General features: G+C 45.0%; 1 protein-coding gene and 1 long non-coding RNA gene across 4 annotated transcripts; one reads left to right on the top strand and one right to left on the bottom strand.

The window, feature by feature from the left end:
* Nucleotides 1-45,915: 45,915 nt before the first annotated feature.
* LOC140913931 (uncharacterized) lies at nucleotides 45,916-56,715 on the bottom strand. Its single transcript, XR_012159699.2, has 3 exons — nucleotides 56,557-56,715; nucleotides 54,791-54,880; nucleotides 45,916-47,408 (listed from the first exon to the last, which is right to left on the bottom strand). It is a non-coding gene; the product is annotated as an uncharacterized LOC140913931 (long non-coding RNA).
* An 8,140-nt stretch (nucleotides 56,716-64,855) lies between these two features.
* DAAM1 (dishevelled associated activator of morphogenesis 1) lies at nucleotides 64,856-250,364 on the top strand. 3 transcript variants are annotated; one of them, XM_073349967.2, is made up of 26 exons: nucleotides 64,856-64,976; nucleotides 132,296-132,519; nucleotides 158,252-158,341; nucleotides 185,739-185,810; nucleotides 194,477-194,571; nucleotides 196,568-196,901; nucleotides 197,677-197,787; nucleotides 197,882-197,985; nucleotides 198,685-198,751; nucleotides 199,420-199,537; nucleotides 200,493-200,631; nucleotides 201,368-201,426; nucleotides 202,845-203,032; nucleotides 203,896-204,198; nucleotides 204,481-204,588; nucleotides 211,864-211,893; nucleotides 213,795-213,898; nucleotides 225,585-225,669; nucleotides 228,121-228,227; nucleotides 229,388-229,476; nucleotides 231,838-232,006; nucleotides 234,121-234,228; nucleotides 238,883-238,943; nucleotides 240,636-240,767; nucleotides 243,560-243,730; nucleotides 247,288-250,364. In XM_073349967.2, exons 2-26 carry the CDS (start codon nucleotides 132,337-132,339, stop codon nucleotides 247,495-247,497), a joined length of 3,237 nt encoding a protein of 1,078 aa, XP_073206068.2. In that variant the 5' UTR covers nucleotides 64,856-64,976; nucleotides 132,296-132,336; the 3' UTR covers nucleotides 247,498-250,364. The 3 variants fall into 3 exon arrangements, with proteins under 3 accessions (XP_073206068.2, XP_073206067.2, XP_073206069.2); XM_073349966.2 differs by having other exon boundaries at nucleotides 64,856-65,024; XM_073349968.2 differs by lacking the exon at nucleotides 211,864-211,893 and having other exon boundaries at nucleotides 64,856-65,024.
* Nucleotides 250,365-258,530: the final 8,166 nt, after the last annotated feature.

Raw genomic sequence — 258,530 nt, 5'->3', positions numbered from 1 at the left:
CCAAGAACTCTGTTACAGCTACACTGAGTTGCTCAGACTCATGCATAGGGGATCGGTATAGGACGTACCGCACGTCCAAAGTTACATGGCAAACCTTTTCCTTTATACACACTTACCCATGACATTGCATTTACTATACACTACATCACACGCTCTGTGATTGGCTTGGTCACTTTGTAGGAACCAATTGCTGTGCAGCACGCACAACTTCCTCTTTACCTCATCTTATATTGTGGGCTTATCTTATCCATTGTTATCTTGTCCACTGTAAATGGTTCCCTGGGTGTCCCCCCTTGTCTTTGCTAGTCCAGACATTCTGTTTCCAGTCTGCTGATTCCCTTTACTCCCTAATCCTGTCTCCCAAGAAGTGAGGCCTCATCCATGTCCAGTCACCCATGTCAAGCCGGGCCTACAGCAATCTGTGGAGAGAGTTTTCCTTGGTGAGCAGGTGGTCGCAACTGACCTGGGTTAACCCTGAAAAGTGTCACCAGTGGGTACGTACAATGGGTACATTTCTGCAAAGGGACCTGCGGCGTTCCATCGGTGTGCATTAATAGGTAACTGTGTTTGCAGTGCCTATACCATATACAGCTCACCACTGCTCAGCACAAAGGGATGTGTTTTGCACATGCTGATGCATGGAGTGCAGGTGTAGCGGGGTAGACACCCGCTCCTGCCCTGAAGGGCTCAAAAGCCAGCCCTTGGAGTGGGCTGGGTCTGTGGGCTAGAAGCTGGGCTGATTGGGGGAGTAGCCGCAGCTGGGCCATGCCCCAATCGGGCCGCAGCTGCCCTGTATAAGAAGGCCAGGGCAGCCAGGAGTAGTAACACACACACTCACACTCTCTCTGCCTTTAGAGGAGATAGGGCCTGGCTGCTGTGGTGCTTGAGAGAGTACTTGAGGTGGAGCTGGGCTGGGGGAAGGCCAGAGGGGCTGGGGAGCTCTGGCCTGGAAACCCTGCAGGCCAGATAGGCCCTGGGATTGCAGGGGGCAGCCCACGGGTAGGCAGAGGCAGCAGGTCCAAACCCCTTCGTCTGTGATGAGTGGCTGATACACTGCAGTCTGCCCAGGGAGCGGGGCTAAGTAAGGACTGGCAGTAGCCAAGACTGAGGTGAAGTGGAGATAGTGGGTGGGGGGTTCCTGTGGGTGGGGAGACCCCAAGACTGAGGGGTTACTGCCAGAGGGGCAGCACCCCAGACAAAAGGGCACCAGGTCTTGGAGGGACACGGTGGGCCAGTGACAGGCGGATCACCAGACGGCAGAGGGGGCTCTGGAGGCTGGAACTCTAATTCTCCGAGACGACCAGCAGGAGGCGCTGCCGGGTGAGTCTGAGCCTGGTTATAGCGCCCAAGGGAGCACATCTGCACCTCAAGCTATTCAACATGTTTTAATGATGATGTGTGTGTGGGTGTATGTATGTGAGTTTTTAGGCTGGGCTTTTCAAAGGTATTTGGGTGCTGAACTGCCTTAGCTCTTTGCAAATCCCAGCCCTAATGCTTTAAGCACAGGCTGCAGGACTGCCAGTCCCCAGAGTTCAAAATATCCTGAGTCAGTCTTCACAATTCAGGAGAGCAGCTTAAAATCATGAGATTACAAAAAATAATTCTGTTCTTTCTAAGTGTTTCCTGGTTTCTGAGTGCTCATGGCTCACGCTTTCAGGCTTTTCTCTGTAACCAGGCTGGCTAGAAATGTACCCGTTTAAAAATGAAAGCTGAGCCTCTCCCCTCCTGACAGGAGGCCAGGCGCTGGGCCTTCAAGAAAACCACTAAATATTGTGAGATTTGTGATGAAATCATGAGTAGTGGCAGCCTTGAGTCTAGCTGTCCACTGAAGGCACATTCCTGAGTAAGTGTGCTGCAGCCCCACGGCGGCTCGAGTGATGCCTGGGGAAGGCATGCTCTCCTCCTGGAGTACATGGAGGCTTTGTGGGGCGACGTGGAGTAGATGCAGTCCATTGGGATGACGAGTTCTCCTCAGGATGGCTGGAAGAAGCAGTGGGAATGTGGAGGCTGTGACTACCTCATGGTAGGTCATTTGCAATGTGGCTCTTGGATTTCTGCAAAAGGTGTCATACTGCAGCGCTAGAGACTGGAGTCTTCTATTTGTCCATTGCTAAGGTACATTCCCCATCCTTCCCCTCCAACATCCCTCATCCCTGACCTGCAAGGGACATTTACTATACACTACATCACACGCTCTGTGATTGGGGAAGAGGGTGGCTTTCAAATTTTAACAATTACATTGTTTTTCTGTGTTAGACTGAAATGAAAATAACAATTAGTCTCAGGGGCACCAAGTCTTTGCAGCTGTTCAGGGTTATCCATAGAGCCCCAGTCACCATAGTAACTGGGGCATCAAAAACATAATTACTTTTTTGGCTGTTTTAAAGGAAATAGGACTTCACAAATATGCATCTGCTCCTCACCCGGAATTCACATAGTCCCAGTAAAGACTGAAAGAAAAGGAGTACTGGTGGCACCTTAGAGACTAACCAATTTATTTCAGCATAAGCTTTTGTGAGCTACAGCTCACTGCATAGGATGCATAAAGTGGAAAATACAGTGAGGAGTAGACTGAGTAGAGAGAAGGATTTAGAAAGCAGCTTTTCATTAAAACAGGTTTATTCAACGTGATCTTTGAATGCTGAGAATACCAAACCCATTCTTAATTCTTCACTTGCCTTTTTAAATTGTCTTTGGTGTTGCACATGTAAACATTGTGCTGTCCCTGCACTTGATTTGACACTGGCATCGTTGGAGGAATAATTTCCTTCCATGCCCCCTGCTGGACATTTGCTATTTTACATCCTACAGATTAAAAAAAAAAATGATACTGGTGCATTAAACATATGCCATCCTGTGCCAGCAATGCCCTTCTGCCATGTACGTTGGCCAGACCGGACCGTCTCTGCGCAAAGGAATAAACGGACTCAAATCTGACATCAGGAATCATCACCTTCAACAACCGGTAGGAGAACACTTCAACCTCCCTGGCCACTCAGTGAAAGATTTAAGGGTGGCAATTCTGCAACAGAAAAGCTTCAAAAACAGACTCCAATGAGAAAATGCTGATCTTGAATTAATATGCAAACTAAATACCATTAATTTGGGTTTGACTAGAGACTGGGAGTGGCTGGGTCATTACAGAGTTCAGAGTAGCAGCCGTGTTAGTCGGCATTCGCAAAAAGAAAAGGAGGACTTGTGGCACCTTAGTCTAACAAATTTATTTGAGCATAAGCTTTCATGAGCTCCAGCTCACTACATGTATTGAATCTATTTCCCCATGTTAAGTATCCTCACGCCTTCTTGTCAACTGTCTAAAAGGGCCATCTTCATTATCACTAAAGTTTTTTTTTTTTCTCCTGCTGATAATAGCTCATCTTAATTAATAAGCCTCTTACAGTTGGTATGGCAAATTCCACCTTCTGTGTGTGTGTAATATATATCTTCTATTCAATGTATCCAATGAAGTGGGCTGTAACGCACGAAATCTTATGCTCTAATAAATGTTAGTCTCTAAGGTGCCACAAGTACTCCCGTAGGTTTTTTTTGTGTGTGTGGTGTGTTTTTTGTTTTTTGTTTGCGGATACAGACTAATACGGTACCCTTAAACCTGCTTTATTATTATCACATTAAAAATCCTATATTAAAGGAAACTTCAGGTTGCAAAGCCAAGCATTCAAAAGCTAGGAAATGCCAGAACTAAGGCTGCCTGTGAGGTGATAATGGTAATCTTACTGAGAGAGGGCACATCTCATACCATTTTAGGTTATTTCTGGTGAGAAAGCCTTCGGAGGCTCCCCTGTTTTGCATTCTGCAATGTGAGTGCACGGGCAGTTGAGCATCTTGGGCGGGAAGAGAAAAGACTTGCATTGAAGGACTGGCTGAACGACCCAGGCAGAACTTGGTGACTACTAGTAGAAGGGGGGAGATTCTTTTGGCATGCACCCATGGGGGAAGGGAAGCTCAAATGTGGATCACACCAAGTGTCACCTGTCATGCACATGAAAGTTCCAAAACTTCTCTCCTCTGGTACCACAGCACAACTGGTATCACTAATGATGCAGCCCCCAGTTGCCAAGACTGCGCTGTGCTGAATCAGGATGGTTTTTAACCCATGCTTAAAGTTCAGCTTGTGCTCAAATTCTTCGCTGGCTCGGGGCCTCTCTCTTGTAGTAGCACGGGATGCAATACCTAGGAATTCTCAATCCTTCTGGAGCAAATTACATTAGTGGGGAGGACCAAAAAAAAAAACCCTAAAAGAGGGACCCTCATTAAAAATCAACAATCCCCTCTTGCTCTCTTTTACAGTAACGATCTGTGATGGTGTGTATAAACCCCACAGGAGGGGGTTAAAGAGCAGGCATTGCCTCAATTAGCCCCACCCTGCTACACCTGGCCTGAGAGGTGGCCCTAAAAGGAGAGAAGCCCAGCAGCTGAGCCCTGACAGGGAAGGAGAACAGACCGGTTGCTCCTGTGTTGGGACCAGAAGTTCTGCTGGAGATTGGTCTGCAGCCTGCCCAAGCCCCTGGCAGGGTCATAATCACAGATAGGCCTATTGGCCCCAGTCCCAGAGGCCCTCAGAAGACTAAGGGCCTCTTAAGATCTTACATATTTCATCTTCCATTGTTTTATGTACAGGGCCCTAAGATTCACATGGATCCTGAGAGCAGGAAATTCTGTGAACAATTGTACATTTTTCTTTAATAACACTGGACCCCCTCTCCCCCCCAACATACCTCTTGAAACCGTTTTGTATTTCTGACACGTGACTTGACTGGTTTTAGACGAACGCCAACGTGCTTGAGCTGTGACGTTAATATGCACATTGACGCGTGTACCACTGTGTGCTTGCCCAGGCCATGCATGCTGATGTTAAAGACGCATTCTAGCTGTTCCTGCTATGTTACTTTTGCAAATCGTGGCTTTGTGTGCCAACCGCTACTACTTGAGTGGAGGGTGCTAACTGGAAACAGAAAGAAAAAAGAAAAATCTTTAAAAGAAGCAGTTTTACTAGAAAAAATTCCAAAGCTCAAGCTTGGCGTGTTTTAAAAAACGTATGAAGAAGCTGAAAAGATGACAGGGAAGGGAACAACATGGTCCATCTGGAGCTGATAATGGTTGAAAATTTGCAGCAGAAGGAAAGACTCGAGAAATACAGCAGCCTATTCAAAGCTGTGCAAGAAGAAAAGGGAACTGTCTTCCAGTGACCAAGTGTCTACAGATCCTGCACTGTGGAGAAAAGCCTGATGAAACTGACAGGCAGTTTTGTGATGCTGAAGGTTCAGCTGTGTGTATACACATGGATGTAGAAAACTTCCTGACTTCTGCATGGGTAATTACAGAGAACAGAAGAATGTTTTCTAAAGAAATTTTTTCATTTCATCTGCACAACCGGGAAGTGGTTGCACATGATTGGCTTATTTACTCTCCATCTACTGGAACCATGTACTGCTTTGCACTCTGTTCTCTGGCACGTGGCCTGTTTTTACAGACGTATTTAACAGAATCATAGAAATGTAGAGCTAAAAGGGACCTTGCAAGCTCATCCTGTGCTGAGGCAGGACCAAGTATGCCTAGACCATCCTTGCCGGGTGTTTGTCCAAACTGTTCTTAAAAACCTCCAATGACTGATTGCCAGGCCAGAACGATCTTGTGATTGTCCGGTCTGACCTCCTGTACAGCACCAGCCCAAGAATGTACCCAAAATAATTCCTAGAGCAGCTCTTCTAGAAAATATCCAATCTTGATTTTAAAATCATCAGTGATGGAGACTCCACCATGAGCTTTGGTAAATTGTTCCAATGGTTAATGATTTTCACAATTAAAAATGTATGCCTTCTTTCCAGGCTTAATTTGTCTAGCTTCAGCTTGCATCCATTGGATCATGTTACACCTTTTCCTGTTAGATTGAGGAGCCCATTATTAAATATTAATTTACCATGTAGATACTTATAGACTACAATCAAGTCACCCCTTAATCTTCTCTTTGTTTAAAATAAATTGAGCTCCTTGAGCATCACTTTAAGGCATGTTTTCTAATCCTTTAATCGTTCTCATGACTCTTCTCTGAACCCTCTCCAATTTATTAACATTCTTCTTGAACTATGGGCGCCAGAGCTGGACATAGTTGTCACATTTTGGGATGCAATTCAGACCAGGGAGAGGTTGTGTCACCTCTTGATGGCCTATATTAGCCCCCTACCGTATCATCCCTATTTCCCCCCTTTTATCTTTACCCAGACACTTTCAACTGGACTGCCTCCCCACCTCCTTCTGGACCTCAGAACAAGTGTATATTTTCTGATGCATAACGCAACATCTTGTCGTTTTTTTTTTTTTTCCCCTGCCTGTCCTTCCTGAACAACCAATTAAGTAATAATTTAGCTTATGGACTAACACTTCCAGTTCCTCTTGTTTATACACAAATTCAAGGAGTATGGGAAATAAACATCTAAGATGTTGAACAGATTCCCTCACTGATTTCCCTCTTGTTTCTTTGATCCTATTGTAATTTTCCACGTCCCCCTCCCCAACAACTAGCCCTCTGTTAAGGTTGCCTTTTATATACTTACCTGTGGGTTTTTGTCACCTGCCCCCTTTGAACGTAGCTTAGAACATAAGAATGGCTATACTAGGTCAAGGAAGTCGGAGCTTTCCAAATGATACCGTCTGCACAGCTGTGCATTTATCTCCAGGATGCACATGTCCCTGCCTGGGCCCTTACCCTCAACTGGGAGGATAGTCAGGAACACAACCTGTACCCCAACTAGTAATGGGAAACATCCTGAATGACTCTCTGAGACAAGGCAGGTACTGAACACTGAAATTGCAAGCTGGCTTGGATAACACGTACAAAATCACCATCTGGTAGGCCTGACTGATTTGGCATGCCAACTTAATTCAAAGCAGCAACACTGGAGAGTCGTTCTTCAGTGTGCAATGGCAGTTATAGGGTTTTTTAAGTTCCCATGGGCTTGGCTTCTGGGGCCAGGGTGAAGTAGTAGGATCCAAAAGCAACAGAAGCTACTTGGGGATTTTGGACCTAATATCACAGGGTTGATCAATTTCTGTCTGACCACCTGGCTAAATTGGGACCAAAGGGGAAGGAAGCCCTCTGACTTGTCCTCAACTATATGTGATAAATTAATTGAATTTATTTGAATTAAATTGAATTAAAAATACCATCACAGGAGAATTGGAGCAAGCTAACTATTTCTCAGTATTGTCGATTCAGGGCCAGGTGTAGTGTTTGTAGAACATCTCTCATTCATCTTCCAATTTCTCAATTCAGATGGGCAAATAATTGAGCAATTCATCAGGTTGTAGATACCAGAGAGGTGCAAACCGGGGTGAAATCAGTTTTGGAAGCATAAGTTTTGGGAACTTATGCAATCATTATAGTCTTTCTGTCCAGGGAAAGCTATTTTCCACAATGTAAACCCTGACGCTAGACAGAGATTGTTGACTCTCACAAATCTGTCAGATATGCGATGCTGTAGTCATGCTGATTCTACCTAGGCCTTGTGTCTAAACTAGAGCAGTATTCTACAAGCCTTGGAAGACGTGTCAGAAGATACAAATTGGGCACCTGACACTCATTTAAATGCAGCTTCTCTTCCGAAGAAAACGGGCCACCTGGAGACCCATTTCATGGCATACTTTTGGATCACTGGGCTTCAGCAGCTCAAACTGACCAGCATCCAGCTACAGAAAATGGACATAGATGTGAGTTTCAGAGTAGCAGCCGTGTTAGTCTGTATTCACAAAAAGAAAAGGAGTACTAGTGATGCAGTGAGCTGTAGCTCACGAAAACTTATGCTCAAATAAATTGGTTAGTCTCTAAGGTGCCTATAGATCTAAGAACTGCTGTTAATTTACTGTGCTCCCTGGAAACATTTGTCACAATGTTGCGTGACCAGTTTGAGGATTTTGAATTCAGTGCAAAATGTGCAGTGCTACTTCTCGGTACTATCAACACAAATTGCATCCTCCTTGTAAAAGAAAACAGTTTGAGGATGAGTCTTAAGAGGTCAAGCCAGTACTGGAAGGAAGCCATCAATTTTGCATTGAAACATTTTCGGTCATAACTGACAAACTAACAGCTTGTCTACATCACTGACTGGATGCTTACAATGCGTGGTATGAACGCTTTGGTGCAAAGGCGCCAATTAGATAGGGTGGAGGCCTGCCTCCCCTCTCCGCCCCCCTGAGTGATTAAGATAAGAAAAGACTGGTAATTAAATTAAGGATCTGGAAGTCCTTAGATTAACCAGTAAAACAAGAATCCCTCTGCAGGTGGTGTGGGGAGGGGGAGTTTGAAGAGAGAACACGGGGTGGTGGGGGGGACAACTCAGAAGAAATACAGCCAAGCCCTCTGAGCCAAGGTTACATTCAGAAAAGAGGAAGATGTGAGGGGTATAAGTGAAAAGAAGGGGCCAAAACCCAGGGAAGGGATAGCAGTGGCATAGAGAAATTCCCATTCTGCCTCTGGTACTTATGTGGCCCCATCACCATAGTATCTGAGCGCCTCACATCACAGCCCCTCGGTGAGGTCGAGCAGTGCTGTTATCCCCATTGTACAGATGGGGCACTGAGGCACAGCGAGACTAACAAGCAGGTTTTCAAAGGTATTTAGGTGCCAATTTGGATTTTCAAAAGTGTATAGGAGGTGAGGTGCTTTGTAAACCCCACTAGATGCTTAGCTGCATCTCTGGGTGCCTAAAAACCTTTGAAACTCTGTCCCTAAGGCACTGACCTGAGGTCATATAGGAAGTCCATGAGGGGGCAGGGGAGAGAACCCAGGTCTGTCAGGGCTAGCTCCTATCTACTAGACCAGCCTTTCTCTCTGCTGAATGGTGCAAAAGGAGGCCTCTGATGGATGGGAGAAAAACCAAGAAGGCCAGTTCTCTGAGACTCCAGCAATTGGTCCCAGGTGATTGAGAAGGATGTCATGGTTGACAGTATGAAAAGCAACACAAAAATCAGGAAGGATGAAGAAAGAAAGAGAATGAGAGTCAGATGAGAGGAGAGCACTTAACCGCCAAGGGGTGGCAGGTTCTGCCTGAGGCTGGGTTGTACAGCAGTGCCTGCTGTGCAATTTTAGATTTAACTGAAAACCATTTTGTTTTGTCATTTTTTGTTCTGAGTTTGAGAAAAGGAAGGAATGAGAAAGTGTTATATAATCACATCTGATACTCATACATCAATTCCATAGCGTTTCAGCTGTATTCAGACCAATTCCAGAACGAAGAAGAGAAATTGTATCCACAGAGTCCATAAAGTCAATGATTATTGTCATGATTTGTGTTATTCACTGGGCACTATCTGTGTGCTCAGCACTGTTCAGAATATTCCAGAAAATGTAATCCCTGAGCCAATGCGTATAAGATGTGTCACTCTGGATAAGATGGCTCAGATATTTAAGTATGAAGTGTATAGTTATTGAAAACACATGTTATTGGTGATGTTTATATCTATGAGTGGAGGCACTGATGGCAAAAGAAGTTTTACTTGATTAAGGACGAGAAGATTTGACCCTCTAACTTTCTTTCAAAAGGAAGAGCTGCCCAGAGCTCCTGTGTCTGTTTGTTTTCCTTTCCTGCCTGCAGTAGCCCTGAGATACCTCAGAAGTCTCAATTTTTCCCCCCCCAACTTTAAAACATGGAATTTTCTTGGTGTTTGATTTCAAATATTCTCCTGTGAAAACAGCAACTCGATCACTGTAGTGTTGTTTTTAAGAACCTTCTGCAAAGTAACTAGCCTTTAAACCAGAGGTGGGCAAACGACGGCTCACGGGCCACATCTGGCCCGCAGGACCCTCCTGCCCGGCCCCTGAACACCTGGCTGGGGAGGCTAGCCCCTGGCCCCTCACCCACAGCCTCACCTCGCCACCGGCGCAATGCTCTGGGCAGCTGGGCTGTGAGCTCCTGGGGCAACACAGCTGCAGAGCCTGGCCTGACCCGATGCTCTGTGCTGCGCACTGGCAGCATGGCCCGGCTCCAGCCCGGTGGCATGGCTGTAGCGCCGACTGCTACTAGCGCTCCAGGCAGCGCAGTAAGGGGGCAGGGAGCGGGGGGGAGGGGGGTTGGATAGAGAACAGGGGTTGGGTGGTGGTTAGAGGGTGGGGGTGTGGATAGGGGTTGGGGTGGGAACAGGGGTTGGATGGGTGAGGGGTCCCGGGGGGGGCAGTCAGGAATGAGAGGAGGGGTTGGATGGGGCGGCGGGGGGCAGTTAGGGGCAGGGGTCCTGGGGAGGCCATCAGGGAATGAGGGGGGTGGATAGGGCACGAGTCCTGGGGCGGGGGTGGATAGGAGGTGGGGGCTGGGCCACGACCCCCTCCCCTAACCGGTCCTCCATACAATTTACTAAATCCGATGTGGCCTTCAGGCCAAAAAGTTTGCCCTCCCCCTGCTTTAAATGTAAGTAAAAACAGTGTTGCCAACTCTCATGATTTTGTCATGAGTCTCATGATAATTATTGTTTTCCTTAAAGCCCCAGCTCCTGGAGTCAAGTGATATGTGATGATTTCAGCCTTCATTCTTAAAGAAAAATTAAGTTTCTAGCTCTTGTGGCTGTGGAGAAGGCTTCAAAATGTGACGCCAGTGCATCTTAAAGGCTCAAAAAGCAGAATGTAAATAAAAAACCCACCAAATCTATAATTTTTACATAATCTCATTATTTTAAAGCCAATCTCATGATTTTTGGTCAGCCTGATTCTTGATTTTTGAACACTTGGGGTTGGCAATACTATGAAAGTGACTTGAAAGTGTCAGTTTCACTCCTGTTTAAAGTCATTTTCCAGTCTCTTATTTGCAGTGGGGTAACAGCCCTAGAGCCCCAGGCAGGTGCAGTATCAACTCACAGGGCCTTGCTCTAACAGGATGCTTTCAAAAGTTAAATGATCTATTCCAAGCTTGATGAACTGCAAAAAAAGTGATAGAAAGTAAATCTAGATTTTTCTACAGTTGTTTCAATTGTTGTAGTCAAGCGTTAGTAACAAATTAAGAATATACATTAAAATTTTAAACCTAACCAGTGCCCCTTAAGTGACTTGACACAAGATGTCAAAAAAAGTTAGTATTAGAGCTGAGTGGGTCTAATATTTATTTAATTTTCTTTATATAGGAATTAGAAATTATTATCTGACAGGAGCACTGAATCTAAGTTATTATCTGCGAAAAACCAAGAGTTTTCAGGTGCCCAAGTAGCCTCTGGAATCACGGGTTAAAGTTGTCCTCTCCCCACCAAAATCTGATATGGTGCCCTATTTAAACCTGGGTGCCCTGGATGTCAGTAAGGTTTGCAGCTGTGCAAGACTTGCTGCAGTTTACCCACAAATACTTTCCTGACAGATTCTTTCAGTTCTTTGCACAAAACGAGAGCGATAAGCCTACACGTGCGCTCGATGGGATGCTACAGCACAGTCGTCTTCAGTCTCCGTTTCCTCATGTTGACTTTGCCCTACAAATTTTTCTTACCATATCCGGGACTAACTGTGAAGTACAGCAGTCATTTTCGAGGATAAAAAAATGAACTGAGATCCATAATGCAGCAAAGCCTCTTGAATGCTTTGTCCTTCTTGGCAGTAGAATCAGAGTTGGCCCCAGAAATGAATTTTGACAACCTAATCCCTGACTTTAGTTTGCTTAAAATTAGGAAGAAAACAGTTGCATAAAAAGATATTAATGGTGTTGTATTGGTTTTAAATTCAGAAAAATGCCCATAGCAAAAAGCATTTGTTTTAGGCACCTATCAGACACGCCATTCGCTACATTATGCTAACTATTGTGTAGGTTTGTTACTGTATTTCACAGTTATTTGTGTTTAAAACTAGTTGCTTTTTCTCTACAACTATTGTTTGCTGTTATGTCTTTATCATTTAACATAATCTTAATATGTGTTAAAAGCTTGAAGGATAAGCTAAATTACAATTTGTGTGTTGCACACAGAGTGTTAATATGAAATATTACATTTATATCCAATATCAGCCAATAGAATAGTGCTTATCTGGGTTCCAGAGTTGTTTTGATATCAAGGCCTATTTTTGGTCTTCTGTTTTGGAGAAGAACTGGGAAGGTGAAAAAGTTGGGTAGTAAATTTTCAGTGATCATAAATTTCACTTTAGTGAACAGTCTTGTATCTATTTTCCACTATATTTGGCTTCAGCAGAAGTCTGTACATGAAACCAAAGCGCTCTCTTTCTGCCCCTCTATCTTTTTTTTCTCTCTTGGTGCTTGCATGGAATTGCTAAATGTAGCCAGTGTCTAAGATGACATGTGGTATTGAGTCGGCAGTACTTCTGTGGAAACCTATTAGCTGGAAATGCTATTTGCGAGCTAAAATGAATTTTTAATGTTTTAATGTGTGTGGTGTTCCCTTATTCTGTTCATTCTCTAAATAACACGTTTTTAATCATATTGGGAAAATTTATTTTATTTTATTTTTTTTTTAAACCAGGATGTGTGGCTGTGTGTGGGGTTGCCTCAGAATATTCTGTGTCCAGGACCTCGAGAGTTCTTAATCTAGCCCAGGCCCCTGGGTAGGAGAGTGAGCCTGGCTGGATCATAGGTTTGATTGAGGCTCAGGATCGTTGTGCTGGAAGAGGTCACTCTGCCTGCAAGGAAGGGGGCTGAAAGCTGAGCCATTTGGGCTGAAGATTATTTCATTTGGTATGTCTGTTGGATTTTGACTGATGGACTCTGTTACCCTGGAAGAGGTTGAACTCTCTCAAGTGATTTGACCAGAGGCTAAGCCCCATCTACGGTGGAAGTAGGTTGAAGACCATGTGGGGAAACTGAGGCATCACCATTGTACTCCATGAGGGGGGCACATTGGGATGGCAACTCTGTCACATGGTCTCAAACCTCCCGTGTGCATTACGGTAGGTTGAAAACTCTAGGCTAGGGAACTGTTGCACTTTTATTAAAACAAGAGGAGCCTAGGACAGTTCAATTTCTGTACCATATTTCAATGGCTGTACCATAGAAGGTGCTGGCGGAGTGGAAGGGAGGGATGCTAAGCAGTGCCAGTATCATTGCTGAGTGCATAGGTCTGGCTGGTAGAACTGAGATGGCTGACGCGGTATGGGCCAGATTTTCAAAAGTGTGCAGAGCACTGGGTGTGGAGAGTTTAAGAAAATCTGGCTCCAACTCTGGGTACAGAGCACTTGATAATCTGGCCCTGAGCTAGAGCTGGTTGGGACCTTTTCATAGAAATGTATTTTTGTCAAAATATGCCATTTCATGGAAGCTGAGACATGCCACGGGCATTTTGGCAGAGAGAGAGGAGGAAACCTGAGCTTTTCGAGCCAACCACGGCTATTTTGACATCATTCCATCTCTCAGGGGTTTGGGTTTCATTCCAGTGTGGAACAGAAACAAATTTTGAAACCTCATAAATTGCCATGAAATCTAATGGTCATCCCTGGGGTTGGGCCATCTCTGGCCTGAGCTCTTCTGAAAGGCTAGGCCTATGGACCAAAGTAATCCGTTTAGAAACTGTGCAGGAAACCATCAAATGCTTCTACCAACCAGTAGGTGTCAGTGTTGCTGCTCGTTAGATAAATATCATTCCTATTGGAAATAGCTCTGTATCTGAAGAGGCTCTAGATATGAAGTGATGCTAGACATCTTTGTTTTTAATATTGTTCTTTGAACAAATGACCAAAGTTCATCAGTTACTGATCTCTGAGTTGTTATTGCTCTTGATTGCTGCAGCTCTGCAGGGGACAAAGATTCTCTGTTTCATCCATTTAGAATTCTCAAAAATGTAAACAGGAAGAAAAAGGCCATGCAAGGCTGCAAATGTATCACAACTGGTATTCCAATTCCTCACTGCCATCTAACATTCGGCCATCTCCTCCCCGTGATTTCCTCCTTCCTACCCATTTAGGATCTTAAGCTGTTTTTACTGTGTTTTATTTTTAAAGTATCACGATGGATCATTTTTAAAAACAAATCTGTACCTGTTCACATGTACAGATAAGGGTTTGGGGAGGGCGTCTCTGTGTATCTCTAGCTGTATATTTTATCACACCTCTCCAGTGCAGTTATTTTTAGATACGTTTTGTATTTATTTGGTGTTTCATTTCCCCTCTTTTTACGATAGATGCCCCATGCATTACAGCCTGGGATTTCCCTTGCTCTGCCCAAGGCATGTGCCAAGAGACCTTTGATACTCCCTTTATTTTAACCAACTCTCTAATTACATTTGTCCCCAAAGAGGAAAACTGCCTTGTTAATTACTCTGGATGGGGGGTTGGTTTTTTTTCTTTAACTCTGGGGTTTTAAAAGTCCATATGTGCTCATGGAGCGAGTGAAGCCCTGCGTTGTAAAGCAGCCATATGTTAGATACAATAGGCTTCCCCAAGAAAGTAAAACTCAAATTTAAACTACCAAAAGCTCTGCTTATATAGGTTAAAATCTTCCATTGATCCTAATGCAGAGGGACAGTTCCCACTTGTTGTAGCAAAATTCCTTATCATGTTTCCAATCTGTTCTACCAATAAGCTTTGCTTCTCTGATGCATTATAGCCCCTGGTTTTTCCCCCACTTCTTGTCCTTATGGCTTTCCAGCAGTGGCATTGGCACTGATGTTGTATCTATGTCTAAAGCCCCAGAAAGAGGCACGGGTCACTTGCTGGTTTAACCTAGTATGAATGGTGGATTCTCTGTAACTTGAAGTCTTTAAACCATGATTTGAGGATTTCAGTAACTCAGCCAGAGGTTAGGGGTCTATTACAGGAGTGGGTGGGTGAGGTTCTGTGGTCTGCGATGTGCAGGAGGTCAGACTACATGATTGTGATGGTCCCTTCTGACCTTAAAGTCTATGAGAGATCCTGCAGGAGGTGTAAAAAGTGGAGTGTGATTTTTTAGGTATAATATAAAAGGGCTGTGTCCATGGCCCTTCCCTCTTCTCGCTGTACGCCCTGTCTCTGAGCGATCTCATCCACTCACACAGCTTTGGCTCCCACAGAATCAAAATGTAGGACAGGAAAGGACCTTGATGGCTCATCTAGTCCAGACCCCTGCATTGAGGCAGGACTAAGTATTATCTAGACCATTCCTGACAGGCGTTTGTCTAACCTGTTTTTAAAAACCTCCAGTGACGGAGATCTCGCAACCTGCCTAGGTAATTTTGTTCCAGTGGTTAACTACCCTTATAGGGCAAAGTTTTTCCTAACGTCTAACCTAAATTTCCCTTCCTTCAATTTAAGCCCATTGCCTCTTGTCCTGTTCTCAGTGGATAAGGAGAACACTTTATCATCCTCCTCTTTATAACAACACTTTATAGCAACCATCTCCACTGATCTCTCCCTCTGCTGCTTCCATCCAATCCCACCTCTCCACCTATCTCTCTTGGAAGTCTTATCTTACACTATACATGGCCAAACCAGAACTCCTTATGTTCCATTCCAAACCTGAGCACATCCAGGCCGTATGCAAATTCTGCCACCACGTCCTCCTCAGCAGCAAGAGATGTCCTTTTCTTCCCATCTCCACAAGCAAATCATTCCTTTAGCCCTCCTTATATTCTGCCTTGACTGGTCCTTCTCTCTGGCCCTCCAAACACACACTCCATCCCCCTTGAATCTACCCAAAATGTAGATACTGAACTGATCTCCCTTGCTTGCTTTGAGCACATTAGTCCCCTCAGTTGAAGGAACTGCACTGTCTCCGTGTTTCCAAAAATGTCAAATAAAGCTTCTTGCCACGGCCTTCAAAGCTCTACGCCATTCTGCCAGGGCTACAGCACCCACAGAAAAGAATTAGCAGGTGCTTAGCACCCACCAGCAGACAGCTTCCCCTCTCCTCCCCCCACCCCCCCCAGCGCCTCCCACCCGCCGGCGACCCCACTGATCCACTTCTCTCCTTCCTTCCCAGCACCTCCCACCTGCCGCAATCAGCTGTTCTGCGGCGTGCAGGAGGCACTGGGGGGGAGGAGCAGGGATGGGCATGCTCAGGGGAGGGGTGGAACTGACAGGAAGAGGCAGGTGGGGCGGGAAGAGGCGAGGTGAGGTCTTGGGGGAAGGGGTGGAGTGGGGGTGGGGCCGGGGCCTGGGGCTGAGTGAGGGTTGAGCACCCCTAAGGAAAGTAGGAAGCTGGCGCCTGTGGCCTCTCCAGCAGTTGATTCCTTTCATCTGGTTCTTTAGGCCTGGTGCGACCACCCCAAGCACATCTTCTAGGCTGCCGCGAGCGGGACAGCTAAATCGTTCCCGCCAAGTTGTTTACGGTGAATTGAGCTGACACATTCATTGCCTGTTTGTTGTTCCTCGTCCTCTAAAATCTGTCCTTAACCGGCAAGCTCTCAGGGCCAGACACCATATTTTCTTCAATGTCTGGAACCTGCCTAGCATGCCGTAGACAGTACCATACAGGTGCTGAAGAATAACAACAATAATAATGTACCATGAGTGTGAGATTGACAGTAACTGAGCTACCAGTGGGATTTCCAGGCACGGCATTGTGTACATTAAAAAGGCTCATTCTTCCCTCAGTACACATATTAATGAGCAGACTGTGTGTGCAATGAGGGGCTACACAGACCCCTCCTCCCCCATCCCCTAGTGATTGCTATGGCCAACCATCCGCCCTCCCTGTACAATGCAGATAACCATCCTGTCCCAAGATGCTCGGCTTCCCTGCAGAGGAGACCCACACAATACAGCAAATCCTGCTGGGACAGGTTATACAAACCCCGCACCAGTAAAGAAGGGGTTAAGGAGCTGCTCTGGGTTCATGTTGCCCCACTCTGCCACACCTGCAAAGCATGGAGGAGGAGCTCCAGAGACGAGCAGGCCACTCACTAGAGCAGCAGACAGTGGAGGTGAACTGACCTCCACTCTCAGCTGCTGGGAAGGAGCACAGCAGGAGGGCCAGTCGCCTGGGCCCTCTAGCTGTGGGGACTTCTCCAAACAACTTGCTACAGAAGGGACTCATTACACTCAAAAGGTCTGAGACTTTACCTTTGATTTCAGTTGTTTAATGTGTCTACCCCCTTGGGAAAGGGTAGGAAGTGACCCAAGGAAGCAGCAGAACTTAGTTGCCCATCACTGGGACCCAGATTGGAACCTGGTGGAGTGGGTGGGCCTGAGGTCCCCTACCAACCCCTGGGTGGTGCAGAAGGTGGAAAGCCTACCCCTGATATGAGAGAATCCGGACAAGAGAAGGCCCTGACACCAGAAGGGTCAAGATCCCAGGACTTGCACCGAGGGGAGGCCTGGGGCCCCTCACCTGAACGTAGGGCTCTCCCTGTGTTGGACTCTTGATATACTCGAAAAGGGATGGACATAAATATGTGACCTGGATGGTGGGCTGAGTGATTAGGGGAAAGGCAGACCATCATAGTGCTGGAAAAGCTGTCAGCAGGGTACACCAGGAAAGAGAGGAACCTGCTATGCCCATGCCTGGCCACAAAGATACCTGCAGTGAGTGAACGCCTTCATATCTGCTTCATAACCAAGTTATCCCCATGGCACATTCTCCAGACTGTGTTCTTGGGACCTAGTGTTCAACTGAGCAACCCAGGATAGTGGAGCTGCCAAGCTTCACGTTTACCTAATGGTTCAATAGTTCAGTCAAACAGAGATTTAATGGCACATCAAGTTAGGTTAGAACATTACAAGGCTCACTTGCATGACAAACAGGCATCGAGATGGGGTCAGCATCCCTCTTGCAGCTCCATAGAGAAGGAGAAAAATATCTCTGGCTCTGAAAATGCATAAGAAAGTCTCCAGGGACTTTGCTCTTTTGAGTTCTGTTGCCTTTTGTTATTTCTAGTTTTTTATTCCTATTAGGGCTGTCAATTAATCGTGGTTAACTCACACGATTAACTCAAAAAAATTAATCGCGATTAATCTCACTTATAACAATAGAATACCAATTGAAATGTATTAAATATTTTTGGATATTTTTTCTACATTTTCAATATTGATTTCAATTACAACACAGAACACAAAGTGCACAGTGCTCACTTTATTATTATTTTTGATTACAAATATATGCACTGTAAAAATGATAAACAAAAGAAATAGTATTTTTCATTTCACCTCATACAAGTAGTGAAGTGCAGTCTCTTTATCATGAAAGTTGAACTTACAAATGCAGATTTTTTTTGTTACATAACTGCACTCAAAAACAAAACAGTGTAAAACTTTAGAGCCTACAAATCCACTCAGTCCTACTTCTTATTCTGCCAATTGCTAAACAAACAAGTTTGTTTACATTGACAGGAGATACTGCTGCCTGCTTCTTATTTTATGTCACCTGAAAGCGAGAACAAGCATTTGCATGGTACTTCTGTAGCTGATGTTGCAAGGTATTCACATGCCAGATTTGCTAAACATTTGTATGCCCCTTCATGCTTCAGCCACCATTCCAGAGGACATGCTTCCATGCTGATTATGCTCATTAAAAAATAATGCGTCAATTAAATTTGTGACTGTACTCCTTGGGGGGAGAATTGTATGTCTGCTGTTCTATTTTACCCGCATTCTGCCATATATTTCATGTTATAGCAGTCTCGGATGATGACCCAGCACATGTTCGTTTTTAGAACACTTTCACAGCAGATTTGACAAAAAGCAAAGAAGGGTACCGAGGTGAAATTTCTAAAAATAGCTCCAGCACTCGACCCAAGGTTTAAGAATCTGAAGTGCCATCCAAAATCTGAGAGGTATGAGGTGTGGAGCATGCTTTTAAAAGTCTTAAAAGAGCAACACTCTGATGAGAGAACTACAGAACCCAAACCACCAAAAATGAAAATCAACCTTCCCCTGGTGGCATCTGACTCAGATGATGAAAATGAACATGTGTTGGTCTGCGCTGTTCTGGATTGTTGTCCAACAGAACCCATCATCAGCATGGAAGCATGTCCTCTGGAATGGTGGTTGAAGCATGAAGGGACATATGAATCTTTAGCACATCTGGTATGTAAATATCTTGCAATGCCAGCTAAAACAGTGCCATGCGAATGCCTGTTCTCACTTTCAGGTGACATTGTAAACAAGAAGTGGGCAGCATTAACTCCTGCAAATTGTAACCTACCTTGTTTGTCTGTGTGATTGGCTGACCAAGAGGTAGGACTGAGTGGACTTGTAGGCGCTAAAGTTTTACATTGTTTTATTTTTGAATGCAGTTATTTTTTGTACATAATTCTACATTGTAAGTTCAACTTTCATGATAAAGAGATTGCACTACAGTACTCGTATGAGGTGAATTGAAAAAAAAATTGTTTCTTTACAGTGCAAATATTTGTAATAAAAAATAAATTGAGCGCTGTTCACTTTGTATTCTGTGTTGTAATTGATATTAATATATTTGAAAATGTAGTACACATCCAAAAATAATGGTATTCTATTGTTTAACAGCATGATTAATCGTGATTAACTTTTTAAATTGCTTGACAGCCCTAATTCCTATGGAAGATCCAAAAGTAGGCTAAGCCCTTTTAGACCTCAATCATTCATTTCATGTGTTTGTCACAAGCCATATTAAAATGACATGCGCAGAAAAAGCTGATGGTGAATGATGGAAACTCTGCTATTTCTAATCATTAATATTCCCCAAATCAGACCAGTCCAACGAGCAATTAATGGATGTTGCCTCTGAATAATGTAGCCATTTCTTTACTCCGTTGCTGTTTCTCTTGCAACTTTGCCTCTTTTCCTGTGTTACAGGTCACAAGGAAACAAGTGAAAGCATCAATCACGCTTCAGATTAGGTCACTGCGAAGATCAGAAGCTAATCCATTAATATTTGGCAAAGAACACTGCCAAGTGAAATATATATCAAAGTTGAGTGTGCTGTACTGAAACATGCCTCCACAGCAATGGCATAAGAGACTTCACAGCCAAAACAAAGGGAATAGGATGAAATAAAGAGCAGAAAGACAGAGTGGGCTAGTGCACTTGGAGGTTGTACAACCTATCCACCCAGATATGCAGACTACAGACATGTAAAGTAGCACTCAATTCACAGACACAGAGCTAGAGAATGGCCAAATCCCTCTAGCAGAGAAAGGTCTAACACAATCCAATGGCTGGAAATTGAAGCTAGACAAATTCAGACTGGAAATAAGGTATACATTTTTTATGGTGAATTTAATTAACCACTGAAACAATTTACCACAATTTACCAAGGTGGATCCTCCATCACTAACAATTTTAAAATCAAGATGCGATGTTTTTTCTAAAATGTCTGCTCTAGGAATTATTTTGGGGAAGTTCTCTGGCATGTGTTATACAGAAGGTCAGACTAGATTATCACAATGGTCCCCTCTGGCCTAGGAATCTATGAATCTGTGAAAAACCCCGACTCCAAACACTGCCAGAATTTAGGGAGATCTCAAATTTGAACCCAGATCTGGATTCAAATATTATGGATTGAGACTCTCTATTGCAGGTGATACAAATAAGGATGCACTGTAATAATGTAATGTTTATTAGGATGGAGCAGGTCCTCAAGGAATCCATTTTGAAGCACTTGGAGAGGAAGGTGATCAGGAACAGTCAACAGGGATTCACCAAGGGCAAGTCATGCCTGACCAACCTGATTGCCTTCTATGATGAGATATGGGGAAAGTGGTGGATGTGCTATATCTTGACTTTAGCAAAGCTTTTGATACAGTCTCCCACAGTATTCTTGCCAGCAAATTAAAAAAGTATGGATTGGATGAATGGACTATAAGGTGGATAGAAAGCTGGCTAGATCGTCGGGCTCAACAGGTAGTGGTCAACGGCACAATGTTGAGTTGGCAGCCGGTATCAAGCGGAGTGTCCCAGGGGTCAGTCCTGGGGCTGGTTTTGTTCAACATCTTATTATTGATCTGGATGATGGGATGGATTGCACTCTCAGCAAGTTTGCAGATGACACTAAGCTTAGGGGGAGAGGTAGATATGCTGGAGGGTAGGGATAGGGTCCAGAGTGACCTAGACAAATTGGGGGATTGGGCCAAAAGAAATCTGATGAGGTTCAACAAGAACAAGTGCAGAGTCCTGCACTTAGGACAGAAGAATCCCATGCACCGCTACAGGCTGGGGACCGACTGGCTAAGCAGCAGTTGTGCAGAAAGGACCTGGGGATTACAGTGGACGAGAAGCTGGATAAAAGTCAGGAGTGTGCCCTCATTGCCAAGAAGGCCAACGGCATATTGGGCTGTATTAGTAGGAGCATTGCCAGCAGATCAAGGGAAGTGATTATTCCCCTCTATTCGGCCACACCTGGAGCGTTGTGTCCAGTTTTGGTCCCCCCACTACAGAAGAGATGTGGACAAATTGGAGAGAGTCCAGTGGAGAGCAACAAAAATTATTAGAGGGTTGGAGCACATGACTTACAAGGAGAGGCTGAGGGAACTGGGGTTATTTAGTCTGTAGAAGAGAAGATTGAGGGGGGGATTTGATAGCAGCCTTCAACTACCTGAAATGGGGTTCCAAAGAGGATGGAGCTTGGCTGTTCTCAGTGGTGGCAGATGACAGAACAAGAAGCAATGGTCTCATGTTGCAGTGGGGGAGGTCTAGGTTGGATATTAGGAAACACTATTTTACTAGGAGGGTGGTGAAGTACTGGAATGGGTTACCTAGAGAGGTGGTAGAATCTCCATCCTTAGAGGTTTTTAAGGCCCAGCTTGACAAAGCCTTGGCTGGGATGATTTAGTTGGTGTTGGTCCTGCTTTGAGCAAGTGATTGGACTAGAGGACCTCCTGAGGTCTCTTCCAACCGTAATATTCTGATTCTATGTCTGCGGTGAATCTAAAACTGTTGTCCAATCTTTGAATGCCACCATAGTGTAAGCATTAGAGCTAGTTGGGAATTTTTCATTGGGAACAAAAAAAAAGTTTAGAGAAAATGCAGTTTCCACAAAATCTCAAGTATCTTTGTGGGAAAATTTTGATTTTTCCTCATGGAAAATTTCCTCACATTCAAATTAAAACATTTCAATTTGTAGAACATTTCCTTTCAGATTAGTTTGACACTGAACTCCATCCTCCTGGTCTGCCACTGTACCTCATGGGAGCTGTATTTTGGGTGCCTCATGTGTCCATTCTCTTCTCCTGGCTGGGCTCACTGGCTCTTCTACATCTCCCATGATACACCACAGTTTCCCCTGTGGTCAACTGCTATGGTGCTTTATGGAAGAGCCACAACCATGGTGCATCATGGGAGATGTAGTCTGACTGGAAAACTCAACCCTAGAGAAGAATAGGGACATGAAGAACCTGAACTGCAACTCCCATGAGGCACTGCAGCAGCTCAGGCAGACACAGTTAAATGTTGAACCAACTCAAAATGAAACATTGACAAACCAAACTGAAATGTTTTGACATTTCTGAGTTGAAATAGTTTCAAACTTTGTTCCACAAAAAAATGTGTTAATTAAAATGTTTTCCCCCATTCATGACAAAAACAGGTGTCAAAATATCAGAATTATTAGACTTCCCCTTGAGATGTCAATTCCAATTTTTGACCAGCTCTGGTCAGAACACAGTACTTTAAAATACATTAATTTTTAAATGTATCTATTCAGAAGGATGTTGTATCAGCAAAAAACAAAGACAAGACTTCCACGTAGTCACATCATGATGGGCTAGATTAGGCCCCAGTTCTGCACTGCAGCACAAGGCAGTACGATTTTATAGCCCACTCATCTGCACAGATACTGGGTCTAGACACTGTGGTGGGGGGAACAGGGGCTCCATGCCCAATGCTCTGCTCATGAAGGGAGTTCAGAATGATAGGAAAAGGAGCAGAGCAATGGCTTGGTTCCCCAGAATGTGGGGAAACATGCCGTGCTTTGTAAATGGCTGATGAAGCATACTTAGGCGAGCAAAGCAAAGAACATGCATTGCTGGGGGCTAGCACATGACACAGAACAAGGCTTCAGGAAGACACCAGATGGGCATTTAACAGTGCAGGACTTTACAATAGAACTGCGAAGAGAAAGGAAGGGCAGGGCTGCAAGATTAGAGGAGCCTAGGCATGACGTGGGGCCATCTGATCATATGCTCTCCTGACTGACAGCCCTGCAACCCCACTGAACTCAATAGCATTGCCTGGGGTATGAGTTGAGGCAGAGTACAGCTCAGATGTTTGCAGCTGTGTATTGACCCAAGCCATATAGATAAACTTCCTGAACAATGGAAATGGATTTCAGAGCAGGGTTTTTGGTTATCCCATGGGGAGAATGTCCCAGAGCAGTTATCCTATCACACAATCATAACTGGGCATTAAGGCTAAAGTCAATGGAAAATGACTGCTCTTTTAGGGCCCAAATGAGAACTTATAAGCAAGGGACAGTGCGGAGGAAGGGCATTATTATCATTTAAAATGTAAAGAAACTCGGGGGGGAAATATATACAACAGTATCTTTAGTGAGAATTGAGAGAATACAAAGTCAAAGCTGTGTCTTGAAAATTAAAATACTGCAGATCTAATCAGTGGTAAAATGATCATAATTATTTGCAATTACTTAGTTTTATGGCTGCAAGGAATTGACATACATCATTGGTTGCATCTTCAATGCCTGTTCGGTCACACTGCGCAGTTCAGGGGCCTGCACAGGAAGAAGAGAGATCAGGCCTCATCTCTACTGTCTGCTAGAATGGCAAAAACCATCTGGGGAAATCACTTATTTTCTGGAGTTTTAATGATTCAGGTAAAAATTTGGTTTCACCCTAAACAGGCGCTGTATGTTTGTGGAGTCAGGTTATCATATAATGAGGACTTTTCACACCATAGGATACGTTTTGTAAAGCTGCTTCAGCGTATCCTTAGCAACTGCTTCCCTTCTCATGTTGGAACATATCCAACTCTCAGCCTTACAGCCTGTTTTTACTGAGTTTAACCCTAATAAATAGTCTCTATTAATAAGTAAGCATCCTGTCCAACCTGCTGAGCTACAGGTCTGAGCATGTCCCTCCATAGAAATTACTCAAATTATTTCAGGATGAATGTGTCCAAATAATTGCAATTAATTAGTGAATATGTATATGAATAACTGCTGTCTGTGGGATGGAATCAGAGCTATTCAGCTGTGTGTGACACAGACCCTATATAGCTCCTACTTGTTAGAGACTTTATGTTAGGTCAGGTGTAGGGGCCTGTGCTCTTTGGATGATGAGGATCTGGGGTCAATCCCTGCTATCACCTTGCAGCTTCAAGTGACACAGCCTGCTCATAGGCAGCTGAAACAGGTTTGTTTGTATCTCTGCAGGGACTATGTGGCTGTGACCCTTGGCTCTTTGATCAGCCCTGCTTTTGAAAGCTGTGAATGGTTAATTGTTCCCTATTGGTGACAGGCGGAGCTGAACACAGAGGTCTAGTTTTGCTTGGCAAACTTGTGAGCTGCAAACAGATTTATTTTTTGGAGGACCTGGGTCAACCGACCCAATACAAAATATTTCATTTAGATTTTCCCATGAGAAAAATCAAAAACGTTCACCTCTACCTTACCCCTGCCTGCCTCCTGTGCCAGCTGCAGGGCTGGCATGAGAGTGGCTCTGCAGAGTCCCTGTGACTGGAGGATTCTCCTGTGCTGGAGCGATCGCTCCGTGATCTCTCTTTTAAGCCCACTTTGCACTGCTGGTGTGACGCAAAGCAGCTGCACTCTAGCCTACTGCTTAGTTTTTACTATTTTTTACTATCTCCTTTATTAAAAAAAGCTAAGCTAAAAGATCCTGAGCCTAGTTCCCAGGTGTAACAGGCACTGCTCCATTGACTTCAGTGCCACCAGCAGAGAGTTTAGCCCTCCTGACTTACACTTATAGAAGTGCTAATCGGAATGCATCTATGTTTCTAGACACAGCATTAATTCTGCTGTGGGCCAGACACAGAACATACAGTACATCCCATGAAATACTCAGTGCCGGCATTTAGCTCTCAGTTGCATATAAAATATCTTTATTAAATCTGGGCTGTATAAACACTAGTGGCTTTCTAGCTAAATGTAACATTCATTCTCCAAGCCCCACCCTCTAAAATCATCAACTCTGTGCACTCACGTCTGCGTTCCTACTCCATGAGAGACGCCCATTGACTCAGTTATGGGCATTTTTGCCAGTTGTTTTCCATCTCAAAGCTGTTTTCTTCCCTCAGGCTATTGGACAAAGGGCCCAAACCACCACTGCTGACTTAGGCAAAGTGCCCAAGGGGAGCAAGGAACACAAACCTGGGTCCAAAGCGTCTATATTTTGTGGTTTCTAAGAATGAGATAACAAATGTGATTTTATTAATAGTCAATAGGCACTTCAAAGCAAAAATGTAGCTCAGAAATTAATCGTTCTGTACCTGCTGCCTGAGATTTATGTTGACTCCAAAAATGACACAGGAATGAACTGAAAGCTAAATGTATAAACCAGTTTCTACAAATACAACTGAAAGAACTTTAATTGCTACAGAACCTGTTCCAGCCAAATAAGTTAGGGAAGTGTCTAATTTTTTGACTCCACGAATTAGAATAATTTGTTGGTACTTTAGATATTGAATTAGCATCTAGATAGAGCTGGGTGAAATAATTCTCAGCACTGACAAGACTCATGTCAAATAATGGTTTCCCAGATTTCTCAAAAGTTTGGTACAGTTCTGTTGATGTTGTTTGTGGTTTCCAATATGTATGTTACCCCCAAAAAGGCTCAGAATGATCTTCCCAGGAGGAAATGCCTAATATCTATATTTAGATATAGACAGGCTCTGGCTGTGGAAATTTGCATACAACATATTTATTTGCCTCAGTTGTATTACAAATGATGTTGGAGATCAATGCAAAATTTCACAGTTTGTAAATATTTATAAACTTTTTTTTGGGAAGGGGGCGGAATTTTCAACATTCATAGTGATTGTTTTGTGGAGTAAAACTTTTCACAACTCTAGACAAAGAGTCAATCCAGCCTGAAAAATAACTGTAGGTGAAGAGTATCTGTATCTAACACACCATCGTACTAGGCATGATGGGCGGACACAAGGTGTACATCTACACTACAAAACACAAAGAAACCCACAGCTGCGGGTCTATAGACTTGGGCCTGTGCTCCAGTGCTAAAAATATCAGCGTAGACATTCCTGCTCAGGCTGGAGCCTCGGTTATGAAGCCTGGTGTCTGGGGTGGGTCTAAGAGCCTGAGCTCCAACCTGAGCAGGGACATCTACTCAGGTATTTTTAGCACTGGAGTGCAAGCCCTGTGAGCCCAAGCCTTTTGACCCATGCTCTGAGACTCACTGCAGTGGGGATGTTTTTGCAATGTGTTTGTACCCAAGGTGCAGTCTTCCTTTCTGGCTCCCTTCCTTGGAATGCGGGACTCCATAGTCCAACGGTCCAAGGGACTGAAACCAGGGTCGAGACCTCCCAAGCCTCCCCAGTTAATTATTCATGCTCTCGCAGAATTCCATTTTCTTGGGCACCCTAGTTTATCATTTAACTCTTCGGGGCTGGTGGCAAGTAAAGTAAGGAACATAGGCTGTGCACAGGAACTTCTTAGCCATGCTCACTTTATTCATAGCCTGCACAAGTGCATTACAGATCTTTGCAAACAATAAATGCCTGAACACAGCTATCCCCCTTCAGAGCCCTCACTGCTCCTGAGAGTCCTTGGATTTGGTCAGTAACTTTAGGTAAAGGCAAAGCCTTTCCTCCATCAGTGTCTTTTGGTTCTGGCATTGGTATGGCTTGCTCAGAGCATATTCTGACACCTTTTCTGTTTCTCTTCTTTCTATGCTCCAACCCCCCTGTCAGTTGCTGGGCAAAGAGTCATTAAAAGCCAATGGCTATGCTGGTACAACCCCATTGTCCCACCAGAACAGAATCATCCAGTGTTGATGGCACTGTTTCGTCTTCCCAGACACAGTCTGTTTCAGCTTCAAAACAAGTTCTAATCTACACTGAAGGTCGCAATCATAAATGCTGTTCATAAAGCAAAAAGGGATGTATAAACTGACCCAGACTTATTCCTCAAAGTGTCATGGAGGGCACATAAGTGGGCGTGTTAAAATACACATTAGCTGGCCTGAGGCAGTTCATTGGGCAGGGGAGGAGGGAGCATACAGGGGGCTTTAGTGGAGCTGACAGACTAAGTAGCGAAGGTAAGGCTTGACGCACATGGAGACTGAACTACCCTCTGAACCTTATGACATGGGCTCTGCCCTCAACATATTGGCTAGGCTACTGCCAAAAGCTTCTTTTGCTACAGCCCTTACTGAAACTGTTGGGTAGTTAAATAAGACTCCAGGAAAATTATAGACCTCCAGGGAGGAAGATGGCCTGGTGGCTAAGGCACAAGCTGGAGACTCAGGAGATGTGGGTTCAATGTCTAGATCAACCATATCTTTATGGCGTGATCTTGGGTCACTTAATGTCCTCTGTAAAATGGGGATGAGAAAGTTGGGCACCTTAGCAGGGTGTTGTATGGATAAAACCCCAATACTGGCAACTCTCATGAATCTAGTGAATTTAGAGTCTTTTTTTAACTGTCTCATGAAAACATGAAAAACAGTAATTTTCCCTTATACAAAATGGCCACCATCACCCACTACTATCAATGGGGCTGAAGGCAGCAAAATGCCACCATTCCCTACAGTCGCTTTGCATGTGGAAGTGAGCCTACCCCTAACAAAGATGGCTGCAAATTCCTATTGTTTTCAGTGAGACTGAAGCCATACCCACAGGCAAAATGGCTGCCATACAATGGTTTGCGCAGCTGGACAGAACACAGGGACTATGAGAGACAGCAGAGGCATGGTCAAAGGTGCATGGGGAGACTGAGGAGGGAGCTGGAGGCAGATTTAAGGGTTACAGGGGAATGAAGGCAAGAAGGGGATGCAGGCTCAGGAGGAGATGAAGAGAAATGGGGTCATATGAGGAGCAAGAGGTAACCTAAGATTGTGCAGGAGGAGTCTTGGAGTGCGGTGGAAGATGGAGGGGGTCAGATGGCAGCTTCCCCACTCTGGGGGTAGTGAAGGGAAAGGAGAGTCCCCTCTGAGCAGCCGGCTGAAAGATCACCTTTCTGCATGTGTATTTAAGACTGGATTTTGACCCTTAAAAGCTCATATGAATTGGCGGGGGTGGGGGCTGATTCATGATTTTTGAATGGGTAGGTCTGGCGATACTGAAATCCATGAGTGGCTGTGAGGGGCTCAGATACCATGGTGATTGGGGCCATAAGTGGAACTAAAGGGAGAACTATTCCAATAGGTTTCCAGAGGACAAAGTTCAGTTTGAAGAGAGAAGAAAACAAGAGACAGCAGAGCAAACATAAGAGCTTAATGGGGGAATAGCTTTTAATGGGAATAAAACATGAAATCTCTACATATAAAAGAAGCTGGGACTTATCCTTACCTAAACTCATTAGGGTTAATGGCTACCCTTACATGCTGCACTGTGTAAGTCTTGCTTGTCTATGGCTTTATAGTTAGTGCCAGAATCACCTCCAGGACACTTTGCTTCCTCCTGCTAGAAACAGCCGCATTGATTTTATTTCAGAGTGCTAGCCTGTTAGTCTGTATCAGCAAAAAGAACGAGGAGGACTTGTGGCACCTTAGAGACTAACAAATTTATTGGAGCATAAGCTTTCATGGGCTACAGCTCACTTCATCGGATGCATGCAATGGAAAATACAGTAGGAAGATAGATATATAGATAGATAGATACACACAGAGAACATGAAAAAATGGGTGTTGCCATACACACTATAACAAGAGTGATCAGTAAAGGTGAGCTATTATCAGCAGGAGAAAAAAAAACCTTTTGTAGTGATAATCAGGATGGCCCATTTCCAACAGTTGACAAGAAGGTGTGAGTAACAGTAGGGGGAAAAATAAGCATGGGGAAATAGTTTTACTTTGTGTAATGACCCATCCACTCCCAGTGTTTATTCAAGTCTACTTTAATGGTGTCCAGTTTGCAAATTAATTCCAATTCAACAGTTTCTCGTTGGAGTCTGTTTTTGAAGTTTTTTGTTGTTGTAGTATTGTGACTTTTAGGTCTGGAATCGAGTGATCAGGGAGATTGAAGTGTTCTCCAACTGGTTTTTGAATGTTCTACTTCTTGATGTCTGATTTGTGTCCATATATTCTTTTACGTAGAGAGGCATTGCTGGCACATGATGGCATATGTCACATTGGTAGAGTGCAGGTGAATGAGCCTCTGATAGTGTGGCTGATGTGATTAGGTCCTATGATGGTGTCCTCTGAATAGATATGTGGACACAGTTGGCAGTGGGCTTTGTTGCAAGGATAGGTTCCTGGGTTAGTGGTTCTGTTGTGTAGCGTGTGGTCGTTGGTAAGTATTTGCTTCAGGTTGTGGGGCTGTCTGTCAGCAAGGACTAGCCTGTCTCCCAAGATCTGTGAAAGTGATGGCTCGTCCTTCAGGATAGGTTGTAGATCCTTGATGATGCACTGGAGAGGCCCAGCTAAGAGGTCTTCCAGAAGTCTTCCAGGGATTCATCAATTCATCTAGATATTTGCCTCGTTTTACAACAGCTACATAAAAAGCACTAGCGAAGTCAGGACAAACTAAAATTTCGTACAGACACTGACTTGTTTATAAGCTCTATATGCTATACACTGAAATGTAAGTACAAGATTTGTATTCCAATTGATGTATTTTATAATTGTATGGTAAAAATGAGAAATTAAGCAGTTTTTCAGTGATAGTGTGCTGTGACACTTTTGTATTTTTATGTCTGGTTTTGTAAGCAAGTCGTTTTTAAGTCAGGTGTAACTTGGGGGTCCACATGACAAATCAGACTCTTGAAAGGGGTTCAGTAGTCTGGAAAGGTTGAGAGCCGCTGACTTAGAATATCCCTAAGGCTTCTCTAACTTACATTAGGGGCTGGAATGGTCCTGGGTCAGGGAACTGCAATGGTGGACTAGAGCCAACTTTCCCCTCCCTGCACTGCAGCTGGGCCATAGCTGAGGATCTAGGCCAGAGTCTCTGATTCATGTGAAACTTTAAGCACCTTTAAATCTGTAAATGGTAAAAGCCTCCCCCTCCATTCACTTGCACTGTCCCCTGCCTCTGCGTCCCATCCAGGTAAAACTCTAATACACACGCACAACTCCCTTTGGCTTGCCTGGCTCCCTTATCAGTTCATTTCCAGGTGTTCTAATGGCTGGAGTTTGCAAGGGTGCGGGAGGTGGTTTCTAAAGAAAAGGCATTGCTGGCTGTGGAGGTTAGCTGGACTTTCATCCCTAACTCTGCCTTAACTAAATATTTGTGTGGGAATGATTCCACGCTGAAAATGCTTTTTACTGCTCAGTTTGGGAGTACACAAGGTTGTCATAGGCCAAATCCTGCCCATTTTGCAGACAAGGGAGAAAATGCCTTTCATATGTCTGGGCCTGTCCTCTGGAGAAACTCCTACAGTCACGTTGATGCAATTTATCAGACAGGCAGCTTCTTCCTTTACTGATGTATCCTCAGAGTGCAAATGCGTCTTCCTTTTCCTGCTTTGTGAGGAAATGATTTATCCTGAGTTCCGGCTAGAATGATTCTCTGGTATTCGGATGGTGAAATTTACCAAAGTGCACGAGTTCCCCGTACCCATCTTAATTCCCATCAAAGTACTGTGGTGGTACATGTGCTGCAAAGAATAACATTATTTCATCCCCAGGGGACACAATTTCTTATTTATTAGACCCTTAATAGGTTAGATCCGTTGGAGTCATTTGTCTCTCCCAGAGTTCCTTACAGGCAGCGGGTGCCATGTTATAACCCAGTTTGTCTTCACAGTACATTCTGTTTGTCTTACACTGTACGTTGCTGAAATATTTACTGGGAGATGTAGCTTTGTCTCTTTCTACACTATTTGTATACAACGCATGCTTTCACCAGAGGGGTGAAAACAATCAATCAATCTCTCCTAATATATACTTGCCTAGTGTACTAAAGTGTCTTATAACCATTCTATTTTCCACACTCTCTTTCACTTTTGTTTATTTATTTTCAAATGCATGAAATCTTTGACTAGAAATATATGCCAGCTTGCGTGGCTGGCATAAACTGCTTAGAGAAAAATGTGACAGTGATATGAAAGGGAAATTCAAACATCAACATCAAATCCTTAGACATATTTCAAAGAGTTTCCTGTCTTTCAAATCATTCAGGGCCAGGCTGTGCGCCTCTTACTTGCATTTGGTGAGCAGCTACTCTCACACGTAGTCCAGCTAACTTCAGTGGGATTCCTCATGTGCTTAAAATAGGGCACAGTCCTAAACATCTTGCTGACTTAGGGCCAGATTGTGCCTCCCCAACTCCAGTGATGGTCTCAGCTCTTTGCAGAATATGGTACTGCTCAGTGACCTCACTTCAACAAAGCACTTAACTTTGTGCTTAAATTTAAGCACATGCTTAAGGTCCTCCTGATTCAGCAAGTCATTTAAGAACATGCTCAAGTATTTGGCTGAATCAGAGCATCGTGAATGATGGCACAGTTTAGCCCAAGGAGAGTTTAAATGGTCATCCAGGAATTCCTTTATTGCCATTCTGTGTAAATACAGATTAGACTCACTACATTGTTTGTACATCTGCAAATTCCTTCTACAAACCAGAGAGAATATAGCTTACATAGTCAGCTTTGAGAAAGTGTTCATTTAAAAATAAAAGGAAATAGAATAATAGAATCGTAGGACTGCAAGAGACCTCGAGAGGTCATCTAGTCAGTCCCCTGCACTCACGGCAGGACTAAGTATTATCTAGATATGCAACCATAATATCAGCCAATCCAAATGAAACCCATGAACTCAATCATGCCCTGTGCTAACTCCCATCTGAGCTGCCCCAGAGGACAGTTTTTAGACAAAAAGCCAGCATAGCTCTATGCCAGTCCCTACTGGGAGCCACCCTGATAATTTTATATTTACTTGCAATATATTATTCAGCCACTAGCTGTCTTTGTATATTGTATAGAGTTCCAGGCACATAGGCATGGTCCCTTGTAAACAAGGGAGATAGAGCAGGAACTCAAGCTGTGTTGGAAGCTTGATTGTTTGAAGATCTGGTCATAGTTGTTTTCTGTAATAAATGCCTTCTGTTTTAGAAGATCAGTGAGTCCATATATCATGACATGAGGTGTGCCAGGGGTCAGAAGGGATGGGTTGGGTACAGTGCACTCTGGTGACCCTGTGCCAACAAAATATCACATAGGGAGATGTAGGGAAATGTTCCTGCTGCTGTAAATATGAACAGGACAGGCTGCTTTAATTTATGCTGAGGGCTGAATAAACCTCACCCAGACCCACGATTACTGTGGGTGGAAAATTAACATAATACTACCTCTGTCCCGCATTCTTCCAGGTGCATTAAGTTCAGCTCAGGCTCAGGATTGAGCTCCATGAGTTTTACATCAATACTGAATGAATCCATTCTAGATTTTCATGTTGAGTTGAATTCCAACCCCTTCAGCAGCAGCCTTCTTGGTTGTAAGCAGACCCTTGGTAATGCACAAATGAGAGGACAAAAAGGTGTGCATAGGTTTTTAATGATAAATTTCTCTCTCTCAGGACTAGTGCACAGTTTTCCACACCTTGAAAACTGTGTGGTTTTACCCAACCCATCCCTTCTGACCCCTGGCACACCTCATGTCATGATATATGGAATCATTGATCTTCTAGAACAGAAGGCATTGATTACAGAAAACAACCAGGACTAGATCTTTCACACCTTGAGGTATACTAACATGTTACCCAAGACTATGTCCCATCAATGTTTACCACATAAATCCTGGTTTCCCAATGGGAACAACTGGCTCACAGTACAGCCAGGGTTAAAGAAACCCTCTGAAAACCACACACATGCTTCTCTTCTGCAACATTCCTGGCAGAGGCTTGTACTTCTATCATTTGCAAAACCAGCTACATGTGCTGTGTTGAACTATAACTGGAATTCTGACTCCATTATTATGACCTCCGTTAGACAAGCTAGCCAGCTGCTGGAGTGTAAAATTTAAGTTCTCGGGCTTTCCCAAGAAAACGGTAACACCACAGTGAATGAAGCTGAATAGAGAGTCAAGACAGCTCCAATACATCTGCTGCAAGCGAAACCAATTGAGTGTGTAAACAAATCTTTCTTAAAAGTCATATAGGGCCATGTGCTCCCATTTCTTTCACACCTCAACATGTAGCAACTTACTGCAAACCTGCTTCTGGCTTGTGCCCCAGTGCTACCCACTTCTCTTGGCTGCACCCATTAGTTTCCACTTGCTGAGTGTCCTGATCATTTTGCCATGGGCTTTTGTTTGCTCTCCTCTTGAAACCAGCGGGGAGGTTTGGCCACCAGAATCAGCAAATCTTGGGCCATCCGCTGGGGATGGCACTATCTGCATAAGAGTCTCGGGGCCGCTGCACAGTTCCCATGACTCAGCTTCTGAGTGGATTCTCATGTCGAAAGCCTGCCTGAACCAGAGGTAATCATGTGGCATGGAGTCACTGCTTCCAGGTTCCTTCCCATCCTTTTTGCTGGCACCACCCCGAAGCCACAGACCTCCAGCCCTGTGGAGGGGCTGTCACAGTGTCTTTAGGCCAGCGTTTGACCCCCTTATCTTGTCCCAGTTGTCTGCTTGCTTCACTGCACAGCAATGGGCAGCACTTGAAGAAGCTAAAGCTCCCTACTGGCTTGACTGCCATACCAATTTACAGCACAAACATTGGTCCCAAGAGCTGCAGACTTCGGAGTGTGATCTGAAGAAATGTGGGAAAAGTCAGAATTAAGATACAGTCACTTCCGTGCATAAAAGCCAAGTCAATTATTACTACACACAATTGAGCTGCATTAACTTGCTTTAGGCAGAAATCCACATCCCAGCATGGCAAGCTTTCCTTTTCACTGCTGTCCAAAGCATATGGGAGGCATCTGCAAATGCTGCGAATTTGCGACCTTCATCCCAGATTGCAAGGGTCTTGGGAACGCTTGCTGCATACATCCTGGTCCCATCTTTGCGTGTCTGCTGCATGTGTGAGAGTCCAGTGCTCTGCCTTGCTCACACAGTGTGTCTACAGATTTTGAATCACTAGACTGGGTGCTTCCAGCCATGCTCTCTGTGTTATTTCTATGATGCTGGCAGACCAGGTGCCAGGTCATGCCAAGGCCCCAGGACTCACTAAACATTGACAAATGCATAGCTGGAAACCAATCTGGTTCACCTGTATGTTGGCCTTGTTAAAATAGATGTTAAGTTGATAAGAATGTGTTTAGATGGTAGGATGCTGCATGTATTAATCTCACTTATCTGTACCCAGTGTTATAAAGCAATAGTAAATGTTTGCGTTGTAAACCTCTGTAACTGTGTAACTCACCAGACAGGAAAGGAGCATTAGTTAATGTAAAGTGCTCCTGTTGCACAAACGAAGGCACATTCATGAAGCATCAAAGGACAGAGACCTTGTTGACCGCACTCCTCACATCCTCCAGGAAGGGGAGACCTGCGCATGGACTCATCCCATCATCTTGGATTCTGGGGTGAAGGAGTTAAAAATCCCTGACAAGGGGAAACTTGTTTCTTTTTGCTGCTCGGACTCTAAAGGCGCAAGAATCACTAAGCATCAGCAAAAGACACCCCTACCCCCACCCCACAGCTGCTTTGCCTGGGTTAGCCCCAAAGGACATAGAGAGTCTGCTTGTGATAGAAGTTTCTATAATCTTTTGAAACTCCAGGCTGATCCCCATCTGTGTGTGTATGTGTTACCTGCTTTCACCTGATAAATAACTCTCTTTTTTTTTTTCTTAGTTAATAAATCTTTAGTTACTGTGTTACAGGATTGGCTACCAGCATTGTCTTTGGTTTGATCTGAGATACAACTGACCTGGGGTAAGTGACTGGTCCTTTGGGACTGGAAATAACCTGAGGATTCTTGTGTTTTTTTAGTGTAAGGCACCATGTATCACATAGTCCAGCTTGCCTGGATAGCAAGATAGACTAGAATGCCCAAGGGACCATAATAGTGCTTTTAGGAGTTCACACTTATTATTGGGTTGGTTAAATCTAATTCTAGAACATGCAATCAGTTTGGGGTTTGTGCCCTGCTCTTGACAGTCTGCCCTGAGACTGGCACTCACAGTCGTGATCCACTCCAGACAGAGTGACCACTTCAAAGGACATTTTTTCTCATGGCATGATACTTAATATATTAAATGGCCCATTTGGTAGTTTGTTTATATTTTGGCACCTTTTTACTACAAAGGGGAACATACGGCCCTGATTTCTTACCTTCATTTTTGGGATGGCTGGTACAAAACATGCAGCATTGAAAATAATTTAGAAAATGGGGGAATATAACAACTCTGGGCTTCATTTTTCAGAAACTGGTCAATGACAATAGAAATGTTTATCTGTTTCATTTTGTCTGTTAACAGGGTCCAATTACGCGCCTTTAGACATTATAAGCATTTAAAGGGACATCACCCCATCACTCCTCACTTCCAAACAAAGTCTTTATAAATATCTCAGGAGTCATAAATCATTATGACTGTATACACAGAGTGTTCTGTGCTGTAACTCATCACCAGAGTACAATTGTAACTCCTTCGCTGTATTACTTGTATTTGCTTGCCTAAAGTAACCATCACGTATCTTCAGTGAGCAGTAAAGAGGGGGCATTTCAGCTCACGCGTGCTGTGCTCCCAAACAAAAGCTGTCTTTGAATCAGAGCTAAGGTTGAAAGTAGGCTGTCAATTAATCACAGTTAACACAAGTGATTAACACAAAACAAATTAACTAGATTTTTTTAAATAGCCATGATTAATCACAGTTTTAATTGCACAGATAAACAAAAATAGAATACCAATTTAAATTTATTGTACATATTTTGAATGTTTTTTTACATTTTCAAATATATTGATTTCAGTTACAACACAGAGTACAAAGTGTACAGTGCTCACTTTATTACACTTTATTACTTTATTTATTTTTATTACAAATATTTGCACTATAAAAAACCCCAAAAGAAATAGTATTTTTCAGTTCACCGCATACAAGTACTGTGGTGCAATCTCTTTGTCATGAAATTGCAACTTACAAATGTAGACTTTTTTTTATATAACTGCACAGAACAAAACAATGTAAAACTTTAGAGCCTACAAGTCCACTCAGTCCTACTTCTTGTTCACCCAATCGCTAAGACAAACAAGTGTCTTTACTTTTACAGGAGACAATGCTGCCCACTTCTCATTTACAATGTCACTTGAAAGTGAGAACAGGCGTTCGCATGACACTGTTGCAGCCGGCAGTGCAAGGTATTTATGTGCCAGCTATGCTAAATGTTTGTATACCTCTTCATGCTTCGACTTGTAGGTGCTAACATTTTACATTGTTTTGTTTTTGAGTGCAGTTATGTAAAAATAAATTATACATTTGTAACTTGCACTTTCACAATAAAGAGATTGCACTACATTGGTGGCCACTGTACTTGTGGTATGTGGTGTTTTTCTTAAAGCCCTCAACTCCTGGAGTCATGTGATTACATTGGAATCTGTATTCACTTTTTTTTTTAAGGGAGTTTCTGGCTTTCATGGTTGCCGAAAAAAAACATGAAAATGTGTACTCTGAAAGAAAATAAAAAGACCCAACTTCTACTATTTTTAAAAATCTCATGGTTTGGAGGGGCCCAACTCCTATTCCTTGAATACTTGGAGTTGGCAATACTGAACAGACAGGAGTCTCTTTGCTGCAGTAAATAATTTTGAAAGAAAGAAAGCTTACAGCTTGGATCTCAATTTAAAGAATAGCACCAAGCCAGAACGATCTGAAAGTCCAAGAACGCATTGAGGCAGTGAGCCTGAAGTTTACAACTTGGCTTCAATGGAGCTCTGCACAGCAGTCCGCCTCTGCATAGTAAGCTGCAGGATCAGGGGCTTGCGTCGTCTCTCGCACCTACATGGAGCCCCACATACTTCACCGGTGCAGCTTTGTAGGTTGCAGGATTGGGGCCTTAGTGTGAAATCGTTGTTATGTTTTGCACATGGACCTCATGCTTTCCGTTTGAAAAGCACAGCCTGTGTGGGCAAGTTTAATACCCAGAAATCATTCACAATGTAAACACGGGCACAGTCTTAATTAAGGAGAATGCCTGTAATCTGTGTCCACTGAATGCATCCGATGAAGTGAGCTGTAGCTCACGAAAGCTTATGCTCAAATAAATTGGTTAGTCTCTAAGGGGCCACCAGTCCTCCTGTTCTTTTTGCAAATACAGACTAACACGGCTGTTACTCTGAAACCTGTAATCTGTGTGTTTGTGTACAAGCAAGCTCTGTGTTTTCCTTCACTTACTACCAGCAGTGATGTATCATGCTTCAGGGTCTAAGCAATACTCTGTTTTGCTATTTTGTAACTGGAAATAAAAATAATTTGCTTGAAATTAGCCCACAGATTAACACCCTCTAACTGTTGCTTTGATAACATACATCCTAACCAAAATCATTAGTCCTGTAGTTCATAATTCTTTTCTTGTACATCTTCCTACAAATTCTCAGCAAGTAGGATTAGTTTGGGATGGTTTTTCACATGCAGTTCGGTTTGTTTGATAAGATTTTTTAGACTGTTTAATCCAGTGGTGCCCAACCTTATTACAACCATATAAACCTAAGCACAACCTTGTGTGGGCCAAACAGATTCTACATATTTTAATAAGATTTAAAGACACCCGTATTGATTTATATTTTAAGTTCAGCTTGTTTCATATGTATTTAGATAGGTTGTTTCTATATACAGTATTGTCTAATTACACACGTGTGTAAATTAAAATAATGTAACCATGATGACAAAACGCTAATGAATCGGCTGTTAACATATTGTGTTGAAGCAGGTCGTAGGCCTTATGAATTGCTCTGGTAGGCTACAGGTTGGGCACCCCTCGCTTAATCAATAGAATATATAGATTCTGCAGGTAGTTTTAGGGCAAAAATCTGCACACCTGCCTGAAAACAGATATGCAAAGTATCTGAACTATAAAAGTTCTAACGTGGCACTGCAAGACTTTTCTGCAAAGCAGGCGGCTTAGTTTCAATAAGCACTGAATTCAGTTCAACTCTCTTTTCACTCTCTTTATCTCTCTAGGTTGGCTAGTTTATTTTCAATGTGAAATTATTAAAGCGTTGTGTTAGGACAGAAAATGTAAAATGCTGAGAAATGTTTTCTTCATGTAATAATTGTAAAAAGTTTTGCAAGCTACTAAATTGTTATCTGATGTCCTTCAGCTCCCTTGTTTCTCTTCCAAATTCAGTACTCTATTGTACTGAATTTACTAAAAGAAAACAGGCCAGCTCTTTAGCTGGTATAATTTGACACACCTCTGACACTGCCTCACTCTTTCATCTTGGGCCAGTCACTTAGGGCTAGGCTGCACCTGAGGCTGCATGGCTGCAAAATGGCACTAGAGGGCATAAGACCCCCTCCATGTTGCCATATAGCCTCCCTGGACATTGGTTGTAGGTCCATAGAGGTAGGTGGAAGTTATGTGTCTGCTCCTCCAAAGCGGGAGCAGGAAATGGACAGGAGTCGGTGAAACCTTGTCTCTGACTTCTCAGTGCACTGGCCAGCACTGCTGAACCAGCACAGAGGGCTGGTAATCTACTATGGGGATGGGCCAATAGCAGAAAAGGAATCGTATCTCTGAGTCACAATTTACTTTTTGAAGTGTTTTTGGTGGGGCACAGCTAACGCAGGGGAGACCATAATTGTACAGGTTTCAGAGTAGCAGCCGTGTTAGTCTGTATTCACAAAAAGAAAAGGAGGACTTGTGGCACCTTAGAGACTAACCAATTTATTTGAGCATAAGCTTTCGTGAGCTACAGCTCACTTCATCGGATCATAATTGTACAGTCTAGCCTTTAGTCTCTCACCGTCTATAAAGATGGGCTAATAACATTTATACCTACTTCATAGGATCAGTCAGTGTTTGTAAATGAATTGAAAGATAGAACATGTTAAGTGTCACTATAGAAAGATAACATCTCATTATTTCAGGTTTATTGGACACCAGGATCACTTTATGACACTTTAAAGGAACTTCTTTCCCTGCATCTGTGCCAACATATGGGAGATGGGGAAAACCCTGCTTTAAACAGATGGACAGTAGTCCAATAGAAACAATGACAACTTTTATAGGCAGCTACAAAGTTGATTTAATCCAGGAGCAATGAGTGTTGAATGGCCAAAAAAAAAAAAGACATATAGAAGATGGACCTGAATGTTCACTGCTGTGTTTGTTTAGTAGGTCCTTGCTGTTATGCATTGAGGCATGTTTTGTAATAGGTCTCTCCCTTTGTTTGATTTGGATTCTTCTTGCAGTGTTAAAAACTAATAAAAACAAGGCTATTTAGTTTCTTTTTTTTTTAAAAAAATAAGTCTATAAAAACTCCTATTGCAAGCCCTAGGTGCCTGTTACCAAATCCAATCCGCTAGTGTAAAATTACTGGAAAGTCTTTTGAGGAGCACATTGTATGTTATGTTGGAACTGCACACATCTCCAGAGCTCATGGGTGGCAAGATCAAACTGAACATGCACATGCTGGGTGGATTTCAGGATACTGTGTGAACAGAAATGTTATAAACCTGATTTTGAGACATGATCTGGAATTTTGCAAAGAGAAATGTTGTGCCTGTGATTAATTCTGTGCATCTAACTACCAGATTTGTGGATATGTTAATAACATGAGGTGTACCTACAATTAATCACAAGTAGGTGCAAAATTGGAAGCTGGATTGTGGCCTTTTGGGGGGGGAAAAAAGAGAGGCTATCCGGGTATGTTATATCGTGTCAGAAAAGGGTCCTTTATCATGGTGGAAGACTGATTTTCAGAAGGTCGGTTATTCCATCTGTGATCCTCAGGGTTTATTCAGTTGAGATATTCCTGCCTCTTTGTGCAGTCCTCCAAATCTTTTAATCACTGACTTCAACTCTCAATTTTTACAGTTAGTCTGTCTAATTCTGTGATACATAGTAAAGGAAAAGGGGAGCTCATAATCAGTCATTATCCACAATTAAGTCAAGTGTGAGAAAAATCAGACCTTGGATATTTTTGTGAGTGAATATAGAATTACCCCCAACAAAGGTTTTATGATAGGCAGTTGCAGACTATCCCCTCACAATTAATCAGTTACATGGAGCAACTCAAGAGTTTTAAATTATCTTTGTCTCACAGTAAAGACTGGGATGTTTGATGACTTTGTCTTTCTTGTTTCTGAATGACTACTGTTAGGTGCTCAAGTACTTGACTTCTTTATAATTTCCAACTAAGTTATTAATTAACTGACACTAGCAACCCCCCAACCTCTCCAAACTCAGCATCAGAAGTGAGCTCCCCGCAGACCAGAATGCACCAATTCAGAATGGCACTAGACCCTGTCAGAACAACAGATGCAAAATCTGTAGATATATCTCCACTATTACAATGATCAATACCGCCCCCCCCCCCCCCGCCACACACACTTCTCTCAAGATCCGTGGGTCCTACACATACCTACCACAACATGTGGTGCATCTCATCCAGCACACTAAATGCCCCAACAACTATGTGGGTGAAACCAGAACATCACTACGCTCTCACATGAACTCACACAGGAAAATGATAAAAGACAAAAACACCTTATCACCTGTGGGTGAAAACTTTTCTCAAAGTGATCACTCTGCATCTGACCTCTCAGTCTTCATCCTCAAAGGAAACCTGCACAACACTTTCAAAAGACAAGCCTGGAAGCTTAAATTCATAACTCTGCTAGACACTAAAAATCATGAATAAAATAGACACTGGATTTATCTTATTACAAAAATCTATCATGCACTAACAACCCCCCCCCCTTAAAAAGAAAAGGAGTACTTGTGGCACTTTAGAGACTAACAAATTTATTTGAGCATAAGCTTTCGTGAGCTACAGCCGATGAAGTGAGCTGTAGCTCACGAAAGCTTATGCTCAGATAAATTAGTTAGTCTCTAAGGTGCCACAAGTCCTCCTTTTCTTTTTGCAGATACAGACTAACAGGGCTGCTACTCTGAACCCACCCCTTGTCTCCCCCTCCTTCTTCCCCCCCCCCCGCCCCAGGGGTGTTAACAGGCCACTTCACCTTGAATGGTCCCTTGAAATACGTGTTAACTACTTATGCTAAAAAACAATCTGTTCCACATTGTGTTTAGCTCTGGCACTTTTATTTCCCAGACAAGAAGAAGAGCTCTGTGTAAGCTCAAAAGCGTGTCTCTCTCTTACCAACAGATGCTGGCCCAATAGAAAATATTACCTCATCCACTTTGTCTCTTTTATATCCTGGGACCCACGCAGCTACAACATACATTTGGATACTGTATCCAATTAGTTTCCTTTAGTACCCGGCATTTAGGCTTTGTGTACAGGGTTGCTGGTATTAGTAGACTGGCATAGCTATGCTGGCAAACCCTCTTAGTGTAGACACTGCAGCTTATACTGGAAAAAAAACTGATTTTGCTGGTGTAGCTCAGAAGTAGTCAATTATTTTTTTCAAGGTCCAGATTTGTTGGTCACGGTACAGTCCCGGTCCAGATTCCAGAGAAACATATTTCACACGTCAATAACAATAAGTAAATAAAAAGATTTTGTGGTCCATTCAAAAGCATCTGGCGGTACGGATTTGGCCCACGGACTACCTCTTCACTACCTCTGGTATAGTTGATACCAGTTCTCCATATGAACTGAGCTATACCATCAAAAGGACTTTTATGCTGGTATAATTGCAACTGCACTAGGGCTTTTGCCAATATAAACATATAGTTATTTAAAAAATAAAAATCACACACCTAAGCAGCATTAGCATTCCTGGGAAAGTCTCTAGGGTAGACCTGGCCTTGTGTAGGTAAATAAGGTGGAAAGAAGTGTATAGTACTCAAACTTCTTAGTTTGAATATTAAAAGTCTTAATTCAAAGCCCATTGAAGTGAAAGGGTGTCTTTCCATTCATTTCAAGGGGTATTGAATCAGGCCCTAAATATCCCATGTAAGTGCTTATTATTATTGTTATGATGAAGCATAGCACCAGTTTTCAGTTTCAACCTCTTGCCTATAAACTTTTCAGGGCAACCATATTAATAAAACTGTTCAGATTAGCCTAATATATTGCGCTGTTATGATTATGGGTCCTATGGCAGAGGTAGAGGATGTGTAACTAGTACCATTGTTTCTGAGCATTTCTACATGATGAGTCTCTTGGTTAAAGTGGTGAGTGAGAAGTCTATAAACTGAATAAAGGGAGGACTTGTGGCACCTAAGAGACTAACAAATTTATTTGAGCATAAGCTTTCGTGAGCTACAGCTCACTTCATCTGATGCATTCAGTGGAAAATACAGTGGGGAGATGTATATACACAGAGAACATGAAACAATGGGTGTTACCATACACACTGTAATGAGAGTGATCAGGAAAGGTGAGCAATTACCAGCAGGAGAGCGGGGGTGGGGGGAACCTTTTGTAGTGATAATCAAGGTGGGCCATGCTCACCTTACCCGATCACTCTCATTACAGTGTGTATGGTAACACCCATTGTTTCATGTTCTCTGTGTATATAAATCTCCCCACTGTATTTTCCACTGAATACATCTGATGAAGTGAGCTATAGCTCATGAAAGCTTATGCTCAAATACATTTGTTAGTCTCTAAGGTGCCACAAGTCCTCCTTTTCTTTTTGCGGATACAGACTAACACGGCTGCTACTCTGAAACCTATAAACTGAATAGAGTTAAAAAAACAAAACAAGAGATGGTGAAATGAAAAGAGAAAGTGGCAGGGCCACTCCACCCTGTCAAATCCTTTTTCAGCATCACTTGAAACATCCATAAAAGGTGAGTAACTATCTCACAGTGACAAGGTAAGCTGTGACACCATAGGAGATGTCTGGTTACCACAGAAGTCAAATCTTCTATTAACCCAGCCTTGTCCTAATCATAGAATACCAGGGTTGGAAGGGACCTCAGGAGGTCATCTAGTCCAACCCCCTGCTCAAAGCAGGACCAATCCCCAATTTTTGCCCCAGATCCCAAATGGCCCCCTCAAGGATTGAACTCACAACCCTGGTGTAAGCAGGCCAATGCTCAAACCACTGAGCTATCCCTCCCTCCAAATGAATTCATTTGAAACTGATTTCAGTGAAAACTCCACCTAGCTTTTGTGTTGTGGATGCTAATGCCATACTTTGGGTGGAGGAGGGCTTGGGGGAGAATGGAAGCCACTCAGAATCCTTATTAACCCTGGCCTTGGTGATTACATTGTCCCAGCAATTCATTAATCTTCTAAAGGCTTTAGTGATGGGAAAAGCAGTGCGCTCTTGAGCAAAGGACTAGGAAGTGGAATCCCATTCTGTTCTGAGCCCAGCTCTGCCACTCATTCACTGTGTGATCATTGGTCTAGTCATCTAAACACTCTGTGTCTGTTACCTCACCTGAAAAGCGGGGAGAATACTTACCTGCTTCTCCTTGTCCCATTAGTCAGCATCAGCAGTGCAGATGCATAGAGCATAGACTAATAGAAATGCAGGGCTGGAACAGACTTTGAGAAAGAATCGGGTCACCCTCTGTACTGAAGCAGGATCAAGTAAACCCAGACCAGCGCTGACAGGGGTTCATCTAACATGTTCTTTAAAACTTCCGGTGGTGGGGATTCCACAAGCTCCCTTGGAAGCTTATTCCAGAGCTTAACTATCCTGATAGTTAGAAAGTTTTTCCTAATATCTAACCTAAAGCTCCCTTGCTGCAGATTAAGCCCATTCCTTCTTGTTCTACCTCCAGTGAATATGGAGAACAATTGGATCAATCCTTTTTATAAGAGCCCTTAATATATTTGAAGACTATCAGGTGTCTTGAGACTAAAGATGCACGTTTTTTTTTTTTAAATCTTTCCTCATAGGTCAAGGCCTTTTATTATTTTTGTTTCTCTCTTCTAGACCCTTTCCAATTTATCCACATCTTTCTTAAAGTCTGGCACCCAGAATTGGACACATTACTCCAGCTGATGCCTCACCAAATGCCAGCTAGAGCGGAACAATTACCTCCCGTTAACACACCATGGAATATTAGCCTTTTCACAGCTGCATCACCTTGTTGACTCCTATTCAATGTCTGATCCACCATAACCCCCAGATCCTTTTCACTCATATTGCAATCTCACTAGTTATTTCCCATTTTGCAACTGATTTCTCTTTACTAAGTCAAGTACTTTGCACTTGCCTTTACTGAATGTGTGACTGACACACCTTTTACAAACCCGCTGGCCAGGTCTGACAGTCTTGGTTTGAAATAGTTTTCCTTCTCCTAGGTGGACTGCCTGCCATGGCGAACAAACACCACCTGCCTGCTAGAGGGACAGAGAAGTGAAATTACTTGCGCAAGGCCACCCTGCAGGTCTCTGGTAGAGCCAGGAATAGAACCCACCTCTCTGGAGTTCTGTTCTGTACCCTCTCTACTGTACCACGCCAGTGGGGAGAATACATACCTACCTCACCTAACATTGTCAGGCTTAGTCAATGCATGTTTGTAAACCATTTTGTCATCTCTCGTATGGCAGGCACTACAGGAAGTCAAAGGAAATTGTAATGCCAGAATTCAGCAGAGTTGTAGGCTAAATTATAGCTGACAGTGTAAAGAACATTCTGGGAGGGGATTGTTAAATGTATCGATGTACAAAACAAACTAGAGAACACTCAACAGAATGAGTAATCTATTAATCTGGCCTCGCAGCAGCGGATTATAACTTTTAAAACTTCCATTTAGATTGTTAAGAAAAAACAACTGCTGAATAAAAATAATGATGTCCTTGCTTTGAACTGGGATTATTTGAAGGAGAGAAGCACCTAACTCCCTTAAGGCTCCTTTGAACATCCCAGATTTATACTAGAAAGCCCTGAAGAAGTGTAGGTGCTGTGTAATCTGAAGAAAATAAAAACACCTGTGGGGGAATAAAGTCATCAGCAATTTGAAACTAATAAAAACCCACCTTGTCATAAATATAAAGGGAAGGGTAACCACATTTCTGTATACAGGGCTATAAAATCCCTCCTAGCCAGAAGCAAAACCCTTTCACCTGTAAAGGGTTAAGAAGCTAAGATAACCTCGCTGGCACCTGACCCAAAATGACCAATGAGAGGACAAGATACTTTCAAATCTGGAGGCGGAGGGAACAAAGGGTTCTGTCTGTCTGTGTGATGCTTTTGCCGGGAACAGATCAGAAATGCAAGCCTTCCAACTCCTGTTAACTTAGTAAGTAATCTAGCTAGAAAATGCATTTGATTTTCTTTTCTTTAATGGCTGGTAAAATAAGATGTGCTGGAGGGAATGTATATTCCTGTTTTTGTGTCTTTTTGTAACTTAAGGTTTTGCCTGAGGGATTCTCTATGTTTTGAATCTAATTACCCTGAAAGGTATTTACCATCCTGATTTTACAGAGGTGATTCTTTTACCTTTTCTTTAATTAAAATTCTTCTTTTAAGAACCTGATTGATTTTTCATTGTTCTTAAGATCCAAGGGTTTGGGTCTGTGCTCACGTGTACCAATTGGTGAGGATTATTATCAAGCCTTCCCCAGGAAAGAGGGTGTAGGGCTTGGGGGGATATTTTGGGGAAAGATGTCTCCAAGTGGTCTCTTTCCCCGGTTCTTTGTTAAAATGCTTGGTGGTGGCAGCATACTGTTCAAGGACAAGGCAAAGTTTGTACCTTGGGGAAGTTTTTAACCTAAGCTGGTAAGAATAAGTTTAGGGGGTCATTCATGTAGGTCCCCACATCTGTACCCTAGAGTTCAGAGTGGGAAAGAGACCTTGACACACCTCGAGGAGATGGAAGAGCTTAAGGGGCTCATGAATTGGAAATGGAACTCAGAACTTTTGGTATGTTTGGCAATCTAATTTTTTTTTGTGTGCTACAAAACAGTACGCAGGGAATTTGAGCCAGCAGTTCCCTGTGCAGAGTGGAGGAGAGAGATTCTTACAGTGACAATGCCAGTAACAATGCATTTATTCTTTACCCTTAGCATTCTAAAAGGAGGTGCTTTTCATGCAGATTTACGAAGTGCTTGAATGAAATATCCGAAACCGTACAAACAGCCTGAGTTTCATAGAGTACCAAAAGAACATTTTACACACACGCTCTCTAATAAACAGCAGTGAAAGGGGGAAATAATTCTATCCCAGCAGTCTGGAGAACTCATAGACCACTGCAGCTCCAGTCCTGTGGTTTATGAAATCACCAGGAACCCTGAGAGGAATGGATTCCGTAGCTCTCGCTGCGCGACGTCCATTATTTTCTGCATAATCACGAGAAAAATGGAGAAAAATTGTTGGAAGAAGGGTGACTTTTTCGGAGCAGCGGGGAAGCTCTTTACAGCCCAGGGGGTTTTTAGACTGAAGTGAGTTAAGTGCCTCTTCAGCAGCCCAAAACCTGAGCCACTTTGGATGATAATATTGGTGTATTTATTGAATCAAAGAAGGTTTGTAGCTGGCCTGTTGCCAACAACCTTTCAGAAGAAGAATAGGCCTAATAACAGTTTCCTTTTAAAATCCCATTAACTTGCATGGGGTCTGGATAACATTCCCATCTCGATAGCAGTGCTGTTCTAGGGGTTGGTCTCTGCTCATCTGTAATTCCTACATTTGGCATGGTCAAGGGACAGTCCTGAGTTGGGGTGTGGAGAGGACCAGATTTTACTTAAGATTGGTTTTTGAGGTGAAGATTAATTACATGGATGCCAGGCCATCGGAGAAACTGGAGCTTTACCTTGCATCGTAGATCTTGAGATGTGTGAGACATCTTTGAGCTTTCGAAACATGCTCGATTGACAGTTCTATAAACTGAAGGCCTGTCGGTGGGGTTGATTTTCCCCTGTCCTTGGTCTAGTCATTTACACCTATACCAAGTGAGGGTGAAATCCTGTCACTCTCATTTTGGTAGCATTTGACAACCACTTTGCCCTAACCTTGCCCACGTGTAAGTGGTCTTCATAGATTCCAAGGCCAGAAGGGACCATTGTGACCATCTAGTCTGACATCCTGTAGAACCAGAGAAATTTCCCCAAATAATTCCTAGAACAGATCTTTTAGAAAAAACATCTAATCTTGATTTTAAAATGGTCAGCAATGGAGAATCCACCACAACCCCTGGTGAACTCTTCCAATGGTTAATTACTCTCACTGTCAACAATTTACCCCTTATTTCCAGTCTGAATTTATCTAGCTTCAACCTCCAGCCATTGGATCACCTTCCTCTGCTAGCCTGAAGAATCCATTATTAATATTAATATATGACTGTAAGCAAGTCATCCCTTAACCTTCTCTTTGTTAAGCTAAATGGAGCTCTTCGAGTCTGTCACTATAAGGCAGGTTTTCTCATCCTTGAATCATTCTCGTGGCTCTTCTCTGAATCCTCTCCAATTTCTCAACATTTTCCTTGGATTGTGGGCATCACAACTGGACACAATAATGCTGGTGCGACTGCTGCTGGAATAAATGCAGAGATAAAATAACCTTTCTACTCCTACTTATGTTTAGCTGACTATCCACCATGACCCCCAAATCTTTTTTGGAGTCACTGCTTCCCAGGATAGATTCCCCAATCCTGTAAGTATGATCTATATTCTTTCCTCCTATATATATATATATATATATATATATATATATACACACACACATCTACCCATATTAAAGTGCACATTGTTTGCTTGTGCCCAGTTTACCAAGCAATCCAGATTGCTCTGAATCAGTGACCTGTCCTCTTCGTTATTTACCACCCTCCCAGTTTGGGTCATCTACAAACTATTAGTGACAATTTTATTTTATTTTTCCAAGTCATTAATAACAAATTAAATAGTTTAGGGCCAATCCCCAATCTCCATGGGACCCCAGTAGAAACACACCCGTTTGATAAATGATTTCCTGTTTACAGTTACATTTTAAGACCTATCAGTTAGCCAGTTTTTAATCCATTTAATGTGTGCCCTGTTCATTTTATATCATTCTAGTTTTTTAATCAAAATGTCATGCAGTATCCAATCAAAACGCCTTCTGAAAGTCTAAGTATATTATGCCAACACTATTATTTTTTTAAATCAACCAAACGTGTAATCTCAAAAAAGAAAAAAAAAAAGGGGGGAGATCAAGTTAGACAGGATCTATTTCCCACAAACCCATGTTGATTTGCATTAATTACATGCCCTCCGTTAACTCTTTATAAGAGTCCTGTATCAGCTGCTCCATTAGCTTGCCCATGATCTGTCAGGCTGACAGGGCTACGACCAGATGACAGGCAGTAGAAGAGAATCTGGTTCTATCTGCACAGAATGATTTAACACGGAGGCAATGACAGTGCAGGGTTCCCCAGCCAATGAAATGGAATGTTGTTCTGCAGGGACTCTGTTTGGCATACCCCATAAACAGCAAAATATTAATGTCAGCTTTTCAATGGACAGAGTTACTGGAGGTAGCTACACGAATTCAAAGTCAACTCTTACTCACACCCCCACCGTGGGGGAAAAAATATTGAAACTGAAGTTGGTAATCTAACTGTGACTAAGCAGCATGCAATGGACCCACCGCTAATGGGACTGACCATGGCTTTTCCCCCAAGTCAGTTTGCCAGCTCCCATGCATTGCCTGCTGTCAGCGCCTCTCTGTCCTCCTGTGAATATTTGCATTACTGCAGCTAGCTTCAGCTTGGGAAAGTCCTGCATTGGTGTAGGCAAGGCATGGAGAGATATGCCAGGAGTAGGAGGGGGCACTCTGCCCAATCCTCTGTCAGCAGAGCTTCCCTATGAGAGTGCTCCTGCAGGTACAGTTTAGAGTGTCTTAGGCCATCACACAGGGAAACGTAGCTTTGTATGAGACATTTTATGTCACAAAAACACAGTATCCCTAACCCGCAGATTTAGCAACGAACGCTAGCATGTCCTCCGGCAAAGCAAGGATCTTGCATAAGGCACAAACGGTGCAACCAAAAAGAAACATAAATCTGCAAACAGATTTGCAGCATTGAAGCTATAACCAGAGAGCAAATAGAAACCTTCACCTGCCCCTTCCATGAAAAATTGCCTATGGCTACATTCAACCAATAACCTCCCAGGCTAAACTAGGAGCCCACATCAGTCCAGCCAGAGACTTTGGGTCTGAGTTTCCTCTTTTACACTAGTTTTTACACCAGTATAGTGCCACTGACTTTAAAGTGCTATATCTGATTTACGTAACTATCAAATCAGTCTCAAGCCCTTTGTATTAAAAAATAATCCAGTTACGGAACTACAGTAGCTTGTGACAATATGAAGGATACCATGAGCATGTACCTCTTATTGAAACAGACATACTGAGCAAGGGGAATTTGTACAAGTGTGCTGCTCGCTGCATCTTCACAACCCAACATTGCTCAGAGGTACAAAGAAGTCTTAACGCTGCAGTTACTGGACTTGCAGGCTGCCAGCAGATCTTGATAGGTCTTCAGTGGCTCAGCACCCCCAGCCATGTCACAAAGTCCAAGTGAACCACTTCTGGGGTATTAAGGAGTCCAACAAATGAATAATTTTTTTGCCCTTGCTAGGGTCTTCAGCCCAGACTCTGGGCCCTTCAAATTCAGCCCTTTGTTTGGGCTCCCAAATAAGCCTTGTCCCCTTCTTGGGGTTTATGCCACCTTACCTGTGGCCAGTCAGGGAACCTAGCTTGCCCACTGCTCCAGGTTCCAGCCCAGGGACCCTACCCACAGCAGCCACGTACTGCTTACTCCAAACCTCTGCTGCTATTTCCCTGGGCTCATTGAAAGCCAGTGAGACAGACTCCCAAGGGCCAGATTTATAAAGGCATTTAGGCACCTAAAGATGCAGATAGGTGCCTAGTGGGATTTTCAGAAGGGTCTAGGCACCTACTTCCCATTGGCTAGCAGAGCTGGGTTGCAATCAGACCTGCAACCTAGAGGTGAAAAGCCCTTTGGTTCCAGAGGGTGAAGTTCTGCAGGTGTGCAAGGCTCAGAATGCAGCAGAAACCTCATGTTTCCATCATGCCATGCTGAGACCCGCCTAGGCGGCTCTGAGCTTCCGCTGCACATCGCAGAGCCCATCTCGCTCTGCAAGAGTTGTGGAAATAAGAACTTTCCGCTTCTGAGGATGTGGCCTCATCCAACTAACTGAGCAACCACTGCAAGGCAGCTTTGCAAAGGGTGAAATTCACAGTCAGCCCACTTCCATCTCCTCCACATGAATTCCATTGGAAGCACTAATTTGAGGTCTTCAGTGGGATTAAGTGATGCACAGATGTTGCCCCCCTCTGCACAGGTGTGTGTGTGTGTATAAAAGTCACCCATACGGGATATAAACAAAGTCTCTTGCTTTAGGTTTTTATACTGCACTCCTCTGAACATAGTATGGGTGTAATTTCCAGCTCAGGTGAACACACCCATGCTAACTCTGAGCAAGCCAGAGCACTAAAAATAGAAATATAACTGCAGCGGTGCAAGTGGCAGGACAGGCTAGCCGCCTTGAATATGTACCTACGATCTCAGATGGGATTGTACTAGAACGACTAGCCTGTCCCGCTTTCTGTGCCACCACGCTGCTTTTTAGCACACTAGCTGGATCAGAGCTAGCTCAGGAATGTCTGCTGGAGCTGGAGATGACAACTGCAGCTCCAGTGTAGACATACCCTGTTACTCAAAAGCCATGGCTCTCCTTAAAGTCTCTTCCACTCAAACAAGCAGGGTCAGATCCACAGCTGGGGTAAATTTGCATAGGTCCATTGGCTTCATGGACCTAGATTCTCAGCTGGTGTAAATAAGTGTAGATCCTAGACTCTAATGCCCCTTTTCACTTCTTTCTCCAGGTCATTATGGAGCTCCATGTCTTCTGAGATTACTACCCCTCTTGCTTAAGGCAGCTCATCACCTTTCACATTTATGCTTCTCTCTGTAGATAAATAGTGTCTAACACAAGATAGATAATTGCCTGTTAGCTTTTATTAGCTGGTATTTCCACAGCATGTATCTTGGAGCAACAGTCTCTCTGGCTCTTTGAAGCAACCTCCATACGCACAATGTCAGCTCTCTTCTGCATTGAATGGGAAAAAAGGAATGACCAAAGCTGGGTTTACCCTGAACCTCGAACGTTTACAATGCCAAAAATCCTGCAGCAGCAACGCTGAGCCTGGGTTGAGTGCTGGGCTCATGCTACAGGGCTAAACATAGCAGTTTGCACACTGCTGCTCAGGCTCCAAGACCCACTCCCTCACTGGGTTCAGGCTCCAGCTGGAGTGGGAATGTCTTCACTATGATTTTTAGCCGCTATCGTGAGCCCAAGTCAATTTACCTAGGCTCCAAGACTCGTTGCCACCGGAGTGGGGAGGGGAAGGAGTTTGGCTGTGTGTGGATGTACAAGACAGCTATTGAGGGACTGTGGTCAATAGGCACAGGCAAGGAGTTGCCTAGAAAGAAGACCCTGAAGGCAGGAGACCCAGCTTCTGGCTTTAGTATTATTATTTACTATTTGTATTGCAGTATCACCTAGGAGCCTTAGTTAGTGATCAGGGAGGGACTCCCTTGTGGCACACTGTACACACTCAGCAAAATGTTGGCCAGGGCCTCAGAGACCTTCCCTTCTAAATATTTAATGGAATACAACAGGTAGAGATGACAGATGGGAAGCGTAAGGTAACAGGGAGGCGGTTCTGATTAGCATAATAAGCAGATGAACATTCTAGGCAGATTTCAAAGGGGTAGCCGTGTTAGTCTGTATCAGCAAAAACAATGAGGAGTCCTTGTAGCACCTTAGAGACTAACAAATTTATTTGGGCATAAGCTTTCATGGGCTAAAACCCACTTCATCAGATGCATGGATGAAAAATACAGTAAGCACTATATATTACAGCACATGAAAAGATGGGAGTTGCCTTACCAAGTGAGGGGTCACTGCTAACGAGGCCAATTCAGTTAAGGTGGATGTGGCCTATTCTCAACAGTTGACAAGAAGGGGTGACTATCAAGAGAGGGAAAATTACTTTTTGTAGTGACCCATTCACTCCCAGCCTTTATTCAGGCCTAATTTCAAGGTGTCAAGTTTGCAAATTAATTCCAGTTCTTCAGTTTCTTGTTGAGCTATAGCTCAAGAAAGCTTATGCTCAAATAAATTGGTTAATCTCTAAGGTGCCACAAGTACTCCTTTTCTTTTTGCAAATACAGACTAACACGGCTGTTACTCTGAAACTTGTTGAAGTCTGTTTCTGAAGTTTTTTGTTGAAGAATGGCCACTTTTAAGTCTGTTATTGAGTGTCCAGGGAGAAGGGACCAATCCTGGCAACTGCAACAGCTGTAGAGTGAAAGACTCTACAAAGGCTTTTAGGGCCTATGTTATTAATGGCTTGCTAGGCCATCATCAGCAAGCCTGTGTGTCATAGCTCATTACTACTCCTCTGAGTTATCCATGCCCCACAGGTTAAAGCTGCTTGCAGAAAGGAAGCAGGAAAAGGAATCACATTCTGGAGGCCACATGTAAGCAACAGTAGAGGATTTCCATACAGACTGTTTAAAGTTCTTTCAAACCATACATTTTCAAGCCACTATTATGGAAAATTGAGTGCTGTGATTCAATTACTACAGTGACATTTCTGGTGGGAATTCTTAATTAAAGGCAGCGTCTAGTCACAGTCTGCTCACTAATTATTCCTGACAGTTGTCCCTTCTTTGAGGACATATTAAAATAAAATAAAAATCTCTTGACTGCAATAAATATTCCTAAGGGTCTATTAATAACAACAAGGCCCAGAGTCAGGAAATCATGGAAGCATATGCTTAACTCTAAGCATGTTAGTACTCATATCCCTATTCAATACAATACTTAAATGTGTGCTAAACTTTATGCTCATATTTAAATCCAATTGAAGTCAATGGGAACTTCTCACATACTTAAAGTTAAGCACCTGCTTACCTGCTTTTGCTGAATCAGGGCCTCAGACTGCTAACCCTCCAGAGCTAAATCGTGGTTTGGGAAGTACATTGTTTCCCCTTTGAGTCTGGGAAACACCGATTCTAGGCATTGCATTACCCTGCTCTCTTGGGTGCCAGTAGCTCCTTTGAATCCTGTGGACAGACTGGGGTCATAGCTATTAGCGATAACACCGGTTTAGGATAGGGTTTGTTTTCAAAGAAGGACTCACAAATCAGTTACTGAAACACAAAATATATCATAAGAGTCTAGTGTAACCAGGTATGCTACTCACTGCTACTGCGCCTCCTTGTGGCTCACCTGGGGATTAGTTCTTCACTGGTCCGATACCCCATCCTTGGGTTGTTTGACCTGTTGTGTGTGTGTGTATGTGTGTGTGTGTGTGTGTCTCTCTCTCTCGTCCTCTCTGGACTCAGGTTACTTCCTCTTCATGGCTTGGCCCTCTGCCCAGGTCACTACAGTTTCCTCCTTCCTGGGTATCAAAGTCTTAGAATTATAGGAGATTAGGGTTGGAAGAGACCTTAGGAGGTCATCTAATCCAACCCCCTGCTCAAAGCAGGACCAACACCAACTAAATCATCCCAGCCAAGGCTTTGTCAAGCTGGGCCTTAAAAACCTCTAAGGATGGAGATTCCACCACCTCCCTAGGTAACCCATTCCAGTGCTTCACCACCCTCCTAGTGAAATAGTGTTTCCTAATATCCAACCTAGACTTCCCCCACAGCAACCATTACTCCTTGTTCTGTCATCTGCCACCACTGAGAACAGCCAAGCTCCATCCTCTTTGGAACCCCCTTTCAGGTAGTTGAAGGCTGCTATCAAATCTCTCCTCACTCTTCTCTTCTGCAAACTAAACAAGCCCAGTTCCCTCAGCCTCTCCTCGTAAGTCATGTGCCTCGGCCCCTTAATCATTTTCGTTGCCCTCCGCTGGACTCTCTCCAATTTGTCCACATCCTTTCTGTAGTGGGGTGACCAAAACTGGACGCAATACTCCAGATGTGGCCTTACCAGTGCCGAATAGAGGTGAATAATCACTTCCTTTGATCTACTGGCAACGCTCCTACTAATGCAGCCCAATATGCCGTTAGTCTTCTTGACAACAAGGGCACACTGCTGACTCATATCCAGCTTCTCATCCACTGTAATCCTGTAGCGGTGCATGGGATTCTTCTGTCCTAAGTGCAGGACTCTGCATTTGTCCTTGTTGAAACTGATTCGATTTTTTTTGGCCCAATCCTCCAATTTGTCTAAGTCATTCTGGACCCTATCCCTACCCTCCAGCGTATCTACCTCTCCCCCCAGTTTAATGTCATCTGCAAACTTGCTGAGGGTGCAATTCATCCCATCATCCAGATCAAGTCCCACTGGACAAACCAAATCAGGCAGTCTTCCAATCCACTGTCCTCACATGCCACTTCCCCAGTGGTCAGTAGGGGCACATGGGCCCACGTATTACGCTGCGTTCCAGCCCAAGGATCCAATGCCCAGCAACCACAGTCTGCTCCAGCTCCCAGGCCTTGTCACTAGTTCCTTGGATTCCTTCCTACCTTTCTTCTCTGTCTTCTGCCCCCGACATTACCACTGGAACTTCCTCTGCTCCCTGTAGCTATTTCACCTCCTCTCAGGTTCTTGCCAGAGTCTGTGTTCCCAAACAGGATCCCATGGCTTACTCTTCCTTGTGCCGTGCCGTGCCGTGCCGTGGGAGTAACTGCAGAGTGCCTTCCTACTCTTCTTACCACCAGCTTCCTCTCTTTATGCCTGTCTGAGCTCTTCCCTAGCTGGGCTTCATCTCTAGGCCTTGTCAGCCCTGGCTCTCCCCCAGATGCAGCCTGTTAAGGGTTAATTGGCCCTTTTTACCTAGCCAGGTAGACACCCCATCACACCTGATCTCAGAAAGACAAAACATACCTTCCCCAAACTGAAGACCTGACCCAATTCCAATGGAAGCCAGTAGAGATCCTTCAATGAGCTCCAGAGGAGCAGTAGAAGATGATTGACCTTCGTGAGACAAAAATTTGGGATTTTGTTTAGATGTTTGTCTGCGACAATTTGGCACAAGTCCACAGCCTAGCCCTAGCAAAGATTAAATAAAGGCTACTGGCCATTTTTCTGTTCATTTAGATCAGCTGGGGGCAGAGCAAGGATCTACAATCATACGAGCTGCTGCTATTTTCTTGTCCAAAAACAGCCCTAACAGGTTTTAAAAATGTGACCATTTCTGCATCCAATTACCAATTGCCTGAGCTGTCCCTGACAGTGACCTTTTACATACTAACCGAAATTTCACTTCCGCAGCCACATGAAAGCTATGTCCTAGGGCTACTAACATTATTGATCTTACATATGTCTAGCTCAGAAAACTTTTCTTGGGTCCAGTGAGCACCCCACACCTCCCTGTGAGACTTTTCTCCAGCAGAGAGTGACTCAATCTAGACACAAAATCAATAAATAACATCACATTTAAAGGCCTTGTCTACACTACACAGCTTTCGTTGACAAAACGGTGGAGGTGTACACACAGCAATGCTCCTCCTGCCGATTTAACTCCCCTGCTATGCCGACAAAATAAAACCACCTTGACTTTTTGCGACGTAGTTAGAGTGACACAGCGTCAGTGTAGACACTGCACTTGTTTATTTTGCCCTAATTGACCTCCAGGATGTGTCCCACAATGCCCATCATGACCACTTTGGTCAGCACTTTGAACTCCACTGCCAGGCCGTGCACAGTCATGTGCCCCTCCCCCATCTAAAGGCCTGTGAATTTTTGAAATTCCTCTTCCTGTTTGCTGGTGTGGACCGTTCACACAGTATCTTCCCAGTGGACCATGCCAGCTTTCCGCAACAGGCGCGCTCCTGCATGGAGTACACCAGAGCTGTGGAGCTGCTAGGTCTGGAGGGTGAGGGGGCTGTGCAGTCACACATGGGCGGAGGGTATCCAAGGCAGGGGAAGGCTCAGCCTACCCAAACTGCGTACTCCACCCCCAGGCCCCCTCCTGCTTCTCACTGTGCTCTGCTGCGGGCACAGATCTTCCTTCCCATGTGGCCGGGGCCCCGGGCCAGTGGCACTGGAACTGGGGTGTGAGGAAGGGGGCCATAGCCCTCCCACTTTTTGCCGGGGCAGACCCTGCCCCCTTCCCCTCCCCCCGCCCGCCCCCCCCCCCCGCCAGGCCAATGTGGAGCCGGGCCAGGGAGCCCGAGCAGCTGCGTGGAGCCATGGTGGACCCGACACCTGCCCGGGGGGCTGAGAGCAGCCCTCAGCCCGTATCCCCATGGTCCAAGACTCCACGCTGCGTCCTCAAAGCTGCCCATGTGGCTCTCCCCGACCCGGACCCAGCCCCAGGGGGCAGGGCCTCAGAGCCACAGCCTGGCCACAGTAAGAGCTGTGCAGGCAGCTGTGAGGAGCCTTGAGTCATGGACCCTCCACTTGCCCCAGGCGGGCGAGGGAGCCCGGGGACAGGGACAAAGAGGCTGCTTGGGCCGCCTGCAGTGCAGGCAGGTAGAGGGTCCACCGCGGCTCCCCCAGGGCCAGATTATGAGGGGCCTAAGGCTAATGGGCTGGAAAGGCCTAAGTAAAAATTACATATTGCAAAAAAAATTAAGTCATCAAACATTTCTCTACATACATATTACAGATTTATTTATGTAAAATTAACAAGTTTAGTCTACTCTCACCACACTCAATTCTTCAAACAGATACTTTTGAGTAAGAGGTAGCAGGAGGGTTGCTACGCTGTCCTTCTCTTAGGCCCCCTTCCTCCGAGGTAGTGGAGTGAACACTGCAACATTCTCCATCCGGCTCACCTCTTTCAATCTTGTGCTTCTACCCTCAGCTCTCTCCTGGCACAGTGCAAAGCCAAGCCCTGCAGGTGTTTCCCCCAAGCTATGGCCTCTACACCACATAGTCTATCTCCCTCCCTCTGACTGCAGTCTGGGAGGCAGCCAGCTTTTATTATGTAAAAGAAAACCACTCAGGTGTAAAATCCACTGAAGTAGAGGAAGTAGTTGTGGGAAAATTACATTGGGTGGCATTGTATTTTAGGCTGTCTTGCTCTGAAAGCTGTCTCCCAATGTTGCACTGGCTGAGGACAATGAATTACTGTTTTCAACTTTTACCCAAATATTATTTGTGGAATCATACCCAGTTTGTGTAGTTAATCTGCAGTGATTCATCACATCAGGCCATTCTGTTACCAAGCTCTTCCACAATTAGGATCATAGAATAGAATCATAGGACTGGAAGGGACCTCGAGAGGTGATGTAGTCTGGTCCCCTGCACTCATGGGAGGACCAAGTATTATCTATTCTAGAATTCAGAGTAACAGCTGTGTTAGTCTGTATTTGCAAAAAGAAAAGGAGGACTTGTGGCACCTTAGAGACTAACCAATTTATTTGAGCATAAGCTTTCATGAGCTACAGCTCACTTCATCGGATGCATACTGTGGAAAATACAGAAGATGTTTTTATACACACAAACCATGAAAAAATGGGTGTTTATCACTACAAAAGGTTTTCTCCCCCACCCCACTCTCCTGCTGGTAATAGCTTATCTAAAGTGATCACTCTCCTTACAATGTGTATGATAATCAAGGTGGGCCATTTACAGCACAAATCCAGGTTTTCTTCCCCCCCCCACCCCACCCCCACACAAACCCACTCTCCTGTTGGTAACAGCTTATCTAAAGTGATCACTCTCCTTACAATGTGTATGATAATCAAGGTGGGCCATTTCCAGCACAAATGCAGGGTTTAACAAGAACGTCTGAGGAACAGTGGTGGTGGGGGTGGGGGAATAATAAACAAGGGGAAATAGGTTACTTTTTATAATGACTCAACCATTCCCAGTCTCTATTCAAGCCTAAGTTAATTGTATCCAATTTGCAAATTAATTCCAATTCAGCAGTCTCTCGTTGGAGTCTGTTTTCGAAGTTTTTTTGTTGAAGGATAGTCACTTTGAGATCAGAAATCGCGTGACCAGAGAGATTGAAGTGTTCTCTGACTGGTTTATGAATGTTATAATTCTTGACATCTGATTTGTGTCCATTTATTCTTTTACGTAGAGACTGTCCAGTTTGACCAATGTACATGGCAGAGGGGCATTGCTGCCACATGATGGCATATATCACATTGGTAGATGTGCAGGTGAACGAGCCTCTGATAGTGTGGCTGATGTTATTAGGCCCTGTGATGGTGTCCCCTAAATAGATATGTGGGCACAGTTGGCAACGGGCTTTGTTGCAAGGATAGGTTCCTGGGTTAGTGGTTCTGTTGTGTGGTATGTGGTTGCTGGTGAGTATTCGCTTCAGGTTGGGGGGCTGTCTGTAGGCAAGGACTGGCCTGTCTCCCAAGATTTGTGAGAGTGTTGGGTCATCCTTCAGGATAGGTTGTAGATCCTTGATAATGCATTGGAGGGGTTTTAGTTGGGGGCTGAAGGTGACGGCTAGTGGCGTTCTGTTATTTTCTTTGTTGGGCCTGTCCTGTAGTAGGTGACTTCTGGGTACTCTTCTGGCTCTATCAATCTGTTTCTTCACTTCCGCAGGTGGGTATTGTAGTTGTAAGAGTGCTTGATAGAGATCTTGTAGGTGTTTGTCTCTGTCTGAGGGGTTGGAGCTTTAGATAAGCTATTACCAACAGGAGAGTGGGTTGAGGGGGGAGGGGGAAGAAAACCTGGATTTGTGCTGGAAATGGCCCACCTTGATTATCATACACATTGTAAGGAGAGGGATCACTTTAGATAAGCTATTACCAGCAGGAGAGTAGGGTGGAGGGAGAGAAAACCTTTTGTAGTGATAAACACCCATTTTTTCATGGTTTGTGTGTATAAAAACATCTTCTGTATTTTCCACAGTATGCATCCGATGAAGTGAGCTGTAGCTCATGAAAGCTTGTGCTCAAATAAATTCGTCAGTCTCTAAGGTGCCACAAGTCCTCCTTTTCTATTCTAGAATGTGTGATCAGCAGCTCTGACATGAGGTTTTTTAAGCATGAGTTCTGTGTGCACCAGCCCCTATAGTTTGCATTTGTTTGTTTTAAGCTTTCTGTAAAAAAAAGGTAACAGCTAGAAGGGACAGATCTTTAGATGGTTGCTCAGTCATAATATTTAGCACTTCTGTACTATGTTAGCTCTTCAAAATCACTATACAAACATTAAACAAACTTAATCTAAAGACTTCCAGCTTTTGAATGACTAGGAGTTGACAAAACAGAGCTATTCCCTGTTGTGTTCTCTGCCCCCCTGAACAAAAAGACTTCCCTGAAAATCAGCATCTTAAAAGAACCATTAAGGATCTTTCAAAAGAACAGTCCAACCAAGGCTGCTGTAGGGATACCCTTGTTATATCAGATCTGGTGTTTGTTTAAGGCTGGTGTAGAATGAAAGGAGAGCTTCCTGTTTCATTTGCATGTGTAAATCGAGCAGACCTTGCTCCTTTTTTCCTTTTAAAGTGCTCAGAGTTTAGGGGAGAAAAGTGAATGAGATTCTGCTTATACCAGGTGTGAAAAAGCAGAAGGGATCAAAATCTATTCTTGTGCAAAAATCTGTTCTCCCTGAAGTCAACAAGGCTACACAGGTGTCACTGTCAGCAGGAATTGGCCTGTGTTCTCATTCCCTTCCCGAATCACACCCCATGCTTGCTCAACATTTTCCACTTGGGAAAGAAGTTAGTTTAAGTTGGGGCACAAAAAAGAGGCCTAACTTCAGGTTTATTTAGCTTTAAGTTTTTGGAATGAAACTCAAAAGAAATCAAATATGAGGTACTTTTATGATGGCTTGAACTGCTAGAGAACCCGCAAATGGACAGAACCTATTCAGCCAGTCTTTCTATCATAGCCTGCTAAGAAGTGGATTTAAAATCCACAAGGGAGAGGGGAGGGAGAAACCTACAGCATTGTGTGTTCAGCTTCCTCCAGTGCCTTTGCAACCCCTTAAAAGTACAAAGATGCGTTGGCCTGTGGAGCTAGGCTGAGCATAAGGAAAGAACTTGGTGGCCTGTGCATCCCAGTGCAGAAAAATACATCAAAGAAAAATCTTGGATGTCTTTGCTTTTTAGTACAGTTCAATACAGTATTGAACGCCGTGCATCAGAACTCTGAAGCCCCTCGATGGAAGGTTCTGTAAAAGTTAAAGGACTGGTATCCGGAATGGGATGTTTTGTTTTGTTTTTCCTACAAATGTGTGGGAATTCGTTCCTTATACGTGTGAGGGGCAATCATTCTGGCTGGAGCTGGATGGTGTGTGTGCAGGTTCTGTGCAAGCCTCCTCCCTACTGCTCTGGTGCTGCCTCTTCCCCTGCCACCCCCACAGGCACTCACCAGTTGGCCAGAAACAGGACCCACCCAGCACACATGGAAGGCGATGATGATGGGCATTAGGGCCCGGAGGCAGCGTCTTGGAGCAGCCTGACAGCCTCAGCCCAGGAGCGGGACAGGGGGAGCCTCCTCCTTTCCTGACAGCTAAGCCGAGCTCCCGAGAAATGGGGTGCGGGGGACAGTGGCTGCTCAACCTACAGCCACAGCTGGCATGGTTCCCGTGGTAATCGGATTGTTAGAGTCCGGTCAGCAGTGTTAACGGGATCCTTGGCAGTGTGTTCCTGCAGCGCGTCGTCCGTCCCTGCCAGCTGAGCTTCTTCCAACCCAGAGGGGGCTGCTTTGCCTTTCCCCTCACCCCGGCCGCGCCCCCTGCCTGACCAGTAGGGCCTAAAAATAGGAGGGCCTAAGGCTATAGCCTTATTAGCCTAATGGTTAATCTGGCCCTGGGCTCCCCACAGCTGCCCACCCAGCCCTTATCATGGCCAGGCTATGGCTCCATGCCTGCCCCGCCCGCTGTAGCCAGGTCAGGGAGAGCCGATGGGGCAGCTGTAGGGAGCGATGGGGCAGGGGGCGGCTTTTGCCACCATCTTTAATTTTTTCCATCCATGCACGGAATAAATGTTATGTGCACCGAGGGATGTGTACCACCAGTAGAAACAAAAAACCTAGATATAATATATATTTTGTAAACTTTACCGTAGGGATAATTACTCCAGCCAGGACGGTTTAGGCATTTTAGAACTCACTACTCAAAGAACTAAATTTAAGTGTAAGAGAAATAAAAATTATGAAATGCATAGACCAGTCAAAACAGTAAAATAACACACACTGAAAGAATAAAATTACAGAGAATACATGTGCACTGCAGGAAGTACCAAGAAGTAACAACAATAATACAAGTACTTGTTGGGAGGTGAGTGTGAAAGAGACAGTGTGTGTGTGACCCAGAGACTGTGTGTGTGTGAGACACAGAGACAGAGAGTGTGTGTGAGAGAGAGAGAGAGAGACACCCACACCCACATAGAGACTCTGTGAGTGTGTGTGTGTGTCACAGAGACTGTGTGTGTGCTGGCTGCTTGGGGAGTTTCTGAGAGATGCCATGCGCTGTCTCTTTAAGGCACTCACTGAAAGCTCTCCTGCTCTGTCCTGACCCCTGAACACTGTCTCCCCTTCCCCACTCTGTGGAGATGGGGTACATGATGTGGGGGAGACCAGGGGGTCTGATTCAGTTCTTTTGTTGTACACCCAGTGATTTCATTATGGGTCTTGGGTGTGACTTGAAAGCAAATATTGGGCCTAAAGAAGATAACTATGTTAAAATCTCGATAACTTATTCTTATTCCAGCCTGTGCTTCTCATATTATATTGTGTTCTATGCCGTTCATGTCAATTCCCATAAGGATGTTCCTCCTATCTCTTTTACTGTGCCCTCACTGGACTTTCCTGATATCTCTATGGCTGTATATGTTATGCATCTTGTTGAGTATGAAATACAGTCCTTATGGATATCTTCTCTTCTTGCCTTTTGAACCTTTTGCGTACTGCTACTGCTGAGATATGCCATAGTAAGATGTAAGAAAACTTGACTCCTGCATCCAAATTTGTGTTTACTTAGGCTAAAACATTACATACAATTAATTGTACCTTGAATTTTAATTTCCTCCCAAATGTACAATTAATCCTCCTGGATGACTGTCCACAGCTTTATCTTGTGCAAATAGCTTATTTTAGAGTCCCAGTCGTATACTAGCAGTCCAGGATTGCTATGCTGACTTAATTGAAGTTGGATCTCTTGAAAGAGTAATTTATAAAATACAGAATGAAAACCAGAGAACAGTGTAGGTTGGGAGAATTTTCTTGGGCCACATTAAAAGTGGCTTGAATATTAATCTTGCGTATACATGACAACTTGCATCACCAAGCTGATGACAGCACAGCTTAATAGAACATTCCACATTATCATGTGAAAAGGATCATCAGACTCAGGTTTTCAAATTTATTTTATTTTGATGGTTTATTTGTTTGTTCTGGTTTTTGTTTTTTCCTTCCTATCTCATATCTCATTTAAAAAACAAACAAACAACCTGGAAAGATCCATAAAGCCACTACCTGATCCTGCTTCGGTTCCTTTCTTAAGACCCACCTCTGCCATGATATCTACAAAGTGGTACCAGCTGAGAGCGGCGAGGTGGTGGGCTGAGATCTCCTGAAGTATGATCAGAGGGTCATTTTAATGTTACCTCATCCTTCCATCCCTTCCATTTGTTCCATCCACTTTAATCATAACCTAAGCCCTCCCTGGTCCCGCAATCAGTGACACTGCACACATGCATAAAGGACCCTGGAGTGTGAACTCTGGTGCAGTGACTGTCTTTTGACGGCATACTAGAATAATGCTAAGCACAACGAGGCTGTTTTAGCGTGGTAGCCGTGTTAGTCTGTATCAGCAAAAACAACGAGGAGTCCTTGTGGCACCTTAGAGACTAACAAATTTATCTGGGCATAAGCTTTCGTGGGCTAGAACCCACTTCATCAGATGGAGTGGAAAATACAGGAGCAGGTATAAATATATGAAAAGATGGGAGTTGCCTTACCAAGTGTGAGGTCAGCCTAAGGAGACAATTCAATTAACAGCAGGATACCAAGGGAGGAAAAATAACTTTTGTAGTGGTAATGAGAGTGGCCCATTTCAAACAGTTGACAAGAAGGTGTGAGTAACAGTAGGGGGAAATTAGGTTTAGGTTTTGTAATGACCCAACCACTCCCAGTCTTTATTCAGGCCTAATTTGATAGTGTCCAGTTTGCAAATTAATTCCAGTTCTGCAGTTTCATGTTGGAGTCTGCAAAAAGAAAAGGAGGACTTGTGGCACCTTAGAGACGAACAAATTTATTTGAGCATAAGCTTTCATGAGCTACAGCATCCGATGAAGTGAGCTGTAGCTCACGAAAACATATGCTCAAATAAATTTGTTAGTCTCTAAAGTGCCACAAGTACTCCTGTTCTTTTTGGGGATACAGACTAACAGGGCTGCTACTCTGAAACATGTTGGAGTCTGTTTTTGAAGTTTTTTGTTGAAGAATTGCCACTTTTAGGTCTCTTATTGACTGACCAGGGAGATTGAAGTGTTCTCCTACTGGTTTTTGAATGTTATAATTCCTGATGTCAGATTTGTGTCCATTTAAGGCTGTGTTCTTTGACAGGTACTCCAGGCACTATTGCAATAAAAATAAAGAATAATAAATCTAGTGTCTTATCATGTCTTATGTGTTGGTCTTAGCATGTTTATGCCTTTGTGTATATGTCTTATTATCGTTGGACTGTTTTTGCATATTATGTGTATTTGTTAAATGCTTTAATAATTAATACCATTTGTGAAACAAGACTGCACGGTTTAAATGCATGTTCTGTCTCTCTAGCACCATTGTGAAAAGCACATGCCTGTTCCCACTTCTGAGAATGTTTTAATGTTGATTATTAAAGAGGTCTAATAAATTATTTGTTATTTCTATTATTATTATCTGGGTGTTTTTGGGTGGGGCGATGCAAGTTTTAGGGGGGGAAATCTTTAGCCTCCTAGACTATGCAAATTAAAAGGGATGCTAATTTCTTTGGCGTTTCCAGCAGTTAGAAGAGAAAGAGGAGCCCGGCTGCAGGAGCACCGAACAAAGAATTGTTGCCTGTTATTAGGGAGGCAGTTATTACAGCAGCAGCTGACAGCTCTGTCTCTGTCTCTCTGGCATGAGAAACTGCTGGGGCTGTGGATTTCACCGTGTTATTTCTAGTGAATGACTCCGTCATTGTGGCTGATTAGCCTAGTGAACTGTGTTCACTGCGTTTTGATCTGCCCCCCCCCCCCCGAGCTCAATTGTTTGCCAAGCCCCGAACAGGGAACTTTTCCTTGCTCTAAATGGCACGCGGTTCCAGGGCAGTCCCCCCAACCCCTGCCAAGGGAAGCGGCGTGCTGTCCATGACAACGGGGTAGTGGAAGAAACGGAGAGGTCGATGGGAGGAAAACAAAAGCCAGGGGTGCTAACTGCGCACCAAGCAGGCACAGCTGGGCCGCCTGGGGCATTGGACGGGGGAATCGGGGCTCGGCTGACCCGGCTAGGGCAACGTCCCAGTGTGCACAGCAAACTCTTCCTTGCTAGGTTTGTGCCAGGCGGGAGCGGGGGACAGGGTGGCCGGCCCTCCAGCCGTTAGGGTGACCAGACAGCAAATGGGAAAAATTGGGGTGGGGGGGTGTAACAGGAGCCTATATAAGAAAAAGACCCCCCAATCGGGACTGTCCCTATAAAATGGGGACATCTGGTCCCGCTACCCGGCGTGTCTTGGAGGCTCCAGGAATTAACAATTCGTCTTTACAGGTTGTGTCATGGGATGAGGCCTCCAGGAACAGTCCAAGCAAAACCGAGGACCCTGGTGTGGGGGGGGGCTGCTGAATGACAAAGGGCAGCCCCGCTGCGCCAGCCGGCTCCATCCTCCCTGCCGGGCACGCTCCCCGCTGCTGCAGCGTGCCCGCTGGGGAAGCATTCCAGCTGGGGCTGGGGGCAGAGGGGGGGGGCTTGGGAAGTGTAGTCCCAGCTGCACGGCGGCCGTGGGCACGGCAAGGCGCCGCCGCACTCCAACTCCCAGCAGGCGCTGGGGCGGGAGGGGTGGCTCACCGAGGCCCAGCGCATGCGCAGCCCCGGCCACCGTCTATCCTATTAGGCCGAGCGGGGATGATGTCACCTGCAGGCTGGCGAGCGCCCGGGCGGCGGGGACGGGAACTGGCGGAGCGGCTGCTCGGGTAGGCAGGGCTGCGGCGCTGGCTGCTAAGGATGCCCGGGGTCTGCAGGTAAGGGCGGGCGGCGGCTCTCGCTCTCCCGCCGGGCAAGCGCAGGGGCGGGCTGGGCTGGGCGAGCCCCGGGCGCGGGGGGCTGCGCCGAGCCGGGCGCTCGCTCCCAGCCCGGGGAAAGTCGGTCACGGCTGAACCGGCCGCTCAGGTCGCGGGTGGGACCGCGAGAGGACAGCGCCGGCTCCGCGGGTGGCTGCCGGCGCGGAAAATGGCTGATCGCAGGCGGCTTCTGCGGGGATGCCCCCTCGCCAGCGAGGCGAGCTTTCCACCCCGGGGGCGGGCTGCGGGAGCGACCCTCCCGCCGGGCTGGGCGAGCAGCTGGGGCCGATCAGCCCCCCGCCTCCTCCGGGCGGCAGCTGCATCTCCGCCGGGGGCCGGCTAACAAAGAGGGACGTTCCCCCTCGGCTCCGGCTTGGGCGCTGCCCCCGGAGCCATGGCCCGAGCCTGGCTCCCAGCGGGCGGCCGGTCAAGATGCGGCGGCGAGCCGCACCTGGGCGTCAGGGGCGCCTGAAACCGAGCGGCCAGGCTCGGGCGTCCGAGCTCCCTGGGGGTGTGGCACCGGAGCGCCTCGGACCCCCAGAGGGGTGTGACACCCGCGGTGGGGTGGGTGGGGTGGGGCTGCCTCTCTCCAGGATCCCAGCCCCCGCAATGCCCTGGCCCGCTCGCTGCCCCCTGCCGAGCTCGGCGAGCCCAAGGCAGGGCTGGGGCTTGGCCGCCTCTCGCTTCTGCAGCCCAGTGCCGGCGGCGGCCCCGGGCAAGCCGCTGGGCGGAAAAGAGGCGAATCAGGTTTCCCCAGTGGGTGACATTGAAACTGCGGCCGGGTTTCCGCTCCCCGGGCGAAGGACCAGGGCGCCGCGGGGGCTCCCGTGGGCTCGAGCTCCTGGGGGCTCGCTTTGGAGCCGCGCCGGGGCAGGAGATCAGCAGTGAGCCGGGGGCGCTGGACCCTCGGCAGGGGGGGGAGCGGAGAAGCACCTGGCTGCTCCGCATCCTGACTAGTTGTCGTCAAATCCGGAGCGAGCTGGGCTGCAGGAGAGTGTCTGCAAGAGCAGGGGAGATGGGGGTGGGTGGGTATTATGACTCTGGTTGCTATGGTTATTCCTGCCACTGGAGCCTCTAGTATTTCCTCTGCTCTGTCTTGGGGGGGCTCTTGCTCATAGCTGGGGAGGGTGTGGCTAGTGGGTGTGCCCAGTGCCATCCCCATTAACCTAGGGGTGTGTTTCCTACCGTCGACCCTCCCAGAATACTGGAGGAAGAACAGCAGGGCTGGAGTAAACCGCAGACCTGGATCTGCCTCCCCATTGTACAGACCGTGGTTTGTGTGTAAAGCAGCCTTGGAAGCCAGCCGCCTTCTGCTCCCACTGTATCCCCCATGAAACTGGCCAAAGGATGGTATTGACATGGCTGCCGGCTCAGGCAGTGGCTCATGGGCTCAAGCTCCTCGCCTTGGCTTGCTTGGGCATCTGTGATCTGGCCCCTATGGAGCCACCAATGAACCCCCCATCTCTAGCTGGCAACCTTCTGCTGACTGGAGAGGGGAAGCCACTGACTGAGAGAATAAAAATGAACAGCCAGGAGAGGGGTGAACAGGAGCGGAGGAAGATGGGAGAGGGAAACTGAGCGTGGTTGCTTCACTTGGACAAGTCGCAAATTGAGATGGGGGAAGTACACGGTGGCCTCTGTCAGTGGGTTGGGAACCATTGGCCTAGCTGTTTCTCTTCCCCCGTCTACTTACTGCTCCCCCTTGGTTGCTCTCGCTCCTTTGTGGGAGTGAGGATGCTGTGCCTACCTGTTTATCTAATGGCATCTGAACAGACGTGTAGGGAACATGCACGATACCCCACAGGGTGTTTCTGTTTATCCTCCTGCTGACACAACCACTTACTTATGACTTGTAGCAAGAGGAGTGTGAGTTGTAGGCTTTTAAACATGATTTTTACGGACACAAGGTCCAAAACTTGCTTTTCAAATACACTTTTCCTAAGTTTCCAGTTGTCTGGCTGGTGGTTGGGACAGACTTTGAGATGCATATTGTTGCTAACAGAGTAATGGTCATTGTTTATGGAGTATCAGGAAGAGTTCCTGTCACTCTGCAAAACTAAGACGATAAGGTCCCCTCCTCTGAGGACATTACAGTCTAACTCAGCATTACAGTAGTGTGTGATGGGGGGAATTACTGTGTATACTAACTGTTGTTGTTATTATTTGTAATACAATATCCTAGTTATGGCAATGTCATAGACCAGGATCCCATTGTGGGAGGTGTTGTACAAACTGAACAAAAAGAGGGTCACACTCCAAGGGGCTTACAAATGAAGTTATGAAATACCAGTGTTAGAGGGAGAATGGGCGTGTGGTTCATGTATAAGACTCGTGATCTGGGATCTACTGCAGATTTGCTCTGTGACCTGGGGTAGTCACTCAAGCCACAGTTTTCAACAGTGTCTATTCATTTTGGTTGCTCCCATTTTTTCAGTGACTAATTTGACATTGAGGATCTGATCTTTGTTGGGTTTTTTTTAATGTTCAGTTTTTTAGAGGTGCTGAGTGCCTGGACCCCCAACACCTCTGAAAAATCCTGATCCCTTGGAATTCAATGGCAAAACACTTATTAACCCCAATGAAGTAAAGATTTCATCCTTAGTGTCCAAAGATGAATGCCTAAAAGTAGTAGCCACTTCTGAAATGCTACTCATTCAGTGTTGGACATTATAGCTTATGTGCTGGGGAATGTTGACAGGATGCTGGGGCGTAAATAACAAAAAAGTTTTAAAGTGGAACGTCTATTCCTCGCTTCTCCTCTAATATTAAACAACTCAATGTACCAGAAGAAATATCTCTCCCACTCACACATCTCCTCAGTTTAACCCTTGAGAATATCACCTAGTAAAGTAAAATGCCAAAAGATCTCTGGAGGACTTTAAAGATCCATTGGTTCAAACAAGTCCCACTATCTCTTGTGTGGCTAGATACCAGCCAGAGAGGAGAAAGAAGAGGTGTAGCTGTTGGGGCAATGACCCAGATGATGGTAGTCAGAAGAGGGCAAAATTATAGTTTGTTTCCTTTTCTAACTCAGGTCTCAAACCAGTCATGATCCACCCTGATGCCTCAGCTATCCTGTTCTGCCAGTTTGTCCCCTAGAGGTTGATTTTGATATTGCATGCTAAATCTCTTGATACTGATTGTTCCAACTTTCTTTTTTTTCTCCTGTTAATAATAGCCCACCTTAATGGATTGGTCTCCTTAGGGCTGGTATGGCAACCCCCATTTTTTCATGTTCTGTGTGTGTGTGTGTGTGTCTTCCTACTGTATTTTCCACTATATGCATCTGATGAAGTGGGATTTAGCCCACGAAAGCTTATGCTCAAATAAATTTGTTAGTCTCCAAGGTGCCACAGGTACTCCTCGTTCTTTCTTCCAACTCTTTGAGCCATAAATGTCTGTCTCCTTCCACTTTCTGGAAGTGAAATTTACAAACTGCATTTCTTCATAGCAATGATTTCTGCTAGGGGGATCAGTGAACCGTCTTCCTGCAAGTGCTGAATTTGTCATCTCCATGAGGATTAAATTAGTCCCACAGTGTCAGAATCTGTTACCTGAGTCGGATCAAATTTGCTCCTCAAACCGGCAGATTGAACTATGTATGGTATTTATTTTTAAGCCAAACATACACCTCCCATATTACTGTCTTGATTAATCAATTACAGAAGAATAGGAAAACCCCAAGTATAGTACAAAATATTCAGGTGTTGTGTCTACCCTGAATATGTTCTGTTTGCAGTTGCCTTATATTGGAACAAAATAGCAAAAGGAACTTCAAGCTTTTCAATTCATTTTGTAGCTATGGCCTTGGTCTTCCAAGGTGTGACTTCAGTGGCAGCCGAAGGCACTCCGTGCTTCACAGTTCTGTGCCCTGTTTGCCCCTGGGTTTATTTGTGATGGGAGTCAGCCCCTTTCTCTGGTGTTACTATAGGAAGTCCTTCAGATTCCATCAGCGAACCAGGCATACATCCAGTTTTAGTATCTGATTTAGACCCTGTGCTAGCCCCAGTGAAGTAAACAGGATGGGTAGAGTATAAGGTAGAGTAGAATTTGTACATTTATACTTTAAACTGCGTAAAACCAGTCTCGATCTGAGGCTCCTTTTCCTCTTGCTTCCAGTGGGGGAATGAGGAAATGTAGCAGGAAGATGCCCTCTTTCAGTTACACTCTCTGCTAACACTTCTGTGGCACTCTAGACAGCCCTTCCCTTAGATTCAGAAGATGGGAAGAAGGCAGGGGCAAGGGCGAGACAGCAAGTCTGACTGGATTATGTTTATCTCTTTGCTTGTTTCCCTTCTGAGCTGTCATTGTTTCTATTCACCTCCCAACTGAGAAGTCCCTCCTACTGAAAACACTCAGGAGGTGCAAAGATATTCACAGCTTCTTGCAAGTCTTGTTTACCTGCTCGTCTGGAACACAACTCCTGCAATCTAGGTTCTTCCAAGTGCCAGGACTTCCTGGATTTGCTTGCCCTTTACATGCTCTGTCTATCAGCTGTTGGAAAAAACCAGCGGGAACCTGGCAGGGGAAAGAAGGCAATGGAGTGTCACAAGCAAAAGTTTAGGGTTTTTTGGGGGAGAAAAGGAGCAGAATGTGCGTAGTTAAACTTATCTTATGTTCCCTGATAAATCTGCAACTCTTGTCGGGCTTTGAGGTAAAAGTGTTTCTACTAAAAAGTTGGAAGACTCCACATTATTATGTATTTTTTGTGGGGGCTGACGCAGATTAATGTTAGACTTTTTTTGAGGTTCCAGTTATAAAGGGTTCAAGATTCATAGATATTTTTAATAAATGGTTAGTGTTCAATAGGTTGTTTATAAGCCCTTCTGTTGATGTGCATATAATCCTCTCTAACACAATCTGAGAGGTCTAACATGGTTATTATAAAAAGAAAAGGAGTACTTGTGGCACCTTAGAGACTAACCAATTTATTTGAGCATGAGCTTTCGTGAGCTACAGCTCAATAAATTTACTAAGCCCACCTTTCATAAAGTGTGGTTCTTTCCCCCACCCTGGTATTCAAATATACACTTACATTGTTAGCATTAGTCATTCCTATTTCTCTTAAGTGTTTAAAACATAAACTGTCAATCTTTGTATCTTTCAAGAGAGCTCTGGGCTGACTCGCAGTGTCAGAATGTCCTTTGCAGCAATGCTTCAAGTATTCATGGGTTTAATTCTTTCATGTGCCACCAGCAGATAAAGTCAAGGCTCCCAGCTGTCATCTTGGGCGATTTCTGAAGCCTGCTTGACAAGATTTCTCCAGGCTTCTTTTACAAACAAGGATTTTGTTGGACACTTGGGTTCCTGGCTTGACTGTCATAATTAAATAATTGAACTTTTCCAAAAGTTGCAACTGCCATGAATCAGCTCTTGGCGCCATGTTAAGCAAGGTGTGCTTCCTCTGTTGCAATTGAATATGATTTAACCAGAGCTGTTAAGTAAGCTGTATAAAAATGCACTACAGATTTAAAAAAAAATCTGCATTTTATTGTTGAGCTAAAAAGCTCACATGGATCCGTTTCCAAGTGCTGTTAGTTTCATGCTTTAAAATTCAGTTCATGTCCTTACTGAATTTTTTAAAGATAATGCGTGTGTGGTTGCACTTTGTAACAAATAAGTGGTGGGCTATAGAAAGAGGCATGATTTAATCCTGGGACTGGAGATGAAGCTAGGAATGCTCAAAAGTTTCCAGTTCTGATACTGATTCCATCTGTGGCTTTGGACAAGTTACTTAAACTTGTTGCTTTAGTTTCCCTATCTGTATAACTTAGATTATAGTACTTGCCTGCCACGTGGGGGGGATGTGAGGATTAATTAAAGTGTTTGTAAAGCAGTTAAGTATGTGAGTATTAGCTTGACTAAACAATTGCATTAGTCCCTCCTCCTGTTGCTCTATCTTTAACATTCCATTTAATGCAAGAAGTCCTACCGAGCAGATTACAGAACCACTGGGCTTGATTTGCTCTCCAGCCCCTCCTTGGTATGTGAGATTGCAATTTGCACAGCACACTCTTTGCTAATAAGGAAGGGTGGGGTGGGGGGGTGAAGAGGGAGGGAGGTTGCTCATCTTTAGCTAGGGACCGGTGGTGGTATTAATTGTATACAAATATCTAAGAGCCCCAGTCATAGCCTAGAACCCCCTTCTGCGAGGCACTGTATAAAGAGAACAAAAGACAGTTCCCCACCCCTGAAGAGCTTACTATTGAAGTATAAAAACATGGGACAGCAGATGGATGCCGACAGACTGACAGGAGAGTGCAAGGAAACAATGGGACAATATTGGTGAGCATGATAGGCAGTCATCTTTGCACCAGCAGCTTAACAGGTGTCAAGTTCTTTCTTTTTTCTTTTCTTTTTTTTTTTTTTTGGTAGGCATCACAGCAAAGAAGAGAGGAGGAGGGTTTTTGGAGGAGGAGGTAGTTTTCGGGGTGTTTGTGGGGAGCTCTGCCCAAGCATGAGGGGCAGCATAGCAGAAAGGTGCTTGTTTGAAAATGTCGCTGATGGTGACTGGCATCATGAGCCTATCTGAGGCAGGAGTCGACATTCTTGATGGTCAATGAGAGGGAAGGGCCTTGAAAGTGAAGATTAGCAGCTTGGATTTGATGTGACCGAGAGAACCCTGTATCTGTGATAGGAGAGGAGGGAATGGACGGCAAGTTCAGGGGAGGGGGACGGTCTGGTTGTATCCTGTCAGTTTTCACTTGGAAGAAATGGAGAACCTTTGCAGACAGAGTGATGAAGGCAGGAGGAGGTGGCGGTGGGGAGGGTTTGAGGAATGAGTTGCCATTGGTGAAGAGGTGTCTGGGATTCAGTTAAACTGGAGAAGCAGAGCTGTGTAGTGAGGGAGATGACAGTACTGGGGGAGGAGAGAACGAATGTGCCATGGAGGAAGTTAGCCTGGTCACAGGATTTCCACCAGCGATGCTCTGCAGAGCACGCACCGGAGTGGAGGAAGTGGGTGTTGAGGGCAAATGAGGGTTGGCAGGGTAGATCTTCTCATGGAAGAGAGGGGCAAAAGAATCAAGGGTGGAGGAGGAGTGAAGCAAGGACAGAATCAACAACCAGATTGGCAGAAGAAAGGGAGGAGAGGGCGGAGAGCAGACGAGAAGTCCTCAATGCTGGTGGATTGGAAGTCCCAGAATGGCCAAGGGACGGGGGTGTGATGTGGGAGTGACGGATGATGCAGAAAGAGAGACTGGTGATGCTCAGGGAGGGGAAATGCAGCAGGTGAGAGAGCCGTGGGGGGGGCGACCAAGTCGAGTGAACAGTCCTGTTGGTGAGTGGGAGTCAAATAAAGAGGTGAGGACGAGGGGATATGCAGTGAAGGATCAGGTGGATCATCGACATGAAAACTGAAGTCACTGAGGATGCATGTGGGAGAATCTGAGGAGAGAAAGAGAGAGCACCAGGAAGGCTGATGGGGAGGAGTTGGGTGGATAATAAATGACCACTACATTTGCCCTGTTACCCTCCCCTAGGGATTGAGCCAGTAGACAGACTTTCAGTGATGCCAACTCTTATGATTTTATTGTAGTCCAGTAATTATTTTTTTATGCTCCAGGGCCTGGAGTCCTGTGATTGTGAGAATTTCAGCTTTCCTTTCAAAAATAAAAATAAAATTAAGCTTCTAGCCCTTATGGTTACAGAGAAAAGCCTGAAGCACTGTAAGCATTCCGCAACCTGAAAGCAAATGAAAAGAACCCAAATATATTAGTGTTTGTCTTAAAAGCCATGAGATTGTTAAAATCTCATGATTTTTGGAATGCTTGGGTTGACAATACTGGACTTTAAACTGCAGTCAGGGATTGATAGGTCACTTTGCAGAAGCTGCGTTTGAGCAGGAGGGAGGGGGGAGCTGCAGTGAATGGACACAGCATTCCAGTATCTTGGCCTTGCCCACTCCAAGTGCAGCGTTTCCTCTTGGACTTTCCAGTGCTGCGGGGCTCTGGCGACTCTTGCACCTAGGGACATGGAGCCCATTTTTCTCATCTGAAAGAACAGACAGTGTAACACAGTGTCATGTAGATTTCCCTAATAGGGATTTCATACTCTGGGTTTGTGTACACTGGTATTCAAAATTGTTCATCAGCTTCCCTGGAAAACTATAGCTGCTTTTCCCCTCCCCGCCTCCATCACTGCCCTGAAAGCTGTGGCCACAAGAAAAGCCCCTGGTGGCTGCATGCAAGAAATGCTGCCCTATAAAGCAACGTTTACACTCCCAGGCAGTTAATGCTTGGCAACTGGGTGTCTGGTATCTTGAACAGAAGGATGGCGCTTGGAAATGCAAGAGTCTGTTTTAAACACCAAGCAGTGGAAGATTTCAGGGTATTGAAATATTCGGAGACTTTAAGACCAGAAGGCATCATTTATGATCAATTAGCCTGGCCTCCTGTATGAAACAGGCCAAACCATTTCACCCACTAATTCCTGCATCAAGCCAATGTCTTGTGGTGGAGCTAGAGTGCTCTGTTCAGATAGGCATCCAGTCTTGATATAAAGACTTCAAGTGATGGCATACCCACTACATTGCTTAGTAAGCTGTTCCATTGATTAGTTTCCAATGGCTTAAGGGGCACATTTTTAATCTCTAGCTCGAATTTATCTTCCTTTGGTTGCTAGCTGCTGGGCCTTGTTATGCTTTTGTATGCTAAATTAAGGAGTCCTCTGTTGGAAATCTCCCCACTTATAGACAGTGGTCAAGTCACCTCTTAACCTTTTTGATAAGCTAAAGACATTGAATAGCCCAAGGCTCACTATAAGGCAGGTTTCCCAGACTTCCGTTCATTTTTGTAGCTCTTTTCTGAACCCTTTCAGATTCCCCCCCCCCCCCCCCCCCCCGATATCTTTACAAGCCACAGCAGCCATTACCTCTTGCTGGGTATGGGCGCTCTCCTAGCGTGGCTAAAGGCATTTGTTACAGGCCCTTCTGCATGGCCTTTTTGGAAGAAATGGCATCTTCCTTCTTCAAGTATTTCTCTGCACACCTACTCCACTGAGAGCTCTTAGAAGGCATCCTACTGGGAGAATTCCGCTCCACTGCATGAATGGGGCCTTACAAATTATTTAAGAGCAATTTGCCTTGTCAGGCAAGTGGCTTCACGTCTTGCTTATCAAAAGGAATGTAGAAGGCAATACTTAACTATGCACATCTAGCTACTTGATGGTTAACTAAATCATGTCTTCCATGTTTGTACTGGTTCGTGAGCTTCCATTCAAGCTTATTGGCCCAAGTAGTTCCTTGTCTCACCCAGGAGGTTTGGGGCTAGTGAGGTGAAGTTAATTGATATCACAGACAAGTGTCTCTCTTTACAATGAAGTGTACATTCTGTGAGGTCTAACCTCTGGCACCCATTGAAGTCCATGACCATATATCCACCAGCATAAATGGGAAGAAGATTGAGCCTGATGGTGTTTCACTGACCATAGTATGATGTGCTCCAATGAAAAATAAGGCGGTCTTTCAGCATCTGTGCCCATTGAAATACTAAGTCTGGCTAAATACCGCCCCTGCCCACAAAGAGAGACCCTCAAAGTGAATAGGAAAAATGGAGCCATCTCTTCTAAACTCTACTGGAACCCTCTGGTATAGGGACTCTTGCACCACTCCTTTCCCTGCTGCAGGGGTAGCGATGAAAAAGACCCAACCAGGACCTGGTGTCATGCTGACTTTCAGTTGTGGTTTTGTTCCTTTAGAATTGTGTCTAGGAGACAATGTCTTGCCCTGCCCCCAGATCAGTGGGGTACAGAGGGGAGCTTTGATTGACTTTGTCACCGCATCCCTGTGTTGTACTCTGTGCAGATTAGCTGTGCTGCCCTCCCCTAGATCTGGTGCATATTTCCCAACAAAGGAGGTGTGTGGGGTTTCCACTGAGCTCTCTGCCAAGATTGAACGGACAGGACAAAATTTTATTACCCAGGATTCTCTTAAACTTGGCAGAACTTCTTAAGATATATCAGGATTTTACATAAGGAGCTGCTGATGCTTATTAGAAAATGCCACAAAAACATCACAGGGTATGTCTACACTGCAGTTAAATACTCAGCTGGCCCGTGCCAGCTGACCTGGGCTTTCAGGACTCAGGCTAAGGGGCTATTTAATTGTGGTGTAGGTGGTGTAGATGTTTAGACTCTGGTTGCAGCCCAAGTTCTGGGACCCTCCAACCTCATGGGGTCCTAGAGCCCAGGGTCAAGCCCAAGCATCTATACCACAATTAAACATCCCCTTAGCCTGAGCTCTGAGAGCCCAAGTCAGCTGGCAGGGCCCAGCCACAGGTGTCTAATTGCAGTGTAGACATACCCATAGCCTGCCTTTCTGCTAAACTCAGCTGGTTATTTTCTATCTCTTCCTGCTCTTCATGCAAATGTTGCCTGCCATAAACAGGCTCTTCTGAGTTCATTTCCTTGTGCTTATTTTTCACCTGTCATTTACATTTGTCAGTGACAACATAATAATCTCCGTAGCAATTGATTGGGAAGTCATAAAGCAGAGACCATGGCTCAAGGTGGGGAATAAACCACAGCAGGAGGAAAGCAGGTGAAAATAGGGCACATGAACTGCTTACGCTGTCCGATGGCTTCCAAGTTTCCCATCATGCATCAGCAGTCCTTTATTATTATGCGATGTTTGGATAGCGTGCCGAAGGCTATAAAGGGCAGAGCTGCTTTAATATGATCCATAAAATGCTCTGGGCTCCTGCCCTGTCCCATGCTAAAGCAACCCATAGTGGGAAGATGAGGACTATCCCGGACGTGGAAGCATGAATTGCCATGGACATGGAATGCATGAAAAGGTAAGGATGAAAATTACTATGGGGAAATATAAATTGCTTAGCTAACTCTGGGCCAGACCCTCAGGGGCATGTCTGGGGAAGGAGTGGCTGATGTCAGGAGCCCAGAGCATTCTGTGCTTGATGATCTTCTGATGTAATGCCATCCAGGTTGTCCATTACAAATCAGTATAGATTAGAGCAGCCTTTAGGCTGCTAGAGACCAGTTTGGCTCCCAGCCAGTCCCAGGATTGGGAAGGCAGGCGAGGCAGTTTAGAGCTGCTTGCCCCCACCCGCACGGAGCTTTGCTATGGCACAGCTGTGAGGTAGTCCTGCATTTTGAATGGATGGCCACTTGCAATGTTGATCCCTTCTGGCCCAAACACGTTTGGGTGATGCTACCTTCCATCACAGTCTCTCTGCCATCTAACTTGCTGCTGTTCTGTAGCTGTTACCTAGTGTATTTTCCTTGCAAATGTATAAGAACCCAAAAGGATTTAGTGCTGGTCTGGGGCTGTGGCGTAATCCATTTGTCTGGCTGGAAGGCTGTCTGAACAAGCAAGTCTTGTTTGCCCCCTCCCCCCCCCATCTCCTAGTAAATGGGTGGGACTTAAAGGAGCTGTAAACTCTTGTGTGACCCTATGAAATGTCTCTACTATAAGTAAGGGACGTACAGCTGGTTCCCTCAAGGATGCTTGTGTGTATGTAAGTGGCTGTAAATCTGTTAATTTAAAGACTTCTGTTCCATGACCGACAGGGACCCCTCATTTTAACATTCCTTTGTGTTTGCTGCTTTTGCTCTTTGGTCGGCACAGTGTCATCTCCTGATATGGGATGAATGCAGACTTGTGTGAGGGGCAAATGCGTCCGCGAAAATTTGTGTACCCTTTTCAGGCCCACCTTGATGGAAACTCTGTGAAAGCAAACACTTTACTCAGTGCAGTGCCCATAGAAGAGGGTCTGTTTGAACTATACTAATCCCTGTTGCCTCCAGAACAGCCATGTTTACAAGAGATGGTATTTCAAATGTGTATCCTGGTAAAATATCTTACATAACTGATTTGCGTGCTAGACACCAATGTGTGCAAGTGTTTGGTTTTAAAACCAAACATGTTCTCGAATGCAGGAGTTAATCCACATACCTCCTTCCTTGTTCTGAAATATATCAAGACATTTTGTAGGAGGTTGAAGGCTCTTCTGAGTGTATTATTCCATTTTTGAACTCCAATTATTTTCTATGAAGATTGTCTGCCTGGCAAATTGCATGTGAAATAACTGTGGCTATGAAACCACCAAAAACTCAACCAATTGCATAGGACAAAAAAAGGAAACATTTTTATAGCACATTAAATACTGTAATCTGTGCAATCAGTTTACTCTCAGATCCATAGTTGGAAACCAATTTCTTTTAATATTAATAGTTTTTCTGGAACTTAATTTTGTCATAAATGCTATTCTTCCATTTGTGAGGCCCATAAACATTTCTTAATCCACGAATGAAGCAAAACTGCACTTAATTGTTTAAAATTACATGAGACACTCAATATACTGAGAATCAAATTATATAATCTTTGAATTAATAAAGCATATAATTTCAGTGCAAGAAATGGGATGTCTTCTCAGATAACTTATGAGAATCCTGTAGAAAATGGTAACCTTTCTATAGTTTGAGATGGCTTTTGTGTAAAAAAACAAAACAAACAAAAACCACCTAAACTTTTCTAATAAATATACAGGAATTGTATCCCTGCTACACAATTTTATAAGGTGACTGAAAAATCCCATAGAAAAGAGAGAATTTCCTAAAGTCTAGTTTGTGGGTTTCCATAGAATCCTACAAAGTTAAATCATTATTAAATTCTATAGGGCTCTTCCATATGGCTAGAGGCTTTAATAAGTCAGTGTACTGTCATTCTTTCTCTAATATTACACTAACTGGAAGCTAATGTACTTCTTCTGTTAAGTGATGTGTCAAGGCTGGTGTATATGTTATCCCAGTGCTGGTGAAGTGTTCTACAGAGAGCTGGTTGGAAAATGGTGGTGGTTTTCTTTCCCTACAGAAAACGTTGACTTTTTTTTTTCCAGTGAAAAACTGAAATATTTCAACTGAAAACCACGGTAGTTTGATTCGGAAGTGCTGCTGCAGTGCCTTATGGGAGTTGTGGTCCAGTTGTCTTATGTCCCCTTTGTGTATGGGCCAAGCTCCCAGGTGGGACTATGTTGTCCATGGCCTGCCCTGTTGGTGAGGGGAGGTAGTATGTAATCGTGGTTGCAGTCCAGCTGGGGAGTCCAACTAATAGAGGAGAATGGGGATATGAGACAACTGAACTACAACTCCCATGAGGCACCATGATGGCATGTCTGAATCAGAATATATCAGTTTTCATGTGTTTGGCTTTTTGACAAATCAAAAATTTTTGGCAGAAAACACACACTTGTTGGCTGTGAAGAGCGTAACTCGGTTGAAATCAAATTTTCTATCAAACAGTTTCAACAGAAAATTTTCTGACCACGCCATGAGCTATACCTGGCACTGCTAGTTTCATGTCGAGCCCTGGGAACCTTGCAAGGGGGTGGGTCGCTGAGCTCGAGTGTCTACACTGCAGCTTTTAACCTGTGAGCCCAACTCAAGTGACTTGGGTTTGGAGACTTGGTGCCTCAGGGTTGTTTTTGTTGTTGTTGTGGTAGTGGTGTAGATTTACCCAATGATTCTAGGCTCTTTCACGGGGGAAAAGAAGTCATGATCCTCACCAAACACCCGTTTCAGCATCTTTGCATCTTTGCTGCTTTTGCAGCCCTGTAATTTAGCTATTGTATAATTTCTAATAAGCAGTTATGAGTATGGCTTTTATGTTGTTTAAATTATTGTACAGCAATTTGAGTGGGCGTAGGCGCCGGGGGAACTGGTAGTAAACCTCCCGCTCTGTGTGTTTAAGAAACTTTTATAACAAAAACAATACTTTTTGAATTATATAAAAACTAGGAGCATTTGCCTTCCAGGAGAGAGAACCCCAGCCCCCTGGAATCTTAGTGGCATATTAGCATAGAAGCAATGTGTTCTATCTCTGCATTTATACTCTCTCCCATCAAACATCATAGCATTTCATCACCTTACAGTCACTGATGAACGTAGCCTACCTCTTAGCACCTGATGCAGTTGAGAGAGAGAGAGTGTGCAGAGGGAGCTGAGGCATGGATCACCTAAGGGCCTGATGCAAAGTCTATCAAAGTCAATTGAGTTCTTTTCCATTGGCTTTGAACAAGTCTTGTACAACCTGATCTAAAGGCGCACAGGCTGGGAAGTGGACCCATATTTCCTGAGTCTCATCTGTTTGACAGTACCATGGAAAAATGTGCATCTAGTTGAGGAAATGTCAGTTTGCAGTGGAAAGGATGGGCAGTTAGCTCTTATTAAAATGTAACTTTAAAGAATTCTCATTAGCTATTGTTTAAAGAAACTGAAATACAGTAGCTATTCATTAGATGTAGTGTTCATTAGGTATAGTGTATTTCAAATGTGAAGCAGAAGAGAGACCGAACGGCTTTGTTTTCTAGCTAATCTGCTTTTTAAAACACACACAGTCTTCTTGTTCCTAATTCACTATCTAGTTACTGTTACTCATTTTAAGGACACTCAGGAAAATGTGCTCCTGAACTATTACATTCCTTCTAGCATCTCTTTCTTCTTCAGTTGGAGTTCACAGAGTATAATGGGCAGATTAACAACCTTATTTGTGGAATAACCCGTCTTTGTGCAGGTCTGGCTAAAAACCAATTAAGTTTGTCCTGATCTCTAAATAAGATTTTTGTCAAATGTCTTTATCCAACTGCAGTGTTACTGTCCACTAATAGAGGGATTAAAATAGCCGATGGTGTAGACTGTATGCTGGATAAATAGAGAAGAATTTAGTCGTGCTTGAGGGTTCCATAGGTGCATAAACTTGTCTCTTCAGTTGTTTTTGCAGCTCAATTTCCTAGGATTAAAATCTCTGGTTACTTTATGTGCGAAACCCAAGTATAGCACAGCAGATGTAGGGTCTTACCAAAAGCCCGTTGTACAAAATGAAAGTCTCCTAACTGATTTTGGTGGACTTTGGATCAGGATATTAATGCAGCCATCTACTTGAGAGAGAGATTTTTTGGTGCATGACTGTGTAATTCTATAATGCCAAACAGGAAGGCCAAGACTTTTAAAACTGACTAGTGATTGATATATAATATTTTGGTTGCCTAACTTGAGATACCTTTTTTAAAAGGGGCACGCGCTCTCTCTCTCTCTCCCCCTCCAAAAAGTGCTGGAAAATCAGGTCCCATTAAGGTACTTCAAGTTGGGCAGAACCCTGGATCATTAGTCACTTTTGAAAATCTTTGTCTAAAAAGGGCTTGGTCAGCTTTTTATATCGGCTACAATAGAACGGTTTGCCTGCGTGGTACTGATTATTGTGTGTAATAGTGCAGCAAGCCTTGCATTGTGTGTCACAGCCTTGATTGGAAAGAAATCTAAACACAAACTATCTAGATGTGAGCATTTGTCAAGAGTACCCCAAATGTTTACTCCATCCACAACAAGAGAAACTAGTTCTGTGATCACTTTTAAAATAAAAAAAAATAACGAAGATGCATTTTATACTGTTCTCTGAAGGTACTGCTATATATTTCCCCTAAATATTTCTAGATCATGATGTAGAATTGCAAAGCTGTATGGTTTTTAATCCAGGCAAACTGGAAAACAAGTGCCCCCATTTTTTTTTTAAAGGTTGAAAACAATTATTTTACAAATTTAAAGTAAGAGACTGATGGTATAGAGAACGGGATGAAATGTAATCACCTTATCTATTGCATTAATGCCTTGCATCTTTTTTTCTTATCTACCAAGGTGGTAAGAGAAGGAGGGATATAAGACAAACTATAAAATTAGCAGAAGAACCGATCATCTGATCACTGTTGCATTTGGGGTATCATTTATGGTGCTTTATCTATAATGGCATGTGGCTCAGTCCAATGTGGACTGGACACGTATGATGCCAGCACTTCACTGTGACACTCCTAGAAGGATCATGCCTCAAGTGTTGACATGTTTTGTACGTGGTGGGTCAAATGCTAGGTTTCAGGTATCATCATTTATTTCATTGGCCACTAGGTCATACGGTAGTGTACCTTTATTGTAAAACACAGAGGAAAGAACCACTGTTGCAGTGGTTTATATTAGATCAGATAGAGTAGACTTACGAGCCAATCTAACATTGCTATGTCTCTTTATTCTGCATGGGTCATTTCTCCATCAACCTGCTTCTTGAAGACTGGAATTTCTGCTCTTAAATTACTTGTGGAAATACTTGGCCTTTTTTAAAATATAAAAGCCAGGTAGGAGGTATGAAGACATGGATTTCAAGATTTGAGAGATTCCAGCTAATTAGGGCTGCTTTCAGGCCCCAGTTCGGTGAAGCACTTAAGCATGTGCCGAACTTTAAGCATGTGTGTAGTCCTGTTCACGTCAATCCATATTTGTTCTGTGCAATGTGATACTTGAGTTGTACATCTAAGGGGAAAAATGAGAATAAATCTGAAATGCAGTCAGCCCATTTCTGTAACAGACACGTTTATTTACTTGAATGCCTTCTGCTAACAAATGCAAAGTGAGTGACTATCTTTACTGAGATCTTGTAATGTTTCAGAATGGATGTGGCAGATGGCCAAATAGTCTTTCGGTGACTTGAGTGGCTGTATGGGTAAGTCAACCCATGTACTCCTTGCTGTGTTAGCAAGTTTGTCTTGTGAAGTCCATGACTGAAAAACCAAGATGCTTAACACTAGTAGACGTAAAAATGCTCTGTAGCAGGCCACACCGGTGCTTGTATTTACCCAGGGGGTAGGAGCCTGTGTCCTTTCCCAGACTCCTTCCTGTTGTTGTGGGTCTGAGCAAGAGCTGTGAGGTGATATGATATGGCTATCACAGCTGGCAGAGACACTGTTTACTCAGCAGAAGAATCTAATAATACCCCAAGCGTTTGCTGTGTCTGAGTTACCTGAGCCCAAACAAACCACAAGGAAGGAATCCGGTGTCATTAAGAGTCTGAACAGAGGAAGCATGCAGTGCACCCAGTGCTGATGTCTACAGCCCAGTGTGTGTGTGGGGGAAATCCTGGCCTTTCTCGTTTTCGGGGAAGGAGAGGGTGTACAGCCCAAAAAGGGTGGAACAGTGGCTCTGCTGCAGGGCATGGATGCAGAGGGATAGGCAGGATGCAGACAGCCCAGAATAGGAGGTTCTGCTCCCTGGGTCTAGTGGAGTAGAGGAAGGGTTCATTTACTAATTCCCTGAGCCACTGCAGAACCCTCTGGTCAAATCCCAGTCTTTGCTAAGTAGGGCGGCTTAGCATCTAGATGGGAGCCCTTCTAGAGCAGCATATATAAGGCAACGAGGAGCCTTTGTGCCTATCCTGCTGCCTAGCCAGTGTTGAACAGTCCTTCGCTATATACAAATATTTTCCTATTAAAGCTGCCCAGGAGCAGAACTCTCCTCCTACTCCCCCACATGCCACTAGATTGTGGAGGGCAAACGTGTGGGACTTGGGCAATGGGAGATGAATTCCTGGGGGAAGCACAGATTAAAATGACTTTAGTATGGTGGGCGCAAATCCTGTCAACTTCTGTTTACTTACCACCACACGAAAAAAAACCACCCCACTTCGCTAGGCTGGGGCTACTTGGACTCAAACTATTGCCAGTCCAAACTGTAGTTGGCTAACTTCACGCTGACTCTGGAGGGAGAGAGCCTCACGTCGGAAAAGCATCTGATTGCTAAGAGCTATGGGTTTTTTTTTGGCTTGTACTAACCCAGGTTCAGAACACAGTCAGTCTAGGCCAGAGGGTTTGCTCTGACCGAAGCAGACCGGTCAATCTATAACAGCGAGGAGTTATAGCTCTGGGTTTATGAGGCAAATGGATGTCTGAAAATGTGCTAATGCAGATCACATTGGGAGGCAAAGGCAATAACAGACTGTGAGGCTAAAACAGTGGCTCTCAACCTCTCTAGACTACTGTAGTCATTTCAGGAGTCTTATTTGCCTTGCGTACCCCAAGTTTCACCTCACTTAAAACCTATTCACTTACAAAATTAGGCATAAAAATATAAGTGTCACAGCACACTCTGACTGAAAAACTGCTCATTTTCACTGTATAATTATAAAATCAACTGGAATATAAATACTGTACTTACATTTCAGTGTATAGTACATACAGCACTATAAACAAGTAACTGTGTGAAATGTTAGTTTGTACTGACTTCGCTAGTGCTTTTCATCTAGCCTGTTGTAAAACTAGGCAAATATCTAGATGAGTTGATGTACCCCCAGGGGGTACACGTGAGAGAACCACTTGGCTAGAAAATCTTCTTCTTTTTTTTCTTGCATATTTTAAAATCCAGTGACTGTGGTGCAAGCATCTAACCGTAGCCAAAGATTGCATGAAGGGAAACAAATTCTCTCTATCTCTGGTAGATCTGCTAGGGTAGAATATATTTCTGAATAAAAGGAAGTAAAATGTAACTACCCTGCCTCCTGTTCCACAAGAACAGCCAATCTAAGGGGAAGGATTAGGAGAACAGCAAACATTGGGCCTGATCCTACAGTTGGCTCTGTAGGGGTGAGACCGTGTGCCTGCATAGTGCCCTGTGTAAAAGCAATGGGCCTCCATACAGATACAAGGGTCTGCTCATATAAATCCCGTTGCAGGATTAGGGCCATGGATTAATCGCCTTGGGACAGGGCGCTGTCATGTTGGTCCACAAAGTGCAGTACATGGCTGTGTTTCAGATGGTAATTTGAGCCGCTCGGTGCCCAGGTGAAGAGCAGGATGTAGAAATGAGCCAATGCAGTGGCAGTGCATGCATTTTGAAAGGGCTTTTATGTGCGCATTTCAAGCGTAGTGCAGGCAGCCATGCTGGAAACGCTAGGGCAAGCCGCAGAAGTAACCACGGTTGCAGGGGTGCTGCCCAGTGGGTGTGTGTACTTGCAAATGAGCAGGGAATTGGGTAAGTCTGGGGACAGATGTGAGCATTGCAGTATTGCCAGTCCAGAGCATTCTGAACTCGTGAGAAAAACCGTGACATTTTAAAAAATAAATGTTGGGTGCTTTTTTTGGGGGGGGCCATCCAGTTTTTGAGCCTACAGGGTGCACTTGGGTCACATTTTCAAGCATTTGTCTGAAAACATGAGCACTGGAAATGTGTTTTGTTTTTTTTTTTTAAACTATATCTGATATTCATCTGCAGTAACATGAATCCAGGAGCTGTGGCTTTAAGAAAAACATCAAATATCAAAAGAGTCATGGGGAAAATTGCAAGACTTGGCAACCCTGCCAATGCCTTTTCTCTGGTCACAGCCTTCAGTGCAGAAGTTGGGGATTGCTCTTCTTTTCTGAAGCATCTTTGATAAGGAATTCAAAACAGCAAAGACTAATTCCTCAGGATCATTTAAAGAAATGCATGTTAAAATTCTGTGTGTACGCAGCATTCACGGTAAGCAAGAGTTGTGTGAATCTTATAATATTGTATGTAAATGTACAGTACGCGTATAAGGGTTGCACTTGGTTACTATCTTGATTCTAATCGCTTAAGCAAAAGGTTGGATTGTACTGAGAATTGCGCGCATGCATGTCTTATTTAAAGTGCTCTTTGGTATGTGGACTCTCGTGATGTGACTGAATTGGAATAGACAGAGCAGTAGAGGGTCCACAGCCAGAGAGCTGATCTGACAGCTGGAAGTCAGAGCTTGTCCTACTGCAAGTCCAATGTTTACCCTCTTGGAAGTGATTAGTTTAAAAGCCTTTTGGGGGGGCATAGTTTGGGGCACTTTAACTGTTCTTTAAGATAAAGGGTTAGAAGCACAGGAGAAGGTGGCATGAGAAACAAGTAAATACCACACCCAGACAGTATGGTGATATGCAGGTTTTAAAAATAAAGAGTGTGTGTGTGTGTGTGTGTGTGCACGTGTGTAAATAAACAGTCCAGCGTGATCTCTTGCCCCTTGACTTGCCATTTGCAGTTTAGTGTTTTTTTTTAAAAAAAATAACTCGTGGTTGACTAAAATATCTGGTAAGACATTAATATAGTTGCCTCTTTCCTATAATGCATCCAGCTATCTGAAACAGAGCAGCACTCAGGGGTGGTACCTGATTTCAGACTATGGAAAGAAGAGATCTGTTACTAGGTCTGGTCTTCCTGCCCTCATGGTAGATTGCTCTGATAGCAACTATTCAAACTGTGTGTTTGAATAAGACCAGGCATGAAAATCGGTCACTTGGAAGGGTTAAAATTACAGGGCAAGATGTTAGGAATCTCTCTCTCCTTCTCCCTCAACCTTTCTGAATCCTTGTTCTTCAGTGAAATTCCCCTTGGTATCTTCAGCCTCCCCCATTCCTCCTGCTGGAATGGCTGGTGCTCACTGGAAGTGTTGAGAATAACAAGTAAATTATTGCTATGCTGGTTGGTTGCGTTTTTTGGAAGTTGTCCTGTAGAGCTGCATTATGTGACTTTTACATTGCTTCAAAATAAAGCCCTGAGATCGTCCTGTTAGTTTGGATGTTGATTGTGAATGGCAGCTAAATAAAATGCCCACTGTTTAACTTTTTTAGGTTTGCATGCATGCACACACCGTAAGAAAAAATGCCAGCCTAGAGGTTCTAGCCGCCCTTGATTTAACTTTAAAATGTAAGAGTGAATGTATGCCCCAGCATAACTAAAGGACAGCAAAACGATTCTATTGAACCTGCCCCCAGAAAACCAGGCAATGCGAAAGATCAAATGTATCTCTTTCCTGATGTCTTCCTTCAATGTGTTACACCTCTTTCTCTCTGCTTCCTCACACAACCTGAATACACAGTAATCAAGAGCGGGCATTGCATAGTGTGCTACCCTTCTCTCCTGGGTATACGTGACTGGGGTGAGGCAGGGAATGAAAGTCTGATAGACTGAACTCCAAGAATGCACAGTATAAGAAAATATAGAAAAAGGAATACATGCTAACTTGTCTTAATGGGGCAGAAGAGCTCTAGAGGCTTTATTGGAATATCTCATCATGCACTTGTTAGCTATGTACTGTGTGGTAATATTTTGTGTATGTATCTGCATGCATGCACATGTGCTGAAAGCTCTGAATTTTGACAACTCTCCACTTCAAATAGCTGGTGCCTTTCTGAAACTGGATTCACTTCAAAATTGTCGGGCTGTGTGACTCTTACAGTCTGTGGGTTGCAAACCCTCAATTGCTGTTTACAGGTATCACTGGCTGTGTGTGCTAGCCAAGGAAACTTGCTACTGCAATTATGGAATTAAATGTAAATCAATTCCCTCTTAAAGAGACACACACCCTTTTATTTGGTTTAGTCAGTAATCTCTTTTCCTTGTCTTCCTGTGGGACAACCACAGGTATGGCAATATGCTGAGGTTGGTCTGGTTACAATAACACTTCCATGTGCAGAAAGAGAACAAATTCTTCTCTATTAATTACTTGGAGTGCTATGAAATTGCTGCAATAAGTCATCTTCTGTGTCCACTGAAGGTAGGACATGAAGTAATTGGCTTAATTTGCAGCAAAGGAAAATTAGATTAGATATGAGGAGAAGCTTTCTAACTATAAAGATAGTTAAGCACTGGACTAGGCTTTGAAGGGACGTTGTGGAATCCCTGTCATGGGAGGTTTTTAAGAATTGATTAGATGAACACCAGTGAGGGATGGTCTGGGTTTACTTGGTCCTGCCTCAGTGAAGGGGGCTGGACTAGATGGCCTCTTGAGGTGCTTTTCTGCTCAATACTTCTCTGAGATTGGTGCCGGTTCTGACTCTGAAAGGATCAGCTATTTAAAGGCTAGGCACTTTGGTTTGAAAATTCTGCAGTTGGGCTCGTTAGTCCCTATGTAGGTACCCCAGTAAAAGTGGCCTGACTTTCAGGGCAGTGGTGAGGGGGGGGTCAAGAGATCATTATTTACGTGGATCCCAACTTGCTACACAAGTGGTTCAGGTGGCTGTTCTTACCCTGGTAGCCTTGCTACCGCAGGGTGTAAGTGGGGTGTGCACAGGAGCTTCGCCCCAGGTTGGGGAGCTGGATTTTGCACACGCTCAACTTCTTTCTGCATTTCACCCCCACAGAACCTGATTGGCTCACTTGAAAGCCAAATCCTGCAGCCCTTACTCAGGCTAAACTGCTTGTGACCTTCCCGAGGCTGTTTGTGTGCAAAACTTCCTTCTTAAGACTTCCCACTGTAGTTGTGATCTACACTGCACTGTCCATGGTAGCAGTAGCGGTAGACCAGCCAGAGTAGGCCTACGCAACATGGTGACCTGTCAGCATTAGCATAGCCACTGTGACTACTACTGGTGAGCTGCAGTGATGGGAAATAAGCATAGTGCAGACAAGGCCTTAGCCTGTCTAGTCCCTGTCGGTGGTTCTCCCTATGGAGTATGTTAAGCAGGTGAATGTCCTGTTTTTTGCTTTTTCAGCTCTATACAAAGCAAACACATTTTATATGATGTCCATCTTGCATTCTTTCTGTACAGACCCTCTTAAAACTTCATGGCCCTGTTGAATTATCTAGTAATGGGGAAACATCTTGACTAGCATGAAGCAAAGGAAATGCAAACTTCCCCCCATCTCAGAAAAATACCTTGGTCCATGTATATCTAGAATATAGTATGGCAGATAAGCCATTACTTTCAGACACAAAGGTCTGATGACATGCCCTCTGGGCCTACGGCCGGTGGTTCCTTTTGGTAGTCAAAGCTCTTCAGTAGCAAAAACAAAAGCTCTAGTTACATCCACACCTTTATCACGGTGTAGAATTTAACTATACATTTACAGTAGTTGGAGAAATACCTATTCTTTTTATCACAAGAGTTAACCAGAATACCAGCAGGAGGAACAATTTAACCTAAGCAGTTTCTGATATGAAAAACGGAGAATATAGCGGTAGGGGAATGTGCAAGTGAATGGCTCTGATTAAGACCGGTCCAATGTGGCTTTTAATCTTTAACTCTGCTGCCCTTAAAGGAGGGTGGCGGGGAATGTTGGCTCCTTCAATTGAGAACTCAACGTTCATTGACATTTATTCTGTGAAGTTAGTTTGTGCAGAATAGCTTCTTGACGGTGGGGTAAGTGATAAGATATGACAAGTGTATGTTACTGTGAAAAATCCGTGTGTGTGTAATGGGCCCTTGTTAATGTGAACTAGTAACTGCTGGGTGATCCCAGTGCAGATGAATGAAGGATACTGCATCACTGAATGTAATCTATTTGTTGAGAACTAGCCTCGATTTGATATGATTGAGGTGAGGTGTTTCTAGCGGGGGGGAGGAGAGGGAAGTGTCCATAGGGATTGGCATGAGGCCTGATGCTCATCGTTCGTTTCATCAGTGATTTGGAAGGATTAAATGTGTAGGTGCCCCAGTGATTGGGGAAACGGTAAATAAAGCTCAGGAGAAGGCAGTCCTACAGCGAGATTTGGATCATTTGGTATGGTATTTTAATACCGCTAAATGCAAGGTCATGCTTCTAGAGACCAGGAGTGCAGGCCATATCTACAGAATGGGGGACTGTGCTCTGAAAAGGATTTCAGGGTCCCAGGGTACGTCAGCATAGAGATAAGACCTGTGACACAGCTGCAGCTGGCTCAGGCTCATGGGGCTCAGGCTGTGGGGCTATAAAATGTCATTGTAGATATTCAGGCTTGGGCTGGAGCCTGGGCTCTAAGCCCCTGCGTGGGGGGGTGGGGTGGGGTGGGGTGGGGGTGGAGGGGCTCAGAAGCTGGGCTCCAGCCTGAGTCCAAATGTCTACAGGGCAGTTTTTAGCCTTGCAACCTGAGTCAGCTGATCCGGCCTCTGAGACTCAGTGCCAGGGTGTTTTTTAGCACTGTGTAGACATTCCTATAGTGGATAGGCAATGCCATATGAACTCCCAGTGTGGTGCTGTGGCAAAAATGGCTAATCTGATCCTTGGGTGTATAAACAGAAGACTAATGAGCAGGAATAAGGAGGTGATTTTTACCTCTGTACATGGTGTGGTTGAGACTGAGACTAGAATACTGTGTACAGATCTGTTGTCCATATTTTTAGAAGGAGGTTGGAAAAACTGGAAAAGGTGCAGAGAAGAGACACAAACACTACTCAAGGACTGGAGGAAAATGCCTTACGGTGGACAGCTTAGAGCTCTATCTGTTCAGTTTATCAAACGGAAAGTTCAGAGATGATTTTGTTAGTGTGTATGTACCCGTCATGAGGAGAAAATACCAGGCTCTAACACGCTCTTCAATTACTGGCAAAAAAGCATAACAATAACAGCTGGAAGCTGAAGCCAGACGAATTCAAACTGTTAAAAAAAGTGCCAAATTTCTAGTGAGGGTGAGTCACCATTGGAACAAATTGCAAAGGAAGTAGTGGATTCTCCACCATTTGATGTCTCCAGATCAGGACTGGAGACCTTTCTGGAAGATATGCTTTAGTCAAACCCAAGTTACTGGGCTCCATCGGAGAACTTCTTGAAGTTTAATGCCCTGTGATATACAGGAGGGCAGACAAGATGATCTAATGGTACCCCTGTCCTTAATCTATGAAAATGATTCTTCATAGTTTGCAAGTGATACATACATTTGTCTTAGTACCTTTAGATTTCATTACCGCTGAAGAGACTTCAGCGAGTGCTCTGCTGTTAAATCTTAGTTTTAGAATTGGGCCAAGACGTCGGTGTGTGTGTGAGAGAAAATGACTGAGTTAGTAGATCAGAAAGACGAAAGCTACTGGGATGATATACATATTTTTAATTATGCTGCAGGCTTGAAGTTTAGAAAGAGACATTTTTATTCCCAGATTCAACAGGTTTTGGTAAGGAATGTCTTATTTTGAAAAGCTGAGTATATTTTTATTGAGGTAGCGCCTAGGAGTCCAAGTCATGGAACAGGACCTCCTCCTGCTGGGTGTTGTGCGACCACATCTTTGTATCCCCTTCTGTAAAATACGCGAAAGAGAACAATTTCCGCAGTTAGCACTGGGCTGGGGATTTTCATTTTCTCAGGGAATTTGAGGTTGGGCTCCTAACTCATTATATCTCCTTTTGGCTTCTGTGGGACTGCTTGCATGCTTTAAAGCCATGTGCTTTGCCAGATTGGGGCCTTAGTTTCCAGACTTCTCCAACTATGTGAGAGGATCGCTTGACTGCCCTCTCTCGTTCGTGTGTGTGTGTGGGGCGCGGGGGAAGAGGAAGGGCTGAATGTCAAAGAATTATATCCATCCAATGAAGTGAGCTGTAGCTCACGAAAGCTTATGCTCAAATAAATTGGTTAGTCTCTAAGGTGCCACAAGTCCTCCTTTTCTTTTTGCAAATACAGACTAACACGGCTGCTACTCTGAAACATGCACTGATGGTGTCTCCATCTATTCAGTAAGCTGTTAAGCAAGCAACACTTCCCGTTCTTCAGTCAGAAATGTGTTTTTCCTCATAGATCAGCACTTGCCATGTGCCTCTGAAATAACTATGTAGAGTGGATCAGTTGCAGAAGAGACCTTGCATACATCTATGAGAGCAGAAAAACTTGACACATAATGAACTCGCAATACTGGGCAAAGAAATAACTGCTAGCGCGCTCTTCAACAATTCTAGCTGCTGTTCAGAAATGACCGAGCCCATGAAATAAATGGGACTAAGGCAGTGTGTGGGGATTTGGTTTTGTTAAACAGCATTGCAAGCATGCTGCTTTCATTATTTGTGGGACTCTGTAACTGAAAGCTTAGTTTCCCCTTGCATGGGAAGAAGGCTGTCACCTGAGACCCGCAAGTTGCCATAAGGAAACACCTGTGCCTGTTCCCACAGGCCGGCACTTCTACACGCTTTCAACACGCAGCACTTGTGGATTGGTTGTCTCGAAATTCTCTCTCTCACAAAACAGTCACTGTTTTAAAAAAGTCTACGTTTGTCAACACATGTGGCACAACTATCCACCCGCACATATTTCCTGTTCCTGGCCTAAACACAGAGGAAAGCTGTGGCATTGCAGATACCCCTGTGTTGTAAAAATTGGCTGACTTCCTACTGTTTTTGCAGTGTCAAATTGCTGACTTCCGAACTGTGGCCACTGCATTTTGATACCCTGTTGCATAAAAAAGTAATGTGCCTGCTTAGGATTGAAGCAGGTCCCCGTACAGCAAAACCCACAGGAATATGATACTAGTTCTTAGGTCATCACCATTTGACCATGCACGTTCCTTGCCCTCTTGTGCATATAGATTATTGGTAAGAGGTTCTCTATGGTAACCAGTGTGCTCCTGGGAATTAGGGAGTAAATGACATATTAGTGGGAGGAAGTTTGCTTCAGAATTGACATTTAAAAAGCATTCTATAAACATAGCTGCCAGTTGAGGTGTTCCAGGGGTGTCCCCATTCTTCTCCTATTTGTGCTGAGCCCATTCAGTGGGAGCTGGCGTATGGGAATGCTGTCTGTCTTTCACTTGGAGAACTACTGCATTCAGGCCCACAGACAGAGGAGGGAAGTATTAACCACGCTGCTAGCAGCAGTTGGTACAGCGAATGGGACATGCATGGTAGGACCCTTGGACTAGTTCTCCCCACTGGTAGCATGATCCTTCTCTAAAAGAAAAAAAGCAATGTGGGGTGTGTATTTAGAATGTGACCTTTTATTTGTCACTTATACCTCTACAATGCACGTGTCTCAGTTGCTCCCTGCCATGATCCATCTGCTCTTGGGGATATGTCTTGATTTAGTAGCGTAGCACTGTACAGAACTTCTCCTGTAGCTTTAATAAGGCCAGGCAATGTTTTTTGGCTTGGGTTGGTAGAGCATGAGAGAATTGGCTTGTCTCCTGCTTGCACCATGCAGGAGGTATTGAGGAGACAGAATAATAGAAATGTAGGGCCAGAAGGTATGGCTCATTGAAAGCTCTCCAGCACCTGAGTGTAAGGGTTCCTTTTCCTCCCTTACATTTTAAAGCAGCATTTGAATCCCCGACTTGGATGCTGGAGACTCTTTTGGTACCAGAAAGACCATAGAGTCTATCTGTTCTGCCACTAGAATTGGAGAGATGGTTAGCCCCGGTCTTCCCTGGGTGCCCTTAGTTCCTTGTCCACAGGGGCAGAATAACAATTAGAACTGTTCAACTTTTTGTTTGGGGTCACATTTCCATTTTGTCTTGGTTAGGCAGAGCCCCTATCCTGGGCCATTCCCAGACTCCTGGAATGGCAGAGAAAGATTGTTCCATGGGCTGATCAGGAGGAGGGCTCTGATAATCTGTGGTCTTGTCTGCCCTGAGGATTTCCACCAATGGTAGCCAGCGACAGGGTCTGCAATATTAGTGCAAAACCCCTGCGTAGGAAGACAAAGCCACTATAGGTTGCGACGTGCACTTGTACCAGTTTCAAGCAGGGATAAAATGCACTGGTGCTAATTGGAATTTAGAGGCTTTGCTGACCTACGCAAGAGGTTTTCACTGATTGCACATCACCAATGGCCATAGCAGGCACAGATCCCCAGTGCACACGGCCTGGAGTAGACAACCTCATTGCCCTTTGGGTAGGGCTGGATGACTTCAAAAAGAGTGATTTCCCTGCTCTGTCCCCAGTACAGGATGTTTCTGAGAGGCATAGCACCTTGCACCACAAAAGGGCCTCTATAGAAATGTAGGTCTGGAAGGGATCTCAAGAGGTCATCCAGGCTAGCCCCCTGCTCTGAGGTCCAAGTAAACCTAGACCATCCCTGACAAGTCTTTGTCAAGCCTGTTCTTAAAATCCTCCAATGATGGGGGTTCCACAGACTCCCTCGGAAGCCTGTTTCAGAGCTTAACTACCCTTAGAGTTAGAAAGTTTTTTCCAGTATCTAACCTAAATATCACTTCTCCTTTTCGTCATTGGTTTCCTCATGTTACACTGGGGCGTTCAACTTGGAGAGAACAGAGGCAGCTGGGGTTATATAGAGAAATCCTCAGGGCAGACAAGGCCACAGATTATCAGAGCCCTCCTCCTGATCAGCCCATGGAACAATCTTTCTCTGCCATTCCATGAGTCTGGGAATGGCCCAGGATAGGGGCTCTGCCTAACCAAGACAGAATGGAAATACAACCCCAAACAAAGAGTTGAATGGTTCTAATTGTTGTTCTGCCCCTGTGGACCAGGAACTAAGGGCACCCATGTTATCACTCTTTCTTGTTGTTAAAGATTAAACGTGGCGGCTGTGTCTGATCCCATCTCTGGGAGGCATGGGCCATGAGCTGTGGTATTTAATTTGTGTCAAGTTATGCTCTTTTGACATTATCAGAGGGTTCAGCTCTGCTGTTTGGAGCTTCAGTTCCCTGAGTTGCTGCAGAGGATATTGAGCTGTAGTTTAACCTGTCTAGTTTGGTTTCTCCAAAGCACATATGACGGGACCTCTTGTTCAGATGCTGCTGTGCCAATGGAGCCACTGAAGGTCCAGGTTTTAGTCTTCCTGATGTGGAAGCATTTTTCACTAAGCTGATTGAGCCAACAAAACCCATTGTATAGGGAGCGTGATGTAACCACAAACTGTGCAGTTCTCTCTCCACCTCCTAACTTTTGCCTGAATGGAAATGGACCTCTGGTTTTAATCCATGTCCCCAGCTGTGAGTTGAAAGCACCATGAAAGCTGGCAGAGAGGGTGGTGTGTGGGATGGGAACGCGTGAGGGGCAGCACCTGAGTAAGAGCCTGAGCTAACTCTGCAGGGAAGACAGACCTTTATGGTAGGGTTGCCAGGTGTCGGGTTTTTGACCAGAATGCCCCAGTTGAAAAGAGACCCTGGTGGCTCCAGTCAGCACCACCGACCAGGCCATTAAAAGTCTGGTTGGCGGCGTAGGCAATCTCCCTACTCAGCTCCGCGCGACTCCCGGGAAGTTGCCAACATCTCCCTCTGGCTTCTAGGTGGAGGGACAGCCATGGGGGCTCTGCGCACTGCCCCCAGCGCCAGCTCAGCTGTTCCCATTGGCCAGAAACTACGGCCAATGGGAGCTGTGGGGGCGGCGCCTGTAGGCGCAGGCAGTGCGGAGAGCCATGTGGTCGCGCCTCTGCTTAGGAGTTGGAGGGAGCTGCCTAAGGTAAGTGCTGCCTGGAGCCCGCACCCCCTCCTACACACCAACCCCCTGCCCCAACCCAGAGCCCCACCCTAGACCCTGCATCCCCAGCCGGAGCCCTAACCCCCCCTACCCCAGCCCGGATCCCTCTCCTGCACCCCGGACACCTCATTTCCAGCCCCACCCCAGAGCCCGTACCTGCTTCCAGAGCCTTCACCCCCATCCCCACACCCCAACCCCTTGCCTCATCCCGGATCCTCCTTCTGCAACCTGAACCCTTCATTTCTAGCCCCAGCCTGGAGCCCTCTACTGCACCAAACCTCTCATCTCTGGCCCCACCACAGAGCCCATACCCCCAGCTGGAGCCCTCATCCCCTTCCATACCCCTGTCCGAGTCTGGAGCTCTTTCCTGCACCCCAAACCCCTCATCTCTGGCCCGGAGCCCTCACCGCCACTACCCCCCACACCTCTGCCCCAGCCCAATGAAAATGAGCGAGGGTAGGGGTGAGCAGGGGGTGAAGCCTTGGAAAAGGGGTGGGGCAGGGAGCCGAACCAGGGTGTTCAGTTTTCTGCAAATAGAAAGTTGGCATGCCCACTTTAGTGGGGAACAGTCACTTTGGGGGACAAAGCGAGTAGATTAAGACAAAGGTATGGGTTATATCTGAAGCAACTGGAATTCTGTTCAGAACAACTGTCACAAGTGCCTCGTCGTTCTTAGGAGCACTGGGAGTTGTCTTGTGTCAAGACTTGTGTAGCTGCTGCTGTCAGATGATCTCGGCAACTGGGTCGTGTGAGGTTTGCTTAGGAGCCACCTGGAGTCAATTGTCTGCAGTTACTTAACACTGCTACATCAACACAGGAGGGCGTCTAGCTTCATCAGAAGGGTTCTTCCTGAACTATCCATCATCCGTCCCAGGGTGGTTAGCTTCCTACAGTGCAGTGGTTCTTTGTGCACTTGGTTATTTGGAGCTGCAGAAGGGAAGTTGGGCAAACCAACAAAAGGGCCACTCCTCTGTCAAGCTAACTGCTTTCCCATCCTGTTGTGTGGCAACATCACCATCATCCTCACCACACTCTTCCAGGTCGGGGGCAATCACAGTTAAGCTAAGGATACAAATGGAGGTGTGCGAAGGGTTCTGTGTCTGTAAAACTGATGACCTTTGTCCTAGAACTAGTCTGTCTACTCCGGACCTTGCTAGCATTGGTGCTTTAGCTGGGTGACTATTTCCTGAGGGGAGCAAACCCGATCCCATTTCCCTACCAACAAACATGCTCGCTCGCGTGCTTTTTCAAAATACAGCAGCAATCAATCAATCAATAAATACCATTCCTCCCAGGACAAAAATTCTCTGGATCTCTGTCCCACAGTGCAGCTCACATGGCAGCGTGGACGGTTAGAACTGGGTCAACAGCAGAGCCCACAAGCCTGATTTTTGTCTCGCCCTGTTTGACTGAATGAAGTCATTTCCAAGGGCATTTTCCATGAATCAGTACCTCTGTCCTGTTTTCATGCCTTGGAGGCTTCATTTGCTCTGCATACTGCACAAAATGTTGCCCCTGTCCTGTGTCATACTGTAGAGATTTCCGCTTTTCGAGGGAGGGACGTTATTGGAGTCCACCAAAGGCAACATGTTCTGTAGAGCCAACGTTTCTCTCCCCTTTGAAATTGCATTTCATAATTTGGGATAAAGGTAGGTGTGTGTATGTAAAATAATCTCTCTCGAGGATGCATGTGGAACTTGGGGAATTTGTTAATATGCCAAACAATTCCTGATGTTTATAGGACTGAGGAAACCTAACCCAAGAATGGGGTTGTTATGGCTTTTGAAGGATCACACTGTTGGGAAATGTACCTGTAACGGAGATTTCCTTTTCATATTTCAGCATGGCATTTCCTGCTAAGTGGAATTGAAAAATTCCTCTTGCAATGCACCACAGTCTCTTCCTAACACTGCTTTTGCCAGCCAAAGAATATGCATCTCATACTAGCATGTGCATTTAGGAGACCTAATACAGTAGCCTCCTATGAGAGGCACACTCAGTCCACAGCTGCAGCACACAGAGGGGAGGGAAAGGTGGCTTTTGGCCATCTTTGCACCACGCCTGCTCCTGGGCTGACCAGAGTGAAACTGCTTCATTAGACTTTTGTTTTCTTACTTCTTCATGTCTGTCCCACCCCAGAGCTACTCTTAACTCATGTGGGCTAGAATGGTCCCTAAGGACTATTCCTCCAGCTTGGGATCATCACGGCACTGCATGTTTCAGTTATGTACCCATCCCATCAGCTTCCCTGATCTAAGTTCACTTGCCAAGAGAACCCTCAGGTAGAGTTTTCAGGTCACTTTGTGCCTCTCCAGGATCAGGCCCAGGGCTTGAGACTGGGAATCTGGAAATATCCACAGACCCCAAATAATTAGAGGAAAGAGTGAGTTTGGTTCTGGGTTCCTTTATTTCTGCTATAATAGCACAGAAGCTGTACACTATACTCCCAGCCTTTACCTTCTCCTCTCCCTTCAAAAATCTTTCTTCCCTTTGTTTTAACACTTACCTGCTGTTAGCCCCTTTCTGTACCATATGATGTCTAATTTTGGAGCGAAATCCCATATATCAGTGTTGATGGAATCCCTTTTCTCCTACTCATACCTTAGGCTAATTGGTGCCAGTGTCTGGTCCTAAATATCCAGCTCTGGCCTGGAAGAAAATAACTCTGCTAGGGCATGCTCCAGAGCCCTTCGAAATCCACTGAAAGATGGATCAGGCTCTTTTTGGCTGGAAGAGAGGCCAGGTGGTTTTCTGAAGGCTGGCTAGAGCCTTTTTTTAATTGGTGTGTCTATTTTATGTGCATATGCTTTTACTGTACTCCTTTATTTTTATGCACGCTCTGACACGCAGTTATAAAAATGATGCAGCACCCAGCGCTTGTACTCTGAAGGCTGGATACAGGGCTGCTTTTTGCACGAGACAGCAGAATGGAACAAAATGCAGGGCCAAAGCACTGATGTGCTAAAGCAAATTGGAGTAGTGATATAATGTCGTTTAAATAATCCCCGGACCGATTTTCATTGCCAATTTCTTTCTCTGGAGTTCCTCTCTCCCCCCTGGAAGGGGCTCACCAAATCAGGATTCACACTTGGAAAGGGAGCTTGTCTATATAACACTGGTATCTCTGGGTGTAAATGGGATTGGATACTTAATGGTGGTGACTCTCTCTCATGCACAAAGTCAAATCAATTGATTACCAAGGTTGGGTTTGAGATTAAATATCCCCTTGTGCCATATTGGTAGATACCAGGGTGGGAGAGAAGTAGAGAGGGTGGAAATGGGCTGTCTTCGTCTGAGGGAGGAAAAGGAGTGTCCATGTGTGATCAGGTGAGCACACCCCTGGTAGTTTACTCTGTTTATACAGTCCTAAGCGTAATGTCCAGGCACTACTGTAATACAGGGCAAACAATGCACCTTGTTGCAATGTGTGGGGAGGTGGAGGTTGTTGATGGGCCTTCCAGGCCTCCCTGCATGGCTGTCCAGCCTTGCCTGTGCTGTACATAGCCAGGAAGCTGCAGCACCCTTGTGTCTCATGTGCTCCCCAGAGCTCTTTGATGAGCAGACTTCAGCCATTCTTGTTCTCCGTAGTTGCAGTCTGCATCAGAGGAGAGAGACGGATGCACTGTGCTCCCCAACAGGGACTCTATTTTTGTTCGTTCTTCCCTTCTTGTAAAAATAGGTGGTTTTGAACATGTCTGGCTGCTCTTTGTGTATGGGGGAAGAAACTTAGTATTTCCCATGAACACAGCTAAGAATTTCTAAGTATTGCACGTTTAGAAATGTGGCCAGCCGCTCAAGAGTCATGTGAATATCTGCTCAGAGCACTTGACTTTCATTGTGGTCTAATTTTAGCTAATGTCGACAGAATCCCTTAAGGGTATGTTAGACTTTAAACCTCCCCCTTCCCTTATTTTTGTTTTGTTTTTTTTTTGGAAGGGTGTGATTCTTTTTTGGTTTCTTTTCTTTTGCAGACAGCACACACAAAAATATCACCTTGGCTCTCAATTACAGTCTGGCTAGGTCAGGTTTTTGAATTTACGAGATTTAATCAGGATAATTAGTTACTGTCTGTTTGTAACTTTGTTTTTGCTCCAGAGCTTCCAAAGGGCATATTTGTCTTTCAGCGTTCTGTCTGAGCTTTGCTTAATTGTTTAGGACAGCATCTCATTTCCTCAAGTTCTCTGTCACTCTTATGTAAGTCAAAAACACAGGCCAGATTCTGCTTGGCAGGTACAAAATCGTGAATCTAGATTAACGTCTCTGACTTCAAAGAACCGCTCCTAATTTACACTGGTGTAAATGAGAACAGGATTTGGCCCCATGTCATTATGTAGCAGTAAATATTAAAGATCAGAGGATTGTATTTTTGATTTATGCTTACTGACCGAACCAATATAATGTGGCTGCTTTTAATCAAATTTTAATATATAATCAAGACTATCCAGTCCAGGAGGCTATCACCTGAATGCTACTTTTTTTAATGTCTTCTAATATTCTGATAGGAAGAAAGGGATTTTGGGTATAGTGTTTGAATTTTTTTTTTGAATTTATAAATGGGAAAGGGACACTGCCAACTTAATCACCCTTCTGTCTGGAAACATGTTTCTCTCCCCTCAGTTATGGTGATCTAAGTTGGAGAGACCTTGTCATTGTTCAGTATGTTGCATATGATTTTGTATAGTCAGTTTCCCCTTTTTGTTTGTGTGGGGAACAGGGGGAAAGCACACTAGAAAACAGGAAAATGTGATTGTAAAACCACAGCAGGAGGCAGGTGTGGTACTGAAATGACTTTTGACTCCTCCTAATATAGCCAATTAGAAATTATGTCTGATGTCCCTTTAACATTCAGAGGCCCAAAGAGCAGTTTAGTAGATCAGGTCCCTTATTATCATACTTATAATTATCATACATTAGAAAGGAAGTGTGACTAAATTGTGGCTGGAAACTACACAGAATTAGCAGATTGCCTTTGTTTTCCTTTTTGCTTAGTACTAAAATGGTGGTGGAACAACCCCTGTGATTCTGAGGCACCTGTAGCCCTTACGTTCTGTATCAATGACTGTAGGTTATTGTGTTGAATATCCTGTATGTAAATTTAGGGGCTGATAGTATGCACTTTGACTATTTTTTATTACGATTTTCTGCCTGTGTGAGAGAAATATCTTTAAGGCCAGAAGGGACCATTATGGTCATTTACTCTGACCTCTACCAGAATGCAAATTTCTTCTAGTAACTCCTGTATTGCACCCAATAACTGGCATTTAATTAGCTTTTATCATGGGATGAAACTCACCTCTGGGTGGAGGGCCAACACAACTGTTAAGTAGGGCCAACAGGGCCTAAATGGGACTTCAGTGATTTGTAGTCCTTTTGCTCAGCCTCTGCACAGGTGAATTTTGTCTGTAGTCACCAAGGGTAATTTCTTCTCTGCAAACTGAACAGTGCTTTGGTTATAATTCGGAAAGCAGGCAGGGAGAGGAAGTGTTAGGTGAGAAATGCATGTCCAAGCTCCATGCTATTCTTGCACTGAAATTTGCAAATCTGACCTTAAATGTGTTTGAAAGCATCTTCCTGCTTTCTGATGCAGTGGTTATAATGTGAATTGTAGCAGAAAAATTCTATCTACAAGAGGAATTTAGGGTTTTAAAAATACTGTATTTGAATCCTAATATTAGAGCACATAATTCTTAGAATCTCTTTTGGGCTAGAATCTAACAATCAAGAGCAGCAATATAGCATTTCACATAGTTTACCTTTTCCACTTTCTCCCATTAGAAGACATTTGTATTTTAAACATGTTTTCTGTTATAACAGTTCCTGGCATTAAAAGCCATCCTTTTAACGCACAGTATGTTTCCTTGTGAGCTTGCCTTGGGTTAGGAATTCACATAGTGTTGGTCTTGTGACTTTGCTGTAAAAGTATGATCATTTTAGTGCATTCCTCTTTCGGCGTTTTGAAATGTGATAGCATATACTGTAACTGACTAATATCTGGAGGCAAAATGCTAGTTATCCACAGTTCTCTGAGCATATTAAACTGAAAACGTAGAAAATAACTAGGGGGAGAAAAGAATTTAGCATTTATTGCTGTTCATCAGATGGTAAAATGGCAAATGTACTGTGGGACTTAAATTGGGAATGAGGTTGCCAGTGACACTAACCCAGTTCTAGAGTTCACTTCCAAAACAAACTTTTGATGGTGTGTATATTGTGTATTGGATTCCAGTGTTCTTGTCTGCCGCTGCTCAGAAATGTTAATTTACCATGATTAAAGTAATCTCACTTTCCTTGGCCGTCAGTCCAGCTCGTCTCATGAGCTGCTGTTGGTTTCCTTCATGTCCTATCTCCTGGTAGGGCACATGCTTACATTTGAAATGCTTTACACTTGTATGTTCTGTGGGGTGGATGCTGTATATTCCATTAGGAAGCTGCGGCTGGAAGGAAATTTGGAAAAAAGCTGAACTTCTTCCTTTGAGGTTTCTTGTAAATAGGCAGTTTTATCATGTCTGGTTCACCATGGGCAATATGTATTGAGTTGCTGTTGACTGATTTTTAAGGAGTGTCTCCTTTTCCTGACTTCCCAGGACCAAGAAAAGAACAAAGTTCTAGAAACTTGCTTTGCAAATTACTGCAACCAGCAATCTTTTTTAATGAGGGGTGTGTCTGTGTGTTAGTAAACAGATTCCTTTTTTTTTAAGAAGTCAATTTAAGAGGCAAAACTTAAAAGCGATACTGTCAGCATGAATTTTTTGCAGGTTTGACTAAGTTTAAAAAGACAATTTTGTGAGAGCACCTTTTAAATAATGTCCTCAAATTTTTAAAAAAGAAATTTAAAGTTTCAATGATCTTCCTGCCCCCTGTTGATGTTCAGAAGTCCCCTTTTTTGGGTGAGCCTGACAGTGACAACAAACATGATTGGGTTTATTCTTCCTCCAGCCCTTTCTCATCTCTGCATGTTCCTGCCTTCTGCCCTTTGTTTGTTTCAGCTCTGCTGTGGCTCCTGAGAAGACTCTCTGTAGGGAGCTACCCCCAGAGGAATGCATCATGGTAGTACATGAAACAGGAAATGCAACTGCCCATCAGTAAAACAATGAAACTGACTGTGCCTTTGCATTGTGGGCCTAGTGACCAAAACAGACACATCATTTTCTCTAATCTCTTCCGTTCTAATCATCTTGGGAGTAACCTGTACCTTCTATAATTAAAGTGTTAGGGATGGAAATATTTCTTTTAGTAATTGTCCTTCTTTCCCCCCGCCCCCAACTTGATATGACTAGGCCGGATGGTGGGTTATGAAATTAAAGTCAACAGACATCTTGTCTCTTGCACAGTATATTACGACTCTAGCTTCCCTTTGGAGCTTTAGAACCTGCATTAAAGCCCTGCTCCATTAAATCAGGTGTGAGTTAGGGAGTTAATTTTGGCTGGAATGTATGCTGCCTTTTTAAATGACCTCTAACGTGAATGGGGAATGATACTGAACATAGCTTAAATTGCTACCTGAGACTTGGTGCCTTGTATCTGCTACACCTCTCCTCTCCAACACGCAAGGAGTGTGGATCCCTCCCCCAGAATCTGGCCATTGGAACCCTGTCCTCAGGCATGTGCTACAGAAACTGTTGGATGTCACGCATTGTAGAAAACTCTGCTCCTGTCCCCATTCCAGCTCTTCTTGCCAAACCAGGACTCTGTCCTAGGTCTTCCTACTTCTGCAGAGCCCAGGAACAGGGAGCAGTGAGGAATTTCTTTCCTCTGTGCGGTACTGCCCTTCCAAACTCTCAAAATGTGCATATTTGTGTCTGGTAGCACTGTGCCTTCTCTAAGCTTGGTATAGACATTCACTCACAATCCTCCTAGCAGCCCTAGTAAGTAGATGAGTGTCGCCCCCTGATTACAGCTCGGTGACCCTTAGCTTCTCTGTGCTGAAGGCTAAGCGAGCTAGGGATGTGACTCCCCTTCCCCCCCAGCTTGTGACACTGTCAAGGTTCCTCCCCCACTCTGAACTCTAGGGTACAGATGTGGGGACCTGCATGAAAAACCTCCTAAGCTTATCTTTACCAGCTTAGGTCAAAACTTCCCCAAGGTACAAAATATTCCACCCGTTGTCCTTGGACTGGCCGCTACCACCACCAAACTAATACTGGTTACTGGGGAAGAGCTGTTTGGACGCTTCCTTCCCCCCAAAATACTTCCCAAAACCTTGCACCCCACTTCCTGGACAAGGTTTGGTAAAAAGCCTCACCAATTTGCCTAGGTGACTACAGACCCAGACCCTTGGATCTTAAGAACAATGAACAATCCTCCCAACACTTGCACCCCCCCTTTCCTGGGAAATGTTGGATAAAAAGCCTCACCAATTTGCATAGGTGACCACAGACCCAAACCCTTGGATCTGAGAACAATGAAAAAGCATTCAGTTTTTTACAAGAAGACTTTTTTAATAAAAAATAGAAGTAAATAGAAATAAAGAAATCCCCCCTGTAAAATCAGGATGGTAGATATCTTACAGGGTAATTAGATTCAAAAACCTAGAGAACCCCTCTAGGCAAAACCTTAAGTTACAAAAAAGATACACAGACAGAAATAGTTATTCTATTCAGCACAATTCTTTTCTCAGCCATTTAAAGAAATCATAATCTAGCACATACCTAGCTAGATTACTTACTAAAAGTTCTAAGACTCCATTCCTGTTCTGTCCCTGGCAAAAGCAGCATACAGACAGACACAGACCCTTTGTTTCTCTCCCTCCTCCCAGCTTTTGAAAGTATCTTGTCTCCTCATTGGTCATTTTGGTCAGGTGCCAGCGAGGTTACCTTTAGCTTCTTAACCCTTTACAGGTGAGAGGAGCTTTCCCCTGGCCAGGAGGGATTTCAAAGGGGTTTACCCTTCCCTTTATATTTATGACAGACACATACTCATGCTTGCTCTCATCAAGCTAACAAAAGTATAAATAGCAGTATAGCCATGGTAGCAGCCATGAAGGCAGGCTGAGTATAAACCAGCCTGAAACTGGCCGGTAGGTACTCCATGCCAACGCTCCCACCACCACTGAGTGCTACCGCGGCTATGTGTACCTGAGCAGGGGCATCATGCCCCGAACTCCTCATGTAGGTGTGCGGTCCTCACAGACACGTGTGTAGGTAGAACACAAACAGAATTTCCCCTTTTCGTGATCATCAGGTGTGGGCCACGAGAGCAATAGTATCCAAACGATGTCAGCTGGATTTATCTAAGCTGCTCTCGCTCAAGTCTGGTATAAAATACTAAGGAACGGGTTAGCCATTGCTGACTAGAACTTTGGCCATCTTTGTCACTTCTCAAGATGCTGAGAATAAAACTCTGGAGACCTAATTAAAAGGAGGAAATCTGTTGATGTTCGGATTCTAGTTCTGCCTCCCAGAAGGGCAGTATATTTATTAAAGCATTGTTGGATATGAAACACCCCACTTAAAAACTAGTGGACAGTTTTTCTTGGAATATCCTCTTTTCTGCACATCATTCTTTAATGTGTTGTTAAGTGTTCCTTCTGAACCTCTGCTTCCTACTACCTGATACAGGAAGGACACAGCCCTAATGTTGATTAGTATATTATAAAGCATTTCCTCAGCTGAGCCATATATGCACCCCGTATGGTATGTTACACTGAAAATATATTGTGAACTACAATTACAAATTTAATCCTGGACTTCTGTGCAGGTCATGACTCGTGAGTAACATAGAGCTAATGGTCAGTCTCCTAATTAGACCACCCACTGAGAGCTCACCATATAAATATGTGGACAGCCCATGGCCTGCTGTTAGAATCCAGTATAATGTACCTTTTTATGTAACGTCCTTCGGGGGGGGTGTTCTTGCACGCTAGACAGTCCGACCTAAGTATGGCTTCCAGGACTTTGCAGCTTCAGAGAAATTTGGAGTTTAGAGTCAATCTACAGACTCTCTTGTGTCCCTGCGAAAGGGCCTTTTCAAGCCTTCTGGTGGGGAAGATGGCTTTCATAGTGCAAACAGATGCACTGCTGCAGCTAGAAAGGCGAACATGGACTGAAAACAGCAACACCAAGGATACTATACCTCAGCATTTGGGTCTGTTAGGCTCCTTTCTTAAAAAAGAGCATTGTTACATAGCCTGGATTTGAGTGAGTGTGTGTGTGTGAGGGGGTTCTTTAAAAAGCCCTGAAGGCCAAATTTTGCCCTCCATTACCCTTTCAGCTGTTTTCATTTCCACAGTGTTGCACAGGTGTAAATGAGGGGCAAAGTTTGGCCCACAAACTATAGTAGTGTAGAAGTGGCACATAGGGTTGCCAACCTTCCAGGTTTGTCCTGGAGCAGTAATACTCAGATTGAGGCTCGTGAGCCCCAAGTGGCTCTTTAATGTGTCTTCTGCAGATCTTTGCAGCACACAATATTAAAACAGTGTGATATAATTATTAACCAATCACAATGCTTTGATTATGTTATCAACCAATTGTCATTGATAAAATAATAATACTTGGTCAGCCATTTTGCTGTGAGAATAACCCTATATAAACTAAATATTTCTCATCATATTGTTTAAATATGAATATATAGTACTATCTGCAACAGTGAATTCATACAACTGCGGCTCTTTTGGGTAATATTGATTGGCTCATTTGGCTCCTGAACCGTTGAGGTCTGAATGTCACTGTCCTGGAGTTTCCAGGAATTAAAGATTAATCCTTAATTAAAGATTATGTAATGCGATGAAACCTCCAGGAATACGTCCAACAAAATTGGCAGTCCTAGTGGCGCACAGTCCTAGTTGTAGGAGATTCGGGCAAGTAACTTCTAATCTAATTCCAATGATGGTTCTTCCCCTCCCCCCCCCTCCTTGTTTGCTAATTGTTGACCAACGTATGCGTGTGCTGCCTTAAATGTATTCGCTGAACAGATATTGAAGATTAATCCTTGGTCTCTAGTAAATCCAAGTGCAGTTCACTGCAGGCATTTGAAATTCCAGCTGCTTTGGATACGCAAAGTTCCCAGGGTATTTTCCAATCACTAACTGGATGTGTGTCACTCCTAGAATCAGATTTCTGATGCAGTTCTGAATTCCCAATTGCACTCTAGAAATACTGTGCAGTATTACCTAAAAAGCTGCTGTTTATATGCACACTTCTGCTAGCAAACTCATGCTAAAGTATTTGCAGAATGGGCTCTAGGAATATCTACATTAACTATCCAAACTAATACTCAAAAGGCTTCCCCCCCCCGCCCCAGCATTCACTCAGTGCTGTTGGTCTTGGTGCATAGCTAGTACTGTATTTACCCTGTAGTCTCCCTCTGGCATGTAACATGAATTTGCTGTTAGAGGGCCCTATTAGTTTGCCTGATCCTTAGCTGACCAGGGAATCAGAGACTCCACTGAAGTAAATGAAAGTTGCAGGCATTCAGCCCTTTTCATGATCAGGTTCAGAGTATTCAGGAAAACTGCCTGCATTTTAAAAATTATTGATGCAGTAATTGGCATAGTAGCACTGGGGGAATGTTCCAATAAAAAGACTGACACTGTAATCAGTTGGGGGCTCTTAATATTTTGTAATTAGTGTAGCTACCATTTTGGGGTCTGAGCCAAACCCCATTGAAATCAATGTGGTCTTTCCATTGACTTCGGGTCAGGGCATGGATCAGTGTTCACTTTGCACTCCCCATCAGTACCCAGCTGGGGCTGGGAAGCTAATGATCCAACCAGTGGACCAAACTTGGTGATGAATCCTGGTCACATGCCGCCTGAGGCACGTAAGAAGATTTACTTTAGTGAGCTTTAGATCACAAGCTTGGAGCACAAGGCATGGTGGAAATGGACGAATAGTGTCAGAATTCCTTGTCTGTTATGAGACTGGAGGCCATGTGGTGACTTTCAGCTATTCAAGACATGTGGTGACAACTTTGTTATATGTCCCACTGTCTTAGTGCTAAGCTAGTGTGAATTTTTTTTAAAAGGGGTTTTAAAAAATGAAAAGCTGCTCAATTGTGTGTGTCATGTAAGTCAAAAAATAGCTAAGACACCAGAACCATAGCTTGCCTTAAACAGCTGGAGCTGGAGAGATGAAAACTCATTAGGCCGCAATGCATTCTTTTTTCAGTAGCCCTTACGCCTGTTGTTAATTGTATTGTGGTCACGCCTGGAGGCCCCAATCAGGCCAGGGTCCCATCCTCCTTACTATTGTACAAACATTTAATAGCAACGATAGAGATCGCAGTGGGAAAGATGCCCAAACCTTGTCTAGCAGTACGGCTGCCGCTGACAGAGGAGTGTGGCCAATTAAGGGACCCATTTTTTGCCACTGTAAACACAACCACAAAGGGAAGGTTTGAGTTCCGATCTCAGCATTACGATTTTGAGAACCTGTAGCTCTAGGCTAAAATCCATTCACTTGGCATTCTTTTGACCAACTCCAACTTTGGATCAAGCCCATTTTTAGGAGATTAATGGGTCAGACTAGGTCTATTTGTCAAGGGTTCTTTCTAGTTAGTACCACACATGAACTACCTGCTCAAACAGGTGAGTATCCATAAACTCATTACATGCACAGACTTACCAGGGAAGGATGTTAAGCATCTCTTTCTGGATTTTTGGACAACGCACACGGAGCACTTGATTTGCTCATGGCAAGTCCATGATGCCAAAACATTAAAGATCTGAATCTATTTAGAATCATAGAATCATAGAATATGAGGGTTGGAAGGGACCTCAGGAGGTCATCTTGTCCAACCCCCTGCTCAAAACAGGACCAAATCCCCAATTTTTGCCCCAGATCCCTAAATGGCCCCCTCAAGGATTGAACTCACAACCCTGGGTTTAGCAGGCCAATGCTCAAACCACTGAGCTATCCCTCCCCCCGAAGGGAGGATTATTATTTATTCAGTAAGACTCATTTTCTTTCTAATTTATAATCCAATAGCAGCTTTATTTACAGCAGTGTCAATTACTTCTATTTCGATTATAAAATTGTCTGGCAAGATGACCGAGTCTATCTAAAATTCCGATCTGTAACAAGTCTAAGATATGTTCATTGTATATTTGGCTGAATGATAGCATTTGTTGGCAGGTCAACCATCTTGATTTTAACTGTATCGATGTGCCAATTAATTCTAACACCACCGTTTCTTCTCAAAGCCAGCTATGTGGGCAAAGAGTGCATGAATAAACTGGCAAAGAAATTTTTATGCTGCAGGTAAATAAAACAGATGTAAGGAAAAAGGCCACTGCCTATGCCTATGTGAACTTGATGCCAATGATCGGCATTGTACGTGTGCTAGCCGTGAAGCAAATGAGAATTGTTCATTTAGTTCATTTATGAGAGAGCTGCAAATTCCTCCTTTTATGATGGAACTTTCTTTTAATAAATAAACATAGAACATCCGTGTTTGACAGGGGCAACATTATGCTTCATGGAGCACAGTAATGTGCATCGTTTAAAAGACCCTCAGTTGTACAAGAGAATGCATGGGCTCAGTGTTCCATGGACTTTCAGCAGGCCTCTGGGAGCAAATGTCTGCAATTCTGATTGGGCCCTTTGCAGGATTGGCACCTAAAATTGTGTATTCTGTTCTTCATCAAAAGCCTAACATGCTTTCACATCCGCTAATTAAATCATGCAATACAAGGGAAACAAGAAGGTTGCAGACTAACTTGTAAGTAGCCATCTGTTGAAGACTTGACAGGGATGCAAAGGATGCACAGTTAGACACAATTAGGCATATAAAATGTTACAGAAAACTGCAGTTGCGGGGGAACGTTTGTAATAGTGTATTGGGGTGGGGGGAAATTGAAATTGTTGGGTGTATTTGGGGGAAAGGTTTATTAAAATTGAGCATTGACAGTAATTCTGCATATTCAGTCCCTTCCAAAATGTGTTTAACACGCTGGGTTTGACAGTTGTTTTACTGACACATGGTGAAAGTAAGAGTTGAGCGCTTCATTCATAGCCTAGTAATCTCATTAATGATGCACAGGGTTTATTAAGGAAGTTGATAGGTGTTTCCCTCTTTACTAGGCAATAAACTTTCTCCCTGGCAAGGGACTGTCCCACAGATCTACTTGGCAAAGAAATGTAAAATTCCCTTCCCTCCATGCTCAGGTCTTGTTGGAAGCTGTAAAATTGTTTCTCCTGCATGGTCTTAAAAGGACATACATTGTTTAAGCTCACTGGGAGTGTAAGTGGCTGAAGTAAGTGTTTGGGTTTTGTTTTGGAAAGTTATATGTATTTTAAGCAACAATCTGTAGTACATTATTAGTGTGAAACAAGATTTAATTGATGCTTTGATGGCATCATCTGTGTCTCCTTAAAAAATCAGCTGGTAGAATTCAAATAGGAGCTGCCATGAGAGCTTCTGTGTTGTTTAGTGTAGTACCGGGGAGGCAGCATGGCCTAGTAGTAAGAGCAGGGAGCTGAGAGTTTTTGGGACAAGACAGTTACCCTCTCTGTGCCTCCGTATCCCTATCTGTGAAATGCAAAGATGATACCTGTGCCCTTCACAAGAGTGTTGAGACTTAGTCAACTTAATGCTTGTAAGGAGTTTTGCTGTCATGGCAGGGAAAGCGCTGACAGAAATTCTAAGTACTGCTGTTACTCTGGGCTGTATAGTCTGTAGCTAGAGGAGTTAAAGGTTCACATACAAGATCCCTAGCAGCCAATATCCATAAGCTGATACGAAACACGGGAGTCTCCAAACAGGTTCTAAGAACAGTACACTAGTCTAAATCCAAGCACCCTCTTACTTCCCTGGAGATGAATGTGGGGGAGAGAAGGTGGAAGGCTGATTTCTCGTCCGCTCACTGAACCTCACTGATGCGCTCCTAACTTTTTTCAGATCTACCACTTGGCTAGTAGGTGTCAGGTAAACTTTCCAAACCCTGCCTTCTCTCCGGTTTTCACTTGTCTATCTCTATTCCTGTTAATGTTTTGCTTATCTCTTTTGTCCTAGCCACATCTGCCTTCTGTTTTCCCTAGTAAGAACACAGCTGAAGGACTGGGAGCCACATTAATACTGTATAACGTGCATTAGCTTATTAGGAACCATGTCCATGTGTGCTGAATAAACACCTAGATTAGCTTGAGAATAGTCATGTGATTGAGTTGCATAGTGCGCATTCCATTTTTTCATTATGTATCCGAAAACTACTGAAGGCCTAATTTATATAACATATATGTATTTCAAGTGCTCCTATTACTCTGGTAATTTAGATTTTTGAACACCAAGCAGAGTAAAGGCACAGACGATTTTTCCAGAAAGTGGTCTTGTCCTGCAGCTTACATTAGTCATTGGGAACAGCAGGTGCTCAGCATCTTTGAAAATCGCCGCCAGTTTTATGTAGTCACCTAAATATGAATTAAGGTGCCAGATTTTAGGCAAGCAACTTTGAATGTTTTGGCCTGTCATCTCTTGTTTTAAAGGCATGTTTTCAGATATTTTGCTCCCTGCAGCCATATTCGTGGTCTTAGTGCAGTGGATCAAGAGTTGGTAAGGTAACTAAATCCAATGCACATCTCTCCAAACAACTATTTAAGGTGAAAATAGTTGTTAGAACTGGAATGCGCTATAAAACAATTAAAATCCAAGAGCACTTTCCTTGCGGTCCACTACAGATGATGATCATAGGACTACAAAGGAACTCATGCTAATCCTCATGGAGACGTTTCTTCATATCCATTTAGGGCATCCCATCCTGATTCGCAGACTTTCTCTCTAAGAGAGACAACACTTGCGTTCACCTTTGTATGCTATTCATCATAGAGAAACACTACACTTTCATCTGTAGTGAAACTGATACACAGCGTGTTGGATTTCTTTCTAACCCTGCAATACCTCATTCTTCAGATGTAGAGCCTTCATCCATAATAGGAGAGTCATGCATGGAAACACTGAATAATGGTGTGGTGGTGGCTTCTGAAAAGCATCCAGTCTTTACTGCAACAATACTCTCTAGTACGTGTATTGATCAGTGACTAGAGATCATAATTCCATGAGCACCAGTGCGGATAAAGGACCTTTTTTGCACAACTGGCCACTGCCTTGTTTCAATCAAAGTGATATGCACTTGTCATGGAACATTGGCTCATTGAGTATCCCAATCACAATAGGATTATCCCACTATTGCAAATCATAGAGATTCAGCCTCCCAAGACACAGATTTTTGCAGCTCCTCATGTTTGCACTGGGAAATTCACAGGAAGAAAACCAGGCATGAATTTTCTATCAGAACTTGAGTTTGTAATAAGACATGAGTCTTATCCAGTGATGAGCTGCCAAAATCCTAACAACGGGTTCCCTCCTCCCCCCACGAGGGGGTCGTTGCCCACCCCCGCCCCCCGGGTCTCCTGCTCCATCCACCCCCCCGACTGCCCCCAGAACTGTGCAGGAGGGTCTTGTAGGCCATCATAGTGGGTGCCCACCCCACCCCTAACAGCCAGAGGTACCTGCCGGGGGACGAGGTGGGGAGTCCCTGGGAGCTGCCCCAGGTAAGCACCTCTGGAAGCATCCAGCAGGTCCCTCTGGCTCCTAGAGGTGGGGGAGCGTAGCTGGGGGGGGGTGGCTGCTCCCCCACTGATCCATCAAAAGTGGCGCCTTAGGCGCCGACTCCCTGGGTGCTCCGGGGCTGGAGCACCCACGGGGAAAATTGGTGGCAGAGCACCCACTGGCAGCTCCCCGCCCCTGGCCCCAGCTCACCTCCGCTCCGTCTCCGCCTCCTCCCCTGAAAGCACCGACCCGCTCTGCTTCTCCACGCCCCCCCGGCTTCCCACGAATCAGCTGTTCAGCGGGAAGCCGGGGCAGGCTGAGAAGCAGGCAGCGGCTTCCTGCTCAGGCCCAGGGAGGCGGAGGTGAGCTGGGGCAGGGAGCGGTTTCCCTGCGCGCCCCGCCCCCGGCTTACCTGCTGCTGCGCAAGTGGCCCTCCTCACGCCCCCCCGCCCCAGCTAACCTGCGCATCCCTGAGCCTGAGCGGGAAGCCGCGGCCTCCTTCTCAGCCTGCCTTGGCTTCCTGCGCGAATCAGGTGTTCGGTGGGAAGCCGGGGGGGGCGGGAGGGGAGACAGAGAAGCAGGCGGCGGCTTCATACTCAGGCTGAGGATGGCGGAGGTGAGCTGGGAGCGGTTCCCCTGCACGCCTCCCCCCCCCCCCCCCCCCGGGTTACCCTCCTCATGCCCCCCTGCCCCAGCTCACCTGTGCAGGAAGCCGGTGGCCTGCTTCTCAGCCTGCCCCAGCTTCCCGCACGAACAGCTGATTCGCGGGAAGTCGGGGGGTGGGGGGGCGGAGAAGCAGAGCGGGGCGCGCGTGTTCAGGGGAGGAGGCAGAGCGGAGGTGAGGTGGGGTTGGGGGTGGGGCAGGGAGCTGCCGGTGGGTGCTCTGCACCCACCAAATTTTCCCCTTGGTGCTCCAGGGCTGGAGTACCCGTGGAGGTGGCGCCTAAGGTGCCACTTTTGGCCGGTTAAATTTAGAAGCCCTTTTAGAACTGGTTGTCCCTCGTGGAACAACCGGTGCTAAAAGGGTTTCTAAATTTGACAACCAGTTCTAGCGAACCGGCTCCAGCTCACCACTGGTCTTATCCTGCCATTTCCTCCTTGCATGACTAAAGCTTAGAAAACGTTACCTTTTGAATTGTAGTATGTGATATAATTGAATCCCTTGAACCAATAAGGAAAGTGCAGCCCTGCGTACTAGTGGGGTTTTCCCCCTTATGGTACATGCTCATCCTAGAGAACTGAGGAAATACACAGACGCTGTCTTGCTCACTGATCTTCTGATTGTGGATATGACTAGACCATGAGTTGAAAAAGATTGTTCAGTCTTACTGACCCTATAAAACACTGGCAGTATCAGAACATGGGCAGGGAAGATATGATGGGCTGATAGGCACAAAAAAGCCTGATAAAGGCTACTCTAAGTTGCAGGCTTCCAGTGAGAAGCACAATTGTGCACCTCAGCTTCTAGCACAACTGTCTGCTTCAGAGTCCATAAAAGAGGTTTCCGGGGTTCCTTCTGCCATGTCCAGCAGAGTGCAGGAGATACTCTCTCATTGGAGAGCAGGTCTGAAGTGATGTCAGCCAAATAAAACATCTTGGAAATAAGTTAGAAACCTCTAAACAGGGACTCTAGAACCCAGAGCCCAAAGGGAGAAGGGTTGAATCATTGCATAGGCACTGTGTAGAGAAATGTCAGTGGTGGAAGGAGTGGGCAGCATTATATCAAAAACTTGGGTGATCTGGGTGTCCCTGAAAATGCTTGTAGGTTGAGGTGAATGAACAGGATTCCAGTGCAGAAACCTTGAAGGACCAGCTTCTGAACCCCTTAAACCCAGTGAGGAGCATCTTACCTTGCAAGTATCTCTGACCAACTTCAGTGGGAAAGCATCTCCTTGTTTGTAAAGGTATTGGATTCCAGCCCCAGGTGGGCGCGAGTGGATCACTGAGGTCAGGCACAGTGCTATTAAGAGAGGCTGGAAGCACTGAGTATTCTTACTCCTCCTGTTTTTTGTGAGTGTCTCAGCTGAGGAAATTTCTTGACAGGAAGGGCTGGTGTTTTCATCTTTGTACAGCATTGGTAAGAAGGCATGACTGAATCACATGGGCAGGTATGAAGATGCTCTAAAACTGGCCAAGTTAAAAGCCCAAACACCTCCACAGAGATGGGAAGAACACTGTTGTGCAAACAAAATAGCTTATCTGGTGACTCAGATCTCTCCTCCAAGGTAAAATTACAGCCGCATCATGATTGCTCCTCTCACAGCCAGAATGTTATTGTTGCACAAGACCTTTGTTTCTTGGCTTGGTTATTAGGAGAACCTTTAGGTTTTGTAAGCACTCTGTTTACACTAACTCTTCTGATGTCTGTAACACAGTTCAGTTTTGCATGTGCACTGATTTTGCTCAGCAGCTGTGCCAACTTAAATCTTGACCTATCGGGGTTAGAGATGTGTACACCCTAAGCATTTGTCATGACAGCATTTCCTGTATGAGCAAGCATGCTTGTTCTCCTGTTTTTGCTCTACATTGAGGTTTGGCCTGAATGTGAATAGGCAATGAAAACATCGGGGACTGGTGGAAGAGCAGCTACAAAGTCAGTCATGGCAGAGTACACGGGCACACCTGTCATGCTGCAAACTCCTAATGTTCAAAAACCCCAAGTCTGGCCCTTAAAAATCATATTACCAAAAAAAAAAAATGGTGGGTCCTTTTTCGTTGCCTTCTGGTTTCTCAGCCATTTGGCTGCCCTAAGGTCACCTTTTCAAGTTCTCCTCTACAACCGTGAGGACAAGAAACTTTTTAAAATGAAAGCTGAGATTCTCATGTAATTGCCCCAGGAGCAGGAAGGTTAAGTAAAACCGCAAATGTCCTAGAATTCACAAGGAAATCACAGGAGTTGGGTCCTTTTATGAAATGTTCATGTCCATAATCAGTAGAAATTCTTAACAACGCACTCTTCTCTGTAAATGTGGGAAATGGCTGCTGTGAGAACTGAGGTAATGAACCTTCAGAAGGAAAGGTTTGGTACTAGAAGCAAAAACTTGTTAAATGGAGAAGGTATTCCTAAATTATAAGCATTTCAGTGCTGGGACTTATAGATAGACACAGTATCTAATGCCTGGCCTTTATTTAGAGCTGCATTGGTTTATCTCTAAATTGGTTTAAAAACAGATTTAGTTAAACCGGTGTCAAAACCTGAGTGCATGGTCTTAAATTGATTTAAATTTGGTTTATATCAATTTTCGTTGAAGTCAATCCCTTACTCAGTTAAGCTAAATCTGTTTTAAAATGGCTCCAATCTACTTACATGTGTCCATCCGGGGATTTATGCTGAACTAACTAAATCGTATTAAAGTCACGTCTTAACTGATGCAAGTTTGAATATAGACCAGGCACCAGTCAAGATTAGGACTTCTGGGTACTGCAGTAATATACAAGGCAGAGTCTTCTGGCAAAATGGGACAGGGCCATAATTTCTCTGTGTTCCATTTAAATTAGCTAAATAAACCTCAAGCAATGTAAAGCCTTGATTAGTCTTCAGGGCAGGTAATTAAAACAGTTATATAAATTTCACTTTTTGTCTAATTTAAATTTCTCTCTGGAGAATTAATATTCTCCTGTAGCTTAGTGGCCCTCTTTAATGATGTTGTTAAATAGAACACAGGATCTTTAAAGTAGTGGTTTGTGATGAATATTGTGATACTGCATTCACGTTCACTGGTCTGTGTGACTTTTTTTTTCCTTTTGCCAGTTAAGTTGCCTATTTGTTTTCAATGGAAACAGAAGTCTTTTAGTTTTATGTATTAGATTAAAATGTGGTGTTTTTACAGCCACTTTATTAACAGAATTAGCTTGGGTACAGTAGGGTATTTACCAGAACTCTTTCTGTGGAACTGTGAAAAATCAGATCTTGAGTAAAATGCAGTGTCTCTTACACAGCTTTTAATGCATATGTTTCATAAAGCACTGGGAAGAATTTTTGTATTGCTGTGGAAATGAAAATTCGCCAGCAGTGTAGCTTTTGTTGTAAAATGACCATTTTATTAACATTTAAGGTAAAAAATCACATTTAAGAAAAAAAAATCTTTACTAATAAATTTTAATGTAAAAGTTGAAGATTATTTTTTTAAATTAACTTATTTCTAATACTGTTAATTTATACTGACTGCTATTGGCATTTTGCTGTGTTTGGGCAAATCCTACAGGGAATGTAGAATTAGATCTTTAGAAATGTATTAACGTTAGGGTTTTTTTAAAAACCTCTCGCTTTCAAAACTAAAATGTGGGCTGATGCTACTTGACTGTCACTTTAAAATAAAAATTGGCTGATTTAATGCCATAATATTCTGGAGTCTAAATGGTGGTCTCAGATGTGAGTTTAATGAATTACATGTTTCTGCTTATTAATTAAAGGTAAAGGACACACTCCATGGGCAGTAGCCTGTATTTTAAGTGTGTATAATTGCAAATCTCAACACCTGACCCCAAATTAGCCAATTGGGACTAGCCTGGGAAGCTGTCGTTTGTTGCTATGGTGATAGGACTAGGTGGTGGTGCATTGGTGTACGTTAAATGTTTGGTACTGAATGATTTGAAAATTCTGTTTCTGATACCAAATTAATTAGAGCCTTGCCGGGGAAAACTCCATTACTTACACTGATGCCTTACAACTGCACAGGTTCTCACACTCTGGGGATTAACAATGAAATGGGGAGCAGTGAAATGAAAAGTTTAGCAACCAAGTCTTTGCATTCAATCAATCGAGGCCAGAGTACAAACGGTGACTGGCTCTCGGCAAGGAAGAAAAAGGAGACTTTAAAGTAAAGCCAGGCATTTAAGTAACTGTTTTAATTGTCTTGGAGGGAAAAGGTTAATTAGCCAACAACTGTAAGTGCAACTCCTGCCCAACTTGCTATGAGCTTCTGTTGAATTGTTGCTATTTACAAAGCTTTCCATCATCAAAGTAAATACTTTTGAACCTGAATACATCTCATAAATGAAGCAGCTTGGAGTCACTTGTTAAAACATGCAGGGGAATGCTGAGATGAGAGCCCTCTTTTGGCAGCCCTGTGAGCTCTCTGCTCTTTTGAAAGGTGGTCTGTACATCTGTAGTGTGGATGGCTGCCTAATTATCCAATAAAGCAATTGCCATACACGGCTAATTATAGGTAAAGTGAATGATACAATGGAACGGATGAAATGGCCAGATAACATCGGCCTCCTTTAGGCTTCTTTTCTGAGGCTTGCCTGTGGCTGTTCTCACTGCGTCTTGGTTAAACAAGTAATTAAACCCAGCAAAGATACTGGGGCCACATCTCTTACTGGGGCAAATTGGCACAGTGCGTGGGGGCTAGGATGGCTGCTGGCACATCCTGAAAATACTGGACTTTGGGAATGGCATGACCTCAACCCTGCCGCTGTGACCTCATACCCATGGTGCTTGCTAGCATCCACCACATGGAGGATGCCATTTTGCAGAGTGCGCTGCCCTGCTGTGACCTTACACACATGTTGCCTGCAAGGTCACACCATACACAAGTTGCCGTTTTGCAGAGTGCACCACCCTGCCCCCCGGGGCCTGACAGGTGTAAGAGCTCACGGTGGCAGGGGCGGAGCAGGGGCACTCTGCCAAATGGCATCCTCCCTGCATCCACCGTGATTCCAGACGAAACCACATCCAGTTTTATATCTGTACCGGACAGGGACAAACCTTAGCAAAATAAGCCTGGCTGGCTCAAAACCAGACAAATAGCCTGCCTGAGCTGTGACAGTTGTACCAGCTTCTGACCTACTCTTCTCCTCTACTGAGTTGGACCCAGGTGGGGTGTGTCTGCAGTTTGGCAGTCCTTTGTCTATGTAACGGGGTTTGAAATGAGGGGTAGCCCCGTCCCACACAGACAAGCTGCTGATCTCCCTGCAAGCCCCTCTGCTAACCCTAGTCTCATTTCAGAAACGAGCTAGCTTAGTTTGAAACTGAAAGGGGTCTTGCGATTGCTAGGAGATGGGGACTTTGGTTGGCTAGTGCAGCTTTGGCCAGCCCAGCTACCCCTGTGACCCTTTGCTTTGTGTATAGGTTTGAAATTAACAGCTGTTAAGCGCATCCATCATTATTGTCCTAGATGTTCTTGACAGACCATTTAGTAACATTTTATTGACCTGCTTTGCTGCACTTTGCTTAAAGCCTGGTGTTAGTATCTCACTGGCTTATCAGTAGCTCCCCTTTTCCTGCCTCCTGGAGCGGCTCCAACAACATTTACTCTTATGCTATAGACGTTGAGCTGCTTCTCAGGTAATGGTATCTTAGGGTATGTCTTCACTACCCGCCGGATTGGCGGGTAGCGATCGATCCAGCTGGGATCGATTTATCGCCTCTAGTCTAGACATGATAAATTGACCCCTGAGCGCTCTCCCATCGACTTCTGTACTCCAGCGCCGTGAGAGGCGCGGGCAGAGTCAGTGGGGGAGCGGCAGCAGTCGACTCACCGCGGTAAGTCGATCTAAGTACATCAACTTCAGCTACATTATTCATGGCTTAGTCTTTCTATTATTGTCCGTGGAGCCAGGGCCTTTTCACTTATTCCCTGCACTCTTATTTCTGTGGTACTGCTTGGGTCAATGTTTAGTGTAAACACCCCGAGGTCTAGGGTTTAAATGCAGGCATGCTTGGGAAATTTCGTGAGCATCCTGTCTCCTAGCTTTCATATTTTCAGGGCACTTGTCGGCATCCAGTTTTGCTATTAATCCCTCCTTGAATGTTAAGTGGTCCTGAAAAGGCTGTCTCTTACCCTCGGAGCTCCACTACAATGCATGTTTGTTCTGACAATAGCCTCTTCAACAGCTGCTTCCCAAAAGGCGGAAAAAAAAAATGGGGGGCGGGGGGTGGGGAGAAGAGGAGGATTTAAATGGAAAGGCCCCTTGACAGGATTTTCATTGCAGAAGAATTCTTGAGTGGAAAAACTTTCTATGGTTCCTTTTGAAGCTGCTTTTTCAGCATTTTGGGGGGACCTCCCCAGCACCTGCATACAGTGCCCTTCCTGGAGAGCAGTTTGCATGTTTTTAAGCCTCACATCTTGACCTTCCTCCCAGACTCTCTTGGAGAGAATCTATCAGTGGAGCAAAGCTGTGCATGCATGTTTGAAAGTGTAGTGACCTGATCTTGAGAAGTCAATTATGTGTGTTGTGGGAGTATAAGATTCAAAGTGGTTTTTGTGGTTTTCTTTAAAAAAAAAAAAAATAAACTTTTTTTGTTGGAAAGGTGCAAGGATGAGATTTCTAATATTGGGTTGGTTTTTACCCCAACACGCCCAAAACTCAAGGTTTGTCCCTGATTATGGGTTTTTCATTTTTCCTGAAGTATGTGGCAGTTAACTGCAGGGTGCTGATGGAGTGCAAGTAAGAAAAGAAGGTGTACAATGAATTGCTGGAAACACGCATTGAGCTCGTAGGCAATTCAGCTTCCTGTTTAAATAAGTAATTGTGGCCTCCTGGAAATCGTATATAATCTTCCATCTGGCTAACCAGAAAACCTTTGTCAGCACAGTAAATGTAGTGCTTTTTATGCCCCAAACTCTTGATCCAGAAATGTCTTCTGTACTTTTATATAGCCATGGCATAGGTAGTGCTGAAGGACACAGTAGATATATGACGAGGAGAAACTTTTCCATATCTTCATAGTCTTTATGGCCAGAAGGCAGCACTAGGATTGTTGTCTGGCTTCCTGTAATAATACAAGCCGAAGAACCTTGCCCAGCAATTCCTGCATCAAGCCCTTACTTCTGTTTTAGCAGCAAGCATACTGTCATCCCTCCTCTGCTGCTTGGTAGCAGATGTTGAGGTTTTGCAGGTCAGATTCCTATTGGAGGAAAAACCAGTGATGTGGAGTCTGAGTATATTCTAAGTGTGATGTGTTTTGTTGTTTACCCACACACCAGTCCTGGAACAGAGATGCAGCAAACAGCATGCAGGCAACCTCTTCTGGGAATTTCAGCCCAGTTCCCAGGGAGCAACTCTGCCTCAAGAATTTACCTTAATTAGAGAGATTAAGGCAGAGAACAACTTCCCTTGCTGTTTGCCATCGCGCCCCCAAAGAAGTGCATCAGAATAACAAAGCATGCTTTCCAAGACTAGAAACTTTTTAACGTGCCAAGAAAAAACCTGAGGCTGTAATAGCGCTAGCTAACGTCTACTCCTTTCAGTAGCCGGTACAACATAAATTACTGTTCGTGCCCCAGCACTTTAGCAGTGATGTGCTTAGACTATGGCTGGTGCATTAGAAAGAAAACTGCTGATTTTTCCAGTACCAGGTATGGTGGTGTGAAATAGATTAATCTGTTAACCTTTGACTATGAGCACTTGATTGTTTACTGGAACAGTGTATAGATTGACATGAGTTCTTTGGATACCTCTATGTATTTTTAATGGCTAAATTCACAGCCTTGCTATAAACTTATTTGGCCTTAAATGGAGTGAAATGTGTTCTTACAAAACAACAGGCCCAGATATACGTTTTAATTTTTGATGAAAACTAGAGTAGCTTATAATAAAAATACAAAAGGTAGTAAACACCTTTGATGTGAGAGCTTTTATGGTGCTAGCAGATGGGGCTTCCGAGGATCTAGCTGACAGGCAGGACAGAGTTAGCATACAAATTTGAGAATTTTCCAATTTCATCTACAGGAAATTAGTGAAACTGTGAATTTGGAATTCATTTATATTTAATCAAAAAGTATAGGGTGTAAAATCTGTTTTAGTTCATGAGGGATAGGAGACTATAAATTCAGAAAAAACCCAGGATGTATATATGTTTATAATCTCCCAAATTGTAGGGCTGTGAGATTGAAATATTCTCAGAACAGGGGCCTGGAAGAAGAACCTCTACAGATGAGGGGATAGGTCAGTCTCCCTGTTAATTCAGCTGTTTCCTCTGCTGATAGTGACAGTAATGCATTGTGGGGGGAAGGGGGAGATGTTCAGGTTTCAACATCAACCTGAACTCTGCCCCTGCATCTCTGTCCACCTTCCACATACAGGCTGGAGACTACCCCATTTGGCATATGCAAATGAAATCTGTCCTGATGAGTATTTATAGTTGAGTATATGGAGCACCTGCTCTTGGGAGGCAGTGGTATAATGATATAAGTCACCCTTCTAGCTTGGAGTAGGTCAGTGGGGGAGGTGGAGAACACCCGCTGTTTGTTGGGGGTATGAAGGACAGACACTTAACTCCAGGAGATTTTGCTAATGATGCTGGAAACATCCCTACATTTGTCATGAGCTGCGCAGCTGATTGGTGCCAGCGCCGTGTGTAGGATCTCAGTGGGAACCGGTGACTTTGTGACTGATCTGAGGGAAGAGGAGCCAGGGGCTGGCAGTACCCGGTTACCTGAAGTACCAGGAGGCTCCCATCCATGCCAGGCAATTCTCTTCTCAGGTACCTGTAGTACAGCCATGTCTGTGGCTGTTTCTATTGACTGGCCAGGGTAAAAATGGATATTTGGGCTGTGACATCCCCACAAGAAAGGGGGTGTGTGTGATGGTGAAATGCTGAAGCTGAGATCAGGGACCCAAGGGGCATGCACAAGGGTGAAGAGCTGGTGGGCCTGGTAAGGGTGCTGGTCACTTAGCCTAGAGCAGTGGTTCTCAACATCTTTACCATTGTGAGCCGCATATGCAGCTCTCTGTGTTATGTCAGCTGCATCCACACAATATATATACTACCTATATGGCTATGAGGATGTCACGTGGGGCTGCAGCTCTGTGCTGATTGGGCTGCAAGCGGGCTGCAGCCTGGGGGTTGAGAACCACTGGACTAGAGCAAGAACTTAAGGTAACGTCTCTGTCAAAGCTTAGCTAGAGAGCTGGTTCCAGTCCACCGTGAGAGTGTATAAAACATCTCTAAGGTCTCCAACTGCTAATCGCTGCCATGCTTCACCTTGGTAAAAACAGCCCTGGGCGTGAGTCTCCTCTGCAGCGTGTGGAAACCATTGCAGTTTATGTATAAAGCTGTTTTATGAGTGGATCAAGAAAAGAGCAATTTTCAAACATTGAAATTGGCTACTTCTGTCAAAGTCTCAGCTCAAAAACCACTTCTCCAGTTGCACACTCATTTAAAACCAACACAAAAATTCTCCTCCTGTGCAGTCCAGGCCCAGAGATATTTTTATGCAAGAAACAGTTTTTTGGGAATCTGCCTGGGGTTGGTGGCAGGCATCTGTATTTATATCTAATGGAAACGATCTTGCTTCCTTGACTAAGGGCTCACAATTGCAACTCCCTAATACTGATGCAAGCTGCTGCTGTTGGCTGGTGCTGGGTTTTAAGTACTCCAAGCTCCTGATCCTAAGGAGAAATTAGCTATTAGCTGTCACCTGGGCACGAGCAGTTTTGCTCTAATGCTTTTTCCAACCAAAGTTTCCACTCCAAGAGTGATTTGTATGGCTCTGCTGGGCCCCAATCAGGGCCCCATTATGTTAGGCACCATCCTGTCTCTGAACCACAGAGCTTACAATTGAAGTCTAACTAGAAGACAGGTAGGTATGGCAGACAGACCAGGAGAGCCCAAGGTAACTTTGAGACTAAAATGGTGAAAGGAAACAACATATTGTCGATTGCCTGACTCTTCTCTGTGGATCTCTTAAATCTTAGTGTATGGTTCTATTAGAAAATCCAGAGGGAGCTTCTAGCTTGTGCTGCTATGGGAGGCTGCACTGGGGTTAGTGCTGGAGAAAAAAATCTGGAATATTTTTTTTCCTCTTACAGAAAATTGCCAACATAAAGCCTGCTGGAGTGATTATTTTTATTTGTTTTGCAGTAGCACTGCCAAAGTGCTAGGTACTGTACACATATAGGAAGACTGATCCCTTCTTAAAGAGTGTCCCCATTAAGATCATAAGGGAAGATGAAACCAAAGGTTTGGGGGCAGAGTGGAGTCTGTATTCCCTTATGGGGTTGCTCATCACACCCTAACTTCAATGAACAGCTACAGTTACCACATGACTACTAGATTATCAGCCTTGAATACGTGCCACATTAGCGAGTAGTGAGTGCATAGAAATTCAAAGAGTTTTGAATATTACAAAAATGTGTTTGTAGGATAGGGCTGCATGAGAGAATACGTTTCTGGGTGCCATACACTTCTAGTGATCCATGGTCTAGTTAGTAGCATTCATGACAATCTCACAAGTTTTCTGTGCAGGCAGAATGCCTCCCAACCTGAATAAGCAGATGAGGTCACTGATTCAGTGACCTGAGAGAAATATCTCAGAGTTTACATCAGCTTTGATAGTTAAAACCTCATAGGCTTCGATGAAACTGTGTGCGTGGAGGAAGAGTTTAAATATGGTAAAAGATATTTAACTCCTTAAGTGTTGGGCAGAGGAGCACATTGTGTGTTACAGCATTTATGGAAAACAGGCTGCCCCTCACACGGTTAAACTAAATGAGCAGTGGTCTCTCTCCCTCCATTGTATTCAGGAGCAAGAAACTCGAAGGATCCATGCTGGCTGGACACTTGATGACAAGACCAGTATCTGTCCTCTCAAATTTGGATCAACGCCAAAGCATGTTACTGTCAGTGCAAAGGAATTTAGATAGTATTTCTGTTACAAACACCATTGGTAACAAAAGTAAAAAGCACTATCTCAGTATTTCCGCATCCTTCGTCTTCTCCCTCTGCCCCACCTCCCATCTAATCTACACGGAGGCCATGACTTTAAAAAATAGGAGCCTGAAGTTTGGCTCCTGAAATCCATCTTGAGGCATCTAAATAGTCGCGCATGTTTTCAAAAGTGCGGCGTGTGACAGTTGCCATCTTGGCCAGCCCCAGGGATTGATGTGGGGACCCCCAGAGCTAAAAGCACGAATCGCTTGAGCTCAAGAGCCAGGTTCTGTAGCTGGCCTGTAACAGCCTCTCATCCTCTGGCTCAGGCATATTGTGTGTGTGTGTGTGTGTGTGTGTGTGTGTATACACAACATGCGTTTACTTACTTACACACTCCCAAAAGGCCCTGTCTCCTTCACTGCCTCTTACCCCCTAAGGCCCCACCCCTGCACACCACGCACCACCGTGAGCCCCAGGAGCAGCTTGGCCCTGGAGGTGGTGGCAGCTGCTACGGTCCCTCCTGCCGTCCACGTTAGGGTTGCCACAGATAGAAAACAGACACCAGGGCTTGTCAAATGGCACCCAGGCACACAAGCTGAAACCCAGACTGTCTGGGTGAAAACTCTAGGCTACCATGAGCACTCGTGGCTTCTACTGAACTTAGCGGGAGTTGCTGGGAGCTCATTACCTCTGAAAAATCAGGCTACTTACGTAGCCACCTAAAAATGGATTGAAGAATGTAACATTAGGCTCCTATCTTGGCGAGTATGTCTGATTTGGGTCCATAAGTCCTTGTTTCTGTTAAAGCCTAACCTGTATCTTCTGACTGTTTGGTGAGTGGCTGGAAAGAATGCTCTGATTAACTTCGAACTAATGCTGTGTTTCATTTTTCACGGTTGTATTAAAAGACCTTTGCATAAAAGCAGGCCAAATAACGTGAAAGGGAGGGAAGGTGGTTTGATTAAAAAAAACTCGCTGCTGCTTTGTATTTCCAGGCGGCCACAGGAGAGGAATCTGGGGGTGTAGCATTGTGCTGTAGAACAGTATGCAGGGTTATGGCAGACCAGACAGAGCAAATTAGATTCTGTTGAATGAGGCAAAAAGTAGAGGAGGGACAAAGGAGTTCTCCTTCTAATAGGGAGCCTGGAATACAGGTGCCTCTGTAGCTCATAACTTCATGGAAATTGTATGGAAATTGTTCTTGCAAATTTTTTTACTAAAAGGGTTTTGACCCCAAAACATGTGATGCTTCTCACTGATCACCGTTTTCTGTCCTGAAAAATGGGCTATCTCATCCCCTTCTCCAAATCCAGTCATCAGTACCTTTCCTGACTGCCAGTCTGTCCTTTCTAGCCTCTCTGCGGTTCCTGTTTCACTCCCCTCCACTTACACTGATTGTAGGATGGCCATCTGCAGATGATTCAGTATTTTGATGCCTTCACTCCCCTCCACCTTGCTGTCCCCAGTCCTTGCTCTGTCTGCAATCATAGCAACTGAAGCTGCTCCCAGAACATGTCTGGGCAAAGTCCTGTTCTCATGATGTCCTATTACGCCTTAATCCTCTCTTCTCTCAGCTCCCTCTTGCTCACTGTAGTGGCTGCACTTCTCCTCCCTCAATGATGTGATTTTTCCCCTGGGCTCCATCATTGGCCCACCACTCCTCTCCCCCCTCTTTAATCTCTCTGGGTGGTGACGTTCACTACCTTTGGTCTGGGCACAGGACTGGGAACCTGGAACTTCTCAGGTCTAATCCCAGTCTTGATGTTTGCCTTAAGGCCTTGGACAAGCCACGTAGGGCAGAATTTTCAGAAGCATCCTCTCATTTTTGGTGTCTCAGGCTTTGAATAGTCATCTTGACTCACAGGGCCTGATCTTCAGAGGCAATGAGCTCCAGTTTGGCAGGAGTTGTGAATGCTCAGCACTTCTGAAAATCAGGCCTCCAGTATCCCAGATTGAGCCCCCCAAAATTAGTGGTCATGCTTGGAAATTGTTTTCCTTCACATCTCTGTCTCTGTTTCTCCATCTATGCAATGTGTCTAAGAATTACACCTCTACCTCACCAGAGTGTGCTGAGAGTTAAAGTTAGTAAAGCCCTCTTGGAAACGAAAAGTGCTTTGTGAATGCTGAGTGGTGGTGGTGTCATATGAGTATCCTGTAATGAGAATGAGAAAGTGTCTATTGCTGGTGTGTAGTGACTGAGAACTCCCTTGCATAGCTGCTTGAATGACTGGTTATCTAAGCTTGGAGAAAACAAATTCTCTTAGTCTTCCCCACTTGCCAAAAGTACATCTCTGTAATTAATTATATATTCTGTCATTACGGTTCCTCCTCTGACTCCCCCAAGGGAATAAAACCAGACATGAATGCAGAAGAAGGGAGACAGCCAAAAAAAACCTTTTTGCTTCAGAATATACTTGCATACTAGTGCCTTGTGGAAAACCAGGTTTACTTGCAAGTCATAACCCCATTGCTGCCCGACACGTGAGCAGTCTTGGCAAAAGCCAGTATTGTGTCCACCTGACAGATAGAATGATTCTTTTGCAATAGAGAGAATTCTATATGTTCTCCACGCTCTGGTGTAACAGCAAAAGGAAACGATCATGGTATTTCAGTGGCATAGCTATTGCTTGCCCTGTTCATGTGGGTTCAAGGAAGTCTGAGACCTCCGAGAAACCATTTTAATTTAAGGCTCAGATCCTGCAAACAGTTGAGCAAATGAATAGCTTCACTCATGTGAGTAACCTTACTGATTTCAGTGAGATTACTTGTGTGTAAGTTTGTTCAGGATCAAGGCCTAACTCCTGCCTTAGTTCTCCAGGGCTGCATAATATTCTGGTACTTTTCTGGGTTTTTCTCCTTGCCTTTTTGGCTGCATTTTCTACAGGAAATTCTAGATACAAATAATTCTTACATGACCTAGAGGGTGGTGGTTATATTGGGGAAGAGTCTAGGAGCCCTCATCATGGCCCAGGATCCCATTGTTCTAGGCCGGGGTGTGCAAACTTTTTGGCCCGAGGGCCACATGTGGGTATGGAAACTGTATGGCGGGCCATGAATGCTCACGAAATTGGGGGTTGGGGTGCATGAGGGCTCCTGCTGGGGGTGTGGACTCTGGGGAAGGGCTGGGGGTGCTGGAGGGTAATCTGGGCTGGGACCGAGGAGTTCAGAGGGTGGGAGGGGGATCAAGATTGGGGGACGGGAAGGAGGCAGGTTTTGGGCGGCGCTTACCTCAGGCAGCTCCCAGAAACAGTGGCATGTCCCCCCTCCAGCTCTTATGTGGAGGTGCAGCCAGGCAGCTCTGCGCTCTGCCCTGTGTGCAGGCGCCGCCCCTGCAGCTCCTGTTGGCTGTGGTTCCCAGCCAATGGGAGCTGCAGGGGCGGCACTTGAGGTGGGGGCAGCATGCAGAGCCCCCTGGCTGCCCCTACGCACAGGAGCTGGAGTGGGGATATCATAGAATCCTAGAATATCAGGGTTGGAAGGGACCTCAGGAGGTCATCTAGTCCAACCCCCTGCTCAAAGCAGGACCAGTCCCCAACTAAATCATCCCAGCCAGGGCTTTGTCAAGCCTGACCTTAAAAACTTCTAAGGAAGGCGATTCCACCACCTCCCTAGGTAACACATTCCAGTGTTTCACCACCCTCCTAGTGAAAAAGTTTTTTTTCCTAATATCCAACCTAAAACTCCCCCACTGCAACTTGAGACCATTACTCCTCGTTCTGTCATCTGCTACCACTGAGAACAGTCTAGATCTATCCTCTTTGGAACTCCCTTTCAGGTAGTTGAAAGCAGCTATCAAATCCCCCCACATTCTTCTCTTCCGCAGACTAAACAATCCAGTTCCCTCAGCCTCTCCTCATAAATCATGTGTTCCAGTCCCCTAATCATTTTTGTTGCCCTCCGCTGGATGTTTTTCCAATTTTCCACATCCTTCTTGTAGTGTGGGGCCCAAAACTGGACACAGTACTCCAGATGAGGCCTCACCAATGTCGAATAGAGGGGAACAATCACGTCCCTCGATCTGCTCGCTATGCCTCTACTTATGCATCCCAAAATGCCATTGGCCTTCTTGGCAACAGTGGGATGCTGTTGACTCATATCCAGCTTCTTGTCCACTGTAACCCCTAGGTCCTTTTCTGCAGAACTGCTGCCTAGCCATTCGGTTCCTAGTCTGTAGCGGTGCATGGGATTCTTCCATCCTAAGTGCAGGACTCTGCACTTGTCCTTGTTGAACCTCATCAGATTTCTTTTGGCCCAATCCTCTAATTTATCTAGGACCCTCTGTATCCTATCCCTACCCTCCAGCGTATCTACCTCTTCTCCCAGTTTAGTGTCATCTGCAAACTTGCTGAGGGTGCAATCCACACCATCCTCCAGATCATTTATGAAGATATTGAACAAAACTGGCCCCAGGACCGACCCTTGGGGCACTCCACTTGATACCGACTTCCAACTAGACATGGAGCCGTTGATCCCGACAATCTAGCCAGCTTTCTATCCACCTTGTAGTCCATTCATCCAGCCCATACTTTAACTTGCTGGCAAGAATACTGTGGGAGACACTGTCAAAAGCTTTGCTAAAGTCAAGAAACAATACATCCACTGCTTTCCCTTCATCCACAGAACCAGTAATCTCATTATAGAAGGCGATTAGATTAGTCAGGCATGACCTTCCCTTGGTGAATCCATGCTGACTGTTCCTGATCACTTTCCTCTCCTCTAAGTGCTTCAGAATTGATTCCTTAAGGATCTGCTCCATGATTTTTCCAGGGACTGAGGCGAGGCTGACTGGCCTGTAGTTCCCAGGATCCTCCTTCTTCCCTTTTTTAAAGATGGGCACTACATTAGCCTTTTTCCAGTTGTCCGGGACCTCCAATTGCCATGAGTCTTCAAAGATAATGGCCAATGGCTCTGCAATCACATCCGCCAACTCCTTTAGCACTCTCGGATGCAGCGCATCCGGCCCCATGGACTTGTGCTCGTCCAGCTTTTCTAAATAGTCCCGAACCACTTCTTTCTCCACAGAGGGCTGGTCACCTTCTCCCCAGGCTGTACTGCCCAGTGCAGTAATCTGGGAGCTGACTTTGTTCGTGAAGACCGAGGCAAAAAAAGCATTGAGTACTTCAGCTTTTTCCATATCCTCTGTCACTAGGTTGCCTCCCTCATTCAGTCAGGGGCCCACGCTTTCCTTGACTTTCTTCTTGTTGCTAACATGCCTGAAGAAACCCTTCTTGTTACTCTTAACATCTCTTGCTAGCTGCAGCTCCAGATGTGATTTGGCCTTCCTGATTTCACTCCTGCATGCCCGAGCAATATTTTTATACTCTTCCCTGGTCATTTGTCCAATCTTCCACTTCTTGTGAGCTTCTTTTTTGTGTTTTAAGATCAACAAGGATTTCACTGTTAAGCCAACCAGGCTGGTCGCCTGCCATATTTACTATTCTTTCTACACATCGGGATGGTTTGTCCCTGTAACTTCAATAAGGATTCTTTAAAATACAGCCAGCTCTCCTGGACTCCTTTCCCCCTCATGTTATTCTCCCAGGGGATCCTGTCCATCAGTTCCCTGAGGGAGTCGAAGTCTGCTTTCCTGAAGTCCAGGGTCCATATTCTGCTGCTCTCCTTTCTTCCCTGTGTCAGGATCCTGAACTCAACCGTCACTGCCTCCCAGGGTCCCATCCACTTTTGCTTTCCCTACTACTTCTTCCCGGTTTGTGAGCAGCAGGTCAAGAAGAGCTCTGCCCCTAATTGGTTCCTCCAGCACTTGCACCAGGAAATTGTCCCCTACACTTTCTAAAAACTTCCTGGATTGTCTATGCACCGCTGTATTGCTCTCCCAGCAGATAACAGGGTGATTGAAGTCTCCCCTGAGAACCAGGGCCTGCGATCTAGTAACTTCCATTAGTTGCTGGAAGAAAGCCTTGTCCATCTCATCCCCCTGGTCCGGTGGTCTGTAGCAGACTCCCACCACAACATCACCCTTGTCGCTCACGCTTCTAAACTTAATCCAGAGACACTCAGGTTTTTCTGCAGTTTCAAACCGGAGCTCTGAGCAGTCATACTGCTCTTACATACAATGCAACTCCCCTACCTTTTCTGCCCTGCCTGCCCTTCCTGAACAGTTTATATCCATCCATGACAGTACTCCAGTCATGTGAGTTATCCCACCAAGTCTCTGTTATTCCAATCACATCATAATTCCTTGACTGTGCCAGGACTTCCAGTTCTCCCTGCTTGTTTCCCAGGCGTCTTGCATTTGTGTAAAGGCACTTGAGAAAACTTGCTGTTTGTCCTGCTTTCTTAGTATGAGGCAGGAGCCCTCTCCTTTGACGCTCTCCTGCTTGTGCTTCCTCCCGATATCCCACGTCCCCACTTACCTCAGGGCTTTGGTCTCCTTCCCCTGGTGAACCTAGTTTAAAGCCCTCCTCACTAGGTTAGCCAGCCTGCTTGCAAAGATGCTCTTCCCTCTCTTCGTTAGGTGGAGCCCGTCTCTGCCTAGCACTCCTCCTTCTTGGAACACCTTCCCATAATCAAAGAATCCAAAGCCTTCTCTCCGACACCACCTGCGTAGCCATTCGTTGGCTTCCACGATTTGACGTTCTCTACCCAGGCCTTTTCATTCCACGGGGAGGATGGACGAACACCACTTGCGCCTCAAACTCCTTTATCCTTCTTCCCAGAGCCATGTAGTCTGCAGTGATCTGCTCAAGGTCATTCTTGGCAGTATCATTGGTGCCCACGTGGAGAAGCAGGAAGGGGTAGCGATCGGAGGGCTTGATGTGTCTCGGCAGTCTCTCCGTCACATCATGAATCCTAGCTCCTGGCAAGCAGCAGACTTCTCGGTTTTCCCGGTCAGGGCGGCAGATAGATGACTCAGTCCCCCTGAGGAGAGAGCCCCGACCACCACCACCCGCCTCCTTCTCTTGGGAGCAGTGGTCGTGGAACCTCCATCCTTAGGACAGTGCATCTTATGCCTTCCAATCAGTGGAGTCTCCTTCTGTTCCCTTCCCTCAGATGTATCATCTAGTCCACTCTCCGCATCAGTACCTGTGGAGAGAACATGAAAACGGTTATTTACCTGTATCTGCGTTGCTGGTACATGGACGCTCCCCTTTCTTCTTCTGGAGGTCACCATGCTGCCAAATTTCTTTATCATCCTCCTGTCCCCGCTGCACAGCCTGCTCTGAATCTTCAGAACATTGTGCCTGTAGAAGCATATCCTGATGTCGTCTGTCCAGGAAATCTTCAGTTTTTCTTATGCAACTCAGGGTCGATACTTGTTTCTCCAGACCTTGAACCTTCTCTTCCAATATGGAGACCAGCTTGCACTTTGTACAGACAAAGTCGCTTCTGTCCTATGGAAGAAAGACAAACATGGCACATCCATTGCAGGTCACAACAGCTGAACGCTCCCCATCCATATTACCTTCCTTCTATGAGCTTCCTCAGGAGTTGTAGTAACTACTCAGAGAAGCCGGCAAGATGTAAGCCTCAGTGGGCTCTCCCCAGGCAAACTCCCTCTGTTAGCCTCTCTGCTGTCGCTGCTTCCAGGAGTCGTGCAGGCTGGAGTGCCGGAGCAGGGCAAGCCCCAGGCCCTGCTTCCCAGGGAGAGCTCAAGGGCTGGATTAAACTGTCCTGGAGGGCCAGATATGGCTCCTGGGCTGTGGTTTGCCCACCTCTGTTCTAGGTGCTGTACAAACACAGAACAAAGAGACAGAATCCCTGACTCAAGGAGTTTACAATCTGACCAGGTACTTTTAGATTGTATTAACTTAATCTCAGCCGGAAGGGTGATTAAACCTAACAGGAGCTGAAGAATCCACCCCCTCCCTTTACGTCTTCAAATCCAAGACTAGATGCTTTCTGGAAAGTATGGCTAAAAAGACAAGTTATTGGGCCTCAATTCTATGGCCTGTGTTATACAGGAGGTCAGACTTGATGGTGTAATAGTCCCTTCTGACCTTGAAATCCTATGAACCTAATTAGGGTTGTACCCTCTATATGGATGTCCTGCTCACACTCATGTTTAAAGTGTAACTTTGGGAAATTTGGGGACTTTTACAGAAAGTTAAGCTGAATGACTTGTTCTCAAAGTGACATTGTCCCTTCCCAATGTCTAACAAATTCTGCGTAAACAATAAAGTGGAATGATAAGGCCTTGAACCCCAGACTTTGTACTGTAGATGCAATAGGCATGTTTTGAAGTGTTCTAGCTGAAGAACATGTCAGGAAGCAGAGTTTTGACTTTTATCCTTCACATTAATGAATATTCAGCAGCATTTGTACTGTTTGCCTGCTAGCTAAGGCTCTTCTCTCCTTTTCAAGTTTTTTACTGTTTCTTGATAGTAACTGCAATTTGCTGGGCTTGTATCTATGTCTTGCAAACGATACATAAACATCAAGACTGCAGTTGTATAGTAATTATGAATCCCAATAGCTCTAGAGCTGCAGCCAGCTCAAAAATACCTTGTCTGAGTGGCCACGTCTGTCTTTTAAATACTAAAATAGAAATAAATCTTTACCTTGTCTCATCCTTGTTCTTTCATTCAGACTTAAATCTATTGATGTTTTTATGTAAGCTAGGATCTTTGAAAACACCAGATGTGTTCTGAGGATAGCGTCTATATATTTATAGCTTTCAGTTTGAAAATCTGAAATGGAAGAAGAGAACTAAAGTTCCGGTCCTGTGGTGAAGGTATGGGATTTGCATGGGAGGGGAGCATCATGAAATAGGTTTCTTTTCCTAGCTCTGCCACTGATTCATTGCATCGCTTTAGGCCAGCGGTTCTCAAACTGTGGGTCAGGACCCCAAAGTGGGTCATGATCCCATTTTAACGGAGTCGCCAGGGTTGGCATTAGACTTTGTGGGGCCTTAGCTGAAGCCTGAGCCCCACCGCCCGGGGCCAAAGCCCAAGGGCTTCAGTCTTGGGCAGCGGGGCTCGGCTAACAGGCTCCGTGCCCGGGGCTGAAGCCCTTCGGCTTTGCGCGCACGCCCCCACCCTCTTCCCACTGCCCAGAGTGGCGGGGCTTGGATAGGCTCAGGCTTTCGTCCGCCCTCCTGGGGTCGTGTAGTAATTTTTGTTGTCAGAAGGGGGTCGCAGTGCAATGAAATTTGGGAACCCCTGCTTTAGGCAAATCACTTCCCCATGCTCTATTTCCCTATCTGTAGAGTAGGGAAAATGGTACTTGGGGGGCCTTTTAAAAATCTGTGAATTTGCCTTCCCTATTGAGAAGACATGTTTTGTTTTGGGAAACTTTTGGTTGTGGGGAGCAAAACTTTCTTGCCAGGTGTGGGATACCTTTTAAAAAACACTTTTTGATTCCAGCATACTGCAGATTAATTGAGCTTGTAACTCTCAGGTAGCAAGTGACAATAAGAGATTTCATGGCTGTGCAAGCAAATCAAATGGTCACATTTGTGTAAACCCTGAGGTGTGTAATGTGAAATGAGATTTCAGGCTGTGATGTTGAGAAGGGACACTTTAATTTAAGCTTGGATGCAGGGGAGGATTGTGCAGACCTAGGGCTTGTACCTCCTTTAAAAAAATTACTTAAATTTGACTTTTAAAAATGGCTTCCCTTAATTAAAAATAACATTTCCAGAGCTAGATCCTCAGCTGGTGTAAAATGGGCCAAGTTCTCTTGACTGCCCTGGTGTGTTACTGGCTCACAGTAGCTGAGGATGTGCCCTGGAATCGTAAAGGTTGTCCTCTAATGCTGAAAACTTTAGCTGACCGTGTAGACCAGACAGAACTGTTTGCAGTACCAACACACTAAGTCTAAAATATTTTTTAATAATGCTGCAAGAGGTCCACACGAGCTAAAAAAGAGTAGTGTAGTATAGCATGGGGCTAATTGGCATCAGAGTGACTTTTGACCTGTCTTGGAGTGAGACAATAAAAGATAGAGAAGGAATCGGAGGGCTTGGGTCAGTTCTTCTTGTAGCTCTCAGCACTGTAACAGAACGGTGGTGTATCCCACCGTCTTTCATCTACAGCAATTGCCTACTGGTAACTTCTCGATTTAGCTACAGTTGGGAAAAAAAAAAGATTATGGCCATAAGAGAACAAAGGTATCTTTTAATTAGCACAGTCGTCAAGGTTGCTGGAACTGTAAATGTCAAACCGGAACAGAAATCTTCGGCATGTAAATGTCACTTTGCAAGTTGTGTATGTTGGGTGCCTTTGATTCTGAGTCTCTTCTCAGTAGAGCTCAACACACTTGGACAAAGTGGATACTCAAGCATTTCCTGTCCCCTCTCTTTCTGTAGGATTTAGTAGCTAGAAGGAAGGGACACAGAAGATTTTGGCCATGGCCCCAAGAAAAAGAAGTGGACGGGGGATTTCATTCATCTTCTGCTGCTTCCGAAGCAACGACCATCCGGAGATCACCTACCGGCTTCGCAATGACAGCAACTTCGCCCTACAGACCATGGAGCCGGCGTTGCCAATGCCCCCGGTGGAAGAGCTGGATGTCATGTTCAGTGAGCTTGTGGTGAGTGTTGCATGTTTCTCGTGGCAATGGGGTAGCTATTTTTGGGAGGGCACCACAGAAAAACATTGGGCCCCATCCTGCTCATGACGTCCATGGCAAATATCCCACTGACTTTAATAGGTGCAAGGTCAGGAGGAGTAATTTCAAATGAGCTTTTAATTGACAGGAACATCAGGGTTTGCTGCTGTCGGTGATTGGACGGCCCCCTGAGCCTTGAATTCCCATTGGATGGACCGGTGACCCCCAGCTATGCATGGGGAATTCCATTGGTTGATACAGAGCTCCTATAAAAGAGTATTACTCTCTCCCCACAGAACATGTGGAGTTTTGAGGCTCTTTTCATCTCACTCCTGGAAGAAAACCCACTCTAGTGTCAGTCTTTTTCCCCAGACCGCATTCTGTTCATGGTGGCTGTTTCCTTTTCAGTATATTGCTTTGTTTGGGTCTGATGATGTGCCTGAGAAGTACATATTCCCTGCCCTGTGGGCTCTAGTTCAGGCATAGATGATGCCATGATGCTTGTGAAAGAGACTCTAACCATGCCTGAGCCAGGAGGCCATAAGCACGTATCGTAGGCTGGCATGGCGGGTAACTTTCCACACACGGCGCTGCCAGTGCAGCCTAGTCGGTCCTCACCTGCACCCCAGTCTTGGACCTCTCCCAAGGGCAGGCTGCCAACTGAGCTGAATTTTTTGATAGGTTTAAACAGGGCTACGGATGAGACCAATCTCCTTGTCGGTTGTGATTCCCAGAGTGGAAGGGCAGGCTGTGGTGCAGAACCACTGGTAAAGGGACTGGAATGGTTGAGTGGGAAGCAGCTCGGTAGATGGAGCTTAGGCATCTTGGAGAGTTAGTGCTCTGGAAGTAGAAATGTAGGTAGCTGGCCCAGCTGAGAGCAGTCTCCCATTGCTCCATGGCTGCTGCTACATGGCATGACTGGCCAAGGGAGGACTGAGAGCACCGGCTGATCAGAAAAGCAGATGGATCTATCCCAGCGCTGTGGCAATGCAGGTGGCCATGAGGCCTAAGCAGTAAATATGGACATGTCCTCTACTCCATACTAATAGTGTGTTCGTGTTCCAACTGCTGCAATCTCCCCCTTCTCTGCAGCCCATGGGGATGTGGTAATCCCCCAAGTGGCATGTGGCTTCTTAAACTGTAATTTTGGGCAGCAGGAGTGAGGGCAGTGAGCATGAGGCTGAGGGCAGAATGGTGGTGTTTTGGTTCTTGTTCTGGTGCGACAGTTCCTTTGCTAGGCTGCCTCTTGACAGGGCCCCACGGTATACTCAAAGCATCAATGATTCTTGTGCCCTGTATGCTCTGATTGGAAGGGGAAGGAAATAAAGTGCACGTAAACCCAAGTGTTAGCATTACAGCTGAGCGGAATTTGGAATTTCTGTCCCACCGGAAATGCCGACCTTTCAGCACTTGGTTTTTGTCCCAAATCAAAATGAAAAATTGAAATGTTTTTTTTTGTGGAACAGAATTTTGCCCCAATTTTGACATTCCTGAAGGCAAAATGTTTTGGTTTTTAGTTTGTTGAACTGACTCAAAACTAAGTATTTCGGGTCAGTTCAACATTAATGGATTTTGCCATTGTGGTTTGTTACCTCATAGGAGTTGTATTTTGGGAGCTTAATGCACCCATTCTCCCATATGGGTCAGGCTTCCTGGATTGTATCTCCTGTCATGTAGCTTGGTCAGATGGGAAATCCATATTGCACTATGGGAGATGCAGTCTTCCAGGGCATTTGGCCCATAGGAAATACTGGGGCCTGTATAACGACTCCGATAAGGAAATATAATTTATTATTTTGTTGAACTGATTAGAAACATTTCAGGTTGATTCAATAAAACAATGTCCAGGTTGAACCGACCCAAAACAAAATATTTCCATTTGCTTTTCCTGGTGGAAAATTGAAAAATTTCAGCTAAATCTAAATCTTCCCATGGAGCGTCTTGATTTTGTGGAAAATGAGTTTTTTCCCTGGAAAGCCTTTCAATGGAAAATTCCTGGCCAGCTCTGGTTAGCATCGCCAAACTGAATGTAAGAGCGTGCTATGATCCAGCGTCAGGTTCGCCATGCTAAGCCTACAGATCCATCTAGCGATGGGGGAGCCTCCCTGGAGAATCAGGGTTTGGAGGCTTATCAGAACCAATTAAACACCAGGCCTGGGGTTCATACGGAATCTCTGCCTACACAAGAGGCCCTGAGAGCTCTCCTTCCCACCAGCCCTGAAGGATATGTTGGTTTCTTTTTGCATGGAAAGACTGTCCTCCTACCTCTTCCAATGCCTCATTGGTGTATGGACCACTCTCCACGCATGATTTTTAGGGAGGCAGTTACACTCCTCCTGGCTGGCCTCAGGTGATTAGGTGGTGTCTAAGTGACTCCTCTCCTCCCTCTGCCCACACACACACTGCTAAGAAGCAGCCACTCCTTGCTGTCAGGTTTTTTGTTTTCCCCTAACAGGCTGGGAGAATGAACTCAAAATTCAGCCACTCCCTGTGACAGGAGTCAGCTATGGCCCACTGCTAGCCACCTGATTGCATGAGGGCAGACTAATCCAATGGGAGGAAACAGCGCCCGTACCCTAGAACTGTGTAACCAGTCGCAACACAACAGGTCTGCCTGAAATTCAAAGAAACCATGTGGAAACCCTGCAGCCAAGCTCCCACTTCTTGCTTCCCCCTTTCCCCATTACAAATATCAACAAGAAACTCTCAGGGATTTTCCCAGTGTTTGCAACACTGTTCCGATTTCTCTGACATTTTGCAAACTCAAAAATAGGCAGATTTTCACCAGGGAGAGTTTAAAAATAAATACAAATGTTGCTGCAAACCCTTTTGGCCAGCTCGTCTTGCTACACCCAGCCCCTTCATCTTACTGCTCGCAGTAACCTGTCGGAGTTGAGTATTCGATTTCAGCATTAGTTAAATGATTTGGAAAATGTCCCACTGTTTCTGTATAAGCCCACTGTGTAACATTTGGAACAGCGACAGGAAAACCAGCTGGGGGTGCTGGGCTGATTTTACGCTTGCTGAAGCCTGACAGGGGCTGAAAGGTGTGTCTTTAAAACCCTGGCAGCCCTGATGCTGCCACACAGTTCACAGTCGACAACTTGGAACCGCTCTATGAGTGGCTTCTTCCCTCTGTTTGTTTAAAAAGAGGTTTTGAATCCACTTAATTACTTTGGCAAACAGGGACGAGGTGATTTGAAATATGCAGAAAGAATCTTGAGGCTTCACGCATTGAAGTTGATGTTAGGGCAGGCCTAGAGTTATAGGGTTTTTTCTAGGTTGTACTTGTTTATGCCATGTATCAGCGATGTGATACGATTTGTTTTACACTAGCACCCAGCATCCCTGGCTGGGATCAGGGCCCTGTTGGGCTAAGCAGTGTGCAAACACTTGCTTTCTACAAATCAACAAACATTAGTGTGAGAGGCTAGCTTCAAATGTACATTGCCAGTGCGTTAGCTTTTAATCTGTAAAGCATTCTCCTTGGGAGTTGGGTAACAGTCTAAAAACGCTCTCCCACGTTCAGCCCCCTGTTTGACTTGTGGAATCCTATTGTTATTGACGAGAGTAGCACCTAGAGGGTCCCCACCAAGATCAAAGCCCCAGTGAGGTTCAAGCTGTAGGTGTAAATTGCAGCTCAAGGAGCCCACCCCAAGCTAGCTCTGATCAAGCTAGCTCCCTAAAAGCAGAGTGAGCCATGCTGGCACAGGCAGCGGGAGTGGCTAGCTGCCCCAAGGACATGCATAGCGTCCCGGGTGTGCCAGTACTCAGGGCAGTGAGTCCCTCCTGCTGCGTGTGCGGCTGGTAGCTAGGCTCCACTTTTAGCACGCTAGCTCGATCAGAGCTACAGCGGGTATGTCTGCTTGAGCTGGGATTTATGCCTCCGGCTCAAAGGGCAGACCTACCCGCAAAGAGGTTAAGTGACTTGCCCAAGATCACACAGGAAGTTGATGGCACAGCTTTAACACAGATCTTCTGAGTCCCAGTCCAATGCATCTAACCATAAGGCCATCTGTCTTTGGCTCTTTCTAGCCATATTTCTCTGCTTTTTATTGTTGTAGACTGTGGGACCTCATGAAGAATTGTCTTCCCCCCTCCCCACAACTCACTCCCCAAAAAATAAAATAGAATTAGGATTTAAGCAATATATTATCTCAGATATTTTAGTCTGGAGACTTGGCAGTACCATCCAGGAGCTCTGATGATGAAATAAGGCTAGCCTTTTGTTCTTGGGTGGATCATACAGCAAGCACCAGTAGTTGCAAGTTCAGCAAACTCAGTGTTGCAAATCCCATTTATTCTCATACCTAGTGTGACAAGTCTGCTTCCTTTGAGTCAGTCCTGGAAAACTTATCGGGGTTGGATGTTTAGGATGTGACTATTCATTTGAAAACCTGTCACATTCTTAACATGTGAGCAATCAGCGATAGTTCCAGAGCAGAGACCGAAGACCAGAGATTGTGCACTGAATGTGTGATGGAGGCGTCAGATGCACCTACCCCAAACTCGGGTTTGCCAAAGGCTTACCTTCTGCTGCCCACCACGCCCGCGGTCTTTAGTAATCTTGGGTGCAATCCAGTTGATTTTAGCTGGTGTACCGAGACTTCCACAGTGATGTTTGCTTTTGATCTAATGATACCCTGAACTGTCTCCAGACCTGTGGATATACAGATGTTTCTCTAGAGGAACAGCAACAAAACAGGGAGCCAGATTCTTTAGGTAGATTGTTAAGCTAATCAGGCCAGCGTCTAAACTTCTGCTCCTAGTGATCCTGACAGGAAGAGGACAATTCATACTTGTCTAGCAGTCTATGGCCTCTTTTTGTCTTGGAGAACATGAAAATATTGCAATTTTTGCTGGCAGACGTTCACTCTTCCTCTTCTTCCTTCCACACGACGTCAATGACTTTGCGGCTGGGAGTTGTGGGAATGCAGCTCCAATGGGCACCAGGCCGCATCTGAAAGAGTTCATTGTCTCTTGTTCTGTCGGGGCTTCAGTGACCCAGAGCCACCCAAGGAGGAGCAGCTGTGTGGACATAGGCCTCCACAAAATCAAAGTGTTCCACTGCAAGTTAGCTGCTGTGTGCTTCACGGTTCCCTGGGAACTGTTCAGGTTGCTGGGACAACCTGCAGGGCTTTTTATGAACGCCAAGCTGGGTGATGCCACCAGCTTTGACTTTCAAATTTTGCTGAAAAATCCTTTCATACTCTAACCAAAACAGTCCAATGTGTTCTATGAGCTCTAGACAGGAAGAGTTCACTTTCACTTGGACCTAATGAGGAGGTGTAGCCCCAGCAGGCAACATTGGTTTGTTTTATACTGTCGCCCCTTTTTCAGATACCTGAGTCCCACTGCTCACACCAGCATTGCCCCTCTGCCAAATGGTAGCAGAATTCTGGGGCCTTCCAGGTTGGCTTCCCATTGGAAACCAGTGACATGGATTCTTGGTATATTCACACTGTAACTTTCTTTATTTCCACATATACACTAGACCTGGAACAGAGGCAGTCGCAAACAGCATGCAGGCATCTCAGCCCACGCTCCAATGCATGGCTTCCAGGAGGCTCATCTTTCTCAAGAATTGCCTCCAAATACAGTGAAAAGGCAGAGAGTTTGCTCTCTGCTATCTTCCACAGCTTCTCTTAAAATGCTATTGCATATTGAGGCTAACAACAATATAGCATTTCTTCAAAGACTAAAATCTTGTTTGCACGCTAAGCAAAAGAATTTTCAAGTCTGTGTAACAGCACCATCTGGTAGCTTCTACCATAACAATACTTCACCTTTCATGCCTACAACTAGTCTTTCCATGGACTCAGTGAATGATTGATTCCCTCACAGCTCCTTAGTACCTGCTGTTATGTTGAAATTGGGGGCGGGATAGCTCAGTGGTTTGAGGATTGGCCTGCTAAACTCAGGGTTTTGAGCTCAATTCTTGAGGGGGCCATTTAGGGATCTGGGGCAAAAATTGGGCATTGGTCCTGCTTTGAGAGGGGGTTGGACTAGATGACCTCCTGAGGTCCCTTCCAACCCTGATATTCTGTGATTCTATGATTCTAAAACATGGAGTGTGTTGTGTTGCACAACATCCCCCGCGGGTTAGGCAAGTATTATATGCACTTCACAGGTGGACAAAGGGAAGCACAGAGAAGTTAAATGCTTTGCCCAAGGAAAGTCAAAATGAGTTGGTGGCAATAGATTGGGACTCAGGAGACCTGAGCCCCAATCACTAGATCAGTTCTCCAAAGTATTCCCTAACACAGAGGCATTTTATTGTGGCTTGTGCTGAAGGCAGTGACGAGGGCACAGGGGGATAATGTAGTGTAAATTTTAATTACTGAATTTACTACAGCTGGCTGAAGATATTTCTCCCAAGGCACGACAGAAACAGCTACTGTTTGGCTTGTGGCTGCTGCAGCATGCTGTCCTTCCTGCACACAGTTACCTTAATAAAATTGTAAGAACGACTCCAGCCAGGCTGGGGTATGAGGACTGGATGCCGTAGGTGTTATGTCCCTGCCCCGCATTGGGAATCGGATGATGCTCTCTCAGCTGCTGCTAAATGTGGGCTGTGAAGTTGCCTGAAGAGCAACTTGTTGTTTATCGTTTTCTTTTGGGGTTGCACCACAGAGCGTTGGCTAAGGCAGGGCCCCATTGTGCTAGGCGCTGTACATACGGTTAGCAAGAGACCGTCCCCGCACTGAAGGGCTCGCCATCAGGAAAATTTGCAAGTCTTGGTGCTGTTCTGTGGATGTCACTTTGGCTTCCCCCTCAGAGCAGCAGGGAGGCAGCTGGTGTGTGAAGACTGGTAGGCTGGGGAGGAAACCCAGCTGAGAGGTAGCAACACAATGGGACACAGTTACCAGCAAGGGTTACCAGATTCCCAGAGTGTCTGCTGATGAAGGTTTAACCCTCCCCCTTTAGATAGCAGGATTGACACTCACAACCAGTGTGATGGTCCCTTCATCCTCTCTGTCTGTGTGTCTTCTCCTCACTCTGAGCTTTCTAAGTGGTGTCAGATGTGTTCACTGCAGAATTGGTTTCAGCAACGCTATCATCCCATAAATAAAATAGCAACACGCAAGATAACGGGCTGATTTAACCACCTAAATCTTCAAACAAGCTGGTGATCTAGGTTTACGTTGTTTCCCAGTGGGGTACCTCATGCCTGGAGCAGGCTGTATGAAACCAATTGTATTCTGTTCAGCATCTTCTCCATTGTTTTAGTAGAAGTGGTTGCCAAGGTACTTGGGCCCAGATCTTCAAGGGTATGTGATACCACCTTTGAGGATCCCTTCTGCTCAGATGTCCAGTGAGCTGCGTAGTGTGTCTGAAGGTGTGGTAAAGAGGTTCCAAGCAGAGACACTGTAGCTTCTGATGTAAGGCATTTTGCTCCCCAACCTTTGTTAAATGGGCATGGGGGAGAAAAAAACTAGTCTGCTTCCAGGAGCAGGTGATTCACCACAGTTGCACCTTGAGAAATATTCCAGAGCCTCACTCGCTGCCAAGCCCTGCATCAGGCTGGCTCATTTTTCCAGCTGATGAAATCCAAACACTCAGAGGGATTTTCCAAAATGCCTCAGTGACTCAGGAGGACACGTCACATCTGAAGGTTGAAGAGACGTTTACTTCTAAATCACTTTGGTTCTTTTGAAAATCCCACTCACTGCTCCCTATGGGGCCAGCCACTGCCACTCCTTGGTCAACCAGGAATTCATCCAGAGCAGTGTTTTCTTTTCTCTCACACTTCTACATCCCAAAAGCTGTGGAGCGCTGGGCAGGGAGACCTGCATCCCTAGCTCCAGTTGGCTTGGGTGGAACAGACCCTTAATTGCAAAGAATCGTTGATATTCTGAGTTATTTGTGACCGCATTAAGCGGTAATCTACTGGAGGGGAAGATATGTTCTCTGACGTGGCGCAATTTCTAGCTTCCCCTTCTGTAACACTGAACTCTGCTACTTCATTCAGGTGCATGATGGATCAATTGGAATGAGAGATGCTTTTTATTAATAAAAAGCTGTTTGTGGTTCTAATATGCGTTTGTTTTGATATACTTGTAACATTTCTATTCTTCAGTGTAGTGTGTTAGAGATTTGACTTTCAATTATCCTACTACGTGTAGGAAAGAACATCCCAAATCATTGAGATTAACGCTGCATTACCTTTTAAACAGCCCATCGTGTTTATATTGCGCTGTTTGTACTACTCTGTTCCTACCGTACGTGATGGTCCTAAAATGTATAATCACGATTTTTAATCCTGGGATTTCATACGACTTTGCGAACACTGCATGGCTAAGCCTACATGCCATCACTGAACAGCAGCCAACAACAAGATGGACACTCCATGCATTTTAATAAGTCAATTGTGTGAAGGCTTCTGTTTTGTGCGACCCATTTTGATTACTGCGGTTTTATTTGCATCGGCGACTTCGAGCACTTTTGAAGGATTTCCACTCTCCGTGTTTGCCATGTGTTTGTGCAATGGGGCATCTGCTGAGGCTTCACATTCTGCAAGTATAGATGACTTCATAGGGAGGATGAGAGAGAGGGAACAAACCTCATGGGATAGATGTTAATCATATAACTTACTGAGTGACTGGAAGGCACTCAGATGCTATCACAATGAGGGTGATCTTATGTAGAAAAGAATGGAGTCTTTGAATCCAAGGGCCTAGTTGTATACTTGTTCATAGTATCTTTAAACTCTGATCCCAGAGCAACTAACTACTCATGGGAAAACTGTTGAAGCTTCACTTTTTGAAGTAATACACTAGTTGCAACATTACTGTGTATGTAAAACTTTAGCAGATCAATAATTCATGGCTTTCCTCTGGGGACTCTGAGAACAGCAGCCCTCCCTCCTAGCCACTAGCCCCTTAAGCACTTAGTTATTTGGTGTTTATCTTTTAATGTTTATGAACTCTGTAGAGCAGTGGGCATGCTAATGCTTGTAAATTAATAGTTTTTTTTTTTTAAAGCTGCATTAGCAATCCATTAACTTCACTAAGCATTCAAAATGCTGTTTAGAACTCAGGATTGTCAGTAGAAGTAACATAGAAATTAGAAGAAGGTGACGTATCAAACACTGATGTGTTAATAAGAAGGGCAACTGGGAAATTAATTATTAATTGAGATTGTAATTAAAATTGATCCTGCTAGTAAATGATTTCTCTCTTTTTGGTTTCTGTTCTTTTTAGTTTCTGGTTAGAAGAGTGTGAATTTTTGCCGATGCAGAAGACATGGCATTCAGGCAAAAGCTGATGCATCAGATGCAAGGCAAAGCTTTCATATTTAAAACTTACATGCAAATGAATGCTATGGGCATAGGTGCTGTTCCTAGCCACATGGTCACTGCACTACCAGGAATTTCATGATGCTGAGATCCCCTTAGTCTGAGAAAAGCGTATGTAAGACAAAATTTTATTCTAAAGTTATTTAAAATGTCCCATTCAAAAATGGAGATGTATTTATTGCACAAATCAAATGGAGCTATGAGAAGTTTAATATTTGCCCCATTGGGTTGGATTCTGTGGACCTCATGGGCCCAACTCCCATTTGTGTACAGTGGATCCTGTGGTTGGGTCTGCTACATACTTATTCCTGAGAAAAGTCACATGGATGTTAGGAGACCCAACGGAGGTCAGAGAATCCTGTGAGGTTGCTTTTTTGCAGAACGAGGGTTTGACTTCGGTGTCTTGGTAATAGTGTGTAAATGGCCACAAAAATAGCTTCAAGTACCCCCATTTTTATGAAGTCTTTCTTTATGGTTACTCTCACTTAAGTTATTCCCTCAAGGGGACAGGAATTGGGGTCATTTTGTTTGTTACTACTTGAATTACGGTAGCACCGAGGGTCTTCAACAGAGATCAGGACGCCATTGAGCTAGGTGTTGCACATATACACCCTGAGAGGCAGGAGGAAGGACAGATTATATTTCCCATGTTCTAGATGGGAAGCTGAGGCAAAGAGAGAGTAAGTGATTTGCCCAGGGTCACACAGGGGTTCTGTAGCAGAGCCAGGAACTGAACCCAGATCTCTTGAGTCCTTAAGCACAAAACCAGCTTCCTTTCAAATGTAAATTCACTTCTTGTGGGGAAAAATCACTGGTTGGTTCATGTGTTTTCTTAAAATCGCTCCAAGAGGACACTGCAAGGCAAAGACTACTTCAGTGGGATGCCCCAATTCCCGCTCATTAAATACCAACCACTTGGACAGATGGGTTTTGCTTGTGCTCCTTCCAAAACCTCACGAGCTAGTGATTGCTCTGTATTTGCGATCTATATAGTTGTTTGTCTTTCTCTGCTCCACCTGTCACTCACTAGGTAATAACCCCATACGTGTTTCTCCCACCTTTATGTTTTACACAATTGCGAGTAATCTCTTAAACATATGTTTTGATCAGTAACTGTCTGATCTAGAAGTCACACACCGACTCATCTAGGAAATGAGAGATTTCTGCCCACACGTGTTCTACAGACTGGAATAAAATAATCCAGTGCGACGCTCTATCTCAGCTGAACTGTTTGTGCAATGGCAATATCTGTTACTACTACCAAAACAGCACGCAGGCATTCCTTGGTGTAAGGGCCTCGCTCTGTCAAACCTGTAATTTTGTGAAGGGACCGTATTCTAATATGGTGTGAACACCTGTCGCAGGTGGAAGGTGAGCAAGGAAACGTTTGCTTCAGAGGAAAACAGCTCCAAGGTGGAAAAATGACACATTCTACCCGTGAAGTGGCTTCCATGCTGTATACAACAGAAGAGGAGTGTAAGCGGTGTGTGTCTGGATAGCTTGGTCACTAGCGCATCAGACTCGTAGGCTTACACGTACACAGCAGCTGGGAGGTGTGAATCCCAGCCTGGGAAGATGTGCACATGCTAGCTCCTCTTGAGCGAATGCCGTAAAAATAGCAGCGTGGCCCAGTGGTGCGGATGGTGACTTGGGTTAGCTACCTGAAACGTACCTAGGATCTCTGGTGGGGTTGTAGTCACAGGGCTAGCCTGACCTGCCACCCATGCCGCCGCAACCATGCTGCTATTTTCCGCATGCTAGCTCAAGTAGAACTAACACATTTATGTCTTACTGAGCTGGGAATTGCACCTGCTAGCTGCAGTGTAGATGTACCCTTAATTGGAGGGTCCCGGGTTCAAGTCCCTCTTCGAGCACACATGCTTCTGGTGCTGGCCATTGTTGGAGACAGGAGGTTAAACTAGGTGGACCATGGGTCTAATCCAGTCTGGCTATTCCTGTTCCTACCTGCTCGGGTTTTGTACTGTGTTCTTCATGCATTAGTAAGGATTACAGGCAAGAGTGAATGGAGAGAGGTATTGCTTTGCTGTTAGTGTGGCTAAGAAATAGCCTGAGCAGGGAGGAGTTTTGCTAAAAATCATTCTTGGCTTTCCTCCAGATCATTTTTGCAGATTCATAGGAAATACCATGATGGAGTTGTGATACCAACTTCATGTCCAGAGAGTTGGTTAAGTTACCATAAGGTCTGTAAAAAGAACAGGAGTACTTGTGGCACCTTGGAGACTACCAAATTTATTAGAGCATAAGTTTTCGTGAGCTACAGCTCACTTCATCGGATGCATCCTGATTTTACAGAGGTGATTCTTTTACTTTTTCTTTAATTAAAATTCTTCTTTTAAGAACCTGATTGCTTTTTCATTGTTCTTAAGATCCAAGGGTTTGGGTCTGTGTTCACCTATGCAAATTGGTGAGGATTTTTATCAAGCCTTTCCCAGGAAAGGGGGTGTGGGGGTGGGGGAGATATTTTGGGGGGAAGACTGGGCTCTTTCCCTGTTCTTTAACATGCTTGGTGGTGGCAGCATAGGGTTCAAGGACAAGCTGGTAAGAATAAGCTTAGGGGGTCTTTCATACAGGTCCCCACACCTGTACCCTAGAGTTCAGAGTGGGGAAGGAACCTTGACATTCTATGCATCTGATGAAGTGAGCTGTAGCTCACGAAAGCTTGTGCTCTAATAAATTTGTTAGTCTCTAAGGTGCCACAAGTACTCCTTTTTCTTTTTGCGAATACAGACTAACACGGCTGCTACTCTGAAACCTGTCATAAGGTCTGTGGAACCAGACGTTGTACATTGTATCCAGTATCAGTGCCGTTCAGTCCAGTCTCTCTGACCCCAAAGGTAGTCTTCCTCAGAGCACCATGCAAAGAAAGAGAATCACAATTCCCCTGGCCCTAAGGCCTTGTCTACGCTAGAAAATTAGGTTGCTTTAACTACATCTGTCAGGGGCATGAAAAGTCAACACTCCTGAGTCGCGGCATTAAGCTGACCTAAGTCCCTGTGTAGATGGAACTAGGTCAACAGAAGAATTCTTCCATCAACCTAGCTACCACCTCTCGGGGAGCTGGATTACCTACGCCGATGAGCGAATCCTTCCCATCTGCATAGGTTGTGTCTACACAGAAGTACTACAGTGGTGCAGCTGTGCCGCAGTGGAGTTTTAAGTGTGGACAAACCTTAGACACCTACACCACTGCCTTCTTTAAGATTGGGGCAAAAGCTTCCCCCTCCACCGGGCACCCCAAAATGGAATACCCCATCTTTACTAGCCTTACAAATTGGGTTGTCTTAAAGGCAAAGGTTAGCTCAGGCGTATAGCCTAGACGTTAAGCAGAATGTGAACACAGCTACAAAGAATTAGTTGAGCAAGAAGGGACTTGCATATTATAACACCAGCTGCTGCCAGCTTCTGCTAAACATCTCACTAAGGAGCTGAATCACAAGATCCAGAAATTCCATCCTCCAGGGATGTCTCTTTGATTTTAACTCACAGACTGTACAAAGCACACTTGTCCTATGGGGCGGGAGTGTCAAAAACAACAGAACCAGGGGTTCTGGGCTCTTTCAATGGAAATATCCCTGTAGAGAGGTAGAAGTTTAGGGGTCCAGGGCTGTACAAAAAACAGGCTTTCCTGTTCGCCCCAGAACAGCCACTTCTTGTATCCAAGGAACCCAGTTTCACATTGTCAGTGTCCAAAACCAATTGGGAGCTGCCCCTTCCTCTGGCACAGCTGCAGTCTGCGTACACAATAAGCAAAGTCGTCTTTGGCTGCATCTGTCCAGTCCTGCGTGCATAGCTGTTCATCTCAGTGATGTTTCAATAACACTTGTTTTATTCCCTGTTAGATCCTCCAATGTATCTCTGGTGGTACACAGCTGGGCACATCGAGCTGGGCAATTTTTGAGCAGTTTGCTGCAAAACCAATCATTCATGAGTACAAAACCAGTTGAACATGGGTGCCTCCCATTAGGCATCTAAATCCATATCTATACACCTAATAAATTGGCCTGATTTTTTTCTTGTTTCTTTTTAGAGGTGATGAGGGGTTCTTGGCACTTCGTAACAACCTGGCCACTTACTAAATGTATAAATACAGACTTGGGTGCCTGGAACTTCACTTAAGTGACAACTCTACTTATTGTAGTACAGGATAGACACACCAGGTGCAGTTATTGCCCAGAGAAGCTTATGGTCTGTTTGATTCATGATTTGTATTAATCTCCAGAAATAATGGTCTTTCACAGTAACAGATCATCAATAAGACAATAGTTACTATTTATTTTGTTTTCAAAATGAGCCTGTAACTGTAAATATTAAGAGGATTTAAAGTGAGGAGCCCATGTTCCCATAATACAGCCACAGTCCAGCTAGGATGTAAAATTTCACTCTTGGGTTCAGTAGCTTGCAATGGACCACTGTTTTCAGAGTGGTTGGTGCAGTAATCCGTGCTTTGCCGGTACCGGGTGTTTGTTTAAACAGCAAGAAAAAAGTTTCCATTTGACATCAGCAAAGAGGTCAGAAGAGGCAATGCATTTGCTTAAAGGAAGGAGAGGATTAGATGGGGTGCAGAGGGAAAAATGCTGATTGCAACTTTCCTTCACACTGCAGCATACTTGGGTAAATCAAATGGATGACCTCTGAGAAGAACAACTGGAAAGAAACAAAAAAGTGGGTGGGACCTCCAAGATAAGAAGTAGATGCAGACTTCAACCAGTGTGTGTTTTAAATTCCCATATTGTACCAGTTAATGCAAAATTTGCTACCTATTTTCAAAAGTGAGTCTCAGCTTAAAGAAGAAAAGTTCTAGTTTCTGAGCAGCTAGTATTATTGGCATCCTTCTAATCCATCTGCTTGGTTTCTCATCCCTGTGGACTTTTCCCAGTCCTTGGAGTGTTTAGCGATATTCATGTAGTTACATCCTGCGATCATATATTGCACCTGCTTTTTATAATGCTGCTCATTCACTGGTCGCTGCTTACTGCTGGATGTGGAGGAAAAACCACAATATAAACACCAGATTTTAAAGAAGTTTATTTAAAAAAAAAAATACCTTGAGCCCTGCTACATTTTGCATAAGTTCATTTTTCCCCTCCTTGTAACAGTCTCCTCAACATGCTGTGTTTAAAACTACACAGGTACCCAAGTGTCTGTTCAGCATCATAGGGCAGACTAGACTAAGGCCATGTATACACTGCAGAGTTAAGTTGACCTCATTTACATAGTCATACAGCTGCCACAGTAATTACATCGCTTGTGCATGTCTACACTTTGCTTCTTGTGTCGGTGATGCGTGTCCTAACCAGGAACACCTGTATTGACTGTACAGTACTGTTAGCGTGGGGCATTGTGGGATGGCTCCTGAAAGCCAGTAACAGTTGTCATAAGCAATGCAGTGTCTTCACTGACGCTGCGTCGACCTCGGATCTACCCCACTGGTGGTGGTAAGTCGGCGTAGCAGGGGAGTTACATCTGTGGGAGTGAAATTTAAGTGTAGACTTTTCCATAGTGAAGGTCGACATAAGCTGCCTTGCATCAACCTAATTCTGTAGTGTAGACAGTAAGTGAAGCTGGGGGGGAGGGGAGCAGCCGCTTCCGCTCTGAGGACAAGTGGCGCTTTTTTAATTTATAGGCGCCTTTTTTAATTTTTACTCACCCGGCGGCACTCCAGGTCTTCGGTGACGGGGGCCTTCACGCGCTCCGGCTCGGCGGGGGCCTTCATGCGCTCCGGGGCCTTGGCGGCATTTCGGACCTGGCGCGCCGCCCGGTGAGGACAAGTGGGTGGCACCTTTCTTCCTATCCGTGCCCCTGTTTCTCACGTCTGCTGCCCCTGTTTGTTCCACCGAGCTACGCCACTGAGCGTAGACCAGACCTGAAGCGTGACAAAGAGCAATGCATGCAGCATCCCAACCTGCAAGTCACTGATTTATCTCGGCAAGCTAACAGGGTTTCGTTCCTTCATAGACTCTTTCTACAAAAGTGTTCAATGTCCATTCACAAGTATTTGCCCAGCAGTCCAAAGAAAGTGGTGCTGTGGCTTGCATTTCAAAAGGCTGCTTTGCACCCATCCGACTGTTCTTAATTCCGGTTAAGACAGACAGACAGACGAAGGAGTTTGGTTGCGTAAACCTGGTAATCATTTAATGAACGGAGGCTGTGCTGGCCATTGTGTAAAAGGAATTCCATGAGGTAAATAGATCACTTGAAACTTCACACCATTTCCACTGACTCGCAGACTGTTTGTATTGCAGTTGCACCTAGGAGCCCCAGTCACAGACCAGGCCCCTATTGTGCTAGGCACTGTACAAAACAGAACAGGGCTGTGGTGTTGCCCTGGAGAGATGCTCATAGACTGACTCTTTGTACTGCAAGAACTGGAGCTGCCAGCTTTGATTAGTTTGATTTGTGTGGACATAGCCCAGTTTTTCCAGCTGGCACTGTGACCCTTTGGGAATAGGTCTGTCAAGTTATGGGTTCCGTGTTGTCTTTTGAAAGTCACTTGGAGGGTAACTTTCATTGTTTGTTTAGAGCCTCTATCTTGTAGCAGGGACTAGACAGCCACTGGAGAGGCTACATTTGGGAAGCTGTGACAGAGCAATCAAAGGCGATCAACATTGAATGGCTCTGTCTTAGTGGAACAATGGGCTTGCTGCTGGGTTAGTGGTCCAGGAACCTATCCTTGCAACAAAGCCCGTTGCCAACTGTGCCCACATCTATTCAGGGGGCACCATCACAGGGCCTAATAACATCAGCCACACTATCAAAGGCTCGTTCACCTGCACATCCACCAATGTGATATATGCCATTATGTGCCAGCAATGCCCCTCTGCCATGTACGTTGGTCAAACTGGACAGTCTCTAAGTAAAAGAATAAATGGACACAAATCAGATGTCAAGAATTCTAACATTCATAAACCAGTCAGAGAACACTTCAATCTCTCTGGTCACGTGATTACAGACATGAAAGTTGTGATATTACAACAAAAAAACTTCAAAACCAGACTCCAGCGAGAGACTGTTGAATTGGAATTCATTTGCAAATTGGATACAATTAACTTAGGCTTGAATGGAGACTGGGAGTGGCTAAGTCATTATTCAAGGTAACCTATTTCCCCTTGTTTTTTCCTACCCCCCACCCCCAAGACGTTCTTGTTAAACCCTGGATTTGTGCTGGAAATGGCCCACCTTGATTATTATACACACTGTAAGGAGAGTGATCACTTTAGATAAGCTATTACCAGCAGGAGCGTGGGGTAGGGGGAGAGAAAACCTTTTGTAGTGGTAAACACCAATTTTTTCATGCTTTGTGTGTATAAAAAGATCTTATACATTTTCCACAGTATGCATCCGATGAAGTGAGCTGTAGCTCATGAAAGCTTATGCTCAAATTGGTTAGTCTCTAAGGTGCCACAAGTACTGCTTTTCTTTTTGCGAATACAGACTAACACGGCTGCTACTCTGAAACGGGGATGGTAAGGTCACACCAAGGGGAATGCAGCCAGGAGTTCGTTGTTTTCCTCAGATCCAGCTCTAGTGCTGTTTAGGAGGAAAAAGGAGGCAAGAAATTCCATTGCTCAGCCCATGTGTGCTTGTTTTACTGCCACCTGGTCACTGAAAGGTGAAACTAGAAAACTAGTGCGTTGCTAGCCAGGCGGACCCTGGGGAACATGGCTAAGCAACTGGGAGGGCTGTGGCACTTGTTCCAGGATCCAGGCAGCCAGACTGCAAATTCCAGCTGCCCAAGGAGGGCGTTGGATGTGGGGTCTGCACATGGGAGTGCGCTTGAGAGACCCAAAATGAGGAACAGTGATAAATCACTGCCCAGACCTAGGGGCTTGGAAATGTGAGAGATTCAGGAGCTGGATCCAATCACAACAGCCTGGTGTCCATCCAAAGGGTTGGCAAGATCGTTTTGTGACATGTACTTTGATGCTATAAAATAAGGGGGAGATTTTCCAAGGCACCCAACTCCCAGAGATATTCAAGAGTAAATAGGTGCCTAACTGCCCTTTTTGCCTTTGAAAATCTCTCCTTGAGTATTGGGATGCTCGTTGGTGTCGTCATTCCTGTATTCCCATTTGATAAACTTATTTTTTCCAAGTTACTTCACTTTAAAGCGTTTCCTCTGGGTGAATTGGTGATGGCTGAACTTAATAATAAAGTTTTGTGTAAAAGCCCAGCACTTCCTCCCTTCCTGCCACTTTCACTGATTGATTGGGATTTGTTGGCTTACAGAATACAGATGTTGCATATCAAGCTTTCCACCGTGGCATATGTGACACTCAAGAAAGGGTTAAATTACTAGATTAGTGTCCTTCCCTCCAACTAAGATCCGTTAATGAGTTTATTCGGCTAAGACTCCGTGTCCTACTGCAGGGCCTTGGTGAGTGGAGTTTTACACCACTAGTCAGAGTTGGAATTTGGATCTCTTACTGCTCGTGTAGTTGAATGTTTGTTTCTTTCATCGACGATGCCTCATTTTCCCAACATATCCTGGCTCTAAGTCCCATCTCTTTCCCTGGAATGATACAGATAATATATTAACAAAAATAATTAAGAATAAAAATGTTCTGAATCCCTTGGTCATGTCCGTGTCATCTCTCATCTCAACTTCTACTGTGATCACCACCATGACTCCCCACCTCTTCTGTCCCTCTCCCCTCCAGGTTTATAAAAATCACCTCCTGCCACCTCACTCGTGTCTTCCCTTTCTTAGGTTCCTCCAGTGGCTTATGCGCCTATCTGCATCAAGATCAAAGTCCTTCAAAGCTTTTCGTAGATTTTTTTTAAAGGACTGTTGTGATTGTCTAGTCTGGCCTCCTGCATAACACAGCCCATAGGATTTCCCTATATTAATTCCTGCTTCAAATCCAATAGTTGTGCTTGAACTAGAGCGTTGTCTTTAGAGAAAATCATCCTATTTTGATTTTAAAATGTCCAGTGATGGAGAATCCACCTCAACCCTTGGTAAGTTCTTCTAGTGGTTAATTATCCTCACTGTTAAAAAGTGCATCTTATTTCTAGTCTGAATTTGTCTAGATTCAATTTCCAGCGATTGTATCTTGCTCTACCTTTGTCTGCTAGATTGAGAGGTCTCTCTCATCTAATTTCTGTTGCCCATGTAGGTACTTGCACAATCCAACTTCTGCACAAGTCTTTCCATTCCCACCTCCTGCTTCCTAAGTTTCTCTCAAGTGATTTTTGGGTGTTTTGTTTTGTTTTTTGCTTGCATGGTCCAGATTTTGTGTCTTGTTAGAACAACCTGTGGTGGGTGTCTGGCAAGGACCCCTCCAAAAAAACCTTCTGAGTAACCACCAGTTCTGTGGAGCGTTCCAGCTCGGAGCCCTCTTTCTTGTGGTTGTGCTTTTAAACCACGGGTGGGCAAACTACGGCCTGCGGGACTGGCCCCCCGGTGGTGCTGCAGGTCCCGCGCTGCTCTCAGAAGCAGCTGGTGTAGGTAGGAGTTTACTACAATAGCAGTTTCTTACAATCCATTACATATCAGTAGCACGTTCCTACGCAGAGCAGTTTAATACACTATACCAGCCGCTTCCCTGCGCGGCGTGGGGCCAGGGCAGGTGGGCAGGGAGCCTGCCCTAGCCCCAGTGCGTGTCGCTGCCACCCTGGAGCCACTTTAGGTAAGCAGCGCTGGGCTGGAGCCTGAACCCCTCCTGCACCCCGCCCCCCAACTCCCTGAGTGTACCTCGCACCCCTCCTGCACCCCAACCTCCTGCCCTGAGCCCCCTGCCACACCTCTCCTGCACCCCAACCCTCTGCCCCAATCCCTTGCCCTGAGCCCGTTCCTGCACACCACACTCCCTCCTGCACCCCAACCCCCTGCCCCAGCCCTGCATACAGTTTCCCCACCCCGATGTGGCCTTCGGCCCAAAAAGTTTTCCCACCCCTGTTTTAAACTGTAAGCTCTTTCAAGGCAGGGACTCTTGTTTGTTTGGCTTATCCTCTTTTGTATCACTACCTCTTATTACTTTCTCGTTTTCATCTGAACCCTTCAGTGCTGTTACTCCAGACACATTATTCACCCCATGCTTTAAAATTTACCGCTTTCTCTCCCGGAAAGGAAACTACACTAAACACACAGTAGTGCTTCCCAACACTCTTTGCTACACAGTTCACCATTTAAAGTAATGAACTTAAAACCCACCTGGTTTTAAAACTAACTTTGAGAGAAATACTGTATATTAGCAGCTTGCACTACTTGTGCTTAGGGGAGAGAGACTTCAGAGCAGCCACAGTTGTTCCAGTGAAATGCCTTGAAATGTTAGCAAAGCAACTCGTTACGCTGCTGTGTTGTACCTACCAGAAGCAACCTATAAAGCCTTTTGAATTAAATCCCCAATATGTCTTCAAACTCTCCTCTTCAAATAGAGTTTTGGCGTGCAAGTGGGTGTCCTCATCTAAAGGTTAATAGTTTAACTGTATGGGATAAATATTTGAAAGTAGCATATCTGTTTCCAGTAAAAACACTCTGGGTAGAGACTTCCTTTTAGTAGCAGACTGAGTTTTGTTATTTTACGTGCCTTAGATGTAATTGAAATGGAATATTTTTAAAATGGCAAATCTTTCTGCGTGAGTATGCCAAGAGTGGAGTGCAAAGGCTGGTGGAGGACAGGGCTGAAGTGCAATGAAAGGAGGGGTGGAGGTGGGCGTGTGTGTGTGTGTGTAACCCAGCCTCTACTATGCCAGACTAGCCTGTGTTCTCCTGTCACTGAGATGGGGATTTAAGAATGAGAGCACAAATGGACTACGAAGTCAATGGTCAGCTGGAATCTCCCGGTGTCTGAGTCAGTACGGTGCATGATTGTTAATTGGATCTACACAGGAATTTGAGGTTGCACACTGCAACTATGCACTGTTCTGGCTCTGTGGCAGAGTTGCAAGTGAACCTTGTAAACTGAGAGTTGAACTGTTGGCTTCAAAAACTGGAAATAGAATTCCTTTTCCTACCCCTAGTTTCAAAGAGATTGTGGGTTTGAAGGACAATCTGTGGCTGCTTAATTTTGAGTGGTTTCAGAGTAGCAGCCGTGTTAGTCTGTATCCGCAAAAAGAAAAGGAGGACTTGTGGCACCTTAGAGACTAACCAATTTATCTGAGCACAAGCTTTCGTGAGCTACAGCTCACTTCATCGGATGCATTCAGTGGAAAATACAGTGGGGAGATTTATATACACAGAGAACATGAAACAATGGGTGTTACCTGATCACTCTTGTTACAGTGAGTGTGGTAAGGTGAGCTATTACCAGCAGGAGAGACCCGGGGGCGGGAGGGGAACCTTTTGTAGTGATAATCAAGGTGGGCCATTTCCAGCAGTTGACAAGAATGTCTGAGGAACAGCGGGGGGGATAAACAAGGGGAAATAGTTTTACTTTGTGTAATGACACATCCACTCCCAGTCTTTATTCAGGCCTAAGTTAATTGTATCCAGTTTGCAAATTAATTCCAATTCAGCAGTCTCTCCTTGGAGTCTGTTTTTGAAGTTTTTTTTGTTGCAGAATTGCCACTTTTAGGTCTGTAATTGAGTGACCAAAGAGATTGAAGTGTTCTCCGACTGGTTTTTTAATGTTATAATTCTTGACATCTGATTTGTGTCCATTTAGTCTTTTATGTAGACACTGTCCAGTTTGGCCAATGTACATGGCAGAGGACCATTGCTGGCACATGATGGCATATATCACTTTGGTAGATGTGCAGGTGAACGAGCCTCTGATAGTGTGGCTGATGTGATTAAGCCCTATGATGGTGTCCCCTGAATAGATATGTGGACCCAGTTGGCAACGGGCTTTGTTGCAAGGATAGGTTCCTGGGTTAGTGGTTCTGTTGTGTGGTGTGTGGTTGCTGGTGAGTATTTGCTTCAGGTTGGGGGGCTGTCTGTAAGCCAGGACTGGCCTGTCTCCCAAGATCTGTGAGAGTGATGGGTCGTCCTTCAGGATAGGTTGTAGATCCTTGATGATGCGTTGGAGAGGTTTTAGTTGGGGGCTGAAGGTGATGGCTAGTGGTGTTCTGTTATTTTCTTTGTTGGGCCTGTCCTGTAGTAGGTGACTTCTGGGTACACTTCTGGCTCTGTCCATCTGTTTCTTCACTTTCGCAGGTGGGTGTTGTAGTTGTAAGAACGCTTGATAGAGATCTTGTAGGTGTTTGTCTCTGTCTGAAGGGTTGGAGCAAATGCAGTTTTATCGTAGAGCTTGGCTGTAGACAATGGATCATGTGGTGTGGTCTGGATGAAAGCTGGAGGCATGTAGGTAGGCATAGGTCAGTAGGTTTCCGGTATAGGGTAGTGGTTATGTGACCATCGCTATTTAGCGCCATAGTGTCCAGGAAGTGTGTCGTGTCTTCCCCCCCCTCCAACCCCCCGCTGTTCCTCAGACGTTCCTGTCAACTGCTGGAAATGGCCCACCTTGATTATCACTACAAAAGGTCGTCCCCCCCCGCCCCCTCCGCTCTCCTCCTGGTAATAGCTCACCTTACCTGATCACTCTCGTTACAGTGTGTATAGTGACACCCATTGTTTCATGTTCTCTGTGTATATAAATCTCCCCACTGTATTTTCCACTGAATCCATCCAATGAAGTGAGCTGTAGCTCATGAAAGCTTGTGCTCAAATAAATTTGTTAGCCTCTAAGGTGCCACAAGTCCTCCTTTTCTTTTTAATTTTGAGTGTCCATGGAGCAGAATAACATGACCCTTTCCTGGGTTACAAATCCTCTGGAGTGCATAAAATCCAAAAAGCCAGAAATGACCTTTACACATACAGCACAGCATAGTTTCCATGGATCCAAATGACTGAAGAATCAGGTCTTCACTCTTATGTTTCTGTTATTGCTGACAATAACACCCATTAGTGACTGATTATGGGGAATTTCACGTTCATTTGTTGCCACATGTTATTGACTTAAACATCCCTCTTTCAAGTATAATCTAGGATGTCATTGAGTAGGTGTTTCTGAGTAACACAGTGCTGTGTTCTACAATTAAGCACTGGAAATTGAATACAGTGAAATGGACTGTGTTAATGATAAATACATTTTCAAGTTGTAAAAATTTATCAGTCTAGCATCTATGCACCCACCGTATGTTCTACTCTCACCACCACGACCACCACCTTTTCCTCTGGCTGTTTTGTCAGACTAATCCTCCTTTGTTTTTTGTCAAAATGCCTAAAATCAAAGCACATTTTTTCAAGTTGGCTCAAAATGAAAAGTTTCCACCTAACTTGAAATTTTTCGATTACTGAAAAGTTTTGGAAAAGTTTTTGGTTTTGGTTCAACCGGAAGCAAAACTTTGTTTCAAATTTTCAGAATTGCTCGGGAACCAAAAACATCCATTCTTCACCCAGCTCTATCTTTTCTTTGATCTCTATTTCCACTTATGTCATTAAGTCTTAACTTCTGCACAAATTGTTTACAACGCGGTAAATATTATTGAGAGTCTAACTTTAAAATATAAAGCAGTGGCAGTCTACAAAGCATACCCCATGGGTATGGTAACTTTAAAAACAGTAACCCATGCTTAGCCATTAGTTAGACTTGTGCAACCATTTCCATAACATTTATTATATCAGCGTGTAGAGGCCCCAGCTGAGATCAATGCCCCATTGTGCTGGGCACTACACACACGCATAGTAAGACACCGTCACTTTTTCCAAAGGGTGTTAGTCTAAATAAACAAAACAGACAAAGGATGGGAGAAAGGAAGTATTAACTTCATTTTACAGATGGGGAGCTGAGGCATAGAGATTGTGACGTGCTGCAGGTTATAGAGGAAGCCTGTTGCGGAGTCAGATATTGAGCCTTGATTTCTCAAGTCCCAGTCCTTTCCTTAGCCACAACATCATCACAGATTTCAGTGGATGCTGGATCGTGCTCTAATGTAGGGCTTGTCTGTTGTGCTTCCTATGCTGAAAAAAGATGGGAGTTTTTATTGCCCTTTTGTGCTTGGATTTGTATTCCTTTCTCTTTCCCTTATCAACTTATTTTGCTTAATAGAATTTTTTTTAACTGTAATGATTGCTATAGTAATCTGTGCTTCTAGAAACCCAGGACTTTGCTAGTACATGCAAGAAGATTTACAGCAAAGTCAGTTTGCGCATTGATTTGAACAAATGATCAATAAATGTAAGACTTAAAGCTCCGCAATGTGTGTGTAATGGAAAAGGTTCCAAGATATCTGTTCTGAGTCGGACTAATGTCCTTGGGAAGTGAAATGAAATATGTCCAATGGATTTTTAGATAAACTTGTATCCAGCTCACTTTTCCCCCTTCTGCCTACTGAAACTGTACTGTAAGTGAATAGCATTGTGATGCACAATAGCTTCTACTAACGGAGGTGTGCAATAGTAATGCATCCGTTTTTAAAACTTAGTTTCCTTTTTACTGTAATCAAAAAAGCCAGGGTACATGCTTCTGTACAGGGTGAACTGATGTGCTTTGTGCATGGACAGCCATAGTTTTTTGGGTTTTGTTTTACAAGATGTAGACTTACTTTCCTATATCCTTGATTATACTGAATGGAATGTGTGCCTGGATTATACCAGCTGGACTGTTGCATGTAGGGCTGCCAGCCCTCCAGGATTGTCCTGGAGTCTATAGGAATTAAAGGTTAATCTTTTATTAAAGATTGTCATGTGATGAAAGCTCCAGGAATACGTCCAACCAAAATTGGCAACCCTAGCTGCATGGCTTGTAAATTCTTTGAGGCGGGGACCATCATTCTTCTGTGTTTGCATTGTGCTCATAACAATGGGGCCCTGATCCCTGAATGGGCCCCTGGAGGCTGCCCCGTTACAAAAAAAAACAAATAATTTTATTAATTAAAATTAAAATTCAGCCAGATAAACTCTTGTATGCTAAAAAAGCCACGGAGCTTGCCTCTCAGGTCCTGAGGCTGATGCACACACTGGTCTGTTCCTGGGGCCATTTGTAATGTGGATGGTCAACATGTTTAACTGCAGCTCCAAAACATCCATCAGACAACATGATTTTAGGATGCCAGATTCTCTGATGAAAATCCACGTCCCTGGGATCAGTGTTCACTTTGGAAACACCCCTTTCTGCTCTGCCTGGACATTTATTTAATGTCCCTATAAAAGCCTTGACGTATGTCTAGCTGCTGGAGACGATGATGCTGTGAGAATGTTCCAGTCTCCTGATGACTGGCATGTTTCTTAACGAGACTTGAAAGTAAAAATAGATGGTTTCTCTATAAGCAAAAAATGTGGTCAACCTAACGGCTGTCTTAAACACAAAACCCTAGCACAACGGGAACTCTAGGGCAGCGGAGCATCTCTTTGTGAATCTCTTAATTCTAAAAATACAGCTTCTATTTCCAGCTCTTGCCAATGGAGCTGGGTATGAGGGAGGACTCTTTCTGTGGCAAACTGAACTCAGGTGCTAGTTTCAGGATGATACCATGTTCTTTTTCAAGTCACAACCATGGCCTGCCTTGAGCTCCATAGGTCATCCAACGGCAAAGCAGAGTAGACAGAGTGGTGAGACGCAGGAGACTTCTGCAGCAAATTTGGTAGATTACTGAAGTAGTTCTTGCATCCCTTGTACAGCCATGCTCATTCTACCTCTGAGCACTGGAGTGAACTCTGGAGCTTTGGGTTCAATTCCTGCCCTTACCACAGCCTTTCTGTGTGACTTTGGGCAAGTCACTTACCTTCTCTGTGCATCAGTTCCCCATCTGTAGAATGGGATGATACCAGTTCCTTTCTCTAGCAGTTTGCCAGTCTTGTGTGTTTAGACTGTAAGGTCTTTGGGACTGATGCTGGCTCTTGCTATGTGTTTATACAGCACCTAACACAGTGGGGGCAGCAATCTTGGTTGGGCCTTCTAGGTGCTGCTGTAATACAAATAATAAGAATGTGGATGCTAGGAGTAGTCTGCTTCCATGAGGATATGCAGAGTAAGAAGTGATTATTCAAGTTGGCTGGGAAGGTCCTAGTTACCCATTCTGCATCATGCTTGTCTTAGACATATTACTTCATATGGAGCTTTAACTCTCTGTTCTGTACAGTTACTCTCAGCCTGCTGTCATAAATACGAAGTTTGGGTCCAGCTCTTGCTTAGATGGGTGTACTTGGTAAAATGCATGTCTTTCTAAATGGTAATAAGGGCATTTTCCAGAAGGAACTGGGCAAAGAGATTTACATCCTACTGGCTTCTGGAATCCGCTTGTGATGCCAAAGTTAAACAGGGGTCATGAATAATAAAGATAATTATCATCATTGATCCTGAGAAATCAATAGTTTTTGGGAGGGTGGGAGGTTCTGTGGCAGTCATTCTGCTGTGTTGTAGCTCTCCATTGACTTACATCACCTAACTGATTTTTTATTTTTTTATTGATTTATTTGTGATTAAAATTGTGTTTGTATTTTTGCCCCACCAGGATGAACTTGACCTCACAGACAAACACCGAGAAGCCATGTTTGCACTTCCGGCAGAAAAGAAATGGCAGATCTACTGCAGTAAGAAAAAAGTAAGAGACTTTGGTTCTGCGTGTCCGCGTGTGAGCGAAATGGACATGGGTTTGTCTTCTGTATTCCTTATTTTCTGGAAAAGTTCTTTAAAATTTATTAGAAAGCAGTAACCTTTCTATAAGGCTTGTTGAACCATACTGTAGCATTGAATAAGAATGCATCTGTACTACGGAGTACTAGAGAATGTCTCAGGAAAAAATATAGAAAGCATCTTCTTGCCTGCTAAATTCATTGGATTTTAGAGTAACTTCTACAAAACTCTGATCTATTTCTGTGGGGCTCGAAATGGTTTTATCCCTTTTTAAGTTCTAGAGCACTTCAGTGTAAAGGATATTTGACCACCTGCCCTCCCCCAATTAAATATAGATTCCCTCCCCCTACCCCAACACATACACACTGATGAGGATCAGACTATTTCGTCCCTTCCCCAGAATACCTCCCTTCAAGGCCTTGAAATTGCCACAAACAACTTTCTAGCCAAGCAGGAGTGGGAAGGAATCTCTGCAGTGCTGAAGTCTCTTGCTCTTGGCTAGAGGAGTTTCTGCTGAATTATGCACACAACAGTTGTTCCCTCTCTTCCTCCTCCCTCCCCACCCACCCCCCCTTTGAATGCACTGCTGTTGTGATCTGCAGCTCCACCAGCCATCAAAGGGTGGTCCCAAGAATCCAGTCCTGATTTTTTCATGATGGCAGGCTCTGTTGAAATAGCTTTCCGTTTTCATTCTGAAAACCTGCTGACTTGACTATGAATTTGAGATTAGTATTGCAAAAATATAGGAATTCTAGACTGGATCAGACCTGAGGTTCATCTAGTCTAGTATTTGATCTCTGGCAGCGGCCATCACCGAATGCTTTGGAGGGCAGTGTAGGAACCCCGCAGTAGGGAAATGTGGTTAATCTGCCCCTGACGCTAGGTTTCTTGTTAGTGACTGACTTAAGCTCCAAAGTCTGAGGTTTAATATTCCTTTCAAAGTTTTGCTGTCATTGGCTCTTCATATGGATATCAAGAATAATTAATCTCTTTTTAGAATCATGTTCTTGGACTCAATGACTTCCAGTGACAGTGAGTTCCACAGTCTAATTACACATTGTATGAAAGTTTCTTTCCATCAGTTTTGAATTTGCCACCTTTTAATTTAATTGAATGTCCCCTTGCTCTTGTGTTACGAGACAGAGAATGATCTCCCTTTCTCCAAAAATATTGGAATAAACATTGGCTGCATTATGGAAGACCTGGAAAACTCTGCTGTACAGTAGGTGGGGTGGGAAGTTTTATAGGGCATAAAGGCTGAGATGGTAAGGTATAGTCCAAACAAGACTGAATATAATTTGTATACTTGACTGCTTTCACTATGAAGTTTGTCATCTTCCAGGTGATGGATGGCCCCCACGTATCTTACACTGAAAGCTTCTAGAATTAAAAAGGGATAAAGCCAGTAGGGTTCTACAGAATTAAAATAACGTGACTCTGATAAAAACCAAGACTGTCATTAAATCACCAATTCATTAATAAAGAAATTGTCTGAAACCATGTTAATTGGACTGTAGGCACAGTAGAATCCAGGTACGATACAGCACTGGCTGCCTTTTCCATGTCTGATGGAGTGAAATCTTGATGCCCTCCTAATGGGCACACAACTGCAAAGTTTGAATTTACGCACAAGTGGCATGAGCATATCTGCTAGTGCTATTAAATTTCCTGTTAGAAAATGGAGTATAAGTGATGTATAGATGTATATGCATATGTTTCTAACACCTCTGCTCCTGGTAACCAGCATTGTAGGGTAAGGGCAGTCAAAGACCCGTTTTTGTTTTTAATAATAATGATACTGTCTCTTCTAACAACTGAAAAACTTATAAAACTGGGAAGGGAGGAGACTGGCTTTGAAGTGGTTACAAAATATAGCGCCATACCTTAAATAGTTCTTCTATTGACCTGATCACTCCCCACCACAGTTGCCATTAAACGTGACATTGGGAGGGAAGGGAAAAGACAACTTCATGCTGTTGAAATGATGCCATTGAAACTATTAACATCGACTAAGGCATTTTAAAAAAACTCTTTCCCCTTTTCTTCCCAACAGCCATCTTCTTGTCCTTTTTGTTAGCCTAATGTTCTGATGGCCCATGATTTATTCAGTGCATTAAATCATTCCTCACACTGGTCAGATGGTGAATCTCTCTTCTTCTCTTTTCTCCCCAGTTATCCTCTTGTAGTTTGTACTGAGAGGGCTTTAAAGTGCTAGCTCTTTAATGGGTGGGGCAAGTCAAATCTAGGGATGGGTTGACCCTGGGGAGTTTGGGATTCACAACAGAGCTCACTAACCTTTTCCTCTCTCCCCCCACATACCCTCCCCTGCCTGTAATTTTAAACCAAGGAGAGCTGCCAGAGTTCAGATGTGCTGAGAGAGAGACAAGTCTGATCAGATACGAGATAGTGATCTACTTGCAGCTCATACATTGTGTCTGGTGTTTCTAAGGCACCTAGGATTTAAACTGTCTGGCCAGGAGTTCTGCAACCCCCCTTTATTGTGGGTGGTCTCCTCTAAGCAGAGTACAAGCTGTTTTTGTATGTTTTTGATGTTTTTGAGCCCATGATGCTCCTGGGTTCAAAATTAGTTAGTGTCCATGCGTCCCTAATAACTTCTTTTTATTAGGGAGACAAATTCTTCTACTTGTTCCATAAAACTCACCTCCAGTGATGGCTTCCAGGGCCTGCGATGCACCCAAACATGGCTTTTTTTTTTTCTTTTCAATTTTGGACAATGCTTTATGGAGAAGTCCCCTGAACGGATTCAGTCTTGAGGTGGAGAGCTCGTGTCTGGCCATGGAGTTCTAGAATGCCAGGGGTCGTGGAATTTGACAGCTGGACTCATTGCCTATGCCAGCAGTTCAGTGGTGGATCCATCGCATACTAGTAATTTTTCAACCTTGCTGGAAAAGTTGGACGTGAAATACCAGAGATTTCTGGGGTCCTCTCGTAAATTGCATCCACTCTCTTTTTAAAGGCATAAGTCTCATACTATGTACAATTCAGTGGCACCAACCCTTTCCTTCGTGATGTTAGGCCAACAGAAGGCTTATACTGCTCTTGTAGGATTACGTTGGAAGCCTCTAGTGAATAACATTGAAATCTATCGTACAATAGGACTAAAATATCTCGGGCTTAAATTTGAGGGGAGAAGAAAAGTTAACAAATTAATAGGCACAGTTCTTAACCAGCAAGACAAGAAGAAGAAAATTCTGGTTCATCACTGCCTCCAGGTTCGATGGTGTCATCCACTAGCACATTTGGATAAGCACAGGAGCAATTAAGTCTTAAATCAAGCACAACCCTATAATTATATGGTGAATGGAGCCTACATGTTATCTAACCTGTTGGAGTAGGGTTTTGCTGGGACTAACATACTCTCTTCATTCCCTGTTCCAGCACATGCATGCCTTACAAATTGCTTGCAACAGTTTGACCTCGCAAGGATTTTTAAAGTAACTAATCAAAGAAATATATTGGATCTTAAAAATGTAATCCTGTGGAGCAATTGGATTCCAGTAATTCTGGGTTACATTCAGGTACCCTGCTCTCCTCCCTAATCTGGTGGTTCTTAGCCACTCCCACTCTGAACATGTGATAACCCTGGCAGCCTGGGTTAGCCACAGAGCATGTGAAGAATCTTATTTCCAAGTAAATATGTAGTCGATCTGAGGGAGGGAATAAATGCTGCTGAACAAATGCTTTAACAGGTAGGTATAGGTTCTAGAACAGTGGCCACCAACCAGTCAGCCAGTTGATCGCGATCTCCAGGCCACTAAAAGCCCAGCGACGCAGCGGGACTCAAGCGGGCTGCCTGCCTGCCCTGGCCCCACACCGCTCCCGCAAGCGGCTGGCTACTGGCATGTCTCTGTGGCCCCTGGGTGAAGGGGGGAAGTTGACTCCATGCACTCCTCCTGCCCTCAGCACCATCCCCGCAGCTCCCATTGGCCTGCAACCTGGATCTATAAACCACAACTGACACTAATAAGTAAAACGCATAAAATGTCCAATGGATTCTGAGAGATTAGGTGCAGTGTGACCATATGACCCCTGTACCCAAACTCCCTCCCAGAGCTTGCACCCCTCACTCCTGCACCCTAACCGCCTGCCCCAGACTCAGCCTGGAGCCCCCTCCCACACTCCGCACCCCAACCCCCTGCCCCAGCCCGGTGAAAGCAAGTGAGGGTGGGGGAGAGTGAGAGGGGAATAGAGTGAGTGGGGTGGGGCTTTGGGGAAGGGGTGAGGTAGATCCTAAATTGATTTTAAGTTCAAAAAGTGATCTTGTGCGTAAAAAGGTTAGAGACCACCGTTCTAGAAGGAAGAAATTGCAAGTTTTAAAATAATTCAGGAGAGACCATTTTATATCTGGGATGCCTTAGGTGTTGAGATTTCATGGTGAGGATCTCAGGTTAACAATCTAAGCAAAATTGTTGATTCTGATCAGCTGCTTTGTTATAAATCTCGCTTGGGTATTTAAAAAAAATAAATGCAAACCATCTACGTGCTAGTCTCGAATATCTGGCTCCTCAGCAAAAAGTTGGAAGGTCTCTTTGATATTCTCTAGCTAGAAACACATTCTGTTTTTCAGCAGGGGAAGGATAGTCCATGGACTAGGACTGGGGCTTACCTGCGTTGCCTTAAATTGCTAAGCACATTCAGAGTGGCCAAGATTGTCACATGACTTTAAAAACTCTGTATAGGTTGAAATTTTTGGATTGCCTGGCCCTGATTTAATATCAAGTCATTGTCTGAAAGAATTAAAATGTAGTTTAACACTGACTCCTGCCTGGCTGGACCAATGAGATTGGCTCCAGCACTGTTTGACTGAATTAAGCTGACTCTCTCTTCTCAGCCAGTGAGGTCCACGATGTGTCAACTGTAGCAGCTCTTGCACCTGTCTTTGATGGTGCTGGCTACTGTCAGAGACCAGACACTGGACTAGATGGTCTTTGGGGTGACCTAGTATGACAAGTTCTGCACCCCATTTCTAGGGTCCCCCGTCTTCCTTTTATTCGGTGCTGCTTCTCTGCTCTGACCTTGAAGCAGGCTTAGATATTCACAGTTGCAGATCAGGACCAAAACACGGCTCACTAGCAATCAAGCCTCCTCAGAGAGGGCAGCGAGGCAGTGCAGAGTTTCAAAGTAGCCGTCTGTGAACAGACAGTGCATCATCAATGACCTCCTCCCCTTTGGGGTTTGCTTCCAAATCTCCTGTCTTTTCAGGGTCCAAAACCCAAAAGGCCATGCTCGAGTCATGGTCACATGTGTTCTCGGATAGGAGACAATTCTCATGGCTTTACTGTGACACAATCTCCTGTCTCTGGACACTATAATTTAAACATGCTGTCTAAGTCCTAAAGCTTCTGCAAATGAATGAAGTTGCATCATCCTGCAATAACTGGGCTGGTACATTAAGCCCTAACTCCACTCTGTCTTCTAAGGGTATGTGCACACTACAGCAGGATCTGTAAATCCCTGTTTGGGTAGATGTAGCTCTGATTAAGCTAGCATTATAAAAAAAACCAGTGTACCTATGGCGGCATGGGTGGCACCTTTATACAACACCAGGTAGGGCCTTAGTTATCTATTCCGGTGGCTAGCCTGTGCCACCATGTCTACTCTGCTGTTGTTAGCACAGTAGCTCAATCAAAGCTAGCACGGATGCATCTACCCCAGCTGGAAATCGCACCTCCAGCTACAATGTAGAAGTATCTTCAGTTGTAGCAGGAATCTGTTTTGCTCTGAAAGGCGCTGGCCTATGGAGGACTCCGCTATGCCATGGGACCCTTGATGTGGACTGTGGCGGCTGCTGAGGAGGTACGCGGTTGCCCCATATCAAAGGCATGTGATACCCCCTTCAAAGCCACGTGTGCACAAAACAATGAAACACCAACAGACGTGCCAAGACTTTTGGGGTTTTTTTCCTTTTAATGCTATGGTAGTTGACAAAAGAGACTGGAGCATTTCAGAGTCCTGAGAACGCTTGCTTCTGTGACAGGAATGTGACATCTGTTCCCAGCTTCTGGCAAACAGAGGCTTGGGACGCTCAGACACTCATGAGACCCTTAACTTTTATATTTGAAGGGTGGGGAGGGGAGAGTGGCATTCATGGCCAAATTTTGCGAGGGGTTGTCTTTCAACCTATTGACTTCGGCCTTCGGGTCAGTCACTTTGTAGCATGTACATGACTGGCTCATCCAAATGACATCATGTGAGACTGCACCGTGCCCTCACTGGAAAGCTGAGGTGTAACCCTTGGGGTGGGAGCAAGGCTTTGCACGATCCTATCGGTACCCACACAACCTTGCCGCATGACAGTCCCAGCGCGGCAGCTGCTCCTCCTGACTTGCAGCAGCTGTAGCCACCATCTTGGATTCACAGGGTTTTCTGGCTCTCTCACAACTGGCTGCTTTGATTCTTAAACTGATGGTGCTGGAAGTATTACAAGATGGCAGCTGATGAGAAACAAAACAACCCTACTTAGAGGGATTTGAATTGATTATTTAGTGGGAGCCATGTTGGGGGGAGAAAAAGCCATGTTATGTACAATAGCAAGTCTGTGGGCAGTGACCCAAACAGGGAGTGGAGCAAGCATTAAACAGAACAGTCATGCAGCACTCAGATCAGGAAAGGGATTTAAGGATTATTGTAGAAAGATCCTTTGAAGTTGTCAGTCCAGTGTATGGCTATAATAAAGAAGGGTAAAGAGGATACGGATATGCATCAACAGAAGGATAAAATACAAATTTAAAAGTAATATCAGACAAAGACTTGTTTTATAACTAATCTAAACCACTTTCTTCTCTGCTGTTCCCTTTCTCCTAGAAAGGACATTGTTAGAAAGTGTGGGGAGGAAAGGGAGTGATTCTAGCTTTTAAGTTTTTTGGCTTTGAGGTCAGGATAGAGAGTGCTTCAAGATGACCCTACGGCAGAGAAGTCCCAGTTACAAAGTGAGTAAATAAATAACACTTATTCCGTAGCACCTCTTAATTGCAAAACGTCATGGCCCATTTCAGCTGAAGTACAAACTTCAGTCTGTTGAAGAAGCTCCCAAGTCAGATGGGGAAATGCAGGGTTCATGCAGAACCTGATCACACATAACCATGTGGAATGGGCTGCTAGCTAGAATCTGCTGTAACAAATACAGTAGGGCTATGACTTTTTAAAAACTAACTCTCTGGTCGCATACTACATTTGTAAAAGCAAAGTGCGGGTTGGGAAGGAATGAAACATTAGCTGAAGAGATGGTACAACTCAGAGCAGTATGAGTAATGTGATTTTTGAAAGTGCAAAGACATCTTAGTGCAATTAATATCAGGTGCAAATAAGTGAAATATTGAACAGTGTGCAGTTAAAGTCTACATTTGAAATCTAAACTCTCAAGTCAGGATTCTACTGTAGTATAAACTGGAAACAACTAAGTGCAGAGTGGATTTTGAAGAAGAATGGGGTAAATAGAAAAGTGATTGTTAAATGATCTCCCCCCACCCCCCAGCCAAAAGACCTTTTTTCCTGTGTCAGTGCCTTTCACCTGTATCTCTGGGGATCTTCATATTCCGGTTAACAATTGTGTTCATATCTTTGTCCGGTGGCTTATTTAGTAGTTTGGCGAGATATCTGTATCTCCTTCACTTGAAAACCATTTTCACTGTGGTACTGGAGACTGACAAAGATATTTAAAAAAAAAAAAAAATCACTTGGAATTTTGCCCTGTTTGGTCATCTGGGTTGAATGAAAAACATTTCACGGCCTGTTTGCATCCTGAATATGCCTACAATTGTTGTTGCTACAACAGGTTGAAATATTATGCCAGATGCAGCATTCTGCAGATGATATTTTTAACTTTTCTCACTGCAAGGTACAGAAAATGGCTGTTTACATGGCTGGGGGTGTTTTTCAATAGGAAATGTTTGTAGTTCTTATCTTTAAAGGTAATTCCCTTTTTAGTTCCAATCACAACACACTCTTTTGTTTAAGAGAGGTTTTTCCCAGTCTCCGGCCAAAAACTGCATCTGTTAGCAATCTTTTGGATTTTAAACTGAAGCTTTTTAAACAATGAACCATCTGACCATGAAGGCATCTGGTCATGCTGTATTTGCTTATTGTTAGAATAATTTTTAAACCTTGGGAAAAGCAAGGAGTGTGTGTAGCGGGGTGTTAGCATTAGAGAAAATAGACTGGTGTATAATGCAATGTGCTTATCAGGATGCTGAGGTTATCGGATCAAGGAGCAATCCTATTAAATTTCAGCACTTCTCGGCAACACTTGTTCTAGCAGTACCATTTCAAAAGCATTTGGCATTGTAGTGGAGAACATTATTAGTTGCGTGTTGATTAAATGGACACCTTCTGAAACTAAGTGGCTGGGGTGAAGCTAAATATTTAGAGGGCCAATGTGAGCAAAATTCTCTGTTCCACTAACTTCAATCTGAGTTGGCTACACTGAAAGATGATGGAGGAAAGGGGGGAATGTATCTCAATTTTAGTTTGCTTTGTGAATTTGTCAGCACTGGGTATGTATGGTTTCAGAGTAGCAGCCGTGTTAGTCTGTATTCGCAAAAAGAAAAGGAGTACTTGTGGCACCTTAGAGACTAACACACTGTAACGAGAGTGATCACCTAAGGTAAAGTATTACCAGCAGGAGAGCAGGGGGGGCGGGAGGGGGAGAAAACCTTTTGTAGTGATAATCAAGGTGGGCCATTTCCAGCAGTTGACAAGAACGTCTGAGGAATGGTGGTGGGGGGGAATAAACATGGGGAAATAGTTTTACTTTGTGTAATGACTCATCCACTCCTAGTCTCTATTCAAGCCTAAATTAAGTGTATCCAGTTTGCAAATTAATTCCAATTCAGCAGTCTCTCCTTGGAGTCTGTTTTTGAAGTTTTTTTGTTGAAGAATTGCCACTTTAAGGTCTGTAATCGAGTGACCAGAGAGATTGAAGTGTTCTCCAACTGGTTTTTGAATGTTATAATTCTTGACATCTGATTTGTGTCCATTTATTCTTTTACGTAGAGACTGTCCAGTTTGACCAATGTACATGGCAGAGGGGCATTGCTGGCACATGATGGCATGTATCACTTTGGTAGATGTGCAGGTGAACGAGCCTCTGATAGTGTGGCTGATGTGATTAGGCCCTATGATGGTGTCCCCTGAATAGATATGTGGACCCAGTTGGCAACGGGCTTTGTTGCAAGGATAGGTTCCTGGGTTAGTGGTTCTGTTGTGTGGTGTGTGGTTGCTGATGAGTATTTGCTTCAGGTTGGGGGGCTGTCTGTAAGCCAGGACTGGCCTGTCTCCCAAGATCTGTGAGAGTGATAAGTCGTCCTTCAGGATAGGTTGTAGATCCTTGATGATGCACTGGAGAGGTTTTAGTTGGGGGCTGAAGGTGATGGCTAGTGGCGTTCTGTTAGTCAGTTTTGCTCTTTGCTCGCTTGTTTTGTTTGGGTCTTTCAAGAGGAACAAGGGAGAGAGAAATTATTTGGCAAAAAAAGAATGTGATTGCAAAGCCATTAGCTGTTTGCAGAGAAATTCAGAGGCAGGGGATGTACCTGAAGCTACTTTTAATTCATTTTCTAAGATATTGGCTGTTTTTCTTAAACTTCAAGAAGATCTTTCAAGAATTCTGTGGCTGAATTGCTACATAGTGCTCTCATAGCATCATGAAGGGATCCATATAAGTACATAGATAAAATTTGACGGTATGTTGAGGGATGCCACTGTCACAATTGCAGGGCTAGCTGCATCTCTGTCCCCTTTCTGAGCAGAGACCCAGTGTCTCGGATATGTAGACCTTTTCCTGTTCTGGTCTCTCCCTGTGCGTCCCCTCAGGCCTTTACCTCCTCTGCGGTGGAATTTTGTAATTCCCCCGCTCCTAGATCAGGCCCGGGTTTGCTGTGCCAGCCGTTCTTATCCTGCAAGTCTGACCAAGTTCATGCATGCGCAGTTCTTTCCTTTGGGAATTAGTGGCCAGTGGCGTATACTGGCCAGCCAGCCGCCTTAAAACAAAGCATTGTTTGTTTTAGAAGTAGGAACAAATCACTTAGAGAAAAATGGCGCCTGTTTTTGTTTTTTTTAAATAACAAGGTCTGCATAAATGCCTGTCTTATCTAAAGGCTTTACCGTGCCCTGATGGCAACGTGCGCAGGCCTGAGTGCCCCAGACACCCCAGCAGGTGCCTGCGTCTCAGTCTGGTTCCCCCTTTCTCTGGAGAGGCCCTTTTTAAAACCCTGCTATAGTTCGTTGTTCTTCTTGTTCCTGGGCTTTGAACCCTTCCTGATCTAAACCAGTTCGGCAGGTTGGCTGGAAAGGGAGGTGAAATCACCAAAGTTAGTAATTCTGGCATTGTCCTGTAGCATCTCTCAAGTATTTGCTCAGAGGTGGCTATCCTGAGCCTGTCTTCCTTCCTGCCTGTTTCTGCAGACAGCTGTCTATTGAGTTAGCCCAGTGAATTCATACAGTAAATATCCCAATAAACAGGGCAGTATACGGTGTTAATAAATTATTACAGCGCAGCTCCAAACCCACCCTGACCGCCCCGCAGGCTGTCTGCGCTGCAATTGTCAGGCAAAGGGCATTACGGGCAGTCACGGCAGCTCATTCATAGTAGCACTGCTGTTTCTCCTCCCTTCTCCAGGCCTGGCTTTTGTTCATTGTGGAGATGCTAATTTAGCACTTGCCAGAAACTAAGAGTCTTGGATTCACTGCTAGATGGAAGTGCTGTGGCCAAAGGGCAACAAAATGCTGTTCTGTCGTGTTGTGATCTGAGTGTCTGAAGCTTTGAACTGAGGACTAGGGTGGTAGTTACAATACGGAAGGGAACTTCAGGGTAGTCTTTATTCTTGTGATGTTGCTTCTGGGGCTGTTTTCTAAATTCTTTGCAGGTTGGGGTGAGCTGTTTGTCTTAGAGCTGCTGCGAATGTCCGAATGAAAAACCGCTTTAGGAAGGGCCTGGATGATGGCCCAAATTTTGCATGTGCACGTGTCACAGCAAACGAGACTCTACAAGTTCTGAACAGGGCGGTTGAACAAACTCTTTTGTGCTTCTCACTAAGCTGCTGTGGGCATTGGGTGCTTTAGGACTGCCTAGAGAACAAGCAGTCAGTGAGCCGTTGATGCAGAGTGGTGAGAAAGTGAGTGGCGGAGACTTGCTGGGAGAGCATTCTTGTCTCCTGCAGCAGAATGCGCAAAAAGGATACAAAATGCCCCAGGAGGTGGGAGATGGTGAATGGGGTGTAGAGAGTAGATTAAAATTCAAATCACATTTGTAGCAAAGCAGCACCTCGTTTATAAGATGTGCCATATGATGAAAACAAAACTGTCACCCACTGCCCTGCCAGTGCACATCCACCAGGGCATACAGACTACTGACCTTCCCCTGAAAGTGCTAATGAAGCACCTTGTCTCATTGCTACTTCCCCTAAGGGGACGAGATTGACTAGGTTTGTTAATTAGGCTTGTACAGTAGCAGTTACCAATGACTTTACGGATGGTGTGAAACAGAGTGCTCACAGTATCTGTCAATTTCACACAGCCAAGAGAAGCGACAGTACTGTGCAAGAGCTCATTTGGATCAGAGTCCATTTCATCTTCATTTGCCAGGTTGCTGGAAGCTGGAATGGAAAGACATTTAAAGGGATAGAGGAGACAGAGAGCAACAAGCATGTTGACCAGATAGTTTTGGTAGTTTGATGTCCTATAATTTTTGCAGAAAACACCATGTATGTGACAGGCCGATCAGTTGCCTGAAATGCTTTACAATAAATATTACATATTGAAACAAACAACTGATTATGCTACATAGTGTTTAATATACCGTAATTCACCTATTGTTTGTCTTAAAATAGCAGTTCCTAGTAAGCAACAAAATGACACTGGATTCTGAGCGTTAGATTGGGATCTGGCCTAGCTTTTAAAAAGCACAAGTGAAGGAAGCTTTCCCTCAAGGAGGAGCGACCTGTACAACCACTGTACACTCACCTAGTGAATTTAAAGGGACACCTGCAAATATCCTCGCTCCCTCCATCTAAGCAAGGGAGAGCAAAGGCATTATCCGAAGAGGTTATTAAAGAAAATGAACAAGTTGTGAGAACCTGAAGGAATTCAGGAGCTGGCCAACCGGACACGTTTAGACAGCAGTCTCCTTGTATATCCTCTGCATTCACAAAAGCATATGTACAACCTACCTATTGAGATCACACAGTGCATAGAATCACTGGCAGAGTGGCTTTCTATACCCTGAATTTCTTCTGTTCCTCCATCTGTTCTTCATAATTATACGGACAATTAGCACCAGTGTGATTCATGTCTGCAATTCTTTCCTTACATTAATCAGCAGCGACAGACAGGTTGCTATTGCAGCCTGGGGGAAAGATGAGGCAACGCCTCCATCAGCTGTTGCTACTTCTGTCGGACAAGAGATCATGGATTCCAGTTCTACAGCTAGAGCTCACGTCCTGCTGATGCAGGACTTAGAGGTGCTGTACAGTGAGAAGGTGCCACGTGTATCTAAACCAAAGATCCCATGGCCCCTGTGTCCTGCCCAGCATTTCCCTTCTTAGTAAGATGGTACTGATGGGTGGAAAGCTGAACCAACCACAGCCTTTTTAGGCAGGCTTTCAAAACCCCTTTTTGCCTTGTTTCCATCCCCCCACATCATTGATTCCTCTCTGCTGTTTCTACCCTGCATTGTACAAGTGAGGCCTGAAGACTTTTAAGGAGGTTAATTTGTAGGGTACATCCAGATGCCACGGTCTCATTTGTCTATAGGGGTATGTGATGGGAGGATATATAGGTGGCCCCCCAGCCACCTCTTGCAGGTGTGGAGCCCAGCTGCTGGTTATTTTCAGCCACTGGCTTGCCAGTGTTCATATCCCTTTCCATTTCCAAGGTGACCTTCCCCGAGAAAAGGGCTAGGAACTTACTACTACTACTACTTAATGAAAGCTGAAATGCAACTTCACATGTCCAGTTTCTCCCAGTCTGGGGGTGGGAATCTGGGGGCTCTGCAAAGCCCTGAGGTCAAAGCCTTTTGTGAGCAGTCGCTGAGCACATGTTCTGCATTCGTCTGAGTCACGGCATTGCCATTAATCAATCCCGTTACTCTTGAGAAGCATTACGTGAAATGTATTGCATGGAAACCAAACTGTGCTCCACAGTAAGATCTCACTCATATGCACTCTGCTCATTTTCACACCCAAAAATTCACACGCAGTGAGGTCTCTGCTCAGTGAAGACTTATGAGCTGGTTCTGCTGTTTACGGTGGGGCTTCATCAGTCACTGGAGCACTGCAGGCTTTTGACCTGAATAATTACAGCTCAGCGACCCTCTGCAAACATCTGAAGGAAGTCCATATTGTGCTGCATTGTCCTTGTTCTTCCACTGTACTTTGCTCCTTTGCTCACCAAGTGGCAGTATTAAGTGATCTACGCTGAGTTTGCCCGGTTGTTAGCATGAATTAATGAGGTTCTGCTGCACTTAATTGAGAGAGGTCTTTAAACAAGGAGGCAGCGATAAGAGAACGCAAGGGGGAAGCTGAGAAAAGGGAAATATTTGTAATTCGGCAAGTTAATTCTAAGGGAAAAGTTGTCTGTTGTGGTGTTCAGCTTTCCTCTTTAGAGACCTTTTTGCTCCACCACTTCCTTTCACTCTGACACAAACAGCGCTTCCCTCTCCCTTTCAGCCTGGGATGCAGGCATGTGTCCTGTCTTGCATGCCCATCGGCAGAAGGCAGGAAGCTGTGCTGAGCCCTTCCAACACTTCCCACAGCTGTGATGGAGCCACAGGTGCGAAAGGGAAGTTGTAACATCTGTCCAAACAGTGGGTGGCCATTGGAAGAGGGGCTGCTGTGAGGATCACCTGCACCCTCCCCTTTTTATTTCTCCTTTATCTCCAGCTTGCTGCTGTTGCTCTGTATCTGATTCCCCGTCCCTCCTGGGAGGAAGCCCAGGATGTAGTAGAGAGGGAGGAATCTAGTGGTTACGTTAGCCTAGCCCATCAACGCCTAGGCTTGTGAGGCTAAGCAGTTCTGGCATCTTTCCTGTGGCCCTCCTCTCTGGAGTGTTGAATTAGTGGTAGGAACCAAATGATGTATCTGTAAAGGAATTTTAAGTGCTTGTTGCAAGGGGCAATGATCATGCGGGTGACAGGCCAGGTATCCCTATGGGGCTGTGCAATATTTCCATGCTGTACTTCCTCAGGGCCAACTAAGACAGCTTATGCTGTGTCTCTCTAGATGTCATTGCTTTGCTACGCTATAGGAGAAATCCTCTTGCCGTGCTTCAGATTCTGGATCCTCTGAGCCTCCCAGGAAACCATCTCATTTAACCTCTGCCTGTTTTCCCTCCAGGCCTAAAATGCCAGATGGGGAATGGGGTCAAGTGAAGGGTAATTGCTCATTGCCATTCAGCAGGGGAGGAGCCCCATTAAAATCAAATGACTCCAGATAGAAAGTGAAATGAGGCAAGCACAATGGGGACTGTGATAATATCTGAGGTCTGTATTCCCCACCCCCAGTGCCTGAGGATCCCCTGGTGTTTGTGTGTGGGAATACAGATACACGTGCCTGCGCTGGGCTCGCTTCATGTGATCCTGAAATACAGCCGTGTAAGGGGTTGGAATGTGGAGCCTAGCTGCAGGGCCAGGTAGGGTGGGAAGTGAAGGAATCCAAGAGAGTTTAGTCGGCAGGATTTAGTTACGGACTCTTGTTGGGATGGAATTCGACCGGGAGTCCAGGACTGCTCCCCTCATGGGGTGCAGGGAGGAAGCCATGGTATCTTGAATGACCATAAGTGATCTGTACTTCAGTTAACTGCTTGGTCACCTTTGTTCCTGCTATGGTTCCAGTAGTGTAGAAATGCCCCCCAACACCACGCGGGGCACTGATTTTATTTATTGATTTATTTTTGGTCCTAAACTAGGAGAATGCCAAGTATTGAGTTTCGGCATCATGTCTCAAAGATTACAGTGCCCCCCCACCCCCACCCCGGAGACCTCTCTAAGAGCACTGATCAGGCCTCTGCCTTACTTGGGTTGTCATGTCCTACGTGACTGGAACTCAAGATGATGTGGCTCTAGACGCCTGCGTGTTCATCATATGGGATACTTCTAACATCACTCTCTAAATAGGGATTACCGTCGAAGCCTCCGAATTTCCATGTCAGTATCTGGTGACTGTAGGAATGTGACTGAAACTGCCTCCTGGGATTAGCCTGAAGCATTGGCTAGCGGCCTTTGCCATACCATGATTCTGTGTGGCAACAGAAAGTTTCAGGGTCCCAAAGGGATGGGTTTACGACCCTCACATTGATAACCCATGGTCTACGGTTCCCTACCCTTCTTAACAAATTCTTGCCCTCTTGTAGTGGTCTGTGCAAAGTCACACTATGTATGACACGGCATTTTGCTGATTTTCTGAGAGCAAGTGCAAGCATATTAGAAAATGGCTTTTGATCATCCTAAAAGTTACCCAGTCAGTTAGTAGATGTGGGGTCTGAGCTAAAAGGATCCAACAGTAGAAATATTTTAGATTTGGCTTTGTGTGTGTGTCCAAATATGTTAATATACCGATCAGCAGGACCAAGTTGTGACTGGTGCCACTGATGTGTACTACCTCATGGTTTTATAGATTCCCTTGCTTGTGAGGATGTAGGAGATAGACTGTCCTTCAGGCAGGAGATATCAGTCACTCCTGAATAAACCTAGTGCAACTTGGCATGGAGAAACCTCCTTTTACTTCCAGTAAAAGTGATGGTCTCTCTGAGTAGCCTGGCATCAGGCAGTGCTTGAATCCTCTTGGCTCTTGTCAGCCACTTGTAATTTACTAGTATGCTACTCCTAAATTCCTCCTACTGCCCAGTTCAGCTTCCAAACTACGGTAAGTGTGAATACTCTAACAGCAGAGGCAAAAAGTAGCCCATGTTTCCTTGAGTAGCATATTTTTTTGCAAATAATTAGGGCTGTCAATCACAGTTAACTCAAGCAATTAGTTAAAAACAAATTAACTGGATTAAAAAAAATCATGATTAATCGGAGTTTTAATCACACTGTTAATAATACCCATTTTCATTTATTATAAATGTTTGAATTTTTTTCTACATTTTCAAATATATTTATTTCAATTACAACACAGAATACAAAGTGCACAGTGCTCACTTTATATTATTATTTTTGATTACAAATATTTGTCCTGTAAAGAAGATAAAGAAATAGTATTTTTCAGTTCACCAGCTACCAGTACTGTAGTGCAATCTTTGTCATGAACGTGCAACTTACAAATGTAGATTTTTTTGTTACATAACTGCACTCAAGACCAAAACAATTAAAACTTTAGAGGCTATGACTCCATTTAGTCCTACTTCTTGTTTAGCCAGTCACTAAGAAAAACAAGTTTGTTTACATTTATGGAAGATAATGCTGACCACTTCTATTTACAGTGTCAACTGAAAGTGAGAACAGGCGTTCACATGGCGCTGTTGTAGGCATGGGCGTTGCAAGGTATTTACATGCCAGATGCACTAAACATTTGCATGCCCCCTTCATGCTTCGGCCACCATTCCAGAGGACATGGTTCTATGCTGATGATGCTTGTTAATACATGTGTGAATAAAATTTGTGACTCAACTCCTTGGGGGAGAATTGTATGTCTCCTGCTCCATAGTTTTACCTGCATTCTGCCATATATTTCATGTTATGGCAGTCTTGGATGATGACACCAGCGTATGTTGTTCAATTTAAGAACAAGTATCAGAGGGGTAGCTGTGTTTGTCTGGATCTGTGAAAGCGGCAAAGAGTCCTGTGGCACCTTATAGACTAACAGACGTATTGGAGCATAAACTTTTGTGGGTGAATACCCACTTCATCAGATGCATGGGAGAATACTTTCACTACAGATTTGACAAAACGCGAAGAAGGTACCAATGTAAGATTTCTAAAGATAACTACGGCACTCAACTGAAGGTTTAAGAATCTGAAGTGCCATCAAGAATTTGAGAAGTACGAGGTGTGGAACATGCTGTCAGAAGTCTTAAAAGAGCAACACTCTCTGATTTGGAAACTACAGAACCCGAACCACCAAAAAAGGAGATCAGCCCTCTGTTGAAGGTATCTGACTCGAATGATGAAAATGAACATGCTTTGGTCCGCACTGCTTTGGATTGGATAGTTACCGAGCAGAACCTGTCGGCATGGAAAGCATGTCCCCCGGGAATCGTGATCGAAGCATGAAGGGGCATACGAATGTTTAGCATATCTCGCATGTCAATACCGTGCAACACTGGCTACGAGAGTGCCATGCAAATGCCCGGTCTCACTTTCAGCTCACATTGTAAATAAGAAGCCAGCAGCATTATTTCCCATAAATGTAAAGAAACTTGTTTGGCTTAGCGTTTCCCTGAACAAGAAGTAGGACTGAGTGGACTTGTAGGCTCTAAAGTTTTACATTGTTTTGTTTTTGAGTGTGGTTATGGAGGAAAAAAAAATTCTACATTTGTAAGGTGCGCTTTCACAACGAGGAGACTGCACTACAGTACTTGTACGAGGTGAATTGAAAAATATTTTTTTATCTTCTTTACAGTGCAAATATTTGCAATAAAAAATAATAGTGAGCACTGTACACTTGTATTCTGTGTGGTAATTGAAATCAATATATTTGAAAATGTAGAAAACGTCCAAAAATATTTAAATAAATGGTATTCTATTTGTTTAACAGTATGATTAAAACTGCAATTAATCACCATTATATTTTTATCTCACGATTGATCGTGATCAATTCTTTTAATTGTTTGACAGCCCTACAAATATTTTTTGCTTATCAGATTTAATAATCTTATGAGTGAGCATTCATTCTCCTCTGTGAAAAGATACCATATATTTTGTTCTTCTTGCTTACGTTCATAAATATATATTATCCCTGATTTATTTATTTATTTTATTTTTTAGAGAAGTGATTGTTCTTGCTGATTAGCACCCAAATATTCTCTCCATGAATCACAGCAGCTGCACAGCTCAAGCCAGGGTTACGACGTTTTTGCAAAGAGCCTGCTTTGCCATCCGAAGGTTGTGTGAGAGAATGGATGTGCTTATTATAGGGATTATCGTTGGCATAGCAAGTAGTTGTCTGTGCAAAATTCTAAACTGAAGGCATGAATGACCATACAACCAGATGCAAAAGCACTTAGCATATGGGGAGTGCTTTCCTTAATATTTAAGCAATGATTTTGCTCATGAACAGGACATACCTGTTTAGCTCACTTACATTTTGCACTCCCTTGAAATGCTAATGTCACTTAGCTTGTGCAAATAAGAGGAGGCGGCTCTTTTTTTTTTAGAGCAAACATTTTATTTTTGCTCTATATTAAGCAAATTCTGCAGGCTCCCCATAGGAACACTATGCTTGATGTGTCACTGAAGTGAACACTGAAGTGTATTGCTCAGTGAGTGTGCAACAAGATTCTAACTTAACCTCCAAGAAATCCATGTTTTTTTTACTTTAGTTGTGAGATTCAAAAGTATCTTGGCAAGAGGCACTTGCTGACAACTGACCTGTTAGACACACGGTTGCTGGAGGAAGAACTTTGTGCATAGGCCTCCACCCACTTACAAACCATTGAGGGCGCTCCCAGTCCCCACAAAGGCAGAAGGACTTCTTGCTCCACCACACCTCGCAGAAGGCTCTGGAGGTAGTCCACTTGTCAGCCCTCCATCCATCACGCAAAGCAGGGTCTGAGTGTATCTGAATGTAAGGTGCTGTGGTATGCTGCCAAATGAGGACGCTACAGCTAACGTGGCCTGTGCAAATACATGCTAGTAATCACGTGCTCTACCTTAGGGTGGGTTTGTTTAGATGTTTTTCTGTGGCCTTCATCATTGTCTTATCTGAGCGTCTCACTAACAGTTATGAATTTAACCTCACAGCGTCTCTGTGAGCTAGGGAAGTACTGACCCCGTTTTACAGATGATGGAGGCGGAGGGAGTCAGAGAGCTTGAGTGATTTGCTCAAGGTCACTCAGCAAGTCTGTAGCAAATAACAGAACCCAGATCTTCTGAATTCAAGTCCGTTACCTTGAACGTGAAGCCAGGGTCTCATTTTGATCTTACCTGACACTGATGTAAAAGTGGTTGCAGCTCTACTGACTTCACTGGAATTACACCAGCATAGGGGAGAGCATCGTTCATCATGCAGTAACGAAGCATGCCTGGAAAGTCACCAAATTCAGAAGGTTTTGGACTAAATGGGGAGGGGAAGGGGTGGGCAAATTCCACAGTTCCAGAACCCTCACCAAGATTCCCCTGCCAGCTACCACGCGCTCTTTTACAATGCCAGGGGTCCAGTTTTGGGCACCACAGCAGGCTGCAGCTGTTTGGCTAGGGGAGAGAGGTCATCCCCCAGGTAGGCCAGTCCCAGGCCATTTAGGGCTTTTAAGGTGTTGGTTACAACCTATAACTCCACCTGCAGAGCAACAGGCAGCCAGTGCAGATCCCGGAGCACCAATGTCACAAGCTCCCAGAGACTGATACAGCTGCCGTCTCCAAATGGTTGTAGGGTGTAGCCCCCTGGGGAGCGCATTGCAGCGGTCTAATCTTGAGGTAAGACAGGCATTTAGAACAGGAGCACAGTCTGAGACTGGAAGGGAAGGCTGCATCAGATGGTAAGTTGCTGTGTGTGTTGCTGCTGTCAATGTGATTGTCCAACAGCTGCTGGGGGCCCTGAAGTTGCATTGCCTAGTAACTGGCAGATGTACTCCCTCCATCAAAAGGATTGATCTTCCCTCCAGTTGCTTCACCCAGCACAGTCGTCATCCCCTCAATCTCATTTGGGTTGAGTTTCAGATAACTAGGGGGCATGGATGAGACCGATCAGCCTGACGCGGCCTGAGTGCTGCACTGCTTTATCCAAGCTGGATGAGCTAGAGACCTATGATTGGGTGCCATCAGAGTGCTGAAAACCCATGACTCCTTATGAGCCCTCACCTACCCATTAACCAGGAGGGGTGGCAGAACGGTGCCCTGCAGGACCCCATGCCTGAGAGCTCGTCAGGAAGAGGCACAGACATCCACAACTCTCCATTGAGGTCTCTCTAAGACAGTGGTTCTTAACCTTTACTGCAGCCTGCCTGCGCCCCTTTGGTTCTCAAAATATGTTCTCGGACCCCTTATCAAAAATCGTTGAAGTAGGTCAGTTCTTTAAACCTAGATATAGTCGTTTGTAAATTACAGTAATTGTTAAAAAATGTATAATGTTAATAAATACATAGGTTTGATGAAACAAAGTAGTAGGAGCTTAATTTGTGCTTTTGATGATTTACCTTCTAAAAAAATCTGGCATGTCTCGCACCCCCAGAAAGGGCATCTCGCACCCCAGGTTAAGAACCACTGCTCTAAGAGAAGGACAGAGACACCAAAGAGCAACCATGCCCATTCTCACCAGGGTCCTATTCCAGACAGGCAGGGCCAGCCTTAGGGGCAGGTGTTCAGTGTGCCAGCTTCCAGAGGGCACCAAATCAGCATCCAGGGGATGCCAAGTTGGAGGGGGTTGGCTTTTCGCTCAGCCGCTTCCGGGGGGCGGGGGGACCAAAAACATTTTTTCGCCCTGGGGCGGCAAAACACCTAGGGCAGGCCCTACACACAGGACCTTGGGTTGCCCCTGACAACAGCCAATCCAGCCAGCCCTGAAGGAGTCATTTGTTTGTCGCTTCATTTCCCATTTCTCTCTTCCCCTTGTGTCTGGTTTGAAGAAAGTGACTCAGCCGACCATCATGGTGTGTGAATAACTCTCACTTCTGCTTTAGCCCAGTCATATCACTAGGGATGAACTCAGGCTAAGATTTTTCCAAAGTGACAAGCGATTTTGAGTGCATCGATCTTTTAGGTGTCCAGCTTGTGACACCTTCAGAGGGTCTGGCTCCTGGAGGCTGAAGGATAAGCACCTCCTGAAAAATCAGACTTCTTTAAAGGGTTCAGGTTGGGCCTCAAAAAATTGATGCCCCCAGTTTCACTAGTTTGTTTTACAGGCTTTCCTGTTGTAGCTGCTTTGTAAAGTTAGATTGTACTCTGTGTACCTGTCTTTATTTTTGTATTACATTCTGTTGCAAACACAGCTAAAAGATTAACATTTCCTTTTAAAGCCTTATTGGATAAGACCAAAGCAGTCCTGTGTTGCATGAAGGCTGATAGGTTCTTGCACATTACTGGGAAATTTTTTAAAAAGTTGATCTAAGCAAAATGTACCTGCATTTTCTTCCTGGAATTGAGTATGCAGGCCCTGATTGGAGCAGGGACATGGAACTTAGCATTTCTGAGCTTTGGCAGCCAAGGTAAACTTATTGAGATGTGTAGCGAGGCGAGGACTCAACGGCACAGCAGTGCCTCCTGCTGGTTGTCTTGAGAATTAGCTCAATTCCAGCACAGAGCGCCCTCTGCAGGCTGGTGGCTCACCTGCTGTAGCCCCGTGTCCCTCCTGGACCCCGGTGCCTCTTTACCTCAGGGTTCTGCCCCAGCAGTTCCCCCACTCTCTCTGGGTCTCCCCTCCCAGGGGAACCCCCCAACCCTCTAAACCCACCTTGCCTCAGTGACTACTGCCAGTCATCATCTAGCCCCCGCTCACTGGGGCAGACTGCAGTCTGTAAACCACCCGTCACTGGCCAGGGGGTTTGGACCTGCTGCCTCTGCCTAACCCCGGACTGCACCTCTGCAGCCCCAGTCCCTTCTTTAGACCTTGCCCAATGCCTGCAGCCTGGGGAGTTACCAGGCTGGAGCTCCCCAGCTCCTTTTGCCTTTTCCCAGCACTACTCTACCTCAGGTACCCTTCTCTCCCAGGCAGCCAGGTCCTTCTCTCTCCAGAGCTAGAGAGAGACTCCTCCAGCTCCTGGCCTCCAGCCCTCTTATAAGGGCCAGCTGGGCCCTGAGTGAGCTGGCCACAGCTGTGGCTGCTTCCCCAATCGGCCTAGCTTGGCTGCTCCCCTGCCTATTGGAGTGGGGCAGGTGCCCCACTACATTTGGCATAAATATCAGTGACTTTAGAGCCATCCACACAGAAGCAGGCTCTGTAAAACATCAGAAGTTACTTGAGGTTCATTAGATTTTGCACCGGTCTCTTGTCATGACACTTTTTTTTTTTTTTTTTTGTTCTAACTTACTAAAAAATCTCCAGTCTGTTTATTCCCTAATGGGTGTAAAATGTCAGGGGGAGTTGACTCGGACATTGAATAAAACCCCCTGGTACTTGTGGGTGAGGGGGTAGGAAAACACCTAACTAAAGCAGAGGATGGAGGGTCCACATAAGGTTTTCTCAGTCAGAAAGGTGGCGCTTTCTCGTAAACTTCCTGATGTCTACAGGAGCTGAGGCTTGCAGACAGGTTTATATCAATGGCAGGATTTCCCTAGGGTAGGGATTTAGTTAATGCAGCCACTGAATAGAAAAATCAACTTGACCTTGTTACCACCAAGCCAGCTCATCAGCACACATGGGAGGGGGTGGTGAGGGGAGACTCTCTGTGAGCATGTCCCTGTGGAGATCACTCACTCACAAACACACTACACAGTCCAGTTGGAGACTGGGGTTTATCTCCCCCACCCCAAAAGGAAAGGGCACAGGGCCTGCCTGCAAAGGTGTCAGATCCCAAAGTTCTGGCTTCTAGTAGTGTCCTCTTCTTCCACCCCTTCAGCAGGTTCAGAGTCACACTCAACAGCGGCATGCCCTGGCTGTGCTTGTTCCTCAGTCCTTAGGTCACTGGAGAAGGAAATTCAGCCATGGGGGAACAATATATACCCCAGGCCCAGCCACTCTCCCCCAGTAAAGACACTCGAGCGGAAGGGGGCACAGATTTGTCAAAGTGGTTGAACTCTTCGTTTGCACCTCAGTCTTGGGGGCATGAGGGTGTCTGGGCTGTTTGTTCAAAATCCATCTAGTTAAACGTCTGTAAACTTAAGGTTTCAGAGTAACAGCCGTGTTAGTCTGTATTCGCAAAAAGAAAAAGAGTACTTGTGGCACCTTAGAGACTAACCAATTTATTAGAGCATAAGCTTTCGTGAGCAAGCTGTAGAAGCTTGAGGCACTGGGAGTTGCCTGAGGGTTAATGATCGGGTGGGAAGACTTGATGGCCTGTGCATAAATTTGCCAGGACACCTTTTATAGGAAGGGGCTGCTACAGTTCTGCACAGGAAGTGATTTTTATTATTGTGGGAGCATCTCTGGTCAATGGCCTTGAAAGTGCTGAGAACTAAATTGACTAGAAAACCAGGGCAAGTTCTGGAACTCATTGAAAGCACTCAGCCTGGAGGCTGAAGCTATTGCTTAAAGGATCAGAACTGCATTTGCTAGTGTATTGTTACCTGCTATTAAATTGCTTTGTGTACGTGAATGGAGGAACAACACATTTACTCTTGTCATTAGGGGCATCTTCTCATTGGGTGTCGACTCTGGAAAGTGTAGCCGGAGGAGCTAGCCTGAAAACCACATTCCATTTCCAGCTGTGACTCTCTCATTGCAAGGAATGGGTTGGTCTTGAGTCTTTTCATCACTGAGATCAGCTGGAGAGCTGATGCTAATGGTCCTTGGATGTAATCATTGGTGGGGCTGGAGAAGTTGGCTGCTGGAGGCAAAGCCTTTTTGGTGGAGAACTCGAGTTTAGAATTTGCCCTCCTCATGGATCTGACCATTTTTGTTTTAATACTGAAATGCTGCTATGTGCCTTGTGGGATTTGTAGTTTGGATGCTTTGTGCTCCCTTTCTTTCAATGGGATGGGATCCCCAGTGGGACTACATCTCCCATGATGAACAGTCTTCCCTCACTGACCTGAGACTGTGGTGTTGCTTTTTGACTTCTCCCAAAAAATTTTGAGTTTTCAGAGGAGAGGGTGGGATGCAGAAATGTTCCAACCAGCTCTAATCAGAACCCTGAAATCGGTGAGGGAGCAAAGAGATTCCTATGTGAGAACAACCCGAGATATCCTGATGCTGCCAGTCCTTTTAAAGACTTGTTGGATGATCTCTTGAGAAGCTGAAACCTCCCTCCTCCCCTTGACTTCAGTGTGAATCGAGGGTGCTCAGCACCTCGGAGAAAATGAGGTCATTGTTTCATAGCAAGTATGTCTGACTTATCACTAACAAAATAGGAACAACAATTGTTCTGAAGAGGCTGCTGCTACCTTAGCTGTGCCAGGCCCAACAGTTTCAGGGGCTTTTAAGCCAGTAGGGTCAGATCTGGAGTGTTTGTGCTGGTTATTGACATGCTATGTTGTTGGCATTAGGGAATTCCATCAGAACCAGGGCGTTGACCAAGATGGCGAAATGTATCTGATGCAGATGGTACTTATTAACACTTGGGGAAAAGTTAGGGAGTTTCTTAATAAATGCTAAAGTCCATGGAGCAGAGAAGCCAATTTTATTTTTCATGTTCTAAAACATATATGCTCTAGCTCAAACAAAGTTATGGGCTTGAAACAAGAATAACTGGGTGAAATTATATGGCCTGTGTATTATACAGAAGGTCCAACTAGATGATTACAATCTTGCCTTAAACTCAATCAACCTATGAATGCAAACTTCAGTTTTCTCTTACTTTTCAAAGCAGAAGATAAACTAAAGTCTTTTTTTTTTTTTAAAGAAAAAGTACTATGTGACTTTTGTCTTTGTATTTAGTTGTAACCTTGTGGAGAGGGGAGGTGGGGGTTATACACAGTGTAATTGTTTTTCTGTGGATTCTAATACTGATTCTTGGCAGCGAGCCATTAGCGCAAGCTAACGGTTTTCTCTGTGACTGACCTAATTTTACTGTTGTATCACTTGGTAATATACGCTGCTGGTGTGAGACAGCTGGTGCTCCCTTCCCTCCACGGGGGCGCTGGGGAACTGACAGTGAATTCACCAACCTTGTAAGTGAGGGAAACAGGTTCATTTGCAGACTTGGCTCTCTTACAAGGTAATCTGGTGTTTCTGATGCACCAGCAGCAGACTCGTTGTGTGCTGGATATTTCTACAGGGAAACTTGCAATTAAAGCTTGCATCAACCTGCTCATGTCAAGGGTCACTTGAACTGGAAAGAACTTTTTCTTCATGTCTCTGTGTGATCCTAGACACTAACTCTTGGACAAATAATCTCTGTGCCATCCCTGCCTTCACTCCTCCATCCTCCCCAAAAAACCTCACTCCAAACAATGTTGACAATATGACTGCCTGGCATTTCTGTTATCAGTGCAATTCTCAAGGCTAGAATTAAAGCTGAATCAGGATTTCTGTTACAAATCCTTATATTTCTTAGGTCTAAATAGCTCAGCTAGGAAAAAAGGTTTGATTGCGAGGGGGAGAGGGATTAATGTAGCATCCAGATTTAAGCCTTGGAGTGTAAAAATAGTAATTTTGTCCCTTTAAATCTGGCTGGCTATGTGGGAAACCGCCTACAGAATTGAACAGTAGTTCTGTCTGTGGCAGGGGAAACAAAGTGTTTCTGAAGCCAGCCCCAAACTAAAATGTTATCATTGCAGTCCTACATCAGTGAGCAAACCACCCTGGTATTTGCAAGGATGGATGTGTGTGGGCTGGGGGAGGGTCTTGTTGTAGGACAGTATGGGTCTTTGTCCTCCTCTAGTGGCAGGCCCACATAAGAGGATAACAAATATATTGCACCTGCCAGCTACAAGGGCTAGTGTTTTAGCACAAGTGCTAGAGGCTCGTGCTTTGAATGTGAGAGGTCTTGGGTTCAAATCCCTTCCGGCTGCCAAAGCGGGGTTCGTTACCTGGGGATTGGCCGTGTGTGTTGTTGTAACTGGGTGTACCAGGATGAGTCAACAAAACTTTAGAAAGCTACAGCTTGAATTGCTTTTGTAATTCCGAGCCACAGGCTAACGCAAGCAAAACATGGGTTTTTGTGTTCGGAACATTGCTGTAACTATTCCCAGGAGTGTACAGGAATATGTGCACTGTCTAGCCTTGTGTCAGTCAGTCAGCATAACCCTGTTGCTATAAGGGACTGGTGCCATGGAATCTGGTGTGTTGCAAATATTGTGATGTTAGATGGTTGTTCTAGTCCCTGTGTCCCTATGGCTGCACTTCAGGTGAGCATGTCTCTCGAGCCCTTGATGTGAGATTTTTCGTTAGCAGTGTCTGTTCGGCTTGTGCGTGCGCCCTATGCCTCCTCATGCCGTATAACTTTCTATAACCAAAGACCATCCAGATTGTTGCTTTGAGAATCAAGAGTGAACTTTCAGATGTGTGGAGAGCATTTTGCAGGTCTCGAAAGAGCAAACAAATCTGGAAGTGTCTGTCATTGAGAAACTTTTAGCATGAGAGCATGTTCCTGAACCCGTAAACAGCTTTATTTCCTGTCTCGTATGCTTCCTTGCTATGCCATGTCACCAGTGTAAATTTGATCTCTTCCAAGTGACTCATGTACAAGGACACAGGAGAGCCTGAAAAGCTATCTGGTGTATTCCACCCAGCAGCGTGTCGTAATCTCCAGCCAAGAGAGCTGGACTCTAAATCATGCAGCATAGCTCAATGGTTTTCAGCCCCTCGAGAATGAATCCAAAGGCAGGAGTCAGCAGTTGTTTAAATTAGGAATGTTATGAGCCTTTTTCTATACACTCATTACTTCCAGCTAAGCCGGGAGTACCCCATACACCATCCTCCACTCCAGGGGGCTAAGGGGCCTGCAGCACCTCTGAGGATTACCACTGGCAACTGATGGAGTATGGGACAGTGGTGTAGAAAAAAGTCGAAAGCCCTTGAAAGAGTGTAGTTTGAGTGGTCATTACCTCTAACATCTGTGGAGAAATCATAACCCCCCAGGTAGAGAGTCTTGTATCTATAGTGAAGCGTCTAATGGCCCATTTTGAGTTTTGGTAAATGATGGCTACTTCCTAAAAGAGTGAAATATGGTTTATATCCAGTTTATTTACTCTGGGTCAGTTGTAGCAAACTACATCAAAAGCAGCCTCACTGCATTCAGCAAAGCTACGCAGTCAAAAACTTTCAACAGAAGAAATTTTAAAGTTCCAGTACTGAGAGATCTGGGTTAAGTTGTTCTCTAAGGACCTTGGAACCAGAAGATTGCCACAGTTAAATCGGGAAGCGTTTAGTTAAAAGCAGACATTGTAACCCTGATTGCATGTAAAGACCTTGTCCCATAGAGCTTTGGGGTTAAAAAGACCAAATAATATACCTAGATCAGAATGCTTGGGATGGTGGACTCAGAATGTAGGAAATCTCATTGACTTTAAAGCCAGAAAGGACCATCATAATCATCTAGTCTGCTCTAAATCAAACTTAAACTGGTATAATGGAATTATTGTGTGCCTTGTGTTCAGTCTTCATAAAAGAATGTAAAAGGAAAGTAACCCTTATTTCTCCTGATGAGTTTCTTTTTGTTTTCAGGACCAGGAAGAAAATAAAGGAGCCACTAGCTGGCCTGAGTTTTACATTGATCAGCTAAATTCAATGGCTGCTGTAAGTAGTTTTTCAACTGTTTTTCTGGCATATGTAGAATAAACAAAAGTGTTCTTTAGCAATGTAGTTATTCTGTAATCAACTGTTACACTTCAGAATATTACTGTCCTCAAATCCATGCTAAATTCTGCCTCCTTTCCCTCTCAATACACTTACTGTCTCCCAGTGTGCGTTTTACATAAGGTGTACATATGCACGCACACAGGGTAAGCAGCTGAAATGTCATGGCAGGATGCGTAACATGCAGTTTGGCTTGCGTTCACCCTTATGTCAGAAATGTAAGGCTGGAAGGGACCCCAAGATGTCAGATCCTGCCCCCGGCGCTAAGGCAGGACCAAGTAAACTTACACCATCCCTGACAGGTGTTTGTCCAACCTGTCCTTCTAAACCTCCAACGATGAGAATTCCACAGCCTCCCTTGGAAGCTTATTCCAGAGTTTAGCTACCCGTTATAGTTAGATTTTCCTCAGATCTCATCTAAATCTCCTGTGCTACATATTAAGCCCATTACTACTTGCTGTATGGTCAGTGGACACGGAGAATAATTGATCACCAACCTCTTTATAACAGCCCTTAACTTATTTGAAGACTTATCAGGTCTCTCCTCAGTCTTCTTTTCTCACAACTAAACATGCCCAGTTGTGTTTTTTTAACCTTTTTGACATAAATCAGGTTTTCTAAACCTTGTGTCATTTTTGTTGCTCTCCTCTGGTCTCTCTCCAGTGTGTCCACATTTTTCCTAACATTTAGCACCCAGAAATGGACACAGTACTCCTGCTGAAACCTCACAATTGCCAAGTAGAGCGGAACAGTTAGCTCCCTTCTCTTACGTACGACACTCCTGTTAATTCACCCCAGAATGATTTTAGCCTTTTTCACAACTGCCTCACGTTGTCTCCTATTCAGTTTGTGATCCACTCCAACCCTCAGATCCTTTTCAGCAGTACTACTGCATCGCCAGTTGTTCCCCTGTTGCAATTGCTGTCCTGTCAGGCCGAGCTGTGAGTCAGCTACAATAACTAGACTGAAGATGAAGGTGGATATTAGGAAAAACTTTTTCACTAGGAGTGTGGTGAAGCACTGGAATGTGTTACCTAGGGAGGTGGTGGAATCTCCTTCCTTTGAGGTTTTTAAGGTCAGGCTTGACAAAGCCCTGGCTGGGATGATTTAGTTGGGGATTGGCCCTGCTTTGAGCAGGGAGTTGGACTACATGACGACCTGAGGTCCCTTCAAACCCTGATATTCTATGATGCTATGAACAGGGCTGCTGTACAGTTCTGCTGCATTTTTCAAAGGAACATGAGTGAATTCTAGTGGGGGCTGGGTGCCAGACTCCTTTATTTTCCTTTGAAAATTCCAGCCCGAGTGTCTCTTCAGTATCTACTATTTGCAACAAATCTGGATCCCTACTAATCTTGTTACTGACCCCTCCTATGTTGGTTGGCCCTGACAGTCACACTGTGGGTTTCTTGATATGTGAATCTTGGAGACTATGGATGGAAACATTTTTCAAGGGCTATGGACTTTGCATTGTGATGCAACTAAGCATTCTATGCATACACCATAACTGCATCTTTCTGATGTGCGTGCAGGCAGGAGTGTGTTTCTGGATACAAAATGATTATTGTTACAGTCACTTTGCCCAGCCTTATGCAAGACACAAATACAGATATGGTCCTCGCCATGAGAACTTGCAAGCTGAAAGACACAGATCAAGCAAGAATGCTTTGGGAGACCGCAGTGCACTTGCTTTAATAGCTGCTTTTCAAACCACAGTTGCTTGGCATTTTAAAGTCTTTCCTTTTTTCCATCCCTCTTCAACTATCAAAATCTTTCTTCAAGCACTGATTGCCACTATAAGTGGGTATGTAGTTAGATTATCCTGAGAGGCAACTCTTAATTGCACGCAGCTCAGCAAATCACTTCACCTGAAGATTAGTATGAATGGTAGAAGCAAAGATCTTAATGAATTCAAAATGTTCAAGACGATTAGTAGTCAAGGGCCTGATTTGACACCCTTTGAAATCCTACATGTCTCAGTGTTGCAGCTCTTGCTGCATAATGACATTGAACGCTCTAGGGCTTGTCTACACTTTCCGGAGGATTGATGCTGTGGCGATTGATGCATTGGTGGTCGATTTAGCGGCTCTAGTGAAGACCCGCTAAATCGACCGCCGATCACTCTCCCGTCTCCCGAGAAGAGTAAGGGGAGTTGATGGGAGAGCGTCTCCCGTCAACGTCGCATAGCGAGGACCCTGCGATAAGTCGATCTAAGCTACAGTGATTTGAGTTACACTAGTCACGTAACTCAAATTGCGTAGCTTAGATCTACTTTTCCCTTTAGTGTAGACAGGGCCCTAGTTAACTTTACATTCAGACTTCCATTATAATCCTGGTGTTTTCTCATCCTCAAAAACTTTTATTTTTTTTTAAGCAGAAACTCCCCATATTTGGTGTCAGCTCAGAGGCAATATATTTTCTTCTGGTCAGTTGCCTTTTAGTTACGGGAGTGTTGATAAGATCAGTCTCGGCTCCAGTAACTTGGAATGAATGAAAATCATCAGGCTTGCTATGTAGTCATGGGGCAGGCGCTCAGTACCACAGCATTAGAGCCTTAGCAATATCCTGGGTAGAGAGGCAAATGGAGAAGCATGGGGGAAGATAGGCTAGCTCAGATTGGGGGAAGCTGGAGAGGCAGGGAAACAGGTAGGCTGGAGAAGGTGAAGAGAAACTTGGGGTGTAGTTTGGGAAGATCTTTGTGCATGTGCTCAGAGAAGGGGGAGAGCTGGCTGGGCTGGGAGTAGCCATGTGTAGGAGCTGAGTTTTTGTGATCAAAGCTTTTCTGCACTTCGGGAGCTCTGCAGTGCCTTTGATCTCCTGGCAGTGCGGCACATCGTTAAAGGGGCATAAGGGATGAACGTAGCTTTTTGCTTTTATTGGCATCTTGAAGCTCTGAACTTGTCTTTCCCTCTTTGGCTTCACCTGTACTCTGTTGTCCAGGCCATGAGGCAAGCCACCCAGGCAGCTTTCATGAAGAGCAGCTAGCTACCCTATGGTATCGTAGGCAAAGACGCATGTCCGAGACCGCTACAATGAGTGGGGGCCCAATTCTGCCACCCACACTCACCTCAAGTACTACTTCCCCGCGTGAGTAGCGCCCCTGATCTAAGGGGCAGCTCAGAGTGAAATGTTTACCTCCTGGAAGGATGGCAGAGCTGGATCTGTCGCGACTACAATGGAGGAAGTGTCTGTTGAAGCAACAGCCCATTCGGATGCCCCCAGCTGTCCAAGCAACTGCAATGGAGCAGTGCCACGTGTGTGTGCTGTGTATACAGAATGTTTGTTTCTAGTTACTGTAATGGCTCTAACAGGAGGCCCTTGATCAAAGAGAAGAGACACAGTAGCTACACATACCCTGCTTTTTGGGCAGTCAGCGTCTTACCTAGTTACGCCGGCAGGCGTTACTGTCTGGTAGAGGCAGCTGCAGTTAGCCATTGGCTATTTTTACAGAATGGACTAAGGGTGACGCTCGCTCCCATCTCCACCACAGTCCGGGTAATCAGGCTTGTGTGGGGAGCTCGGCAGGGAGCACAACCCTTCCCATCCCCCCAATGGATGGGAGTGGGGCTTGGCAGGGAGCAAAACCCTCCCCATCCCCACCATGGAGGGACAAGCCCTTCAGGGCTGTCTTGTGACCCCTCCATGGTCCCTGCACAGTCACAGGGTCTGAGCCCACTGGATCATTGTGAGTGCGAATCCTCCTCTAAAATGACCAACCACCATGCTGCAGCGTCCTCTTGTGCTCCCCTGTCCTTCTGTGCAGGGACAGTGGAAGACTGATGTGATTCTTGTGCAGGCTCCCTGGGCATCTGGGTTAATGTTCTCCTAAATGCTTAAAGAATTACAGTACTCCTAATCCTGCCCAGGCAGCATGGTGCATATCAATCTGTCTGCGGAAATGGAGATCCTCGGGGGTGTTATGTTACAAGGTACTGCAATTGTTTTGTTCTGTATTTTTATTTCTGCCTCTTGGAAACCTGTCTCTCCAAGGACTGACCTACTGATTAGACCCTAAACTTTCATTTAGTTTCATCTAGCCCTGACAGTTGCAGAGCAAGCATTCCAAGTGTGAATCAGCACTGGGTGCTCTGTATGAGTTTGCAGATAGGCAGCCTGAAACAATAGGTCTGAGCTGCACAAACTGCTCCATTCATCTCTATGGTGTGTTGACTCTGGAACCTAATGGTAACCCAGAGGACGGCATGTACTACTTCACTGCTGGTCATTCAACTAACATGTTGGTCCATTGCTGTTGGACACAGTGGAGCAGATGCTGCTGTCGAGGCTTGCTGCGGTGGAGAAGTGAGAGGTCAAGTTAAATATGCATGTGCTCACATGGGGAAGAGGGGAAAAAGCTGTAACCCTTATGTACTGGTAAAAGTCTCCACTGCTTCCCTAAAGCTCCAGCTGTGCCCTGCCCTGTTGTCTAACATTCTGGCTTCTGCTTGGCACTTCAATAGCACAGCTATGCACTGTCAGTTCAAACACCTGTGGCACGCTGAAATGGGACAATGCACTGGCTGTATTAATCTTCCCAAAAGTCTGGAGTTTGGTGCTTTTTTCCCCCCGAAGTGAACCTGCTGCAGAATTCAGCATTGGCTCATCACATCAAAACTGGAAGCCTTTCCCAGGGCTAGAGCTTGCTGCAGAGCACACAGGGCCTTGAGTTGCAGCAGTATCTACTGACTATGTAACACACAAACTCCCTGCTGCATCGGCATTTCATCCCTTCCAGCTTCATGAGCATCCTACGAAATGTTGGAAAATAAGTCTTCATAACGGCTCAGTGTTGGTCCAGCTCTGCTTCTGTTGTAATCATGGGATTTTTCCCATTGATTCGAATGGAAGCAGGGCAACAGCTGAGTACACCTACCTAGATCAGAGAGAGAGAGACCCCTCTCTGGATGGGCTTTCTTTATTTGATCACCTGAAAGCTATATTAAGGTGGTATCTCAGGTGTCCCTCTTGCTGGGTCTGAGGGAATCTTTGAGCCCTTTTTTTGTGACAGCCTGGCTGACCAGTGGGAGGTTTCAGAGCTACTCAAAGTAGTCCAGGGCTGCTCATCAATATGTGACCCCTTTCCCTCCTTTCCTTGTGTAAATGAGAATTCTGCAAGCCACCATCTCCCCTGAATGAAAAGCCCCTTCTCCCTTTGCTGAAAGGAACAAATACAGGCAGTTGCCTATTTGCTGCCAGTCGGAGACGCTCTATTCCTTTTGCCCGTGTGTTTGCAATTTTCCCATGGTTCGGTAAGCCTAGTGTGGCTAAAGCTCATATTGGTGTTCCTCAGATGTGGGCACTGGGTTATGGGATCATAAATGCCTCAACTATTCATTGTCCTAGTGTATATAAAACACTTCAGCTGTGCTGGAGGAGATTAAATGTACCCCACTGGATTTCAGTTGAATTTTACAGTGGATTGCTCTCATGGAGCGGTGACATCATCCATCAGACATTTCTGCAGGGCAGCTTCCTCCCTTGTAACACGGCGGTGACAGCTGTCCAATTGCATCACCAACCAGCAGGCAGCTTGAGCGGAAGCAATAACCATTTTAAACAAACAAACAACCCCCCCCCCCTCCTCAGGGTTTTTTTGTTCACCTTTGCTTGGAGTCTCACGGGTCTCCCTTTTCCTCTGTTTTGAAACAAAATCCAGGGGTCCAATGAGGGGGAAAGCCAATGAGTAATGTGCGGGACCAAGCTGATGCCTTTGTGGGTATCCCTGATCTATAAATCCATAATACTCGCTGTTAACAGTAATGTGCAAGAGAGAGACCGGCTAAATTTAACACACGTGTTTAAAACCCATTTTATGTGTGTTTAAATGCAGGCTCAGGCCTCTTTTATGTTCAAACTTGCGTACTCCTTCCGGATGTTACCCACTCGTGACTTTTATTGTGAGTCTTGTGATGTTTCATGTCTGTCTTAATGCCCAGCTCCTGACTTTGTGTGACTTTTATGGGAGAAGCTCAGCTCTGATTGTAAAAAGGAAGAGAAAAGCTTGAAAACGGGAACTCTACAGGCTGAAAAACCAGACTGTGGGGCGCGAGGGGGGATGACATCCAGTGTTTGGTTTTAAAAAAAACAACCACCTCATGATTTTGGGGGGCCTGACTCATCATATTTTTGGCTGGGTTTGGCAGTATTGTGGTCACCCACATTCCTGTCTCCCCACTAAAGCAGAAGGAGTTACTATTTTACAGAGAAAGATAAAGGAGGGGAGCCTCTTCTAGTGGTTAGAGCATAGGATCAGGAGTCGGGAGATTTGGCTTCTCTTTCTGGCTGTGGCCAATGTGCAAGTCATTTGGGCCCAAATCCTCAGAAGTATTTAGGCCCCTAGCTCCTGTTGAAACCAGTGTGAGTTGGGTGCCTGAATGCTTGAGGATCAGGGTCCTAGCCCCTCTCTACTTCAGTTTCCTTAGCTATTAAATGGGGGCGATCCCCCCGAAGTCAGAGGCTTGCTGAGGGCCAAGGAATGAATATCTGGGAAGCGGTAAGGCCAGCTAGATGGCTGGAATCTGGCCAGCCTCTCTGGAAAGTCCGGACTACCTTCCCAGTCAGGGTTCCTTGCCTCAGTGGGACCAGCAGGATCTGTGACAGACAGAAAAACCGCAGCTGTTGAGTGGTTTATATGGAGTGAGCCCAGTTCCCGGTGGACCAGCATTCGCATGCCCCCAGCCCCACCGTGACGTGCACTGATTGATTTGCCCCCTGGATGGCGACTTCAGCAGCGGCCAGGGCTTGAACCGGCTGTCAAGACTGAACTACTCACTTGCCTATGCTGATTTAAGTAGCCTATCCAAGTCCATATTTGAGGCTCCCGGTCACCTGGGAAGCCTGCCGGTATCAATGCCTCTAGCTGTGCCTGCGCCCATCACAAGGTCACAACTGCTAAGCTTCACACAAGCAAAATTAAAGCTAAATAGTGTAAACATGTATGCAACCGGTGTATAGACCTATCCACAGCATATAGTTAATCCAAGGTGGGCTATTTACAGCTGGCAGATTATTTCCATGAGTATTTAGTAAGGCTTTTCTTTTTTTGGACCAACATGAATGTGGAGCACCTGAAATTAAGGGTGTGTCAGCTCCAGATATTTAAGGGACTTCCACTCAGACACCAACTCTGCTACAGAGTCCTTTGGTCCATTCAGATCTGCTGACAGGGTAGTGTAGAGTGATAGCCTTTATGCACTGCCCTCGCACTTACCCTGTGAAGGACTGGCTTGAATTTTTAATCTAGAGACAGCTGTGTTGTAAACGGAGTCCATTGAGTATGCAGCATAACATCCACCCCTTATCTCATGATCAAGGAACTGCAGCTGAAGCTCCGGTGGTGAAATGGATTGGCCTTTACCCATGAGCAGGAGAGGCAGAGCCCTCCAATGGGGAGGGAATGGGACTCTTCAGATCTGGGTCCAATTCCTGGTTCTGCCTCTAGCCTGCTGTGTGGCACTTCTCCTCTCTGGGCCTCTGCTGCCACTCCCATCTTTAGTCTGGTCTGTTCAGGGTAAATCTGGACTTCATGCTGGAGGGGTCAATCCCAGCTGGAGAAGACGTAACCTGCGCTAGTTCAGATCAAGCTAGCATGCTAATGATAGACACGTCGCTGCAGTGGTGTGAGCGTCAGGAGGGGTTAGTCGCCCAAGGACAGGCCTAGCAACTCAGGATCCTACTCAGGGCAGCTAGCCCCTCCTGCGGTTTGCACTGCCATGGCTATGCTTCTGTTTTCAGCACGCTCATTCAATCAGAGCTGGGTCAGGTATGTCTCCTCATGCTGGAAATTACACTTCCAGCTCCAAGTGCAGTCCTACCTTTAGATTAGACTTAGTCTATAAGTCAGAAGGGACCATCACGATCATCTAGTCTGACCTCCTGCACGTTGCAGGCCACAGAACTTTATCCATCCACTTCTGGAATAGACCCCTAACCTCTATCTGTTACACTGAAGTCCTCAAATTATGATTTAAAGACTTCAAGTCACAGAGAATCCGCCATCTGCGCTATTTAAACCTACAAGTGCCCCGTGCCTCAACAGTGTGGCCTCTTTATAGCAAGGGCAGATTCTTACAATGTGCGTTGTACAAAGGGACTGCGATCTCAGTTGGGGCCTCAAGGTGCTACCATAATGCAAATTAGGAACTAGTTTTAGATATAAGATTCACTGCCTGTTATGTTAAATTGCCGAGTTTGGAATGAAGTTCTTCCTGGCTACTAAATAGAAAGAAAACCTGAGCTTTTCAGGGCAGGAGCTTTCTTTTTGTTCTGTGTCTGTAGCCCACCTGGTACAATGAGGTCCTGGTTTGTGACTGGGACTCTTATTCCGACTGCAATACAAATAAATATTTCCTCCTAGAGTATTACTGTGCACACAGTTTGACGATTACTAGGTACATCTGCTCAGTGACCTGTTCGATCAAAGTTACATATTACAACGAATGTTCGTTTTGCTATTGCAGTGGTTAGTCTCTAAGGTGCCACAAGTCCTCCTTTTCTTTTTGCGAATACAGACTAACGGCTGCTACTCTGAAACCTGTCATTATGTGTTTACTCTGCTGACAGAGAGCCGAACCCTGTTGTATAAACCTGTCTTTCTCCATTTACAGAGAAAATCGCTGATAGCTTTGGAAAAAGAAGATGAGGAGGAGAGAAATAAAACAATAGAGAGTTTGAAGACGGCACTGAGGACAAAACCAATGAGGCAATTATTTTCTCTTTCCTTGCTTTGGTGCCACCATTTTCCAACACAAGCAGCTGCAGTTAGTCCATCCTGTAAAAATACCGAATTGCAAAGGGTGATGCTCACTCTGATCTCCATCACAGTCCAACACAGGAATCTTAAAATAGAAAAGGAGGACTTGTGGCACCTTAGACTAACAAATTTATCTGAGCATGAGCTTTCGTGAGCTACAGCTCACTTCATCGGATGCATGCCGTGGAAAATACAGTGGGGAGATTTGTATACACAGAGAACATGAAACAATGGGTGTTACTGTACACACTGTAATAGCCCACCTTAAGTGATCACTCTGGTTACAGTTTGTACGGTAACACCCATTGTTGCATGTTCTCTGTGTATATAAATCTCCCCACTGTATTTTCCACTGAATGCATCCGATGAAGTGAGCTGTAGCTCACGAAAGCTTATGCTGAAATAAATTGGTTAGTCTCTAAGGTGCCACAAGTCCTCCTTTTTCTTTTTGCAAATACAGACTATCACGGGTGCTACTCTGAAACCTGTTAAAATAGAAATATCTGTTTATATTATTGATAGATGAGAGGCATAATCAGCATTGAACAGGAGACTTGGAGCTGCGGAGTCCTGAACTGCAATCTCAGCTCAGACCTTAGCTACTTTGTGGGACTACCAGCTCTCCTTTAGTCTCCTCATCTGTAAGATGAGACATGATGATCTCTACTAGGACTGTGTGGGACCCAGAATTCCCATTTTGAAGGAAATTCTGTGCTTTTGAAATTTTGCTTTCACTCCAGATTGGAGTGGCACTTTGAAAATTCAAATTTCCCTTGAAAATTTGGGGAGAAAATTGTTTTGGGTCAATCAAAACCTTTTGATTTGGTTTTGACTCATTTTATATTTTGCTAAAATATAATAAAAACCCTGAAAGTTATTCTGAAAAAAAAAAATGAAATGCTTCATACTGATTTCCCCCCCTTTCTAAATGCAATTTTGCAGAAATCAACCTGTGCCCGCTAACACTTCAGATTTAATCAAATCAGTATTTTTCTGGCAGAAGACTGTTTTGTTGGAAAGTTTTCAACCAACTTCAATATCTACTTCATGGGGTGTCCCTTTGAGTATGAAAAGTGCTGCAAATGTGTGTGGCTCCATAAAGTATTTCCACTTCACATTTAAAAAACAGGTTGTGAAACAAACAGAGCTGGATGCATCACCAAAGGGGACTATGGCATTAGGCATCCAACTCCCACTGAAATCCCAGGAGATTCATTTCCTTAGGTGCCTTTGAAAATCCCAGCCTCTGATTTGGGGCAAAACTTTTCAAAGGTGCCCAAGTGATTTAGGAGCCTAAATCCCCCATTGAAAGTCAATGGGATTTAGGGGCTTTAAACATCACTGAAAATGAGTGTTACTCTCAGGCCTCCTCATTCTCCAGGTGAAGCCAGTGGCAAAAGTATCAAATGACTTTCTCCTGAGGGCTTGCAGAGACTGCGAGCTGGTGTGAGGCAAGCTGGAGTGTAAATCTGCAGCGCCCTAATGTGCCAGGCGCTCACTGGCCGTGTGGACCCTGCTACCACATGTTGAACATTCCCTGGTGCATTTTCATCTGCTCCACTTTGAAACAGGAGCGGATCAAAGCGCCCTCGGGCACTTTTAGTGCGCTATAACGGGATCCAAAGGGCCAGTTCATGCACAACAAACTAGTGTGTGTTGTAGATTTACACCCCCCAGTTTGCCAGGCGCTAATTTGCCATCTAGACAAGCCCTCAGATTGTGATTAACCCTTTTACTGCTGGGCATCTGCCATTGTCTGTTACCATACACTGGAATCAACAGCATGCTCTTTGTGTGTTCATCCATTTAGCAGGTACCTTCTGCCAGGAGAGAATGCACCTGCCATACATGGCATCATTTGAGTGAGTTAACAAATGCAATACAGTCTAATGTGTAGATCAAGGGATTCTTTCCATTGGTTTTAATGTGATATTCTTCGTGACAGGTTTGTAACCAGATTTATCGACTTGGATGGCTTGACGTGTATTCTGAACTTTCTGAAAAGCATGGACTATGAGACCTCAGAGTCTCGAATACATACCTCTCTCATTGGGTGTATAAAAGCACTAATGAACAACTCTCAAGGACGGGCTCATGTCCTGGCCCATCCAGAGAGTATTAATGTAATTGCTCAGAGTCTGAGCACCGAGAACATAAAGACAAAGGTGGCAGTGCTGGAAATCATGGGCGCTGTGTGCCTGGTTCCTGGGGGCCACAAAAAGGTATTGGAGGCCATGCTGCACTACCAGAAATACGCCAGCGAAAGGACTCGCTTTCAGGTACATGGTCTTCCGTTTTCTCTTCATGCTTCATAAACTCCTTTCCTCAGGTTTACACGGTGTTTGTGAGGGGAAAGATCATCTGCCCTGCCCTGCTCTGTTCCCCTTGTGCTATCCGATTGGAAATCGGATGCAAGCCCCTAGCTACTCAGAGACACCTCCTGCACCTCTTTCTCAGGGGGCACATGGAGAGTGGGCGAGGCCAGGGCACAACGCACTCTGGCCGTCTCCAGCCAGGGGATAGCCTTTTGGGGACCATTGCCAGATAGTGCAAGTTAGAGTACCCCCTGAGTTGCTCTGGTATGAGCCAGGGCTGAGCAGAAAACCAGGGAATTGGAACTGGGGCTCTCCCCTGCATCTCCGTGTTTTACCTGGCAGAGGCCGGATGTAGTCTTGGAGCCTGAAAATCCCCGCTGTCCTGCAAGCTGAATTCCATTGAATAAGAGTTACTGGTTTATAAGGAAATAAAACAAACTAACTTGCTTTTGCAGAGCAACTAGAATCTTAAAGCTCCAGGACTATAACACCCCCGGAAGATATGATGTAACAATTTGACATTAGCAGTATATGTCAAGGCAGGGAATGTTAAGCAGCACTATACAGCTGTAGAAGTGTGTGTCTAGCCATTTAAACCCTGTAAATGGGTTACCATTATCAGAAGTGCATGGGGCTCATCAGGTTTCTGGGAGCCCACAAACGAGTCATTCAAATCTTCGTGGTTTGTTGTTTCTGCGGTGCATTTTTTCACCCTGTGGCATATCGGTCTGTTTGGCAGACGCTGATGAATGACTTGGATAAAAGCACGGGAAGGTATCGAGACGAAGTGAATTTAAAGACAGCCATCATGTCCTTCATTAACGCGGTCCTGAGCCAAGGGGCTGGAGTGGTAAGTTGTGTGTGGCTCTTTGTGGGGGCTCTTTCAAATAGAGTTTTAGTAGAGCTGCGTCCTGCAATGTTCACCCTTTGTCTTTTCTTTTCAGGAAAGTCTGGATTTCAGACTCCATCTTAGATATGAATTTCTAATGCTGGGAATTCAACCAGTCATTGATAAACTAAGGGAGCATGAAAATTCAACGTTAGACAGGTGAGGAAAACTATTCCATAACTTGCAGCTCATCTGCTGGATTCATCCTTTTCTTGGGGGCCAGCTTCCTCTTTTTAAGGACTCCCTCGCCGGTGCTCAGAGTGACAGCCACATGTTTCTAGATTCTTTGGCTCTAAGCAGAATCCATGTAGTATAACATTTGGCAAAAGTCTGCTTAAACCGCACTGAAGTTAATGGAGGTTTACTCAGCACCTGCCCCATTGTTATGCACGTTGAAAGCTTACACTTCTCAGCCATCTAGGGTGAAATTCACCCCTGTGCAGAGGGCAGGCTCAGGGCCTATCTTCACCCTAATCTTAATCCACTTCACCCTAATTTTAAATTTTTAAGTGGCGTTATAGACCTTGTGAGTTTCACCCCTAGTTTGTCTGAGCATAATTTTTCCTTCTTCCATAGGGCTGTCAGAGAGAGAGAACATTACTATGATACTTAACCAGACCAAAATCTGACTAAGGTGTTCTTAAGCATTTTGGAGTGTATAGCTGACAGGCCTTACTCTGATAACTGACGTTTTTGCTATTACTGTTTAAATTTGCAGATGTTGCTGGTATTCTCTAGAAAATCATTGCTAATTATTGATTTTGAAACCCTTCAAATCAGTTGATTACTCTTATCTATCTTATAAGTGCTATTTTAAATATCTGTTTTCCAAATTGTTTGTTTTTTCTTCCCCACCAGGCATTTAGATTTTTTTGAAATGCTTAGAAATGAAGATGAACTGGAATTTGCCAAAAGATTTGAACTAGTATGTATGCTGCCTATTGTTGTAATTATTGTTGTTTGTTTGAAATCAGCATATTGTGGTCTTGGTTAAAATTGGGAGATTGTGGGGAAGCCTGAATTCTGAATTGATGTTGGGAAAACCACTTATTCGTTCTCTGCTTCTGTGCCCTTTCTGTAAAATGGGGATAATACTTGCATCAGAGAGGGTTGCAGTCTACATGGACTGATATTTGGAAAGTATTCTTGTATGGAAGAGGCAGTAGGACAATGGGATGGGATTCGCGAGTTCCTAGCTCAGTTACAGGCTCCTGGTGCAACCTCCAGCAAGTCATTTAATCTGCCCTGTGCCCTGGTTTCTTCTTGGAATGATGATACTTTCTTACCTAGCCAGGGGTGTGTTGAGGATAAATTCATAAATGTTAAGGCACTGAAATACTTTGACTGACCCATATAAGTACCTAAATAGACTGATCCTAGGGTAGATTGTGTCCTACCCATTTCATATTATTTTATTAATTTATTTTTTAGATTACGTCCTTTGTCTTTCATGCAGTGCTCTAGCACCGAGCTGGTTGGCTCAAGTTCTCTTTGGCTTGTTGACCTGCCATTGGGAGAGCTGTGAAAATGCGAAGTAGCATCATTGGGTCTGCGTTTTTTATTTTTACCTTTTGAGTTGAATTTGTTCCATAGGTTCACGTAGACACGAAGAGTGCCACTCAGATGTTTGAACTGACGAGGAAGAGGCTGACTCACACAGAAGCGTATCCGCACTTTATGTCTATCCTTCATCACTGTCTCCAAATGCCTTGTGAGTAGACAAATCCATTTACAGCCCTTCAGGAGGGCATAAGGAATTGATGTTGCATGTGGCTTTGTATTCAGCCCTGCCAGAAAATCTCTGATTTTACCTGGAGCTGAAATAGAGCAATTACTGTACACAATGCATAATACAATATGAATGCCTTTTAATTTCTTAATCTTTGGCAGCAAACTAAAGCTAGCATGGGGAGAGGCGGAGTGCAGAAGTGGGCGGAGTACTAGATTGGGAATTGGGAGACCTGGCTTCTAGTTCCAGATCTGCCACTGACCTACTGTGTGATCTTGGCCAAGTCACTTTCCCTATCTGTCTTCTCTGTTGAAGCCTTGTTTACACTTGTGACATATAGGGGTCAGCGTAGCTACCCGCCGCAGCAAAAGGCAGGCTGCATCCACGCTGCAGTGTGTAGCTACGTGCACCCTGGAAAGGCTCTGGTAGGGGTAGGGAACTGCCAGAGCCTTTCCCCACTGCGAGAGCCTTTCACTGTGGCAGGGAAAGGCTCATACAACTGGACACGACATTGCTAAAAATAGCAGAGTAGTCACTGGAGGCACTGCTTGGATGTGTAGAGAGCAATGTAGGGTGGACACATACCGTAAGAGTCAGGCATGTCTCTGCTCACCTAAGCAGTGCCTGACTGTCTACACTGCGATTTATTTCTGTGCTAGTTGGGCATGCAGTGTCTGTACTCTACACACCAACGCAAGTGTGGACCCACCCTTAGATTTTAAGCTTTTTGTGACAGAAACTCTGTGTATCTTACAATGCCTAACAGCAGCAGCCTGATCTCAGGTGGGGCCTCTAGACACACTGTAAATAAACTTTTATTTTTACAAATGCATGCTTGTGTGGTTCCGTTTGATGCGGTGGAAAAGCAGCTTCCAAAAACCCCTTACTTTTTTGTTTCTTTCTCTCCCACTACTACTTATTCTCTTTCTCTTTTTAGTTAAAAGAACCGGCAACACTGTCCAGTACTGGCTACTGCTTGATAGGATTGTACAGCAAATAGTCATACAGAATGACAAAGGGCAGGACCCCGACTCCACTCCCTTGGAAAACTTTAATATTAAAAATGTCGTCCGGATGTAAGTGCGTGGCCTCCTTTGGGAACAGTATGCTCAGAGGACAAGTAGTTGTCCTAATGCTGTGTTTTGAAGTGGCTGTGATCTGTTAAAGCTATAAGGTTAATTCACGCACTCAAGGCAGCTTTAGCAATCTGCTCTTAGTTTTCCTTTAAACAGCTTAGTATTTAATAACTTGAAAGTGGACTTTGCTTTTCAGCCTTCTGTTCTTGAACATCTGAAGTAGAGCAGGGTGAACTGTTTGTGGGGAATGATATTTAATATAGTCCCTCTTCCCGTTTGTGTATTCTGTATGGTAGACTTTGATATTTAGGAATTTGTTTGTTTGAACTTACTCAATAAAATGTGCCTATGAACCATGCTCAGCCTATGGATTGCCCATGAACTATTTCCTCTGGCTATTCTTTCCTGTATTCCTTATTCATAATTGTATTTGTACGGTGATTGGCCACCTAAACTGAAGGTCATTTCTGTCTCCTAACTGAGTGACTCCAAAACCCACAGAGCTTTCAAGATGGCCGTGCAAAGACTTGGCAAACAAAAATTTGCCAGTATGAATGTTCATGAAAGCAAATAGAAGATGTTCTCAACACCAGTGAAGTCAGTTTGGGATTTGTATTCAACAAGTATTTGCAAATGCTATTTTGCAGTCTACACACAACTTTAATCTCGTTTATTGCTTTTTGTATTATTTTCTATGTTAGATTATTTCCTAAACTTACTTTTCTATTCTTTTTAGGTTAGTTAATGAAAATGAAGTTAAGCAGTGGAAAGAGCAAGCAGAAAAAATGCGAAAAGGTGAATGACAGAAAAATATAAAATATTAAGTTTAAATCTAATACGTACATACATAACTTAAGATAAAGTGTGTGCGTGTGTATACACACACGCATGCACACGCAAACTGGAATCTTCACTGATTTTTATCAGTGGGAGTTGTGCATCTAACTAGGTTAAAACTATGCTATATCCATAGTGCCCATGACTAGAGATGGTCAAAAATGCCAATTTATTTTTTTACAAGAAATTTTGAGGACAAAAGTCTGTTTTCAGTTAAAATGTATTGGTTTTATTATTGAAAAACTGAAACCCAATGTTTTTCAACTTTTTTTTGTCCAAAAAAAACCCAAAAAACCCCCACTTAGACCAAAATATGAATTTTCTGAAGAATTTTTAGTTTTGGTTGAAACACTGTTCTTTTGCATTTGGGGAAATGTTTTGGTGGAAAAATCTCGAGTGTCATGTTCTAATATGGCATGTAAATTAAATCCATTTTAAATGCTCTGCTAGTCAAGAGCAAGCCTGCTCTTTATCTCCCTTGGTACAGCAATGTAGGTCCCTGACTTTCCGGGCCCAGCCATGCTATTTTACTGCCGTGGGACCTCAGCTCGACAGTCTCACCGCCTCCCATTCAGTTATGCACCGTCGTTTAACCCTCGCTTAAACTTGGGGTACTCCAAAACCTGGTCTTGTGAGCAGAAGAACTAGTTCTTGGTACATTGTGGATTAGATGTTTATGGCAGAATTAACAGGATGGGTAACAGTGGGACATCTGGGCCCAGCAGGGAGGCTTCTCTTGATTCAGCAAAGCACTTAAGCATGTGCCTAAGTCCCATTGACTCTAATGGGTTTAGGTGGCTAAAGTTAAGAGCTTTGCTGAATAGGGGGCTAAATTAAGGCAGGGCAGCCTAGACTACAGTATCAGGCACAAAAGCCTGAAATATCAGTGTTGATATCTACATCAGTGGTTGAGAGAGTCTGACTTATGACCTCTCCAAAGCTACTGTTCTCAGCAATACTAAGGATAAAATCCTGGCGCTATTGAAATCAATGGGAGATTTGCCATTGACTTCAGTAGGCTCAGGATTTCACCCTGTTTGTGTGTAACTTAAGAAAAAGAAAAGTTCATTGGCGAACTCCTTGTCGCTGTGTATGATCTGTCTTAAAGTCACACTAAATACAGTGGCTAGTCCTGGCCATCATGTTTGAGAAGGGGTTAATGCCCTTTGCACAAGGGGGGAAGGGAAGTAAATGGTCCTAGTTTGTCCTGTTGACTCAACAATCTTTCCTTTCTCTTTGTTGTTGGCTTTACTTTTTCTTTTGAAATCAAGGATTTTATTCTGGTGCACACGTGCGCGTGTATGTGTATAGTTTGCCATCAGGAAGAACGTGTAGTTAAGTGACTTCATGAAATTTTTTGGGGGCGGGGGGGCTAGAACACAACGAGCTTCAGCAGAAATTGGAAAAGAAGGAGAGAGAGTGCGATGCCAAGACTCAGGAGAAAGAGGAGATGATGCAGACCTTAAGTAAGATGAAAGAGAAACTCGAAAAAGAGTCCACAGAGCACAAGCACGTCAAGCAACAGGTGGCAGACCTCACAGCACAGCTCCATGAGCTGAATAGGGTAAGGGCACGCTACAAACTTCCCATTTATGGTGCAGTTCCAGATTCTCTCTCACTGCAGTAAACAGAGAATGTAGATGAAGAAATCTGGATACAAAACTGTCTTGAGTGTGGGAAAGGCCCAACTGTGTTTGCAAGAAATCAGAGTTGTAGTTAATTGGAGAAGGGACAGCTTTAAACCTTGGAAATAGCCTTATTAGGCCGATGGCTATTGCCTTGTTCCTTGGTTGCCTCCCATGTAGGCTTGTTAGATGCTCTTTTACATAGAAACCCATTTTGGGTCAACTGGAAGTTAAACAGGATGTGAATCCATTACAGCTACCAGCTACTGGCCTAGCACCTTAGCTGAAGCTGTAGACCCGTGCTTTTAACTTTGGAAGTCCCTGGTTCAATCCCAGGTGTCCGTCAAGATGGTGGATGTAAATAGTGGCCCTTTGGGGATTCAAACTGCTAGGGGCCTCTGGTGCTCAAGCCGAGCTTCTAGAGGAGATATGTAATCCCTTGGCCACCCCAACGCTCTGTATCCATCCTCTGAGGATGTCAGCTGGATACAACACACAGCAATGGAGCCTTGCTCTTTAGCTCAAGCTGTAGAGACTCATGCCTTCCAGGAGGTGCCCAGTTCAATCTCCAGTGTCTTCCAGGATGGCAGCTATCCCGATGCCCTGTCCTGGACCTTTGCCGGGAAGTGCAGGACATCCTAAACTGGTTTCCTGATTCTTTAAGAATGTGTCAGCTCTTGACATCCATCTTAACTAACAGAGCCCTCTGTGAGCAGCACCTGGTCTAGGTTAATGTGCATAAGGGCTTAAAATGATTGACTGTAGCCCCCTTTTGTAACTACGCTCGTTCTCTCTCTTTCAGAGGACAATATTTGCTCCTGTTCCAGGAGGGCCCCCGTTGCCACCTGGAGCACCTGGTGGACCTTTACCTTCTCAGGCTGTAGGAGCCCTTCTTCCCCCTCCTCCACCCCCTCTACCTGGTGGAATCCTTCCTCCGCCGCCCCCACCTCCCCCTCCTGGTGGCCCACCCCCTCCACCTGGCCCCCCTCCCCTAGGCGGGATAACCCCGCCTCCTGGAGCACCGCTGGGCTCAGCCCTCAAAAAGAAAAACATCCCACAGCCGACGAATGCCCTCAAATCCTTCAACTGGTCTAAGCTGCCTGAGGTAAGCCCTGCGTTCTCACTTGCTGTTTGACATGCCACTTTCTTCTCCATAAAGAGATCATGGATCCGACCGTTAAATGATTTTGTTTTCCTAGCAAGGAAAAGAGTCTCGCTCCATCGCTTGACCTTTGTGCAGGTATCTGGGACGAGTGATGCGTGGTCTATGTAGCCTATTCATATAACTGAGGGCGGCGCGTGATGTACCACGTGTCAGCAGTGTTTGAAACGGCCGATTTCACTGTGATCAAGAAACCTAGCATCTAATAACGTTGGTATGTTTCAGAACAAGCTGGCAGGCACCGTGTGGACTGATATTGATGATGCAAAAGTGTTTAAAATCCTTGATCTTGAAGACCTTGAAAGGACGTTCTCTGCTTACCAGAGACAGCAGGTAATGGTCTGGTGTGTGTGTTGCACAGATTCAATCATTCCATGTCAGATGTGATCTCAGAAGATACATTTTATCATTATTTCACCCTAATGCCATTTTAACTTGTCAGCTCAGCTGGTTCACACTCCCAGTGCATGCCTGTGTTTTGCATTTAAACGTTGGTTAGCTGCCTGATACAGATCTATTCACACCGCATACACACCTGACTGCATGCTTTACAGTGTAAGCGGAGGCATGTAAGGAAGATGGATCGCAAAAGAAATTATTGGGAATGGTTAAAAATAACACACAGATGTGGTTACAATGTAGTCATGTTTTTGGATCACTTCTAAGAGCAAATGCTTCACTTCTACATATTGGGCTGAAAATTCATGTCTGTCTCAAGCCATGTGTGGATCTCATTCCTTATTTTTTTAGCAAGCCCAGAGTGAAGTTTGAGTATTAAACAAAAAATGATACTGCAAACAAGTCTCAGCTTTTAATTTTAATTTGTTATAAGCCTTATGGGACAGTGTAATAGAGCTGGACTCACCCAGCGCTTCCTGCTGGTTGTCCTTGGGAATTAGCTCATCAGCCTCTGGAGCGCCCTCTGCTGTCTCGTGATCCACCTTACCGCCGGCCCCAGTACCTCCCAGGGCCCGGAGCCCCCTCCCACTGGAGTGCTGACCCCTGGCAGTAAACCCCAACAATCCCTGAGGGTCTCCCCTCCGCAGGGAACCCCCACCCACTACCCCCACCTCGCCTCAGTCTTGGCTACTGCTAGTCATCGCTTAGCCCCACTCCCCGGGGCAGACTGCTGTGTGTCTCAGCCACTCATCACAGGCAAGGGGGTTTGGATCTGCTGCCTATATTTACCCATGGGCTGCCCCCTTGCAACTCCAGTACCTAATAGGCCCTAATCTAGGCCTCTCAGCCTGGGGGTTTCCAGGCCGGAGCTCCCCTGCTCCCAAGGCCTTTCCCCCTCAGCCCTGCTCCACTCTAGGTATTCCCTCAGGTCCCTGCAGCCAGGCCCTTCCCTATCTGAATGCAGAGAGAGAATGGGTAAGCTTCAGCCTAGCAACCCCTTTATAGGCCCAGCTGCGGCCTGATTGGGGCATGTCCCAGCTGTGGCCATTTCCCCACTCAGCCTAGCTTTTCTTGCCCTCAGCCCTGGCTCTCTCCCAGGGCTGGCTGTTAAGCCCCACAGGGCAGGAGCGGGTAACCACCCTGCTACAGACTGTTTCAGCAAATAACTTCAGTACATAAGGATAGACACCTGCTTTCCTGAACTGGGGGCATGGATGGGCAAGAGATGGAGATTTTTAATGTGGTATGAGGGTCAACAGAGACTGAGAGCTGCCAAAAGAGATGGGACTGCAGGGGAATTCATAGCGCTAAGCGTGGTGAACTCTGCCTAGTCAGTTGTCCAGAATGATCAGTGGGTGTTCTGCTAGTTGCTGGTGCAGAGGGACTTTGCAGGGAACAAGTGGATTCAACAGATAAACATGCACCTTCTGTAAGAAGCTTAATTTCTTTCTGATGCTAATCAAGGTAGAGATCACCGCCAGATTAGAACAGGGCAGAGGTCGAGAGTTCCCTAAGAAAAGGAAGCACAGCGAGAGTGTATTTTGAAGCAGGTCACTAAGCGTGATTCGTTCCCCCTTGCTTTAAGTTTGATGAAGGTGCAGTTGGGTTCCATTCTTGAATTTGTAGAATAGTCTGCAAAAAGGTTCGTGGCACAGTGGAAGGTGAGAGAGGAATAAGAAATGGGAGGGAAGCAAGAACTGGAGAGCTAGTGGGTAGCTTGTGTCTTTGTCCTCCTAGCTATCAGTGTGAGCCAGTTAATCCACAGGTAGATTAGATATGAGACTATTACAAGGCAGAGGGTTAAAAATAATTTGTCTCTCAGCTGACAGTACAGCTGGATGAAGCCTCAAATAGCTGCATTGGCTGTAGAGCCAATATATGTAGGGAATATTTCAAATGCTCTGGAGAGGAGGGCTCAGGAGGGACAAAAACACCTAATTTGAGCAGCCATTGATCTGTAACTAATGCCAATGGCCTGGTTGGGAGAGCAGGTGATAGTAATGAAAGATAAAGCACAGAGCATGGACCAAAGATGTTTTGAAAGGGCTCTCAATACCTCCCGGCACCAGAACGCATAGAGGCTGGAGACATGACCAGCGAAACACGTTCTCCAGCACTTCTGAACAGCCGTTGCTGCCAAGTCTGCTCAGCCTGAGTAGATGGGTACTGGTGAGCGTTGAAATGTGGATAGTTCTAGAGAGGAGCTAGAATCAAAAGGAGCTTTGAGAGTGAGTGGGGGGGGGGGGGAAATCAGGAATTCATCAAAGTCAAACTTTTTGGGTGAATGAGGAATTTGTCATAGTAAAGCAAAAGGCTGGGGAGGGGCTGGCACAAGACATTGAAATAAGCAGTGTTGGGGAAGGTCAGGAAAGCAGAAAGGAATGGTGTTCCTTCCCTGAAGGGTGTGTATCTGTTGCCTGTGACTCTCAGAAGTGACTGGGTGTATAAATGATCACCCACGCCCGAGCATGGTGCATCCTTTGCATATTTCAATTAAATTGTGTTCTCAACATTGTGTGCATGCGTTCTTGCTCTGTGTGTGTACACACACCCCTGCACGTAGAGAACAATGTTGAGAACATCGAATATTTATGTATTTGTCTTAAAATATTTCAAAATACTCAGCAGTATTTAGAGGGATTCTCTCAAGATTTTAAGAACACAAATCCCTGTTACTGGTAACACACCACTGACTAATACAGGTAAAGGGTTAATTAACATCAATATTACTTTTTTTGCCATTAGTAGAGCATTTCAGCGGCTTCTGGCACATCACTCTGCTTGGACAGTGGAACCTACATGGATCAGCTGAACTTTCTGGTCTGTGTCCACAGGGCTCTTACATTGGAGTCTCTGATCTCTCAAAGGAATGTTGTGAAATTGGAGGGGACACATTTCAAGACCCATCTCTGACTATAGTTCAGGGGACATATTGTTTTCTGCAAAATCATTTTTGTGACAGAACCCAGATTTTGGACCTCAGCTAGGTGGTAATGTTGCTTTCAAGTGACCATGATGAATAGTAATAGTACATAAGGCATTAAGCACAGCTGGAGAGCAGCATCAGTAAGGGCCAGGGCGGGGCAAGTGGTCATTTGGCCAAAGCACAGGACTGGGAGTCAGGAAATCTGAGTTCTGTTCCACTTTAGTTATATTTGGAACAGTGCCTTTCAATATACTACCACCAACAAACCAGGCCACTCGAGGCCAAATCTTCCTCCAGCAATTACTCCCCATTTACAGCCTTCATCTTCCTCACCCCTGCCAAATTCCCTTCCCTTTCAAATGCCTGGGGGAAAAAATGAACTTTGCGCTGTGGTCTGAAGGTCCTCAGATCCTGGCTTTGTAAATAACCCGTTTTGTGCCACCCTGTATTTATTTAATCTGCACTCCCTGAAATATCCACATCCAAGGACGTTCCATTTCAGCACAGTTACAAAATGGCATATGCCTGTGTAGCTCTGTGTGTGTTGTCTGTCTTTATGGAAAAGAATTATGAACCATTTCTGCACACTTGCAGCATTTGTCTGGCTTTTTTATTTTTGCCCTGCTATGCATGGTCCTTCCGCACCCTCCCCCCCCACCCCCGTCACACACACACACACACACACTCTCTCTCTTTCTCTCTCTCTCAAAACCTGCTTAGCCAGATGGATACACTGTATTCTGCCTGCAAACCAGCCAAGCACTAGCCTGGGTGTGGGCAAACTTTTTGGCCCAAGGGCCACATCTGGGTATAGAAATTGTATGGCGGGCCATGAATGCCCACGAAATTGGGGTTGGGGTGTAGGAGGGGGTGAAGGCTCTGGCTGGGGGTGCGGGCTCTGGGGTGGGGCCAGAAATGAGGAGTTCAAGGTGTGGGAGGGGACTTCGGGGTGGAGCAGGGGATTGGGATGCGGGGGGAGGGATGAGGGCTCCGGCTGGAGGTGTGGGCTCTGGGGTGGGGCTGGGGATGAGGGGTTTGGGGTGTAAGAGGGTGCTCCAGGCTGGGACCGAGGGGTTCAGAGTGTGGGAGGGGGCTCCAGGATGGGGCAGGGGATTGGGGCACAGGGGTGTATGAGGGCTCTGGCTGGGAGTACAGGCTCTAGGGTGGGGCTGGGGGTGAGGGATTTGGGGTGCAGGAGGGTGCGCCGGGCTGGAATCGAAGGGGTCAGAGGGTGGCGGGGAGATCAGGGTAGGGGTTGGGGCGCGGGTGGGCCCCAGGGGTGCAGGCTCCAGGCGGCACTTACCTCAAACAGCTCCCAGATTCACCTCGCCTCTGACTCCCACGCACATCAGGTTACAACGCCACCCACTCTGAAATTTGGCCTAGTCGCCCCTAAGTCATGATAGAGAGGTGGCCACGGCCACATTTGATTGAGTGGTGCTGTGGCCTGGCCAAAAAGTGGTCAGGTCCTGGCCTGATTTGCCCCTCTCCCATACACACACCTCCCATGGCCTATGGTTACTACCATGATGAGAATGGTATAAGAACCTAGATAGGACAGAATAGAACAGGTCTTTCAGAGCTTTTTTGGGCTGAGAGTTTATCCCTGAAGCTAGGAAATAGTTCCCCTTTAATAAAGCAAAGTGGAGAGAGGGATCCCCTCCCCTGGGTACCATGCAAATACTTTAAGATTAGAATTAAGGGTTTGAGGGGACTGATTAGATGGAGGATTTTTGTAAAGAAAGAAATCGGTTTCTCTTTAACCCTCTTCTCCACCTTCATGACCTCATTAGAGGACAGAGTGAAGGTTGTTTGGGAGCTGTAACTGCATTTCCATACCTTAACGTCTTTGGATTGATTTAAAATATCCCAGGAATGCAATGCTTCCTTGGAGATGATTACAACGTTCTTATAACTGCTTTTATCCTTGCTGAGCTGTGCTCTCACTGAATGTTTGCGGGGGGCTCAAGTCTGGGAATGTTTAAAAAATAAAAAAAAGTTTTGGGCATCCTTTGTGCCCAACTCATTAGGGAAGCTGCTCAGGAACAGCTTATTTGTGTGAAATGATGCTCCTGAGAGTTCTTCCAGAGTTGGGTAACCCATGGAGTTAAATCGTGGCTGTGCAAGGCAGAGCTGCATAGGATCGATCTGAATTGGCCCATGCAAGTTTTCTAAGAATAAAAAAAAAAAAAACCACTAAGGCAGTTTGTATATTGATTTGGTGCCTGTCACTTTCCCTTTCGTACATTCTAGACACCCGTGCAGACATGCATTCCAAGGGTCTAGACCCACAAAGATTTAGGCATGTGCCAATGGGACCACTCCCAGTGGTAAAAATTAATTACGGATTGGGACCCAACTCCCCATACCTCTTCTCACCAATTTATCCCCTTCCCTGTGTACCAAGCAGATTTCCTGAGAAATGCACTGAATCTTGAGGGAGAGGAAGGAATACTGACCCCCACCCCCAACAAAGCTGAAAGCAAGATTCAGGGCACCACTTTTGCTGCTGCTGTTCAAATGCTACAAAAATGTGAAACCTGCAAAAAGGGGGCTACTACCCAGGGAATGAAGAATCTGGAAACTAAAGCCCTGTCCCTAGTGGAAGCAGAAACATGCTTAGCTCCAGCAGTGTTTCAAGGTGGAGTTAGAGCATCATCACTCTGCTCCAGCTAGTCACAACTCTAGGTCCTTGTGAAGCTTCGTGTATTGCTGTTTGTGAAAGAGATCTCTGGCACGTCAGCTTAGCAGGCAGTGACAGTGGAGTTCAGGCCAGTGTTTTGCTGATCTTCCTTTGTATTTTGGCTAGGGTTTTTTTTCCCTGGTTGGATTAAATTTAGTTCAAAACTCTAGGAAGCTTTTACAAATTCATTTTGGATCTTTATTGAAGCGAAAAATTGCATTGTGGAAAGAAAAGGCTAAAATTCAGGTTCATTACTAGGTGTTAGTTTAATCAATGCCCAAAACTTCTGGAGTAATTTATATAACCACTTCCCCTTTCTCTCTTCCCCCCCACCCCATTCATGAGCTAATAAACTGATTGGCGGAAAGTCAGCAGGAATCTACGTAAAAAGGCTTCCTTTAAAATTGCTGTAGTGATGGAAGTCTGTTCAGGGATTAATAATAAGTTAAAACAGCCATCCGGACTGTCAGTTGCTTTCTAGCATAATGGCCAGGAAGGAAACATGATTGTGTAGTAACTGGATTTGGAGTAAATCTAACACTGAAGACATTTTGATTCAAAAAGGTGTATTTCTGCACCTTTGAACATTACTCCAGATTGCACATCTGAATGATGGGGTCTTTAGAGCTATGCAGAGTGACCCTAGCATACAAATAGGGAAAACCCATGTTGGTGGCTTCATGATAAAACCCCATTCCACCAGGCTGCAGATTTGTGCAGCTGTGGTTGATGCTACAGGGGCATGCCTAAGTCCACTAAATATCTGGGGAACTGAGCAATGGCAAAGTTTAATCTGGGTATGGGGAGGGTATTTCTCTTGTCCTAGCAAGGTTGCCTAGCTCCCAAGTAGCTTTTCCCCTGTGAGACAGTTCTTGGGCAAACACGTTGCCATGGTAAAGTTTTGCCGTTGCAAAGTTTGCTCTGGAGGGAGAATCTCATTTTCATGTCAAAGCCCTGTTTTTTTTCCTGGCAGATGTGTTGACGTTTCACTCCTTGAAATTCCCAAAAACTCATTGAAATTGCAATTTTCTCCCCAGTGTTTGCTTAACGAGCACTGGTGCTATTCCACAGCTTTTTTTGATTCTTGCATGAAAGGATCGCAGAATTTCAGAACGTTTGGAGGGATTTCCTATCTTCCATGTATCGGGGGTAGCCGTGTTAGTCTGTTAGGCCTCCATGCATCTGAAGAAGTGGGGGTTTTACCCACGAAAGCTTATGCCCAAATAAATCTGTTAGTCTTTAAGGTGCCACCGGACTTCCTGTTGTTTCTATCTTCCATGTTTCGCTTTAACACCCTGTTTTAGAGTGCCTTTGCATGGTTCATTGATGAAACAGCAGATACCAATGCTTCCCCTGCCTGTCACTGTTTTGCGTGCTTTTCCCATTCAGTGCCCTTTCATTTATGTTCTTTTACTGCTCAGTGCATTTTCATTTTCATTATCCATTGTCAGAATTCGTATGCCCCAGGTGCTTCTCTTGCAGTAGAGACCTCTGTATTATACGTTCTTCCTGACTATGCTTTGACTCTTTTTTCTTTTGCTGTGACCACTGAATTGCACTTGGTTTTACTGCCTTTTCCATGCTTCTGCTATGGCTGTAGGACTTCTGTGTGAACAATAACTCCAAACAGGTAAGTGAGCTTCTGCTGAAATCTTATGTTTTTATTAACATGATGATTTTGCTAATGTTTAGTTTGAGCAATTAATGCAGGTTTAGCACACTTACCTAGAAGTAGGATAGCGCTATATGCCATACTACTGGATATTATATTTTAATAATTGTAAAAGATGATTAATATTTTAATTAGAATTTTTTTAAAAAGCGCCACACAGCATAACCTGAGAAAGTATAGTGATAATACCAAACCTCCTCCATGCTTTTTGACATGTCCTGTGCAGACTTGCCTTAGGTACAAGAGTTTGAGAACAAGTGTAAAATTTTAAAATGGGTCTTAAGTGCTTTTGGGAAAAAAGTGGCTTAGTTTATCCTAAAGGCCATTGACTTTTAATGAGAGATGGACTTACAACTCTTTTGAAAATGGGACTTAAGTTTCCAAGTCACTAAGATGCTTTTGAATATTGGTTTTATTCCTAGGGATAAGATTTTTCAAAAGCACTCAAAGTTGGCCCATTGAAGTTCCTGGGAGAAGAGTTGGGCCAACACTTAAGTACTTTTGAAAAATCTCATTCCTAGATGGTAACAGGATCAAAAGGTACTTAGTTATTTTGGACTGCAAATGTCTTCCATAACAGAAATGTATGTCTTTGCTCACTTTAAACCCTGGAAGTATGAAGTGGTCTGATGCCCAAGCTAAATGGCTATGCATTTTGAGAGACAACTGCTAGCATTATCACCTTCCTTCCCAGTGTTCTGTTCCTTGGGAAATCATTGGAATAGGCAGGTATTCACCTATTAACATTAATCCAAGATTATTGCAACAGTGTAAATAAAATCAGAGGAAATGTGACCACTTGTGTAGCTCAGTAATATTCATTATGTTTGTTACGATGTATTTTATACCATGGATAGAATCATAGCAATGTAGAAGGGACCTTGAGAGGTCATCTAGTCCATACCACCCTGTGCTGATGCAGGACCAAGTAAACTTAGACCATCCCTGACAGGTGTTTGTTTAACCTGTTCTTAAAAACCTTTGGTAGCCTGTTCCAGTACTTAATTATCCTTGTTGTTAGAAAGTTTTCCTAATATCTAACATAAATATCCCTTGTTGCAAATTAAGCTGCTTACTTTTTGTCCTACTTTCAGTGGACATAGAGAACAATTGATCACCATCCTCTTTAAAAGAGCCCTTAACATATTTGAAGACTGTTCTCAGATCCCTCCTCAGTCGTCTTTTCTCCAGACTACCCGGGCCCAGTTATTTTAACCTTTCCTCATAAGCCAGGTTTACTAAATCTCTGACCGTTTTTGTTCTGCTGCATGTGTAACTGCAATTTTGTATATTGTAAATCATTTGAGGGAGATTGTCAAACCTACCAAGGATTTAGGAACACAAGTCCTGTTGACTTGTACTCTTGAATCCCATAGATGTTTTTGGAAGTCTCCCCCTTAAAGGGTAATAAATGCTGCAGGTTGTGGTCACTTTGTATTTGAGTATTACTGTGTGAGTGGATGCTGCAGATGTTTAGAGTGGCAGTAGAAGAACTAAAGTGATCTTGAGTCTGTGACCATCCATAACACAGCATTTCAATAGAAGATCTAATGAAGTATCTCAAATACATATGCTAGGAAAGGCTTGCTTTATTTATTCATTAGTGTATGTGCGTTTGTAGATTCTCAAACTTTCCTGTGTGAAAACATATTTACATTTCTACCTGGTGGCTTTCAAAGCATGCTCTGGTTTATAAAATGGCTTATTATATTTCAGTTACAGGCTACAGGTTTTAATGCTAAGCCTTAGTGACATTCATGATTAATGAAGACCAGTTATATATGATACTGGTGTGTGCGGAGGGTTCCAAATGTGGATATGCTGTGTTTCTTCATATTTTCTCATCACGCTTTTTGTAGAAAGAAGATGCCATCGATGACACACTGAGTTCCAGACATAAAGTCAAGGAGCTTTCGGTAATAGATGGCCGGAGAGCTCAGAACTGCAATATTCTTCTCTCCAGGTATTGTTAATCTTTTCCCTTCAAGGAAACTGGTTATTAGGTGCTACTTGTGTCCTGTGAGAGGACCTAGAGACTTTTTACTAACTGTATCATTCTAAGTTCTGATACTTGTGAGCTGTAAAGAATAATGTGCCCTGAACTGGAGATCATGCTGTAATTCCCTCTCGAGGGATTCTAATAACTGAAACTCTGGGAATAAAACCAGAGGAGTTTCACTGACACCTGAACCCAGATATGGAATTACATCTTCCATTTATGTATAGTTTTGCAGAGGCAAATGCATTTAATAGGATACACGAGAATGCCTGATGTCAGTGCGGGAATGCTACGGGAACCATTGTTGCTGTTCAGAAAGGTTTAATTTTTATATCCTTTTTATACCCCAGATTTTCTTTACTTTTTTGGTGATATTTAAGAAGGACTCTGCTAAAATCATAAAGGGAAATAGATTCTAAATGCTCAATTAGGCAGAATACCCAAGGGTAACTGGCCTCTGAGACATGGTAATTATTATATTTAGGCTCCTGAACAGTGGGGAGTGCTGTTTGGAAACTGATGTCCAATACTAGTAATGAGGGTTCAATGCACGACTTTTGATTTTTGGAGTGTGAATGATTTTCAGATTCAAACTATGCTTCTAGAATTAGGAGCAACAAGGGAAGGTTTGGCAAGAGATACTAAAGAATAGAGAGAATTATAGACCCCACTACATTTCCAAAGATATTTATATTCATCAAGACTATATAATTCATTTGAAGAGGTTCAGAGCTATAAGCAAAACCCCTCTGACTTTGCCCTGGATGTGATGTAATTGGACTCCCTTGATGAAATTAGTCTCATAGTCTGGAAGGGGTTACATCATTGCTTAATTACTATGAGTAATTTAATCTAGTCTTTAAAACTAAATTCTGTTTACATGCTAAAAGGAGCACTTTAGCAGAGTAAATGGATTAGACTAATTTTATGTGAAAATACAAGCCAGTCTAGTCTGGAGTGCAAATGTGAATGATTAAATAAATGATAAATACTTTTTAAAAAATACCTTTCCTGTCCCATTTAGAAAATGTCTCCTTCAGTACATGAAAATGTTGACATTACATATAAGCTAAGAATCACTTTAAAGGAAATTCCATGTGGAATTTGGGTAGGTCCAGTTTTTCAACTTCTCAATGCCTAAATTCCATGTTTCATAGAAATGTAGGGCTAGAAGGGACCTCGAGAGATCACCAAATCCAGCCCCCTGTGCGGGAGCAGGGCCAAATAAACCTAGACCATCCCTGACAGGTGTTTGTCCAACCTGTTCTTAAAATCTCCAGTGATGGGGATTCCACAGTTCCTTGGTAGCCTGTTCCAGTACTTAACTACTCTTATAGTTAGGAAACTTTTCCTGATGTCTAACCTAAATCTCCCTTGCTTCAGATTAAGCCCATTACTACTTGTGCTTCTTTTAGCAGCCATGAAGAACAATTACTCACAGTCCTCTTTATAACAGTCGTTACATTTGGAGAGTGTTATCAGGTCCTTCCCCATCCCGCCCTCCCTCCCTCCCCCCGGTCTTCTTTTCTCAAAACTAAACATGGCCAGTTTTTTAACCTTTTCTCATTGGTCTGGTTTTCTAAACATTTTATTGTTTTTGTTGCTGTCCTCTGGCTCTCTCCAATTTATCCTAAAGGGTGGTGCCCAGAATGGACACAGGACTCCATGTGTGTCCTCACCAGTGCTGAGTGGGATAATTACCTCCTGTGTCTGTCTTCACTCCTGTTAATGCATCCCAGAATATTAGCTTTTTTCACAACTGCATCACATTATTGACTCTTATTCAGTGTGTGATCCACTATAAACCCCAGATCCTTTTCAGCTGCACCACCACCTAGCCAGGGAATCCCCATTTTGTAGTTGTGCATTTGATTTTTTCCTTCCTAAGTAAACTATTTTGCCCTTGTCTTTATTGAATTGCATCTTGTTTATTTCTCTAATTTGTCAAGGTTGTTCTAAATTCTAATCCTGTACTCCGAAGTGCTTGCAACCCCTCCTGTCATGGCCTATGGGTCTCGACTGGAGGCCCACAAGCTTCCTAGGAGCAGCCATGCTCCAACCCTCCACCTGGCAGCCTGCTTGCAATAATTTGCCTGAGACCTATGAAAGCCAGCCCCAATGTGAGGTTCTGCCCCAAAGTCCTATTGGCAAAGTCCAAGAGCAGCTGATTGGGCACTGGTCCTACATAAGCCAGTGTTAGGAGCAGGAAGCTGTCTGAACAACTGGGCACCACCCTGCTCTGCACTATGTGCCTTGTGCGCCCCACTCCGGTTTCTCTGGCTTGACTCCTGACACCTGAATTGTGGTTCCCAGTCTCCTCTTGTCTCCTGCTTCTGACCTCTCGGTATCCTGACCCAGCCAACTCTTGACTCCTGTCTCGTGCGTGTGGATTCTAGTTCTGGCTGCTAGGTCTGGCTGCCCACCACTCGTCTATGACTGCTCCCAGCTTGGTGTCACCTGCAAGTTTTAAAAGCATCCGGTCCACTCTATTATTCAAGTCATTAATGAAAACATTGAATAGTACTAGACCCACAACTGACCCCTGCGGAACCCCACCAGATACACCCTCCTGGTTTGACAGCGAACAATTGATAACTACTCTTTGAATACAGTCTTTCAACCACTTATGCACCCACCATGTAGTACTTTCATCTAGATCAGATCTCCCTAGTTTGCTTGTGAGCATGTCATGTAGGACTGTGTGAAAAACCTTCCTAAAATCAAGATACATCACATCTACTGCTTCCCCCTACACCCTCTCCACAAGTCCAGTAACCCTGTGAAAGAAGGAAATTAGGTTGGTTTGCCATATTTGTTCGTTATAACCCTATTATCCTCCAGGCATTGACAAATTGATAGTTTAATAATTTGTTCCAGTATCTTTCCAAGTATCAGAGTTAGGCTGACTGGTCTATAATTCTCTGGGCCCTCCTTTTTAAAGATAGGGACTATGTTTGCCCTTTACCCGTCCTCTGTGACCTCACCCGTCCTCAATGTGTTCTAGAAGATGATTACTGGCAGTTCCAAGATTGCATCTGCTAGTTCCTCAAGTACCCTAGGATGAATTTCATCAGGCCGTGCCAGCTTGAATACATTTAACTTTATCTAAATATTCTTTAACCTGTTCTTTCCCTATATTGGCTTAAGTTCCTTCCCCCTTATTTTTAATATTAATTGTGTTGAGTTTCTGGTCACCATTAACCTTTTCAGTGAAGACTGAAGCAAAATAGGCATTAAACACCTCAGCCTTCTTGATGTCATCAGTTACTAGCAATCCTTCCCCACTAAGCAGAGGACCTACGTTTTGCTTTGTCTGTCTTTTGTTCCTAATGTATTTAAAGAACTCTCTGGCCACATTCCTAGCAAGTCAAGACCCGGGGCCTGGGTGGAAGCGTCCAGAATCAGAATGCCTGTCATGTGCAGGCAGAGGGAGCGCTAACGGTGGAGTTGAGGTGCCATTTTCCTCCCATTGTGGGATCTTCCTTGTATAATATCTGCAAGTTAAGGAGAGGAAAAAACCCAACCCCGATCTCTGTCTGCCTTTGCTGGTGAACTCCACTGGCTAACTCCTTTAGTCTCCCAGCCTCCTCCATCTCACCAACCCGATGTCTAGATAAGAGTAAATAAAAATAATGTTTCAGAAAAGGGGAGGCTTATTTTCCTTGTAAAATTATGCAATATCTCTTTAAAAATACCTTTTTTTTTTTTTTAAAGCATGGTTAATTTTCACTGGCGTGCATTTCTTCAGTGTATCCTAGATGTCTCACTTTGTCCTGGAGACAAAGTTGACCCTCAGTACAGCAAACTGTATGTAAACCTTTGCATTTCAAATGTCGTCCCCCTCCCCCGCCCCAGCTATTTGCTGCCTTATCTCCAAAGATTTGCTTAAAAAAGGGGGACAGGAAAAGAAATGTTAACTCAGAATAAGCTCGAAAAGGGGTGGGAAAATATTAAATAAAAAGTCTCATCATTGAGGAAATTTCCCTAAACAGGGCAATTTAAAGGAAAATAACTTAACATTTAGAAAGTTGGTTGTCTCACTTCCTGACAAGTTAAGTTGATTGTGTTTGTTTGCCTTGTGAACTGGCTTTGGCCCCAGTTTAACTAAGCATTTAAGTATGTGCTTATTTTAAGCACATGAATGGTCCTTTTGACTTTGGTTGGGGCTACTCACGTACTGAATTTTAAAGCATATTTTTAAGAGCCTTGCTTAATCAGGACCTCAGTTTGTTTTTCTAACAAGTCTTCCCCCTCCAATGTGGAGCTGGTGAGGAACCAGTAACCCCTGTTCTTCATAACCCACCCTCTCATTAGACTGGTAATGAGGGCAGTGCATAAGCCAGCTGATTCCTTTCTTCATGGGAAGTGACCTGAGCCTGACTGAGGACTCTGGTGTTTTCTTCGTGCCTCTGACACTGGCTTCCTCTGTGGCCTTGAACAAGTCACATAACTTGTCTGCCTCAGTTTCCCCTTCTGTAAGATTGGCTTAAATATTCTTATCTCCCTAATAGGATGTGTTGAATATTAGTTAATATTTGTAAGTTGGTTTGACTGTGGAAAACGCCAAATAGTCTTACTAACAGGGGAATGCTATGGGCTTTTGCGGGAATTTTTAAACTACAGTATATTATTTTTTTATATTCTCCTTAATCTAAGAAGTGAAATAAGCCAAAAATAGACACTTGGCAGATCCAAATAGAGCTTATTTGCTAAAATGGGCTGTTTGATGTTTCCTTAATCTTCAGCCTGCAGTTAAGTACAGCCTGGACTCTGTGTGCTGGACAATAGCAGTTCTGTAGCTGAGGTAATTTGACCTGGTGTGAGCTTTTACTGAGCTTGAAGGACAGGCCTGTCTTTGACTGACTGCATGAGTTTGGTGCCTGTTTTCAATTTAATGACACAGGAGGACCAGCCACTCTGTCATGCCGACATTTTACTTCACAGCATGTTTGGAGAGGCTTGTGGGGTTTATATAACTGTAACTTTCAGAGCTTCAGTAGCAGCCCTAAGGTTGATCCTGCAAACCTTTGCTGCTGTAAGTAGTGAAGCCAGTAGAATTACAGTAGCAAGCGCTGTGCTCTGCAGTAAGGCCAACATCCTCAAAGATATTTAGGTGCCTAATTCCTGTTGAAATCAATGCAAGATAGGCGCCTCAGTACCTTTGAGGATCTGGGCCCAAGTGTTTGCAGGATCAAGGCCCATGTTAAGTTATTTGTGCAGTGCCATAAAGCTACACAACTCTTTACAAGCTGGTGAGAAATCAGGTCCCTGCCCCTTAAAGCTTGCAGACTGCTTACTCTTAACACAAAATGGATTAGAAGAAGGAGGGCCTCGTTAAGAAGGATGGCCTTGCGGGGAAGGCATTGCATAGGATGCTGCAGTATTTAGTGCACTAGCCTGAGACTTTGGAGCTCTAGGTTCAACTCTTTGCTCTGCCACAGACTTCTTGGGTGATCTTGGGCAAGTCACTTAGCCTCTGTGTGCCTTAGTTCCCTATTTGTAAAATGGGGATAATAGCATTGCCCTGCCTCCTAGGTATTGTGAGGACAAATTTATGTACTTTGTTCTATGGTGTATTGTGTGAACCTAAAGAGAGTTACTTAGTTGTCTCACAGTGAATGCTGTCCTGTTTCTGTATCTGTGGAACACCAGTAGACGTTTTTATTGGAGTTTTGCATGTGAAAAGACTGCACAGTCAGCTCTTCATTTAGCCTAGACGTTGGTAAGCTAAACAGCATTGTCTGGTTTGCAGCGTGGAAAGATTACGGCTGGCTAGATACTTTATCTCTCTTTCTTGCTGTTTGCTTTTCTTGTTTTGGGAGAAATTGCTGCTTAGTGAGATCACTAGGTTTTCCTCAAACTAGTAATGTAACATGGAAATATTTTTGACATTTCTTTTTTTAGTATACTCAAAGCATGCTGATGTCAATGCATTTTGGGCCTCTTTCAACAAACCACCACATCACAGCTTCTGCTCTGGTCAGGTTTTTCTAGTGCAGGAGGCATGTAGTGTGTTTTGTAAGATGCAAATGAATACGTTAGTGTCTCTATTTCTAAGTCTCGTGTAGGTGAATGGCTGGTTTTGTTTCTCTCTTCTGCGAGCCTGTGTTGAGCATGTTTCTTAATTCAATGTGGCTTTTCAAGAGGCCGCGCCTCTTTCAATGTGGAATTTGTTTTTTCCTTTCACACTTATTAGGTTCTCCATTTGCCTCTCCAAAGCCGCCCCAAATACCCTGCATTGGTCAAGCTTGTGAACTGTCACTTTGCATCTCTAAGTTGCGGGGTTTAAATCCCCGTGACAGCAAATACTGTGACCCAGTTCCTCTCAGACGGTTTGCGTTCGACAGCTGCTGCCAGCAGTGATAGGCTTGTAGCTTTCACTGGCCTCTTTCCCATCAAATTGTCTGAGAAGTTGTTTAATTCCAGCACCGGGTGATTTCTCTCTAAAGATATTAAGGAACACTCTAGTTCTAAGAAGCGTTGCAATTCTGGGCATTCATTTTGGGTCACTTCTGGGAAAAGTTTTTAAACTCGGCATATAACGAGCAGGCTTTATGAAAAGTCTGTAGTAGGACTCCAGTTCAGATAGGGCCCAGGATGTTTGTGATGGAAATGTAATTATTGCCTATTGGCTGAACAGTGACCTACATGGCATCAGTTAGCGGTCTGTGCCCTAGCTCCCATGCATGGGTATAAAACTAGCTTTATGTAGTCACCTAGAAAATGTACTGTTACACCTGGCACTAATCATGACCCTTGTTAGTAGTCTGCACAGGAAAACCAGAGGCTAGCTGGGTAAGGAGACTGAGCTGTGTGCTTCTCTCTAGAGGTGGTACCTCACAGATCCAGAATAGGGATCACTGGAGGAGGGTGAGGGCAGGTGGCATTGCCACTTTTCAGGCCATGCTTTTAGTTTGAATTCAGTCTTCGGTGATCTTGGTACAGGCCAGACTGACCCAGTAACTGGCCAAGTCAGAGGGGTTGGATGTGTTAGAACATGAAACCACCCAGAATACCACCCCGAAGACCACTGCAGTTCCCTGCGTTCTGGTTCTGTCATCTGGTAGAATGTGGCCGTTCAGTGGAGCTAATGCGTTCGTTTCTGGGGGAGGGTGCAAAGCTTTTTGATGTGACGCTAGTCTGCCTGGGGGCTGCTTAACCATCTAAAAGCCAGAGGGACAGGGCTGCTCCCTGGCAGGAGTGAAGCTAATGTGGTGGCCCTCAAGTTAAGCTTCAGGAGAGGACAAGTTCAACAACCCCATTGGGACTGATCAAAGTAAGGGAGCGGTTGCATTTCTGTGTCCACCAGAGAAAACCATTCTATAGTTTTGTCATATGAAACCAATGATTTCATGCCTGTTTCAGCCTTTGAACTGTTTGCAGACCACAAGCAGCATAAGCCTTGTCCAACTGTTTGAGGTGATGCAGTGAGATTTCATTGGCGCGGCAAGCTACACAAGTGTGACTGAAGTGTGTAATCCTAAATAAACAAACCCGATGGACCCTGCAGGTCTGATTATCTCAGTCTTGGCCCCTACCGCAGTAGCATCCGAGCATCCCGCAGGCGTTGGTGTGTCTGTCCTCACTGCAGCCCTGTGATGACAGGGCCGTGCTATGCCCATTTAGCAGGTGGGGAACTGAGGCCCAGGTGACTTGCCCAAGATCACATAGAAGAATTGGCTCCAATTCCCATTTCAAAGACAGATTTCCTGAGTCCCAGCCAGAACCCTTCCCCCTAGGCCATCCTTCCCCCCTGCTAGATGTCTGTCCGAGACAGGGAGGATACACCCAGCATACAGCTACCTGTTGCTGCAGGTTTGACACACACACACACCCACCCCATGTCCATTTTACAGCAGTGCCCATGCCTTCCCACAGGTCAGGCACCATTTTTCCTCCTCATTTTTGGATGAGCTCTCTTGTGATGCCCTTGTATTGTAGGCATTGGTGTCGAAAGTAAAGGAGAACTGAATAGAGTAGAATAAAACTGAGCTTAAAGTGAACTTTGAGCAAATACTTTCGGGACTTTTTTTTTTCTGACTCTTCACCCCCAGTCTTGAAATCTTAAAGATTCAAAGTAATGGAGAATCCATCACATCCCGTGATAGATTATTCCAATGGGCCATTGCTCTTACTGTTTAAATCAAGATGTGCCTTCCTATTTGAATGTCTGTATCTTCAACTTCCAGCAATCAGATCTCGTTATGTCTTTGTTTGCTAAATTAGAACTCTCTCTATTATCAGAAATCTTCTCCCAGTGTGGGTACTATTAAACCACTATCAGGTCCCCTCTTGACCTTCTTCTTGTTAAGCTAAATAGATGGAACTTAAGTCTCTTTAAAGCAGTGATACTCAGACTTCAGTGGTTCAGAAGCCAAATTAGTGATCAATGTTACCCAAAAGAGCCACAGTTGTGCAAATTCGTGGTTTTTATTTACTATACATATGCCTCTAAAGAAGGGTTTTTTTTACCCACGAAAGCTTATGCCCAAATGAATCTGTTTGCCTTTAAGGTACCATCGGACTCCTCGTTGTCTATATAGGCCTTGAATCATTCTTGTGGCTCTTTTTTGAAATCTGTCCAATATTGCAATATCCTTTTTGAAGCACGAATACCAGAATTGGACAATGTTTCCAGTAATGGTCTCAACAATGCCATATACAATCGCAACAAATAATACTTCACATTAATAGATCCGGTTAATTAAGCACAATTGGCTGTTTTCAAATGTTAACTTGTTGTTTGCACTTTTTAAAGACTCTTTTTTGTGTATATAGATGTAGTTCTCTGCTTTTAACAATGCTTTTTGAATCCTAAGAATTCAGACAATTTTCCCCCAAATGAGCAAATTCTATTTCTGAAAATACATTGTAGTTATTTTTGCACAGGAATACCAAAATGATTGTTTGCTAAATTATTTCCTGTAACTGTTGTGTGGCTAAACCACTGCCATGCTTTGGTTAGGAGCTGATTTCATGTGCAGCTGAATGTGGTATTTATTCACTCAGGGTGTAATTCACTCTGCGCACAGGGGGCTAGCATGATGCCCATGCACCACTCAAATCCTGTTTAAGCCCATAGGGATGATGGTTAGAATAATTTTACAATTGGAAAAGTGTGTGTGGTCACTCTCTCATAACTTGTAAATAAACAGCTGAACGGATTGTGCTCAAATTTTACCAAGGGCAGGAGTGGGAAATGGCTTTCAGGCAGAGAGAATGCATAGACAATCAATGCAAGAAAGTGAACTTTTCAGTAGATTGGTGTGTGTGAAATCCAGGGAATTACAATGCTGACTTTAACCATCCCTACCAGCTCCTGATACTGCAACATGTGAAAGTTCTGTTGTTTTTTTTCCTTGTGCGAGTTCACCCTATAACGCTCTCTCTTGTAGGCATGCATTTAAAGGGAAACAGAGGCTGTGCTGTTCAAACCAAGGCTAAATGAGGTGGAATCCAGACAAAGCCTCGGAGGGTGCTAAGAGCACACAAATAGACACAGTGCTGAAAATAAAACAGCCCCGGTGTTCCAATAATATGCAAATGCCATGCTCACTCCCTGGAATGAACACCCTTTCATTAACTCTACAGAGGGGCGTATTTTCCGTTTGCATCTAAATTATTCCATCCACCATAATGCAAAATAGGAAGAGAAGCAAGCAAAGCCCTCCCAGCAAGCTGGGAAGGGAAGTCTGCAGATGCATTTAGCCCTAATCTCTGGCTGGTGAAACCAAGGAGGAGGAGCTGAATGTGGTGTAGGGTGGTGGTGGTGGTTGTTGTTGTTTTTGTTTTGTTTTGTTTTGTTCCCCTTCCCCACATCCCCCCCCCCCACCAATCCGTTGACTGAAGTGGGGCCAGGATGTCATCCAAAGTGCCTAGATTCTGTGGTGTTTGGTGCCAAATCAATAGGGAGTATAGCAAATGATTTTTTTACTTGTTGTTCTGCATTTGCCTACCTTTTCAGAAGGAATTAATGGCTTGCCTATGTGGAGAGTTAGGCTGTGAATCCACAGCACACTAGCTTGCTTTGCACTAACTGGCCATGTGGACCATGCTGCTGTGCATTAAACGGTCCATAGTGAGCTCTGACGTACAGCTGTTTGGAAACAGCAGTGCTGTAGCAGGGTCTGCATGGAGGCTCAATGTGCAGTAAACTAGTACGGTAGAGTCCATGCATGAACTCTCCATGTAGACAAGCCCTAGTAATTTTGGGTGCCTCCATTTTTTGGCTTCCAGCCTGAGACACAGGAAAGGGGTTGATTTTCAAAAAGCACTGAGCCCCCGTTCTCTGGAAATCAAGCGGTTGGGTGTCTCATGTTGGGCACCCAAAAATTGAGACACCCAGAATGACTGGTTACGGCTGAAAATTTCAGCTGTTGTTTTTTGAGGTAGTTTCTTGTTTTAATAGACTCCAACCTGAGGTCCTCTGGTGTCAGAGGAAGTGGAAAAAGTAAATTAAACCTCAAAAAGATGTCAAGGGGCAGCAAAAGTTTGCTAATTTACACACACACAGTTTGTCCAATAATCACGTGAAAATAATAATAATGAGCCAAATCCAGCAATCCTGACTTAGTCAAAGTCCCGTTAAAGTCAATTGGGAAATTGCCTGAGTCAGCGTAACCAACTGGTGAGTTGCAGGCCCGTGTCTGTACCCGATCCACAGAGGATATGAGCATATTACAGCCCCATCTAGGAAGTATTGACTCTAGCTCAAACTATAGCAGCTCATGCTGTTGGCTCTGGAAGTCAATCCCCAGTGTGTCAGCCAAGATGGCGGCTGTCACATCAGGACCTTAACATTTGGCTCCATAAAAAAGAAATGAATTGCCGTGTTATGGATATAACAGACTGTGTAGCGGTGTTTTAAAAAAGGGTGTCTGACAAGAACGCACACACTTTCAGAGAACATTCCCAGGCCACTTTGCAGCAGGAGGAAAGGTAAATATCACCAGGTCTCCTCTTCGGTTGTGAAGATCGATCTTCTGCAGCTTTCCGTAGGCTTCCAAATGATCTGGTCTTGTAACCGAATGAGCCCTTGACCGAGCCGCGTCATTGCCTCCAAGGTGCAGTACATACAATGGAGTGATTGACCCAGGCCCGGGGTGTGGAATGGACGGAAAGGAAGGATTTTAACTATAAACACTTGTATAATTGCCAATTTTTAACATGCTAACTGGCCAAATAATAAGTGTCTGCTGAAAAACAACCAGATAATAAGTCAAAGGGAGGAAGATATTATTCCCCTCCACTCTCCTTCTGTGTCATTCATGGCATGGAGTAGAAGAGCCGTCTTGTTATTCAGGTGTTAAATTATATAATGGGATGAAACTAACCTTTCCTTCCAGCTTGCATTGCCCTCCCCCTGACCTTGTAATATGAGGAATTCCACAGCAGTGAGTCAAACAGAAAAGGGTCCTGCTGGCATCCCTGGAGCTGATCTCTGATTCTTATGTAAGGCCCTGAGGGAAGTTCAGATCTGCGGAAAGGATTTGCCGTATTGTCGAGGGGTGTGCTTGGGTTACTGGATGAGTCTTGCCTAAATTGTCCAGGCAAAACAGCATCATGAAGAACCAATGTTGATAACGCAAATACTAGGCTGCATTTCATGTGTGAATGACAGTCTTCTGAACATCCGTTTGTCATTTCCCAGGCTGAAATTATCAAATGATGAAATCAAACATGCAATTTTAACAATGGATGAACAAGAGGACTTGCCGAAAGACATGTTAGAGCAGGTGAGTGACAGACGCTTACTGTCATGCTAATTGTTGCGCCTGGTTGTTAGTATTGGATGCCTTTCAAAATAAGGCAAAGACTTGTGACAGATTATTGAATGGTGGGCTTAAAATGACTCCGAAGGAGTAGCTGGGATTTGCGACACAGAAATGAGCTTGTCCCCAGAGCCTTTACAACACCTTCGCTCTCCAAAGCAGAGGATGTGCCACTCAGAAAATGTGACCTAAACAGTATTTACTGATCATGTTTTCATAACCACAGAGCCTTGTGCTCAGATTCCAGCAATGCATTTGACATCATAGGGGACTGCTCAGTCCAATCAATGGTTTGCTGTTGCTAGACAAAATCCCAATTTCTGGAAGTACATCAGATGAGGAGTCTCCTGCACCAGTGCTATTCCAGTTTTAGGCTCTCACTCCTTTTAAAACCGATGGAGTTCTGTTTGTGCATAGCTGGAGCAGTGCAGCAGTGAGTCTGGCCCCAGGTCCTTTCCTTGCAGTGCTGTTTTGCAGGTTCCCTGAGCTAGGGCTCACATTGGTATGCAGAGCATGAAGATGACATTCTGTTCAAGCTAGAACTGGCAAGTGTAGATTCATTGTGACTTCTGTGCACGCCATGTTACTTCCATACGAATCTGATTAGTCACTGGGACTCCCAGCCCATGAATGCGATCAGGCAATGTTGTCACAATCCTGATTTCTTTATTGATTGAACTCCTACAGGGCGTTTGGCCCTTCACAAAGAAACCAGACACAAGGCTCCAGCTCCTTGGAGTAAGTGCTTTCATTCAGATCAGTGACACACAGTACATGGGGTGCAGTGGAGGTAGGAATTAGAAGTGAATCAAAAGGAAAGGCTTGTTATGTCCTAATGGAGGCGGGGCAGATGCCCCTCCTTGGCATGATTTTATTTAAAGAGCCATTTTATAAAAGCAGTAGGCGCCTGAGTGCGGTGATGCTTTTTGACTAACATCACCACACCTAGGGCTAAGCTCTCCGTGTGGGAGGGCAGCTCCGCACCCCGGAGTGCCTCATTGCTTGAGCAATGTTGTCTCTGGGGGACTCTAGCTCTGCCAGATCAATTCACTCCAGGCAGAAATGTGAAATTATGGGTTTATTTATCCGTTTAAAAAGTAAGGGCCATTGCTTTAGCCAAACATGCAGAATTCAAATGGCAAGTCAAGAGTCTTGGTCTTGCTGTGAACCCCTTTGCACAGCAGCATTGGCATAGTCAGCCAGCTGAGGAACCACCTGCTATGGGGATATCCCCAGATGGCAGTTCCCTGCCTTCCCAGACAAAAGGGGGCGCACGTTTAGTCCTCCTGTCCAGTCCCTAGGGGCTGCAGGCAGCTGGGTGTAATTGAGAGCTGCTCTGTGTTGGTTTATTCTCGTTGGAATTTCCTGAGGGCTGACTGTTTCATGCTCAGATGGCTGCACTGCTGGTGTCCATTTGGGAAGGCATGTCATCCACCAGCCTGGCACAGGGTCCCCTAGCCGGTGAGAGATGGTAACAAGTCACTTGGCGATGCTGGAATAGGAGAGCTTAGCATCAGTGAGGGGTCAAGGGCCGCCGCAAGCTGCAGGCTGCTTTGACCAGTTGTAGGTGTGTCACTTTAAGCAGAGGAGATGACACCATGGCTGCAAGCTCCCCCACGTGCTTTCCTCTGCCCACCAGCATCGCCTCCCTCTCACTCCAGTTCAGCTTCAATCAGCTGTTCCTTATCCAGCAGCTGATTTCAGTCAAGCAACCAGGCAGTGATGCTGGTGGTGCATTGACAGCAGACTGAGGGCCGCTTTCCCGGCAGTACCAAAGAGGCACTGATCTACATTCTAGCCAGCTCAATGCCTGAACTAAAATACCTGAGTTCTAATCCCAGCTTTGACATTCAATTGCTGTGAGACCTTGGTCATCTCAGGGAAATAAACAAGAGCTATCCACTGTCTGTAAAGCAGAGATAATACTTCTACCTCCAGAGCAGAGTTAGGAGGATTAATTAGCTGGAATATAATTTGCAAGTAAAAACACCCTGATGGCAACCAGGGCTGGTTAGAAAACAAGAATTCCATTTTCTGAAAAGTTTTGAGGTTTGTTATCATGGGGCTAAGACCTTTTGAAACTTTTCATGGAAAAAGCATGAGAGACACACCCCTGAATAGCTTGGTGGTGATGACACTCACCTGGAAAGTGGGAGACCCAGGAATCCCTGCTCTAGATCAGGCAGAATCAAGACATGAACCTGAGTCATCCACATCCTATTGTGGGCTCTTGAATAGTTTGGGGTGGTTCTCGCTCTCTGTTGCATTCTGGACCTGGGGGAGGTGTTGGTGTGGAAGTAGACACAGCAATGTTTCATTTTCTATTCATTTGTTAATAAAGCCAAAGCTCCTTATAAGAAAGGGACTGCATAAAAACAAGTGTAGGTCTCATGTCTAAATTGTTTTTCCTTTTAGCTCCTGAAATTTGTTCCTGAGAAAGGCGATATTGACCTCCTGGAGGAGCACAAACATGAATTGGATCGCATGGCCAAGGCTGACAGGTTCCTCTTTGAAATGAGCAGGTATGCTTGCATCTACCAGCTGCAGAATGTCAGCAGGTTACACACTAGACCTATTGGAATGGCAGCTGAGCAGATTAGTCACAGTGCTTCTATAAAATATTTGGCTAATGGAGCTAGATAATCTTGTGTAATGCAGCTGGAGTCTAACGAGGCCTGGCTTGAAAATCCACTTGGATATTTTTATTTATTTTGCAGCTCACATATACTTGTGTGAGCCTGTTGCCTTGCTGCCCTGGGGATAAATTAGGAACTTCCATCTGCAACCTTCATCTCCCAATGCGGAATGCTTAAAGCTAGAACTCTCTGCAGAGAGTGTGGTTAAGAGTAGAAAGCACTGTCCAAATTATGCAAGACAGGAGCAATTTTTCCTTTCTCAGTGCTGTGGCCCAGATTCTCAGCTGGTATAAAACAGTAGAACTCTCATGGATTTAAACCAGCTGAAGATCTGGCCCTCTGTCTAGAAATTTTTACCATAAACCGTAGTTTGCATTACCCAGGGGAAAAAAATAACCTTGCAAACGGTGCTGCATTTTCAGGACCTATGAACATAAGGTTTGCCATGCTGGCAAAGATCTTCAAGCCAACAGATTCCAAAGCCTTGCCTCCAGCAGTGACATATCTTTAATGCTTCAGAGGAACTTGGCCAACTGTAGAGGGCAGCTTTTTTGGTACTGAAGACTCCAGGTTCTACATAGCTGGTAGCTGTGTTGTCTGTCTGTCTGTGCTGCTATGGCCCATTTCAAAAGTATTGAGCACTCTGTTCAGGAGAGCATCTCTGTTCAGGACAGCTCATGAGCACATAGAATCATAGAAGATTAGGGTTGGAAGAGACCTCAGGAGGTCATCTAGTTCAACCCCCTGCTCAAAGCAGGACCATGCTTAAGGCACATTGAATTCAATGGGACTGAAGTCTGTATCTAAAGTTAAGCAAGTGGTGATATAATGCCCTGAAGGGGGATGGACTTCAGCATGCATTTACCTGGATTGGGGCCTAAGAGATGGCAGTTTAAGGCATCATCTTTTCTGTCCCGCTACAGTTCAAAGAGAAAGGTGTTCTCAAGGTAAAATTGGCCCTTCCTGTCTGCAGCTGTGAATAGTGGAGTGGCTGAGTCCCGTTGGTAGCAAATGAATTTCAATGTGTGCATCTTTTACTCTGACAGGATAAATCACTATCAGCAAAGGCTGCAGTCCCTTTACTTCAAAAAGAAGTTTGCAGAGAGAGTTGCAGAAATTAAGCCCAAGATTGAATGTAAGTAAATGGGGATTTTGTTGTTTGTTTTTATTGGTTTGCTAGACAGCTTTTGCTAGTATGTGAAGTATTCCCCAATTTTCACATCACTCATAAAGCCCAGACTCACTCAACGTATTCTTCACAATAAAACCAAATATGTTTGTGTCTAACAAGGCCCTGGAATCCAGAAACGGAAATCTGTTTCTAAACAGCAATAGTTTCCCTCCTGATGCACTAGTGTATTGATTTGTTGTTGTAGCGTTGCCCTTTCAGTTTGTTTTTTAAATGGGGGTTGGAGGCAGAGCACTGAGGTTTTTATCTCAAAACTAAATCAACCCAAGCTATGTAGAGGTAGCAAATATATATGAAGAGGGAGAGGTCAGATTTTGGATGTATTGGTATCAACAGGATTGCTTTAAGGAAGAGGTGATTATTAATACTTTCAAATGTTTTGAGAAATTATTTAGAATAGCTTGAATTCATCAACCCCAATAGGTAGTTGTCAAGCTGGTTGGAGTGGCTCATGAATGTGAGTGCCAACCTCAGGGCAGCCTATTACAAGTCAGGGCTCAAATACCAAACTGGTTGTGTGATCTGTACTTAGATTTCACCAGCCAAGTATCGAGCATGAACTCCTCAAGCATTGTAACAGCCTTAACATGGAGCTACAGACAGTCCCCTTGGACACTCGGGACCTATTTTGACAGTTAGGCAAGCCTGCCTTTGTGATAGATGGTCCCTTACACCAAAAATCACAGCAATGCTCTGGTTACTCCCAGTCCCAAAGGACCAGTCACTTACCTCAGGTCAATGTACCTTAGATCTCTCACCAAAGACAACACTTGTAGCCTATTAACTGGGAAAAAGAAATGCGTTATTTACGAGGTTAAAGCAGGTAATATACATGCATAGATGAGTTACAGGCTTAGGTTTCAAAGGTAATAGAAACTGCTGTAATGTGCAAGCTCCGTATGGCAATTAGGGCTAAGCCAAGCTAAGCAGTTTGGGGGTCCCTTGCTTTTGCTTAGAAAAGTTTCCCTCTCAAATTCCAAACAGCACAGTGTTAAAGATCCTTTGGTCATGGATTTACTTTCGATGGGGTGAGGGTTCATGCACATCCCCTCTTCCTGGGTATGGGGGGAGTGATCAACAAAGTCTTTTATCCACTGATGTTCCACAATGGCTTGTCTGGTGTCTCTAGGCCTTCTTCGGGTCGGCAGGAGATGACACCTCTTGTGTTAAACTAGTACGCCTCTTCCCTGATATAACGCGACCCGATATTACACGGGTTCGCTTACAACGCAGTAAAGCAGGCCTCCCCCACAGCCAGGGTCTTGGAGGCAGGAGCTGTGGGGGGGAACTTTTGGGGGCTCCGCAGGCCCAGAGTGGCCCAGGTGATTAGCGGGGGGGGGGCCGGGAGCAGCCCGCTCCGCTTCCCTTGCCCTGGCCCGAGCTGTGTCTCTCGGGGGAGGGCCTTGGGGGAAGGGATTCCTCTCCTCCTCCTCACCCACCGCACTCACTGGCAGTGGCAGAAGTGGAGCAGCCCAGCCCCAGCCTGCTCTACTCTGCCAGTTCCCAGCCGTGGCGCTCCGCTTCCCGCCGCAGGTGAGTGTGGGGGGGTGTCTTTTTTTCCCCAACGTCACTGGCAGCGGGAAGCAGAGCACCGCAGCTGGGAGCTGGCGGAGTGGAGCGGGCTGGGGTAACGTTGCTCCGCTTCCCACCGCTGCCGGTGAGTACCTGTCAGGGGGTCGGGGCAGTCGGGACAGAGAGCAGGGGGGTTGGGTAGAAGGTGGGGTCCTGGGGGTGATTAGGGACGGGGGTCTCTGGAGGGGGCAGTCAGGGGACAAGGAGCATGGGGGCCAAAGCAAGTTCAGTATAACACTGTTTCACATATAACGCGGTAAGATTTTTTTGGCTCCTGAGGACCGCATTATATCGGGGTAGAGGTGTATGTCACACTTGGAAATGCTTCTCTCCTGACTGTGGGGTTTCCAATTTCAGAGCCAACACTTCTATAGTTACAAAGCAAACACTTAAATATTACCTTATGACATGGGATACAGGTATTACAAGTGAGCAACTCACAATGGTTTCATAAAGTCCAAACACTAACACATTATCAACTTCACATGTCTCTTAACAATGCTAACACACAGGTGAGCCGGCATGCATTTGTCAGTGCTCAGTGAGGCGAGGGGCCTTGGCATTAGCTGACACCTGGTCTGCCAGCATCACAGTGGTAATCTGCAACATTTGGTCTGCAGTTCCAGATAGCTTTTGTTGTGGTGGCTTGGTATTTAAAGTAACCATCAAACTAGTCTGTGTATTATGTATTGCAAGAACCTAACTGCAGCAAAAACTTTTTTTCCCCCCTTTTAGCAATCCGCACTGGCTCAAAGGAGGTGCTTCAGAGTAACAGCCTGAAGCAGTTGTTGGAGGTGGTTCTAGCCTTTGGAAACTACATGAATAAAGGCCAGAGAGGCAATGCCTTTGGGTTCAAAATCATCAGCCTAAACAAGATTGCAGACACGAAGTCCAGCATTGACAAGTGAGTGGCTCATCCTGTCACACTGGTGAAAGCATTTATGGATTTTGAATAGCTCAGAGGATCCATAATTACTCCCTTCTTCATAGGTGTGGGGGGATCAGTCAGTGTTTCACAATGTCTCATTTGGTTTCAGTGGGCCTCTTGTAAGCAAGACCTAATACCTTCAGTAGGAAGCCAGTATTTTATACTAGTTCATACATCTTCCCTGTTCGAGTTACACAGTTACAGAGGTTTACAATGCAAACACTCAATATAACTTTATACCGGGGGATACAGATGTTGTCTGTGAGATCAATACATGCAGCATCCTACAAACGTTTCATCAAGTATAAACACACTCTTATAACACTACTATCTGTTTTAACAATAGTAACACACAGGTGAGACAGACTGGTTTCCAGCTATGCATTTGTCAGTGTTCAGTGAGGCCTAGAGGCCTTGGCATGAGCTGGCACCTGGTCTGCGAGCATCACAATTGCGTTTCTGGGCATGCTCAAGGATACCTTAGACATCACAGTGTTAGGCACCTAAGAAATCCCTTGGACAGACACCGACCATATAACATCAGGGGGTTGAGGAAATGCCATTGAAATGATTCCCACCAGTTACCATGAGTAGGTTACCTCTGTGTCTCTAGCAGGCTCTGGGAAGGAACATTAGCGGATCCTGCAAAGGCAGGACCATTTAGGTTTCATGCACACCTCATTGTACTGTTCGGTCCGAAGATTGGGGTGGTTGATCACTGGGTCTGCTTTGAATGGAGTATTTGTGCTGCAGCCCAGGGGTGACTTTTGGTCCCTTTCTGTAGAGTTATAGATCAATTTATAAAATGCGCCTGAATACATCGCAGGGCGCATCCCCCACTTGGACCAACACAAGGAATTTTGCTGCCCTGAGCATCCCTCCAGTGCTGGGCCATGCAGCCAGGCCAGAGCTGTGTTGGTGGGGCACCCAGGTATCCTGCTGGTTCTGTGGGGAGAGGGATGGTTGGGAAGCCCCAGCTTCTCTCTCTCACACCCCACCCCAGCCTGTCCTGGAGTCGGGGGTTGGCCAGACTGGCTCCCAGCTCCAGTCACCTCATGGTGAATGAGAGCTGCTGCAAAGTGCAGGGGCTCCCTCGAAGGGGCTGCAGCCATGCTGGGGCAGCTCTCAGATGGTGCAGGGTGCGGTGAGAAGCAGCCAGGCTGGAGGCACCGGTACAAAATGGGCCCAGGGGCAGTCTGTGTCTAATGCTGGCACCCTACAAAATGTAATAAAACATGCCATTTCCTCTTTGCCAAAACGGAGAGGGGAGGACACTTCTCTGGACTGTCTCCCTCCAGCCACCCTTTTCAGCAGGTGCTTGAGAGAATCCATGGGCCCTTGCCCTGTGACCTAGCTGTCAACAGACTTGAATTGTGTTGGACCAGGGGGGAATGACGTTGTAGAGCAGCGGTTTTCAAACTTTTGGTACTGGTGACCCCTTTCACACAGTAAGCCTCTGAGTGTGAGCCCCTTATACATTAAAAATGGAGGGGTAATTTAATTTGGGCCTGGAGCTGACAGCTCACGATCCCCTGAGGGTCACGATCCCCAGTTCGAGAACCCCTGTTCTAGAGTCTAGTGCCCTCCACTGAGAATCCTTGATCACCAGCCCCTAGGTGTCTGATTGTAGGGGCTCCTGGCCTGAGCTCCCCAGTTGACCTCTGCTCCTGTGGGGAGAGAGGCAGCCTCCATGATAGCCAGATACAAGCCCTGTAAGAAATTATAAACCAAAGTCCATACCTGGAACTTCATAGGAAATGGATGCAGTTCCTAAAGCACCGAGGTACCATGTCCCCTGCATCTAACGTTGCCTAACAGGCAAGCAGCCACCTTCTACACCAGGCCTGAGTGGAGAGCATCAGCCACCTCTGGGGTGGAATGCAGTTGTTGTTTGACGGTGTGCCCAATGCTACCCAGCCATCGGGACAGGAAGTGAAGAATGTTGTAACTAATTGGAACTCCCGGAAGAGTTTAGACATGTAGAATGTAATGACCCAAATAAGAATTTGGCCAGGATACTGGGGCTAATACCCAACTTCTGAGGCTAGTGACAGTTTAATGTCTGTAATGTCGTCTTTCTTTTATCATAGGAACATCACCCTTTTGCACTATCTCATAACTATAGTTGAGAAGAAATATCCCAAAGTCCTCAGTCTTCATGAAGAGCTGCGAGACATCCCTCAAGCAGCCAAAGTAAAGTAGGTAGAAGTTAAGGTGGCAACTTTAAACCAACAGAATATTGTACGTGTGATAATATTCCTGCGTTCTTCTTTGCTTGCATTTCTTCAGATGAGCTCTCTTCCCGACCAGTGTCTGGAATCCACCATTTAGAGAGAGAGGCTGTTGACAAAGCACACGTCAACTGTAGAGGGTTTTAAACCCCTGACTTAACAGAAAAGAATTGTAAATCTCTTAATTGGGACAAGATTAGAGCCACTCAGAACAGCCGTGTCCTGTTACGCTTACTGCAGAAGCCTTTATACTCTGTTTATGAATGTAGACGCAATTTTAAAATGAATTTTGTACAAAGATGGGGTTGCAGATATAGGTCAGATATTTCAATATGAATGCAATGGCATTGTCTGCACAAATATGTGTACTCCTTTTTCTGCATGTGACCTGACTTTAGGGCATGCAAAGCGGGGAGCTGTTCACCCAAGCATGTCTAAACCAATAATGCAAGCCTTGTGGCATCTGCTGCATTCTTTGAAAATGTGGCCCATTGCTTACTAAATTCTGCCCACTTGTTTTTTAAACCAGTTGCAAGTGGATTGGATTTCTCTATAACCAGACTGAGGCCCTGGTTCAGTAAAGCTCTTAAGCACATGCTTAAGTCACACTAAAATGAATGAGGTTTCAAAATGTGTATGCTTTGCTGCTGTGGGGTTTGAGTGTGTATTAATAACTCAAAGGTGCAGGCATGTCTAAGGCTGAACTGCATGTGTCTGAGGATATATTGATACATATTAAAAGGGACAATGTTAGATCGTTTAATCCTAAATTCTCGGGTTGGGGTGAGATGGATATGTGTAGAATTTACAAAACCTCGTAATGGCCTGTGTTTTTTTAGTTTCAAAGGGCCCTTTTAATGCAAAGTTTAGATTCACTGTCCAAGACCAGTGACATGCAAAATGCCATCACCAGGTAGACCGGTCAAGAGGATGCTTGGACCTGGTGTTGAATATGGGTGGAGATACAATGGGAGCAGAGAGTAGTGTTTGGGGTGGGGGAGGCCTTATATAAATGATTGGAATAACAGAGACTTGGTGGGATAACTCACATGACTGGAGTACTGTCATGGATGGTTATAAACTGTTCAGGAAGGACAGGCAGGGCACTAAAGGTGGGGGAGTAGCACTGTATGTAAGGGAGCAGTATGACTGCTCAGAGCTCCGGTACGAAACTGCAGAAAAACCTGAGTGTCTCTGGATTAAGTTTAGAAGTGTGAGCAACAAGAGTGATGTAGTGGTGGGAGTCTGCTATAGACCACCGGACCAGGGGGATGAGGTGGATGAGGCTTTCTTCCGGCAGCTCGCAGAAGCTACTAGATCGCACGCCCTGGTTCTCATGGGTGACTTTAATTTTCTTGATATCTGCTGGGAGAGCAATACAGCGGTGCATAGACAATCCAGGAAGTTTTTGGAAAGCGTAGGGGACAATTTCCTGGTGCAAGTGCTAGAGGAGCCAACTAGGGGGGGAGCTTTTCTTGACGTGCTGCTCACAAACCGGGAAGAATTAGTGGGGGAAGCAAAAGTGGATGGGAATCTGGGAGGCAGTGACCATGAGTTGGTTGAGTTCAGGATCCTGACACAGGGAAGAAAGGTAAGCAGCAGGATACGGACCCTGGACTTCAGGAAAGCAGACTTCGACTCCCTCAGGGAACGGATGGGTAGGATCCTCTGGGGGACTAACATGAAGGGGAAAGGAGTCCAGGAGAGCTGGCTGTATTTCAAGGAATCCCTGTTGAGGTTACAGGGACAAACCATCCCGATGTGTTGAAAGAAGAGTAAATATGGCAGGCGACCAGCTTGGCTTAACGGTGAAATCCTAGCGGATCTTAAACATAAAAAAGAAGCTTACAAGAAGTGGAAGGTTGGACATATGACCAGGGAAGAGTATAAAAATATTGCTCGGGCATATAGGAATGAAATCAGGAGGGCCAAATCGCACCTGGAGCTGCAGCTAGCGAGAGATGTCAAGAGTAACAAGAAGAGTTTCTTCAGGTATGTTGGCAACAAGAAGAAAGCCAAGGGAAGTGTGGGCCCCTTACTGAATGAGGGAGGCAACCTAGTGACAGAGGATGTGGAAAAAGCTAATGTACTCAATGCTTTTTTTTGCCTCTGTCTTCACGAACAAGGTCAGCTCCCAGACTGCTGCGCTGGGCATCACAACATGGGGAATAGATGGCCAGCCCTCTGTGGAGAAAGAGGTGGTTAGGGACTATTTAGAAAAGCTGAACGTGCACAAGTCCATGGGGCCGGACGAGTTGCATCCGAGAGTGCTAAAGGAATTGGCGGCTGTGATTGCAGAGCCATTGGCCATTATCTTTGAAAACTCATGGCGAACGGGGGAAGTTCCGGATGACTGGAAAAAGGCTAATGTAGTGCCAATCTTTAAAAAAGGGAAGGAGGAGGATCCTGGGAACTACAGGCCAGTCAGCCTCACCTCAGTCCCTGGAAAAATCATGGAGCAGGTCCTCAAAGAATCAATCCTGAAGCACTTACATGAGAGGAAAGTGATCAGGAACAGTCAGCATGGATTCACCAAGGGAAGGTCATGCCTGACTAATCTAATCACCTTCTATGATGAGATTACTGGTTCTGTGGATGAAGGGAAAGCAGTGGATGTATTGTTTCTTGACTTTAGCAAAGCTTTTGACACGGTCTCCCACAGTATTCTTGTCAGCAAGTTAAAGAAGTATGGGCTGGATGAATGGACGATAAGGTGGGTAGAAAGTTGGCTAGATTGTCGGGCTCAACGGATAGTGATCAATGGCTCCATGTCTAGTTGGCAGCCGGTGTCAAGTGGAGTGCCCCCAGGGTCAGTCCTGGGGCTGATTTTGTTCAATATCTTCATAAATGATCTGGAGGATGGTGTGGATTGCACTCTCAGCAAATTTGCGGATGATACTAAACTGGGAGGAGTGGTAGATACGCTGGAGGGGAGGGATAGGATACAGAAGGACCTAGACAAATTAGAGGATTGGGCCAAAAGAAATCTGATGAGGTTCAATAAGGATAAGTGCAGGGTCCTGCACTTAGGACAGAAGAACCCAATGCACAGCTACAGACTAGGGACCGAATGGCTAGGCAGCAGTTCGGTGGAAAAGGACCTAGGGGTGACAGTGGACGAGAAGCTGGATATGAGTCAGCAGTGTGCCCTTGTTGCCAAGAAGGCCAATGGCATTTTGGGATGTATAAGTAGGGGCATAGAAAGCAGATCAAGGGACGTGATCGTCCCTCTCTATTCGACATTGGTGAGGCCTCATCTGGAGTAGTGTCCAGTTTTGGGCCCCACACTACAAGAAGGATGTGGATAAATTGGAGAGAGTCCAGCGAAGGGCAACAAAAATGATTAGGGGTCTGGAACACATGACTTCTGAGGAGAGGCTGAGGGAACTGGGATTGTTTAGTCTGCAGAAGAGAAGAATGAGGGGGGATTTGATAGCTGCTTTCAACTACCTGAGAGGTGGTTCCAGAGAGGATGGTTCTAGACTATTCTCAGTGGTAGAAGAGGGCAGAACAAGGAGTAATGGTCTCAAGTTGCAGTGGGGGAGGTTTAGGTTGGATATTAGGAAAAACTTTTTCACTAGGAGGGTGGTGAAACACTGGAATGAGTTACCTAGGGAGGTGGTAGAATCTCCTTCCTTAGAAGTTTTTAAGGTCAGGCTTGACAAAGCACTGGCTGGGATGATTTAATTGGGGATTCGTCCTGCTTTAAGCAGGGGGTTGGACTAGATGACCTCCTGAGGTCCCTTCCAACCCTGATATTCTATGATTCTATGAAATGAGGTTAATCCCCTAACCCTACAACCAGCTCCCTGCAGACCCTGTGGGTCTTTGTATCCTTCCACTCCGGGGTGATGGTGGTTATTGCCACTCTGAGGGGAAAGACGCTGAGGAGAGTTCCCCTATGGTATTCATCTAAAAATTCCTGGGACTGGAAGATTGAAGGACTGTCAGCTGGGGAGCAGGAAGTGTCTAACTTACTGTCTCCTTCCCCAGCCCCTCAGGGAGAGGAGGAAAAATCTTTGCTCCGATAAGCCATAAGACCTCTCCACAGCTGACAGGTCTTCTAGAGATGCCGTCAGGCTGCTGGGCCTATTGAGCCTTCCCACTCAGCCATTTTGATCTGTTTTGGGACTTCACAGAGCCCCCATTTGATCTGATGTCATTCCCCTGTGTCCCAATGGCTATATGTGGCATTTGGGAGGTGGAAGGGAACGGGGAGCAGGGGGAGACAAACAGTGCCCCTGAGGAAGAATTTGGTGGCCCCACCATGCTACCTGGCTACCGGGAGAGTCGTGGATAAAGTTGCCTCCCTCCAAACATATGCAAGTCTCCACAGATGGGTTCTACGCCAAGATTTGGCCCATGATTTTTTTAACTTGAGACTGTTTGTTTTATAACTAAGTGTGAGTAACTCAAAATAAACAACCGTAACCAGTTTCACATTCATCAGTCTCTTTGGGCACTGTGCATCAACATAACTTGCTGCCTGAAAGCTGCTCATCTGAAAACAGGAAGCACCGTGAGGGATTATTTTAAATGGGGAAAACAAAGTTGACTTGAGCACAGAGTTCTGTAATTCATTGGGAAAGGCTTAAAATTAAAGTGTTGCAATTTTCAACAGCATGACTGAGCTGGAGAAAGAAATAAACACCTTGAGGAGCGGACTGAGGGCTGTGGAAACTGTAAGTATTATTTACCCACTTAATAGTCCACTCTGATTCCAAGCTTCATAGCATCCATCCTTAGGGAGGCAGGACAGGAAGCCCTTAGCAAAGCTGCTTTTATCTTACTTCCTGGAGATCAGTTTGTCTTTCCTTCCTGCCCTGCATGTGTGCCTGTTCTCTCAAGGCTGCTTCGGGACGGCAGTTACTGTATGCTGGTTATAAATCAGCCAAACGCCGAGTAGATTCACAGGGAGTTGGAGTAAGTTTAGTTATTTGCTGTGTTGACCAAAACCATGAAGAGTACTCAGCTTGCAACTCTAAAACTGCCCGTCATGGAGCCCCCGGATCAGACAGCAGGTCCTCTTGCTTGATCTTGAGCTCACATGAGGCGTGGGAAGGAAATGGTGAACAAATGGACTGAAAGATATCTCCAGGCACGTAGAAGAAGGGGATCTATTGATAGTTGGGTGGCTCTCTACAATTCCATGTATAGATGTAGACAGAGAGTGAGCACCAAAATAATCCTGACCTGGTGACCTGACAGTACATTGAGCCTATAAGTGAGGAGAGGGCACGTTTTGCCGTGCAATTCCTAAGCATCCTGTTGTGCCCAGCTCCCTTCGATGATAGCAACTGCGCCTTGAGCAGTACTGACTGCGTGTGAACATATGTGTGAAAATAATAGCAGTTTGGGGAACTAACTACTGCAAGAAAAGTAATAGGCTTTCTATAGTTTTTCTGATAACTCTTGCATTTGATAGTGTAAAGAGATGGTGGTGGAGTTAAAGCTTCAGTTTTGCCTTTTTTTTTTTTTTTAGGGGAAAGCCCTGCATAAATGAGACCAGGTTGTAGGTTTGATACTGTTGGTTCAGCTTTATTTGATTTCTGCAGAGGCTTGGGGAATGTTGTCAGCCTTAATGTGAAAATTCAAGAGGAACCACTAGAAAACAGCCAACTAGCTATGGAGAACACTGTGTGCCCTTCTGTAGCTTCACGGCAGCAAAATGCTAATCTGGGAAGCTGTGGTTCTGCCAGTACCACTCCTTCGGCAGACAAATTCCAAACAGTTTAGCTGGTTTCAGAGGGGAAATAAAACAGAAAATTGTCCTGTTTATGCAGTCACACCCCAAGGAATTGGGCAGAATAGGAAGAGATAAGAGTCAATTATTGCTCTGGCAAAGCTTTCCGGAAAGGTAGTCTTAGAATGAGGCCTGCCACCTCTGGGTGTGTTTTGCCATGCATCACTTCTGCTCAGTGTACCTGCTCTGAGTAAAGAGGATGTGTCCCTAGTCTCTGTTTGCCAGAAGCTGGGAGTGGGCATTGGGATGGATCACTTGATGATTACTTGTTCTGTTCATTCCCTCTGAAGCACTTGGCATTGGCCACTGTCAGAAGACAGGATATTGGGCCAGATGGACCTTTGCTCTGACCCGGTATGCCTGTTCTTATGTTCTCATGTATTTCGACACCCTGCTTTCTCGCAAGAACAGAGAGTCAGTGTCACATCTTTGTGACACCTAGCTCCTTGGGTTTATTGTCAGACCATCTAGTAAAGTAATTGAAGTCTTACCTGTGTTATAGCTTCTACATGGGGAAAGAGACTTGCAAAGCGTGGTTTAAGATAGGATAAATTTGGGGTTTGTTAAATATGCTCAATCCTATGTCCCTTTTTAAACAGACACTGACCAGAATTAAATTTATTTCCTTAAGGAACTGGAATACCAGAAATCGCAGCTCTCTCAGCCTGGAGACAAGTTTGTGTCGGTGGTCAGCCAGTTCATCACGTTAGCCAGCTTTGGCTTCTCCGACGTTGAAGATCTTCTGATGGAAGCTAAAGAACTGGTAAGATCCCTGGTATAATCCATAGGGAATTACTTTAGAGGGGAGTGGTTCGGTATTAAAGGATCTTCTGACATTGTGTCATATGTCCATAGATCTACCCCAAAGGATAGAAACAATAGATCAACTACTCGCATTAGATTTTTATCAAAAAAAACCTTCCCTCAAACTCAGTGGTGGTTTTTTTTTTTTGTTTAAGAACTTGAACAGTTGAGCATTTCAAAGTCAGAAACACTGTTGCTGGATGCTGTGGTAAGTGGTCTCCTACAAAGATTGAGGATAGTGAGCAGGCATGCTATTGTATCTAGTGATTGATTGATTAGCAGAAAATACAGCCAGTACATACACCAATACGTGTGATCAATTGCAAACAGAAAAGACACACTCCCTGAAAGTGACATAACCTCACTCTTCTATTCTGAGACCTGTGTGGCTGACCCTGCTATCTCCGGAGAAAGAGAGGACTAACCCAGTGATGACTGAAGCCTTTCTCAAATCCTGCAGTTTATGGGCTCGTCTGCCCTAGAGCACTTTGTGTTTCAGTCGGTGTCACTACTAGCAGAGTGCGCGCATGTGCACACAAATACACACCCCCACACACCGCCACACACACCCTTCCGCCTGCCCATAAATGCCCTCCAGGCATGGCCCTCAGATATCTTCTCCCCAACTCCAGCACCACAGGTCTTCAGCCCTCCTCCCGCCCCATCTGACCATGTCCTCTGACCGTCTCCCCCCGTACCACTCCACTCCATAGAAATGCCACCTCCACTCCTGATCTGCAGGGTGCAGAGTGGGGTTGTGGGATTCTCAGCCAGCAGGTCTCTGAAGTTCCCTGGCTGAGGGAATGATTGAAGGTGGGACCTGTCGGCAGTCACAGCCCCATGGGCCGCATCCATGCTGGCGCTCAGCAGATTGAGCTGCAGTGGGCACTCACCCGTACCAGCTATCAGGGTAACTTAATGCTGCCCTTTGGCCAATCAGCTGGTACACTCTTATGTATAGACGCAAGGTGCATTTCAGTCAGTGGAGATGCTCCAGTTGACGGCTCGCTCTAGTGTCGACAAGTCCTAAGTGTCACTCAAGGCCTGCTCTAAAACAGCTGAGCTGCTGCTTCGACAGCTGTTAGACAGTGCAGCAGCCAGGCAGTGGGCCCCGCGTTGTGTTCAGTTTATGTGATGCCCACCTTTAAAAGGCTCCTCTGGGTTTGAGTCTCGTTATCGCTATTTTTGGGGACGTTGGGTCAATCTTCTGGAAAGTTCCGGGTGGTAGGAGGGTAACGTTTTCAGAATTGCCTAAGACTTTGCCCTGCAGTTCGGACTAAGGGGTGTGAATTGCAGAACGTACTAGTTGTGCTGTGCTGTACCTCCCCTGTGTGGACGCTGAGGGTGCAAGGCACCTAGATCGTGTGAACATTGTCCTCTTTTCAATGGGACTATGTTAGCGCAAGGTAGGTACCTTGTAGCTTGTGCCCTCAATGCCCACAGAGGGGAGTAACAGCGCAACACACTGGTGTGTGATGCAATTCACACCCCTGTAAGCACTTCAGTTCCTAAGTCTCATTGAAAGTCAATGGGACTTACCTTTAAAAATCTGGCCCTTTATAGTCTATTTAGGGGCTAAAAGGTGAGGATAGGTGTCTAGTGGGATTTTCAAAAGCAGTGCCTAGCTGCCATTGACTTCAATGGGAATCAGTCACATGGGTGCTTTGGAAAATTCCACTAGGCACCTATTTGTATCTTTAGGCCCCTAAATACCTTTTAAAATCTGGTCCTTAATATTCTAAGTTCCACTGACTTTCAATGAGACTTAGGAAGTGGCTAAGTCTCTTTTGAAAATAAGTGCATTTAGGCACTTTCAAAAATGTTACCCGTAATCTTTATCCTTACTTAGCAGAGTGGAAACAAAAGTAACTAGTAAATGGTTTTTTTTGTTCGAGTTTTTTTTAAAACTCGATAGTCTCAAAAACGTACAATCACAATTTTAACAAGCTTTAGACGCGCGCGCTCTCTCTCTCTCTCTGCCTTGCCTTTCCTTCTCCCAAGCTGCAAATAAGTGCAAGGAACGTCGGTCCAAAGGATAACTTCTATCAGTTTTAAAGAAACTTAGAAGCAGGGGCTTATAATGGAAGTCTTGCGTCAACCTTAGCTGCAGTGTTGCTATAATCACATTAATTGTCCATGAATGGTACTATAGGTCTTGCAAACTCCTACTCCTCTAACTGGTGTAGTTTCTAAGCTGAATAATAAATGCCTTTTAAAAGCTTCACTAACACATTTGGTTTTAATATTGAACCATGTGGCAACAATAAATAATACCCCCAAAAAATACTTCAAAGAAAACTTAAAAGTGCAAGTTTCCTGCCCCTGCCGTGTCTACTATTAGTTTTATGTCTTCAGTCTTTGGCACCACAATATTTTGCTTCCTTGTTTTTACTACTGCTTAGTTAATAAAACCGAGTTAGGTAATAAAGGATGTTAAGCAGAAACAGGAGTGTAAAATTTCTTACATGATTTAAAAAAGGGGCATTTAAAGGAACAGCCAACTGGAAAATCTTCTCTTAAAAGCCATCACTTAATGAGCAGAAGACAAAGTATGACTTTTTTTTTCTTTCGGTAAACTGAGACTAGAATTAATAGATAATCATTTCCCCTTTAATTCCATGTGCCATCAAATACCACCTTAAATATTATTCTGGTTATCTGTCAGGCAGATAGTTTTCAGGAAAGGATTTTATTGGTTCAGTGGATTCTCTCACTAGCTTACTAAACTAGTCCTTCCTGTTCTTTCCCCAGTTTACCAAGGCAGTGAAGTACTTTGGGGAAGACTCGAGCAAAATGCAGCCAGATGAGTTCTTTGGGATCTTTGATCAGTTTCTTCAAGCTGTGACTGAGGCCAAGCAGGAGAACGAAAACCTGAGGAAAAGGAAGGAGGAGGAGGAGCGTCGGGCACGCATGGAAGCACAGGTTAGAAGAAAACCTGCTCGCTACAATCTTTAGTGTTCGTACTGTAGGCCTGGTTGAGTCAATGTCTGCGTGTGCATCAGGATGCTAGACAGGGAGGAGAAGGGTGGGGAGGAACTGAGACGGGGACTGTTTCATTAGCATGTACTCAGAAATGTAGGATTCATTTCAGTCCTCAGGGCGAGTGTGGGGTGGGACTTTGGAAGTTCTGCATCTTGACCTAATTCTGCTGCCTTTGACATGGATGGTGGAACTTCCAGTGACTTCAATGGGAACAGTTAAGCCTATGCTGAGAACTTTTGGAAATCCCACCTGGAACCACCTAGGTCCGTCTCTTCCCCTTGAGAGGAAGGATGGTCTTGTGAAGAGTGCACTGGACTGGGATGTAGAAGACCTGGGTCCAGCCTATCCAGCTGTGCCCCGGACTGCCTGTGATCTCGGACAAGTCATTTCATCTCTCTGAGTCTGTTTCCAAGCTGTAAAATGGGGATAAGACTGACTTGATTTCTCCCACCTTAGTGTGTCTTGTCTGTTTAGACTGTGAGGTCTCCAGGAAAGCCCCTCCCCCCCCACCTAAATCAACAAGGATGGTTAGCTTTATAGAGCAGGGAATCTCTCTCTCTGTGCATGTGCAGCCCACGGGACAATGGTGCCTCCATCTCAGGTGGGTCCTCTAAGTGCAACTGTAATACAAATAGTACATGCTGCTAATTGCTTCTCTTCAAAGCATAATCAATTTTGCTCCAGGCAGCAGAGTCAAAAGGGACCTGTGGCTTTTAAGATAACCATAGATTGCAGTCCAATACAGGTCCCTAATGACTTCAGATCAGGCACAACTATTTTGCCTTTGGAAACTGTGTGAGCCAGGACGGAAGTGAAATCTTGCATTAAGCCAGATGTTTCATAGATTCGAAGGCCAGAAGGGACCATTGTGATCATCTAGTCTGACCTCCTGTATGATACAGGCCCCAGAACTTCCTCAAAATAATTCCTAGAGCAGAGCTTTTAAGAAAAACCTCCATGCTTGATTTAAAAATTGTTAGTGATGGAGAATCTAGCACAACCCTCAGTAAATTGTTCAGTGGTTAATTACTCCCACCGTTAAAAAGTTCTGTCTTATATCCAGTCTCAATTTGCCTAGTTTCAACTTCAAGCCATTGGATCATGTTAGACCTTTTTCTGCTAGACGGAAGAGCCCATTAAATATTCGTTCCCCTTATAGGTCCTCATAGACTGTAATCAAGTCACCCCTTAGCTTTCTTTTCATTAAGCTAACTAGATTGAGCTCTTTGAGTCTATCACTGTAAGGCATGTTTTCTATTCCTTGAATCATTCTTGAGGCTCTTCTCTGAGCCCTCTCCAATGTATCAACATCCTTCTCGAATTGTGGGTACCAACGCTGGACACAGTATTCCAGCAGCCGTTGTACCAGTGTCAAATACAGACGCTCTCTGCTACTACTCAAAATTCCCCTGTTTATGCATCTCAGGATCACATGAGCTCTTTTGGCCACAGTATCACAGTGCGAGCTGGGGGCATGGATCAGCCTTAACGTCACACTCCCCATCAGTGGCCTGGCCGAGCAAGCTAACGATCTAACCAGACACCCAACCAGTGGTGAATCCTGGTCACGTGCTGCCTGAGGCATGTTGCACATACACTAAGAAGAAGTGGGAGCTCGTGTTCAGCTGATTATCCAACACGAGCCCTAAATCTTTTTCAGAGTCACCTTATGAGAGTCCTGGCGGCTGCAGTTTCCTGCTGTGGACAAGTCACCATCTCAGTAGGCAGGCAACGCTGCAGACTCAGTTTTTCAGTATGTGGCCTCTCATGATCTGATGGGAAAAAGGAGCCAAGTTCATTGGGGTGCTCAACTCCACATAGCTTATCGAGCTTGCCCCAAGGATAAGTTTGGCCCCACTGTGTTCAGTTCTGATAACTGGTATAAAGGTTTTGATAGTCACTATGGCGTGCCTGAGCAGAGGTGCCGGAGCCTCTTTCATAGGAGAGAAGGACAAAACCGGGATTGTTCTCCCAAAAGCAACGCCAGCGGTGTGATGTTGCTGCACTGTGCATAGGAAGCACGCCATTTTACCACAGTCACTGTCCTGGAATCCCACCGATATACGTAGCTGCTAAGCAGCGACCAAAATAGATAACGACGTCTACTGGCCAGCTGTCGAACATACACTGGTTCTGGGGCACTTGTGATGGTGTTTTTAAGTAAAGGATGAGATCGCTGTGGAGTGGGGGTCCGTCACACAAAGGCTGCTCCCTGCTAGTGCCCTAAGGGGCTTAGATCACCCCAAATAGGCTGGGGACAAATGGGGCTGTGGCCTTTGTCTTCTGTCTCCATCCCTGCCCCTTGTATTCAGCCAGCATTGCCAGGCCTGGCTGAAAACACCAAAAGAATTTCATCAATTTTTCTCTTATTTCCTTCCTCCCATTGAAATATGTAAAAGTGTGTCTCTGACTAGCTCGATCACTGATCTGAACATGAGGGAATGTTAGTTGAATTTTTCCTTTTAATTTTTTGAATGGGGTTTTTTTTCCAATACTGAAATCCAGAAAATCTCAATGTTTTGGCCAGGCCAGGCACGGACAGGGGCGTGCGCTGCTGCCCCCAAAGGGTGTGTTGTGCGGAGGGCCCGCTTCCCGTGCACACTGTGGGGGCACAGCACACATGCACTGCAGACCCGGGGGCTCCCGAAAGTGCTGCTAGACCAGGGGTGGCCAACCTGCGGCTCTGGAGCCCCGTGCGGCTCTTCAGAAGTTTAACTTGCGGCTCCTCGTCTAGGCACCAACTCCGGGGCTGGAGCTACAAGCGCCAACTTTCCAGTGTGTGGGGGGGTGCTCACGGCTCAACCCCGGGCCCTGCCCCCACTCCACCTTTTCCTGCTCCCTCCCCTGAGCCTGCTGGGCCCTCGCTCCTCCTGCACGCCACGAAACAGCTGATCGGGTGGTGCGGGGAGGAAGGAAGGGGGAGGTGCTGATCGGCAGGGTTGCCGGTGAGAGGGAGGCGCTGGGGGCGGGTGGGAGCTGATGGGGGGCTGCTGAGGTATTACTGTGGCTCTTTAGGGGCGATGTACATTGGTAAATGCTGGCTCCTTCTCAGCCTCAGGTTGGCCACCCCTGTGCTAGAGCAACATAGCTCTAGTCACAGCGGTACCTGAAGGCTTATTACACCAGCAGGTTGTCCTGCTTTAACCGTGTCGGCACAGTTAAAGCAATACGGCCCCGTACTCTGGATTCAGGTATACTGGGATGTCTGTGCTTTATGCTGCTATTGCTTTCCGGTTTGAGAGGGAGAATAAGTAGGCCAGTCAGTCACCTCTGTACTAACATAACTGCATCCATTCACGTGGTTGTAGCAATATAGCCATTTCGATTTAAAAAGAAAATCACACCCCGGTCCACAGAGGGAGGATGGTAAATTACTTAAATGTAGACCAGGCCAAAAACCGAAAACAAGGCCTTAAATTATATACATCAGGGTCCTTTCGGGTCAATGTGTTACAAAAAATGAGCTGGATTATTTTTCTTCTTGGTTCCCCCCCCAGCTGAAAGAACAGCGCGAGCGGGAGCGCAAGGCCAGAAAGGCGAAAGAAAACAGTGAGGAAGGTGGGGAGTTTGACGACCTCGTTTCGGCTTTACGGTCAGGTGAAGTCTTTGACAAAGACCTTTCGAAACTGAAACGGAATCGCAAGCGCATCACCAACCAGCTGATGGACAGCAGCCGCGAGAGGCCGGTCACCAAACTCAACTTCTGATCCTTTGGTTTTGTAAACATTTTTTTAGAAAACTGATTAGCAGTCTTTTTGAAGTGGCTAGGATTTTTCATTATACTGCCTTGTAATTCAAACCGAAACAGTGGCACACTCTTTCTGTGTGTGTGTGTGTGTGTGTGTGTTGTGTATATAAAAAGTCTGGTTGTTGGTATGTATGGAGAATATAAGTGTCTGTATGTCTCTGTCAAGCAGGACAGTGTATATATGTGTGCCACACAAACACGTATATAGACACTGGTGACTGAGTGCAAATTCCATTTTCTTTCCTTCAACCACATTGTTCAAAAAGTAGTTATTCTGGTGCACAAGCACAACATTGTGTCTCCTGAGAAAGAGATGACAAAAACATTCCTTGTAGTAAACAAAGGCATTGAGAAATATTTTCTACTTGGTCTCCCTTTGGAATTTTTTATCTTGGTGTAACTGGTGTCGGAGAGCACAGAGAGAAACAAAAATGGCACTGCTATCCTAACCATTGGTGCTGAGGTGTCATCACGGACTGCTGGGGATCAGCCTGGAGACCGCAGTGGTGGTGTAAGAATACAGTTATGGAAAGCCTTGCACACAGTCTGAAGTGTGTTTAAAAAAAAAAAAAGTCAAGTGGAAACAATCCATTTTATTATTATTCAAGACTTGAACATCTGTGCTCTTGTGCGGGTTCCAGGTAGTTCCGTACTGTACACTCTCTTGATAATCCCTTTTCAGTTGTTTTTGGGAAGCACTGTACTTCTCTTTCCACAACCCTTGCTCTTGATGAAGACAGATTATCACAGTGTGCTTATTGCTATAACAATACATAGACATAGTTCTAACTTGACAGCGTTTTCTTGCCCATGACAAATAGGAAGCGGGGGAGGGAGGGGCTCTCTGCTGAGACAAAGAGCATCAACTTTGTGTTGTCATTCCCCCCCCCCTTCCCTCCCCCCATTTTTCTATTCAGTGGGACAAACTGTATCCTCTGTAAGGCCAGGTCTGCGCTAAAAAGTTAAGTCAACCGAACTATGTCGCTCAGGGGTGTGAAAAATCTCCTGAGCGATGTAGTTAAGCCGACCTAACCCCTGGTGCGGACGGTGCTAGGTCAATGGAAGAATTCTTCTGTTGGCCTAGCAGCCTTCTCTCGAGGAGATAGACGACCTACAGTGACGGTAGTCGTAGCGGGTGTCTACACTGAAGCACTACAGCAGCGCAGCATGCGGTTATGCTGCTGTAGCTTTTCTAGTGTAGACGTAACCTAAATGTAGGTCAGAACTGAAGGTCATTTAAACCAATGCACAAAGGACTTGATCTGAAACCCATTGTGTCGATGGACAGGCCCCCATTGACTTCAGTGGGCTTTGAACCGGGCCGCTTGTTTTTAACAGACATACAGTAGCAATGATGCCAAGAAATATTTCTCTCTTAACAATGTACTTTTTCAAGTGGTTTGCTGTTTATATTGTCATTAAAATTTGTTAGCAAAACTACCTGTAAAATGTCAGTCCAAAAAAACCCCAAAGCTCAGGGAGTAAAATAGTAACAAGTAATAAATACATAAATTTAAAAAAAAAAATTAAAAAATTGGAAAATAAAAAGTAAATGCCATTAACCTAGTAACACTTAATATTCTTAAATTATACAGAATATATGGAAGACTGTTACTTTTTGCTTTTATTTATTTGTGATGGTTTTATTTTTTTTAAACCAACAAACTTTTATACCATCAATATTCTTATCTTTTTGTTTTTTGTTCTTTTTCCTGTGGAGAGATTAGTTTGTCCCTGTTGTACTAGATATTAACACTATTCGAAATAAGTTTTTCATGTAATGGGTATTATCGGTGGGATTGGGATGTCATTTTTCCTATATGTACTGTATAGCAAATGTGCTGTTTAACCTAATTATATAAAAATATGGTTCTTAGCACCTAGAGCCAGCCCGGGGTCTCTGTGCTTTCTGAAAGCTGTGAAGTATCACTCTAAAAAGAGTTATCAAGAACGGTGGTCTTACAATATTTGTTTTTCCTCATTGCAACGTTCGACACACTGTAAGTATAAAAAAAAGTGTATAAAGCAGTAATAAATATAAAGTTATGGCTCAGTAAAGTCCTGCACCTCCTATCAAAGCAACTGCGAAACCTGCAAATTTTCAAAGATTGGGAGTGAAGCACTTTGTTTTAAGAAGAAGAAGAAGGGAAAAAAATGTTTAATGGTGATCCTTGTTCCTTAACTAAAGTGCCTCTATTTATATTTTCTATTTATGGCTTAAGAAATTTGGGCTGACACAATTTAGGGAACGGACTCTCTTTGGTGGGTGGGGGAGTCTCATGTCTGATGATCTGAGGAATGGTCAGTTAATTGTTTAGCTAGAATAATGCGTTTTGAAAAGGCCTCCAGCCCTGCATTGGGATCCCGCTTCCGCAGCCTGTGTAGCCAGGAGGTGCTCTCAGGCTTCACCCTGTGGGATTCCAGTGGAGGCTCAGGAGCTTAGTTGCCCTTCCAGATCATTCTTGTTTTCCGTTAGCCTGGTTATTGGGCTGCGTTTGCTATTTAGTTTTCTTTCCAAACAAAAGGCCGTGTGCAGGTAATTTCATGTGCCATTGCTGAAAACTACTTTTAAACAGGTGCTGGTGTCGGTAGCCACTCTTCTCTTGGATGTGTATTTTACAGATTTTTTTTTTTAATAATGCCAAAAAGGAAAAAATTACTTGTGAACTGAAGTATATGTCATGGACCTTCGTAGCTTAATAGTCAACCAAGTTAGGTGCAAGAATGTTAGTAGTTTAGCTGCCAGGAAATGCTGTGTATGTTATGAGACTGTACATTTTTTAAGATGGCAATATGCAATAAAGCAAAAGAATTGCATTGAGTGTACATCCACGGAGCCCACGAGTTATTTTTCAAGCCGCCTTGTAGAGCAGCCACTCCTGTGTGTCCTCAGAAGAAAGTGAAGCAGCCTATTTTGGATAGTTTCGAGTAGGCTGCCGATCCCTAAGGACAGATGAAACAAAAAACGTGTTGGGTTTTTTTAAATGAGTTCACAAAGGGCCAGATTCTAGTCTGTCTGTTGCCAGTGTAAGCCTGGAGTATCAACCTGTGTGCTGGTACAGTCTGCATATTGAGCACCTCACAGCCAGTGAATTCACTCTGGTGGCACCCCTGAAAGGGAAGGAATTTTTGTTCCTCAGCGAAATAGAGACAGTAGATTAAAAGCAAAGCTTTCCAAAAGCACTTAACTGACTCAAGAGTCTGAAAGTCAATGGGACTTAGACTCCTGAGTCAGGTAAGCCCTTTTGCCCTAAGTGACTCACCCCGGGTCGCTCAGGAAGTCTGTGGCAGTCGGGAATGGAGCCCAGAGTGAAGGAGGTGCTGCAGTTTAACAGAGCCTGGCCCAAGGCAGAGCAATAAAGTGAGGAGGGAGAGATCTACTCTTCGCTGTGGAGCAGAGGGGGTCTGAGGGAGGGGGAGAGCAATGAGGTTGGTCAGATTGGGGTATCTGAAGGGCAGGGAGATGAAAACATGGATGGGAGGGGAATAGCATAGACATGGGTAGGGTGGGAGGAACAGAAAGGGGAGAACAGGGCTACCTGAGCAGGGAACAGCTAAGTGAGGGGCTGGGGGGAGAAATGTATTTTTGCCTAGTGCCCTTGTGTGATCAAAAGGGCAGGTCAGCCGCTGGTTGCAGTCCGACCGGGCGCGGAGTCCGTGTGAAGTGTCTGCACCACTCACGCCCAGCTGTGTGAGTTGACATGGGACATAAGTGGTGCGTCGACCTCCTGCCATTGCTCTGCACAGAGCTGAGTGAGACCAGATTCCCGTGTGCAGAGACCAATTTCAGACGTTCCTGCAGGACCAATTGTGCATCCAGCCCCCACCCCTCCTGTTCAGAAGAGATTGCGGGCGGGGGAGGGCTTGGGAGAGGAGGTTGCTGTGTCGGTTAACTGGGGCCCGTGGCGAAGGCATTGCCGCCGAAGAGGATGCAGCAGTCAGCACTGTGCTTGTTTACTAACGCGCGCCGTGACCATGAATGGAAAAGGGTGTCTTTGTTTCTGAGGCACAATCATTTATATGTATCCTCTTCCTAACCTTTGAAACTGTCTCTTGTGATTATTGAATTCCTTATGCCTGGATCCGGGGAACAGCGAGTCCCTGCGGATGCCCTTGGGTCTGGTGCCACGAAGGAGACAGGGCTGGGCAATACTGAGCAGACATTGCTGGCTGGGTACCAATCGCAGCCAAGCAGAGCGGTGAGTTGTGGCACCTGCCATGTTTCTGATCACACTGGTCTAGCCCATCTGCTGATCCTAGTGCTTTTGTTTCTGGAAATCTTTAGAGCATAAGAACAGCTGGACCCACAGTCCGTCTAGCCCGGTATCCTGTCTTCCGACAGCAGCCGGTGCCAAATGCGTCAGGGGGAATGAACAGAACAGCGCAACTGTGTCTCCTCCATCCCTGGTCACTCAGCCCCCAGCTTCTGGCAGTCAGAGGTTTTGGGACACCTGGGTCTCTGACCACCTTGGCTAATAGCCATTGACAGATCTATCCTCCATGAACTTTAATTTTCTTTTCTCAGGCAGCCACCCTGTGACCTACTTCAGGCAAACGGCTCACTGGCTGCATGGGGCGGGGGAGGTGAGAGGGCTCAGGAATCCTCATCCCCCGCCCCCCCCATCTCCTTCTGTCTCTGAAGTGCAGATACAAGACAGAATCCCAACGTAGCGGCTCCTTGAACAGCAGCCCGGGCCCAGCGGGTGTAGCCAGAGGTGCGCTGTGGCCCTGGTCCCAGCATGCTTATTGCCATGCGGCAGCAGAGTCCAGCTGGGAGTGGAGCAGAGGGGCACTGATTCACAATGATCCTGTTTGAAGCAGGGGCAATAGCACTTCCCTAGATGGCCCCTGCGTAGGTAGAATGGCCCTGGAATGTTCTGCTCAGCTGTTGCCACTCCTGCCAATGGCTCCGGGTGGCAAGGCAGCATTTTGTGCTCCAGGCCAAGGAGCCCCCTTGGGACTGCAGGGAGCAAGAGAGATCAGCCTCTCCTTTATTGCCTCTGGGCTGAGGGTGGGGAGATCTGCATGTTGCACTTCAGCCGGCTTGTGAATAAATATCCACCGCAGAACCCACCCACCTAGGGCCTAGCTCACTGGGAAATTAGACCTTATCTTCTCCCTCACCAGATGACAGCAGGATAACAAACGTTTTCAAGAGAAGTCACTGTGCTGGGCACTACACAGCGTGTCCCATGAGCTGTCTCTTCCACGAACTCCGAATGGCTAAACAAAAATCGATTCTTAAAAGAAGGCTGGAACTAGGTGACTTTCCCCACCAGCTCCAGGCAGGGCTGGATTTAGGCCCAGGCAGTGTGGCTTTGTATTAAGGGGCGCAGTACCTGGAGTCATGGGAGTGTCAGAAGCTCAGATTTAAAAATAAAAAGGAAATCTCTGGCCGTCATGTCTGTAAAGAAAAGCCTGGCACTGCGAGCCGAGTGTAACTAACGCTGCTGTGCCTGAGGCCAGCCTGAAGCAATCGGTCCCAGAGGTGTGCATTGCCCCATTCATCTCTCCTGGGTGTTCAGGCTAAGCCCCGCTGCTTTGGGGGGTGAGCGTACCACTCTACCCCAGCAGGCTCTACCCCCCCCCCCCCGACCGTGGAAAGGCGAGTGGAGGAGGCGTTCGCTGCTCAGCAGCACAAAGACCATGTGAAAAATGCCAGTCAGCGAGTTGCAGAGGAAAAGGTCTCACGTGCTCTTTGGCCTTCTCCGTGCTTTTCATCCTTTCAAAACCAAATTGTTACCATGGCAGCAAGTGACTGACGTGAACCATTGTCTAACATTTTTACTTTCTTTCCCCTTAACTCTGAGTCAATTGTCTTTTTATCCTTTCACAACTTACCTGTCTCTGGGTTGGTTGGTTGTAAACCAGTGCCCGGACTGAATTTTTCTTTCCTCTGGTCAGCCTCAGTCAGGGCATTAGTTTGGTTGGGAAAAATTCCCAATAAGCATGAAAAGTGCGTGTGCTGAGGGGCAAGAGCGGTGTCCAGCGACGTGGGGGAGGCTGGTGCCCAAGAGAAGCTCTGTGTTTCACTGAAGTGAAGTCACAGCTTTTGTTTCAGAGCTATAAAGGGAGCTAAAATCCAGGGCAAAGCTTATTTCTACAGCACTTTTCCCCCAGGGGCTAGTGAATTCCATACTGGAGCACAGTGATTATTTGCAGTATTAATGCTTAAAATACATGTTTTATCAGATCAATTATTTAACTCCCTTGAGGGTCAGGGAATATTAAGTGCCACAGACTGGCTTCAGGACAGCACTTAAGCATGTGCATAAAGTTGAACACATAATGAACACCTAGCTTGTCATTAGTAGAGCTCCAAGCACTTTACAAAGAAAAGCAGTATCATTATCCCCATTTTACAGATGGGGAAACTGAGGTACAGGAATGTTCAAATGACTCGTCTCTTGGGTGAGGTGGAGCTAGAGCCGAGGTCTCCTGAGCACCAGGCCAGTGCTCTACCCACTAGGCCATGCTGGCTCTCTTGGGTTTAAGTATTCTCGCATGCTTTTCTGAATCAGGGTCTAAATAAGGGCTCCTCTTTATAATACACAATGGGAGTCACCCTAAAGTGAAGTCATTTGACCTCTCTTCTATCTAATGCAGGGTAGGAGGTGCAGTATCCACTCTCTTCATATGGCTCCTTGGACAGAACCTGGTTCCCTGCCTTCTGCTAGAATAGCCATGCCATAGCGCTTCTGGACATGATGGGGGAGGGGGTTGGCGAAGAAGGTAAAGCAGTGAGCCGACCTAGCTAGTCCAGACTAGGCCGAGTCCTAAGGCTTTCACTGTGATGTTTCCTATGAGGCCCATGCAAAGCAGTTACAGCTGCAGTGGCTGTTTCAGCTCTGGGAGAGCCACCAGCTATCTTACTAGCCTCTGAGATGTTCATGTTGGATTATGTTGTCCCCTAGCAGCCCTATGTTTTCCTCTGATGCTAAGTAACTGTGCGGGTATTAATCTAGGGAGCTAGACGAAATACCTGGTTAATGCACCGCGATGGCAACGGGGTGGATTACTTGAGAATTACCTGTTCTGTTCATTCCCTCTGGGCACCTGGCATTGGCCACTGTCAGCAGCCAGGATACTGGTCTAGATGGACCTTTGGTCTGACCCAGTATGGACGTCCTTATGTTCTTATGATCCCCTTCTGACAACAAAAATTACTACATGACCCCAGGAGGGGGGAACTGAAATCTGAGCCTGTCCAAGCTCTGCCTCCCTTGGCAGGGAGCGAAAGCCCTGCCACCTGGGCCTGAAGTCCTTGAGCTTTGGCCCCAGGCAGTGTGGCTCAGGCTTCAGCCGCAGGCCCCAGCAAGCCTGCCGCCAGCCCTGGCGACCCCATTAACACGGGGTCCCGACCCACAGTTTGAGAACTGCTGGCCTATCGAGTAACTTCACTGTTCCATTGGCTCGGCAAGTAAAAGGCGAAAGCGCTCTGAGGCATGGGGGGAGAGCCAGAGGAGTGCGAAATCACTTCACAGATATCCGGCTGACTGCTGGGAGTTTCTTGCCTCTTCCTCCTACGTAGGTAAATGCTCAGGTTAGGGGAACACTACTAGGGGCGGCGACCGCTGCTGCTTGGATCCTTGGATAATTATCGTTGCTGCTTCGTGCTCTTGGCCATGGCTCCAAATGGTCTGCGTTTGGGGTGCCTGGCTCGCCAGCGCTCCTTCCTGCAGAGGACGATGGCTGGGAAGAGGCTGAACATTTTCCTTTCCTAGGTTATGATGTCATGCGGCAAGGACCTTTAGGGCTTGTGCCTTTAATATGGTGACAGGTCACCTTTGGGACAGGGACCGTTTCGTTACAGGGGCATGACACAGCTAGAAGTAGGCATGGCAGGACTCGCGTTTAATTGCTAGGTGTCATTAAATGTCCATTTCTGCTGCTGTCGACAAACAAAACCCACTCGGGAGCAGCTGGTGGACCTGCAGCCTCCCCCAGTTGTGCCTGCAGGGAGCGGGTGTCACCATCCCTGCAGAAGTGCAGGGATCCCTTCAGGGGCCCCTCTCCCCCATCATGGACCCCTTCCCTCACTCCTGTGGCTGCAGGGGGCTCTCTGTGCTGCCACAGAGCCGGTGCCCCCTGGGCCCTGCAGGCTCAGGGCACGGGGAAGGCTGCAGTCCTGGTGGGGCAGAACAGAGACTGGCTGGCTGGGACTGAGAGGAGCCCCACCCCCAGCCCTGGGGGAGGCCAACCCTTTGCTAAATGACTCTGTCCTCATAGCCAGGGCTCATCCTCTACCTTCTCCTTGCAGTCTTGGCTGGGGGTCTCTGCTCCCACAGGTCAGCACTGCAGCTTCCCAAGCACTTTGTGCCCCAGCAACTTGGGCCCTATTGGCTGTGTAGGGAGCCTCCTGCAGACCCGCTCTCGGCGCTAACCTTACTCCCTCCCCTTCATTGCCAGCACCTGTAACAATAAAAATAAATCTTTAAAATAAACATTGAATTCTGCCCAGCCTGCCTATAAACGACATTTTCCAAAGTCCTGCCCACCACGCTGCCTTCTTGTGTAAGAACCTGGCAGCTTGGCTTTGATTCCTGGACTGCCCCTGAGATCCACCCCTATGAGCTTGGACAAGTTACTTAAGGCATCTGACAGGTTTCAGAGTAGCAGCCGTGTTAGTCTGTATCCACAAAAAGAAAAGGAGGACTTGTGGCACCTTAGAGACTAACAAATTTATTTGAGCATAAGCTTTCGAAGTGAGCTGTAGCTCACGAAAGCGTATGCTCAAATAAATTTGTTAGTCTGTAAGGTGCCACAAGTCCTCTTGTTCTTTTTAAGGCATCCTAACTCCCACTGGCTCTGGACCTTAATCTCTCTATGCCTCTGTTTCACCATGAGGATAATGGCACCTACCTTTCTTTAGCGAGTGCTTTCAGATCTCCCAGCTGAAAAGCACTATGGAAAGCACAGGAAATAGTTCATTCTAAAATGATGAGGGTAAACTGTCTAAAATGCACCGTGACTACAGCACCAGAACCTGGTTGTACTGTGGCTTTATGTTCCCAGCAATTATTTTTCATTTCTAGAGCAGTTGCCTCAGCAACAGCATTAAGTTTTCATCTCCGATCTCACGTGGAAGAAAACCAGGGAGGGCAAAACCATGTATGTGCTTCCTTTGTGATAAACAAAGGATTTCCTGCAGCCGAAATGACAGCAGAAGCAGATCTTCATAGAAGCCCGGCACACAGCTCTTGGCCTGCCTGCTCTTCCATGCTCTAGCATGGTTTCACATGGGATGAAGATACAAATGCTGATTTACTTAATTCAAATTACTAAATGCTGAAGATGACGTCTCATTAACCAGATTTTCCATTGCTGAGTTGAGTCCTATATGCAGACTTCTATGACAGACATTTGTGTTCAGTTACATTGGGTCTATTTTCAAGCAATGGATATTTACATTTATAAACACTTAGAAGCAAATCCGCTCTATTTCACCACTGTAAATCTGGAGTAACTCCAGAGAAAAGCATGGGTGTAACTCTGGATTTAATCACATGCATATAAGAGCAGAATTTAGCTTCTAAACTAGCCCTTTGCGGTAGGGATTGTCTCTTACAACATGGTTTGACAGAGTCTCAGTCAAGGCCTCTAGGAGCTTCTGTGTAACAAATAATATTAGTCAAGATCAGTGTTTCTCAACCTTTCCGGTTCACAGCCCCTTAGTCATAGTCAAAAATGTTTGCGACCGCTTATGTTTACTGTATAAATATGAGTAAAACATATCTCCGTGACAACACCAAAAGATCAATACAAGTTGTATGTGTGTGTTTCTAGAGATTAACAGAGAATATTTGGCCTTGAACAGTGAGGGGAGGGGGGGAGAGAGCTTTTCTGGGCTTAGAGTATAAAATTTTTAATGTCTTGCTACCCCGTCCCCTGACTGCCTTTCATGACCATGGGCATCACGACCCACTGGTTAACAAACGCTGGTCTAGTTGATAGCTCCGCAGTTTCAAACAGATGTGGTTTATCAGCCCACCTCAGCCCCTGGTCTGCACGTGGGAAGCTCTCAGTGATGTTTTAAGTTCAATATCTCATCTGTTTTGTGGCTCTAAAGCAGCCAAAGGCATCCAGGGCTCCTACCCTGCCCACCACAATGCAAGGAGAGCCAGCAGTCGTGTGGTACGAGGATCCAGCTCCAGCAGGGAGGGGCCTATTCTGGAGAAGCTGAAGAGATGTTCTAGGCTTTATAACCTGTGGGATATTTTTGGCGAGGGAAGGGTGGTCAGTCCTTTGCTCTGGGCCACATTTTGTGGTTAGAGTCCTCCCAGATGCCCATAGTCCCACAAATAGGGTGATCAGATAGCAAGTGTGAAAAATCGGGACAGGGGGTGGGGGGTAATAGAAGCCTATGTAAGAAAAAGCCCCCAAAATCGGGACTGTCCCTATAAAATTGGGACATCTGGTCACCCTATCCCCAATCCACCACTGGCCAGAGACTCAAGGTTAAGGCTAGAATGACCCTGAGATATGGCTGTGGCCCCATCTCCAGCCAGGGAGCAGCCAGGACCCTCCTCTTGCCCAGCCAGAACCCTCCTTCCTCCCTCAAGCAAGGGATGGGAGTAGCAAGCAGGGGCAGTGAGGGGAAAGGAGCCTCCAGCAGCCCAGCTAGAGAAAGCCCAAGTGATGGCAGGAAGCAGCCAGGTTCCCCTTCCCAGTTTAGGGCTGGCAACACAGCTACATCCCCTCCCAAAGGAGGAGCAAGAGGACAAAGCTTCAAGGAGTTGCCTAGGTTATCTGGCCACCAACCCAGGCAAGATACCAGAGCCAGCGAGGAGCACAGCGACCGCTTTATTCCTAAAGCGTGTTCCGTGCTGCTGACTCGTCAGGCTTAAATTGGGGTAATCAGGCTATTTGCTGACATTTTATGTAAATTAGGCAATGCATATTCATCAAAACATGCAAAACAGGGCATCAGCTCATTTGGAGCGAATCTGCCGACTTCCTGCTTTCTCAGCCTTAACTAGTCTGAGTGAGTGC

The sequence above is a fragment of the Lepidochelys kempii genome, chromosome 6 (assembly GCF_965140285.1).
Source record: "Lepidochelys kempii isolate rLepKem1 chromosome 6, rLepKem1.hap1, whole genome shotgun sequence".
NCBI classification, from domain to species: domain Eukaryota; kingdom Metazoa; phylum Chordata; order Testudines; family Cheloniidae; genus Lepidochelys; species Lepidochelys kempii.
The sequence above is the reverse complement of the archived record's forward strand: the minus strand, read 5'-3'. Positions and strand labels throughout refer to the sequence as shown.

Excerpts from the sequence above, each read along its gene's own strand:
- DAAM1 (XM_073349967.2), top strand. The coding sequence starts at position 132,337 with ATGGCCCCAAGAAAAAGAAGTGGACGGGGGATTTCATTCATCTTCTGC. Across the intron at positions 197,788-197,881 it reads TGAGCCAAGGGGCTGGAGTG|GAAAGTCTGGATTTCAGACT; the intron begins GTAAGTTGTGTG and ends TTTTCTTTTCAG. Across the intron at positions 243,731-247,287 it reads GGGCACGCATGGAAGCACAG|CTGAAAGAACAGCGCGAGCG; the intron begins GTTAGAAGAAAA and ends TTCCCCCCCCAG.